General features: G+C 38.7%; 2 protein-coding genes across 11 annotated transcripts; one reads left to right on the top strand and one right to left on the bottom strand.

Annotated features, from left to right (window-relative positions):
• Nucleotides 1-5929: 5929 nt before the first annotated feature.
• nr2f2 (nuclear receptor subfamily 2, group F, member 2) lies at nt 5930-20411 on the bottom strand. 3 transcript variants are annotated; one of them, XM_082538450.1, is made up of 3 exons: nt 15841-20411; nt 10783-11310; nt 5930-8628 (listed from the first exon to the last, which is right to left on the bottom strand). In XM_082538450.1, the coding sequence occupies exons 1-3, from the start codon at nt 15878-15880 to the stop codon at nt 8354-8356; spliced, it is 843 nt and encodes a 280-aa protein (XP_082394576.1). In that variant the 5' UTR covers nt 15881-20411; the 3' UTR covers nt 5930-8353. The 3 variants fall into 3 exon arrangements, with proteins under 3 accessions (XP_082394576.1, XP_082394574.1, XP_082394575.1); XM_082538448.1 differs by lacking the exon at nt 15841-20411 and adding an exon at nt 12351-13633 and having other exon boundaries at nt 10783-11328; XM_082538449.1 differs by lacking the exon at nt 15841-20411 and adding an exon at nt 12351-13631.
• On the top strand, nt 15136-214666 carry lysmd4 (LysM, putative peptidoglycan-binding, domain containing 4). 8 transcript variants are annotated; one of them, XM_082538453.1, is made up of 7 exons: nt 92100-92301; nt 94054-94119; nt 102374-102460; nt 126879-126933; nt 143264-143392; nt 212218-212492; nt 212583-214666. In XM_082538453.1, exons 2-7 carry the CDS (start codon nt 94075-94077, stop codon nt 213063-213065), a joined length of 1074 nt encoding a protein of 357 aa, XP_082394579.1. In that variant the 5' UTR covers nt 92100-92301; nt 94054-94074; the 3' UTR covers nt 213066-214666. The 8 variants fall into 8 exon arrangements, with proteins under 8 accessions (XP_082394585.1, XP_082394579.1, XP_082394582.1 ...); XM_082538452.1 differs by lacking the exon at nt 92100-92301 and adding an exon at nt 92590-92711; XM_082538459.1 differs by lacking the exons at nt 92100-92301; nt 94054-94119; nt 102374-102460 and adding exons at nt 15136-15338; nt 15426-15505.
• The last annotated feature ends 29127 nt before the right edge of the window (nt 214667-243793 follow it).

Here is a 243793-nt window from a genome sequence, read left to right as displayed (position 1 = left end):
TCTAATTCAACAAAAAATGATCACAGTCCGACATATACACTGGTTCCCAAACTGGGGTCCCGTGAGCTATACTGGTTCGCCGAGGGAGATAAAATGGGGTCCTCGGAAATCAGAGAAATAATTTAATTCCTCTCGTGATTCACGTTCAGCTTCTAGTTGCACATTTACAGGATGTATGTATACATCCTGCGTGGATGTTGATCCTGGATTTCAGCTTCCCTGCTGCTATCTGCTAGTCTGCAGCACATGGAGACTGTGTTAAAAAAAAAAAAAAATCCTATCAAGCCTCAGAAAATGTCAGACGTGGGTCCCCGTGACAACATCTTATCAAGCGGGGATCCGGGGGCTGTAAGTCGTAACTGCGTCTGGTGTTCGTGACACGAAAAGGTGTGGGAGCCCATGAATTGGTAGCGAAAGAGCCCGAAGAGAAGACTTGTTCACACACGCGCAGTGTTTATGTCGCAATATTGTTTGGGTGAGCTGAGAATAAAGAGAATGCTACTTTAAAAAGTTAAGGTAAAAAGAGGCGACTTTAAATTTAAGCGCAACAACTTTGAAAATATAGGATGATTTAAAAAAAAAAAAAAAGGGAATAGGAAGGAGTCACAAATCCTTAAGGATTTCTTGAGGATCTGAGAAACCATCAGTACGTGGACGTAAACATAACATCGTTTATTTGTTTGTTTATTTATTTAACCATTCACTTTAATTTTATTTTGTTTCTATATTCATGTTTTTTAAGAAACACTTGAATAAGAAAGAATCCGATATCTGCCGCTATTATGGCCTACAGGTCAAATAAATGCCGCGGGAGACTCAGTCTAATATACGAGTAGATGTTTGGCCGTTTAGAGCTTGGTGTTTAATTTTATTATTTTTTATTTGTATTTTTTTTATGTTTTTTTTTTTAAACACGAGTTGAAATACGCAAAGTCCGTCCTACAGAAACACTTTAAACGCTTTCCCGTGGCTGTTTACAGAGAGGGACAGAGCAACATATAGCCTGGACGATGAAAGAAATGTCATAAAGTAAAATAAAAGAATAATAGTAACAATAAAGAAAATGTTAGCAGTCCCTGTTTTAGGTTAAATGGGTACAAAAAAGTAGAATTCACGTTCTTGAAGCTGAAGTTCTCGAGGATTTCCACAGCAGAGGTGAGTCTACAAATTTACATTTTTGGAGGATTTTTGTTTGGCTTATTTTTTTCACCTGTGGAATTTGTGAACGTGTAGGCTGCTGATCACTGTGTTGGTGGTGGAAATGGTGATGATAATAACAGTGATAATGATGACGATGATGAAGATGAAGGCTGGACAAGAGATAACGCCCAGGGTGTGAGATTTATTGTTAAAGCACCTTCAGTCTACCACCAGCATCGACCAGAATTACGCCAAATTAATTTCACAGTTTGAGAGAGCTTTGCCAAGTGCGCGTTTGAAGTTTCGGCAAACACACGCATCCACACACAGAGGGATAGACGCTCACTCATAGACGCTCACTCTCTCTCTCTCTCACACACACACACACACACACACACACACACACACACACACACACACACACACACACACACACACACAGTTCCGTGGTGAGGGAGGTTTACAGGGAGGAAAACAGAAAACATCCCCATAACCGACGGGTAAGACAGGCAGAGCTGCGTGTGGAGTGACACGAGCGAGGCATGGCAGGCCTGTCCGTCAAATTAATGCAGAATTGATTAAACATTTAGCTTCTATCTGAGCAATTTATGCAAAATTTTACGTCCAGCGTCTTCCATACACGCTAATCACTGCGGCAGGTATCGCCATCCTCCTCCTCATCATCGTCTTTTGGCTTAAGTCGGACACCACTGTTTGCGCAATAGTGCGATTTAAGTCAACAAACCTGGTTAACTGACATCGCCAATTACGCAGGCCTAATCAGCCACTTTGTAGTTACACGCACAAGCACGCGCACCTCCAAGGACCTCCAAAACGCACGCACGGGAACCCCCAGGTTAACGTGTGGGCTGTAGGCACATTCAGGGTCCCGCGCCAAACGATTTCAGAGTGAAGAGTGTGTAACATTAATACTGCGACCCCTGGAAGACTGACAACCGCTGCGGTGCACCTAATGGGAATCTTAATAAAGTATCTATGTACCCCGAGTAACAAATCAATGCAAGATGTAGGCCTATATCGATCAATACCTATGAAGTACTCATGATGAAGTAATGCGTTAGGGTTTGGGGAGGCTGAGGGGGGCTGTCTAATATCCAGCAGAGTGTTTGCGGTCTCTTCAAATCATCCCTCTGGCTCACCGCTCTTCTAAGTCCTCCCCTCTGTGTGTGATCGTCTATATTAAGACAAATTACAACGTGCGCTTTAAAAAGGTGCCGGTCTCCCCGCTTTGTAGTTTCGGGCGCACAGTAGTGTGACAGAAACCCAGCAGCATGCTCCTCTTAAAAAAGAACGAAAAGGTTTGTTCTCTCTCGGCCGTAAATACATTTTAATATTGTAAACGGTCTTCATGCTAAACTCGGTGGCCAAATATCAGTTTGCATTCTGATCCATTTGGCACGTAAATATTCAAACTACCGCAGGGAATGTTTCGCTGGCACCGAGATGGACTAGCTGTGAGCGTGTTTGGGCTAAAAGAAAACTCAAATAGCCTTCTCGAAACGGGCATAAATTCAGCACGGGGTATATTCATACTCCTGGACTACATCAGCTGCAATTGTCTTTACCTCCCCTATTTAACGGCCACAAAGCGCTGCACCCCTTTTGAAAGTCTAGCAGTGTTTTCTCCCCCCCTTCCCTTTTTCCCCCCCTTTCTTTTTTTTCAAGTGAACTTTGTCTTGGTAGTGTTGCCTGGCCCTTCTTTCTGCACGTCCCCTTCTCTCTCTCCTTTCGGTCCGAACACTTATGAAAACTTCATGAAAGGAACCGCTCTGTTTAAGTTAAGCGGAACAAAACTCAGTACTATCGATTAATATCGGCGTAAATATAAAAACGGCGTGCTGCAAACAACTCTTCATAAAAGTAAATAAACCCAGGAGGTCTACAGTTGTGCGGGAAATATGTTCTACATGTTCTATAACATGTTCTATAGATGCTAAATAACCAGGAACAAAATTCGCTGATGTAGTCAACAGCAGAACGCGGTTCTTTATAGGCGTAAATTACAGTCGTGGGTCTCACGAATTTCCAAAAAGAAAAAAAAAGGCTTATCCCCCAACTATGACATTTTACCTTCGACCCCCCCCCCCCCCCCCCCAAATAGTTTGTGTGTGTGCCTGCTCCTGCGCTCAGGATCATGTGAATTTGGACTCTCCGGCAAAGAGATGCCCAGTGGCCGTATACTATCTGCTCCATTCACACAGACTGACGCAGTGGGATACAGAGTGGATGACAGGTGCTTAAAACACACATTACTTGTAAAGTTACAGCCTAATAGCAGCCGGCAGCTGCTGTCATGGACGCGCGAGGAGGCGCCTGCATGTGCAGCGCCGACCGCCTTTCCGTTTGTGTTAAAGTGAGCCGAGGTCTCCGAGGTCTTGGGAAGCTACAGTTCCAGGGACAGCGGGTAGATGGCACAATTTTCTTACATTTATGGACAGAGTGCAGGGAAGGCGTTTGCTTTAAGGAGAAGTGAAAGGCAATTTATTTTAATGGCGAAAGACAAAGTGGAGAAATGATCGCAAAATAAAACATTTAAAATAAAGAAAACTGCTACAGAATGGGAAAAAACAGTCTTGCATCTGCTGATTGAGCTTTCATCACCACTTTATAGTCAATGTGTAATATTAATAATAACATTAATAATATTAATAGTAATAATAATATTAATTATTTTTTCCTCTGTCTTCAAAGCCCGTGCGTTAACATATGAGGCAGGTGCCCCAAGCTGCTAAGCCTTTGACTTGTAGGCTACATTGTAAATGAGCTGCGGTGCCTGAAACTATATGGAATAAAGCGCATGCAGTATGGGATAATTTGTCATAGTGATAGTGCCAAGGTACAAATAATGTGCATATGTGCATTTGTGGCTTAACTGCGCAGACATGTACTTGTGTGCTTTCGTGTGAAGTAGACAGCGGAAGAGCAAGGGAATGCAAACCATATCCTTATCTTATTAAACAAATAGCGCCACTAATAGCCCGTGAGCCCTAAATAAGTTCTAAGCTTCTGTGTGTAAAACCCCAACAAACTAACCGAGCATTAAAGACTCTATATACATGCCACAGCCTCGTAGCATCGTCAGCAGGCTGCAGGATTTTTCTTTAAACTTTTGCTTATAGGCAAAACCAGCTCGCGTGTCAAACAGTTGGCACGTCACGCAGACGTAAATAAAAGTGACGTCGCAGCAAGTTACACCTTGTTGGTTTTTTTCCCCCTGCATAATGCTAATAAATGGACAGAAGTAGAAATTATGGAGTCCAATAGATCCAATATGTCATGAAAAAAAAATTCTGTCACCTCAAATCAATCCGGTCAGTGTCGAAATCCAACCGGTCAAGACCCACTCGAAAGCTTTACTTTGACATACGTGGGTGAATTCTGCATCCCTCAAAGTGTTCACCCCCTGCTAACACTGTGAATGGTAAAAGTTTTTTTTCTTTTTTTTTGAGTGGCCGGGGTTGCTCTACTTTAGACACTCTGTCCAATTAACTGATGATCGCGTGTAGCGAGATGTCCACCTTTAATTATCAATATGGGCTTAGTTTGGCCCCAGTGTAGGCTATACCTCAGGGACAGCTTGGTTGGACAAACAGGGGAAGCACCACTGTATGGATAAATAGCGCTTTCAGCAAGAAGCCAGTGATAAAAGACCATCAGCGCCACATTATAATCATCATTTTCTTCATTATCAACAGCAACACAACCACACAGGCGCACTCACAGATACACACCAGCAGCAGCGGCAGGGAAAAAAATGCGGTGAAGTTGGCTTTCATACCGATCCTGATAAAGCTTCTGCACAACAAGGCTAATTCTACTTCAGATTTAACTTCCAACTAAGCCAATACTAATAATAATTATAGGGCAAACAGTTTTAGCGTCAGAGTAGAGTGCGTGTAAATAGCTGGCACTGTAAACCTTTACATCCACTTCTCGAGTTTCTCACACACATAACAGCAACGATAACGATGATGTGCATTATGCCGCCTATAGTTCAGGAAGTTCTGGTAGTGTTGATGAAGCCCGGTGAATCGGTTGGAAGTAAAAATAAAAAGCAGAGCATAACAACCTAAACCACTGCCAGCGATAGAGAGCAATTCTATATTCATGAAATCATTCAAAGCGGTTTCCCTTTCAATACGATTTATCTTATTTTGATACTATGCATAATGTACAGGCTCCTATATAAATTCCGCCCATTAATATTTATGCGAGCGTACAAAGGTGAAACTTTATTCCGCAGATAAAGCGGTGGGAAGGCAGGGTTTGGTATTTCCTGCACTATGGTCGCAGTCCCGTGTGAGGGCGGGCTACTGTTATGAAATGTTATTATCTGTTGAGGCACTGCGCCTTATTACAAGTGGTATTCCATTTCTGGGCTTTAACAGACAGCAACCTTGAATCCATCATTTCCCAAACAGTTTGGTAATTTAGAGATCAGGATTTAGGAAGTATAACCTTATAGGGAAATTAAAAAAAAAAAAAAGGGGGGGGGGGGGGGGGGGTTAAGGTACTGAGCGGGCCTGTTGCCGGATTGATTAATTATTTTGTAATTCATTAATCACTTTCAAAGGGCAAAAGGGCAACATCCTGCTACAGCAAATTGACTCCAGTCACCCCCCCCTCCCTTCCCCGTCCACCACCACCAGCACCACCTTCAACCGACCACACACACCCCCCGCGCACGCGCGCGCGCACGCACACCCATACAAGGACAAGTTCACACATAAAGTTTGGGAAGTTAAAAAAAGAAACCATGAAAAACTGGTGTTTTCAAATTCATAAATTATAATTTAATACCAAGAACAAATTTACAGCAGAATGCTTGTTTACAATAAGCTAACACAAACAAACAAGAATTGTGTTCAACTATAAACTTTCACACACACTCACATATATCACTTGCAATTAATAATAATAATAATAATAATGATAAAAAAAGTATCTATACGTTATCAATACCCTGCAGTCATATATTTTTATATATTTATATAAAAACGTGGGTCAGTTTAAACTGTTCATAATTACAATCATGTATCATTCTCTGGTCCATATGTGGCTCCGAACAGCCAAAGATCAGTGTTCAATCAGTGATCCCTTTTAATTCAACCACAACATGGTGTTTTTTTTGTGTTTTTTTTGTATGTGTGTGTTGAAGAAAAGCCTCAAAACAAGGACAAAATTGCTAGCTTCCAAACGCACACACACGCGCACGCACGCACACACACGTTCTCGCACACGCGCATGCACACCACGGCACCTGTCAGAGACCAAAAGGAGCCATAACACTAAAGTTAAAATATCAGCTCCTTTTTTTTTTTTTTTTTTTTTTTAGGTTTTTTCTAAATTTTTTTGTCCCCAAACCTGCTCACCCTGTTTAAGTCTGTAGCCTAATAATGAACGTCGTTTCTTTTCTTTTTCTTTTTCTGTTGCTTTAAATACAAGGGCTAGTGTACTGAATGCACAGATTATATCTATACAGTCCAAAAAAAGAGTGAAAGAAAGAGAGAAAAAACATTTACATTTATATATCAAAGGTAAAATAGGTTAGCGACCTGTGGCCATGCATTCACAGTCTAAATATACATGAAAAAGAAAACATTTGTAGTAATATGTATATACATTAAAAACATAACCTTCAGTGCTACTAGCTAAGTCTGCCACTCAATTTTGAAGACGTTGTATTACCGAGAAGGAAAAAAAAATGGCAACCACAGATTTTTCTTAATCACATATACTTTGTATGAAGGAAAAAACTTGTTGAAATGAATTGACCTATATTTACAAGAATACTGCCTCTAATCAGTTTTTTCAAGTGAAATACATGACTGGAGTTTCATATCTAATTGTGTCGTCCCCCCCCCAAAAAAAAAAAATGTTGTAGGCCTACTTTAACATCGTTTTGATAAGAAATCACACCATGCTTGTCAGGCACTTAATGCTTGAAGTGAATAAAGGGTGACATTTCAGGGACGCTGTAATAATACTGCTATTAAACACTACTCTGGCTAGGTTTCAAACTTTTATGACCCTTGATCTCTCCAACTTTTTTTTTCTTCAAGCAAGCCAACTATGCTTTCAGTACAGTTTTCAGCTTCTGCAAAAGCTCTTAAATGCGCATGTACTGCATTTAGAGCAACCTATTTTACATACCTTAACAGCAGGTCTAGGCAACTTCTAAAAATTTCCTTTTTAAGAAAAAATATTATTATTATTGTATCCAATTGGGGAACTGAAGCCAAATATTCAGAGCTGGATGAAACTGGGAAGATTATTCGCCAAATAATTAAAATCGTGTAAAGCCCTCATGTCTGTCAGCGTCAAACTAATTAATTTAAAAATTTAAGAGAGCTTATGCAGCTTTAGTTAAAAGCAGGAGTGGAAAACAAAAGTGGATCCTGTAACTTCATAGTAATAAAGAGCGAAGTGTTTCCGCTGGGTCATAAAGTTTAACATGAACTCCAAAAAAGAAAAAGAAGAAGAAAAAAAACTCCCTTTTGTCCAGATTGGTCATCCTAACAACATAAGTGCGTTTGCAGCATTAAGCCTAGATCATAAGCCTATTTTCCTATTGCTGTGGTTTTAATTCTTTTTAGAACTTTTTTTTTCTTTTTTTTTCATTATTTCACCTTTTTCAAAATAAACCATTGTCTTAGAAAATAACACCACCTGTACTACAGAAATCACATAGGCCGGTTTGGAACCAGAAAGGAGGAACAAAGAAAGTACAAAACACAGCTATACATGGACACAGGACAAGTCATCTGAGAAAAGAAAATTCACGTTTCGTATTTTCCCTTTCTCCAGTTTCTCTTTTAACCCAAATTTTCATTTTTAAATGCACTTAATACTTCAAATTTCCTCACACGGATCAACAGAATCCCCTTTCCCTTTTTTTCCCTCATTTTCTTCTTTCATTAAAAAAAAAGGATCGAAGCAGGTTGTTCTGCATGAACACTGGGAGCATGTATCTGCCATTTTGAAAGTTCAATGGATGTCTCAATTTTTTTTTTTTTTTTTTTTTTGAGTAGGGGGGGAATTCACAGTCATTTACGTCAATGTCTTTCTTCATGAAAGCCAGCCCCGTGTAACAGCCGGGTTTTTTTTTTATTCCTTCCACAAAAGCAGCTATAATCATTGTAGTCTCGCAGCCCCCCAACCCTACCTTTTGTTTGTTCGTCGCCTTCTTGGTTTACTGAATTGGCATGTAAGGCCAGTTAAAACTGCTCCCCGAAAGCAACATATCCCTGATGAGAGTTTCAATGGGGGTTTTACCTACCAATCGGACGAAAAATAATTGTTCTATGACCGAGGAAGAGACTGTGCGGAGGGAAGGCAAGCGGAGTAACAACTTCCCAAACCGTGTTGGCTGGTTGGGATACTGGCTCCGGACATATTCCTCCAGGGCGCACTGGGACTTCTCCTGCAAACTTTCCACATGGGCCACATCTGAGAGGCCACAAGCATCTGAGAGGGGGAAAAACAAATAAACATTAATAAAGTGTAACCTAAAGTGTTTCTCTCACTAGGAGCTTTTTCCCACTGTGGTGATACACTACAGCGAAAATTGATAGCCTGTCACATAAAAAATAAAAATAAAAAATCAATTATTTGCAGAATTAAAATCTCAACATTACATGTAAAAGTGTAGCTGAATGGTCTCAAGGCTTGATTTAATAAATATCGATTTAAAAAAAATAATAACAAATTATTATATGACAATAATACAATAACCATAGCATTACGCTAAACAAATAATGTAAGGCACCATTAACCAAAATACGCTTCCACATGCATGCCAGTTTATTTTGTTTAAACTATTTACTTTGATTTTTATTTTCTTATCTGCGTGTGTGTTTAATTTATGAAAAAGGGGATGGGGGGGGGGGGGGGGGGGGGACTTGCCATCTTACAGGGGCAGATAAAAATGAGAGCCTTGCTTCCCTCGTCATATTAATTCTGTGTTTCTCCTTTCGTCGCTATTATTATCTATATTTTCCCCGATAAAGCCATTTAAAAGTGAACTAAATAATTAAGCATATTCATAGTTAAAGACTGTGTTTCAGATGGGCCTGTGTCTTTCACAGTCAGAGGCAGTGCGAGGTAGAGAGGGGTGGGGGTGAGGGAGGAGAGAGGGAAAGACAGGGAGACCTACTGACCTTTAGTGAGCAGAGATTTAGCTCGAGAGAAAAAAAAAGGGCCCATAGCCTACGGAGCTGCCGTCATACTATACCATCGGAGACGCAGAATCACTATCTATGCTGCTGCATGTGGGCGGCAGCTGATGATGTGCCAAAAACGCTTGTACGCACATTGGGTAAGTTTGTAAAGTTGATGCATGACAACAACCAAACCGCCAAAGTAGCAAAGGCGTGTCACTCAGGCTACAACACACAGCTCACGTTCAAGCCTCCGGGACTCAGGTATGGAGGAGACAAATTAAGCCATCGTGGATGTATAAAGCCTTGACAGTAAAATTCAATGACATGAACTATGATTTTATTTCAGAAAGGGCTAACTAACCAGCCACCATGAGCTCACTTGAAGATTGCCACAGCTAAATGAAATAAAAAGACTGATGGCTTGCAGGTATGGTATCATTTCAAAGACATGCATTCAGTCGTCGGTGAAACCTTGTAAATCTCTTCCCTTCGTGTTTTTTTTTTTTTTAATTTTTTCTTCTTCTCCTTTAACGGTGTAGCTAATGTAACAAAATAGCCGGGAAGTTTGGGTTATGTTTAGGTCATGACCCAGTTCTCGAGCGAGTCCAGAGACGCCCTGAATCTTAGGCGGAGAGAATATTTCTGCAAATAAAAATTAAAGCCGCCCCTCTTGTCACTGCGCAATATCACACAATGCTGTTAGACTCTCTCATTTTTGCAAATATAGGGGTGTCCGTGTTTTTTATGTATTTATTTATTTATTTATGTATTTTTTTATGGTAGCACATGTATGCCACCTAAATGACAAGGAAGCGTTGAAACCTGGGCAGTGCTTTTACTGTGTGCAAATGGGACATTAGGCTTGTCTTTCTTTTTCTATTCCCATCCCCCTCGTAGCCTGACATCATTTATATCTGTCATTTCCTACAAACAAGACGTGGGGTATACACACAATGATAAATGGCCGAAAAGCCCAAGTGTAGAAATTCATCTGCAGGCTATTTGAGTCTCCAAAAGAGTTCTAATATCTCGATTTTATGATGCCTGAAGCAATTATTGCGGAGTTATCAGTTTTATTTAACTCGAGCTTAATTTGCGGTGGGTTTTGTGTGTGTGTATGTGTGTGTCTGGGCATACTTTGCTCTGCTTTGTTGTTCATTTAAACCAAGATAGATCTGGTGTGGTCATTCCACCATTTTCATTTTATCCTTGCGCATGTGACTGATAAATCAGTTGATTAATCGAGTGATTTTATAATTGAGTAGCCTAGGGTCTGTCTGAAAGCCCTTGGCCATGAAGGCAGCATAGGTGAACGTTTAAGTACAGCGTTCATCTAATACAAGCAACAGCCTCTGGCCAGTGCTGATATATTTAGGTCAGCGTTGATTTAGCTGATGTCAGTGTGCAGGTTAGTGACATTCACACACACTGAACTTGAGTGAGCAGTCTATTGTCTTACCTGTGGTGAAGAGCACAATTGCCTTTAAGCAGCTATATTCAGCAGAGTCAACGTGCAAAGCTTTGAGCTTTTCCACTTGTTCTTGGAAGATCCTAATGTGGTCCATAAAGGCCACCACTCTGTCCGCAGACATGGGGGAGGCGTGAAGGCCAGCCGCCGCTAGGAGAGGAGCCACATGCAGGGGCATGGAGCACTGCGCGGCGTTGAGCACAAATAACTCACTCCACGTCAACCTCAGCAGAGCCACCTGGTCTGTGATCTGAAGGTCTGGAAAGAAGGGAATATTCCTGGCCCACTCCACGGCACTGAAGAGCATCCTGGCTGCTAGTTCACAAATGTTCTCGATACCCATTATGTTGTTGGGTTGCATGCACTGACTGCCATACCGGGACGTCGGGTAGGGCTCCGCTCTCAACAGAAGAGAGATATATCCGGATAAGTAGGAATGGCAGTGGAGTGGGTCTCCATTTGTCAAGGCGAACTGACCGTGGTGTGGCTGTGTGGGTGGCACCCGTCCCCTTTGCACGGCTGCAGTAAAAAGAGAAACTACAGATATTGAAGCCTGAATTCTACAAATGATCACAGACATTCTGAGCATTAAGGGTGGCTGTTAAACAGTACAGTATTTTAAAGTGCAGAAAACTGAAATCTGAACGCCAAGCTGTAAATGTTTACTAGCCTGTGCAGTATCAAAACACACACGCGCGCGCGCGCACACACACACACGCACACACACATATTATTACCCGAGTTTAAAAAGAGATAAGACACAGTGCCTTGATAATAAAGAGGCTGTAGTGTGAGAAACCGTACACTGAATATACATATATATATATAAATTTAAAAAACAAACAAACGGGGATGCGCTTTAAACACAATTAAGACAAGCCTCGCACATGTCTAGCTTTAAATTGTTGTTATTCAGCAACAGCAACATGAGCTGGCTGTGAAGGAACACAAAGAGGGCAAGGGAGACCTTGCATGTTTAACCCTTAACCTACTTAGCAATTCATCTCGTTTTACCCCATACACGAAGGCCTATTTTAGACTAAAATTCAGATAATTTCTCCGGGTTAGACGGAGCACGATCGTTCTTTTTTTAAACGCACAGTGTCACGCTAATGTCCAGCTTAAGACACAGAGAACAAGGCAAGCGGCAAGATGTGGAGATGTAGCCAGAACACGCTATCTCTTAATTCGCCACTCGCCATAATAGCGCAGAGGGCTATTGTATCATAAATTCAACACAGATGTATCTCTACGGCAGTCACGGTATCACATTATATTCGGCAGCTTCAGTTTGGCCACGGGTGGGCTCGTATTTGTCAAATGCAGAGCTATAACGCACTGGCGCTAGACACTGTAATGCATGGCTAAAAGGAACATCCGGAGAGCCCCGTCTCGACCACAGGCAGAGAGCGGCTCCATTGCGTGCTCCAGCCGCACAGCCTTGGAGGGAATAGTCGGGAAAGGAAACATGCTGTGGGAGCGACATGATATGGTTCGATGTCTAAAACCTACAAACGCACAAACACACACATGGATAAGAGAACAAAAAATCCCAATACCTTCCCGTCTCATGCCGACTTTAAGGCATTTTTTGAGGCGGCAGTACTGACACTGATTGCGGTGGTGTTGGTCGATTGGACAATTCCTGTTGGCACGGCATGTGTAAGTGAGGTTCCGTCGTACGCTCCGTTTGAAGAAGCTCTTGCACCCCTCGCAAGTAAACTGGCCATAGTGTTTGCCACTAGATTTATCCCCACAGACCACGCATTCAATGTGCTGTGGCTGTTTCTCCGACTGCTGCGACGTCTGGTTCGTCGGCGTGGACTGTGTGTTGTTCGGGGGTCCTTGGACCGGAGTCTGAGGGGTCGGAGGGGCGACCTGAGAGGCTGTCAAATTCAACTGGCCTGCTTGAGGTGTGGGAAGAGATAGTCCTCCTTGGGTTTGCGAGGAAAGGGTGCCTTGGGTGTCAGCCACATCGTCCTGGGAGCCTCTCCACACTACCATTGCCATATCTATCAGTCAACGTAAAGAAACTTTTTGTCTGCCGTTTTGGTGTCGCGGTGAATAATGTCTCAAGGAAACGCGGTAAACTGTGATTAACAGTCGGACACACAAAATGCCAGATCTAGCCTACGCTGAATCCAGTCTGAATCTCCCGAAAACTGTCGATTTATTGCTGTTGGAGACGTTGCCGAAGCACGTTTTCAAAACTGATGCGATGGCGAGCTGAGTCGCTGCCTTGCGCTTAAAGGCCAAGTCCAGGGGCGCTTACAGTCAGCCATCCAGTACACCCATCAATGGGAAAAGGTGGGTTAAATATTCAAAAATAACCAACCGAGGTAGCATGGGCTAGTCAGTGGATGATGGAGCAGGTTGATAAGACCGTGCTCGCAGCAGCATAAAACAATTAGTGAGCACACTGTAGCAGCTACTATCAAGTTCCAGCACAAGTCTCGGAGAAAATCACCAACTGGGTAAAAAAACAGAAAAGAAAAAAACTGCGTCTTCTTCCTTTTCTCCTTGTGAGGTAGCGCCAGCAAGCGCGCAGCTGAAGCCAATGTTTTGAGAGCTTGGAATATGAAGACAACTCTTCCCCAAAAAAGCGAAAGCACTAAAACAAAAAACATAAAAAAACAAGGATCACAACCTACAAACCTCCTCCGTGCACTGAAAAATAATAGGAAAAAGGAGAAGAGAATCAAAGTGATCAAATATGTTAAAAAGGCGGAGGTTAGGAAGTGATTTGCGATTGGTAGGAGCCGGGCTGGCAGAATGCTTTCTCTCTGATCAGCTCACTGAGCTCTCTATATAGTGAACTTTGACACGACTGCTGCAACTTAGCACACGTTACCATGGAGATCTGCTGCCATATAAGGAAGGAGAGTGTGTTTGACTGGTCAGAGCTCAGGGACCTCCCCCTGAACCCCATTGGCTAGTCGGCACTTGTGCTACTTGGTACCTTGCCAGAGCCAGCATGGAGGTCGAGAGGGCCGCTTGGTCCTAAAAAGAGACGCTTTTCGGAGAGAGTATTCACTGATAGTCACTCAAATCACCCAGACTATAAGGTATACTCACATGCAGCCTGGTAAAGCTTTAGCAATTTCAAGTGGGGAAAAAAGGAAAATATCAATAATTCAATGCAGTGCATCATGTCGCGCTACAGTATATCCGGTAACCCTATAACAAGCTGAAATATAAAAGAAGATAGGATTTTTTTCTCTTTTCTTTTTTTTCTTATCCCTGAGACACAGATGCACCTTCTTGGCATGACCTGTGTTCATTACAGTCTTGATCCTTTAGGTATGTGGATATAAAGACAGACTCCACTGCTGAATGAATGAAAAAACAACACACAAAAGAAACAAAAAAAGGCTGTGTGATGGGCTACGTTAATTTAAGACTGGTGATGCTGTTACCTAGACCAAATAACATGTTTATTATTATTGATAATAAATGCATATAAAAAAATCAAAACAAGTGTAGGCTTCGATTTGTCTTTCCATGCACACTGTAAAACCAGACACTGAATAAGGTCGCTCCCCATTTAAAGAAGAAGAGAAGAAAACGCCACCTGGATTTCTTTATTTCTCATTTTAAACAAACCTCTATATTTCTACGAGGCTAATAGTACATATTAGTGCTTTCCAATCGTACCAGGTGCTACACATCACAATCCACATGTCTCGTGAAATTGTCGCTATCGCCTGGTGAAATCATCCCACAGCTCGCCGTTGCCTAACAAAAAAATCCCGCAAGCCACAAATATTAATCATCTGCATGGTCAGGAGGTCCAAAAGCATGATTTCTCCAAAGACAGTTTTGTCTGTATATGTGGTCAGAGCTTGAGACGACTACAGCTTTAAATGCGGAGCACAATTAAAATGTCACTCGAGGTCAAAGGCCATGCCCTTCACTTTAAGGCTAGGGTGAAAGCAGAGTCCCCTTATTGACACACCACACAAAAACGATACCTTAATACTTGTCGGATTTTTGCTCACTAAAATAAATAAAATAAAAACATCTTATTTTAATGACGATAAGAAACAAAGTAAACGATGCTGTGTTTGTAACAAGGGGGAGAATGGCTGTGCCCACATGGTTAATAATAATAATAATAATAATAATATATTATATTGATATTTGTGTGTATTTGAACGGGGCTGATTTACTTTCACCGTGGCCTGAGGCTATCAAACTTGAACTGCAGGTAAAACTTTACAGAGCCCTCCAGATGAACCTACAGCCCGGTCACTGTGTTAGCCTGTAGAGAGAGCAGCAGCATGCATGCATTGTCCCAGGATCTATTACAGTATATGGGTGCCCCCTAGCGTATGAATTCTTTTTGCTTCAAATAAGATTCAATTTAGAGGAGCCGTCGGACACGGAAACCGATTCAGTCTGCTCTCTCGCATCGACCAAACTAACGAGCACCATTTTAAACTGATGACTGTTTGTTTAAATTCTGTTTTACATGACTTGGACGGCAAACCTTTGAGAGTTGCCAAAGTTGGATTTACTTTTTGCCACTTCAGGCAGTCCCAGCGGTGGTATATAGACCAATTGTGTCTTTATTCTAGAACAAATTAGCCGATTATATTTTGTCTGCATTACTATTTTGTCGGTTTTGTTTACAGATCCCGTGAACATGGAAAGTCTGTAAATAAAATACCCCGCAAGGTACTGGCTTATCGAGGACCCAGTTTTGCTTCAAATGGTAAGTATGCGATTTGTATGCTTTATTATGATAAATCAGCAATGTTGCAATGCTTTATCCTTCTGCTCACAATTAAATCTCATATTAAATAGGCTCATCTCTTCAAATAAAAGACGTGTGCTGCAGACGGAGCATAACGTAGACTACATATATACGATGCTTCTACAATGCGCACTGACTACGGACGACTCCGTCAGTCATCTCTGCCTATTATCGCAGCGTTAATTTATATGACGAATCGCATCAAGCCCAACTAGTTTGCAAACACCCATTCATAAAGTTACCCGATAGTGATAGTGAGGCAGGAGGCTGTATTCTTATAGTAACAAACCTACCAAATGCATATGTTGCTGATTCGTCCGTAGCGGGATGCATCTTCTCTCTTATTCAGAATATATTTAGTCTTCTCTTTTTCGACACAGTGCTCAGACTGAAGCTGGCAAAGCTTCCTCTCCAACAGACGGGATCAGACACAAAAAGCACGCTGTTTATTGGAAAATTGCAATGTCTGATCATGCAAAAACTTTGGAGAGCCAAAACAAACAACTGATTCACGTCATGTGTTGTTAGGCGAGAGACTGGAAATATAAGTTGACGTGTCGTCCGAGCAGAATATCATTTGATTGCCTCTGGAAATGATAAGTAAGCTTTACAGCAGGCAGAGAGAGAGAGAGAGAGAGAGAGATCCTGTGCGCCTTTTTCTCTCCTACAGTAATATGGCCAAAACGCGCTCGTACGCGGCTGCTTTGTGTGGGCTATTGAGGCGAGAGGGAGGGGGTGAAGTCAGAACAGACACCTGTCTTTAAGTATGGCGAGCAATCTTTATGAGATTTTGCATATTAGGAAATATATGGAGAAAGCAAGCCAAGACGCAATATCAGCCAAGCTATTATTAAACACGTAAAAATTAATTTAGCATAAATAATTTAATAAATGCTCTAACTTTATCCTACAAAATGCTAATACATGAGTTATTATTATTATTATTATTATTATTATTATTATTATTATTATTAAGAAATATCAGTAATGACATAAGAGGGTAATTAACCTTTTAGCAGATACTCCTTTAGCATGTATGCATCAGGCAGATAGTAGGAAAGCCTATATATAAATTATGACTGCCCAATGAACCACGCGTAAATATGCACAGAAATTTGCGCACTATTTTCTTAACGCATAAACGTTCCCACAGCAGCACAACTGCTTAACTATTAGACCCCCCACTTCAAAACTCTTGTCCTGCAGTTTTTCTTAATTCGCGGATTTAAAAGTTTCCTGTGTGATTTGTACTGGTTCTCCTTTTCAAGCAGAGGATAAAAGCAGTGTATGCTCAGCAAGCCTGCATGCACATAACAATTGCGCTGCCCAACGGGATCAGTATCGATTAAGAGGAGACAGAGGATGTCGCCTGCACTAAATATTTACTGATCACAGACAAATAGCTAGATCTTTAACGATTTCCCATGCTCTGACAGGGAGAAAGGACTAAATCACTTTATTATTGTTAGTAAAACAAAGCACAGTCTCTGGAACACGGGACTGGAGATGTGCTGATTGGAATGATTGCAGTTAAATTAATCGATAGCGAGATAGACAATTCTTGAGATTTACGGGCGTGCGAAGGAAAAGCTTTCCCTCCAATATCAGGTTAAACTGGGAAGTGCGCTCCGACGTGATTATATTCTGCAAAACGTTATAGACATATACTAAAAACCGAATGTAGTTAAAAAAAATTTTTTAAATTCCTACAAATATGCTTTTAAAACGCACCAAGATCTAAAAAAAAGAAAATTGAACTGCTGACGGCCAAAGAGCTCTCTCACACTTGTGCTAAATGTCAAAAATGAAAAAAAAAAAAAAAGAAGAAGTTGACTTTAATCTTCCTCCACCAAGTCCTTCATGCAGATAGAGGGATACTGACCCGGAGGTCTCCAAGTTCCCGGCCTGATTAACCCTTCCAGACCCAAGCAGGAGCAAAGGTTAACCAGGCTAATCAACTTCAAGAGTCTGATTGAATTAGATGACAGTGTGGAATCAAGACAGAAACTAAACTGTGCCACTTAAAAAACACCCCGAAGAGAGATATTGGTCATATTTTTGCCCACTGACGCAATCTAAATCAAAATATCGTAAATGAAGAAAGAATTTCAGATAACTTATAAGCTGATTATTTTCTAGTTAAAAAGGCAGCACGTCAAAAAAAAGATTACAAGCATAACACACACATTAGTATAAAAACAAAACAAAGAGCCAAAAAAACTTAACACCTCCAAATTGTTTCTCCTTCATTTGATTATGGTGGATGTGTCCCATATTTCATGGGACTTTCATCTGTTGCACTGAATATCAATCAGTACCTTTTACCTCCGGTAAAGGTTGACTCTTTGGAATGGTAGGTCTTTGTGATATTATGGGTAGGGGAAAAAGAAACAAACCAAATATTCAAATTTTTTATTTTTTTTTACCAACATTATTACAGGACCAAAGAACAAAAAGGCAGCATAAGAAAAGTAGCATGATGTAGGGATATTTTAAAGTTTACATTTTTATGATAAATAAACAAACTTAACTTAATTATATCATTAATATAGAATTTGTTTTATTTTATTTTATTTTTTGGCTTTTATCCTGACCAGACGTACACTGTAGTTTATTTTGATATGAATATTTTAATGGTTATATTGCTCTAAACAGGGATTTTGTAAGGTTTAAAGACTACTGTGCTTGTTTTTCTGATGTAAATGTAATTTTAATTTAGTCACAAAAAACAGCATTCCACTACCTCCAGTAACAGCGCTTTATTATAAATGTGGTATGTGTGCAAGCAAGTTGACGGCATAAGCGTGCAGGCAGTATAAAAGCATTTAGCTATGTGGAGTGTGAGGAAAAAAGGTGTGTTTTAAAGTGTGTTCATATAAGCAGCCATGCATGTTTCAATTGAAAACCTTACATAGAGTTCATTCAGCGGCGTGGATCATTTTCTCTCTGTCTGCTTGCCCCAAGGGCCACTATCTAAAAAGGCAATAGATCCCAGATAGCTCACTGTGTTCAATTTGCCAATGACAGATTATAGTGCCAGTTTAAACAGATAGGGATCAATTTGTCTCAATGAATTCTTTAGGCTGACTGCCAGCATGCTCTTAATGTATTTGTAAATGCTTTTGGTTTGAATCATTGCTGTTAGGTTTAAAGTGATCAAAACTGTAGAGAGTGAAAGATGAGTGTTGTAAGCGATGTGTTGTTTTGGCTGCTAAAGACTGCATAGATGGAGCATGCATGATGATTACTTCAGGCAGCAGCATTGTAGCAGCAATGACCAGAGGGTCAATGGTTTAACTCCAAGGACTCGCTGGGAAAGTCTGGGTAGGGGAATTGTGTGATAAGTGCTCTCTAACCCCCAGAAACTGCTGCTGAAGTGCCCATCGGCCAAGCAGATTAAATCCCATCTGTCCCAGTGGAGCTGTACGGTGACCATCAGTACAACAGTGCAGTTGTACCAGGCACTTGTGATATGTGTCTCTTTGAGCCCCTCACTTTTCCTTTTGAAAGAGAAGAGTGGGCAGTCCGCTTGCTTCACACTTTTTTTTTCATGCACTCAGAGAGAAAAAGTTTGGGAGAAGAAAGAAGAGAGAAAGTCGTAGCAGCATTCAGTCTCGAGCCAGACGTGGCTCACATGTGGCCCCAAAGGCAGCAGACAGTGTATTGAATTACTGTAACTCAAGGTGTAATGTGGTAGCAGTGGGGGATATGTAAAAACTACACAAACGGATGTAGTGGAGGCTTACTTCAGCTTCAGCTTACCGTTACAGCTATTCAGTGTTAAAGTGTGTTGTTTCTGTTCTTGAAGGTCATTTACAGTCATTTATAGCTATAACAGCAGCTTACGTTCTCAAGTGATAATCAGCCAGTATTTGATTAACCAATTATTTCAAACTGCTTCTGTTTTAAAAGCCTTGTATCTCCAGTTTAGTGATTTTCGTATATGTTCCTTCCTTCCTGAATAACTTTACTGTTTGTAGCATGAGGTCTCGCATTTGTGAGATCTCGGAAATACACAGTTTTTATGTGATGGTCTACCACGTAAAGTTATGAGATAACCAGTTAAGCATTAATGTTTTATATGTTAGTCAAGAAGTTAATTAAATAGTATTGTGTATAATATCAATTTGCAACATTTACCACTAATAAAGTTTTAAGATATGAGCTGTGTTTTGACTGCTTTTCTCTTTATAGCACCTACTGTATCATACATGTTAAGAATGAGGTTTTCCAGTTTTACTGTGATTGTTTGCCTTAAATGTATAAGCTATCAGTGTCTTGCTCTAGTAATTTGGCAGGATGCTTGGTTTTTTGGTGCTTTTAAGGTGCTAACGATGCTCACTGAAATTAAGATAATAAAGTCCTATTCATTTTATATTTGAATGATATTCCTGTGGCATTAATGTAAAAAACAATTACAATATCCTATACGCATCTCTGGTAATTTAATGATTAGGAGTAAGGTACAAATTAAGGAACGTTTTGATTATCCAACTACAGCTTCTGCAGTTTTACCCTAAGTTTCAAAACTGAGAAGCATTTGTCAGTTTTGAGATTTATGTGACTTACAGGGTTTCAACACAGTCGCACATAAGCTGTAGCTGTGCAATATAACTTGGACCACTTTTGAACACAAGAAATGCAGACTGAGAAATCAATCCAGAGTAAATGTTCTGTCATCAAAATGCACGTCATTGTAAAAGCACTGCAGTCACTGATACTGTAACTATGACCAAAACCAGCAGTCCATGAATATCGACAATTTTAACCACATCTCCACAGACACATATTCAGCATTTGTTACCAAAACATGTTCTATAATAGCAAATATTGCAATGCAATTTTTTTAAAGTCACATTTAATCCACATTTGTTCAGTGGTCTATAAGGGAGGGAATAAACGCAAGATGGAACGTGAGTGGGATCTGGAAAGACCTCCACATCCGTAATGACTCGACATAAGAAGAAGAAAATTTCATGACTTTGAGAGTGAAAGCCATTTGAAACCAAAAATCACGCATTGTTTGTCTCAGTTACTTTATCTTCACACGAGGACATACAGGAGTTACTTTTAGCTTTATTTTAGAACGTGAGCCGCAACACTTACTGAGTTGAATATTAGAGTTGTTTTTCTCACAATAAATTGAGAGGGGAGTTGTAAAAATGTTGTGATAATGTGCAGAGGTTGAAAAAAATAATGTCTTATTGTGATCTGAAATATATGTTGAACAGTGTGTATTTGATATACAAAGTTTTTAGATCAGTGTGTAGCAACTATATTTCGCCACTTCTTATTCGCTAATGTATGAAGGTTAGGATTAGCATTTTGTTATTAATGCAAACTCTTGAACATACTACTAGAAGTCACAAAACACTAAATGAATTCAGTATGTAGTACTTCAAGCTGTGCAGTAGCGGGATGATTGCCCAAAGGTAAAAGTGCATCTTCTAAATGTGAACTGTGAAAATAAACGAGCAAACAACTGTAATGTTAAACAAACTGACTGAAAATAACTATAGAAATAAAAACTCTAAATGCCTGAAGATATCACAAATTCTATTCATGTGTTTTTGTTTTGTTTGTAATTGTCATGAGTAATCTGTCCTTTTGTATGTAAAAGTATAAGAACACGGACAGGAGGTGTAACTATTGTTGCTTTCTGGCATGTTTTAGTGTGACAAAATTAAACACCTGATGCTGACAGCATTGTCTTTGACATCCCTCAGTTATATATTTTTTAAACAAGTAAGATAATTTAATTCATTGTATTTTTTTTAATACCAAGATGGCTTTTGGTTATATCATGGTAACTAGGCTACCCTAATTATCAGACCCTCAAATTAAGCGGCACCACAGACAATGGCGTTGCTTCAGCAACATCCCCCCTAAATTATAATGATTTATGAGAGAATCATTTAGATAACTGCCACTGTGAAACCTTGATTATTTTGTATCCTTAGGCTAAGACAGTCCTGTGTTTCATTATTTTGATTGTATTCAAACAGCATAAGTGCATTTTTATACTTTATATATCCACAGATAGCTTATTTAACAATTTTACATTTTGTAATTTGACAAATTATAATCCCGAAAAACAACAACTAACCACTACAGATTCATAGTATTAAGACTTTGGTGCATTTTACAGTCTGAAATGTGACTTGTGTTTAATTCAGCAATATTCAACAGGTACAGGAAATAATTATAGAAATAAAACACAGCTCTGAAACCAAGATGCTGGTGAACCAACACAAAACACTTGTGACTTAATCAGCTTTGGTGAATCACAGTCAGAGATGCATCTGTTTGCGGATCAATCGACAGGCGTAACAGAGCTGTAAACAACAATGGTGGCTGCAGAGCGAGTCTGTGCAGCCATAACGTCTGGCACACAGGAACTGGAAAGCAAGAAAGCAAACAGAGAACAAAAATGAACTTATTAGCTAAGTGTAAATACCAAAAAGACGAGAGCTATTGCGTGATCACCACTGTCTTTATACCAAAAACAAATGTTATAAACTGGTGTAATTTCCATGACAACAGCTGGCACAGGAGTGTGTGTCCTCAGGCAAAACAGTAGAAAAAAAAAACGAAAAGCGGTGGCCACACACGTCTTGTTGTGTATGTGTGGGGAAGCCTCATCTGGCTTGCAAAGGAGAAGTATCAGCAGGAAAAAAACAACAACACAAATATGTCTTGAAGCCAACAACAAAAACCTTCAGCTGGTGCCCATTAAATTACTAATTGAGTGAAGAAAGGCTCAGGGCAGTCCTGTACTGGTACTGAGGTGGTAACTTAAGTTCATAGTTAGCAGTAGGAAATCATCACAATATTGAGTCGAACCCTTCTTTCTTTTGAATTTACAATTCTGTCATCTCACAGCTTTAAAAATTCATCTCTGAATCCTACGCATTTCTCATGTCACTACAATATTCCAGCTTCTGTGATTTCAAGAGGAATTTCCAAATTTTACTTGGCTTTACCTCATTAGTAAAGCAGATGAAAAGGCCAGGCAACCAAATATAGTTTACCCATATTGTGTAGTTAATGGCAGTCAGCTTGGTACTGTACAGAGGTGCTTTAGCACTGTGCCTAGCAGCAACAATCCTCCTGGCTGTTTGGCCTTGGATAATATAACAACTTACTTTTGAAATAGATTCTTCAATTGAACAAGCTTTTAGTAGCTTTCAATTAACACAATAACTTCTATTCATTTACTTTTTTTGAACAGGTGTGCACTATGAACTATGCTTTTGTATGCTTTTTTTTTTAATTCACTGTTTAAAAGATAAAGCCCTAACAAACAGCGGTACATCTCATAGCTACGTGCTCTTTGGCACACACCGCCTCACATATTTACTTGTTTAGTCTCTACAATACAATCAGGTATATTCTGATGCTTCAGTAATTTCCCGTCTCCCATTCACTCTTTTTTTAGCCATAGTGCCATTAACTATAATGGTGTTGGTAATAATCTTTTACACAGAGGATTTTTAGCTTCTCAGACAGACTGCTCTACAGTGTTAACTAATACTAACTCTTGGCTCCGTTTTTGATCCAGATTTCCCCGCATGAATGAAACAGTAGTAAAGCTTAGCTTGTTAAAAAGAGTGTGACTGATCTCTTCCAGGAAACATACAGTAGGGGGACAAATCTGTACAGTCAGGTTGAATAACTGGCATGGCAATGAGCCCACAATGCAAGGATTAGATCCTTTAAAACGAAAACTCTGAAGCAAAATGACATCATCGTGTATATTGGCTGGAATTCGTTTCTCGTATGAGAGAAAGCTACTTTTGGGGGGTTTGAATAGAAACAACTATAGGCAATTTACACATCAATAAATTTTGCTTTTCTATTTAAAAAAAACTATTTGGGGAAAAATGAATATGCATTTTCACTGTACATACTGTAAGTCTTTTTCTATATATCCCTCATATGTTATTTACACTCTCTGTGCAGATTCTCAGCCAGGATTAAAACTATGGTGTGATATTTGTCACCTTTATCACATGATACACACAATATAAACACCTCGCCTTACTTCTGAACTTGCTCTGCCCGTATTAAACTGCAGTGATAAAACAGTGGTCTACAAGAAAAATGCCAGTTTATTTAAATACCATATTGTTTGCAGCGCAAGGTGAAAATAATACCATAAACTATAAGGCTGCCCATAATAATATGGGTTCACACAGCCAGGCTGCGAGGGGGGGAAAAAAAGAGAAAAAAAAAGTAAGGCTTGTTTCATCAAGCTAATTGCCTGTTTGTGAGCAAGAGCAAACTTTTCTACCACCACTCTATTATGGAAGCTCTTTCTTAATCATAAATAGAGCCCTTGTATCCCAGAGGGACTTGCTATTCTAATTTACAATTGAACTAAAGACCAAAGCTATCAATCTTTCACAGACACTTTATTTCTGCCCCCCTTTCTCTCTTGTAATTGTGGTGACATAACCATAAACAACAGAGAAAATGCTGCTGTGACTGATCTGTGGAAACGACAGCATTAACACACGAGTTGCACATAAGCACAGCCACTCACCACATGCATGGTTTTGAGCGCACACACCAAGGTGCAGTCAGCAGTTAGTGCATGCAGTGGATAGCGACGCACACTTTCAGAACCTCCCACTGGCTCGTGGAGATCAAACTGGCCTGGATGGGGAAATTTGGATATGTTAAACAAAGTCTTGATACCACTTTATAACAAGGAAATCTTGATACATTTTTTATTGTAATTAAAGAAATTATTTAATTTGCAACTGCTTATAAAGTTATATTATTGGTAATTTATCATTGCGAGGCTGTGAAAAATCATGCTTTCCAGTATTTACACAATTTATAAAACAATACTATTATTGGTGAGGTCCCTGAGAAGCTATAAAAGTCTAAAGATGCTAATTATACTATATCATTATAGCCACATTCTTACATTTCTTACAACCCCAAACTGTTAAAGCTGTTTATAAACTCACTGTGTCCAGCAAACATTCTTTTCCCCAGCCTGACAACCCAAACACTGCTCTCATTGTCTTACAGCAGACATTATTAAATGAATTATTAAACAACATTGAGAAAACAATTAGCCACAATTTCTAAACACGTTATATAAGGTTCCTTATCAGAAAGGGACGCCGAGGTGTAACATATCATGTTAAATACATGATTTAAATGTAGTGTGGGCAAGTGTGGGCTGTGGTGAAGGCAACAAAGGAAACTCGATATTATAGCTTTACATCTACAACAAAAGCACAAGAAGTTCTCATGCTGTCATCGTGCTAGTGTAGCGTCTCGGACACATTCCTGCTGACAGTGGCAATGCAGTGTCACCACCGCCGCACCGTGTCCCGTGATGCCTTTAATGATGAGTCTTTTCATTAATGAGTTAATACAAAAACTCTCAATGTCATCAGTAAAGATAAGAGGGAAGAAAGCGCTGCATTGTACACATAATGACAGGCTCCCTGCCTGCCCCTGAGATGTCACGGGTCAGCCATGTTAAGAATGTGTGTGCCCAATCATCCACTGATCTTTATCTGGTGGGCCTGCAGCTAACCATGACATGGGCCCAATCAGGGGTGCTGATGAATGGACAAAGAGACCCTTGAATTGTTGAAGCTGCCACATGACTGCTTCTCTACTAAATCACGATGACATTAGCAATCAATATAGCAATTACTGAACAAGATATTAAACATGTTCTTTAAAGCAATGATCTATACAAACTATACTGTACACTTTAAGAAGTTTTAAAGTTTTGTGTAAATTACAACATTTTTGGCATATGCTTTGGTAATCTGCAAGTTCATATACTGGCACCCGGGTTCAAAATGACAGATTTAAAGGCAGAAAAAAAGCAAAACACCACAAATAACTGATCCAACTTTGGGATTACACCGTTCCTCTTAACACAGTTCTCGGCTAACGACATACAAATTGACAAATTAGTACCTTAGATGGCTTTGGATGTCATAATGAGGTGGAATATAAAAGGCTGAAGAGATAAATTCCAGACATCACTGACATCATAAAACCTGACAAATTGTAATAACAGACTGTGTAATCCACACCACTGCCATTCTCATCTCTTCAAGCTTTCCCTGACACCGTCATAGTCTCAGATTCAAGTCTGCAGCCAGGTTTAGACAAAAAACCTATCCGGTCCAGTGACATTTGTCTCGTACTACATTATCTGAAATCAAACGCTCTATTCCACTCCCACCGTTCCATATAGAACAATCAGTCCGGCCCTAATGTGGGAATGTCTGTAATCCTCACAAAAGGACGCTGACATTTATACCCAGCAGAAATGAATTAGACAGGGCCTGGATTCCTCCAGTGGCTTTGTGCATGCTACACTAGACTGGGTGGATAGATAATGACACTTTATTACAGGGTCATTATGGCAGGTAGCTCTCATTGATGAAAAGGCAGATCTAGTCAACACAGGCAGCTGTGAGACAGGTGACCCGGCATGTTAACAAATATGGCAAATGGGCATTATAGGAATAATGAATTCAAAAGAAGCTCTGGGGACAGATAAACATAATAGCAGGAGTCATCTAAGGATTGCCAGGAAAGATACACATCTTATGACTGGTTTAAAGAAGTATTCTTAACTATTATGGCCTTGCTTTCCCACAGGTTTGGAAGGTGAGAAGGGGATCAACGAACCTTCATAACTCAAGTTTAGGGAAATTATTTACATATATGCTCTGTTTACTACTAGTAATTTTTATCTTATTGTATATTTTTATTCTATTTTATTCTACTGTATATAGTATATTATTTTATTCTATTCTGTACAGCTGTGTACTGTATTTATTCTTATTGTATTCTAATTTTTGCGTCATAACTTTTGCACTGTCCACTTCCTGCTGTGACAAAACAAATTTCCCACGTGTGGGACTAATAAAGGTTATCTTATCTTATCTTATCTTATCTTATCTTAAATCCAATACTCTGAGTTCTGAGGAAATCTGTCAAATTCACTGCAAGTCCATTAGATTTTTGCAATTTATTAAAACAGTAAAGTGAAGCAGACAAATTACTATTTTAGACCCCTTATAATTGTCAGCAGAAAAAAAGTAACTCAACTTCAGTTCAGTGTCAGTGCACCTATTTCACTCAAGGATGTGTGATAAGAAAATCACTGATCGCAGTGCAGTCACAACCATCACTCCAGCCCTTGTTGAGTAATTGTCAAAAAATCATTAAAGGTTGTTACTTCACAGAAAGTTATTGTTACAGTTACTGTCATTAGAGATAGTGTAAGAAATAAAATAATAAAAATGCATATTTCCTTATTTTATTGGAAGAAAGACTGGCTGCTCTGCCCCATTTCCAGTCGTTTAACAAAACGAGACTCATTACTTTCTAGTTTTAGATCCATAATTATTGCATAGACATGAGCGTGATGTTAATCTCCTTGTTTAACTTGCAGAAATGGATGTAAGAAGTGTTTTCTTGATCTATTAAATGTCTTGTTAAAAAATAATAAAGTGCTAGATTTGACTTTGGTTCTAGATACTTAATGCTATTTAGATACACTCCATTAAGAGCTCTGTTTTTATTAAGCGAGAATAGGGTGTTATTGCTTTCTTTTTGCTTTTTTGTTTGGTTTGGTTTTAGTTAATACCAATACTGAATATTTTCCTCTTCAACTGCTTTTCCTGAGTTTTCTCCTGTTTTTCTTCTTCATCTGAATCAAGGGTTTTAGGGCAGAGGGTGTCTTAGCTAACTTGAAAGCACTTTTTTTCACTACATAAACAGAACTGACTTGATTGAACTTGATTTTAGTGCACATATTAATCCTGTGCACTAAATCAACAAAACCCCATAGCAGCCTTTAAACCGAATTTATTGATCATGGTCACTGCTGAAAATGACATCAGGCCAAGAAAGAAGTCATCAATATGAACTCGAGTAATGATAACACCATGCCAAACTCGAGTCTAGTGCTGCTCTCAAGGGTTTGGGATCACTTCATCTTTCAGTCTGTACAATCCATCTAACTCCTGATAATTTATGAGGCGGGTGTCTGGACCAAATTGGCAGTTATACTCCGATAAGACTGTTTCCCACTGCAAATAGTTGGCTTTTGAAATTTATGTTTAACCACTGGATAACAGTGGAGGAGGTTTTCACATTTTTATCAAAAATATGAAATTGGTCACAACAGGCATGCTGCAAAGCTTAAGAAAACAAACAAACCAATAAAAAAACTTGTGTCAAAGTAGTTTTTTCACAGTTCAAACTCCAGCCTGAAGTGAAAAGTAAAGCTGGCCACATCTGCATTGGCTCTACTCTTGCCAGTCACGGGGTCGGGTTGCTGCTGGTTTATGGATTCTGCTTACTGAACTTGGATGTTCATCCTGTTCTTTTGTCACTGTGCCAAACGTTTACCCAATGAGATCAGTCTAGGTGGCTGCAAATCCTATAACATGAGATTAGCTCTTTTGACTCCACAGACAAGATAATGGCATTAGCTAATGTATGAACAATAGAATACCACTGTGTGCATTCTGGTATCTCCCAGAGACACACACAAGCACTTTTGTTCTGGATTCAACCATTTGCTTTGAAATCTTTGTCCCCACCTGATCAAGTAAAAGCACTCACGAGCTTTCCATCGACACAACCTTTTTTTTTTCAACAAAATAAATAAACAAATAATCTCCGACTGATCGTCTTCTGCACCGTGTCTATGGCTGAGGAACCTACGCTCTAGTGTGAATCTCTTAAAAGTGCTCATCATCACATCAAGTGATTCTCATCACGTACAGCATGTGCTATTACTAAGTCATAGTTGATGCGCAAGTGTTTTAGCACTGTAACCTGTAACTAAAGGTCAACCTGACAATGGCAAGCCTATTCAAATGCTGGAAGCTCTTTCACCAAGTAAAACTCAATGTTTTCTCTCATAAGCCTAAATAACTTCAAGATGTTGCTCTCATGTGACATGCTGAACACTTTGAAAGAAGTTAGTGGCAAGTGGTCAAACGCAAGATTTGACGTGACAGCTTCCCACCATGGACAGACTATATGAGCCAGTGGTGGCATATATTATACCGCGTGCACCTCTTACATGGTAAAAAGTGTCAACAGAAATAGGCATGTAAACAGACTTTATTGTTCATTTCAGCCACATTTCTCAAGGGGCTGCACTTGAAGTCAAAATGCATTTGATTCAGAATGACATCTTTTGGGCTTATGGCTACAAAGAGCTCAAGAAGCAACTAATTATTTTTCTCCCCGTGAAAACAAACAAAAATGAAAGCCGTTACACATTATAACCCTACTGATATGAGACAGACTACTGCTTTAACACAATATTATTAAACAGAAATGAGGAAAAACAGACAAGGGGAAGAGCTCAAAGCACAACCACGAGTGAAAGTCCCTCAGCCAGTGAACTTTGTGACCTGTGAGCTTTCCATGTGACCCCCACCAACAAGAAATGCCTTAGGTAATTCAGATCAAGTTAAGGTGTGTCACTTTCAAACAGACTCTGTTGAACTGGCCTGCTGGAGAAGTGCACTGCTCCCCCTGGCCAGATGGCTTTTTTTCTCTCCTTTTTTTCTTTTTTTAAATTTATATATTAAAGAAGGAGAAGCTGATAGTTGCAGGTGCAAGGCTGACACAAGGGCCAGCTTTGGAGGCCTTCATAAAGGGGATATCCATTGCCTGTGTTTAATCAGAGCCAGTGGGACGGGATGGGATTCATTGCTCTCTGATGGAGAGCACTGTTATGAAGATGGACAGTCACTTTGCTCTCTAAGTGAAACCATCGTTTAGCCTCAATTCCCAGAGAAAAGGGCCATTTGTTATCCACAGGGGAGTGCAGCAGGGGTGGTTATGCTAGGTGGAGGCTGCATGCATTTTCCACACAATTACCGTGCATAGCCATACATTTATGGTCAGAGAAAACTGACTCTGCTAAAGCCAAACTGATGTACAATATAGAGTTTGAATATCCTTCACTCTATTGCCAACAGAGGAGGAGTAAAACTGGTGCACGCACACACAGACAAAAACAGACACACCTGGTAGGATCTATAAGCATGCCTGCGCATATGCGCTCCCTGAAAAGCAGGGAGCATGTTACTGTAATTTTACATCAAGTTATCCTGCACAATGTCGAGAACAACATCTCTGCAAAACTTCAGAATAAGAATACGTTTTGTTTTTGTATTTTTAGTCCAGAGTCTTTTAAATCTGTTGCTTTTGACAACAGGTTTAAGGAACAGTTATGCTTATGACATTTAAATAATTATTATGGTGTGATTAAATTTGGGGAATTACAATTTTTGTTTAGGATTAGGGAATAATGCAGTGAATAATGGGGTAAAAAGGTGAACATTATCTGCAGGTGTTTGAGTTCATGTCTCATACTCAAAGTTTTCATCACCTGCATGAAAGCCAGACATGGTATACGCACAAGTACCCCACAAAAACAAGCACTGATTCTATCTCGTCGGGTGTGAAATCATCCGGTACAATAGATAGATAGATGTAGAGTTAATTTCAGACCATTTTCTAAACCCAAAAAGCAGGTTTGATGGCTTCAAACAGTTGGCTCTGTTTACTCGTTGCCCAGTGTTTTACTGCTGACCTCTGTAGGTCTGTTAAGATTCATTTCAGGACAGGTTTGTCAAATGACTTCTTCAGCAACAGAAGAAGAATGAGACTTGTCAAAAGGATTGGCATGATGAAAGAGACAAGTCTATGTTTTCCAGTCCAAGAAGATGACTGTTGCGTCATGTATCATTCGAAGACAGAAGCTCCGCTCACCTTGTTCATGCATTTGGACTCTGATGTTTAATATGCTAAGTGGGCGAGTGTCTGAAAGGTTAATATATAGGAATAAAGGCCTTTGATGAGTTATTGCTAATGATAATGGCTAATCAAATTAATGAGAATTAATTTGCTAAATTAAATATTGTGTCGCCGGCTCGCACGCCGTACACACATACTAAACACACAAGCACTGTCAAAATGTCCTCTTGTCTGACATGTTCCTAATTTTCTAAGTCTGGCACCATGCCACAGTATCCTTTCCTTAGCTGTTAGTGATTTTAAATCTCTCTGCTGTATCCACTTTCAGGAATTTTCCAGATCCATTGTTTTGTTTCTAAATAACCAGAGTTGACAGGCTCGCCTTAGACCAGTGCTTTATAGTATCAGTGTATCTGTGCCTTTTCAGCCACATGTTGTATTTCACACTTGCATTGCCCTGTCTCAGCTATCATGCCTTTGTTGTGTTTAATAGTATCTCCAGCCTTGGACCACATATACCAGCCAAGCGGTCAGAGTGTTAGCACTCCTCAATATCTATTACAATTAGTTTTTGATTAAGGAACCCTGTGCGGCTGTTTGAAGCCTTTAATGTTGTGTCAACTGGATGATGATGGAGAGAGCAGTATGGACGCCTCCCAGTAACAAAGCGGCCAGTAAAAGGCTCAGAGTGAACCATTTTATCTTCTTAATGGAAACCAGATGACCTTTCTTTTTTTCCCCCTCCCTTTTTAGTGTTGAAGTTTTTCTTGAGGTGATATTGACTCAGAGTATTCTTTCACTTATGTAATGTATGCCAGGGGTTTTGGCAGCTTCATTTCATCTTACCTATTTTGGCTTTTGCCACTGATTTTGACACTGTGTAAACCTTGAAACAAAGCACACGTATCAGCTCCGATCTACAACAAATCACATACCGTAAGGATTGTGTGCTAATCAAAATAATGTTTTAGCTTATTTGAGAACTTGAGAAAAGTCCCAGCTCCATATCATCTGAATATTATGAGATATGAATTGCTGAAGAGGCACTTTTCAGTGGTTTTAATATAGCCATTAAAAGGATTTGAAAAACTCCAAAAAGTCACCGGCCTTCACAACTTAAGCATCTTTTGAAAAGACTGTGTGGTTTAAGAACACTTGATTACAACTTTCTTACTCATTTAAACAAGTTCCCAACTCCCATTTTTATACATAACTTCCAATGTGTTCCTTTTGTTACCACTGAGGGCTATGTTAAAGTAAAGAGCAGGTTCCTGTTCACAGCATTTAAGTTTGGATGAGCTATTTTTGAAGTTGAGAACTAAAGAAATGCATCGATGACAGGTACTTACATCCGACAGTTTCACCTACTATTTCATAAGGAGACACAAAGTATACCGGTAGTCAAAAGTTACTGTATTTAAATGTATGCATCATTTCTGCATTTTCCATAGTTGTCAAAGTTACATTTTCAAAGTGATTCAAAGACTACATAAAATGATAATCCCAGGGCAAACATATAAAAACAAACCACAGATTTTTGTAGCTACGTTCCATCGGTTATTCAGTAGTATATTATCTTTAAAAATGCCACATAATTTATTTATTATGGATAATTTGACCACTCTTCGAAACATTTTATTCAGCAACCGCCATTATTAAGTTCGAAAAGTTGTTCTCTACACAGTGTCTACTGAGAGATTTCAAAGGAGTCAAAAGATTTCATAAATAAACATGTCAAGAAGAAGTCTAAAGGTCAAACAACCACTGACTTTCTGTATTTTAAAAAGCTGCAAAATATTCAGGATACATGTTTCATGTGCCCTGGTGGATTTGAGTGACCACACGATGAAGTGATTCACGGGAAAATAAGTTCTCCAAAAGTACTGTGGTACTCTTGGTTAGCAGAGGAATGTGAGAAAGCAATAAAAATAGTTTCTGCATTTCATCAAAATAAACAAAATAATCCTCATGAAAGCTTCAGTGAAGTTCTGTTGAGACAGAGCATTAAAGAGCTATTTCCTGCATGACCAAAGCTGTTCACTGTACTGATTCTAACACAGACTAAGTGGATGTCAACATTATCTCTTTTAGTAAAAAGGAAAAAAAAAAAGATAAATCAAGTAGGTAATCAATCACTGATTAAGTTAGAAAAAATCTTGCCACTGCTCTAACTGATGCAGTTTTCCCCACGATCTATTTATTCCAGTTATCTTTTTTTAAATTATCATTATTGGGAAAGAATAGAAATCTTCGCATACTGAAGGTCTTTCTAATGTTTGACGCTGCCGAGGACTGTGAGCCCTCTCTGTCGCACTCGCAAACATGAGGGGGAGATAAAATAAAGTCCTGGCATGCAAGCAGTCTGATAAGTTGCAGCTTGTGTAGTTTTGTTTAGTTTACTTAATCCTTGAGCTGGAAATGACCCTGTGAACTTAAGTTGGGCTGAATGTTTTTTTTCTGCTTTTTCTCCTTTTCTCTTTTCATTTCCCTCAGTCAGCACCTAACGCTCTGTACAATACCTGCATAACAATTTGGACAGTTTTCAACTATGTAGATCTCTGGGGTGTAGTGTACCTGTCATTAGAAAACTGTGTGCTTCTGTTATTTGACAAAAGCTATTCAGAGGTTTATGAAGTGCATTTGCACATAACAGGTCAAAGATCGCTGTCCTGGAACAATTACATTTAGTCCTTAGCACCTGTTTGAACCTGCTTTCGTCCATCATGCGTTTGTGTACACATGGCCTATAACCTTGCCAACCTTGGCTTAATCATTACCATGACCTGTTTATCAGATTGTCATGGAGGTAACCATTAATAAGTATTTACTTAACGATGACCTCAGAAATGTGCCTGCTCCCTTTGGCCTACAAGTGTTAGCCCTATCAGAGAAGTTGCCCTGTATCGTGTCTGTACTTATAGCACCTGATAATTTGAGAAGTGTGTGAAGAAAGGAGAAAAGAAAGAAATGAATCTGGCTGAGAATTATATTGGCTTTGTGAAATCCTGCCATTTTCCTGTAACCAGCCGCGTTGTCCATCTTGTGTTTAGCTGATGCAGAATGATAACTCACCAGTTGTCTTCCTCAGTGAGATGAGTAATATATAGCTGAGAGGTGTACTGACATAGTTATATCTGTTGGTGTCCTCGAGAAGACAAGGAGAGTCAATTACAATGGCAGAGCAGAACGCCTGTGCGAATGTCAACTCCCTGCACAGACGGCTGTGATAAATAACACCTGACCTCACACCAGGCGGTGGTTTCTCTGCAGGGCTCGAGACAGACCTGCACGAGGAAATGTGAAATCAAGGCAGAATGTGGGGCACTTTTGGAGAAGGGTGTAGGGCATAGCACAAGAGGACAGGGGACGTCTGAATGAGCAGCAAGACATGTCAAGAAACATAGTGCAATTGCACTACTGGTGTTTATTTTACGGCAATGCTGAGAAGATATGAAACACTCGGGGGTGTTGTGGCAGGCCCTGCTGTTATTCATACCTGTTTCTGACAAGAAAAACAAAGCTCCGACTCGTCCTGCACATACTCTATTTGTCCGCATGAGACATAAAGCAGCAGGTTGGTCTGCCCGGGACTCCCATTGCGCTCGTCTGAGTGTAATCTTTGTTGACAGAAAGCAAGTGTGGGTATCAGGTCACTTTCTATGGCTTCCAGTAATGCACCACCACAGTGTTCTGAATCCAACAGAGACAGCGTGCAGATTGTTGATGCTCTAAGTGCAGAGACCTCTATGCTTGGTCGTGAACAGACTGGATTATTGGAGGTCCAGTAAAGATGACAGCGGCAAGGTGAGGGTAGCATCATACAACGCAACAGTGAGTGCAGAATATTGTTATCCAAGGTCTGCATATACATATATCTATATATATAGATATATGTATATATCTATATATATATATCTGTATATATCTATATATATCTATATATATCTATATATATCTATATATATATCTATATATATATATATATATATATATATATATATATATATATATATATATATATAGATATATATATGAGTGTGTGCGTGTGTGTGTGTGTGTGTGTGTGTGTGTGCACAAGCATGTGAGGGGCAGAGCAGGGCAAGTGGGGGAGTCCCAGGTCCCACGGGAGACACACTGGCTGAAAGAAAGGAGGAATGAGCAACAGGCAGACACAAGGGCACAGGCAGATGTGTGGAAAGATAAATGAGGAGATAAATCACAGAGTGTCTGGGCCCAAGGCATTTGCATTCCTGAAATGAAACTCCAAGGAGAAACACTGCTGCGTACTGAGCTTCAGTGACTTTAAATAAAATGTGTACAGTGCATGTACATGTGATGTGTGTTCGCGTGTTTGGGGAAAGGGAGAGAGAGAGTGGATATTTTTCTTCCTAGCAGCTATACAGTAGTCTGTATCATATTACTTCATCAAACAGCATTCAGAGAGGACTACATTTCCTTTGTGGAGCTCTAATGAAGTCAGACAACTGTTACCAAGTGGCAACAGCTACTGGTGGGTTTTAGAGTTTAGCACAGTGTATTTAAATAAAACTATCAGCTGAAGAAATTGGAAGTAATCTTGATAATAGCAACTTCTAAGCTTTGGATGCTAAAATAAAGGTTGGACAGGGTCACCTACACATGGCTTATTTTACGCAGGCCATGTTTGATCTATGGAGTCCTGGGTTGTCTCAATGCCGCAATGAAGGACACTCCCCTTCTGGGATCACAACACTTTACATCTGATTTTCATGTCCATAGAACAGACAGTAAAACAAGAGTGCGGTTGACAGGGGGAGGGGTTGAGCAATTTATTATATTTCCAAATCCTGATCAGAATTTTCCTGCCTTAAGCAACACTTTGGAAAAACAGTGGATGAAAACTGCAATGAAACTGGAATGTTTTTACAGAAAGAATTTTGTAATATTATCGGAAAATTAAAATGTGTATTTATAATTGCATTTTCAGCAGCAGAAGAATGACGGCCGATTCACTGATTTCAGTTCGGAAACTCCATCTGAGTTATGTGAATATAAAACACAGAAACAAAATTTTTCTGTTCCTGCATAATCATTCACCCTGGTCATAACACTACCAGCGCTGGGACTTTCCCATGAACAGAGGAGACAGAGGACTGAGAAAACTCATGGTGGGAGGCTCTGGCAGTGTGGGAGGGAGCATGAAGGAGAGACTGTCATCACTAATTCCTTGCCAGGCAGCCCAAGAAGTGTTGACTAACTAATGACCGTGTTTAACAAGTGAAGTGTATCATGCTTGAGGAAACACAGCTGGATATGGGTCCTGTGCATTGAGTGACTCTGGGAAAACAATTCATTGTCTTAAATACTATCCACCCACAAACAGTTTTCTCAAACTGAGGAGAATACCGGCTCATGAATGAAGGAGAGGGAGTTAAAGTGGCAGAGGGGAAACAGCTGGATTTTTAGAGGAGTGCGGTTGGCGGTTGGGTCACAAAGGCATATCTCAGTGGTACTGTGGTGGGAGTGGAGGATGAAACGGTAGTCTAGGGGTGGCAAATGAAGGATAGAAGGATTAGGAGTGCAAAGAAAAGGAATGCGACTTATCTTAAAGATGCTGGTAGAAAAAGAATTAGAGAAATGTTTTACTGCGTAAACTGTGATCTCTCAGCTTGTGAAACAGTCAACAACAGCTCATTTAGAAGAAATATGTCATCTTTGACAGCCTAAGTTCAAAAGTATTATGTGGTAAGGATATGAGCCACATAAATTAGAGTAGGGAAAATTAAATCACCTTTCTCTAACAGCATATACCTTAAAATTACATGGGATTTAAGCATATGTTATCAACTTGTCTGACAATTATTTCGACTGAAATTTGGCATTTGGCAGCCCCGCTAACATGTGCTGGGATGATGCAGTGTAGCCAAGTAAATGTTTTATATTATAACTACAGCACTCCTGGCCAGACTAAGGCACATGCTGTTTTGTATTCCTCTCAAGAGTGTGTTCATAACTCATTTCACATGCCAAGATTTTGTTTGCCTATAATGAGGCAGAAAAAAGGAATTCCATTTTACAGCAGTGCTTTAGCTGAACGGTGAACTAGTGTTTCACTAAAATTTCCCTCTAATGAGCATTTTTGCTCACTATCATTTATGACCAGGCTGTAGTAGTTGCCTTTTGACCACGCAATCTGAAAAAATCATTCCTGTTTATGGTGTCTCCATTACCTGATTACCTACTCTATACAGTATATGCTAAGTCAGCAGATTGTACTGATTTTATTTGTAAGAATATACACTTCTAACTCAGCTCTGTCACCTGCATATTATGTATCATGATATGTATATAGGATATCTGATGGATTCTACTGCCCTAAAAAATAAATTATTAGAACTTTAATGAGCCAGTTATTCAACGTTTTCATTGCAAAATCAAAAATGTTAACACGCTAAAACAAGGATGGCGAAGATAATAAATGTTATCCCTGCTAAACGTCTGCATTGTTAGCATCATGTTGTGAGCATTAAGCGAGAAGCGCAGTGCTAAATGAAAAAAAGGCATGGCATGTGCATGCAAGCTAAGAGTACCTTTAGTGTCTCCAAAGACAGCAGCCTAGACTGTACAGAAGTTTCAGTTTCACCTTGGTTACATCTGATGAACATTCCGTGTTTATGTCCATGCAAAACGGAGTTGAATATTCTGACATTATCTTACTGTTGGCCTGCTGGGAGTTCTTGATGATTTAGGTAACACACAATTTAGCAATAGCAATGGCGTCATCGCAATATTTCAACAGTCTATCTACTGGAAGAAGTTTCCTCTGTTTAATGTAGCAAAACATGACAAACCCACAATCTATGAACATCAGGTGCTCCTCTTTATAGCGAGGAAGACGGAGGAGAAGGTGGTAAACTGACCACAATCTCTCCTCAGGGATTTGAGGCACCTGGTTAACAATATTTCCATCATCAATAGCCTACAGAGTTTTGGTCAGAGAGCAGAGGACTCTACTTCACTTAGACACCTGCCACAGTTAGCACTGCAGAAATACTTGTGCACTGATGAAGGTAAAGGGCAAGCTTGCTTCACCAAGACCGCAGATCAAGAGTTGCAACCAATAAGCAACTTTGGGTCCCCTGGTGGGAACTGTGCAAAACTCGGAAGGGAACACAATTGCTTTTGAACCTGGCAGTGTAAAGGACAGACCATAGCTGGCTTCTGTCCCTGATTTCAGAGAGGGGGGCAGAGTTCCAGAGACAGAAAAACTATCTGACCCTGAACCCTGGCACTATATTGACTCCACAACCAATCCCACAGATGAGATCACAAGAGGGAAGAAAGTGTCTCAGCTTGCTGCAAAGCTTTGCTGGAATCAACAGCCAATATTGGTGCCTTTTGGCCAAACCACCGGCCTTATTTTTTGTTAAATAGGAATTTGATCGGGAACTTTTACTGTGACACCCATTCATATGTTGCACATCTGATATGCTTATTTTGTACTTATGCAAACATTTCTAGCCCATAGCTCCCCATGCTAGCTGCCTCTCTGCCGTCTATTCTGCATTACTAATCATTCTGTACTGCTGAATGTGGTTGCTCTTACAGAACCACACAACCATTGAACTTGGGCATTTTTATAAAAATCACATAATGCATTACTTAGATGATTTTCATGTCCATAATTTAAAGTATGGACAACTTAAATTTGAGTTCTGAACTCTGCGTCACCTTTTTTTTTTTTTTTTAAATTCCCAGTAGAACACCCAAATATTTTTCTGAACTCAAACTCTGGAGAGATTGCTGCCTATATATTCACTCACATTCTCTCACACAGCAATAATATTTAACCAAGATATCAACAAAAGTGTTTTCTATTGCCAGAACCTCGTGAAAGCAGTGGAACTCCCGAACTCACTCACTCACAAATAGTGAAATTTAACTGCAATTTCTGCAAATACAGATTTGTATTTGCAAACCGTATGTTAAAGTGTTACAGAATATAAAATATTGTTAAAACAACAGAGCATTTACACATTTTCTGTAAGTTGGGGTTATATAGTATATATCAACAAACCAATGAGTAAAAAGTACACTAATAAATTTCAGTTTCACAAGAGTTTAGTCAAACCCCCACATGCCAACTTCAGCTAGCCACACACACACACACACACACACACACACACACACACACACACACACACACACACACACACACACCCAACAACATTCTGCGAATGAAGAAGCTGTCCTAAGCCACATAAATCTGTGCTATTTGATAGTGTTTGTGAAACGTTTACTTGTGACCTGCACTTTCAAACCCTTTAAGCCAACCACATGACTGAGGGAAGTGAAGGGCCTTTTAAGGCCCTAAGTATTGCCAGAGTCCTCCTTATATTACTGATGATATCTGTCCTGAGGAGTTTGCTGACAAGAGCCCAGGGATCAGAAATAGCCATAAAGCAGATGGGAAATTACATCTTATCCAACACATACTGAAATGGCCTGTCTGTTGATAGAAAAGGCTCACTACGGAGTCTTTAAGCAGGGATTTAGCCTTTGACCCATCCTCCTCAAGCACATGGACACTACTACACCATGACTCAGTTGCCACAGATAGCTTTACACAGTAGTTCAACAAATGCTGTAATATACTGGTACGTCTGAGTGCTAAACAGGAGTCAGGGAAATCCTTAAGCAAGCCATCTGGCAGAAATATGTATTATGTGCTTGTACAGAGTTCAGCAAATAGATGTGTATTGTTAAACTACAGTGATATGACATGTTTGTACAGAGTGTGCTGCATGAGTTCACCCAGCACACAATTTGATTGAATATTAGAGAGAATGAGTGAGAGCGTGAAGCAACATTAATCCGTTAAGCCCTTCAATGATGGCCTCTGACCGGGCCATATGAGATCCACTACCCTCTACTAATCTGCTCCAAACAATGATGAACCCAGGAAATGGCTCTTGCGTTGTACAAACTGTTGACAGCTGGATTATCCAGTTTGTGGCAATGCCAGAAAATGTCAGAAACCCCAGAAAAGTGCATATATTAATGTATTTTAAATTGTTTGTATTGAAAAATTGTAAAAAAAAAAAAAATCAATAAAAATCTCTCTCTCTCTCTCTCACTCTCTCTATTTATATATATATATATATAGTGCTTACAACAGCAGTCTAAAGCTCCTTTGAGTGTGCAAAAGTTGACTTAAACTAATGCTAAATTTGATTTATAGCAAAAATGAGTATCAGCCTTCATAACTGCATGCCTATTGTTTATAAGAACATGTAACAACACTCACCTATTTTAAGTCTTTTTTTCTGGTATTACTGCTTAGCAAACTGCTGATTGAAGGGGCGGCACACAAAGGTAAGTATGATTTCTTTCTAGATGCTTTCTCAGGTGCAAACATTTTAAGTCTGCATCATTGCAAGCATGTTGAGACTTTTCATTAATCTTTTTCCACCATTATCATCGAAGCGTTTTACATCTCAGCAAAAAGAAAATAGCACATCGCCCAACTCCAAATGCCATCTCGCTTTCATTAATACTAAAAAAAAAGCAGACTGGAAATATTTTGTTCATACTGCAGACAAAGTAAGTGGGAGTTCTACTGCTTGCACACTACAACAGAATTAAATATAGTTTATTTAAGCGATCCAGGTGGAAAGGTGGTGCAGTGGTTAGCACTGTTGCCACACAGCAAGATGTTCTTGGCTTTAATCCAGTCATGGAATTTGTATGTTCTCCTGTATCTGCGTGGGTACTCCAGTTTCCTCCCACAGTCCAGGGTTAGGTTAACTGGTGATTCTAAATTGACTGTAGGTGTAAATGTGAAAGTGAATGGCTATCTCTCTCTCTGTATTATCCCCGTGACAGACTGGCAAACTGTTGGTGGTGTACCCTGCTTCTCATCCTATTAAACTAGACTCCAGCAACCCTGAATTGGATAAGTGGAAGAAAATGTATAGATGGCTATTCAAGGGCTCTTTAAATTTATATCACATTTGCTGACATTGCAATTTTGTAGATAGATTTAAGATCATCATCCCCAAACTGATCTTCAAATGCACACATAAAAATAGAGAAAGAAAAAAAAATCAATTTTTTGCAGGACAGAAATGTCCTTTTGTTTTCAAGACACAGCCACAATTTATAAATCAGGGAGACCAGGAAGATTAAATATAGAGAGAATAAAAAAATTGGTGACACAGTGGTTTATCTGCAATTTTTTCTTGAAATCTGTTAATATGAATAAAGACACAACTTGATCATCCGATTTATTATTTTAGAAAACTATTCATCTGATTAAAACCTTTAAGATTTGATTGACATACCCACATTCATCGTCTGTTGATTAAGATACGTAAATCACACAAAGTCATCTCGTAGAGGTTAAAGTAGGTTCTTGTTTTTGAAAAGAGACAAAGTGCTCCTGCAAGGTAAAAATTGAACAAAAGAACTTACCTCACAGCATTTGCTGGTCGGCTTCTGACCTTGAACCCACAGCCAGAAACAGTACAAAACAGATTCAAGTGTTACACTTACACAGTAATTAGTTGGGTTATATGTGACAAGTTTGGAGACCCATCGTCCCAATAAAACAAACAAACAAACAAAAAACAATTTTAGTTAATACCACCGATAATCCTCTGGACCTACTTAGCCAAAAGCATAAGTATCTTTGATAAAAAAAAATATATATATTAATAACAAAAAAATATTAAAAGCACTGGAAAATTAATTATGTCCCTCCACCCAACCATCTGCTTTACTTCACACAGACCTCGTCTTGTGAACTCTGTTCTACTTTTTTTTTTAAATTAAAAAATCTATCCACACACTTATGTTTAATGATTATAGACATAACATGACACTGGTGTGCACAGGAGCTGGTACGCATGTCAGAGATGCAGCTTATGATTGAGGATCTTCCAGAAAAAGGAACGTAGGTGTTGTTTTTGATACACAGGAAATCGGCCCCAGCACCTCAACAGTAGTTTTACGCAAGCTTAGTGGAAACACTGACTGATTCACACATGGGCTAACTTTAAGATAGCAAAACAAAAAGTAGGAAGATTCAAGTTAAAATGCTGAAGGACTGCATTGTGTTAATGCAACTTTTTTAACCAAAATCACTACGTAATCTTTAAAAAAAAAAAAAAACATTGTTTATTTCTAAAAAAAAGGGGCCCGGAGAAGGAGAGTTCATGACGTGTGGAGAGCAGCAGCAGAAGGAATTATCAGTCGTGGCTGTCAGACAAGTGCTAGTATGAATGTAGCAAATAATGGCTCAGTGTGAGGGGTGCTCAAAACTCTGCTGTTCCTACCCCAGCTTGTTGAGACAGTTGATTCTCTATGGCAGTGCCTCAGTGTTGAGTATGATGCTGTCCATGGAGCTTTACTGTAATGAAAACATGGCCAAGCGTGGTTCTAACTGTCCCAGACTACTCCCATCATAGTACTGCACTCTGTATCAGATTTGAAGCTGCAATCCCGCCCCCCGTGGCTCTAGCACCCAGAGTAGGTGCAGTGACTAAGCTGACTCTGGGATATCCCTTTGCGTAATGAGGTGGGATAAAACTTGTGGTTAAAGGCCCCATTCCCAATTTTGAGTTTGGAGCATATAGTTGCTGATGACAGTGGCCTGTCACAAAATTGTTTGGCAGCCATCAGAGACCAAATCTAGGCCCAGGCAGTGAGCAGGAGGCATAATCCTGTTTTTACCCATGCTGGCAGCTTAAAGGAAAGTGGGGTCCACCATTTGGATTCGCAGATGATGGAGCTGTCTTCCCAGCTGGCCTCTAATCTAGCATTGCAACGTAGCTATGCTGTTACTCTCTATAATATGCAGTCATCCCGACATGCAGTAAGTGGATGAGCTGATAAATGTAATGTTACCAGAGATATTCCCACCCACTGCCATAAGGCAGGCTCTTTAGCAGCATGCAGACATGTTAATGGACAGTTTAACAGAAGCAGAGGCACATACTGACTGTGTACACTATCTGCTGGTTGTGGGTAGCCATTTTTGACACTATATGTCTCGGACTGATGAGCCACAGTGCTATAAGAAAGTGTTGTGCCTTCTGACCCAGACCCACCCTGGTAAAAACTTTTACACGTTTTTCAAGGTGCCCACAAAGTAAGGCGACTCCTGTTGGAGACAGCAACCCATTTAGCAGACACATCTGTTTGTTTATGGCATTTTAACCATTTCCTTTAGCTTTTGTAGGTCTTCTTCTCCGCTATTTGGAGTATCTTTGGTCTTGGTAGATACGTTTGTCTAAGCTGACTTTGTTGAAGAACAAAATTTACTTTGTCTTTGAAAGAAATCCATTGTGTCACTTTCACTGAAATTCCCTTATTTGTTTAAGTTTTTTTGTGCCATAAATGCCACTTCTTCTCAGCTTTTTCAGTTTATGTAACACAGACAACACAATGTATGGGTGTATGTAGTCCAAAGACAATAAGCCTAGTATAATACATCATGTGGTTCTGACAAACAAAACAACAAACAGAAACATTTCTCGCAAGAAGGAAAACAGTGAAACGATAATTTACTCACTTTCACAAAAGAAAAATGTAAAGCAAAAAAACCAAAGTGAATTATTAGACTGTATTGCAAGAACTTAAATATTATCTTTATTATACTATACTGCAAAGGCAGGGAGATTTATACACACACACACACACACATTCCCCAGTGTTCTCCGGTTGGCTAGGAATCAGACTTTGCTGAAAGAAAAATCCCTCCTACTCCCATCTTGATAGAGTCCATTGAAACGAAGACCCCACACCAAGACTAATAGCAATGGGAATCAGCTGAAAATATGTGACATAATCACATTAGTGTCTTAAAGAACACAAAGCACATAGTCAACTTCCCTTGATCAAGGCGCATCTGGAGGAGCAGGGGACTTGAAACACAGTCCTGCCTTTCCCCTACCGAAATGAAAACAAGCTGTTTCACTATGCTTCCAGGCCAAAGAAGAACAAGAACTTTGACACAGTAATGGATTGCTCCAGCAACCACACAGCTTAAAGCAGAGATGCCAGAAAAAAGGGAAAAGGGAAGATCTTGAAAGATTTCAGAATAACGCCCACTGCTTTCCCAGTGCATTTGAACTCTGACCCGAAAGACTGAACACACAAAGCTACAATTTTTGCTTGATCTCCTTTGAAAGCCACTGTACAGCGATGTGTTGTTGTCCCATCTGCGTTAACAGTGCTCTTCGATTGTTCTGCTGCTGATATCTTTCATCCGTTTGATATTTACATTTTTAAAAAACTGTACAGTGGTAACAGATTCCAAGTAAAGGAAAACGGCGTTAACCCCCCATAACAATTGTAAAACAATACTCTGCGAACTCTTGGAAAATATTTCAAAGGAAGAATAATGAGTGCCGAAATTGTTAGTTGCCAAAGAGTTTCCAGCTGAGCACATATAGAGAAGTGACAGTCATTATAAGGGCCTTGTGCTTTGGTCCAAGTGTTCTTTTAAAATATGAATGCCAGTTAATATTTTCCAGAGGTCCTTCAACACACGTTTAATGCTCACGTTTTGTCTTCTCCCTATCCAAGGAACAAAGACTGTTTTCTGTTTCTGCTCTCAGCCTGCTGTGCGAGTAAGGGCCTGGCCAGCCCATTAACACCCACCTCAACATGTTCCATTCCAGCATTGGGAGCTAATTACAAACACTGGCTAGGCTTAAAAACCTCTTATAGACAGCAAAGAAAGAAAGAAAGGCAAAGAGTGAGGCGTTTGAGGGCGTTGGAGAGAGAGAGAGAGAAAGAAAGCAAGAAATAGAGAGAGAGCTGGTGGGGACCAAAGAGGGGGGCAAAGAGGATAATGAATCCATAGGCAACGCCTCTGCTACAGCGTAAATAGTTGTTCACTGCTTTTGTCGCTCATCAAATTCCTCAAGAGCACAGGCGCTGAAAGGTGTGGCTGTGTTTTATTCTCCTTGTGCCTAACTCTTTCTTTTCACCCTTTCAGCATCTATTCCTGTGCAGTGTGAAGTGGGGGCGGGTGGGTGGCGGTGCAGCAATGGCCATGACCCCAAAATGAAGCCGTTTGAATCTGTACGTGTGTATTTGTGTGCATGTGTGGCACAGAGAGTAAATGTTAATGAAAAAAAATTGTTGTAATCACCGAGGAATGCTGATTTGATGTGAAGAATTATTAATTAGAAAAAAAAAAACTTTTCTAAAGGTGTTTCCAAGAAGCCGCATTCAGGAAAAATAGAAGAAAGAAAAAAGAAAAGAAAATTCTTGTGTTCACAGCTACAACGTACCACTAGATTTTAAAATGTTATTTTTTAAAGTTTTAGACAACTTCTGAACGTATAATGGGAAAATGAACAATTTATTTCACCTTGTGCTACATACATTTCAAATTAGAAAAAAAGATACTTTTGTGCTCCTTTTATATCTATATCTTACTCTATATATCATGTGAAAATGATGTCAACTTTACTGAATGTATTGGTGAAAAACTTGATGGATTGCAGAAATGGATGAAAAGGATTTGAATCTTTAAATCTCAAATCCAAGATCCTAAAAAGCAGAGACAAGACAAAGCTAAAATAAGACAATCTTACCTTTGTAGCTGTAACTACAAAGATACTGCTTTTTTTTAATATATATATATATACACTGCAAATCTCACCTCAATATATCTTCGCGAAAGACATGTGACATGCATGTGGCTGACTATCGCTCCGAGTTGTGGTTAGCGCAGTAGTTCCCACATGTAACTGTCTCTAATCAAGTCCTGTGCCTCGAAGCCCGAGGCACAAAGATCAGACAGATCTCAAAGTGTGCCATCAACCACAAATTACAGCCCTTGATTTGAGGTTAACTGAGAGCCACTCCTCCAAGAATAACAGAGACAGCTGTAATACCTAGATTGGCAGGAACCTGTGATAGAGCTTAGAAGTAACACTTGGTATCAAATTTGGCATGAAATCAGGTATTGTTACAAAAAAGCAGGGGTAGGGATCAGGAGTGTTCATTCCCCTTGGATACTGAGTAGATTATTCTTTGGTGGGTTTCACAGAGAAAAGAAAAAACTATGGTAAACTATCGGTGTATTAAGATCCAGTTGAACAGTGAACTCTCTTTTTTAATAATTTCTTTTATTATCTTTTATATTCTTTTATTTATTTATTTCTTTTTATTTATTTTGGTTACAAAAGGAACTGTTCTGGATGCCAGGCCCAACACCTCTTCTTGATAGTCTGTTTCTTTTCCACATACAATTAAAATTCTGTGTTTTCTTTTTTTTTGGAAAACTAAAGCCCTCCTGCCAAATGCCTTTTAAGAGAACTTGTAAAAATTAAGAGTCAAGACTGCTCAACTTCACGTCGAAAGGAGGCTTTTATCATGTGTACTTTCTGGCACGTAAGTAAACAGAGCGGGGCTGAGTGGTAGCCTCATAAGGAGCAGCACAGTGACATTTTGGGTGCCAGAGTTTCACTTTTTTTTATGTCTAGGCTTAGTTTGCAGTCACCTTATGGAGTGCCTTTAGTTACCACATCATAAAGCTGAGGCAGACATTTTCCCCTGCTTCTGTCACCTCTTGCTCCTAAATCTGCTTTTCAAGAATGCTTGAACTCATTTGTTAAGATGCGAGCCAAAGTAAAGCAAAAACATTTGTCATTAGTTGGCCGTGGACGAGGGGTGCCCCAGATGTAGTCCTTGTGCTGGCTTAAAAATGCAGTGTGTGCATGCGTATGTGTGTATGTGAGTGTGTGTGTGCTAACCAGCCCAGCTCATGTGGCTCGTCGGCAAGCAGCCAAGAGAAAACGGCCTCCTACTGTTTAATGACAATAAATTTACTGCCCCACTCTGCATTGCTCTTGTATTTTGTAAACAAGGATAATGCTCTTTTTAATTGAGCACCTGGTGACAGAATATGACCTTGCCCACGGTGACTCTTACCTAAACGACACCACTCGGCCACAGGTTAACAGAAAAATCATAATGCATAAGAATCTACTGCTTCATCGTTTACATTGTCTTTGGTGAATTGTGTTTGCCGGGCAGCAATAATAATCTTTAAAGCCCGTATTTCTAGGCACGCTGCTATCATAACAATGTTAAGCAAAAAATCAATTCGGCTAAAAAGCAAACCAAAAAATAACTTTCTTTAAAAGATAGGAATTATGTATTTCATACTTCATCTCACTAAATGTGGCTCATTTTCTATAAGTAAAAACTTAAACCCCTTTATTATCACCTCAAAAGAGGGATTATGGCTAATTGAGCATTGTAGCCAGATAATTGGGCCCGAGGACCTATCCACATGGAGAGAATAACCCTCCTAGTCTGATTCTGAAAAAGAGACAAAGCCAGGGGGAGGAGTAATGTGAGTTGAGGGATTCTCACCAGCTCTTGTGAGAGCTTGTTTCACATACACAGCTCAAAGTGGAGCTAATAACTTAACGCTAGTGTGTTTTCACTCTTGAGGGGTCTTTCTCCTTGGAACTTAGAACATTCTCCCAGATCCTTTGGTAAGGACTCTTGAGGGATTTTATTGAGCTTGCCAAATTCTTTACAAAGACTTTCCCTCTCTTTATCTGCCTCTGTGTCTCGCTCTCTCACAGACACACATTAACGCTCTCGGTGTGTGCCACAGAAAACAACTCATAATTATAAAGGATTAAACAGCATAAAGCTTAAGTGAGCTAGATAGACACTAAATATCTGATCCTGTTCCTGCACTCTGCATTTCAAAATGGAGGCAGAAACAGGGAAAATAACACTCTTAAACTTTTATATATATATATATCTATATATATATAGATATATATATGCATGTCAGTCTTGTGATATTGCTATGTTTTTTGTTCAGTACGTAGAATAATAAGTGTAGCTTTCCTAATTGAGAAAATACTGAATAACTGATACTTTGCTAATGACACGAAGCACCTTTTTCTTTTTCTGAACAAAGGATCACATTATAAGAGTTGTCTAAAAATGTCTGGGAAGTAATGATTTTAATTTCACCATATGAATAAAAACAAACTAGTAACCTGGTACCATTCAATTGAATAAGCTCTGCACTCCAGACTGGAACATATTTTAGCAAGTTAAATATTTACTTACCTGGATTTAATAATAGTGAAGTCTGTTAAAATGTGAAGTGTGAGTTAACACATTGTACAAGCTAAATAAAATTGACATTGCTGTACAGCATGCATTCTTCCTCACATGCCTGAGTCTTTCTCTACAAAAAAAACATTTTTTATGATGTCAGAAATCTATATTTCGTCACCTGGAATTTGGAAAACCTATACAGTAAGCACATAAATAGACATTAATCAGGTTTTACCATGCTTAAAAGCCAAAAGTCAATAAGAAAATTGCTCTTTAAGCTAGAAGCACAGTTAGTGGAAGTATGTTAAACACTGCCAATGGGGTCTGAATCCTCTTGCAGTGACCCTTATCCTTTCACATCCTCTTTAAGACAAACAGTTATAGACTCTTCTCAGCTTCTCCTCTAGTGCTACATCTCAGTGACTCTGGTTTTTCTTAGGGTGACTCATTGTAAACAGTTGTTCATCAAGCCACAGGTTTAGAGTTTCTCTTGATTAGTATGAAGAAAGAAAGCTCAACACCTCCAATAGGAGGTTGATCCATCCATCCATCCATCCATCCACTTAACTGCTTATACAGCTGGGATGTGGTTAACCTGGAGCCTTTCACAGCTGACACTGAGCGGAGGTGGGGTTGAAAAAGTGCACATTAGCGTATTAGTTTTGTATAATCACCCGCCTTCCCAAGTAGCAAGTAGCACCTTCTAGACAGAAATTAAATGCTTGATCATTCCAAATTTAAAAAGAACAGTATTTCACAGAATTTTCTTTGTAGTTACCCTTAACCTTACGTTTTAATCAAGTAAAGAAAGGCTACTTATGAGTCAGGATTTCAATCACATTTTGCTGCCTGTATAACCTACTGAAAGTATTGAAAGAGTGGATTAGGCACAAAATCAAAGGTTTTTAAGAGAAATACTCAAAAACTCAAAAAACTCTCAGAAAGACTCTTGCTATGACAGAAGAAAAAAGTAGAAAATGTGAATTACAGTATTGCTTTTTTTATAGTAGCAGATGTACAGTTGTAGTCACAATCATTGCCAGGTTTCAGATTAAATCATGGGTAAGGATATGATAGTAAAAGGTCACAGGGAAACGTATGGGGAATAATCGCTAAAGGAGCATCACAACACGGTATGTTGCCTTCTGTTAATATCATATAGCATTCTACTGATGATGAACTGTGTGGCAACCCCTGGGACCAAACCCAAATAATTCTAAAAAGGTCAAAGATTTACTTTGTCTAAAATTTTCTCTAAATGTGACTCATAAACAAACAGTTTACAGCTGCTTTGTGCCAGTGCTTGAGGGAATGAAACATGAATCATTGCGTGCCGTCAGTGGCAGTGACCCTGGGGAATGATACAGTATTCGATTCATGGAATAAGCCTAGAAGAGATACTTACACTAATTTTTCGCCAGAATTTAAAAAAAAAAAAACCTACACGCTTGTGCTGATATTGCATTAGCGTTGCATCATTTTGACAAACTGGATTTGAGTGATTGGTTACACTGGAAAGCACTTTTGCGCATGAGAATGTTTTATGGAAAATCTCAAATTCCCTTCCCACTGACCTTTCCACTGAACACAAATGCTTGAGATCTTTGCTACTACATATCCTGCACCAGCTGACTGTGAGTCAAGAATCAACCAAAAAGTTGTTTCCGTATATAAAAGTTCAGACAAATGAAAGAAAAACCCATTTGTTGTGCGTTACTAAGGTGTTGAGCCACCAACACTTTCCACAGCATAACCGAGCCATTTGATCCCTTGGCTGTAGGGATTAAGGGTTCGGGTTTTTACTTTCAAACCATCTGTAGATAAAGCGTTCAAATTTATTTCCTATTACCCCAAACACGAGCGCTCAGTTTGTAAGAAATAGCTCAAGCTAATTTGATTAGATAACAGCAGCATTTCTTATGCTGTGGTTAAAGGCTTCAGCACTGTAGGGCCAGTGGAAGCAGTAAGCAGTTAAACCACAGTAGCAGAAAGGTTAATACACTCAGCACATGTTGCCTCTTACAACAGGTGGTGCAGCACCATCGGCGGCTCCCAGCATTCCAGCTTTTCCATGCTGGTGGCCCCTGGTATTCTGGGATTTACGCGGCCTCCCCTCCTTTCAACCACAGAGGCCTGACTGACAAGCTAATCGTTGGGCTGGGATCCCCTCAGCTATTGATTCCACTGCAACACAACACCTCCCAGTCAATGAAACTGCAATATAATGCTTGAGCTGCAAAGAAAAGGGGAGTATTAGCGTGTTGAGCAACTGGAAGAAATTTGCTGCTGCTGCCTCCACTGCTTGCTACTCGCTGCAGCTGCTGGTAGGTAGAAACAGAGCGGCACAAATAAAGTAGGGAAAAATGTGTCTCAGGGGGTAGAAGCTTGAAGGGGTAGGTTATTAAAAGCCACAAAGTGGAGCCCATGCTGGGCATAGAGAAATAGCCACAGCATGGTAGAGGCACAATAGAAAAGAAGGGGGTCTGCTTTCTAAATTGTTCTAATCCTTTGAGTGTTTTATTTCATTTGGTTTTGTAGTTTAAAAACACTGCTTTGGACTGTGCACATGCTTTTGGCTTGACTACAAGACATCTAAAACGCCAGCGTTTGTTAAACTATCCATATGTATTTGTAAGACAACAAGGCATTTTTATTATGTTTTTAAGGTGTACGATGTATAAAATAAAAATAAAAAGCTATGTTTACCAAAGTAAAAAAATGTATTAAAAATTCTCACAAGCCTCTTCAATGTTACTGTGGAAACCAATAGGCACTAATTTTCACCACGTTATTTGATCACTCCTTTTACTTTTAAGAATTCAATACCAAGCTACTCTAAATATTGATCTGTGAGGCACAATGGCTCCAACAGTAACCACAATTAGTCGTATTACTGTTGGTTCCAGTCATTTAGTCAAGTATCCAATTTCCATGCTGTGTGAACACTTAATTAAAACAAATGTGTTACAAATATATATTGGGGATCAGCAGCCTTCAAAAAGTCTCTTGTGGCTCGGCAAGTCAATGCAACAAGGAGGATAGCAAATCAATGACACTGGTCAGTTATGCCACAGGGATTTAATCAAACGTGAATACTGACAATAACACCCAGAGAGGACAGTAAAATTATGGCTAATAGCCTCTCTGGGAAAAACACCAAACATGCTGTTAGTATCCAGTAAGAATCAAAAAAACAACTGTCAACCATTCTTCATTGCAGACTAAATTAAAAACGTTGAAGGGCTTTTCAAAAGCATACAGCACTCAAACATTAAAGAGCGTTGGCATGGGCGTTCATATCAGCGTTTGATGGGTGGTCATGCTTTCCAGTGATTTCATGAGTGTCCTTTTGAATTTCCATTTGAGTAAGAATGTACTTACTGTACTGTCAGCGTGACCTCTTCTGATATTTGTGGCCTGTTTATATTTGGTCTTAAACATGTCAAGATAATGGAGCGGATCATATTTGGACACAGTCAGAGGCCTGTGTTATTTGTCTCCCAGTATGACATGCAAATGAGTTATTGGTCAAAGCAGTGACTGCTGTATAGCATATAAGCAAAGGTCAGGAAGGTTCTTCCACATATACAAGGACAAACAAGCAAACATCTAGAATCAATAAACATGGAAGAGGCAACAGGAACAGGAAGTAGCAAACTACAGCTTAAAGGGTCAAACTTATGCACTTTTTATTTGCAATAATCAACTCCGACCTGCAAAAAGGTGCAAAGCAAATAATGCTTTTGTTGCTGTCTTCTGCAAATACTATTCAAAAGTGCTTAATAAAACTAAGTGAGCAAGACATATAATAATGTCAAACCAAAATGTGATTGTGATTTTTGGGAGATTTTTGCATTGTGCTTGTTGTCTCTGATTAGAATAAGGGATAATGGCAATTCTAAAAACCTTTACATTTAAAAGATGTAAACACATATGATGTGTTGCCCCCTGTGCCTGTTGAGGGTTCCTCTCAACTGGCATCCAGCGTGTCAGTTATGTTTAAACATAACTTCTGCAAGTGAACCCTTGTATGTACGTATGGCACTCAGTTAGATACACTGTTTTTAATGTACAGCAACAGGGAATGTATATTTAGCCCATCCCTAACCAGTCATGTAACCAGTCAATCAATGAAAATTGATTCATTTTAACACCATGTTCAAGGTTGCTAAGCAAAGTAAGCTATGCCTAGCTCTTAAAATCCTACAGGGATCTAAGAGAGCCTCATTTAGGAACCCATCTTAAAGCATCTGGGTCTCTCAGTAAAGGGTAGAAGTGAAATGCTCAAATGGAGCATCTCTCTAACTAAAATGTGATTTAAATCCAACTTACTAGTGCTTGCTGACTTTAAATAAATAATTTCTGATGGTATGTGCTCAGCCTCAGCAAAGGTATGGCTCTCTCCAACAAGGCCCCGATCATTTTTATTGTCTTCAAGATAATGAAGGAATCAGTAGCAGATAGTTCCTGCGCCATAAATAGCATGGATAATTAGATAACCTGTCAAAATAGAAATCTGCTGTTTGTTCAGGTATAGGGTACTAAAATAACCAATCCTATATGCGATGGCCCTAGTTTTCTCAGGGGTGCTACATGGAATTCCTCAAAGAGCCGAACAGGTGATTAGACCGTCTTTATAAGTCTAATTACTGGTTACTTGCTGTTTAAGAATGTTTCCCAATGCCAGATGTGTTAGTCGACTCTGTGCCAGATGTGCGAGTGTTATCGTGCATCAGTAAATGAAACACACATGTAAATATCAAATGCCTGTGCTATATACAACACAGAGCTTCTCTTCTGATTACCTTTACCGTGTATCGAAAACTTTTTGCCTTTATACTTTGCAGGACAATTCTGAAATAACATTTCAAGATTATGGAAACAACATGATAATAACCTGTTGAAAAAGAGGAAGTCGGCCTTATTTTTATATGTGAGTCTCCATGGACCACTTTCTCTGTGAACCTGAACAGGCAGTGATGGGCTGAAAGTTCCTCTAAGATGTATTCCTTACGTTGTGTTACAGCTAATGATCTTATAACTCAAGTTTATGGACATTTTATAATGGAGCAGTCTGTGATTTATCACAGTGTAATGCACTTTTAACGAAAAAGAAAAGCACTAATAGAACAAAAGTACTTGAACGTACTCTGTGCATGTTTGAGTTTAATCCAAATTTTAACAAGTAAATAAACATGTATGTAGTGCCGCATGATTCATAGTTTAAATATGACGGCAGCTATCATTACTCTTGGGTTTGTTTTCTCAAATTGTTTTAATTGGATATGAGAATCTAGGTTACTGTTTTTCAGGTCATTCTCAGGGAAACATGAGCCAAAATATCTTGAAGTAAAAGAGGGCCAAACGGTTTTCCGAACATTCCCTCTCCCCTAAAAATGAGCTTGTGCTCTGCATAAACAGTGTTGCTCCGACCACATTTTTCAGTCCTCAGCCATTTCTAGGGCAAGTCTGGACCCCTGGGAGTCTACAGAAATATCCACAATATCAGAGTGGCTGACTTTTTCCGAGGATCACCTTTGTTGTTTCCAAAGGCCTCAAAAGTATACTGGAGCTGCTTGACATGTGACAACAAATGGTATTAAATCCCTCAAAGTCACAGGATTGTGGAATTGCCAGCACTTTGCAATTTCTTCTAAAAAAAAAAAAAATACACAATATGTTGTACTTATTTCAAGGCAAAATCATGACCTGCTTTCAAACTACACTGTAATGCACCACGAGTACACACATGCAAAAGCAGATGTCAGATGTCACAGAATTAGGAGCATTTACTTAAAGTTTTAAATCTTCCTCACAGTCACAATAAAGCTGTCTCTCACACAATTTTTCACATGAAAGACATAAAGGTTTGAGTATAAAGATCTGGTTGTGATCGATGAAATGCCTTGCTAAAATTGTAGATTGCAACTTTCAGAAAGTGATGAACAAGCGTACGATGTATTTTCCCTGGGTTTCATTTAAGGGTCCATAAAAACTAAATTAGATTTGCCTGTGTATTCTTAATTTATTTACAGAAGTCATCTGAACAATTTACAGCATAACTTACAATAGGTTTCATTGGTTTTAAATATTTCATGCCAAATTAAGTTTTCTGGTCAGTTTGCTAAGTCAAAGGGGAAAAAGAAAATTCCTAAGTACCCTTGGTCATTGTTACATGTTCTAGTGTTTTTACAGCAATGCTTTTTGGAGATTTATAGCATGCTTACTTTACAGGACCGCACTCTAACTTTCTTTTTCTCTCAACTTTTGTCCAGTTATCCCCTTTTCACTATAGTTTCCTCCTGTTGTGAACTAGGAAGAACAGCTGGTCATGTTACATTAAAAAGTAAAATTCCCAGGACCTATGTTAACTGGTATATTGTAATTTTTTATAGACTTGCAATCCTATTGTCTTCAAGTAATAATTTTTAGACCAATATACATAAAAAAAACAAGCTAACTAATCTCTGCTGATAATCTAACCAGCTAATGCTCCTAATGAGACAGAAATCTATGAGTTTAGATTTGTAGGAACAGAGTGTTATCTACTGCGTACAAACCCTTCGACAGGTTGATTAGTAGAGCATCAATACTTCACATGCATCTGCAATATCAATTTTTGTAGGTTTAGTTGTACCACACCATACTATCACAAAGATTATTTTAAATGTCTCATTGGTCTTTAAGGATCAGCAGTGCCAGATATTTAACTAAAACAGTTCTCCTTTGATTTTCTCATGAATATTTATGCTTTTGGAAATAAAGACAAAAAGACCAAAAAAATATTGATTGTCTGTGCAGACAATCAGCAGTAATTCTGAGAAACGCTTACACCCCTGCAGCATGTAACTCCGAACACCCGAAATGTCAGGCATAGCACAGCAAATTACTAATTTCCTGTCTGTGTGTATGGCAGCAGGAAGTTAGGGATACATCCTCCCCTCTGGCCGAAGGGAAGGAAACAGTGTGAATGGACAGGAGATGTCACTGACCTCTCTGAAGCGAGTCAAGGCTTGACCTTGAAGTCTAGCTGACTAAACAGAGGACTTAAATTACTCAGGCTGAACAGAGATATCACCACTAAAGTTCTCTCTTGACTTGTTTTTGTTATTGTAAAAATTATTTTTTATAAAAGCTGAAAGAAAAACTACATACAGACTGCTGACATGAGCACTGTAATATCTCCTTAAACTGTACATTACTTTACATTTTCTCAGATAAAGTACGTCAGTCGGTATGCTCTGTTTACAAGCCCTCCTTTAACTGTAATGCACTGCATGCTGATACAGATGAAACAGTGATTATTATCTGAATCTACATTAGCTTAATACTTTCAAGTGATCCCACTGCCCATCCCACAAAAAACTAACATGCTACATGTGTTAGATCATAAAGGTAAGAGGCAACTTCCTGGATTTATGAGCCTACAACACGGGATGAAACCATTTGGTTTTTATTATTCCATTTACTCTTAGCTGGACCACAAAGTGGTTCTGAGAGCTGTTTTATGTATTCAGCTGCCTTCCCCTCAACAAGCATGTGGAGCCGCTTAAATAAACCATCAACCAGAGCACAGCTGCAACAACAACCGATCGATCGGAGGCAGGTTACCGTCTGAACATTGCGCCGCCAGCACGCTGGCTTCAGCAGGTGGGGTGGGAGTTGTAATTTGCTGCTGAAGGGCTTTTGTGCCTGCCTGACTCCAGAAAAACTGTAACTTGTGCCTCCCTTGATAGATAGCCATGAAGGCTGATAGAATGTGTGTGTTTGGAAGAGATTCGCCGCTGTATAAACAATCGACTCCCCACCTTCCACAACATCTGGGAACTCTCAAGTATTGAGGCAGAAACAAATAACCAGGGACTTGTTAGTTTTTGATTAGATTTTAAACAACTCATCATGGCTCATAGAGTTCCCCTCACTGCGCCGCAAGGGCAGTCACACAGAAATACACAAGAAAAAAGCCCAAAAAAGCACATAATGGCAAGACTAAAAACAAATAAACATAAAGCGCTCATCATCATTCAGACATGTTGTTTTTTTAAGAAATGTAAACAACATTTTTTATTTAAATAAGCCAGCAACAGATTTTTTAACCAGTGCTAAGTAAAGCCTTTTTATAGTTACAATATGGGAAACAGTGCAACTAGTTCTGAAGACAGTGGCCTCACGGGGCTCGACAAACATGTCTCAGTGGTATTTATCTCACTGAATTCTGTGTTCTCACTTTCCTTAATCTCATCCTTCAAACAAACAAGCAGCATCGGATTCTTCTCCCTATCAGTCAGCTCAGTCATGTTTGCCAGTTCTTCTTGAATGAAAGCTGTCCACATTATCAGTAATCCTCTTGTCTCGTTTAGTTCAAAGTCTAAATGAGTACTCTGAGTAAAGTCTGGACCTTTCTTTGGCATAGAAAAACAAGGGAATTCTTTTTTTCTGCAAGGTGGAAAGCAGTGCTGCATAAAAGTTTATTGGTTTGCAGGGGAAAAAACAAAAGCATGCATCTGTGGCCATAATAACTGACTCATAAGAAATCACTTACGATGCTTCACTGGATTAAACATTATTCCACTACATTTATAGAATTGCATAGTTGTAGCCTTTAAAAATTACTCTTGTTTTCACTGTTTTTATTGCCATTTCTGCAGCATTCTGCAGTGTAGCGCCCAGTGTCAAACAAACTAAATCACTCTCACATGTTTTCATGTGTTACTACATATCTGCTGTCTGTCCATGTGTTTGACTTATGTTTACACATTGTCTGTCTCTCTCTCTCTCTCTCTCTCTCTCTCTTTCTCTCTCTCTCTCTCTCTCTCTCTCTCTCTCTCTCTCTCACTCACACACACACACACACACACACACACACACACACACACACACATATAAGATCACACAATCCTACCGACTGCAGCTGAACTTTTGCACTGCAGAATGGTGCAGGTTCTGCCCTTGCAAATCCGGTTGCTAGACAATCTAAGCCAATTACAGTATGAGGGCAAATGGTTAACCTCCATAATATACATTTCCCAGCCTCCTTCTCTGAGCTTTGCTTGTCATCCCAGGAGCAGAGTTATGCACCAGGCCCATGTGTCCCAAGCGACCCAGTTTGAATTGGCTCAATTCATTAAGCCAGGACCCGTGCACAAGCTTGAGTTCACACGGCGAAGACACTTGCAACAAACAGCTGCTGCACATTCCTGATGGGAGGGCCAGGCAGATGTCCAAGGAAAATCAAAGGGAGAGACAGGGGAAAGTTTACGAGCCAGCGTTTGCCAACCTCAATGAGAAGCTCTTCATCCCCTCCTCAAAGACAGGGTGCAGCTGGCGGAACTCGCCGCCCTGTCCTGTTTGGGGCTCCCCTGGTTCTCCCTCTCCCACTCAAAACACTGCAAGGACTCAACATGCTGACAATATCAGTTGTCTCCTCTGTCCTCTCTTTTTGAACAACAACAACTTTGGCCTTTAGCAGAGGTGGTCTGGGGTTCATTACATTTTATTCCCTTGACATTGTTAAAGTGAACTAATTCAGATTTTTTTTTTTTTTAAAGGAGAGTTGCAAATGCATGACTATAAAAGACAAAAAAATAAGTGTGTGTACAGTTAATGGCATAAATTTAATAAAGTTAAGTCAAGCAGGGGATGGTTCTGGTTTTTAAAGGCACTCTCTTTAATTTGTAAAAATACATTTTGATAGGTTATTGAATGTTTTTGAAATTTCTTTTTGTTTTTGTCAGATTGTTTTAAGTGGAAAGATTTCTACATTTTATCAAAGTGCTCACAAAAATGTTAACAACTGCTCATGTTGGTTTTTTGCACGTGATCTTTCTATGATTTTCTTTATAAGTAACGCTAAGTGAGGATGTGTAGCTCATTATATTTCAGGTCCTTGAAATAGAGGCATTGGTATATAATAAATAACAGTACAAGAGTTTGTGTCATTTATTATGTGTGCTCAGCGTACTGTGATTGGAAACATGCCTGTTACACAGCTGCATTTACAAAAAGCACTAACAAATGGTTACGGAAAGAACCTGAAAGCAACATTGTTGTGGATTTTGGTGGTGGGACTATTGTTGTTCTACATATTTCTTTTACATCAGCTATCAAATACCACCTCCACCACGGCACCGTCCTCTCATCCATCACTTCACAAACCAGGACAGGAGCATGGTCATGCTTATACGTCTCTCTCTGTGATGCTTTTCCTTTGTCCTGAATGCCACCTCGTGACCCACTACTGTCACAGCTCTATCCCCCTCCGTCACCCCCACTCATCTCCACCCCTGCTTCACTGCACACAGACACAGCGTGATGCCAGCTGTAATCACTGTTGGACACAATTTCAGGGACAATTTGAAGACTATTTATTATCCTCGGGCAATAAAAAAACAGAGGGCAAGCATTTTCTGGATGTTCATTTGAGGCCTATTGGCAGGCTTATAGATGGATCACTGAGACAGCAATTACTGAACATGTACAGTCTTTGTGTGTGTTTACATTCTAATTAATTTAATTCTTTCTGGATGATGACATTTACAATTCTTCACACTGTGTTGACTCAAATGCAACGCTAATTTTTCATGTCAGCGAAATATGTGCTCGTAACAACACCAAGCATTAGAGAATATTACCTCAAACAAATAATAAAAGTAAAACTAGTGTGCAGTCTGCAATGGTGAGTAAGCTCCTGTCTGGTTACTAAATTGAATATGATGCCCGAGAGAGCTCCCCTGAGGAAAAGAGTGATAAAACTCCCGGTAAATGGTGCTATATTCATTCGTGGCCTCTTCGGATTAGGTGGATGGGACAAACTTCCCTCCAGGGAAAAGTTCCTCAGCAGGGCTGCAGGTAACACAAACCTCTTAATCACACATGACCTGCCAGCTAAGAGAGAGTTAAGCAGCAGCATGGGGCCTCCCATAGTGTTCCCTCCCTTCCTACAACATCATTAGCGCAAGCACATAGTCTGTCTGCATCCATCCCGGTGTTTACAAACACCATAATTGCAGGAAAAATGGTGGTTTACTTTAGAAAGTTCCTTAGGATGAATTTGAAATTTATATCATTTGTTTTTGTGCAAGATCACATTGCAAAGATCTCTCCCGCACCGCAGTGTCAGTGGGGCACAAGTCTCGGGTTCATTTATCAAAGTGAACTTTTAAGGGGAAAAACATCCTGAACTGCAGCTGAAGGCTTATATGTCATCAGCTATTAGAGCGACCCAGGGTGATGTTCAAGTTGGAGGAATAGTGTGTGTGCCCTTGGAAAAAGCTGACAGTGGGTGCACATATTTCAGTCTATAAATAAATAGAACATATGTAGTGTACATTGGTGGCAGGCGTGGGCTCTGCATTGCACTCTGGGGCTAACATAAAAGTTTTATCAGTCGTGATTCACACCCTGTATTTTTTAATCAGAAGTATTTGGACGAAATTAAAGAAACAAAGATGCTTTGTGCCACTTTTACGTAAAAACAAGAAAAACAGGAGGCCACAAGGGTGAAGGTTTTAACTTTTTAAGGGTGACCTCTGCAGTAAAGTCCAGCAGCAGAGGTTTAATGGCTAGGCAGTATATAGTTTATAATGGTCACATACATAGTTGCCTGATGAGGATGTCTTTACCAGCTAATGATATTTATCGTGCATATCACAGCTACATGGAGATAATACTAAATTGCAGATTCTTTTAAAACTTGAAGTTTAACTTGGCTGTGATGCAATTTGTAAATTTCAGAGTCCATTGCTCTGGCAACAAGTTTTGCAAGGGCCAAAGGCTACAGGAGGTCTTTAAGACCTGGGGCAGTTGATCCATGTGCTGGAATGCAGAGGGAGGCTTGTAAATTAGAGACCTAATGAAAACTCTCTGGTGTCCAACTGAAGCAATCATCTGGTTAGAATCAACCAGTTATTCCACTAATTTCCCTACCACTCTCCCAAAGCCCTTCAGTGCCTAATTTAGAAGAAAAGTGCATGTTCCATTTTACACACCTGCAGTTTGAACTCAGGACTGTGATACTTTCTGCAAACTTTTACCACCACTTATTGTGAAAAAGTGGGTAATAACAGTAAACTAATTTGACGTAGGCCCATATATGTGTAGTCATCCATATCCCATAAAAACATCTAATTGCAACTGAGCAAACATTTTGCAAGTAACCATTTTAAATAACTTTGAATATAAAGGTTACAACACCTTAAATTCAGATTTTTAATAATTAAGCAGCTGTGGTACTTGCCCACAGCAAGGTCTAAAACATCTCCCATGAGGCTTGGTCACTACCTTCCTTGGAGTTATTCAACCTTTCACCTACTGCCCCCCCTCAAATCTGACCTTTAACCAAATGCCATTTGCTTAAAATCTTGCTGCCAGTTTCAACCTCTGGAATCTGCAACACATTATAAGAGGAGAATGGAACAAAGCAGGAGCTTTGAAACCAGCCTGGTTATTAGTTTGCTGATTCGGTTTACAGGGGCCAAAAGCAAACATAGGATAAACAAGTTGATAAAGGAAAGGTGTTGAAGAAGCTAAAAGAGACGTATGACATGTGGCACCATAAGGAAATGTTTCTTTCCAAAAGGGGAAAACGGCCCATCTTTTATTTAGTTGGAACGATACGTTAGTGCACCAAAGGTGGTTATGGAAATGATAAAGTGTACCTCAACATCTGCAAGTTTGAAGTTTTATATGTTCAGAGCAATTTCTGTTTCGTGCCTGCATTTTATCTTTTTACCGTTTCAATGCCAAATGTGGACTGAATATCAAATGATTCATTTTCTCCGGTCTTCACTTCTCGTCTTTGCTCGCTTTCAATGTCTCTGTGGATTTTGCTCCTCCTCAATCTCATATTATCTCAGTTACAAAGTGTGTTTTTACCAGGGAGGCAGCAGTGAGTGGAGGTGCTGATGTATTGAGCGAAGTTGCTTGTCTTTGCTGAAAGCTTTTGTTTCCTGGGGCTCTCTATTCATCACAAAGCCTTTGGTGGGAAGAGACATAAAGACAGGCTCTGACCCTGGTGTGAGCCCTCTGACCTCTGTGAACCCAAGGGGACAGATTTTCAGCAACTGTGCAATCACTATTAGTTGACCGCAGGGTCTGTAGTAGAAAATGACTGGAGCCAGACAAAATGAATGGAGGGACTTGGTGGGAAAATCTGGTAATTTATAGAAGTTGAGAGTCTATTTCAAAAGAAGTGATGGTAGATCAGCTGACATGTGGGGTCAAAGGTGATGTTTAGGCATGATTTCCTGCCTGTGTTACTGTAACATCTGTGTGTTAAGAGACGCCTGGGACTAAAGTATTTTGACCCCTAGGGGCATAATCTGGAAGGAAAAAGCAAAAGAAAGTTATTACTGCTGATGTCAGTGATTATGTTTGGAATAAAGCCTTTTGCAAAATGCATTTTACCTTGAATTATTACAGTGCGTTTAAACATTAAATTGCTTAATGATCATTAAATGAGAGCAAACAATTGCGAAATAGCTTGCCAAGCGAACTTTAAATAGACCACTTCATTAAATTTACTTTTAAAGACAAAAGAGTCCCCACTAAAATGGCTCCGGTCATGCTTCTCCTAAGAGACCAGCTGTGATCAAATGGATCATTTTGGCTCTTGCACTGTCATCTACAAGTGTCCAAGTGAAAGAAATACTGGGTGTCCCCAGCCCCAAGGCTAGCCATTAAGTAAATTGGCCTCTCTAGACCTATAGCTGTGTCACTGTCCGTGATGAGCTGCCACCTACTTGACCCAAGGACAGGAGTCCAGTGCTGACCAGCAGCTGTTCTGAGGGCTTGTCTTTCCAAGCCTGGGAAGTGGTTCCTAATTAGCCTCCCACACCCATAAACGTGTCCAGTAGGTCAGTCACTCAACACTCATTGATCGCACTGATGTGTTCCATGCTGAGGTTTAACTTAAGCTCTGTCATCAAAAAGAATGAGCGGGTGACACAGGCAGCCTGCATGTGTCAGTAAGACCCACAGAGGTAAACTTATTACTGGGGTAAAAAAAAAGAAAGAAAGACAGAAAGCAATAAAAAAGTTGTGATGTTGTGCAAAAATAGATATGACAATAATTTTAAACATATATTAAATTTATAATTTTATATTTATTACATTCAAAATAGAACAGATATTTTTTTGCAATATTTTTTTTTACTGAAATTGCTTTTGAATGCAATAACTTCCACTGTGTTGAATTTAATGAGGGTGGGAACAAGGCACATTTTCATTTGTGTTGCGTCACTGTAATCAGTTATTAATTAAAGAGATTAATTGCTGTAGGTTTTTTCTTGATAAATGATTTCAGCTGTGCAACAGCTGCAACACACCTTTGTTGTGCTTTCTGTTTCATAATGCACCTAACTGACTGTTTTACTTCATAACCAAGAGACTGGAATGTGTACAGTATCTGTATTGGGCACTAACTTGCTGAAATAAGCAAAGCATCTTCTTAAAAGAGTGCAGCCAGTGCTCATTAGGTGGGAGCAGGCTGTCTATTAATCAGAAAGTCAGTGGTTCAATCCCCTGCTTGTCCTTGGATAAGATGCTGAACCTCCCAGGTGCATCCACTGGTGTGTGAGTATGTGATAACAGACAAAAGTACTATAAGCGTATAAAGTGCTATATGAATACACAAAAAAGAGTGCTTTGAGTGCTAAGAAAGACCAGTCCAATAAGACTTTGGCTGGATGCATATGTCATTCAGCATCTTTAGTCCCTTCACAAAGTGTGTGGTTTGTGTGTGCTGATAACTGGTTGGATGGTCCCGCTCATCTTTAACCTCAAGGAAGGCAGGTTTATGATTTCCAGGAAGATTATGAAATTTTCATTCATCCAACCACAGAGCAATATTTCTTTGCATCATTAGGCTTTAAACTTGTATTTGTGAATGCAATGATAAACACTGTTCACAGAGAATGACTTTTCGAGGTCCCATGCAATAATTTCCACTACCTGAGGGTTTTTGTGTTTTGCATACAAAGATTTCTACCCATCAATAAGTGGTGAACCACTACTTCACTTCTGAAAGACAAAGCCTATTTTGATACTGAGTCATACTATGAAAATAAGCTAATTTGATAATAGTTTTCAAATCTTTTACAGATGCTTTATGATTACACAAATGTTCCAGACTCCCCAATCGCAAAATGTGTGTTCTATAGTCTCAGTCATCACTGGTGTTCTCTTCAGATTTATCTCTAATGACCTATTACACACATTGGGCCCAGGTCAATACTTCAGCAGTAACAACCACTGGTTATGACGGTAATGATAAATGGATGGAGCTATACTCGGCCCGAGCTCAATATCATCTCTGGCATGTCAGACACAAGGTTCTCTTTTATCGAAGTTGCAGGAAACAAGTCTTGAGGCTCTGCCCTCTACAATGATTCCTCCAGATATTTTTCTCGTCCTTCTCTACCCTCCATGAGTTGTTTTTCTTTCATTTAGCTGGACTCCACCAATAAAAATGCAAGCCAATTTTCCAGCGCATTAACCCAAGAGATCTTTAATACACAAGAGTTTTGGTGCAAAGGGGACGGGAAGGCCTCATGGAAAGATGGATGGGCCTGCCGACTAAGAGTGGGCAGTTTTCCCACTGCCCTGGTCTCAGCCTAGGACAAAGGCCTCATTGAGTGTGATGCTTGACATCAGCATCATAAACTAGTCATTGCTACAAAGACTCTGACACTTTAAAGTACCAGCTACTGCCGCTTTCTTTTCACTTCTTGTTACAGCATTGCTTAGGCTAATCACGTCACTTGCAGTTGTTCCTTCTTACTCAAGATGGAAAGGGTTCAAAAGTAGCATAATGCAAAGAGGAATCAGGAGAGTTTTGAGTTTTAAATGTCCCGTGTTTGCAATTATACGTTAAAGAGATGGCTAAATAGAAAAGGTCAAGTTTCTTTTAGACTTTTTGGTGATTAGAAGTCATCATCACCATTATCATTAGACAACACAAGATATTTTTGAGAAAGTTAAGAGTATCACTCACCTTAAATAACAGAGAATAATCTTTTTCTGAGGTGAGTACAAGGTCAGTATGTATAATATGCCCTAGCTATATGAAAAGCATTCTGTCATTATTATTATTAGTGTGATCATCCTCAGTTGCATGAACCCATGTGAGAACTACGTGTTAGGGAATTAAGTTTTATCTCCTTCTCGTAATTTACATTATTGTATCTATGTATTTACAATCATGAGCTTGATTGCAGTGGAGCGCATGTAATTTTCTGACTGCATTTAGCTCCAAACCTTTTTAACAACATCACTGATAAAACACAATAGATAATTGCCTTGGCAAACATTTGCAGAATATTACCTCTACTTTTACTACTGTATGCAATAAATACAAGCTCGTGTTCTGGTGTTGGGCAGCGGCGTCTCACTGTTACCACTCAACTGTTAACAGTGCCAGTGTTATTTTAACAGAGAGAGATTAAAAACCCCCCCCAGCAAACAGCAACAACAGTTCAATAACTGTAAAGTCATGCCATTAATAAGACAGGATGATATGAATATGCCTATGTCAATGGAAGTCTGATGCTCAAACATGATGTCCGCTCAAAGCCAGTTTTCAGATTCTCAATGTCAGGGAAAAAAAAGGCAAGGGTGCACTTTAATAGATTAAACATCGAGAGCCAGACAACCACGCTGCCAGGGAGGTGCTGATGGATGCAGTCGCATTTAATATGAATTCATGCTGGATTGCAACAGAAAATAAAAACCACACAGTGTGAAACACAATGTAGCAAAACATGGTAAACGTATTTAGCACAAAGAACAACTATAAGAGGTGTTATTATGGTTATTGTTACATCCATATAGGTATGTTATATATGGTTACCATATAGGTAACCATATATAACTATATGGATGTAAACTGATATAATAAATGGATAGATAAGCCATAAATATCTTCTAAGATATGGGTTTCATCCTAACATTTCAGTTCCCTTCACTCTTTTACATTTATAAACACGCTTCAATGACTGGGCCACAATTACATCTGACTGAAGCAATTTTTCTCTAGTGGCCATACGTCAGCAAACAACGCATTCTGATTGAAAGGAGGACGTAAGCATGGGTTTCTATCTGTGTGAGTAAGAAGTAGAGGGAGAAAGGAAAAAGGGGAGTGGGGCATTGTTGTAGGGAGAAGCTCAGACTGAATACATATACAGGGAAACAGCTGCTTCACATTGCTAACCCCTGGAACAATGTGAAGATAGTATGTTTAGACAGGTTTGGGCAAGAATAGAGGTCACCAAATCTTTAGGGGAGATGTCAGTCCTAGCTGTCAGCCACTGGAAACACGGTGAAAAAATATTAGTCCTCGCTGCCATCTACTGCAGTTTTACTCTGCTCTAATCCTGCAGGTTAATATAAGAAAGATCTGGAGAAATGACAATTTCCTCCCTGTGACTGCTGTTAATTTCCTCAGTGAGTTTGTTACAGAGATCCAATTCACTCCGGAGGAGGCAGGAAACCTGACAGTGATGTTACTTGCAGGGAAATGCAGAAATAAAGGTCTGATCACAGGTCTTAAATATCCTCCTGAGACCTGAGAGCTTGTTTGGGATGCATTTTTAATTTCTTCTAGCTATTTGGGATGAACTATGAGTCATTACTTTGTTATGTACGTTTTGTTTGCTTGTTTTACAAAATTCATTTCCTCATTTTGGTTCAGTGGGTGTATAAAAGCATACTTTAAGGCCTTAAGATCACCATGCTATACATCACATGTGTTTAATATCTATATCTATAGACATTAAAGAACATGTATACATAGGTAGCAGAAGCCTAAGCATACTGCACAAACTGTGTGTGCTCCCACTCTCAAATTGTACGTGTGTTTCTGTTTCTCATTATCTGACATATTAAATGACTTTTTGCCAAAGTTTCACTTTTCAATTCGTTGCTCGGCTTAACAAAGTCTGCTTGGACCCCAGCATCCAGGCAGCCTTTTGAATGACGGTGGCATTACGCTGTTAATAGTTATCTGTCCTCAAGTCCTTGACCTCCTTGAAATGTAAACAGGTTTTTTACACCACTCTCAGCACTCTTTGACCATGGCAGTTTTGTCGACAGTGGGGCCCGGAGATAAGAGAGCAAGGGCTGAACCTGTTCCGGCCTGCACTGCCCTCTGCAGCACCTCTGCTCCAAACTCAAGTCAGATTTCTCCTAGCACTGCCAGATCACATGGGTTAATCTCTCCTGACCCCGACTCCTCAAAAGCACAAGCCTGGCTCTTTTGGATTCAGTCCCGGTGCGAGTGCAACACAGTGCCACGGAAGCAGACCCCACACACATCCCCCATGTTAACTGGCACCAGTTTGCAGACTTCAGAATAGTGAAGATAAGGTACAAGAATGTCAGGAAGTCCGACACCAATGAGTGGTATGGTAAACAAACAGTTGCAGACGTCTGCCCACATCCCCTGCCTCTTAACGACCTTCAATTCCACCCTTTTAAATGTCAAGCTCTGAAATATGGTGATTTGGTAGAACTATTTGTGGGAAAAATAAATAAATAATGCTGCATTAACAGACAAAATTATTTGTGAATTATGCTTTCAAGCAAACATGGATTAATATTAGTGAGGTAAGTGTTTCTACAGGCTACTGTAATTTTGAAAACAAAACATAAAAACCATTTAATCATATGGGAGACTGAAATAATATCAAAGATATAATAACTGCACAGCAATATAAGAGAGTTATTTCAACTCTAGCTTAGCTGCTATGAAAAGTTATTGCAGCATTTGTCATTAAAAAGGGCAAGTATTGATTATATCTTGCAAAGCTATAGTAGGTCTACACCTAGAACTCATTTATATACGTGCTGCATGCTTAGTCAAACAGTCCCACTGCAGAGCCCTGCCAAGCTAGCTAAGTACATATCACACAATATTGTGTGTGACATGTCCACAGAGGTTGTAGGCAGTGCTGAGGTGGAACACTGACAATTATATATGCATGGAAGGTAAAAGGAACAGAGCTGGATTTCTACTGGGAGACTAACGCTCTGATATCCTTCCAGGGTACTTTGATCCCTGTGGTGTAGTGAAGCAAAAAGCCAATCATTCTTAACCACATAAAAGTTAACAGAGCATGGCCTGGTATTTAGCTTTATGTTTATCTGTGTTATTAATGTGGGCAAGAGGAGCGTGGCCTGTCACTGCAGGTCAGACTGGCAGGTGCTGAGCTCTTCAGATGCTGTGATTTCACAGCCTCTTTGCTCTCTGCTTCAGGTGAGTGAAATGATGCTTGCTTTAATAGGGGACTTGAGACTGGCATGTGTAGGAGTAGCATATGCCTCCACGACAACAATTGCCACGTCGAAATCGGTGCTTTATACTTCCTGCATTTCCCCCCACAGAGAATAAGGCTTTGATAAATTGTAATTAGTGTGCTGAGGTTTGAAATAAAAAAAAAGAGAAGAAAATAATTTGTTGATGTGCTAAATAATAGACAGTGCTTTGAGAAGAGATAGCATCTGGGGGACAAGTGAGTGGCAGCGGCAGAGTGGCAGATGAAGAAATGTGAGCACATTTTTACACATTGTCCGAAACCACAGGCAATCCTGATGAAGATGATAGAGGGAGTCTCTGATTAACCATCCGGTAAGCAGGATGTATGTCCCTGCCAAGGCAGACAAATGGAACTATTGTAATGCTATGACAGTCTTTGATCATTTCTGTGTTCAGGGAGATATCTTCATCAGAAGTGCTCCTTGTTAAAGCTGTCACACACTAACAGGCCTAAATATTTGCGCTGTATTAGATTCCATGTGCTATCAATATAGAATAATTGCACTGAACATGTGAGTATCCTCAGGCAATGATTGGCATTAAAGCGCATGATTTGTCTTTCTATTTGATTAGATTTAATTTTATTAAGCTTTTTAAGATCCAGTGAGCGGCGTTTAAATATAATTTGAATGTAAATGGCACATTAGGAGAATCATTTGCTATATCACTCAAAGTAACATTATTTTACATGTGTGTTAATCTAACTTATCTGCAGTATGTATATCACTGCAATGTTGAAGTATAGACTGTTTGACCCTATAGCAGAGATCAGAAAACTTTTCACAGCCAGAAGCCCATCTGTATGGTTCCACTGAATATGCATGGGGCTAAATATGGTGTAGCCTGAGCCATTAATAATCTTGTCATCATAGTTCTCCAGTACATTCAGTTATTGTCTAACTTACTTCCCTCCGAATTCTGCCAACTTCCCATTGCTACAAATGTCAGAGTCTAAGTTAAGAAAAAAACGGAAACCTGCTGAAAGGAAAGCAGTGGTTTACTTTTCTTTTGCGGGATTAAACATTTAGAGACTTGGCAAGAGACGTACCCACATACATACAAAGCAACCTGGCTGTGCACAGAGAAGACACTTTTGGTATGTGAATGTGCGTGCATGTGGGAGCCGGCCTGGCCCTGTAGCAAGCAACTATTAGGAGTGAGAAAAAAAAAAAAGGGGGGGGGGGTAAGAAGACTGACGCAAGGTAGCATTTGCAATTGGGAGGTTTTGGTTTCAGACTCTCTAGTCATCAATCATCCCAGGCCTATTCTGTTCTTTGACAGCTCACTACAAGGCTTGACATTTAACACTCACGACCCTGGACAAGGCTTTGCTCGAGACCAGAGACTTCAGAAACACAAAAATTGAATAGAATGACACTTTTCCCCTCTTCAGTAAGTGGTAAAAGTGAAGCAAAGCAGATACAAATTAATAATTCCCATCTGCATTACACTTCAGGCTGGTGAAATTACTGCTTAAGGCCCCATGTTACCCTTTTGCCCCTTACTTTGGCATACACAGAACAGCTAAATGAGAAAGCCAAGAGGTCTCTAGGCCTATTAGACTAAATGCTAGTATGTTTTGTTTTTTTTTAAAAACATGTGGATGGACTCTATGAACTTTATCCAAGGCAAACTTGAAACTACAACACATGAAATCATTAGCAATCTTTAGGAAATGGTAAAGCACATATATTTTCATAGCTTAATGTTTCAGTTAGCAATGCAGTCTGATGGAATTCGGATTAATTGTACACTTTCAAATTACGAGGGAACGTTTCTCTGTCCTTAAGCTTCCTCTGATATTACACTCATTCAAATTTCCGAAGGGAAATGAGCTTATGCTTTGTGACCACATTTGGTTTTCTGCCTTTTTGGGTCAGTAGGTCGCTATAAACAGTAATAATAATGACAAAACACCGCCCAGATAATAACCGACATGACCTGACATCAACTGGATAACACAGCACCATGGCCTATAAAATACCAGATTTACTGAATTTGAACAGGTTTTTTTTTTCTAATGTGCACATCTGTCAGTCTAGGGATGTCACTATGTGACCTTCCCAAAACTAGACACATTATATAACAAACACCTCTCGCTTTTCAGACACATACACACATCTCTGACACACGATAACTTGACGACAATCACGATTTTCATTTACACAGTTTTCTCTAAGGCTAGATGAGCAGAAACCTCACCGTCTTGCTTCCTTCGTGGATTTAGTATGTGTGCGTCGATAGCATCGCCTGAACACCAGCGATATCCATTCACTCTTATGTCAGGGAATTGATAGCTTGTTTCGGATTGTGTGAACCACAGAAAATCTCTTCCATCTTTGTGTGTGATACGCTCTGCTTGCTGCATACTAAACATGTTGCCAGACAACTGGTCATGTCTTAACTGTGAAACTGGCAACTATTGTTCGCGCTGCTATTGAACATGCCTCTAACGACTCCAAGGGCAACCTTTCATCTTGCACAAGGTACCAGGACTTTAAAAATATTTAGTATATTTTAAAGTTTTTAAAGTTACAACAAATATAAATGTATAAATATGTGGTCACATGAAAAATTATTGAAAATATATATTTATATTTTAAAGCAAATAGCGTAAATAAATGTATTGCAACTTATTCATAGTAAGTACTTAGTAAGTATGCAGTAATAAACATGTTTCTTAAGGTTTTCTGTCACTCATCTTAATTTGTCACTTTCACTGTGTGATAAGAGTGCAGAACAAACAAAGTATGCAAGTTGCACACATGTGCATACACATGTCAACACACACACACACTGAGATAATATACACACACAAACACACCAGGGCAGATAGCCATCCAGGCGATTGGTTGTGATGTCATCATAGAAAACCTCTTTTCTGTGAAAGATTCATCAGATTATGACCAAAGCCGAGCCTTTCTTGCAACACTCCACTAGCTGCACCATATGGTGGGTCCTAAAGCCACGGGTGGAGGGTTTAATGACAGAGCGGATGTGCAGTGCACATGCCGAGGGATGTTGGGGGATGGGCTAAAAAAAACACTCATCAAGTCTTTGGCCTGGAAAGGCTGCACAAGGTCAGCTGTGCAGCAGGGGCAGGTTGAGGGAACCAGACACATGTCTACAACAAAAGGCAGGTGACCAGAGTGCAACTTTGTCATGGAAAACACAAGAGTGAACAATAAAATATTTTATCAGCAAGTTTCCCTTACTTACTATGTCAGCTCTAAAAATCGCAGTGCTGACCCGTTTAGCGATTAATAATAACATCTTTTCTCAAATACACAAGGTCGATAGTAAAGGCATATCTCCAAAATAGTGACATGGAGATCCAATCCTCTTGGCAAATATGCACAGCTGCCAGAGAGGGGTGTGGGGATGAGTAAACAAAGATGGACTCATAATTAATGTTTACTAAGGCTGATGCAACTGCATGACATTTCTACTGCTGCACGCCTTGTCCACTGACCACAAATGATCTCTATAAACACTTTCTTAGTCTGACATCTCTCCTTTAGAGCTGAAAGCATGTTTAAACATAGATTCTTAATTCTCTCACCAACTCTGGGTGCCTAATTCTTCAACAGCCAGTTTGACATTATGAAGGGAAAAGGATGTAATGCAATACTAAATTCAATTTGATTGCCTCTGATTCTTTTCCTTTTGAACATTTGTATATTTTAAACCCCAAATTTTTGGAAGGATTTATTTATTTATTTTATTTTTTGGGTGCATACCACCACAGCCACAGCTTTAGATAATATTAGCCCAGCAGTGGTGAGGTGGGACATGGGTCAGGCTGAAGAGTAAGACAGCAGGGCAAATGATTGATGGAGTTGTGGTTGGTCTATAAAGGTCTGGAAAGAGTGCTTGGAGATAATCAGAGAGAAGGTGTCTGCGGGCCTCATAACCCCAACGCACACAAACATGCACACACCCACATACGCTGACTCAAGAGAGAGATGAGACAGGAGCTTCCGAATTATTAAGCAGACAGAGGCACTGATGATGAAATTCTGAAGGTCGGGCGTAACAAGAGGCACCTTACAAGGGTCACAACCTCTTCCTTGCTGGGTGTTTTGTTCTTTGTGCCCCCCTCACAACATCACCTTCCCACCTTCATGTTCACTGGGGGGCAGGTGAGTGGGGGAGTTGTGTTACATCCCTGTTTATCTGTTCATGACCTCTAGCCGGCAATTCTGCACTTGATAAGAGGAGGGCTCGCCTCATAATGTGCGCGGCAGCTGATATCAGCCCTGTATCCTTGTGAAATTGATTACCAAGGCCCAGGGAGCGTGCAGAATATAATAAATAGAGATGACACATAAGGCACACATGGACTTGTAGGCTGATGGGTAACACCGCCTCAGCAATTACCTGCTACCCACTTAAAACAGGGGTCATGCAGGGCAGGTTGGCAGTGGAAGGAGTTATGGTTATTTCTTATTTTCTCTGCAGGGTGAGACACTCGGTGAAACATTTCTCTCCCTCTCCCTCTGTGTATAGGTGTGTGTGTGTGTGTGTGTGTGTGTGTGTGTGTGTGCAACCAGGTGTGTGTATGTCATGCAGGGCACAGAGGTTCAGTTGTGTGAGGTTTGGGTGTAAAGGCTTTGGCTGGGATTTTTACTCCCTTGCGGGTGTATACACAGATAGCTGCAGACAAGTGCGGACACTACAGACATGTAGTTATCTTATTGCTTTCTAGATGACCTGGAGGGTACATTCAGATCATAAACGGCACGTTAGTGACTACAAAAACATGAATTCTCCTTAGTCCAAAGTCTGTCTATTTTCTCTTCCCCAATTATTGTACAGATGATTGTTAATTGATCTGATCTTAACAGATGTGGGTAGCAGCCTCGCTTTAACATCCCTGACCATCTTGGTCGTTTAGCGCATGCGCAGGTTGTGCATTTGTAGCGTAGTGGGCTACACACAAGTCCACAGGGTCAAAACAAATTAGAGGGTACAAGGACATCAGAACAGAGCCCCATGTATACCCTCTGGTGAGGAAATTCAAGTCACTTGGACCCTAGTGGACCATTGCATACAAATGGAGAAAGTATAACCCTAGCCTCAGAAAGGTTAAGTCCAAACACATTCTTTCATTAATAATGAATGTCCAAACTATGACTGTCATGTTATAGTTTCATCACTATAATGCTAAAGGTAAAACATAGCTGACAATTTAAATTTTCATGCAGATATTTTTAAATGATATTTTTTTTTTGGATTTTAATTATATATTTTTTGTAATAAAACTGGTACAGTATAATGTGGTATTTTCTCTCCTGTCTATAAAAAGAGCGATAACATTTTAAAACCAGGAACCAGGAAGACATCCTTGTGTGACTGAACAGGTGCTATCGAGAAGTTATAAACAAGCTTTCGACAAAAGCTTAAGCCCTTTTCTTTCACATCATCTCGTCACCCAGCTTATAGCAATTAAATATCTGCTATTTTGCATCTTTTATACCATACACTTGATGTGCTTATGTAGGAGCTGTATATCACAACACTGTGGAAAACCTAGCGTTCTCCACATATACTGTATTTTCCTGTAGCCTCAATTAAGATAATTATAGAGAGGAAAACCATCATTATGTAACCAGACATCATAGTTATAATCATCACTGTAAAAATATAACAACCCTTAATATCTCAGAATCATCTCATAACATTTACAGATGACACATTTTCTTAATCATCTTTAATCTGCATGCCCTTTATTGTCCCACCAACCATCTTTCCCCAGCCGCTCCGAGATCATCATCACTCATCAGTCTCGGGAGCTGTTTTTCTTGGTGTTCAAGGTTCTTTATTTGTCACATGCATAGTTATACAAGTCAAGGGTTGGTGTCAAGGGTTGCTAATAATGTAGTTGTGTTCCACTTGCATCACAACTTGGAAACAAAAAGAATTGCACAGCATTAACATTTTTGCATCATATGATGTTGAATTAGGCCACACGATATATGTGTCATAATAATACTTTTGCAGATACTTTCAAAAGTGTTAATATAACAAGTTAGATTGGAGCTTAAAACCAAAATGGGCCTGAATCTGAATGTAGTTTTCAAAAATTATAAGAAAACAATGTTTATTGTCTTTCATCGATTCTTCAAATGTAACACCAGATGTTCCTTCAGATAACAAACAAAAAAAATAAGCACAGAAAAACAGGCAAATATGTAACATTAAGAAATTTTATGATAATTTGAAGCAAGAAGTATATTTTTGCATTAATATTTTTTTTTAATTGATTGCTAAAGCAAATTAAGATTTGGTCCTAGTTAAACCAAACCAAGATTCTAAAAGAAAAGCCTGACTGGCTAATGTCGCAATAGCACATGGTGCTTTCAGCCTGTTGTTTCTTCTAAAAGAGAAATCATCAGCATTATACTTGATTGTGCACTGCACTTTTAATTGGCCCAAAAGTAAATGTGTCTGTTCATGTTCTTAAAGTTTCCACCTGAGACGTCTTAGTGAGTGCAGTCCGTAATGTAGGGTTCATTTTAAAAACAAGCTCTCCAGTTCCTTAATGTTGGCATAAAGCAGGCCATGTAGATGTGGTGCTTGCCATTTCAATGAAGAAATCTGAATGGCTGTAAGCTGCCAGGCAAACCTTTATATCTATTTGTTCCACTTGTCTGGCTCTCAATGAGTTTAATCAGCTGAGAAGAAGCCGCGAGGGGGGTGTTGCCTTACCCGCCCATACATTAGAGAGCCCCCCTTGCACCACACACTCACACTCAAATACACACAACCCCACAGCCCCATTCTGTGTGCATCGATGTGAGAGTTGAGGGTCTCCCTCTCCCCTGTTGCCTTACGGATTATCAAGTACACTTCAATTACTGCCGATCGATACACTTCTGGCTGCAAAAGGGAGTGTGAGGGAAATTAGACAGACTTTGGGTATGGCTGTGACTACAAAGCAATGGATTAACACTGATATGCATCTCTTCATTTACATCAGGAATGGGCCCATTCCCCATCAGCATACTGCACTCTCCTCTGAACGGACGCACATTCACATAGGCTTTAAGGGGGACTTTTTGAAAGATTGCTTCTTTAAGTGCTGGGCAAGGTGAGGGCAAGCCTGTCATATACTGTAGGAGGATTAAAACATACTGTAGTCACAACGGGGAAAGGGCCGCTGTAACCGGGCTTTCAAACTAAATACAAGAAAAGAAGTCTTGTATGGAACCATTAATGTCATCGTGATAATACGGTGTCTTTGTAGAGGTGTCTTGTCTGTGGATGTATACGTGTGTGTTGTGCTCCAAATTGGCCAACCCTCAATAAATGATTAAAGACATGCTAATCCCGGAGCACTTCACAGCTACATTTACAATCAAGCCAGGTTCAAATATTTGCTGTAGAAGAGAAGAAAGGAGCATTTCCACTCTTAGAAAATGCTTGTCAGCAGATAATACAATGGCTGGCGTTGGTAGGAAATAATGCCGGCGTAGCCGTCCTCCTAAACTGAGAGGAAAGGGAAATGAAAGCAGTACTGTGGAAGAGGATAAAAAAGAAGTAAAAGTGTAGGAAGAGATAAGCAGTGGCTGTATCCCCCTGAGGCAGGCTGTGAAGGTCTCCTAAGCACAGCCCCTGCCTCTGAACCCCCTCCAGGTCATCTGCCCTTGCTCTCCCACCCTTCCTCTCTACAGAGGCAGTAAAAACACTCCAACACCTGGGTTCCCCCTGTGCTCTGTGCAAGCTACAGTACAACACACCTCGGACTTCATTTTTTCCGCAGACAACACACAAAGCAAGGGGGCTTAATGATTAGGTCTTGACATAAAAACAAAACCGCGTTTCTGATAGGTTATTGTGAAGGCCACCCTTGTCCTATAATGACTCCCATTACAACATCTGTAAAGAGATTATTATTGACTGACCTTCAAACATTCCAGAAATATGATGTAATTCATGGCTTTAATTTGAAGACCACAAGGCTACGGGGCTTTAATCCAAACTTTTAGAAATGATTTACATCCTTCTATCCATCTCCAATTAGTTAGGGTTGCAAATATTGCCACGTTCATGCCATTGTGAATCAAACAGTTTGTTTTGGTCACTATAACTTAGACGTGTCTGTCACCGAGGCTTGCGTTTACAAGACCCGCTGAAACACATCCACTTCTCTCAGCTCGGGGTGAGCATCACATTACACATTACTGCCCATAGTGGGAGTTCAGTTTTGTGTCTAAAATGCCTCCCTCTCCAAATAAAGATGCCTCTCCATTGAAAGCTCCTCACTCTACCATGAATTTTGGTCCCCCCCCCACCTCCCTCCGTCCCTCTATCCCTCCTTCCCTCCCACTGCAATCTGTCCTGCCAGCTCCCACGGTTTGTCTTTGGAAGTGATCCGTCCCTGAGCGTTGAGCAGAGCCACTTCATGTTCACATCGGCCCCAGAGGCATTCCTTCCTGCCCACTACTCTTGCTTTCTTTTGTCAGCCAAATGGATACCAATTAAATCAACTGTTCTCCAATTAGAATTTGGAAGAATCCATCTTGTTCAGTGTTCTAAATCCCACTGCTTGACTTCTTTCTCTCATGTAGCTCCTTTCCTGGAATCAGTTACAGAGAAAATGAGACTAGTTATTTCCTGCAATAGGATACTCCTGGGTTTCTTTGTCTTTTTTCTGTTTGTTCAATATGTTAATAGAGTATTTAGTCAAATGTTTATAGGACTGCACACGAGGGACGTTATTATGGTGCAAGTTAGGCTGAGGGCAATGGTCGCTTGTGCAAAAATGAATCGGGACTTTTATGGAAAAAACAACAACAACAAAAAACCCTCCTAAACCGAGGTAATCATTAGCCGCAACAATTTACGGTTAATGTCTTTCAGTTGCACAATTTTAAATGAGTATTTTCTGTTTTTCTCTCTGGTTAAAATCAAGAAAAATTTCTTCAGAAACATGTACTCACACACTGCCCTCACACAGAGGCCACTATTTGATTAATACATGGAGGGGCATATCTTAATCTGCAGACATGGACAGCAAATGGCTTGGACTTGAGCCACGTCATTATTGCCTAATGGTCGTGTTCAGAAAGTATGCCCCATTGTGTTTCATATGATCAGGCAACACCCCCTCCTGCCACTCGAAATCACATCCAGCTAAACAAACCAGCCAGCCTGCTTCCTGTGGAGCAGCAATTCATATCCCAGACACTAGTTTAGACGTCTGCACCCTGCAGCCTGCCACCATCCACATGTGGACTCCCCACCCCCACCCCCACCGCCAACCCACCCCCACTCCTCCTCCACGTACAATTGAAAATACTGTAAGAATATCTAGTTGTGCGGTTTACATCACTTACTTTGTTTTACATTAGCCACTTGTTAGCTTTGGAGCACTGCTGGCAATCAGCCCCCTGTAGCGTTTCAGTAATAGAAATACCAATCCAGCCAATTGCAACTCCTCATGCAATGTAAAGACAATAAAGTGAGTAACTTAATGAGGCAAATGTGTGCACCCTGATTTGCTTGTGATTTATTGAAACCTAAATAGTCCTGATGGAAACGTAGAGCTCTACCAACAAGGAGCTAATCCTGACATGGTCATTTAATACTTTCATAACAAAATGAGGAGATGAACACTTCAGTCCAAACATTGAATCCTTGCTTTCATTGCTAAGCAGTTCCATTACTATTATTATTCTTTAAATTATTTTAATTTGCAATAATACAGCATCACAAAAGGGTAAATCCAAGTAACTGTCAGAAGACCACTTTAATCAATACAACTTATTCAGCTGTTCTCTGTATGAGAATGGCTAATATGCAAATAGTGTCACTTGGACACTTCTGGTATTGGACGTTTGACGGCCCCCTACTTTTACTTTGTTATGCTTATCTGCTTTAAGAAAGGCGGCTTATTGTGCTTGAACAATGGAAGCCTTCTTATGTCCATCAGTGAGGAAAGATGGTAACTGACATTGTGCAACAGCTCAGCAAACAAACTATTTTCCAAAGTCTTTGCAGGTTTGATATCATCTTCAACATTTGTGATTTCTTCACAAACAAGCCCAATTTTTAAACTTAAAATCTTCTTATTAGTATTATAAACAATATTTTGTATTTATGTGTAACAAAAGGCTTAAAACCACATTTTATTGTCAGTCTACAAAGAAATGGCCCTGAGCTGTTTTCGCCATGTGATGCCAGTTTTCCCCCGGTTTTTGTAACAGTCAATTGTGTCAATATTGCACTGCCTTTTCTTTGCAGATACGCATCAGTTCTTCACCCCTACACGCTATAAGAGGTAACATTTAACTGAACTGAACCAAAACCAACCCGCAGTACAGTAGACAAGAGCAGATTAAAATTAAATTCACTTACTCGCAATTTATTATGAATGCCACTAATACCATATTGTTTACTAACACAGATCTGAATGCAGTGTTGACAATAATTAATAATATTTTAGCCTTTCTCTGGATAAAAATTGCATCCAGGTTTCTAGATGTATGTGTTCCTTTTTTAGTACTCTCCCGCCCTCAACCCCAGAGCTGAACTTCCAAATGCCTCCAGTCAGGAAATCATCTGAGTGAGCTCTTAATGAACACCAAAATACAGCACTTGTTATTCCAGCTGTTGATACAGAGAGGTTACTGAGTGCATAAACAAAGGCAGTACATAATTTTCACTCTTCAAAGTAGCTTGATTTATATCATACAAAACAGAATTAATATGCATAATTTGTATCACATGCAGAAAATTTCCAAACATTAGTGCTAGAGTTACCTTGGAGTATTATTTTATTGAGTTTCCCATTTAAGCAGTTGCTGCCACCCACAGTTTAAATCCTTACTCACTGTAAAGTAAATAAAGGAACAATCACAGATTTTTTTCCCAGTGACTAATTCCAGAAGAAGAAGAAGAAGACGAAAAAAAGAAAAAAGAAAAACAATTAAAAGTCCCTTCCCCTTCCCATCCCGGCTATTCCCACGCATTTTTTTGGCAGAGCTCTGCTGATGATCTCCAGAGGCTTTGCTTCTCGAGGAACTTGTCAGGAAAAGATCTACATTTCCCAGGGATGAGTGTGGGTGAAAGTGAGAAGGAAACTGAAAGACAGAGCAGAAGTTTGAGTACAAGCCAGAAAGCGCGAGTTAAAAGTGAAAAGAAGAGTCCGTGTATTGACAGGGGGAAGACATGAGGTTAAGAATTTGAAGACCGGGCTCAGGGTTGCAGGGGATTTGGGATATTCACAGAAAAGGGAAAGAAAAGGCTAAACTGAATAGAAAAATGGCACCTATCTGTCAGGGGTGCCGAGCAGACTTTTGTATGATAAGAGAAGTGATGGCATTAGGGAACCAAGAGAGAAATATAGATCCTTTAATGTCACTTTTGTTCTTCAAACTGTGACCCACTGAACACAAGTGCATTGCTAATCAGTTTAACCCTGTTATACTGGTTCAGCTTTGCAGTTTCACATGATGTGTGCTTGACAGCAGTGCCAGGCCCACTCTGGAGTCAGTGTGGCCTGGAGCCCAGGCCGGGGCAAAAGCCCCGACCTCAGAAGCATACTGACCTGGTAGGGGCACACCTCTCATGGCATTTTGACATCAGGTTCAGCTACAATAGAAATCTCTCCAACAGAATCTTATAGACTACTCAGCCTTCCACTATTATGATATTATCCTTATTCAAATGAGGGTTCATTTCTTTTGTTTTTTTATTTGTCTTTGGTGACATTTTGTTGATGGACTGGGTCAGTCTGATGAGTAGTGGGTCACAAGCTGACAAAAAAGTCAAAACTGGTTTTCTTGGCTGTTCAGAGATAAACACACAGCATGCCTGTTTGCTTAATCTAAGAGACAGATAAGTGACCGAAATGCTCAAATTTGATATGGCTTTATATCTAGGTTAGATTTCCTAGGCATAACACTAATATACAAACTTGCTGATGTCTCATAGATGACATGCTTAGTGCAAACATTACTTAGTGTTATAAAAGCTGTGGCTGAATAAAAAGAAAATACATCAGAAATATTAATTTCAGCACAGAATTAAACACAGTTTTAGTCCTTCCCTTTGTTTAATAGTCTAAGCCAAGGATTACTATCTTGTTTTCTTTCAGTCAGTCTTGTACAAATTCATCTCGGGGGATCTGGAAACCTCATAAGCTCAACAGGAAGTCACTACCGTCACACCCGTTAGGTCAATAAGCATTCATACATCACGGGAGGTCCCACCGTTAGCTGCGGATACATTTACTGTATAAAATGCTGACACAGTTCTTCTCTCAGCTTCTCATGTTCCTTATCTTATTTAGTGCTTTGAAACAACAGCAGTTTTAAAGTTTCATGCACTAATGTCTGTCTTCAGTAGAGCTTTGCAGGGATAAGGATTTGTTTTTCTTAGTTTTTCAGCTTGTTGTGCTTGAGAATACAACGAAGCGTTTAGCATCCCATCACCAAGCAAGAAGAATGTCACAATGGTAAAGCCTATCTCTGCTAGCAAAACCCATCACCATCTATCTTCTTAGGCTGGATTTAGGTATGTAGACCTCATGCTCTTGTCAGCATCTTACCACTGGATCTTGAGATTGTTTTATCACAGACGTCTTCACATTAGAGACAGATGAAGCTTTACTCTTTCATTCTGTTCTTATAAAGCCTCATGTCATCATGCAAGGGAATGAAAGAGGGATTTCTGAATGTTATATCATTTAAAAATAAAAAACACTGTTCAGTCAAAACAAAATAAGAATTTTAGAATAACTGTGATTTCAGATCATTTATATGGGCAGGAAAATTGACTGAGTTACAATGAAATTAAATGAAAACGATTTAAAAGCATTGATTACCTTCAAATGAGGAACATGGTCTGCCTATAGACAAATAAGTTATGACCTACTAAATAAAGTGAAAGACTGGCATTTGCCTAACTAATGTTTATATGGCATTGAGGATATGCGTGTATTTTTTTTGAACTGAGATTTGTGACCATTTGTTTATAACTCTGTTACAGTCCCACCATAGCAATGCTGCTGTGCTTGGGATCACTGTTCTGTTGCATGACCCAGTTTTGGAGAGATGGCTTTACTTGACTCTCGAATACCTTAGTATACAGAGGAGTTCATGGTCAAGTAAATGATTGCAAGGTGCCGCAAAGTCCTGCAAGGCAAATCCAAATCTTCACACTGCCACCACTGTGCTTGACGGTGGTGGCGCTTGTTGTAGGGTGCGTTTGGTTTTCGCCAGTTGTGGCACAGTGACTTCTAACCAGACATCTCCAGTTGTTTCATGACTCTTGTGGTTTTTTCAGATGCAATATTGCAACATTTAACATCCTAAGTGACCAGTAACATCTGAGATAGCGCTCAGGTGTTTTTTGTGTGTGATTTCTCAGAACTAAGGAAGACTTTTGAGTGCTCTTTCTCACTGACAGACTTCATTCTGTTTGGAAATGGTCATAGAATCCTTCCAAGAGAGATGTACAACAACAATTGCTTCTCTCTCTCTCTCTCTCTTTTTTTTTTTTAAGAAATCCCTCAGTTAGAACATACATACAAAGATAAAACATCTTAAAATGGAAACTAGCAAACAAACTTCCCGTTTGCTTCTAACACTGTTAATGGTGTTTGTTTGTCACTCACAACTTTGGTTAGTAAGTTACATCCATAAACTGTACTGCAGCAACTCAAAAACATACATATCTATTAAATAAGAGTTCTAGACTAGAATCTCACTTTTTATAATCTAGGACCAGTGTCACACACAAATTACTAGGGGTGCAACGATACTCGTATCGATATTGAACCGTTCGATACAGTGCTTTCGGTTCGGTACACAGCAAATTCAAAAGTGTTAAATGTTTTGGTGTTAAGAGTCTTCTTGCAAAAGTAGAGTTAATTTTACTCTAAGTAGAGTCACATTCTTTTAATGTAACTCTGAGGTGTAAAATAATAGTAGTTAAAATCGAGTGTTAAAAATGAGTGTTTCTATGTCAAATCTGGAGGTGTTACAATGGAAACATTAACTCTTGACCTCTTAACTCTGAACTCCTACAGGGGCTATGACACCAATAGAGTAAATTCACAGACTCCGCCCCCAGCACCATAGGCTCCAATCGAAGCTGAAGTGAAGCCGTTTCAGAACATTTTGCTCTACATATTTGAGTTGTTTGCCATGCTTGGTAAGTCGTTTTTTCAAAGATTGTTTCAATTATTGTTATTAGCTTTTACTTCTGTGGCTCTTTGGAGTTGAGACAAAGCTGTGTGAAAGGCATTAGCCATGTTGCTCGGTGATAGCATAATATTCTGTTTTAGCTAGCTGAAAGGTATTGTTTGCGGGCAAATACCACAGCCTTGAAAAAAAGCTTGCATGTGAATTTTCAGTCAAACTTTTGGTCAAATACACCTAAAACAATGTCTAGAATGTGAAATATTGGTATAATGGTGCTACTTGAAGCCTGAAAATGATCTCCCATAAAAAAATTAAAAAAAACCGAGCAAACAGCAGTAGCAGGCGTCCTGAATGGATTCTACGTTAGCATAGATCCCTCCAGAGTTTTGTGCACACGGTTTAGGTAAAAATTAAAAAGGTTGAGGTTTTACATTTAGTTCAGTATTACCTGTTGCCTGTGTCCTTGTCTTTTGGGAAAATACTTTACACAAGTAATGGCTCAAAAAGGATTCCTTTTTTTATTTTACTGAGCTGCAATTGTTTACTGGATTATTTGTGCCATTAATTAGTGTCAACTAATTTTTTATTCAATCTCCACACAGGATATGCTTGTGAAGATGGAATATGGGGGAGAGCAGAAGTGCGTTGAAGTTCCACAAAGGGATGAATGAAGGACATGCATATTGTATTGAAGAAATAAGTGTTGAGAATGCTGTTATTTGCATTTACCATGTCAGACCTTTTGATAAACAAAATTCTAATGAAAGTGAGAACATGTACACTGTTACATCTTTCAGAAAATGTTTTGAAATTGTGGTGCACAGTTCAGAATAAATGTTTTTCAAAAACCATTGCGTCTTTTTAGTAAATGTTTATTCCCAAAAGAAATTTCTAGAAGTTCAGAACAGTAAAATTCCCGCTTTTTAGAATGAATTAGAAGATCACTCTTACGTAGTTAAACTAAAATACTCTTTGAGAGTTTATATATTAACTCTTAACACCAAGTGTTAAATTATCAACTCCAGACAGATTTGGTGTTTAACACTAAATCAGAGTTAACGTACCAACTCTCCAAAAAGAGTTAAATTAACACTCTCTGGTGTGGACCCATATAGACACTTTAATAGTGTTGAAATCAAATCCGACAGTGTTGATTTGGACATGCTGGATTTGCTGTGTACGCATATGTATCGAACAATACAAACTTTTTTATTTATTTGATCAACTTTTCTTCTGACGATGCTGTCTGTGTTGAGTGCTCAGTGGATCTGCGTTCGACTACTTCTCCTAGGCTGCACTGCACATGGACGAAAGTAAAACAGTATGTCGGATGTGGCACGCAATGCTCAATTGGTGGGAACTAGTGCGTTAGCGCAGTTAGCTTGTTAACGTGTTGACACCGTCCAGCCCCAAGCACGGGGCGATCCGTGGCAACTTGTTAACGGAGATTTGCCGTGTTATGGCGTTAATGTCATTTTAACGAGATTAACGCTGACAACGCTAGTGGGAACACAACGAATATGACAGCACATTTACACCGACATCATCCTAGTGCAAAGTGGAAGTAGACAAAAACAACAAGCACACATGCTACAAACTTTACCCGAGTCATTTAGACAGCCGTTAGCACATGAGTCTCCTTATGGGGACCTGATATGTTTAATATGCTGCTGAGAATATACCCCAGAAGAAACGTATAGTATAGCTTTTATTTTGGAAAGAGTCATTTCTCTGTAATAAACTCTCTTTTCCAAAGATGAGTGATTTCTCGATCAGATATTTTCTTTTTATTATTTTGTTGTTTCAGCAACATTAAATTTAAAAACTGTACTTCTGAGTTAAAATATATATTTATAATTTTAATAAATGACAAATTATAAAGGCATGAACATTTTTTTGTATTGAAAAAATATCGAACCGTGACACCAAAGTATCGAACCGAACCGTGAATTTTGTGTATCGTTGCACCCCTACAAATTACCCACAAGGCCATGTTCCTTAAATGCAAAGTCCCACCTGGAATCACTGCCCTCAATCTCCTATTTCTTTCATCAGTTAACAGTAAGCACAGCGCTTGTTGTCAAATGGATAAACAAATGCTCAACTTGAGGCATCTGAGTAGAATCAGGGATCTTCGACTGATACTTCGACTTTCGGGGGGCAGCCCATGTGTTATCCCATTGCTGTACATGATATGGGTCTTATGTCTCAACTTGGTCACAGGCTACCCAAGTGTCAGTTTGTCTTTATTAAGCAACAAGCAAGTTTAATCAATGCTCGGGAAACTATATGCTTTCTTCTCTCTAATGTGCCATTAAGAGCCATTCAGAGTGACTGAACAGTTGTCACAGAAAGTGGAGAAACACTGAGTAATCAATGATAGTTAAGAACTGTAATTTATCACCTTGCCACCACTGAGGGTTTGCGAAATGAGCCCTCCTGCTTGTAGGAGAGAATATGCTAGGGGAAGCTTGGGTGATACGGTGGCCGAGGCACACAAGGGTCAGGGCCCAATTACTCTTCATCTACTACTCCTCATCACCACTGGCAGAGGCACAGTTCAATTGCTGCATTATCTAAGCATATCAATAGTGCAGAATTAAAAGTCATTGATTTTTTGCAAGTTTGGGGGTTTTTTTTGCCTCTGGTGAATAGAAGGTAGCAGGAGCTGCAGTACTGAACTGATGTCTTTAAATGAGTAAACGCAAGGTGAGATTGAAAAATTGAGAATTCTGTTTTAAAATATACTAAAATAAATGCAATGTAAGCTTTATCAGTAGTATAATACATAATATTAGAAAAAAAAAGAAGTGTCATCATTACATTTATGCCAATACTTTAACATAGAAATTGAATTTCAAAAAGACCACCCTGTTAGAGCCTCATACATCTGGCCATTAAGAGTTCACAGAAAGCTAGAGTCTTTATCATGGCCAGACTTTCCTGTGAAAATGACCTAATAAACATAAATAAAGACACTAGCGACCACACATCAGTCACTCTTCTGAACAGTCAGAATGACCATAGCAGGAAAGAGTTGAAAAGGCCAAAAAAGAGAGAGAGAAAATTTTCAATTTCAAGAGCATTATTATTTTCATTAATCATAGCCCTGCCATCAACCTATCCTTATGCCTTAGTGAGAGATCTATTATACGCTCCATTTAGCCTCAGCCATATTACCTCATATGTTTTCCTGGCTGACCAAATAAGACTTAAGAGATAAAACAATTTACTGTTCATTATGATCCATGTCACTGGAATCAATCTATTAACCTGTGTTAACTGGGATGGCTGGCGAGATCCCATGGACTTTATTGAAGTAAAGAAAATGGATATTTATGTTTTGTATGTCTACCATCATAAAATGACCAGGCATTTAATTTGCCCCCTCCAACTCAGTGGATGGCTTTATTTTTCCGGTGGCCAAGGCGCCCTCCTCGCCTTTAAGCAGCCTCTGACCTGTGAAAGATTCTAACAAATTAGCTTCTATTGTGAAGCCAAAGGTGCCATCAATGAAGAGACGCTCCACTGCGCCTAAAGTATGATGGCAGAGGCAAGCAACAGAGCAGAGAACCTTGACATGATTGAATTAACCCTTTGTAGGAAATGTGCTGATAAGGATGGTGGTGGAAGGTGGGGTAAAGGGCTGTATTGCCTCGTATTTACCTCGTCTGACGAGAATCAGATGCTCAACCTGAATGCCGCTTCCTAAATACAGTGATTTGGGGCAGATATTGTAATTATCTGTGTGATATTTAAGTATGCCATTCACTGTTCAGCTTCAGATACTTCCATTATGCACAAAACTTTGGCAAAGTGGCTAAATTGTCTACATGTTAACATTTAGAACTGGCAAAAAATTGTGTAGAATGTAGAAAAATGAAATTGCAATACGGCACCACATGAACCATGCAGGTTCATGCCTTAATTAATGGCCATCGACCTAATGGCGAGGAAAGGAGGAGGACCTGGAAGTTAGTGTTTGTTTTTCCTAAAAACTACATTTTGGGAACAATTTTAATTATCTAAAAGTTGAGACATTAAGTTGCACTTAAGCCCAGATATTATTCGCATTTTAATAGTTTTCCCTTGCTGTCAGTGAGCCACAGGCTGATTGACAGCAGTGGAGCTGCTTCAGTCCAGCACTAAGCAGCTCCAATTTACAAATATGGAGTAATTGTTGTTCATGTAGACAGCTCCAACAATTACAATTTAAACAGACCTACTCTCTCAAGTATCCCCAAGACAGTCAAAAACACATCTTTTATAGATCTTCTATCAGAGTAGAAAGACCTATAGTCTGTTGCATCTTCTAACCTACCTTAAAAGAGATATTTAGTCAGTGAAAACAATGACTAATCCCCCTTTTATAAACAGAAATCTAAAAGAAAAAAACATGCTTTAAACTTACAAAAAGGGTAACAAATTGCTCCCAGGTAGCAACTTATTAATTAACCAACTGAACTACTATATTCGTAATATGTAATTTTGGCATTAATAAAACTTATGGTCAAGATGATCGATGAGATACTTAAAGCAAGCTTTAAGCCACTGCAATATTTTACTTATAGTACAGAAATCAATGGGGAAAAATGAGTCTATATGTTGGGAAAGAAAACGATATACTGCTACATTTAAAAAATAAAAATGAGTGCAAAGCTGTGATAAAGAGGTCAAGCAGTCCAGCAGGGCACAGACATCGTGGCATAAAAACATGGCTTTTATTGCCCAACAAGGATTTGAAGAGAAACTCTGGATGCAGATTTAAGAGGAGGGAACAGGTGTCACTCATTCTGGTTCCATATGAATCCCTTATTCAAAGTCCGGCCCGCAGACCTTCATTAAGATCAATATCCCAGCAAAACTAAGGTATCAGTATGAGAGGACACACTGAGGGAATACAGCTGGTGGAAATTAGACAGTAATGTTCAGTTCAGTTCATTTTTATTTCAAACATTTCAAACATGTGCCTTCACAATCATTACAAAATATCATTCCATTATTTGTTTGAAAAGGAGTAGGCTGAAGTATTTACTTATTTGTCCCTACCCCCTCAAGTTTTACCTCTCATTCATTTAATTTTTTTTTTTGTCTCAAATTAAACAAACAACATATGAAACATATAAACATATGAAGTAAAACAAAACATAACATACATAAATCAAATGTTCCATCCACTGGGCTGACAAACAAACACAGTGGCAATATACATTGGCTACTTTGTTAGGTACACCTGTTCAACGGCTTGTTAATGTAATTATATCATCAGACAATCACATGGCACTAACTAACTGCAATTCAGGATGTAGACGTCTACAAGACAACATGCTGTAGCTCAAAATGAGTATCAGAATATGGAAGAAAGGTGATTTAGGGCTAGTTTGAATTTAAATAAACTACTGATATACTGAGATTTCCCCACACAAAGATCGTTTACAGAGAATAACCTGAAATAAAAAAATATATAATATAATATAGTGAGTGGCAGTCACTGCATTTTCACTGGCTGAAAATGTCAGATGTCAGAGAAGAATAGGCAGACTGCTCTGCCCATTACAACCAAACTGTGCAGAAGAGCATCTTAGAATGCAAAACATGTTGAACCTTGAAGCAGACTGACTACAGCAGCAGAAGACCACACCAGATTAAAGTCAGTTTAGAATAGTAAACACTGAGGCTACAATTTACACGGACTCACTAAATTGGACAATAGAAGAGTGGAAAAATGTTGCCTGGTCTGATGCATCTCGATTTGTGATATTCAGATGGTAGGATCAGAAGTTGGTGGAAACAATGTGAAAGTACGAATCCATTTTGCCTTGTATCAACATTTACAAGCTGGTGCTAGTGGTGTAACCGTGTTCGGATATAAAAAACAATTCCCCACGGTGTGTGGTTGTTATGCTTAAAGCTCAGGTCCCTATCAGAGGCCTGGGAGATTGAGGGTTCGGCACAGTTTTGTTGCTGCTCCAAGGACTCCGCTCTTCTGCACAGAGATCGTGGATGTTGTTCCTGGGATTTGCTGGAGAAAGTCACCAAGCTTTGGGGTCACTGCCCCAAGAGCTCTCTCTCTCTCTCTGTATATCTATCTATAAACACACACACACGCACATTTTTTTACAAAAATATATTCTAAAAATCTTTACAAATTCTTCAATATTTATTACATTTCATACAGTTATATCATTAAGCTCTTAATGAATATCATAAAAAGACTTCATACATTCTAAAACATATAATATATCTGACATATGCAGTGTTTATAGTGAGAAGATAATTGCATTTGACTGAAACAGGTTCATAAAATTGCTCATAAAGATTTTTGATTCTGTTAGGATTCTATTTTTTCATTTCATTGCATTGTAAAAAGACTGAACAAGGATACTGACATTATCATATTTTTAATCAGACCCCAACACCTGTGACACTTTCCATCAAGAAAAGACAGGGTGCCACCTATGAATATATGTTTGGATAGAAAATTAAGGTCACAGGTTACCGGCATGATCTGCTGTCAAACACAGACTGAAAATGTGCTTATTTGTTTTCTAAGTCAAGACTGATTTCATTAAGACGGAGAAAGGCCAGTGTGACATCAAAGAGAAATTCAGCTTATGTGGTGAGATTAAGCCAAACATAAGTGTGAGGAAGCCACTTGTCTGCCTCAGACGGCAGATTGCAGAGGAATTTGGGTATACTTTTTTACACCTATGTATAAGTCACTTACCTTAAACTGCAAGGTAGGAACAGTTTCTTTAGGTGATGGTTCAAAAGAAAAATATTTCTGTTTATATATCAAAAAATGTGTTCATTAATATGGAGATTCAAACCAAGAACGTGTCCATCTGATTATTAAGCTATCAGGATAGGTAAACACCTTTTAAAATCAAAATGTTGGCTGACACTAGACCCAAATGTCGAGTGGTTTACCCAAGGAAATGTATGCACCTTATGCCTTTAGCAGAAGCCACACAAAGGGAAAAAAATAAATAAAGGGAATGAAGGATCCCATGCCACTGTATTGCCTTTAGGGGACTAGGAGTGTGGAGAGGACAATGGGGTCAGAGCAACTTGATTTGTATCTTATGTCCTTTGGGACAAGAGAATACACCAGTCAAATCCAAGTTACCTGGCCTTTGGCTACCCTGTGGCTCCTAAACAATAAGGTAGGATACTCCTAGATGTCTAGGTGAAGAGTAGAATGGAAACTGCGAGTAAGAGACACAAGGGGAGAGCAGTGGGTGGGGCACTGAAAAAGTCTTTCAGAGGTATGACTGCTAAATGTTATGAAGCTACCATGGAATGGGACCATTTAAGTTTTTACACCAAAAATGATTTCAACCACTGGAAAAAAAAATGTAACCAACATGTCAATTATGTGAGAACAAAAGAAACATATTATCCATATGGCGCATATGATTATTCTTCTTCTTAGTATTTCTTAAATGTCCATACATGAGTTTCAGTGACAAGCACATAGAAACATACTTTGTGCCATGCTGTTGTGCTCTGTGAAGAGGCTCAGTATAACTGTGAGGTAGTCATCAACATGAGCACTTCTCATTAGTATTATACATACTGAAGTGTTTTTGCAATCCGAACATTTCACTTGTCCACAAAACGTGCATTTCGCAGTATTCAGAATAACAATATGCTGCCATTGTACAGATAATTGTAGATCTAATTAACTGAATGAGCGGAGAATCAGAGGAACAGAGAAACTGTTCAAGGGTAAACGGCGTACATCCCAGTGTTTATCATGCATTTCAAGCATACATAACAGAATGAAAACACATTTTCCCATATAATCCAGGCTCAACAGCCAAATAAAAAATAAATATATAAACCAATGAGGTAAAAATTTGTTCTAAAACACAGAGCAAATCTAGGCCAGGCTTGGTGAATGGTGATTTGACATATAAGCTCCTTGTAAGACATACTCTCCAATATGCAACCAAATATTTCATTGCTTATGCTTCTTAATCATTATCAGGTACAGAAATCTGGCCCTAGATTATAATGATTCAGCTGCACTGCCACTCTTAAACCAGCACCATAGATCTGCAAGAATGTGATTTTTGGATAAATCAGTCATTTACATACATCAATAATTAATATGTCCAGAAATCATTAGACTAATCCCATATGGAAAAGATATATATAAATCTTATAAAGTTTGTATCTGTCTTGTGTGAAACTTGTATGAAAAGCATACAAGGGTGAAAACAGATATAAGATCCCTTGAAAAATTATATAATGAAACTTGTATGTTTTGGATACTTACTAAAACAACATATGAAAGTAATGAGAACGTGGCCACTTTCATGAGTAAATCATATAGGTTTTTACTATTTCTTTTCCATATGGGATGTAACTGCAGCAATAACAAAAATCAAGTTTGGACAACCGTAAAAGTTACATTAGAACAAGATTGCAATCTCGGCTGCATCTTGGTAGGCACCGCTTAATAAATAGAAACTTAATGACTTTTGAAGAATGTAGGTCTGAAGCAACGATTTGTGGTATTATGAACAATTCAATAATATTAATGATCTCTACTCACAGACAGCTGGAGAGCTCCCAGTACTGCTTGACTGCATTCACAAATGGCCATGGAGTACTTAAAACTTTGTTTCCCACTATTTTGGGCTGTTTTTTGTTTTATCTATAATGTGCTTACATCCCTTATTAGCATTGAACTATTTGATGATAGTCATTAATACCAAAGTCTTTTTTTCCCTTGATTTTTTATTTATTTTTTTTGTTACATAACACTGACATTCCAAGAAAGAGCCAAGCGATAATGATTAGGTCTTAATGACACAAGGCCTCTCCAGGGCTGTTTATGGCTTCTCTCAGATTTAGTTGGTTTTAGTGCTGAACAACAGAGTACATGTTGAGTTTAATGGAATAGCAGAAGCTTATGTTACAGTCAAACTAGGAGAAAACAGTGGTTGGAGACCACAGCATGATCAAAGTTATTGCAATGGTGTACAATAAACTTGCAAACCTGTTGAAATGTTTGCTTCAATGACAGGAAGAAGGTCTGCAGCCACTTACACTGTTGAATATATAGTTAGCATCCATTAGCTACTTAGAAATGCTAAATTTCAATGTGAATGCAGCTGAAAACTGACATAAAGAGAAAATAACGTGACTTACTAGAAACTGAATAAGTTAGCTCTGTGCCTGCTGGATATGTCAGCAACTTAATATACTGTAGTAAAAAAACAACAAAAATAGTGATTTAATTCAAGATTGCTTAAACCATGAATATTGTACTCCAGTATGTTATGTTGTGTTTTAAATAAAATTTCAAAGAATTTACACGCAGCAGTGATTTTGTTATGCTGCTCATCAGCTGAACCCCATAGGCAATCAAGTCAGCTTGAACTGAGGTTGTCTTCACACTACACTAACCCATACAGATGAAATGGCTCTGGTACCCTATTATCAAGCTATGATATGACATGTCTCACATAAATAACATCCACAACTTATCCTTTCTTTGCCTTCCTCTGTGATATGAGTTTGTCAGGTGTGTATTGACACGTTTTGGCTTCCAATGAAAGCATCACTACAAGAAAGGTGGAAAATCAATACAAAAAATATTACCTAGTTTAGATGAGGTTGTAAGGTTACTCTAGTATGAACACATAAGCAACACACCTCAGCTTATATCACCTATAGGTTGTAGGATAGAAACAGAAAGGGAAACGCACACAATGCACACCTGATCATGTATATTGAATGCTAATGAGATGAATGCAATATAAATTCAAATAACACACTAATGTGTTTATAAATTAACAAGTTATTCAGAGTTGGATCATTATATTACAGTGAAACACCACATCATCTCACTTGTAATCTTATTTTTCACTGTTTCCAAACCAGTTCCACTTGAATGGGGGTTTATTTACTCATGCCAAATTGAATTAAAGATATCTTACTTCTTATTCAAACCTGCTCCTTTCTATTCCTGCGATGTTTATTTGTACAATTCAATTTTTTCCCCTAGCATACTGTATCTATTAAATTTTAGGTACTGTACATTATCTTACATTTCACCCTCCAAATTGCATGCTATTCCTTCCACTTTAACTGGTCATTCGGTGACTGACTTTCTATTTTTGCTTGGGTTTATTCAAAAGTAAATTAGTAGGCCAGTAACCAGCGCTGGACTCACCTATTTGTGTGTTTAATTGGCCATGTTGTCGCTGGAGTTAATTGGTTCTCTGAGTCCAGGTAGTTACTAAATGTTTGGCAGCATTAGAACCTCAGCACTTTTCCATTAATGGTGCGTGAAATGAAATGTTTGATACTGCAAATAAAATCAGTGATATTCAAGGATGTTATGGTTGGTAATGTGTTGAAACTGCCATTTAATGGGTCCTGGAAGATTGGGGTAGTGTCAGCCGGAACCGCCTGGGCCCTCTCCTGACATTGCTAGTTGCCTCTCCATTCCCTTAACGACTGTCTACACTGATTACACAGACCCCCCAAAAGCTTAAAGCTGGGGAAACAGTCTCTATTAGTAGTCCAATTAGAGTCATTAGCATATTCTACTTCATTTTGATGCAATGATTATGCTCCACAAAATATAAACCTTATATGGAGGAAAATTACAGTCAACGAGAGCGTCTGAGGAGGAAAAAAAAAAATCTGGTCTGTTGAGAAAATGGTGAACAATTCTGCAGAAATAAAAAACAAATAAACTGTTTTGTTTTTATTAAATGATGACAGGTGTAAATGGTGTATTAAATTATGTTTCCAAGGGACAAGTGCTGTCTTGTAAATTTTCTGAAAGTAGTTGCTATTAAGTGCAATATCTCTTATTAGACCAACTGTAGAAAGAATAAGAAAACACCATTAAGTACTTTGATCAAAATGACAATCATGAACGTATTATCAGTATACACTTAAAAGAACATAACCCATAAAAAAGGATTTGTAGAATAGTGGAAGCCAATGTTGGCTATGATCATTTGGATAAACTTGCCCTTTAAAGATCCCAGTGCGAGTGACACCCTCCCTTATGTCCCACAACACAAAAGTAACAGCATTAATTAATTAATAATTTGCCTGTTGCTAGGTTTTAATGTTTAGAGAGGTTAGCCTTTATGATAAACAGGGGTTGAAGTGGAATGAACAATCCAGATCAGTGTTCCAACATCTTCATTTAATGAGCAATTAAATATGATGGGCAGGTTAATTAATCTTTCTGTCAAATGAGTTAACTTTTCACGTGCTGAGGCCTGGAATTCCCTTCGGTGATGGCATGAAGTACTTGCTCAGTCACTCTCCGGCCTTCAAGGTGCAGACTGACATAAAGTTACAGTCACGAGACTTTAGCATCTAGCTAAGTTAGCAGAAGACGAAAAAGCAGGAAGAGATTAAGTTTGTTTTGCTTTTTTGAAGTGGTAGGTAATTTCAAATGCACCTTTTTAATAGACCAAACAAATATCACCAACTGTTTCTGTGCAGCTTATCAGAAAATGTGTTCCCTAGCTAAACAGTAGGGGTGCAACGATATTCGTATCGATATTGAACCGTTGATACAGTGCTTTCGGTTCGGTACGCATATGTATCGAACAATACAACATTTGTAATTTATTTTATCAACTTTCCTTCTGACGATGCTGTCTGTGTTGAGCGCTCAGTGAATCTGTGTTCGACTACTCCGCCTAGGCTGCACTGTCGAGCGCAGATCCACTGAGCGCTCAACACAGACAGCATAGTCAGAAGGAAGAGCGCAGGGCACCTCCCGCACCCTCATTCAGTTCTGGCGTTTGGAATTATTTTGGTTTTCATGTGACGTATGACCCTGAAGGTAAGCGAGTCATGGACTAAAGTAAAACAGTATGTTGGATGTGCCATGCAATGCTCAATTACATTGGTGTGAACTAGTGTGCTAGCGCAGTTAGCTCGTTAAGGTGTTGGCCGTCTAGCCCCATGCACGGGGCGATCGGCGGTAGCTCGTTAACGGAGATTTGCCGTGTTGTGGCGTTAAGGTCATTTCAACGAGATTAACCTGAAAGCACTAGTGGGAACACGACGAATATGACTGCACATTTACGCCGACATCATCCTAGTGCAAAGACAAGTGGAAGCAGACAAAAAAAAGCAAGCATGCTACTAACTTTAGCCGAGCCATTTAGACAGCTGTTAGCACATGATTCTCCTTATGCTGCTGAGAATATAGCCCAGAAGAAGCGGATAGTATAGCTTTTATTTTGGAAAGAGCCATTTCTCTGTAATAAACTCTCTTTTCCAAAGATGAGTGATTCCTCAATCAGATACAGGGCTCACAATATCGCTAGCCCGATGTCCTGGAGCTAGCGATTTTTTCAGTTGGGCTACCAAAATCTATCTCTTCCCTGCCCATCGGGCTATTGTAGGAAAAATATATGTCAATGCTTTTGCATTCTTTCAGAAATGTAGCTGGGTAATTATGTCATTGGCATCGGTGAGCCACTGTCAATATGTGACATATTGAAGTCGCGTTTGAATTTGCGCTTGTTTTTTTGCTTTCACTTTGCAATCGTGCGAACTGTGTATAGAGAGCAACAGCACTGATCTGTGAGTGATGATAATTTGTGCACCAATTCCTCTGACATCGTCTTATTAATCGTTAGCTTACTATGCAAACATGACAAGTGAAATCTCCGCAGCTTAAACATGTGAGAGGTTGATCGCGCAGAGAATCGCTGAGCTTATGTGAGTGAGTGTGTAAAAGCATTTCAGTTCTGCTGAGCCAAATAAGACAGGTCAGGGTGAAGAAGTGACAGCCAAAGAAAAGCTTACCACAAAACGGAGAAGTTATGACAAATCAGACTATAAGGCAAAAAGAAAGTGCAGCTTTATGGTTTCATGGACAAAAGAATTTCTGTGGCTGCAATATGACGAGCTAAATAACCAGGGGTGCACATAAGTGGTCCGCAGGTGCGCATTCGCTGTCAAAATAAAAAACACGCACAAGGGTTAGGGTTAAATTTAAAAACTGTACTTTTGAGTTAAAATATATATTTATAATTTTAATAAATGACAAATTAAAAATGCATGAACATTTTTTTGTATCGAAAAAATATCGAACCGTGACACCAAAGTATCGAACCGAACCGAACCGTGTATCGTTGCACCCCTACTAAACAGGTAGCTGCTCTGTTTCACAGGGAGATAAAACAATATCACAGATGAAGAAAGAGGTCCAAGACAGGAGAAGATACTATTTTTTAAAGGTAAGGATTGCTGAATGACTTAAATTTTATTTTTACATATAATGTCCGAATTTTTTCTGCAACCCCAGTTTAAATGTTGCATTGGCTAAAATACTGGAAACATAATCACCCAGGATTTATTTTAGGTTATGCTGAAAACAACTTTTAGTGATGTGTTTGAAAGTACTTTGCACATATTAATAGGCTACTACTTTGCCACAATACTGTGGAACAGAAATTAAGAGCCGTTGGACCAAATCAATACAATTACTGTATTGTGTTTGTTGAGTGATTACTTTGGAGCACCTTCACTTTACTTGTCTTGGCCAGCAACAGATTAGAGTTAAAAAAAAAAGTGCATCAGAATAAAATAAGTACCCTTAAGCAGGTTCTGGCTGCCCTGCTTCCCACATTAACCCAGGCTGCCCTATCCCCTCCTGCCTTCAGATATGGCTATTGAGGCATTTAAATTTACATTGTAAGCAATGGAGTCTTTCCAAAAATAATGCTGTAACCTGGTAATAATTTAATTTCATCGTTTTGTTATATGTGTCTATTTTGACCTCCCTCTTCTCTCTCAAAAATAGAGGAGCAGCAGCCTCCTTTGCCTCTGATAGTTTTGTACTATGCATGTAGATTACCTTCTATGTGGGCAACATTAGCACTTTAATGTCTTGAGCCTCAATAGAAGGAGAAATTGCTCTGTAAACCCAGATGTGTATTTTTTTGTGTTAAACGTTTGTGCTTTCATTACTTTGTAAATTTATCAATAAGCAGAGAAACCGCAAACTATAGCATATGGAACCCATTGCACATAAACAATGCAGCAGCTCAGTATTTTCACTTAAATGTCTTTTTTTTCAAATAGTGATGGATCACAATTGAAATAACAGGGCATACTGTTTTTAATTCTTGCAAATCACAAACAATTATAATGATTAAATAAATTATTAATTGCAGTGCCAGTCATTTAGAGATGTTCTTATTCTAATGACAATGCTAGTAATGAGAAATTATGAACAAAATACACAGCTGTTTGTTTGTTAGAAAGCAAGTTGACAGATGAGTTTTAATGAGCGCAGCAGTGCAACAGTATCAGGTAATAAAGGAAATTAAAAGTTTGTATCTCTGATTCATAAGAACAAACAACCAGACAGTATTTTGAAATGTAAGTGATTTCCTCCTTTTCTGCACTAAATGTTGAGTGGCAAGTTACCATCTTCAGCTCTGTTTTAGCTTCATCTGAAAGTCTTTTCCGATTATTTAGATCTTTAATCTCTAACTGAATACTAAAAAAGTGTTTTAAAAGATCTGACCGAATTGCGAATAATTAGAGGTAAACATTCACCGTTTCCCAGAAACTATTTCACAGTTATATAGACTCTTATGGAGAACTGGATACTTCAATCTGTAGTTGAAGGTGTGGTATGAGTTGTAACAAAAGTAAGAAAGGGTCGCCGTCAGTGCAGAATACATTTGGCTCGTAAACTGAATATCTTTCTTGCTTATAGGATCTTTGCTATACAAACAGGGTCCAAATAACAGCTGATATTTGTTGAGAAAAAGACCTCTAACTTGTGTATAAACTGGTAAACATGCAGGTGGGAACACAAGTCTGTTCTTTGTGATAAATATTCAGTTGCTGATGACTGAACAAGATAACCAGCGTGTCTTCAGAGGTTATCGGGGAGGCTGCCACATTTGGATATATTTTATCAGTTTATCTGTTATCTTTTTGGCTAGTGGCTAGCACAGAAATAAAAACAGGGGAGATTTTGAATCAAAATGAGATTGTACTTAGTGAAATCAATATATTTCTCTACATAACCTTTTGTGTAATGCATGGACAAAGATGCTACATTTTCATTTGCTTTTAAATGTTAATAGAGCATTTTGTAAATGGCTTAAAAGTAGTAATCAGTGTTCATCTCACTAAAATGTCTGGCTTATTTGTATTAAGGAAATGTCAGTTATCCCATACAAAACAGTGTCATCAACGTCAATGTAATGTATTATATATCAATCAAATACATACTTAAGATCCAAAAGGTTGACCACAGGAGAATGAGATTACCAACATTATATTTAATAAAAGCCATCGGTAAAGCCCTGCTGATTTGGCTGATGAAAAACACAATTGATCTGTTTCTTTTTGTAAATTAGAGGCTGAAGTAGATACAAATTTTATTTCCTATCACCTACATTTGGTGAGAGAATAAAATTGTAATTAATAAAACACCTAAGAGCCAACATCTGAGAATTATTCTATACCTCTTTGCCAATTAGGCCTTTGAAGGTGGGACCTCTTTTGAAAGAGGCTTTTAGATTAATCATATTATCTGCAGGTTCTGAAACAAGAATGGTTCTTGACCTCGTCTTCCATAAGAATCCATTATCTTAAACTATCACAGTAATCCTGGCTTTGGGTGGGGAGAGAAGGAAGCAAGAATCAAGCCTAATAGATAGCAAATAAGATTAATCTATGATCTAAGTGCCGATTACACTTGGACCTGCCCTTGAACACTCAGGTGTAACCTTGAGATCTGCATCCACTCTTAGCCAGCAATTGGATTGAAAGTCCCTTAAGGGCTTCAGGTGGTGGAGGGGCACTTTGCCAAGACCTTACCCCTGAGAGATCAAAGGCCAAGCAGTTTAACCCTTACAAAACCGAAGGTGTTAAATATAAGGTCTATAATAGGTGATGGATGTATGCGCCTCGATATTATATAGTACCACATGAAGCAGATTTTGAATTAAGAGGTATATGCTAAATAAACAGTTAAACATGAAAATAAATAAATACATATAACAATAGGCTCATTTTGCTAATTGTATACAGTTGATATTTAAATAAGAATTCAAACACATTAAATTTATATTAACACCATTAATTATATTTTGATCAATCTCAAACATGCAGCTTGTATGTAGTCTATTATTTGCAGAAAGAGCCATTTGCCTCTGCTCTGAATAATGGCTTTGTGATAGACTGTACATGTTTAACATATGGAGATCAATATGCAAGGCTTTCACTCAAGGTTCAGATCAGCAACACGAATGAGCCGTAGACAAACACAGACTTGTGGATCGATGCTCCCCTCGGTTTGACTCTGAAGCTGACTATTTGATTAATCTGGTGGGGCAGCCAGGGAAGAGAGACCAGGCATACAACAGCTGATAGTTTCATGCCATTAGGATGGCTAGAGTAATGAAATTTCATTTAATTTGTCAGGAAGAGAGTGCTAATGTTAAAAAGCTTTTGGGTAATAAAAAAAAGTCTTGAGAGATGTGAAGGAAAGCCTTAAGTAATTACTCTGTGTATCTTGGGTCCTCAAGATGGAATATTTACATTACTGTCATGGAGGTCCTAAGAGTAATTAAATTAGTGAGGTGGATACGCTCTTTATTCCCACATTTTTCTGGCCTTTTGTGAAAGAAAAGACTAATATGTGGACAAAGCCACTTTTCCTCATGATGGAATTGCTTTGCAGTTCAACCACAGCATGGAGGCTTAGTGAATGACTGTTATTTTATAGCATATTAAGCATATGCCACCTTTACTCTTTTGAACTTGAATGTGTATAGTAGCTGAAACCTTTGCCAGTGCGAAATATTCTTCAGTAAACCTATTAAGGCATTCCTCAAGATATGAGACAGCAAGGTGCTTGTGTATGCATGATTTCTTTTATGCCATTTTGATGTTGTCAAAGAATTCAAACATACCAGCAGAGGCTCATTTGTTAAACCTCGTAATTGAATGGCGTATGGCAAAAGCGCTGCTGTCGCCGTAGGTAGCACCTTTTTGCAAGGTGCAACAGACAACTGCAGAAGTTAAGAAAATGAATTGCAAGATAATATAATGAAAGATATGTATTGGAGTGGGAACAAGGTTAAGCGTAATGCTATTCCAGTTTACATTCCAAGGGTACAGGCCCTATGATGGTGTTAAAAAAGGTCTTCACAAGAAAATAACCATAAATCCAGCAAGCTGTGTGTTGCATCTGACATCTCTATCCGGGTATATCAGCATCCTTTCTCACTCTATACGACTCTTACCAAGACAGATGTGTGAAAGGGCCTGGAAATGTATCTGACCGCTGGCTTACTATAATGAATAACTTCCACTTTAGGTCTTGCAATGTAAGCAGAAAATCCACCTTGCAGACGCTGGAGCTCCGTCATGAATCTAACCCGACAGCCGACATAATATAAAGGCGACAACACTTGTATGACTTCCATTTTCTTTGCTTTCTATTGATTTTCAGTTAATAACGGAGGGAAATACTAAACGTCCATGCTGAGTACCTAATAAATCCTGTCTGAGCTTTTTTATTGAGGCGAATTTAATAAAAGCACTGGGCTAGGTATGGGGATTTGTCTCAGTGAGAGCAGACAAAAAATAGAGATGAGTGGGGAAGGGTAAATCCAGATGCTAAACACTCATTCAAGTCTCATAACAACTGAAATTTATCTTAACTCCAAACTCTTTAGTTATGAAAAAAATATGTTTTTTAACATCTCGATTAGGGATTCTTATAGTAATTTGACAAAGGTAGTTCAGATTAACTTCAGACTCTATGGCCTGAGTGGTAAAAATGTATTCTAACATGTTAATGTCTCCTTAAAGTCCCGGAGACGTTAGCAATAAATGATATGTTGTTCACAATAAGTAACTAATGGCATTGCTGTAAATAGTATCTAAATGGTAAAAAACATCTTCCCTAAGGGTAAAATTCATCAACCAAAGCATAATTTGTTGCTCACAAACATCAAAAAGATTTCATAAAATTAGATATGTGTGTTTAAAATGAAAAAAAGAGAAAAGAGATAATGTCTGTTTGATTTATATCAAGGTAAGAAGACTACACCGCTACTCCTGATTCGCCCTCAAGTCAAAAGAAATAGACAGCCCAGATATATTAAATGAAGGTAAAAGATCAGCTATGTGATCATGATGTCAATCGGTTAAGGCAGGGAGCTCACTGAGTCAAAAGTCTCCATGAGAGCTAATTATGTGCCTTTGAGGAATAATTTAGAGTACAGAACATCAGTCCTTCCACAGAACAAAAATAACATGTTAAATTAGCGTTGATAACATTTTGCAGTTTCACATTCAGGTTAATTACTACTGCTTATGTCAATGTCAATGACTTTTTGACCATGTCATGTATTCCTTTTATATTTTTAAGTGTAGCAACCACCCCTGTCTCATTATCTCATCTGAGACAGGGAGTTTTGAAAGTATTTGAATTTATGAATCTAGCCTTTATTGCTTCATTATTCTATGACTAAAGTGGGCTTTTTTTCCATCACATTCGAGGCTAAGAAACACAAAACAATATTACTTTGTGCACCGTTGAATCTGACAAGCACAGCAATTAAAGAAAACTAAACCTTTATCTCTGTGGCAGTTCCCCATTAGGCCAGCTTCAACATGTATTTTGCATTGTGAACAGTGCCATCGCCAATTCACCTAAGAAAAGTATTTAGCTTCACCTAAACTATTGGTTTAATGTTATAGGAGAAAATAAGCAGCATTTTAAGATGTGTTTTACACATCAGCTACAACCAGCTAATTAGCTAATGTCTCTAGCCTATTTTCCTATTATCTTTTTCTACACACATAAAAGACATCTAGATTTTTTTAAGTTAAAAGGAACCAAGCTTATTATGACTTAATACCATTTTAGCAGTTCAGCTTAGCTGTGTCTTTATGCTAATTGATGCTCAAGGGTAGGCTAAATTATTTATAATTGTATGTGAATGAGGCTCATGCTGGTACAATCTATGCGACACCAAGACAACAGGATAATTGAAATAGAGATGAGACTGTCAATCCCAAGTGCACAAACGAACCCAAACTTTATCTATGGCATCGTGACATCACATACCACAGTGTTTAATCACTGTTGATTTAATGTTAGAGAACACAGACCAATTCTGAGGAAAATGGTTATGTACAGGTGATGTAGAGCCGTTCAAGTCTTGACAGGTAACGCCAACAGTATTGTCTGTAAATGTTTGCTTACATTTTCAACTTTGACGCTAGAGGTCTGATACTGAGTGGAGTGTTCCTTTTAACTAGCTACTCAGTAATTTTGCGCCACAATAAATCAGTTAGCCCAGGTCAGTGTCATTGTGTCGATGTGCAATTTGCAACCATTGTTTGGTTGTCTACAGTAAATGTTGTCCGTAAAATCAACCAGCAGCCAACATGTCCAAAAGGAGCTTTCTGCAAATGATAGATTACCACTAGTGGCTTTTACTGCATCTAGTCCTGAAATCCCTGATGTAGCAGACTGGAACAATAATAGTCTCTCTTTTTTCACTTGTTATCCCTCTGTGTAAATAAATCAAGGGAGATAGCAGATATAGTACAGTACAAAAGTCTTAAGTTACCGCTGATTTCTTTATGTTTTGTTTCTTGTAATTTTTAAAGTGACCTTGAACAATAATTCTCCAGACTTTCTGGAGGTTTTTCATCATTTTTGTTTTGACTTTTTTTCTTTTCTCTTTTTTTTGTTAAGCCACCTAAATTGACCTAAGAGTCATTAAAACAAAGTCTAACTCAATGATGACCTTAGCAGAACCAATTTTAAATGGTATATTTATGTCATGCGGCGGCTGTGTGAAGGCAAGAGAGGACCCAAATGCACGGCTCTAGACACACGGGGATGAACTCAAAGGCCGGTCTTTATTAACAGGAACATAAGAAGTCATATAAAACTATACTGGGAGCAACTAAAAGCTGAGGCGCTGGGAAGACACAGAAAATGCACACAACCTAGAGGGACGACGCAACACAGAACAAAGGGACACTCTGACATAAATACACAGAAGGTAACGAGGGGAGTGGGAACACACGGGGAACACAGCTGAAGACAATTACTCATGGCCAAGCAGGGAGGACACGAAACTGACGATACTGACACCAAGATGTGGACCTTAAACACAACACAGTACACAGAGATGAGCACGGAGAGAGAGAGGCAGAGAAGAAGGATGAATACGAGGGGATGAGGAGAACACAGAACACATAGGGTGGGAACACTGTACCAGAGCAAACACCACAATAAAAACATGGACACAGAGGGAATCCAAATACCAAACCAAACAATCCAATGGACATAAGAAACAAAATACAAAACTACAGAAAAACTAAGAACACTGGGTCAAAATGACCCAGGACCATGACAATTTAGGCACTTTGCTGCTAGATGGCAGTTGCAAAAACACATCATTTGTTCCAATTTTTTAAACGAATCTGTGAAAAATTTGGGAATCACCTTTTTCGTATATCTCGGCATGATGTGCACTCTGTCCTTAAACAAATTGAGGAAACTGGACAAGTGATGCACAAAAGAAGAAGTGGTGGGCCTAAGAAACTACAGATGAAAAACAGTATCCAAACAAAGACCTAAAACAGATACATCTGGCCCCTCAACACACAGCAGAATCCCCTCCCAATCATGGATTGGTCTCTCCAAAGCCCAGACCCAGATCATTTGACAGAGAACAGAATAAAAGGCAGCCAACATCCAAAGAATAGCCTTATATACTGTTTTTCCACGTTCCAATAAACTGCTGCTCCAATAAATCAGACTTTTGCACATACCATATATATATATATATATATATATATATATATATATATATATATATATATGTAGGATGGAGTAGGATGGAGTAGGATAATGACTTGGGATGTACTTAACTGATCCTATAAGATGTGCATGACTATAAAGATGCATCACTTACAGTTTACTGTTTATTGGTATTAATGCTGCATTATTAAATTGCTGTAGAAAAACAAACATAACAAACACACAATTTGATAGCTTTCCAGACATTATTCTATAAATCCCACAAATGAAAAACAGTGGAAGTGTTGCTTTTTACAAGGCACTGTACCAGAGAGTTCTCAGCATGCACTCCTCTTCGATTTCCTTACCACCCTTTTGTCTGCATGAGAAAAAGCCACTCAAGGTCAAGCCATTAAAGGACTACCTCTGCTGTAGCTAAATTTTCTCACAATTGTAACCTACAGCAAGAGATTAAAAGACAATTGATTCAGGGGAAGAGGGAAACCAGGTATACAGACATGATAACCTGTACAGGTCAAGTATCCACATCAGTGGCGATTATCATTATCTGCTATGCCAAGTGAAAAAGTAGTGTTTATACATAACTTTACTATAGTTTAGACTAAAATAAAAAGAAAGAAATACACTGTTGAATACACTTTGACGTTTTTTTCTAAATAAATTTCTTTCAGCATGATGAATTTGTCCCTTATCAGCCGTTCTCACCCTCCTGGGTGCATACTCAGCATACTCAGAAAACTTTTGGAGAAGAAAAAAAGGTACGCTAACTTTTTGATGGGATGACCTTAAGGCACGCAAGCATGCTCGAGAAACTTATGGAAAAAAACATCTAAGGCACACCAACGTTTAGACTCTGATGAAGGCCACAAGCTGAAACACATTGGTTTAACAATAAACTTGTTCTCTATACTTCAAGTGTTGCTGCAGCTTTGACCTCTTCTTGCTTTTTCCTCTGCCTGATACACACTGGAAGTATGCAAAGTTGTGCCATATGCTTGTACTTTGCTTTTACACCCACTTTTTTTTCTAGGAATTACTGTAACACTGTTATTAACGACGCCAACAAACACAAATCAGCCAATAAATGTAAATTAGCTGGGCCTTCTGGCTATTCACAATTGATAGAGGAAACCAGGGACAACCCCAAGTTTTCTTTTCAGCCCTGTAACCAAGGTGACAAAGAGTCAGATTACAATGTGATCTGTAGTAGTGACTGCATGAATTTCTTTACTAATAAATTGTTCACAGCCTTTCTGGAAATGTATCAAGTACAGATTTTTTAATAACTGCTGATATTTCTTTAGACTCTTTATCTCCAATTCTTATTTCAAAACTAGATTCAACAATTCCTTCCTATAAATATTTCTTCATCAGCATGCTAGTTAGACCCCTTTCCTACAAGACTATTAGAAGTCTAACCACTAATTAATACTACAATTTTAAACACAATCAGTTTATCACTATTAGCAGGATAAGTACCACAGGCTTTCAAGGTGGGTGTAATTGAACCAATGCTTAAAAAAAATGTCTTAGCTAATAATAGACCAATTGTGAGCCATTCTCAAATTTTTTTTAAAGGAGTTGACAAACTGCTGGGTTGTCGTTTGGAAGTGGTCTATCTAAAGAATTTCAATCAGGTTTCCAGAATTTATGATAGCATTGAAACAGTCTATGAATTACCTTCTTATGGCCTCTGACAGTGGACTCATCTCTGTGCCTGTGCTGTTAGTACTCAGTGTAACATTCAACACTGTTTATTAGGGGTGCAACGATATTCGTATCGATATTGAACCGTTCGATACAGTGCTTTCGGTTCGGTACGCATATGTATCGAACAATACAACATTTGTAATTTATTTTATCAACTTTCCTTCTGACGATGCTGTCTGTGTGGAGCGCTCAGTGAATCTGCGTTCGACTACTCCGCCTAGGCTGCACTGTCGAGCGCAGATCCACTGAGCGCTCCACACAGACAGCATAGTCAGAAGGAAGAGCGCAGGGCACCTCCCCCACCCTCATTCAGATCTGGCGTTTGGAATTATTTTGGTTTTCATGTGACGTATGACCCTGAAGGTAAGCGAGTCATGGACTAAAGTAAAACAGTATGTTGGATGTGCCATGCAATGCTCAATTACATGGGTGGGAACTAGTGTGTTAGCGCAGTTAGCTCGTTAACGTGTTGGCCATCTAGCCCCATGCACGGGGCGATCGGCGGTAGCTCGTTAACGGAGATTTGCCGTGTTGTGGCGTTAAGGTCATTTCAACGAGATTAACCTGAAAGCACTAGTGGGAACACAACGAATATGACTGCACATTTACGCCGACATCATCCTAGTGCAAAGACAAAAACAACAAGCATGCTACTAACTTTAGCCGAGTCATTTAGACAGCTGTTAGCACATGATTCTCCTTATGCTGCTGAGAATATAGCCCAGAAGAAGCGGATAGTATAGCTTTTATTTTGGAAAGAGAAATTTCTCTGTAATAAACTCTCTTTTCCAAAGATGCATGATTCCTCAATCAGATACAGGGCTTGCAATATCGCTAGCCCGACGTCCCGGAGCTAGCGATTTTTTCAGTCGGGCTACCAAAATCTATCTCTTCCCTGCCCGTTGGGCTATTGTAGGAAGGAAAAATATATGTCAATGCTTTTGCATTCTTTCAGAAATGTAGCTGGGTAATTATGTCATTGGCATCGGTGAGCCACTGTCAATATGTGACATATTGAAATCGCGTTTGAATTTGCGCTTGTTTTTTTGCTTTCACTTTGCAATCGTGCGAACTGTGTATAGAGAGCGACAGCACTGATCTGTGAGTGATGATAATTTGTGCACCAATTCCTCTGACATCGTCTTATTAATCGTTAGCTTATATGCAAACATGACAAGTGAAATCTCCCGCAGCAAGCTTAAACATGTGAGAGGTTGATCGCGCAGAGAATCGCTGAGCTTATGTGAGTGCACGTGTAAAAGCAGCAGTATATATATTTTAGTTCTGCTGAGCCAAATAAGACAGGTCAGGGTGAAGAAGTGACAGCCAAAGAAAAGCTTACCACAAAACGGAGAAGTTATGACAAATCAGACTATAAGGCAAAAAGAAAGTGCAGCTTTATGGTTTCATGGACAAAATAATTTCTGTGGCTGCAATATGACGAGCTAAATAACCAGGGGTGCACATAAGTGGTCTGCAGGTGCGCATTCGCTGTCAAAATAAAAAACACGCACAAGGGTTAGGGTTAAATTTAAAAACTGTACTTTTGAGTTAAAATATATATTTATAATTTTAATAAATGACAAATTAAAAAGGCATGAACATTTTTTTTGTATCGAAAAAATATCGAACCGTGACACCAAAGGATCGAACCGAACCGAACCGTGAATTTTGTGTATCGTTGCACCCCTACTGTTTATCACCATACATTACTACAAAGATTATAACACACTGTTGGTATTAAAGGAGCTGTGCTTTAGTGGTTTGAGTTGTATCTAACTGATATATTCCAATTAGTTCATGTAAATGCAGACTGTTCTTCACACACACACGACCGTTTCACAGGTTCTGCAGTAGGACCAATACTTTTTGCATTACACATGCTTCTCTTAGCCAATGATATTAGAAAACACATATCTATGAAGTTAAACTACAGGCATATCATGAAAACAAAGGCCTGGATGTCTCATAATTCTTTCCTCTTAATTCAGTCAAAAGTGGGGTTATTATATTTGGCCCCCATTGTTTTCAGTTCCTTTCACTTTCAACCTAATTATTCTCATTGCCTTTCTTTGTCCTTCAGTAACACTGTGAACAATCTGAGTCGTTTTGATATATCCTTCAATGTGTATTGAGCAAACATGTAAGACTGCTTTTTTTGTTTATGTGCACAATATCTCTAAAATTTGAAATATTCAGTGTCAGGGTAATGCTAAAAACTAGCCCACTAATTTATTATTATCTAATAAAACTTATTGTTAAGGCTACACCAGGAGACAATCAACCACAGCTTCATTCTGCTACTATATGCTCAGACTGCTCTGAGTACTCGCACGTCGTTTATAGATTGCTGCAGCATTTATTAAATAAGTCTGTGTTTCTCCCAATGCTGTTTTCTCTTCTTTTCCTTCTTTTCTCTTTCCTCTCAACCCCCAACCAGTCATGGCACATGGCTCTGCCTCCTGGAGCCTGGTTCTGCCGGAGGTTTCTTCCTTTGAAAAGAGAGTTTTTCCTACTGTTACTAAGTGCTTGCTCGTAGTGGGTTGTTTGATTGTTGGGGTTTTCTATATCACTACTATAAAGACTTCACCTTACAGTCCGAAGTACCTCAACGCTACTGAATTGAATTAAACTGTTGCATATAGCCAAATCTGGCAATGGTTTGAAATCAGTTAGTTTCCTAAGTAAAGGAAACTAATTCAAGGAACCACAATCAAAAGCAGAGAACATGCAAACTCCTTATTAAAAAGTAAGGAAATACTTCTTGCTGTTATGCAATGAGGACATTTCCTTACACTAATTACATGTACCATAAAATATAAAACAAACCCTTAAATGCCACATGTAAGATTCAGTGAATATTTATCCAAAGTCTTAGTTTTGTTTAAAAGTTATGCATTCTTTACACCTTAAAGAGATACTAGTGGCATATTTTTTCAGATAGAAAGCAGGTTAGCAGGCCAAGTGTTTATCTGCTAAGAGAGCAGAGTCTCAAGTAATTGAGTGGAGACATTTTATTAATCCAAGTTATAAACATCAAGTACATCAGCTTATGGGACTCCCAAACATATGGTAATTAGCTTTTACTACACTAATATAATATATTAACACCCCAGTCCCTCCCGAAGACATGCATGTTAAAACACACACACAAACACACATGCACCCTCTCATTACCATATTGCACGAGAGGAATCATTTGCTTGATTGGACATAGCTTTTAAATAGTCAAGAGGTCCAGCAACCCAGAATGGGGTCTTAAATTTTCATCATGAATGACCTACAAACTACTGTCTATGAAAGAGTCATAAGATGCTTCCTACTCAAGCAACAGAAGTGTCAACTTGAAATATTAAAAATCAGTAGTCACTGGTGTGTAGATGTAGATTTAAAGAGAATAGTCCAATTTTTCTAGGACATTTTAACAAATGAATTAATAATTAAATAAGCCTAATCAAATATTTGCAGTAACCCTGTTTATTCCAGGTTTATTTATTTACTCTTCCCAAATTGATCATCTGTCCACCAGATTGTATTCATGTTGTTAGCTTAAAAACAATAATTCATTTCAATTAAATCAGCTGTAGTTGTTTTTGAGCTATCACATATATTAGTATCAGCAAAAGTGAGGTATAGTACTGTGTAAGTCAAGTGTCAAGCCTCCTTCTTTATACTTTTAAAGTGCTCCTGGTTAATCATTATCCAGACATATCTGGATAGAAAAATATACAGTAAAACATTATCAGTGATGGATTGGTCTTCCTAAAACCCAGACCTCAACATTATTGATGCAGTGTGGCATCATCTTGAGAGGGAATAAAATAAAAGGCAGCCAACATCCAAAGAAGAGCTTTGAATGTATTTCGAGAAGCCTGGAAAGCTATTTCTAGGCCCTGTTGAAACTAAGCTTACCTAAAAGTTCACACTCTGCTGAAGAATAAGCTAGTCATACCAAACATTGACTTTCAAGCTCATTAGAATAGTGCAAACTCTATTTTTTCACCTTATAAAGTCCCTATCAAAGGTTTAAGACCACTTTAAAAATGGCAAAAAAAATCATATTTTGCATGGTTGGATCTTAACAAGGTTCCAAGTAGAGCTTCAACCTGCAACAAGAAGAAATGGGAGTGAGACAAAACATTTATTGAAAACAAGGCTTAAACTAAAACAGGCTGTTTTACAGCTGATCAAACATTTAAGACGACATGCCTTTAAAAGGTCAAATCTGTGCAAAAATGTGGATTCATTGTCATTTCCTGTCAGGTAGTCATATTGTCATGACATTCTGATGGAAAAGGCAAATAAAACTTTCTGTTTTTGAACGTGGTCGCATTGTTGAACTGCATAAGCAGGGTTTCTCGCAGGGTGCTAATGCTGCTGAGGTGGGACGCACTATCACAGTCATTTGGAATTTCTTAAATGATCCTGAGGGTTATGGAACAAAATAGTCAAGTGGAAGGACCCAAAAAAATGTCACCAGCACTGAGCCGGAGGATCCAATTGGCTGTCCGTCAAGACACTGGATGATCCTCGACCCCAATTAGGGATGTTACTGGTGCCGACTGCAGCCCCATAACCATCGTACAGCATCAGAGACTGAAGGCTGAAGACTGAAGCTTCAAAAAGAAAAAACGTCTTCAAAGGCTACGTCTCCTTGAACTCCACAGAACTGACCATTTGGACTCTTCAAGAGAGCACCAAAAATGGGACATTGAATGGTGGAAGAAAGTTTTATTCTCTGATGAGAAAAATTTTAACTTTGATGGTCCTGATGGTTTCCAACATTAGTGGCATGACAAGCAGATCCCACCTAAGATGTTTTCTACGTGGTACAGTGGAGGGGGTGCCATAACGGTCTGGGGTGCTTTTTCCTTCAGTGGAACAATGGAGCTTCAGGAGGTGCAGGGGCATCAAATAGCTGCTGGCTATGTCCAGATGTTTCAGAGAGAATCCCTCATAACTGAGGGCCCTCGTCTGTGTGGTAATGACTGGGTTTTTCAACAGGACAACGCTACAATACACAATGCTTGCAGGCCAAGGGACTTAATCCAGGACAATAACATCACTCTGCTGGACCATCCTGCATGTTCCCTGTGAACCTTTGGGGATGGATTTACAAAAATGGACAACAGTTACAAACAGTAGATGCCCTTCCTGCTGCTGTCTTCATCACTTGGAGTAATGTTCCTACTCACCTCATGGAAACGCTTGCATCAAGCATGCCGCAACAAATTTTTGAAGTGATCAGCAATAACGGTAGAGCTACTCATTACTGAGATCATGTTTGGAACTTTGATTTCTCTTTTTGGGGGGTTGGAGGTGCGGTTCTAAACTTTTGATCAGCTGTAAAAGAGCTTGATTCAGTTTAAGAGTTGTTTTCAATAAATTGCATGCTCAAACAATGTTTTGTCTCACTCCCATTTCTTTTTTTTGCATGTTGAAGCTCTACTTAGAACCTTCTTAAGATCCAAACATGAAAGACATGATTTTTTTTGCCATTTTTCAAGTCGTCTTAAACTTTTGTTCAGGACTGTATATTGTATTTCCATTCATGTTTACATGTTTCAGTAAATCATTGCAACCATTTCTCATTTTTAGGACAATTTAAACACATGAGAGATGGCTCTAAACTTTTGAACAGCAGTGCATCGTAGTCAATGGAGCTTCATTTATACACTAGCAGAATCACCAATCAAGCATGAGTTTCCAGTAATATGATAACAATATCACTTGTAGATTTACAAATTATTCACACAAAAAAGAATCTAAAATCAGTTGACAGCTCACTTAAATAGAAGATATTTCAGATAAATGAGAGATTACTGTAAACTTTGAATCATGTACATTTGCTATAGTTAGGTCAAAGAATCAAAATATGTACCTAATAATGAGCCTGATAGGCCCTCTTTAAGCCCCCAACCATATATATAGTGTAAGGTGAATCTGTTAAATAGCTATCGGAAAAGTAAAGAACGCACGTTATTTATTATTGAGCTGAGTTTACTCAAGTCACTCAATAGCTAAGGAATGTGGAATTCTTTGCTTTTGCATGTCATACAGATCTTTGAGAAAAAAATGTACCAGATTTACCAAATAAAAGCCATTACCAAAAGATCTTTGTATTTATCTCTAATTTGAAAATATGAATTGTTAAACTTTGAGACTCCAAACTGAAAGACTTTCTGCTCTTGACTTTCACATTTTAGAAAAACAGAAAAAGCTTTCATTCAATTCATTTATTGATTCACTTTGAAATTGTTTGGAGAAGTAAATATGTCATATGTCATGATCAGCAGAATACTTAGCAGCAAATGTGAGATTGTAAGATGTCATTAGTGATTAGAACTGCTTGCAAAAACTGTGATTTTGTTTTAAGGAGTGTGTCTGTTCACTTTTAATAAGCAGGCAGGCTGCACAACAGTTTCCTGTGTTTTAAAGCTTATAGTACCAGACCTTCTCCATCTACTCAGCTGCTATTATTCTGTCAAGAGCTGCTGTGTTTTTGTCAAGAAAGGAAGTTATTTCATTTCCACCTTTTGTCTGTATCTGAATGCGAGCGACGCTCTTTCAGCAATATTCACTCCCCTCTCCATCCTAACAAAAATATACAACCTTTCTTTGGCCCGCAACGCTTGTTGGTTGCAGAAAAATAGGAATTTCCTCGATTGGTGTAAATCCCCACACCAGACTTCAGCTGTTGTTTTTTCCCCCTTTCCCCCCTGCTTCAGTGGATTACAGTGTTTCCATCAACCAAACAGACAGCCCCTAGAGTGCGAGATGATATCATCAACAATGTTGAGTAAATACTCATAAAACCTTGTTTCTTCCATTATGATCAGCAGCATTAAGAAATAATAAAATAAAATTATGAGAATGCAGGTTGACAAACACACCCATTCAGAAATATAACTAAGCCTATACTGTTGCAGTCGCTGTCCTTAACATTGAAACCATTGGTCTGATAGCTACAAGCGTCCAGCACTGTTGGTTTCAACGTCCTCTGTTTAAAAAAAAAAGTGTTCGTCAGCTGACCTGGAAAACCAAAGTTTTGAGTATAATCACAACTTTTCCGTTTTGGTAGTTGCATGTCCCAATGCAACCTGGGGCAACAGTTAGAAAGGCTGCTTTTAGCAGAAAGAATTCAATGACCATATTAGGCATTGTTTAGAACCTCTACATATTAGCTTTCACACACTCTGAGCTATAAAAGAAAAAAATGACTAATGACTTTCAAATAACTAATTTTAAATGACTGAGGCTAATACAGGCCAGATGATATGAATGTGCCATCCAGCAGCAGAGACACATGTTCTGTGGAAACAGGATTTGGATTAAAAATTAGCGATGTGGCCTTTTAAGTAGTAAGATTAATAAAAGAGAGATAAAAAGAGGCAGTCAGGTAGATAGAACCCATTCTTAGACTTGGCTTGATAAGGGAGTGGGAGGTCTCTTGCAGGCAACATCTGCTGTCATTAACAATATCAAATTTAATAACTGTCAACAAACTGCAAGGGAAATTCCCAGTTCTACATATTTCCTCACAGCATATTTAGCGTATTTTCACTCTTGCATAGCTGTATGTTGCAGTATGTGCTGTATAGAACAACTTGTCCATGCTCCAAAGACTCATAATCTAGAAGTCAGGGGTGTCCTTCACGTCCCACCACTCCTGTTATTGTTGCTTCCTGACCTCAGTGGCCTCTGCAAAAAAGACACTTTGCTTTAGCAGGACTGTTGTTAATCCTTTCAGGCAGCTATGAGCTTACCCCTCTGCTACTGCATAGCCTACAATAAAAGTGTATTACTTTGTATCTCCAATACAATTGAATGATATATATATATATATATATATATATATATATATATAATATATATGTGTGTGTGTGTGTGTGTGTGTGTGTGTGTGCTAATAATTTTATCATCTAAAATGATGGATAACCAGGTAAACTGGCAACAAAAAGGTTTTGCGTTCATATTATGTCTCCCTCTGATCAGGCTGATTTTACCCAGTAAGAATGCATTCATTCAGCAATCTTGCTATCTTGCTTTTGGCTTTTGGCCACAATATATGACCTGTCCTCCTGCTGAGGGGTTCGGACACATTAGGAGCAATGAAGCTAATGATATCAGAGCACTCTATAGAGCACATCAGTGCACAGGGATGACAAACCTGTCAGAAGACATAATCTAAGAGGAGGTCATAACATCTTCAGAAAACCGTAGCGATTTGCACTTCTTTCTCTGCCATCCCGTAATAATGGAGCGCCAATAAATTCCTTACCTGCCATGAGCCAGTGAGTTCACATGTAATAGCCAATGACATTAAAGGATGAAAAAAATAAAAACGGTGGTGTTGCTAGACGTCTAAGACCTTGTTAGACACTTAATTATCAAAGATGCCAGGAAACCTTTTATGAATAGCTTATTTTGAGGTGATTTCTCTATTTTAGTATCTTTAGCAATACAGGACTACTTTTCACTAGATACTGAGAAGTGAAACAGCAAAATATTCCTCAAAAAGTCTCACTTTTAGTGTTGTAAAGCGGCAGTAAAGTTAATGTTTTTACCCAGTGTAAATAAAGGCTACTGTATTGGCTCACTAAGGAAACTAAACTAATCTTAGGCCTGTTCAATTATCCATTGATCACCCAGCTATTTTTTTTAACTCATAATGTACTTTAATTGTTGGATTTTAAACTGAAAACTGGTGCAAGGGAAGAAGTATATGAAGTCATCTGATGAGAGCTGTATTAGACATAAAGCTACATTAGCTAATGTGGTGGTAAAAGTGATCAGATCTTTTTTGAAATTATTTTTATTATAAATGTCTGTTTCTCTACTTCTATTTAATTAAATACATTATAAAGTACTATTATTCTGTGTTATTAATTCGTAACATAAACCATTACAACACTCGTGTTTCTTAACAAAATTAATACAAATTCGTTGCATCTTTCAACTTGTTTTTTTTAACAATTTTGCTATGCCATTGTGTATTCTATTGGATCAGGAGAAGAAAAATGGCTGTTTTGTTCTTTCAACCAATGTTGGATAGCAGAGACAGCAGAAAAGATTGGTGAGTAGGTCTGCGTTTTGAAGCATACCTGTGTTAATCCTGCTCTAGATTGCTGTGCTGAGACTGCTTGTATTTACATATGCAGAGGATCCCGCTGTTTTGAGCACACCATTGACAAGACAGAGCAATTAATCATCCCCAAATACTCCCGCCGTGCAACAGACGACCCTTGCAGAACATGCTGCCACGGAGGGTGTGCAGGTGTGAATCAAGCTGCAAGAAAAAAAAAACTTCAGAGCCAGTCTCTTCCTCAATCTTTTTTGTTTGTCATCTCTGGACAGAACAGAACTCATATCTAATGCTTTCTTCTGCCCTGTTTTTTGAATGAGAGATATTCGTTTGGTGCCAGATCATCTCATATAGAGCTGCAAGGAGGGATGAGGTGGACAACGGTTCAGCAGGGCTGTCGCCATGGCAACTTGATTTGATGATCTTAAAAGGGTGGCTATAAGCAATACTAGGAGAAATGTGCTTTTTGCTTATGGGCTTGTCTCCCATTGATCAAAGAACGTTTTCTTGTAGGGAAAACTTCAGAAAGGGGTACAAAGTCTGGTGTCTGGCCAAGTTTGGTGTCTGCTGAAAACATATGATCTCACTTGTATCCCCACGCTGAATATTCGGTGTTTCCTTAAAATAGAATCCCGAGTAGGACCACCAACTTTTGAGAGATCAAAGAATTAATGAGACATGATGTGACTTCCTGCTGGATGGCCTCACTACTTACAGTTTTGCTTAAGTATTATAATGAGCAAATGCTTTAAAAGTAAAAAATCCTCATAATGTTTATAAGATTTGGTCTGAAGATCTTTTATGCCAATTTTTGTAAAGATTAGAAAAACTAAAATTGAAGAAAAATTGAAGAAAAAAACAACCCTGACACAATTCTGCCACAGACTGCATTACCCTTGTTTCCCCATCAGCCTGGTGGTGGGCCCATTTTACAAACCCTATTTAAATGATCACAACTCAGTTATTGCTTGGGTTTCTTAAAGATGGGAAGATGGGTTTTATCATTATATTTGGCGTATCATGGTAGATCAAAGCATTTATAAGGTACTGCTGTCTGAATGCCGACATAAAAATTAGAACATAAAACATAAAAGTTCTGCCTAGATTTTAACATGTGTTCTTTACATTACTACAACTCCTCAGTTCCTCAAGTCCTTAAAGATGAAAATTAATTTCTACTTTTACAGCTAAAATTACAAAATAAAGGTTTAAGAATTGGACATTGCTTCACAGTCTGAAAAGTTAGCAAACACGGAATAGCCTTAATAGCCTTAATACTAGATAGGGAGCACTCCACTGATGACAAAACACAAGTAAGACTGCACAGAAGAAATAATATCACTATTACTGCTAAAACCAACTAGTTAACAAAATTTTCCATTGGATTTATTATCTGCTTAGCTTAGTGCCGCCTTACAAATCTGCGAACAGGGCAGATAATTATCTCCAACGACTTCAGTCATTCACGATGACCGACGTCGGCCAAGTGATGTAGTCAACATTTAGATCTTCAGTGTATAAAAAATTTATTTCATGGACGAAAGGGTAATGTCAGGATGGCAACATCCATGTTTTCTCAACTATACCTTTGTATTGTTCATTAATAGTATAATGCAGCAGCATTATTATTTTTATTGCTCTTTTATTTACAACCAGTTCTAAGTTATCTTTCTGTTGCTTGATTTTTAACATGTAGCACAAAGTGGGTTTACCTGATTGTGGTCTGCTTACTGCTTGTGTACTTGATTGGGGGCTGGGAGACATTATATCTGAGGTGGCAATATAGAACAGTAATGAGCTTAAAAGCTAATAAGCTACACAAAGCTCTCTCTCTCTCTCTCTGAGCACCACACTTCAGCTCAATATTTAATGCTGAAATGAGTAGATGACAAACAATATGAAACCCTAATATATGTTTTGTTAAACAAATACCTCCTCAGTAATTATTGCATAGAACATCACCAATATAGCGAATTCAGAAAAAGTTAAAATGCTAAACTTAAATTGGTCTGCAGCCTTCAAAATGTCAGCATAGCATATAGTAAATTTGTCTTATTTCTTATCAGGAGAAACTCACTCCCAATTGTCTTCATACCCCTGGAGCAAGAGAAGACTGTTGAATTTCACTGAAGACCATCTGCTTGTTCTGAACAACTGGGGAAAAGAACATGCTGAGGTGTACGCTCTCCAGATAGCTTCCCTTGGCTTCTGATTCTTTTGCCTTTAACGTTCCTTCTGGCATCCTGTCTTTGGAGATGCTGCATCCGCAGGCCTCTGGGAGGTCTGACTTGTTGATGTGATGATATATCAGCTGTCCAAACATAGTGTCTTTAAATGCATTTTCTACACAAAAGTTCCTAAATGATTAACTTTTATACATACAGTCTTTTTTTTCTTTCTTTCTTTCTGTTTTTCTTTAAACTGCGGGAATGTCCAGGGTAGTTTTTGGGCCAAGTTAGGCAAGTGACACACCTTTATTTAAGCACTGCCCCTACAGCCAAGGGCAATTGAAAGCACAGAAAATAACACCATTGGTTGTACGAACATCTGCTCCCTGGATATTTGATTTCCCAGGCAGATGTTAGACCCCAGCTGCTATCACAAGATAATTTGTATGTTTGTGGAGAGAGCTCCCATTTGGCTCAGTTGATGGTTATGTCTTCTTTTTCTGAATCAGCCAGCCACATTGTTAAGCATATTTTACAGCCTCACCCAACCTAATGCCCCTGTGTACATATACTGTCCAAGTAAAATGTGTGTGTTTGTTTGTTTTTTGTGCACTTAAGACATATATTGCATTGTGTAGAGATAGGCCAAAATCTCACCTGAGTCAAAGAAGTCATTTAAAAAAAAGCTGACAGTTGCCTAATACAGATATTTCACAGTTCTGCAGGTTTGAGGTAAAATTGTAGTAGAGTTACCATCACATAATTAATCTGGGTTTTTTCCTATTCTCAAAAATTCAAACATACCGTATTTCTATTTTGTATCTAGCTGTTTATATTTGACGAGCAACTATATCTCATGCAAGAACTAAAAGTAAAGACAAAGAAATAAACAAGAAAAGGAAGAAAAGGCCTTACTTTTCGTGCCTTCTTGATTTTTCAGTGACCTCGTCCTATCTGTGTCAACACTAGAGTCAAACTGATAACCCCTCAGGCATCAAAAGCCATAGCATTTTATTGATCTTGTCATGTTTAGAAGCTCATAAAGGTTGTAACATCCTCCTTAAAGCTGCAATAACTGTAACATTATCTGCAAACACTGTTTATGTGCATATTGGAAAGCAGAAGAGTGACAGCAGATACAGTGCGCTTGGTTTTCAATAGTTATTTAACCAGGAAATGAAACTCTTGAGATTGAGATTTTCATTTGCTGTAGTGTCCCCAGATGACGTAGCCAGCATTAACCTAGTACACAGGGGAATTTGGAGCTCTCACAAAACATCTGCACAGATACAGGGAGAACACGCAAACTACACGTAGATGCATCCCACATTGATCCTTTCACTGTGAGTCAACAGCACTAACCACTGATGCACTGTGCTGTTTTCTGAAGTAAAGGTAACGAGTTGAATACACCACACTGTCATCATAACCATCTGTAAGGTCATAAGGTCTGGGTCTCTAGGCTTTTACTTTGAAAAGACTATATGGAAATGTGCGAAGTTAAGGCCCACCCTTCGGTGCCTCTGATTGGGTTATTTTTAGAGGATTAGGTCGACACATGACTTATGAGGAATGACAATTGGTCAGTTTAGGCACAAGGAGTGAATCAGAGGCATAGTATGTCCAGAGCCATCGAGTAAGTGACTTTTTCTCTCGTGCTATTTTAATTTCAAGTGAATATATTGTGTTCAGATCCAAATCTGCAGCTATCATCATCGTGCACTCCTCACATCCTTTGTACAGTAGCTGTTCCTTAGACTCATGCTGCGGCCACGTCAGACGCAGGTACTGGCATCATCTGTGACATGTCAAAGAGTACAGTGTACAAAAGGATAACTCAAGGAAGATTAGTCCCACACCTGACCCAGGGGGAAAACTGTAGCATTATCTGCTTGAAGAGACTCATGTCAGAGCCTCACAGGTCTTGACTGACCCCACCACTCCCCACTTTTGTCGAAGGCTTTAAATTCTCCCCTCCCAAGTTCAGAGTCGATTTGTTATCAAATCAACCGTCGAGTGTCTGATTCATTGCTATTCAGTACTCCGGCTGATTTATATGCAGAATGTAAAACAGATGCCTTATGCGATACATATTTATGGTGAGCCCTGCTCTCACAAGATTTATTATAGGTTCTTTCATCGGGGTGCGCATGAGCTGTGCTATGATGACTTGTATTTCCTCTCAGCTGCCAATGCCAAACTCATTAAAAAGAGGTGTGACTATTAATATACATTGTAATACTGACAGCTCCTAATTTATAACCCAAGTATATGTTTGGGATTTCTTCTTTCTTTTCCTCCCATTGTTGGGGTGGGGGTAGTGATCTTTTTGTATCTTCATATATATGTACATCCTCATGTGAACAGACGTGCACACGCTCGTATTGCTCCTGTGCATGTCTATGCAGTCCATGTATCATGTAAATACAGACACCATTTTTCATTTTTTTCCGCTTATTATATCTCATATTGATTTATTGGGTGTAGTCCCTTGACCCTTAGATACTTGGCTCTGGGCAATATGAGGTCCAATACGTGAAAAAATACAGCTTACTTTGAGTTACTCCAAACTGATATTATATATAAGAAAACACATCTATTTAGAAACTTCAGAAATCATACAAGCCATACTGTGCGCTCATATTTAGCTCCATTACTATTGAACAATGTAGCATAATCCTTGGAAAGTTCAAAATAAGATGAGATAATATATATGTTATTTTTCATTATTAATTAGATTATTATTAATATGTCATTAACCAGTGTAATGTATTATGGTTATGTAATGTATTATTGTATAATGTCCTATCATATGCCACGCTCATGTCATGTGTCAACTTCTCAGCCATAGTAATTTTTCCCAAGGTTACGGTATATCAAACTTCGTTTGACTTAGCAGAGAATATTCTCATGTCAGTCAGTATCCTTTTGTCACTTGTATTAAATACTAATACATACCTTTATATTTAGTACACATCGCACTCAGAAATCATCTGAGCCATGCAGTGATAGCAGTAAAAATGGGAATAACTCTCACCTGTACTCTGCATATATGAAATATGTTATAGTCTTCTATCCTGAAGTTAATGTGTTTCGACATCAGTGATCAGCACAGTGGAGAAGCCAAAGCAGTAGGGCTCCAGCAGCATGCTGTGCTGACCAATCAAAGGCATTAATCATGTGTGTTTATGGTAAGGTTCTGTAAAATCCTGAGAACATAATCAGAAAGCTCATAAGTCAGTAAAAATGTCTAATTTCTACATTTAGAAATCATACACAGTGATTTGAGGAATTTGTACTGAATGCTTTAAGCTAAATTTAGGAAATTAACACTAAGAGCTGATCGACCCTATTTCTAGGTATGGCCGTAGTTTGCATATAATAGATGGCTGCTTTGATGTCATCTACTACAGCGGCCCCCAACCCCCGGGCCAGGGACCGTGAGTCGTTTGGTACCGGGCTGGGAGAGTTGAGGCTCGGGTGTGAAATTTATGGTTTTCAGGGTTTTTATTGGTTTTTAGCATTATTTTTTTTAATCATTTTTATCGTTAACTCAGTTAACTCTGTTATGAATAATTCTTCTTTTTTTGGTACCGGTACTGGTTTTATTTTTTTGTATTTACCTGCGACACCTTAAAGGTCGCTCCGTGAAAATATTGTAGGATATAAACCGGTCCGTGGCGCAAAAAAGGTTGGGGACCGCTGATCTATTGGATGTCCCAGTGTGAAGTTAAGTCCCAATGAAAATCTAAACCTCTTTTTCTATTAACACTTTGATGTACAAGAGGTCGATTTGACTGAAGAAATTATTCTCCCCACTTGAAATCTTTCCTGTGTTATACTCCTTTTTAATTGTAACTGAGACCATTTTACAACATATTTTACAACATGAACTCTGAGTGACAACGAGCATAGAGTGGATACCAAAATTGATAGCCTTAATCTTATTATAGTGTCATTATGAACTAATTTAATAGCGTCTGTCTCTGCTAAATAAAATGTGAGCACTGATTATGTTGGATCCTGTGATGTCTTCATACATTGGGCTTGCTCAGGTGCATTCTACCAATCAGATTGAAATCTGGTGTTTTTGCAGGCTGGGTCCTAAACAGTTTTTGCAGTTTGGCAGGGGACAGTGTTCTGCTAGTGGAGGTCACCATTGTTAGGGAGGGCTGTTGCAACATTGTTTAGGTGGCTACTACATTAAAAAGTAACATTTACACCAAGGCCAAGACCCAAGGTTTCTCAGCAGAACACTAATTGCAGTGAGCTTATCACCGCTATTCACTTCAACTATCACTGCCACTTATCAACATTTTAAACAGCTGTTTAAACACATGATTGTTTGTAATCATTCTGAAAATGCAAAGATGTGCAGACACAAGTAATCACTGCTGCAGTTTTGCCTTTTTCAGATGACCAAAAATCATATGTTGGGATGACTATACACTGTCAGTCATCCCACCAGTGTCACTGTTGCATGGGTTAGTAATTAGTTCATAGTTTACCTTTAAAACAACTCATCCTGTCAGCCTGAGAAGATTCTCCTATATGCCAAGTTCTGAAGAAAATCATCAGTACTAAAATATTCAAATTTTTTTCTCTAATATGTTATGATGGCTTCAGGCAACTAAAAAAAATCTGGCTTTATCGGAACGTCAAAGATGTAGAGACAAATCCCTAAAAAAGCGTTATTAGGAACAATACTTTTTTTTTTTTTACTTTAGAAACTATATTCTTCTGTTTGCAAGTTTATCAGTGAATTCGTGTTTCACAATAATTCACTTTAAAAGAAACACCATATGGAAAAAAAACAAAGCTGTAATGCAAATGCAATTATCAAAACTTACAATGTGGAGTAAAAAATATACATACATAATTTAAGTAATGTGATTTATTTAGTAATAATGCTTGCAGGGGACTATGCATTGGTTATTCTATATATACATTTGGCTGTGGCACAGAATCTGGTTAGCATTATTTGGCTATTATTACACTAATGAGTAATAATTTTTGATTTAACATAGGACATAGGATGCTTTTGTCCCGACTTTTGAAATCCATGCTAAAGTTTAAATTTAGAACACTACATCTTCAAAATACAGAAAGAAATGTCTGTAAATGGTCAGTTGCTTTTTCAAACAGCCACATGAAATATCTCACCTGGTACTCTAAGACAACAACAAACCAAAGAGGAGGAGAGTAAAACCATTTTCTACTCTTATCCCTTGACGTTCAGCATGCATCCCTGCCATCTATCCCCATTTCTGGCTCTCTGTGTTTCTCCCTCAGCCCACACTTGAGATGCTTTTATGTTACACGACCACTCGAATTTGAGCCCAGGGGGACACTATGGGTCCCTGAGCGAGAAAGCCCCCAAAAATCTATAGACCAGATGTATGATGTTATATGGTCAAACTGGCAAACACAAAAGGTCTAAAAACAAAAGCCATGAATTAACCGAGAGGCTTTCAACAGTGTGTTTTCAAAACAGCCCAGCTGAGAGCTCAGATGCCTCTCCTCCTTCTCAGTCACTCCCTCGCTCCAGCCTCGCTCTCAGCATTTCTCCATCTCTCTTTTCTCCCGCACTCCCTATCTCCCCCCTTTCTCCGTCTCCTCCTCTCTGTCTTATTCTCTCTCTACCACCCCCCGAGACTAAATGCTTAAAAAGAAAAGAAAGGACACCATTTTTGCTAATTAGTTGAGGACTTAACAGGCGCAGGATATGCTGCCTTAGTTTTTCATCTGCTGTCCACGGGCTGTCGACTGTCCTGTGAAGTTGAGCCTGTGTGGCTAAAAGTAGAAGAAAGGAGCAGGGTAGACACACACAAATGCCTCAGTGGAGATCCTGAACAGGCCTCCAGTGGGGGTTGAGCTCAAAATGGGGGCTAATCATTAGTATTTAACATTTGGGAATAAAGAACCCTTAAATTAGAAGTGTAAATGGCTCTGCGCCCCACCTCCATCCTTAGAAATGTTCACAGGCATTTTTAAATCAGAGGGGGTTTTTTTTCCGGCATGTGTGGACCTGCATGTGCAGCAACAATACATATAAAAGGGAAAAAAAAGAAACAAGCACATTAGCACATCCACAAAAATTATGGTTCATACTCCTCTTTTTCACATAATCACTATAATTTTCTTCTTTTGGTACTAAACAGAAGCATTAATTGAATATCCTAATTTATGTTTGCTTTTTCATTTATTTTTTTAAATATATTTGCAGTCATTAATGTGAAAAATCTAATTCTATTCACATTAAAAAATATATATTATCCTTTGAACATGGCAATTTAAATTTACCTTAAAGTTAAAAGGAGTTAGTGTGTCAAACTGTATAACTAGACTTTAATTGATAGGTGATACTTGCATACAGTAGGAACACTAACACTCTGCAGACACAAAATGGTCAGCTGGAGTAAGTTGTAAGTTGCTCATTTTAAAATATTATATGCCATATCATTTAGTTGATGTTCATATAAATGACACTGATTAGACTGATCTCTGTCTGTCTGTAAAACTGGTCTCATGGCCATGTCTATATTTAATATATATATATATATATATATATATATATATATATATATAATTTTTTTTTTTTTTTTTTTTTTTTTTCCATAAAATACTTTGCATACAAATAGGGAAAACTGCCTGCTATTTCTATCGTACTAATAAGGTAAGCAAACCTTAAGTATAAGGAAACTGTTTTTTGTGTAATCAAAAGCAGGTCCAGCAGGTGAAACAGCAAAAAATATACACAGACAACGAAAGCTGAAACTCAAGCCATAAACTTAATTTGCACTTCAGAAACCAGCAGGTCAGGTACAAGGCTCTTCTAAAACTGTGAATTCATAATCACATTAACATATGCAGCACTACAGCAAACAACTTTCAACTGTAAAAACCTCTTAATACCCATAACGTATTTCATGTCGCCGAGTCTGGGGAGGAAACTGACATGGCTCGCCTGAGTGTCTGAGGTTTAGAGAAGCACAACAAAGTGGAAAATTAACAGAGTGGAAACTTAATAAACAGTTGCTTCGCTGCAACACAACTCGGGGTAATTCCCGCAGGAAGAGAAAGGCCAAGAGCAGAGGAATGGCAATGAGACTTTCAGCGGCGTCCTCCGCTGTGTTAAGACAGGAAGTCAGGGGTGAGGAGAAGGAATCTGAAAGTCAGAGTTCAGCAATCGCTTTTGAAAAAGTTCAGCGTGTCTCTGCCTTGTTACGGCCTCTCAGCATTTCTGCCTCACAAGTTAAAATGCTATCTTCTCCCTGATAACCGAGTCAGATAAAGCATCTGCCAGAGGTACAAATGGTAGTTCTGTTGTCATGTCCTAAAACACTTGTACAGAGATCTCTGTGTAGTTGTTATATTGCACGTTAAAAGGACCAGGATAAAATGGTATAGGCTGCTAACGTTCCCGGCTACTTTCCACAAATGGGTGTATTTATCAGAGATGTAAGACACACATCCTATTAAACCAAGGGCACCAGAGAAATTCCTCACATGATCACCACAGACCCATAACTGTCTGGGACAAAAATGGAGGCAGTGCCGTATGTCAGTTATATGGAGCAATAACCAACTTAAAGAAGTGTGGTAATAGAGCCATTTACCTGATCCTGAAAAAAGAAGAGAGAGGACTTGGCCCCCAAAAGCCACACATGCACTCGCATAAACACACACACACACACACAGTGACACAAACAGTGGGGGTTTGAACAAATAGGTCTTTCTTTCTTTTTTAAAAAGTGTAAATAGAGTAAAAATATGGCTACAATTCTATGTGAAGAGTTGTAGAATACAATATAAGAATGTTGTAATGCAAAACAAACAATGTTGTCTGCATTATTGGTGAAATTGTCCGAACTGTTATTTGACTTTGGATGTTATATTTTGTGGCTTCACCATAAACACGCTGCTCCATGCAGTGTGCATAGGTGCTTGAAGGTGTTCATGCTGACCATGTTCTGCAACTCAGACTTACACAACTTACCGAGTGCCTAACAAGTGGAATTTGTATTTTTGGCAGCAAAATGACACAACGAGCTGTGTAGTGTGTCACAGTAAATATAGAGGAAACTGAAAGTGCTTGTGGGTACTTTTTTAAAAATTTGACCAGAGGTGAAATTGCTGTACTAATAACAAACTAGTAGAAAAAAAGGAAATTATATCGTATTGGTAACGCAAATGTCATAAAAATTAATATATAGTAAATTACTGCATGTGTAAGAACATATAGTGAGATTTTGTATATTTAACCACTGACATGACTGCCTGTCACGACATATTACCAGTGTGTGAAATGTTTTGTTGTGCTTTGTCTTGTTATTGCTGTTGTCATTGAGGTGGTTGTTCTTGTCACACACACATCAACCATACACACCGACTTGTGTTACTGAAACCGTTAAAGACTGCTGATGCGGGGAGGTGAACACACAGTTGCTTAACTCATTATGCTTCTTTCTTTTTCTGACAGGCAGCTTAGAAGTGCTGAGTAATCTGACTGCAATAAACAGCACAGGGACGTACAGCCGCTAGCAACGACCGCTAAAAAGTGGAATGGAAATACTTACAAGCAGTCAACAATGAATTATAATAATAGAATAGAAAGAGGGTGTTATGTGTGGCAGCTTACTAATTATTTTATACCTAGAAAGCAGAATGAACCCACATAAAGAAGAGGCGAGTGAACTTCTTTGTGTTGTGTACATCCCACGAGTATATTGCCATCATTTTTGATTGCAGTCATAAATACGGAGCACCGTTTCAAAACAGTGCAAGCTGGGAGAGTGTATGAACGAGCATGTTGTTCAGGAGTCAGGCAGGATTATGCTCTGAAATCCTTTGAACCAGGAGCAGCGGGGGCCACTTGAGGCAGGGCAATTGGGCAGACTGTGAAACAGGTCTCCAGTAGAAATGTGCTTATTTATGTAATCATGCAAGAAATATCTATTCTGTTGCTTGTGAAAGGATCTAAGATGGGAACTCCAAGCGTCTCTTTTCTTGGATTCTGGTTCAAAATAACAGTATAACTGCTCCCCCTGGTGTGCTTATCACTGCACTGCCTGAGAGAATAATCTGTGGTGTAATTAGTATGCACCCTCGGGTCAAAATACAAACTTTGTAGGAGTGCATTTTCACATAATGCGCCAGCTCTGTAGCCTTTCTTTCACCTCTTCCTGGCAGCCAGAAAATATTGCAGTGCATTCAACGACTTCACTGAATACAAAAGCAAAAAAAAAGGAATTGTTCAAGTAAGACAACATAACCTGCTCAATTAAAATATTTGCTATCACAGTCAAAGTTTCACTATATTGTCCCGTAAGCTTCTTTCTAATCCTTGAGTGTTGAACCTTGAATTAAAATTTATCTCTCTGTCAGAACTTCAGAAAGTGGGGAAAAAAAGCAACACGGATAAACTTGCTCTCCTCTCTCTCCCTCTGCTTCCCACACAACTACACACACATATACTGTACATCCCACACATACACAAACTCATGTAAAGACAAAAAGTACTTTTCATAATTCAGTAAGCTCATAAATCACAGCAGGTTGAGGCTCCACAAAACCTCTTTAACATCCTTTAAGTGTTAAATCATCACTTTGTAGGAAGAGCGAAGGAAAAGACAGGAAAAGGGGCAAAAGAGCAAACTAGAGAGAGCTGTACTTTTTCAAGAATTAAGTCTGGGAGTATGCAGTTCTAGCCTTTCAGTCAAATATGTTGCCATGCAAGGGATTAGAGGTCTGTGACGCACTAGGTCTTGACCTGTGAGCCTTGGAGCCTGGCTGTAACTTGACCCAATACCAGGTGTATGCCTGTGGGTCAAAGGGTTGGGAAAGCATGCAACAAAAGACAGCTCCTCAATAAAACCCTCACTGCTCCAATTAACCATTTTAAACCTTGTTTTCAAGCCCTCAAATAGCTCCTGCAAGCATGGGTTGCAATGTGTGGTGCAAAGCCTCATATTACCTTAATTGTAGAAGCCTACACAAATGTCAGCTAAATGAAATGTGTGGTGTGTATATCCTAATAGAGAGAATGTTAATGGCATGCTTACTCCCTGCACCCGCCCGGCTTTGCTTTTACTTTCAAAATAATTTACTGCGCCTTTAAAGCACCCCGTCATCTGCAGCCAGAGACCCATAACTGTCATGTGAGTCGATCATTTACTGGGCGATCTCCTAAGTGTTACGTGTTAATGGGTAGAAGCTGTAGAAAACATAGGGAAATAACTAACACCTACAGAACCAACAGATCAACTCTGTAGAAAGGGAAACTATATCATTTCATAACACATTCAGGACTGCAGCAGTTAATCAAGCTACCTGCCAACAGAACTGCCGTTTCTCATGAACGTGTCAGAGGAGATGTCTTTAAGTATGCTCATATGGGACTGAATAACTGAGTGGGATTCTTTCAGTTGCATTAGTTGTTGACACTGGGGAGTTTGGAACATTATATTTTCTGGTGACAAGGTTAATGTAACATAATATAAGCCTCTAATACTCTGCTTATTTCTGGCTATGAAGCATAGCTGATTTCGTATGTATTTACGTCTAATTTTTGAAATGAGACGCGTATGATTGCACAAACGATTTCATATTTGACTGTTTCCAGACATGAGTGTGATTGATTTAACTTTCTTTTGAGAGGTAAAATAACAAAAATATGTTTGTAATTACATTCCACATTAATCAAAAAATGTATTAGGCGTTTCAGGCTGGAGTGACCTCCTGGCTCAAACTGACTACACTTGGAGTCCACGACTAGCTGGCCTCAGAGAGTTATTAATTGCTCCAGCATGCCCTTGCACAATGTGTTTGGATAGGTGTTTCTAACAAAAAATCCTTTGTGTTGCTTCACTTTACTCTGTGACTCAATTAGGGAAGGAAATGAGAGTAAATACAAAAAGCTATTGTCTGTCTCCAAGTTCCAGCACGAGCTGAGGATCTTACATAACGTTATTGTATCTTGTCTACAATAAGTTTTATACATTTTAGCTGAATTGATGGAGATGTTACGGGATCAGAGAGTAAGATTGCTATTACAGGCTGATCTTAGTTACTCCTGCTCTCTTTTCTATTTCGTAGATTGCATAAAGTGTATGTGAACATCAGAATAAGCAAGACTATAATACAGTAAAGAGCTGTAACTGATAATACTTAGTGAGGTAGTACAAAAAATGCAAATTAAGATTTATAACCCAAAGCTACCATGCACATCTTCATACTACTTGTTTTTGTCTTACCAAAAAAAAGATCAGTTTATCATCACATAAGTCAAATAATGAATAGAAATCCTCGTATTTGACATTTGTTGCTTGAACGGTGCATCATTGATCAGTTATGGTTTCAGCTTCATATTTTAGGTGGTTTTTGATTTATTTTCTAGGCACAAGCCAACAGTGTCAGTATAGATGTCATAACTGGTGAAGCTCTGCCAGCATGGGGATATACCATCAAAAACATACAAACCCTTCAGACAGTTTCCTTTGTTTTGACAGTATGCTTTGTCTCTCTGTTTCACCTCTGTGTCTCTCCCTGCCCAGCTCCTCTCATTCACTCTACTAGCCTTGGAAAGGGGTTTCCTACTGAGGCAAATTCCAACGTGCACTTGCCAAATGACCCATGACTATGGGCGGACAAGGTTACCAGTACTGACTTTTACAACCATTTCTGCCTCCATGCTAGTCTCTGTGTCTCCCCGGCTGAAATAGTAAGCCAGATACCGTTGTAATGAAAAGCTCGAGGCTCAGGACAAACCTGCTGCTCTGATGCCCTCCAGGCTCAAGCTGACAAAAACATCAAGACAATGACAGCAAAGTATGAAAGGTGAACAAAACCCCAAAGGATATTAGAGAGATGGATGAGCAAAAGGTGACAGACCACTAGAATCTGTTCGCTAAATAAAAGTGCAATTTAGGATCTTTATGGGTTCCTTGTGTTGTACACGGCACCTGTGGTGTAGACTAATAGGTGCTGTGTGTTTTGTTTTGTTTTTTCATTTCTTCTGATGAGACTCTCCCTACATGGGCGAGCTTTAGAAACACTTCACACAGTACTTGACCTACAGTGAGTCCATTGTCATGTTAGGTGACACACTGAGGAGATGCTCTCTTATTTATTTATTTCATTTTAATGATGAAAATCACACAAATCACATGATCACACAGAAACAAAAATATGTCTTCTTTTGTTTTCTTTCAGAAAAAGAATCCAGCACTCTCTCTTCTTGGCACGTGCAGTGGAGTAAAATCTTTTTGTGAGTAACACAATGTGACACCACGGTCAGTAAAGACTGATGTGAACTTCAGTCATGCAGAGCATTAGTGCTGCAGACTGTGCTAGAGACATAGTGTATTGGAATAATCCCATCTATAATGCAATAAACTGCAGTTTAAAAAATTATGGGTAATAAGAGTACATTCTGAAATTCTGAACATGGGAGACGTAACAATTTTATGGCATAAGTATTAAAGTCTTATGTCAGCGGTATTAGTAGATGGTTGCCGAGATCAGCCACCCTGAATCCTGATCTGGCAGGTTTTCTTTTTATTCAGGCTATCTAACATTTGACCATTGCAAAGTTCTACAAGTAATGATGCCTCCTATATTGTTTTTGTGCTAACGTAAAAAACTATGAGATATATTGACATGAAAAGGAAAACAAAAAAGGAAGAAAAAAAGAAACTGGAATCGTCTCAACCTGAAAAATGTGCTGGGCAAAGATATTGGACTTACCTTGTAGTCATCTTCAAAATGGCAAGTATTTGGGCACCTTTTAAATCTAATGGCTTACTAAGTAGTGAGGTGTACTATTTTGTGAATACTTTGTACCCCATTGCTGACATATTAACCACAGTGAGCTGACCAGAGCATCGAATTAAAAGCCAAGAACTCACGGCCATGTCTAACTGGCAAACACGTTTTTAGACAAAAACAACAAACACAATGACGACTGCCAGTGTTGTGGTGAATTCACCAAAAAGGTGTAAGGTCACTACCTTAGAAGTTGTTGTTTTTTTCCCCCAATCTTGAGAGCCAGACGATATATTTAGTGTTCAACAATTATAATAGCTACAGAATGATTTTACTTAAGCCTCAAGCAGACGTACTGTTTTTTTTGTTTGTTTTGTTTTAACTTTTACTTCTGGAGATTTCCCAAATTTATAAGCTCATTATCACATAGTTGGATTGGTATGTCATAGCTGTGACCTTTGGAGACGTCAATAAAGAACAGCAAAAATAAACCACTTACTAAATAAAAGGACTGTTACATTTACAAACCAACTATCATTTAGATCGACCAAAATAAGCTACCATCAACAATTTTTCATTTAAAAATATTGTAACTAGAATGTTTGACAGGATACCTTCTTTCAGCTGGTTTCTTATTCTTAAGGTGTCGCCACAGAGGGTGGCTCCCCATGTTTGATTTGACTTATTTTACTCTGAATGCCCTTCCTGATGCAATCATCAAGGGATCTGTGTCTCCACTCTGTCTTGAACCAAGGGCTTCATATGTTAGGCAATTGGGTAAACCCCTACACCAGATAACAGACAATCTAAAACAAATGTTAAAATCTAGATATACAGTGCTTAACCAATTTTCTAAACCAACCAACTGCATTTTTTTTATAGTGCCAAATCCCAACAACATTTGTATCAAGATGCTTTGTATTTTAAAGTAAAGACCATGCAATAAGACAGAGAAAACAGAGAAAACCCCAACAATTATATGACCACCTATGAACAAGTGTTTTGGCGACAGTGGGAAGGAAAAACTCCCTTTTAACAGGAAGAAACCTCTGGCAGAACCAGGCTCGGGGAGGGGTAGCCATCTATCATTACCAGTTGGAGTGAGGGGGAAACTCAAACAACACTAATGTTTTAGAAACTGTAAAAAACTTAAAAATGGCTGTTTTCACTGAACTGAATTCACATTGTTAGACCCTATTTCAAGTATAATGACTAAAATGTGCTTGACCATCGTTTTCGGTTTTTTTGTAAAACAGTAATTTTGAAAATTCACGCATAACAAAAATGTTAGCATTAAAAATATTTTTGCAGTTAAAGAACTTGCACATACTTGTGGATAAACTATTAGAGAAACATAAAAAATGATTTTCGTAGCTACCAATACTGTTAATTTAGGGCAACTGTTGCATAAACCTTACAATAGGTGCTAAGCACTGTATGTCCATCAGTGACATTTTGAATTGTTAGTTGGTTTTTCACTGTACAAAAGTGAACTGACTGTTTTAGAAAACCATCAAACCAAACTGCACTCATGCTCATTCATGCCCCTTATCTGTTACTCGAAAAGGGTTGTAAAAGTTAATGGTGCTGGGATTAAATAAATGTATTCCTCCTGTAGTATTAGCTCTATTTTCATGTCCCAGTGAATCGAATGGCCTATTGGACTGGAGTGCTTCTTTTTGCTTCTGTAGTTAAAGGTGTGTATCTTACATTGTTTCAAATTAGGAAAGATTTGAACCGCAGTAGGATCATGGTGGTTTCAAAGGTCTGTTATTGTAAAAAAAAAAAAAAAAAAAAAGAAGAAGAAGAAGAAGAAGAAAAGAAAAGAAAAGACAGACAAAGGCAGTGGACAATCTACATAATTACAGGGCAATAATATTCTGCTGACCCTACAACACCATGACCTCTCTAGGTTAAGTCAATGTGTTAACTGATGATCTACAAACACTCTGGAATTCTTCAGTTGATTTTGAACAGCTGTGCAGAGGGCACTGACCAAACACACAGAGGAATATGTGTTAATGAACAAACAAAAATTATTTTTCAACAAAAAAATGGCAGAAAAGCTTAATAAGCTTTAGTGTGTCTTACTTTTTTTTTTTTTTTTTTTATCTTTGACACATTACTTTGCTAAATAAACAGTACTGACTAAGCAAGACCCCACAAGCTCTAAGAAACATTATACACCATTTACTTTATCTGTAAAAGTATTTCTTTTTTCTTTTTCTTTTTTTGGACTAAAAAGATTGCATCAAGGGGGAGACAGAGGACCAAATGGGAACAGTATCTCTTTTCTTTGAGAATTACATGAAGAGTGAGCTAAATATGAGGGAGGAAAGCATGCATGAGTGGTAGGCAGTGCCGGAGTGTGGTTGTTCATGAGGGTATGAGCTCCTAGCCCCCAAGGGTGCAAACCCTGTCAGAGAGATCATAATAAACTGTCATCTGTACCGCCAGGGGCTAAAGTTCTATGCTGGTGCTGAGACCACAGGAAGACTGAAATGCTAAGTGATGCCACACTTTAGAGGGCTTCTGTACTGTGAACACACGAGCCTGAAGATAAGAGTGAATTTATTTCCAAAAAATATCAGCGCCCAGAGATCAGATACTAGAAAGCTGTACACAGAGATCAGTATACTGAATAGCAAATCCGTTCCTATTATTTTGGCTCTCCTATTTATACAGTTAGGCCCATAATTTGTTGTAGTTTCTGTAGTTTTGCCTGTGTACACCACCACAGTCAACTTTGCATCAAACAATCAATATGTGGACGAACAGCAGACTTTCAGCCTTCATTCAGTGGGTTTTACCAACAAAAAAACAACTGCTTATGAATTACAGTGGTATAGATAGTCCCCCATTTTCAGAGGCTTAAAATTAATTGGACAATTAGCTGGCAACCAATTTCATGACCACGTAAGGCTTCTTCTGTTGTGATTTCATAATACATGGACATAAAATCTGAAGTTCATTTCAAAGTTTTCCATTTATATTTAACAGCTTATCATTGTCATTTTAAACATGGCGACCAAAGAGGTGTAGATACAACTGAGGAATGTCATGATTAGACTGAAAAACCAAAATACAACTAGATAGCAAAAGCTTTATGAATATCAGCAGTCAGGCACATGTTTGGAAAGAATGAATCCATTGGCCAGCTCAGCAAAGTTAAAAGACCACAGGAAACAACTAAAGTGCATGATGACAGAATTCTTTCCATGGTTTAGAAAAACAACTTTGCAGCATCTAACCACGTCAACAAAACTCTCAAGGAGATGGGCACATCATTGCCAAAGTCTACACTCAAGTGTTTACAAGAAGACCCAAAACACTGGTTACATTCAAGAACAGGAAGCCCAAATTAGACTTTGCCAGAAACTTTGCCAAAAATATCCAAAAGAGCCAGCACAACTCTGTTAAAAAAAATCTTCGGACAGAAGAAATCAAGATTCACTTGTACCAGAATGATAGGAGGAGGAATGTATATGGAAAAGGAGAGAAACAGGTCATGATCATGAACACTGGAGGTAATGTTATGGCATGGGCCTCTATGGCTCCCAGTGGAACCAGGTCACTAGTGTTTATTGATGATGTGACTGCTGATTGAAGCATCAGAATGAATTCTGAAATGTGCAGGGCCTGCTCTCTGCTCAGATGTAGTTTATTATACACAATGTATTATGTATGAACGTTAATGTATCCAGGCAGTGACAACACAACCTTGTATTGAACAAAATGCATATTTATAGGATTAATCTATTACTAAATACATTTTAGGGGAACTGAAATTGCTGTCTGGGATATCTTGCGACGATTGGAATGATTTTTTGTATTGCTTGTTATATTGTTATAGCATACTTAAGTTTTTGTGGCAGAACCAAGAGGTTGGTGGAGTTATCCTGCACAACAGGAGAGTGTGTGGGTAGGTTTAGGCAAGAAAAGCACTTTCATTTCTTGTGCTTGAAGGCATCTTTGAGTGTCTAAGCAAAACAAACCCCTTTTTCTAACCTTATAAGAATGATGTGAGGGCTTTGAAACAATAACAAACCTTAATTAATGTTTGAGTTGCCAGCACACTTTCACTCAATAACAAAAAGTACAAATGTCACTTGCTGGCCTGGGGAGGGGTGGTGGGGGTGGTGGTGGTCAAGTATACATGCTCATAGCCATGTGAGGAATTCTTCACATCCGCCTCTCAATTTCATGGCAAATTTCCTCCAGGACTACATATGTTTGGGGAATGTAAAGTAAAGCAGCAGGGGGCAGTTCTCCTGGATTAAGTCAGCTCATCAGTTTATCATTCATCAGACAGCAGGAGTTTGAGTACAGAAAAAAAAAGCAGGAGGAAAAATCCCTAATTTTCTACAGCCATACCTTCCTTTGTACTTCAGGATTAACGACAGGGCTGAGAGAACCTGATGAGTTTAAAGCTTCAGAGGAGAGCAGGGTGAAAGAAAGCCAGATCAGAACAGAGATACCATTAGAGAATCTCATAAATCAAGAGTGCTTATGGCGGGGGAATACGCTCTTAAAGACCATCTGGACTTTCCAACCCTAACATTTATTTTGAGCTTCCTCCACTGAGAATATGCTTTTAAGGACAGAATTTTCTTCGGTATTACTGCACTACAAGTGGCTCACTTTCTGTTGTCTCTGCTTTGTCCATTTTATGTCTGTGATTAATAAAAGAGGGTCATGCTTTAGAATAAAAAAAAATGTAAAAAGAAGCAAAGGCCAAGACACCGACCGGCACTGGACCACCACCCCCACATCCACACCCTTCCACTCAAAATTGCACCATTAAAAACAATGTGTCACCCGTTTTCCATGATCATCATGTTCGAGTCAAGCTGACACCCAGGCATCTCAGAAAGATAACCATAATTCTCTCTAAGGCCTTCACAGGCCTCCCAACTTCCTGCAGACACCTCTTCCTTTCTGCGCTTCCTGGTGTTATCATAATCCAGGACCCAGAGTGGACCTTTGTGGCTCATGGCCACGTCTTCCGCTAGCACACGTGTGCGTCACATTATCTGTTGAGAGGCCAGACTCCGCTTCCTGTCAGGTTGTGGAAGGGTTGTGCAGTAATGTCGGGAACAGGAAAAGGAAGTGGACATGACTGGTATAAGATGAGAGAATGGAAGGAACAGAATAGCTTACAATATCTATCCCCGCCTGCTTTCGTAATTTATAAACAACTGTCATATTTAAGTATGAAAGAAAAACCTTTTTGGCAGTATCACAATTTTAAAAACAGAACATCAAGCTAGAAACTAACCGACTTGGTGTAAACAGTTCGAGCATAAAAAAATATAACAGAAAGGACAAACAAAAAAAAGTCAAAAAAGTACGTTGCTGAAGCACCTTAGCTCTATTTCTTTATTTCTCTTTTTTATTTTAAATTTATTGCAGAACATCATTCTTCCAAAAGATGGTGCGTCATTTCATGCTATGTTAGTGGTAGAGAGTGCTGTAGGAAAACTATGGCGCAAAATCCACCATAGGTTTTAAATTAGGTTGAGATCTGGTAATTGTGACCACCATAGCGGAATGTCATCATCACATCATTTAATGGTCCCCACGCAGCATGGATGTGAATATTTTCAACCTCACGTAAACTTTATAAGCCGATCCTTGATTTCATTCTCTTTAAGCAGAATTTGTAGGCCGTGGGCCAGATTTTAGGTGCTGGAAGCGTTCTAGTTGTTGTTTGTAGTCGCTTTGCTTCAAGGGCTTTTGATCAGTTGTGTTTGTCTGTCTCTCTAGAAATCAAAAGGGGAATGGGAATGTCATGTATCTGTAATAACAGGATTTTTGCTTTTAAATGTATCTGCATTTGTAAACAATGACTGGCGACAGCTGCAAAATCTTGGGCCAGATACCTCCTGGCCGCAGAAAAGTCAGCAGGCTCGCTGATGGGTTCAAAGACCACTTGCATCAGGACATAAATGTTTTGTCACAGGATAAAGGTGATCACTCAAAGTAATTTCAAATTGATTTACAGTGACCCTTCCCTCTAAAGAAACAATTGGAGCCAAACAATAAGTGAAAATGCACCCAACAGTGAACCAGAACCACCAGACCTCTCACAGTGGGGTCATGGGTTCAGGTTTTTTCTTTAATTTTCCACCAATCTGTAGCCAGTGCAAAAAAACTGAGAGGTTAAAAAAATGGCAGGAAAAAAAATACAGTGTATGTGCTTGCACATCTACATATTATTGCCCCCCACTTGGCTGTAGCGTGAGTGAAAGTCAAGCCATGAGCTTGGTCTGGCTTTGCACACTTAACTGGGCTTGGAGCTCTTATTTCAATGGATGCCTAAGTAGAGTTTGACTTTGAAGGCTTTGATCCGGAGGCAATGCTATGGCATTTGACTCCTAGCTAAAAAAAAAAGCAATGTGTCAGACCTCTGGGGTCACTGGGATCACTTATCGCAGCTGAAAATAACCAGTGGCAAGCCACGATTTGGGGAATCTAAAAGAGGGCTGACATTAGCAGGTGCCCTGAGGTGGAATAGAGACAGCTACAGAGCAGGTCACTGACCTTGGACCACAGAGAACTTCTTTTTCTTTTTCAATCTTTTTTTTTTTAAAACCCGAGGGCCTGGTTTCACTTAGCAGAAAGCTTCTTCAGCTGAAACTGGTGAACAACAAATACTTCGCCAAGTATATAAAATGCTGCAAAGTGAGTATCAATAAATGGAGTTCTACAATGAGGTCAGATTTTCTAAAACCATTGTTGTTGTGTTGAAGTATTCTTATGAATGCCATCATCTGAGGTGCGTTTTTGAAACTTGTATAGGAAAATGAAACCAACATAACATATTCTTGTATGATGTTAAACAGCATCAATTATTAAGTGAGTTGCTATATTAAAGATGTAAACATCTATGATGTACCAATCATCACAATATGCAAATATTGGAATTCCTCACAGTGATCTTTGCTAATAAGAAGAATACAGTTTGTTTAAATTAAACACTTTCCAACCTTTGTTTCAGAAGTGTTTTCTGACCTTTGTACAGGAGACTAACATTTCTGTGAAACAACAGGATGGAGATTACCTACTAAAAACGGCTTATTTAGTTTTTGTTTGTTAACAGTTTGAGAATAGTTTAAAAAGCACACATAAAGGTGATTTTCCTATTCAAGAAACTTTTAGGAAGCATTCAAAAAGTTCCTGCCTAGACACTTTTAAACACTGGAGTCACTGATATGTTTTGAACATTGCAGAATAACAGAGGCAGCTTGTGTTTCACTGTACAGAATGGCAACACTGGTGGTCTTTGTGATATATTATGTCACGAGGATCATATAGCATCACTAAAGTCATTTTAAACAACTCAACACCAGTAATGTGCTGTTCCTTGTGTGACACTAGCAGGTGCTCTTTATTTTTGGTCCTTTGTGCTTAGTCTTCTGAGTAACTACGTAAGCTTTTTTTGTCATGTATCATAGCTGACAAATATTTAGTTACTGGATATTTAAAAACTGAATCCATATTATAAGCTTATTCCTAAGAGATATGATGGACAATGGAATTGTCTACACAGCTTTACTGGAGTGAGTGATCAGAACACCAAAATCACCCACTGAGTTTGAGTTCTCAAATCGCTACGAGAGTTCTTGTAGCACAATGCATTAACCTATAGTGCCTATGTTCAGAGATACAGTTTAGGGTGTATTGATAAAGAAAAAAGGCCGTCTCCAAAACAATCCAGTCATGAGCAAGTTCTCTCCTCTTTAGGCCTATAGCTTTACCAAATTTTACCAATACAAGGTAAAAATATGTAATTAATTTTTTTTGAAAAGATAATTTGGTAACTTCATCTTTAAAGCTATATCATTTTAAAGGTTTATGTTTGTCCAATCACATTTTTACATGACAACTGTCACATTGCAACTTTTTTTTTTCACTGTAAATATTGGAAACATTGACGTTCTTTGTGATATACTGCAAATACAGTGAAAAGCCATTGAATTGGACAATTGTTTAACTACATAATTATTTAATTGCCAGTGGCTGCTGAAACACATGTCAACATGTCGTTAGAATATCTCAGTCTAATGAATACTACATAAAAATTCTTTACCAGCATCAAAAATTAAAGGTAAAATCTCACAGAAATGTCCTTTATGTTCGTGGTTTCAAGAGGATTATTGTAACACAGATTTTTGGTGCGCTGTAAAAACATGAAAATGGTTGGAGGAAGACCTTTCGAAGCTAATATATGCTCCCACGAGGACTAACCCATTTCACTTTAATGACCCGATGACCTTTTCTCTTTAACCAAGCTTAGTGCTAAGAACAGCAAAATTGTCAGTACGCTGTTCAGTCGCACACTTGTGTTTTGCAAGGTGTAATGAACACTGCAGGCTCCTAGAGCGGTTTTAGACTCATCATCATCTTGCTAATCCTTAAACCACACACTACTCCTCAGTCAGCTGCTGTTTGCCCAAAAAACAATGGATCCCAATAATGGCACTGGTTCAATAATATTCGATTAAAAAAAATCCAAAAGTTGATCATTTACTGTCAAAGCAACAAATCTTTACATTTGAAAAGCTGCAATCACCAATGTCTTCTTTATTTTTTTTTAACTATTCCTTGATAGTAGCTTTTTGTCAGTTTGAAAAGCATCTACTGACAAGCTTTATGGCACTATCACTTTGATGAAATAAAATATGCCTTATAACCAAATTACAACTATGTGGCTATTTTTATGGTTATAAAGGCCCCAGTCAAAAATCACATGTCAAAACATGTATATGTTGACACACTGTGTATAAAAATATCAATTTGCATAAATTATGCAGGTTTTTATTTATTTAAAATTTTACAAACTATTCTACTATAAAATAATTAAATAAATAGAAAATAATTTCATTAATTAGGGAGGCTACTCTTTTAAAACACTGCCTACCAAGACGTTAAAACAATTCCACAGAACAAAAGCTGTCTAAATCTTCTTTGTGTCTTCCATGAACACAAAGGCATATTTGGAAGAAGACAAAGCTGATGACAAAGCTTTTCAGTGTAAAAACATATTAAAGTCTTAAAATATGAAAGGGTGTAAAAGACATGAAGGCGAGTCTGAGGTGGCATGTGAAGGAACAGAGTGCAGAAAAGAGACGGGGAAAGGAGAGACAGATCAATACGAGTCAGGAAATAAGGTAGAAAAGGTTATTTACTTGACATTGATCGGTTGTAGCAGCAGCGGAGCTTGGCCTGTTTCTCTTTTGTTAACCTTTAAGCCCGAGTATACTCACAAATGACGGGGGAGTTAACTAACAGGTGTAATTTATGGATCGAAGGAGGTCACAGTACCTCTGTCACTGACTGGTGATTATATTTTTGCAGCGATGAAGAAATAAGTAAGATCAACAAGCGTGATGAGGATGAGTCCACTCTGAAGACCGATTTTTAGAAAAGGCATTGATTGATTGATTGAATCTTTATTTTGAACATGTTGAAAAAGTATAAAAAAAAAAATAGAATTAAAAGAGACAAATGAACAAAGCAAACAAAAGGAAAACGAGCAACCACAACTCCAAATAACGTCCATGTTCAAAAAGGAGCAGGAAGAAGCATAAGCTTATTTAATCCCACCCCTTTTCCACTATCTAGTATCAATAGACTACAGAAATACCTCCTTGTACCTCCATGGTGAGATATGAACTATTTAGGTCTGAATATGAAATAGACAGAAGTCCCTATTTAAATAGAAGCTGAATTTACTGCACAGTGTGGTATTAGCGTAGTCTACAACAGCAGTTGCCAATCGAATGTACAGTAATAAAAATGTTTAAAGGTTTACCATGAAAAAAAGCAGTTCTTGTATATAATCCTAGTTCTTCTAAGGTAGTCCAGCATCGACACTGAGTTCACGACTGAAACTGTTTCTGATTGTATCGTATTGCTTTTACACAGTAGTATTAAGGCTTGATAGCACGAGTTATTGAATTTTTTTTTAAGTAATCAGTTTTGTAAAATAGTAACTGACCCCGAGTAATTTTTCTGTAGATCCACAGAGAAGTATGGATAGTGAAAAAAAGCATCGTCATTCTTAATGGCATTAGGTCTCAAGATTATCTGTGTTTTATCTTTCTGTATACTAAACAGGATATTTTGAGATTGCAATAATAGCATACTATAAAATAAGTTTGAAATATTATTTTTCTGAAACAGATGCAACGAGTCATGATTTGATATTACATATAGACTTTGACTGTATCAACAAAAGGAACAAGAAGCTTCAATAGTGATATGTGCAAATGATTACCGTAGGCTGCTTTTAGAAGCTGATCTATGCGTGGCACTTCTAAAGTAGGGGAGACCGGGGATAGTTGTAACGTGGGTCAGTTGTAACACTTCCAATTTCTCCAATCAGGGCTAAGTTTCAAATGATGTGACTCATCCTGTGCATGCCCAACTCAGTTCTGCTATCACATGTGAAAAATCAGCACATTTTGTCAAACACAGACAATTTAACACGAAAAAAAGTAATTTGTGTGCCAAAAAGTAAGTTTTTCTACTTTATTTCAATTTCTAATAGCATTATTTGCTTTGCAGTTAAACTCATCAAACTTAAATTGTGTTATTTGTATGTCTATGGGGATATATTCTGTGTAGGTCTTTAGTGCTAATGTTTTAGGCGTTGGCTGTAATGTTAGCTAGTTCATGGCTATAGGAGTCTGGGTCAGTTGTAACAATAATGCAGATGTTACAACTTACCACACTATTACTTTAACTTATATTAAACAAGTTGGGGCAACGACATCAGCAGAGAGAGGTTCACTGGTCGCATTTGTATATGCGGTTAATGCCATTGGCAACACAATTCCTCCACTGTTTGTGTTCCCACACATACATTATGCAGACCACTGTGTCAGAGATGGACCAGTAGGAAGTACTGGTAGTGGAAATAAATCAGGATGGGTGCAAGAAACAGATTTCCTCATCTTTCTGAAGCACTTTGCAAACCACACCAAGGTAAGCCATGATAAAAAGTAATGGAATTGCGATGCTGGTGAACAACTACATTTTTTCAGCTTCATTGTTATGTTCAAAATTGGTGCAAGAGTTGTAGGTTATAATGCCCACTGAGCCAATGGGACCAAACTCAAGGAAGACCAACCAAAATTAATGAAATATTCAGTTGCAGAAAATTCCATAATTTGTCTTTTTTGGGGGGTTGGTATATGTTCAAAAGTTAGATTTCTGCATTCTGTCACACACACACACAGCTACATAAATGGATGTAAGTGCATTCATGTGTTGAATAAACAAAGATTACATGTTAATGTTTTGTTAGTACCCTTATTTCATTGTGTTACATTTCACCCCAGGATATGTTACAACTAACCCAGACTATGGGGTTAATTGTAACATTTCACTCTTTGTGTTTGAGGCCATACCATGCAATGGGTAATTGTGCTGCAGAGAAAATAGCTGCACTATTTAATAGCAGAGACATGTAAATACTTTGCATTACATTTTGAATCCACTACCTTAAAAGAGCTCCAATTTACAGACAGAAATGTCAAAAATGTTACAACTATCCCCGGTCTCCCCTACACTGTTCGATTTAGTCATTAAAAAAAAAAATTATATTTATATAAGCCTGAATTAAGACATTTGCTTATCTATTAATATTTGCGGAAACCGTACGTAGGCAGTAAGCAGGTTTTGTTAGCTTTTACTACAGAGAAGGGTCATATTGTACTCTTGCCGCACATCAACATTACCTGGCCTCAGCCCAATGTGCACTGCTAGACATCCATCATGTCTCTTTTTTAGTCCATGAAGATGGCACAGACCTGATGCACTGAATGAGGAACTATTTGTTCTTCCATATGCCAGTACTTGTAATCGTTTTCTCGGGATCCTGCCAAATTTTGCCCTTTGCCAACAAGGGCCACATGTTTCCACAAAGGAAAGTCTGGCAAGTGGCAAAGATGATTTTGTAATTTGGCTTCAGTAGAAAAAAATCATAATACCACCCATGTTAGTGCAAGCATATCATTGTCCGACTTTTTCTTCTTTTTACCATTCAGTACATAAAGTTACATATTCCTATACCATTACAACACCATATACCACATTTACAATAAAAAGCATTGTTCCTGATTTCAGAGATGTTTTACTTTCTCTCTGTAAGTTGGCGTGTATTAGATGCCCATCCACCTTAAGGCATTTGTTTGAACAACCTCACTCATCCTTCTGTTTAGCCTCTTTAAGGCTCTGTAACTTAAAGAAGTGGGATTTTTGTCATTGGCCACATTAACTTACTGAAACTTAGCCAGCCCCACTGAGTTGGCAGGGCTGCTAAATAAACATGGATTGGTTGCTCAGGTTCACAACCTCTTCACGAGGCACAACCGTGTGCTCTAATGGAAACATTCAATGCCGTGCCAAACGCTGTCTTTTTTTCCCTCTTTGTTACACTCCTGAATTGCATTTAGTGAGACAAAAATGGCTGCATACACAAAACACATGGAGGGAAACACTTATGCTAAACAATGAATGCTTGAGTAAATGCCTGCCCGGACTTGTCACAAGGGTTATGAAACACTATCAGAAAGTAAAGTGTAACAAAAAATACATACATACATATTTTTATGTCTTTACACAGGTGTATGGGCGTAAGCACTTCTCAGAAATCAGTCCATTGTGTATTCCGGTGACTCATTTTTAGAGAGGAAGTAGACCCATGGGGTGAGCTGACCCTAAAAGAGCTGGGAAATTTGTTTTTTCGCTCCTGAACTTGGCTATATCTCACTTTCCAGAGGTGCCTGTCCCACTCACTCACTCTCAAGGACCAAGCCAATCTCCCTTTGTAAATAGAACTATGTTTTATAATTCCACCTCTCTCTCAGATGACCATATCAATAATGCAGAGGAACCACATCTGTCCAGAACCATGAGATTATTTCTCTGATTTGGGCTGACAGTTATGGTAATAGTTTGGCAAACAATCTACTCCAGCAACAATGACCACAGATTACAGCTGTTTTCAGATCAAAGAGACTGCAGAGCGGCCCATGATTGATTGCTCACCAAGAGACAGAGTCAGGCAGTTCAGCCCCCCACATCTCACTTTAGCCTCTCTAGTCTGATAATGGAAACATTCCTTTATTTTTAATCTTCCTGGATTCTGTTATAATTTGGATACCAGAGGGTCCACTTAATACTTTGCTTTCTAGGCTTAGCTGCATTTCTTTCAAATAAACAGTTTGTTTATGAGTAATTTAATTGTATTGGAAAGAAGTGCTATGTAAGAGACACAAGATATAATACTTTGACAACAAACTGAGACACAATGTGAGCGCCTTACTCCCACCAGGGGCATCAACACTATGCATTCGCTGCACAGTATACATAAGATCAGCTGTACTGTCTGGATTTATTTTTATTTGTGGGGTGTAGAAAATGTATATTATGCACCAAAAGTTACGTAATGGTTACTTTTGACTAAATGTTAAATACAGTATAAATGCTTTTGATTATGCTGTGTCAATGAACAAGGTTAAGCTTAGTGCTTAGCCTTCATAAAACTTAAAACGTCCTCACACATGCACAGCATAAACCTTTAATGTAAAACTGACACAGTCGCTTGGCGCTCGTCACTGTAAAGAATTTGTGTATAAACACCTTAGCTATTCAACAAAGCAGCTCATTATTTATTAATGACACAAAAGCTGTAACACCATTTGACTAATATGAATTTGCATATTTATTAAAACAGGAGACATTTGTGATTAATGGGATCCAGCCATGTCACATGTGGATTGGGGGAAAAAAAATTGTACCTCTTGTATCGCTACCCAAACTACCAAGACTAGTGTGAATTACTGCTTAAGCTGTGTTATACACTCTTGGGACCCCTTGTGAAGCTTTACACAAAACAGATAAATAATATATTGTTTAATGACAACAGGATCAACTTTAATAACGTGCACAAGTTGTAGGTTGAGGAACACACTTTACAATACAACATACAACATTACCTGAGATTACGTTAATTACAACTTGGTTGACTTATTGAACTGTAAAATCTTGGGGGGGGGGGGGGTGCTGGCTTGTCTCGGCCTGATTCAAATGTAACCTATAAAAAATGGGGAAAAATAAAAAAGAGAATAAAAAATTGTCTTGACGACAAGGACATTGTCAGATAAGTGGAGAAGGGCAGCCAGAGAGCTATTTAGAGTGACGGTAAATGGCCTTTTTACCATTCCAGCTACCCCTGCACCCCCTTCCCCCGTTTAGGGATGGCATTAGAGACTGCAGACTGACATACATTTTTTATAGCTTCATAAAGTCGTCCAATGACCAGGTCACCCTTCTCATAACTAGGGAGCAGAACGCTTGAAAAAAGCCATTCATCACCATGAAAGGGCCTGCTTGTCCAAGCGCCTTCAAACATGCACACAGTCTGGCAAGAGACGCTCAGCACAAATGCTAACGTACTTCTGCCACTAATGCCAGATGACCTTCTCACATCTATTAGCGAGCTGGCTGACACAGAGGGTAGAGACGAGCCCTTCTTGTCTCCTGCAAAGATTTCAATGACAAGGAACAGAAAATATCATGCATGATAATGGCCGTTGCCTCCAACAAAGCAATCTTTCCCATTTTTTTAAACAATACAAGGTGATGTCAGGTGAATATGAAATAATCCATGATTAATTATACACACAAGAAATCTTTGTCTCCAAGTTTATTGCCCTGTAAATTAGTCGTTATTGTAGAGGTGCAGTTAGAGGTAATATAACAGAATAACATGACATGCTTTTTTAGATGTCCCCTTTGATTTGGCAAGTCACAAGGACCTCCGGTGTCGAACTGGAACGCCCCTCACAGACAAACCATCAGACCACCAAACCCCATTAGTGTGCAATTAGTGACAGCTGGTGGGTTGTCAGCTTGGTAATGGCCTCAAAAGGAGTACCCATGGAATACAAAAACCACCAGTGATGCAATGGATTAAACCTTGGCAATAACAGTCAAAACAGAGAGCTAGTTATACAGAGACTCATGGCCATAGATCTCCAATTCCAAAAGTATAACATGCACAACACAATGTTGTCTAATACCACCAATCTGTATTATTGCTGTTTTTTAATGCATGACATTAGAGCAACAATGACTGAATGCCGGGCCCTGTGAAAATGTAAATATATTCAGCTAATCTCATTTTAACCAAAGGTGTTCTATTTTGGTACTCTAACAGTTCCTCCTCTTGCTGGCCTTTCAATTCAAAAGCAAGGGCTAAGCTATGAGGCACAAGAGGTGGATGGCCTGAGAGGGAGAGGGAGGCAGGGAGAGGGGGGGTGAAGTAGTTTAATAATTTATTTAAGAGGGAAAGAAAGCAGCCAAGGGGAACAAATAGTGTTTCTCCCAGAACCAAGCCCCTCTGACCCCAGCCCTGCGTACCTGAAGCCCAAGCCCCATCGCATTAGTGAAATTCTTATTTGATGGCATTTTAATATTCTGCCTTGATGACTTTTTAGCAACATTTACTTTCGGAGGTCTTGAGTGCTTCCCCCAGAGGAAATGAAACATGTCAAAACCCATTACGAAAAAATCAAAATTTAAATACTTCAGCCGTGTTAGCGGTAATACACACAATCCCCACCGCTCAGAGGCAAGGCTCACAAACACTCATCTGCTTGCCGGCTCGTAATGAGTCTGTTTGATGGGTAAGCGATTTGTGGGTCACCGAGCATACGTTACAGATCCAATTTAACCCTTGATTGCTTGTACTCTGGAGGACCTGGGAAAACGTGTTATTGAAATTTAATACCAGATCATTTCTTCTTCCTCCCATGCAGGGACAAAGGTATGCTTACATGACTCCTTCGATGGCCCGCGCAGATGTGGGAGGCGGTGGGAAAAGCAGCCAAGGAGGGAAGGGAGAGACAAGACAACAGAGAAAAACAAAGACAGTTTTATGCATGAAGGTAATCCTTGCTTCATCTGCAGGTCTTGCTAAACACCAATCCAATTAGCCCCTGAGGGCGCTACACTAAGCACTACCATGGTTGAATATGTGCTTTCTATTGTGTGATACATCAATTTTACAATAACAGTTAGAGCAGTTTGCCATTGGTTGTTAATGTTGACACAGAAAAAAGATGATTTATAGTAATTGTGCCAAAACAAGAGAAAAAAACACTGGTATGTTTTGGGGCAGAATTAAAATGATGAAAATAGTCACTATGGAGTTTCTCATGAAAGAAAATAGCTAGCTCCCCCCCCCCCCCCCCCCCCCCCCACCAACATCACCCAAAAAACATGCATTATGGGAAACTTCTATTCAGCCCACGTGCTTGTGTGTGCACATGAGCATTATTTTACTAAGCTAAATGTTTGTATTTTTTTTTTTTAACATTTTCTATGCTTGGTATGCATCACTCAGTGAAATGAGCGCCATCCATTACAAAAGCTAGTTTTTTGCCAAGCAACATCATTTAGTTTGGTGATAAAGACAATTACAATTTTGCCACTTTGTAATTTGAGAGAAATACGGTGCATCCTTGAACAAGACGCTGACATGTACCATGATGACTTATTAGTCATTGAATAACAGTGTCCAACAACACTTTAAAATATAAATGAAAGGTTTTAAACTGAAACCAAAATATTTTGGTTATAGGGGGAAATTGGGAAACTATTTTTAACAGGAGTACTTGAGATTATTTAAAGTAGTATTAAAAAGTTATTTGTTATCAGTGTTGTTTAAATAAGAGTTACCATCATTTAAAAAAACTCTGATTACTGCTGTAACTCCGAATAGACTGGTATATAAGACTGGGGAGCTAATTGAGAGCTCAAGTGAGCAGTCAGCTGGCTGGCATGGCTCATTCACAGTATTTGTCATTAGACCCGACTGCAGGGAGAATAGAGTGCACAGCACCATTCGTGTGTAACCAAGATTTATGCTAATGTCTCCCTACATATGCTTATTCTACATATCTATATTAAACTTAATAGACTGTTACATTGCTTCTTAACCTCAGCTTCCATACATGATTACCTTTTCTGATTTCTTTGCAAAATGGCATATAAACACGGGGCAAGGATTTTATCAGCGTGTCAGTGAGTTTGTTTCCAGTGGCAGCCCATGGCTCTCATAATCGTTTTGATACTTCAGGGACTCTATCAGAAATGCCTGCCTAAGAGGCAACAGTTAACATGTCACTCTGTAATTTCCCAGAAAGCTTAGTGTATGCCGGCATTTTCACTCACAGTAGTTGCGGTGAAGGATCAGAGATTCTATAAATTTACACAACTACATTTCTTTTACAAATAAGAAAAAATATTACTAAAGTCTATACTCCATGCAGCACATCTTACAATAGATTCAGGAGAACCATGTGTAACAGAAATATAATTATTTTCATTTATTTCTGTTCACACTATATACGTAATATATACATGTACACGATCAATCAAACGTTTAGGGTGACCAGGGCTTTTGATAAGAAGTGGTGTACATCAAATGCATTGCAGTGAATGTAGTCATGACACTATGAAGGTTAGAAATAATGATTTTTCACATGAAACAGGAATGCAATGGTAGCAGCCACGGTTGCCATCATTGACATTACATACGTTAATTATATATGTTAGTTTCATCCCGTGCTTTCTGAATAGGGTTTCTCTTGGGGGTGACTATGCATTGGATGACCAGATGTCAACAAACTAACTGTGGGACAAAGAGTATGTTTGTGTGGGACAACATGGGACATGATGCTAATGCCAAGAGGGGTTTAGCATTTGAACGATCAGTGTATTTCTATTTGAATGTGACATTCCCAACGTCCTGGCTACAAACTAATATTATCACTGATCAGTGGTCAGGAAGTGGCAGTGGTAAACAAAAGCATTTAACAATAAAAAATAACAAAAAAAAGCATGATGAAGGTGCATGGTGCATGGGAAGGAAACAGCCATACATTAAACATCCCAACTAAATAAAACACTTCACATACCTCCACATATTGTTCTGCTACCTATGGGGAGATGCCAAAGGGTGTGGAGTCTAATGCAGCTAAATAGCCCAAAGAGCTGGAAAGCCTGAGTCTGGACAGTAAAATTGAGATTAAATCCGGTCCAGTTACAGCCTTACTCTGAAGGGTAATTCTAAGATCCCATTAGAGCTTGCCTCACCATAGAGCACTCCGACCCAGTCAAAACAATGCAGTTTCTTCAGCACTAGTCTCATGTAAAATAGCTAATAGCTAATGCTAATATTTCATATTAGTTTATACAGAGAACACCATATATTTTATTTTCATGGTTTCATGTATGCATTTATTTTTAAAGTTGAATTAAAAAGGAAATAGTGCGAGCTCAATTTGAATGAAGTACAGGAATGGTACCTGGCTCATAAACTTACATCCACTGAAAGCAGATCTTCTTGCACAGACTTCAACACACTTTGCTGCCATGTTTCTATAATAACCCACAAAGCACAAATCAAACACTGGCTAAGCATTTTGTGATAACCAGTATTGTTTTTGTTTTTTGTTTGTTTGTTCCACAGCCATTGTTGGGTTTCTTGGTAAGGGAGATTGGGGTTTGGGGTATTCTAATACCTCAGTGTTAGCAGAGGTGGCTTTAGGCTCTTTAGATGGTGAAGTGTCAGATTTAAGGGGTAAATTTTCAGGAGGGTGTGCGGCAGAACTAATGTGCTGGTGAGCTAACTTTCCAGAAAATGCAAAGAGGAGGATTTATCACATGCCCATTTGTCATTTTAGTGATTTGCTCAAAGCTAAGAAGAGCCACAATTTGGGTCTGCCATTGACAATACAAAACTATTAATATTTAGCATTGTTTAAATCGTCAAATTAGACAAGCAAAGCAGAATTTTTAACAAAATGTAGAGTTTAGAAAAAGGGCTATAGTTTGCAAGGCAGACCATTGCCATTTAAAACTTACACGGAGTGATTTGCTTAGAGGTCTGTTTTCATAAAAGCATAAGTTACTGTTTTCTCAGCTTTGAAATTTTTAAACTTCGACCAAATCAGAACAAATCTTTCATTTACATACTTTTACCACTTAGTCTTTTTTTGGAACATGCATTCACACACTTCCAAGTTTTGTGGACTTAATAAACATTTTTAAAGCAACAGATTTTCAAATTAAATAAAAAAAATTCACTTGCCTTTCATTTGAAAACTTGCAAAATTTTATATTTTACCAGTGTATTAATTGTTATATCACAATAAGTGATATCTTTACTTAAAGCTACAAAAAGAGCTTCAACACAGTATTGATGCTTTGTACAACAACAAGCCATGCAATGCAGGCCAGAGATCCACTTGCCCTGAACAGACTCCAGGCTCTCACTTTACACTCCATGCACTTTCGACTCCCTTTTTCTCCCAGACTACCCACTTTGCCAGGCTCTTGACTTACAAATTGCTGCTTTAGACTTGGTTTCATTGTAATGGCTTTCTAAAAGAAACATCTGAAAAAAGCTCACTCGGGCGCTTATGCCCCCCATGCAATACAGCAAAGCTGGTCTTTGGCTAACAGTCAACACACTGTTTCCGCTTGTCCCTCAAAGTAATAACCTCAGCACTGTCAATAACCTCTCTATCCATTCTTTAACCTTCCCATCTTTTCAATCTACTTGGACGACTTCCAAGAACCACGAAAAAAGTTAAAATGCCCTGGACATAAGCCCTCAATGGCTCAGCGTAATTCCCTCTTTAAATGTAAGACAAAAATATCAGGGCTCTTTAGCATGCCAATGAGACTGCACATAGAGAAGTGTTCCCAGTGGACGGGTGACAGGAAGAAGGGCAAGTCCCTTCTTTGCAAAAGGAGTCTCTGTGTGAAGAAGATTATTGAAAAAAGGAACCATTTGAGGTGACACACATGCACACAATTACCTACATATTAGGCCAATATGCATATATTGACACTTTAAAGACACACTTTTATTTGATACCTAATTTTAGAGTTAATTCTGCTATAAAATGTCCAGAATATGATAATATGCTTTATCATATAATATATCTCAGCAACAAGAGTCAAGGTCTCCTCTTGTAAGTGTTTTAATCGGCAGCAGAACATTTACCCTTTGGACCATAATAACACCAAGCTTTCAAAAGTGCAATCTGATTGAAAGCCGTGCAAACCCCTTTTTAGGCTAACTAAAGCCTAAAATACCACTCCACTCAATAGCCTTGTACATTCCATCACACTCACCAGGGCTAAGAATTAAAAGAGTAATCCAATGAAATATTAATTAATTCATTGTGGCATTTTCACTTAAGTGCACCATTTTCATAATTGTTCCATAAATTATATTTTCCACTACATTTGCCTTGGATGGATAATTAATTTCTGGCTTTACCCTTTTCAGTTTGATTATGTTTATGGAAACTGCAGAATGAAAATGTTTGTGTGTCTTTTTACACACAAATTTAGCAGAGCTTTTATGCGTGCCAAAATGTGATACTTATTTGCTCAACTGTGTGTATGACAATTTCACACCTAAGTTACAGAGTCATGAGGGTCACAGCCAAACACAGTCTTACTGTACAGTCCCTGAGAGCTGAAGCTACATGATTCAAGATGAACTATAAAACTAAACAAAATGTTACAGGGCTTCCATGAAAAGATCAAAAACACCATGTGATTTAAATCTCACCAGTCTCCCCTTCAAGGTCATCTTCTGCTGCTATTTTTAGATTGACCTTAATGACCACTCGCACTCTTATCATGCCCTTAGTTTTGTGCCTTGAAAATTAATTGCTGATGGGAATCCTTTGACACTGTAACAATAAAGCATCACATCAAGAAATCCCAACATCTTCAACATTAGAAAGAAATCTGTATAAATATATAAGAATAAATTTGTATATACCATATTTTCCGCACTATAGGGCGCCCTTAAAATCTTTTAATTTTCTCAAATGACAGTGCGCCTTATAATCCGGTGGGCCTTATGTATGAATTCTGGTTGTGCTTACTGACCTCGAACCAATTTTATGTGGTACACGGCTCTCAGAAATCTGTCAAAAATGTTTTAGTACGACTTTGGTAAGCTATGAAGCTGCACCGCATTACGGCTATGAGTCAGGAGCCTCGCAGAGTGGTCTGGGTCCAAAACTCTGTCCGCTTCAGGTCCCAAAGTCAAACGAACACTGTGGCATCACAGAGAGTTAAAAACTGTCTAAATTCTTTCATGTTTCATAAAATGATGAGTGTTGCTGCTTTACCAGGTGTAACAATTAAGTTTAACATCCAGGCATCCATGAAAACTGAATTTATTACATTTAACAGAGTTAGAAGTTAGCAGGAAGTTAGCTCGCTAATTTCCACCTAAACATGATATACCATTTTCTGAATGAGCAATTTCTGAAAAAATTAAAACGTACAGCTCTGCTATTACTTTGAACACAAATGAAGACAGAAAACTAAACAGCAGTGACGTTTGTAGGGTTACTGAAGTTTGGCTTGCTGGTATATAATGATGTGCTACGTGATCGTAGCGACACATCTATGTTAGCATAACATAAACAGTGAAGCTGGAGGAAAAATGCTAATGCTTGTTTCGCTTAATGCGCCTTATGTATGAAAACAGACCCGTTCATCGACAGTGCGCCTTATAATTAGGTACGCCTTATGGTCTGAAAAATATGGTAAAGGCTTTGCTGATGTCAGAAGTCAGAGGAAAATTAACAGACTGCTTCAATTCGATAGAAAGACAAAAGGAAATCAAATAACCACTCGTTATAACCAAGATATGCAAAAGAGCATCTCTGAATGAACCTTGAGTCAGATGGACTACAGCAGCAGAAGTCCACACCGGATGCTGCTCCTGACATCTAGGAACAGGAATCTTCAATGTGGGTACAATGTGTAAAAGAAAATTTATGCAAATGTTGCTTGGTCTGATGATACTTGATTCCTGATATGATAGTCGGATATGACAATTGATGCAAACAAGATAAAAGCTCATGATGGGGTAATGGCGGAGATATTTGGCAGGGTCTTTATTATCAGATGAACATTCATGTCAATATGGAACGAAATCTCTCAGGATTGTTTCCAGCACCTTATTAAACACACACATACTTTAGTGTTTTGGTGTCGCTATCACTGCACTCTTGAGCGTTGTTTCCAGCTGAAATAGGCAATTGTTTTCAGCAACACAGTTGCGATACAACCTATTAAATTCCACGTGACTACCAACAAGAAGAAACATCAGAAACAAAGTAGCCTTGAACATTTATGTTAATGGTCTAATGAAATGTTAATTGCACTAGATTAATCCAAAAGAACTCTCAAGAAACAAGTGTTTGCTTGGTAACATAAGGTGTTTCCACACATGTGCTAAAGCTGTGATTTTTCTTTATAACTGTTTCCATTCTTAGTATTTAAGAATAGAAATATCCTTATCAGTCTGAATCAGACATTACACCTTCTTTAACCTGCCAGCTCTCTCCAATCGAGCCTATGTGACGTCCACTTGCGCTTGCGTGAGAATAGAGAGGACATTATTGAGCAAGTGGGTGTCCCCATTTCCTGCTCTCTGCATGCTCTAGACACAGCCCTTTATCTAAAACATAAAGTAGTGAGAAGAGAAAATGTGTCTGATGCATTTCAGTTTGCAAGCTGCATCCACAGACTTTAATAAGGCAAGATCCACACAAACATAACTGTGTGTTGGCACATCTGTTAGTCAAAGCAGCCGTAACTTTAAATCTCGGCAAAACTGAACTAGTGTGCTTAAAAATAAGAGTCGGTTGTTCAGTTACAGTTTTTTTCCTCACCATACAGTAAGCCTACTATCATACTTATTAATGCTGTTTAGCTGGGCATTTTAACATGGAAGTCTATGATGACTGACTTGCCTTTGGATTCAATCTCAAGTGGCCACTCAAGAAACCAGTAAAACAACACACATCTAACACAAGGATACAAATATACTATATATAGACTACCACTTACACACATGTACAATAATCACATCCTCTATTTTTTCCATGTATATCTTCCTGAAAACTCATCGGCTTCAGAATCTTTTTGAGGCCACATTATCATTTCACAAGGCAAGACAGAAGGCAACACATGCCCAGAATTGTCCTTTGGTCGTTCCGACTCAGAGTACGCATCAAAAAGCTGTGCTCTCCCATGAGCTTACTGCCATATGCCACTGGAAAATGTCACCAGTGAAAGTCATTATTATTCACCGGTATCAGAAGTGCATTGTTTAGAAATACAGGGAACCAGATTTTATACTTTAGAGTTATGTGTTAAATACTAAAGCCATAAAAACCTGAACAAAACTTGAGAATAATATCATTTGGCTTTTGATTAAAAGGAAAACAAAGTTAGCATCAAGGAATTATATTTGCTACTTAATAATTAATGAGTAATTATAAAAAAGGCATATTGTGTGCATACGAATGTAGAATTCCTTAAGTAAAGATAGTTTGTTATATAATATGAGGGTTATATTTATATATGTTATATATGGTTTTAATGGGATTAACATGGTTTCTTGTTGTTGTTGTTGTAAATAAATTATTCCATCCATCCATTAAAAGTTGATAATTGTTACATACAGGATTTGGTAACACCTATTTTCTCTTTACTAGAATTAGGGAGTTGACTAAAAATGCTTGGCTAATTGAGTTTAAGATTCAAATGCTTCACATTGTTATTAGGGGCTTGCTTAGCAGAGAGATAAAACAAAACAGGATGTCATCTCTCTGCATGTTTGTTTATATTCACAGAAATACAGTATCACTTGTATCAATCCTCTGAGCTAACTTATATTGGGGAATATAAAAAAGACTGCTGATAACAAATTAAAATCAGAATTTCATGGTGTCCCTCTGAAGGTATTTGCTATGTTCTAAAGTGTCCTTGAAACCTCCTACGTAAATGCTTGACTAACACAAAAATTTAAACAAAAGTGACTTCCACAGTCAATTATTTTATAGCTGATTGTGAATACCAGAACATGGGTGCTTTGTGGCCAGTCTTCTCAGATAGCACTGGAATGCTTTTACGTTTGATAAGAGGGCTAGTTTCCACAATGGCCCACTGTGGAGCAAGATTCAGGTGGGTGAGGGATAATAGTCTATTTTAATTACAAACTCAGCAAACCAGACACATGGGGAAAGCAGTGTAGCATAAATGTTTAAGAGAGCTTTGTAACACAACATGTTACACTGCTAACTTATATCAGACATGATATTTAAGACACGTTACCTTTGATGTCGTTTTTTATTTAATCCCCAATTTGGAAAGTACTGTTATTATACATTGCTCTATAAAAGGCTTAAAAGGGAATTGTGGGGTTTCCAGAGAAGACTGCCAGCTAGCAGCTAGGAATAATGGATATTTTTAATGGTTAAAATTGGTGTTGTCCTTATTCATGCAAGGACAGAGAGACAGACAGAGAGGTAACACTGTTCTGCGTGTTAGATGAGGGAGCTGTGCTGTTATCTGCTGATCCCAGAACTTCCCTTGGAGCACCGGAGTGGGTCTGTATCACGTAGTGCACCCTGCACTGGGACTCTGCTGCCTGCTGACAGGAAAGCTCGATTAGTGAGCCACAAAGAGGCCAATATAGAGGAGCACTTCCTCAGCCAAAGGGGGTTTGTCCGGAGAACACGCTCCAACCTTCTTTCCTGACAGGGGACAGTGACAAACACATACACAGACACACACTTTCTGGCCCACCTTGGGGGAATACATGAATGATTGGGATTTGGGTTTTCCGACACACGTGCATGCATGAATCCAGACACACACCGCGACACATTTATAAAAAGCCTCGCAAAAAGAATAGACGGAGCCTTACTGACAGGCAAAGTGACTGTAATCTTTGTTCCAGTATTAAAACACAACTACTAAATTGATTTGGAAAGAAACAACGTTTATGTTTTTAAAGATTGCTGGCAGTCATCCAGAGAGAGAGATGCGTATGTTTGGACTGGCCAAAGCCCTGCGCGTGCTGCCTTCACTCGGACAATGGGATGTAGATGTGGAAGTGGGCCCGGGCCAGATGAGGAAAACGAGATAGCAAGGGTGGGATGAGGGGTGGAGGTGAGCTGAGCATAGACTGGTGGCCTGTTATGGGACCCTGTGGCGGAAGGGCATTGTTCAGCAGAGGAAAAACACAACAACAATAAAAAACAACTCTTCCTGAATCTTTTTATATGATTATGTAGAGAACAATTGAGTGGGTGGGATCCGCTACTTTGAGGATATTGAAAGAAGTCTCTCCTTTGAGACTTGAAATGATCCTTTCACACCTTACCCTGGAACACAAGCAGGAAAATAAAACAATGTGAGCTGCTGAGCAAGAAGCCTATTGATCAAGAACAGTGTCTCCATTGAGAGAGATTACAATGGCCTTTGACCTATGACACATTAAGCAATGAACCAAAGGTTAATGAGGGGAAAACTGAATAATGATCAATCTATATTTTTTCAAAGTTACAGCACAATATGAATTATGCTTAGCATAATGCAAAGTCAATGAGCATTGAATCAAATTCAATTTAAACTCGTGAAGGAGTATTAGAAGGTAAAGCATAGGAAAAAAAGAAAAACTTCAAATATGTCAAGCTTACATAACACACAGAAAGGCGTAGATCTATACCTCTACCAGATAAAGGCAAACCTTGAGTTGATGAGATTGTACTGTAGGGCAGCGGTCCCCAACCTTTTTTGCGCCACGGACCGGTTTATGCCCGACAATATTTTCACGGACCGGCCTTTAATGTGTCGCGGATAAATACAACAAAATAAAACTAGTACCGGTACCGAAAAAAAGAAGATTTATTCATAACACACGTGATAAGACCCAGGAAAACCGAGTTAACGATAAAAACGATAACAAAATAACGCTGAAAACCGATAAAAACCCTGAAAACCATACATTTCACACCTGAGCCTCAACTCTTGCGGCCCGGTACCAAACGACTCACGGACCGGTACCGGTCCGAGGCCCGGGGGTTGGGAACCGCTGCTGTAGGTTACTGTATGAGTGAAAATAAGATGGAAAGCCTAGTAAGCTGAGTGTGGTGCATGTGCACACGTGTGGTAGGGATGCACCGGTTTACCTATCAGCTAATAAGATGACATTCACCAGCGGCAGTGGCCAGTGTTTGTCTGTTGTGTAACATTAATTTTGTAATCCTCATGTGGCCCATTTTTATATATTTTTATGATTGAGTTTGTGCTTATTCAGTGATAGTGTGATGAATGGCTAAAAGACTAAAACAGTTTCCTTGGTACCCCTGAATAAATAACAATACCCCCACTGCCCATCACACACACAGAAAATAAATCAATATCTAAATCAACTGTCAGCCAAACCTTAATTATTACTGGTATCAGCCATGATTTCACAATAGGTATATTCCTAATGTGTATACGAAGATGTTATGAGGCCACGTGATGTGTAGTTCAGTGTTTGCCTTTTTAAGCTGCTTCTGCTTGGTTGTAGATTTCACTAACCCTAAGGTCATGCACCTGATATACCTTTGAATCCTGCTGGTTGCTGGAGTGTAGAATCCTCTTAGGGAAAAGATGTGTCCAGAGATAAGAGTCTGGTGTGATGTTACGCATCATGGCCCTCAAGGCCTAGACATCGCTTTTCTCTTCATCTGGTTTTCACATTTTTGCTGCTTGCCATCGATTCAGTACTAGCTCAATTCATCTGTAGTTCAAGCATGTATTGCATATTGTCTGCTGTTCAGTTAAGGATACAAATATTTATAAAGTACATTTCTTGTCAGCATAGGTCAAACTAAGCATACTCAACGTGTTTGTTACACATTCCTGATTTCTAAGGGCTTCCATAAGAATGGTTTCAAAGTGCAAAGTCAGGTGTGATCACAAGAGTGATCACAAGAGTGATAACACTAATAAACATGGTGAGATGGTAAAAGTTGGATCTGTGTGATTTCACTGGGATGTGGTTGTTTCGTAAATTAACCTCTGAGCTGAGCCACATATGCCTCAACATAGTCATGCATTATTTTTACGTATTATTGGTTACTGAGGATCTGCAGTTATTACAGTATTATATGGAGTACATATATGTACCATACATTGCAACATTACATTTGCGGAGTTGGATATTAAGCAAATAGAAGGTCACTAGAAGGTATATTATAGGATATTTTTTAAAACCATAATCAAACTTTATTGCTTTTCCACAATATGTACAACAGTAATAGAATGTAATACGGTCACTGACTAACTGTTCAATAATCAGTGCACATCATGCTAAGAAGACAACGACGGATTTAGTCATCTTAAGGCTAACGCTCAGCATTAGTTAAACCAAATGAACAGATTTTTAAATCCACATAAAAAACAACCATTTCAGTTCTGTGTAAACAACAGTGAAGTTTTAAATGAGATGGAAAGTGAAAAAATAGGACCCAAGTGTGCCAAAAATCCTTAAAACATCTAACAAAAAGAATCCTGAACCTCCTTCCGAAAGGTAAACATTTATTACTTCAGGGGTGCCTGATGGGCAGGGAGGCAGTCACTTCACCAGGCTGTAAATGTCATCTTCTCTTTGACACATTAGAGGCAAATGTGTCAAGGCTCCAGTGGCAATAGAGCTTTGACCTTCTTTTTCCTGGTCCAGAAATCTAGCTGGCCAAAAGCACAAGTAGAGCTTTCAAAGAGTACTAATAGAAGTAAGTCGTCATTGGGGAAATGGCCAAACTAGTTATGTAAATATAAATGGAGGAAAGAACACAGCCACAGACTATATAAATATAGACACTGGAAACACAGATTTTACATTTTAAGGTCATGAATAAAAACAGCAATAAAAACAACATAAAGTGAATTTTAACCAAAAAACAATGCAAAATAAAAATTTGTATAAACTACTAGGTTTATTTTTCTTTAAAGGTTTTATGTCCTTATTCTGCTACATCAGTTGCCATTAAGCACAAGTATTGAAACTAACTTAAGCAGCTCCAACTCTAAAAAAAAAAAAAGAGTACAATAATCTCTGAGGTGGTTTTTTTTCTTTCTTTCTTTTTTTTCTGGTCTAACATTAGGCTGCCTTCTGGAAGTTCTGACCCGGGCCAGACACCAAGGCTTCAAAATTGGCAACTGTCTCTCCACACCATTAATCAGGCACAAGGGCTGTCTCCCATCCAGATGGGGAGCCTCTCTACAACCAGAGAAAAATAAGCAGGCTAATTAATTCTTATTGTTATAGACGGAGGGAGATTAGATGGAGAGAAATTGAGACGGGGACAAGACGTGAGAGTGGTGAATAAGTCACCTTTAACAAAGGCCTGGACTCACAATATATTCTTCCTACGTGGTCACTGTTGTTTCAGCAAAATATATGTATGATTTGAAAATGCTGTGTGACTGAAAGGGGAAGACAGAGAGACATCATAGCTAGAGGTTAATGAATGATAACGAGCTTGGAGCACTGTGGGACGCAGTGTGGCAGTGATTAGACAGGCCCAGTAGGGCACAATCAAACTTTGAGTTCACTTTACAAGCCTGAATAAGATAACACAGAATAATTTCCACAGGCTGTTTTAAAATATAACTAGACTGAGCACCTAGCTACACACTAACACCTAAAGATAAATGTGGCAGACACCTTGAGTTCATATTTGTATTTCTCTTCCTTCTCCTAGATTTGTTGACGTGATCACTGAGTAAACATCTCTAAATATCAACACATGCAACATTCCAACAAGACATTTTATGAAATAAGTCAGGAAATTTAACTGTAGCTTTAAGGAAAGTAGTGCTTACGAAGAAAACACTCCGATCTAATCTAGAACATTTAAAATGAACTCAGCATACATTTACCACCTACATTTTGTGACTATGCTCCACCCTTGCTCAGTATAATGTTGGCTTCATGTACCTTGTGGTACTGACGCGCTTCTTTGTGAAGAAAACGTCCAAAAATAGAAGTTGATTTGAGTAAAGTGAACTTTCAACTTTGCAGCGTGGAAACAGTTCAGCAGTTTAAACTGAAGCATGCTGGACACCTCATTCATTATTGAAAACTGCATTTAGAAAGCCATATTTGGAATCTGCAGTGCTTGGGCAAAACTCAGTGCAGGCTGATGCTAGCATCAGCTAATGTGAACTAATGTTAGTGAAGCTACCCATAGCAAACTAAACGCCTGTGCTCATTCTAATTCATGTAAGACTGTACACCTATTGTGTGAGCTCTACACACATACTGTAGATACACAGGCCACTGAACGTTGCTTCATGCTACCTACATTTACTTATTTATTTAGTTCATTTGAATAGGGACAATATGTATGAACCATTTCCACATACCCAAGCATTTATAGCCAAAAGCTTTTTTGCAGATCGGAGAAGGGCCTTTAAAATACATCAAACTAAACAAAAGAGACACAAGAAGCAGTAGAAAAGACAACAAAAACGCAAGTGACTTGTAGCTTTCATGATGCCTGCTGTGTGGATCTCAGCCTTGAGATTCTGGAAGTAAATCCCATTCATTCTCTATAGATTTAGTAATTATCAGTCGTAATGTTGTAACCAATCAAAGCAGACTTACTACAACCTACGATACTGTAAAATTATGATATGGACTCATGTAGAAGCAACAAGTCTGTTTGATAATTACCTTCCCAAAATCTCAGAAAATAACTATTCTTCCTTCAGTCCTGCGCTGAAATATTAAAGCCTCTGATTGGTGGAGGTTGCTTAAACAAAATCTACAACATAATATACAAAAAAAACGTTAATAAATATACAAAAACGTATACAAAATATACAAAAAGTATAGAAAACTATTAATACATAACATTATTATTAATTACATAAACACTATAATAGGTTAAAGGATTAAATTCAAGAAGGTGGGAATTCATTCACTATTGACTCTAAGATTTGCAATTTGTTATGGGCTTCACTTTTCTTTCTTTTCTTTTGTCTTTTTGATCCCGATCAAATCATTTCATGGTCATGATTCACATCATGGCAGCTTGGCTTGGTTCAAAACTTGAAACAGAATAATAAAACCCTAAACAGTCTCAAGATCAAAACATTGCAGTGACTTGTCAGTACCTTGATAATGTTTTGAAGGGTCATGTTTTACAGCAGAGAAATGATTTTTGAACACAGTAAAAAAGGGGCTGTTTAGCGAATCAATATACAGGCTTCAGGTCATGTGACACAAGACAGCAACGGCTGTGCTTGGAGATGTGTTTTCTATGAGCAAGTTTCAGTGAATTTTTTTTCTCAGAGTCATGTTTGAAAATGTTGCGCATTTAGTACTTTAATCTTAAAGTACTAAACTGGTCAAAATGTTTTTGTAAGTAATGAATATGGTTTAATGGCAAGTTTTTCTAAAGGGTGAGTTAATCCTCTGTGCAACAGCTGCTTTTAATGTGTGAAGTAAACACACAGCAATGCCATAAAACTGCTCCATAAACATGGAGTAAAGCAAACTGTCCACAGCTTTTATGAGAATTCACTAGTAATGAGCAATATCACCATGCTGGTTTGCAGGATAGAAGGAGCGACACCCTGATTATGATAAACTGTGCTAAAAATATTTTTATTAGTTAGTTAGCTCACTTCTAATGAATCTCAGATAACACTAACATTGAAAAACTGAATTGCTTAAAAGTCCATGCGTTGCAGAACAAAAACCACCTGTAGGACATGTTTTTTTTTCTACTATTACTAACAATATTATATACAAGATCACTCTCAGGAGTGTTATAATCACTATACCAAAAAAAATAATCTGCAATTTCTGAAGATGTTAACATCAGTAATATTATTAGCACTAAAATAATCATCATTGCAATAATAATTAAAAAAAACTCACAACAACATATAGTTATACAACATATAACTCTATGATCACAAATTCATTTAAAAATTCTAGTGACAAATTAATGTATAATATGCTGTAACTTACGAGCCAACTGGTTGGTTAATTTGCTCTGACCAAATCGTGACACACTCCAAGTTGTCAAGTTGTCTGGTTGACTACAGCCCTACACCAAGCCCAGTCCAGATGTTTCCAGAAAATATCTCAAGTAAATTAAATGTTCAACCCTGACTAACAGAGTTAAAATTCTTCACAAGCACTTCCGGCCAAACTTGAGTACTGAAACACATCGATATTGCAATTTCTGAGTGTTGAACGATCCTGTCATATTTCAGCATTATTTAGTGAAAATGTTGTGAATTATCTTTACTTTCATGACTATCCTGTCTGAGAATGTTCATTACAATAGCATTAAGCTGCCTAAGAGCTATTTTACACATGCATTATGGAGTCTGGGCCACAGACACTTGCACTCTTTCTTGTGCAGACATTGTCCCTCGTGAACCTGTGAACATGCTCCACAACCTCATGTGAGGCTGTGAAGGAATCTATTATTTTTTTCAATCCTGAGGGAAGGAGAAAGGTCTCTGGCATCATTATTTTTCTTCAAAATGTAACTGACTTTACTGCACACCCTAATTTGCTTGCCGTAATTATGGGTCATGATCCCCTTTTGTAATTTATAAAACCTTTTGTTCTTATCAATAATGAATGGGCTTTAGCAAATCATGGTGCTATAATATTTTGATATTATGAAAATGCTAATGCGTCAGGGACCTTAAGCCTTATCGGCCAGGTCCGATGCTCTATTAAACAGCCGGCAGAAGAAGTTGGACGCAAATTGCTTATGTTAATGCCCCAGTTGTACCCAGACAGCATGAGGAGTCTGCAATTAATTTCATCCAGGCGGTGGATGGACAGGCAAATTTATTTCCCTTCCGCAGGATGGTGGCTCCCCCTCCTTTTTCGCAGGTCTTCATGCATAGAATTGGAAAGGTTGTGAGAACAAGAGATAGAGGGTAAAGGGAAAGTGAGAGGGGAGCAGTAACTTAGGAGCAATCTGTGACCTAATTGAACAGCAGCAAAAAGGGAGGGCAGTAACAGGGAGACAAGAGGCGAAATCTTCATTCATTCCACTGACAAGTGTTTTCACAACTTAAACCTGTTTTATTAATTGTGTTTGACATTTCCCTAATTACTTTCATTTACATCACATCAGCTCCTAGCACATTATTAAACTGCATATCAATTCAGCGCCATATTGGAGAACAGAGTGAGGTGTGGATAGTGACTATGTTATAAGCCCTTATTTTATTACAAATAGTCTGGTGCAATAACATCAAACACAACTGCAGTTTACCTTGCAGCACTGGGATATCTGGTCTGTAAATGTAAATAAAGTTTAAGCATGTTGGACACTTGAGTAGATCTCAAGTGTGTGTATATATATCTATATATATCTATACATCTATATATATGTATATAGATATAGATATCTATCTATTAGGGGTGTAACAATACTTGTATTGATATTGAACCGTTCGATACAGTACTTTCGATTCGGTACGCATATGTATCGAACAATACAAATTTTTTTATTTATTTTATCAACTTTTCTTCTGACGATGCTGTCTGTGTTGAGCGCTCAGTGAATCTGCATTCGACTACTCCGCCTAGGCTGCACTGTTGAGTGCAGATCCACTGAGTGCAGCGCAAGCTAGCAAGACAGAAGCTAAGCTCGTTGTAACATGGCAACTGCCTCAACGCTACCCGAAATTGAACCTCCCCCACCCTCATTCAGATCTGGCCTTTGGAATCTACCTTGGTTTTCATGTGAAGCATGACCCTGATGGTAAGCGCGTCACGGACAAAAGTAAGACAGTATGTAGGATGTGACCTCAATGCTCAATTGGTGGGAACTAGTGCGTTAGCGCAGTTAGCTTGTTAACGTGTTGACGCCGTCCAGCCCCACGCACAGGGCAGAGATTTGCCGCGTTATGGCGTTAATGTCATTTTAACGGGATTAACGCTGACAGCACTAGTGGGAACACAACGAATATGACAACACATTTACGCTGACATCATCCTAGTGCAAAGACAAGTAGGAGCAGACAAAAACAACAAGCACGCATGCTGCAAACTTTACCTGAGTCATTTAGACAGCAGTTACCACATGATTCTCCTTATGGGGACCTGATATGTTTAATATGCTGCTGAGAATATACCCCAGAAGAAGCGTATAGTATAGCTTTTATTTTGGAAAGAGCCATTTCTCTGTAATAAACTCTCTTTTCCAAAGATGAGTGATTTCTCGATCAGATAGATTGATCTTTTTAAATTATTTTGTTGTTTCAGCAACATTAAATTTAAAACTGTACTTTTGAGTTAAAATATATATTTATAATTTTAATAAATGACAAATTAAAAAGGCATGAACATTCGAAAAAATATCGAACCAAACCGTGAATTTTGTGTATTGTTGTACCCCTTCTATCTATCTATCTATCTATCTATCTATCTATCTATCTATCTATATATATATATATATATATATATATATATATATATATATATATATATATATATATATAGAGAGAGAGAGAGAGAGAGAGAGAGAGAGAGAGAGAGATAGATATATATTTATGCACGTGTCCTGGGCATTTCTATGATTTAAACAGTCAGCTTTCATGTCTTCTTCAGCACACAGACTATAAAAAAACACTTGATTAATTGACGCCATAGTTTCTAGTTGCATGGACCTACCTTCAAAATACCGTAGCATGACAAAACCACACATAGTGCATGTTATTTTTATCCTTCTTTGAGATTCGTAAAAGATATCTTCTCAGAGGAATATGCAGAAGCAGAGAACCAAGGCATTGTAACTCTGGCCTCACTGTTCATCTTGTTAGAAACCCTCATTGGGGCCCTCACAGTCAACTGGAAACCCCACACCTTCCCCTTCACTGTCCTTTCATTTGTAATCGCACACTCCCTGGACAATTCCCACAGCTGTGATGAGAGCATTTTTAAAAGAGAGCCTTTCACAACAGACAGATCGGAAGGACAGGACATCGGCATGAATCCAAACAAAAGGCAAAAAAAATAGAAAAAAAATTGCTGTGGCGTGTGGACAAATATAGTGTGGCAAGAGAAAGAAATGTGGGGTTAAATTAACTAATGCCAGTTATTCAGTTATTTCTTCAATTACTTGTTCAATCTATACAATCTAAAAAATGAAAATAAGCATCCATCATAACTTCCATGTAGAATGTGAGTTGTTTTCTTCAACCAGAGTTCAAACCACAAATATTCCAGTTACAAAAATAATCAAAAATATAAAAAGCCAAATTAGCAGAGAAAAAATTCTCCAATTGAATGACATTTTACGTTTAATTCGATGCATTCTCTGAAACATCGTCTTAAATAAACTAAGGATTCCTGAATGCACCTCTAACCTCCAATCTGTCTGGAGTGTAGGCTTGTCAGCTAAATCCAAATAACAGTGATTCTTTCATTTTTAAATACATAATGGAAATAGATGAGGATGACTCATAAAAATTTATACCTCAATTCTGTGTTTTAATTTATAGCCCACCCTCCAGGCACATATTATTCAAACATTAATATAAAAAAGAACTGTACATCAAAAAGTGTCAGCTTTCACTTTTACCTCCATTCACAGTCATGCATATTATATGTAGACTAGGCTTGACTGTTGCCCATCTTATAACAATTATACACTGAGTAACTAGCAGATTGATGGATTGATAATGTCCATATCCTACATTCAATATACTAAATTTTTAATGACCATTTCAACACCCTTACCTTTCACTTATATGTTTAGATAATACACTTTATGCAAATTGTAGAATTCTATAAATTTTAGATTTGTCTCTATTCATCTTTCTCTGTGTCTGTGAGAGATGCTCATTGTGAAATGTGATTAAAATCTTGTTCAAACCATTCATTTTCTTGGTGTGTATGGTCTTTGCCCTATCCACACATATACAAAACAAAGCTTATGTAGAAGAGAAAATAAATGTTTAGCTAGCCATCCATCCATCCAAATAAGTTATGTCAGGTTCAGCATAATACTTCCTTAGCTCTGTAATCAGTATCAATACTATTGGGATTGACCTCTGCTCAGGGATTAATTAGAAAATACATGCAGGCTAATCATCCTGTATAATGTATTGATGTGTATCTTGTTTCATTAACAATCATCAACAATCCGTTCATGTGATGTGATTCTAACAAACTGTTTGCCTTAGCTACAGGGGCTAGGTAAACACAGGCAATTCTTTTTTTTCCTTTCCCTTTTTTTCCTCACCAGATTCAGTCCCTTATGTTTGGTAATCGGCATTGCTAAGTCAGAAGACATCAGCTTGACTCTATAAATTACCACCTGATCCTTTCTTCCTGGATAATTAGGTACCCATTAGTTCTAATCAAGTAGTTACTTAATTATTGCAGTAATTAGTCTAATGGTCTAGCAAATTGAAGCTTTATCACTTTCAGATACTTAATGTTCTTGGCAGAGTACATCACAAGTGTCAAGGCATGGGCTTTAGCAATCAAGCATTAGAAAACAAAGTTTACACCATGTCATAAATAATATTACTCCGTTCGTGTTTTGGTGCATTTTTCCAAATTCCTTTGTCTACAATTCTAAATTCTGGTACTAACATGTTGTGGAGAAATCTGAAACGTCAACCAAAACATCACCAATGGTCCGGAGAAACAGCTCTGCATTGTGTTGTGTCAGGTTATGGTAGTACACTTGCACTTACATGCTTAAACCTGCAAATGCTCCTGAAAAAAAGTTAATTTTTTTCACAGTTGTTTTCTTTCTGTATTCGTTCAATTTGTCTGGTTTGTTTCAACATTCTGCTACAGATGTCAAATGCATAGGGGGTGAGTGAAGGCATTGCCACAACACTAGAACTTCACAACCACAGACGAGAAGCGAATAGGTTGTCTTCAAACCGCAATAAATTGCGGCTGGTTTGTCTGTCATCACCTTCAAATTAGCTGCAGTTTATTGAGTCTGCCGGAGATGCAGGACGTTGGCGGGCAAAGAGCGTTGCCTGAAAGATGCCTCGGTCCGTCTAGCACAATTAGACGGAGCTCACTTTTGACCCAAACATCCTCAATCACCTTGACCAACAGACCTCAAATGCAAAACAAACTATTTACATGTACAAAAAAACTAATGACTGTATTTAAGAAAAGAAAGGTCTACATAATATTTGAATAGAGAAATGTGGATCATTCCATAATATGGACCAAATATTAGAGCCAAACCAAAATGGGCTCACAGCTAGCTTGTGGTGTAGGCAGTATATTTTACTTTTGTTTGTTTTCTTGTTTTTTGACCATGAAAGTTTTACTGATCACTGATATGCTGAAGTTTTGAACACAAGGCTCTTTCAATATTTTATTTAAATATTCAGAGACAATGCGGAGTAGTGGATGATAACCATATATCGAAATATGTATATATGTACTGAAATTATATACTTAAAATATCATAAGCATGATAAAATACTAACCATTTTTATCTGACTAGAAGGGCCCTACTTCACATTGCGGTTTAATGAGCAGATGTATAATCAAATATAAGCTGAAAGGATTCCCTCTTTCACCTTCAAATTAAGACTGCGTACTTGCAAACAATGCAGTCTTCTTTATGTGACCTATTTGTTGGAAAAAGCAAAATGCCCAACGAGATGCCTTCATAGAAAAAAAAGTTAAAGGCAAAACTCTGCAGTGCTTCTTGCCATATGACAGGAGTGTGTGAAAACTGACACACAAGAGTTTTCAAATTGGGGCCCGGGGAGCCGAAGCATAAAATAACTTCAATCTCAGCAGCTCTCCAAGGAACAGAGCAGAAGTGTGACCAACAACAACACAACAACAGTGAGGCAGGAAGGGGTGAAGGTAGGAGTTATTAGAGGATAAAACATGCCTCTCCATCTCACTCCCTCTCTCTTAGGAACCCCAAGGATGATCAATGGATTTAGTCAGAGGGATATTCAAGCAGAAAATTGCTGCCTTTTTGCTTTTCTTTGAAGTATTTCCAGAATACATACCGAACCCCCTGTCCACCAAGGTTGAAAATAACAGCACAAGTGCAGAGTCTACCAGTAATCCTGGAAAAGGGAGAAAAAGGTGGGGGAGGGTGCTAGTGCGGGCACCAAATGTTAAAGGACGCAGGGAGGGCCTAGATTGAAACTTTGCAGGTATAAAATTGAAAGCACCCAGCTGAATAGACATAGTCAAACTATGGCTATTTTTCAAAATGGAACCTCAGTGACCAACATAGAAATAAATAAATAAAAAATTGTTAAAAAAAAAAAGGAAGACGATGAAGAATAGAAACAGTGCAAGTGCTGAGACCATGCAGATATGGTTGCGTGACTTATTACATATAGTTCAAACCTATTTACTTTAAAGATGCAGTTAACTGAACTGTAAAAACATTTGCTAAACTAAATCTTATCTTTGAAGAAGAAACTGTTAAGAGCCAAGCTGTAATTCTCCATTTTGTAAAGATTATTGATTTTTCAAATAATATAAAACAGATTTTTAGGGTTAATGGTGAAGCTTGACAGGCTTAACCCAAGTGGTGGATAGTGAGGTCCTTCCCAGCCCTCGGGGGCCCCAGTGGCACTGTGCAGATGACAGCAGAGGCATGTGGCACACTCGTGGCATTATGAATAGGACACAGCGATGGGGGACCAGATTCCTCAGCTCCCTGCTGTGTGGTGTGATGGCCTCATCTGTTTTCCCATCGCTACTCTAATACATCTGCAGCATATTCCCTCCTAATTAAGATTCCACAGTTCTATTTGTCATAGGATGGAAAGGATATCACATAGGGTAGTTTAGCCATAGTTTTGGATTAATCGCTGGGCAATTCACCACACGCAAGAATGCTTAGCGAGACTGAGGAAGGACTAAGTCTGCTTTTTTCCTTCATCTGTTACGTTTATAGATAAGCCTCCATGGGAATTGGATCTGGGAACTATCTGTCACAGCCTATTCTCCTTGTACATTAATAGTAAGTAATGCTTAATAGTGTGTAGCCATTATAGTCATTGCTTAAAGGAAAGGTTCTTCAAATTGAGCTCTAATTTGTTGTCCACACAGAGATGTGTAATTTTGTTATACCAGAGATCACTTTCTGTATTTCAGTAACCTTGCTAATGTACTTTATGTTGTGTATGAGTCTTCCAAAAATGACTGAATTGTTCAAGTGAAATATACCACAACAGTGTGGTCTGTTTGATCATTCTGATGGTGTCAAAAACACAGTGAAAAGCATAAATAAAGACAATTACTTCACTGTCAGTAGAATATTATATCAGCTTATCTCATAAACTTACACAGGAATATACATATGATGCAATGCCTTTGATGTCACCGTATTATTGCCTCATTTAAGTAAACAAACTGTCTCACAAAACTCTCAGAATGTAAGAATAAGACTTTCAGCATAAAGATACGGCACCTATTACAACAACAACATATTCAGGTAGGTCACCATAATATGATGCGTTTTAGGATAGTTTATAAATGATCAGCTTCATGTAAGATGTAAGAGACACATCATTTAATGGCAGTTCTGAGGTTTAGCAATGGCACGCCAGAGTGTCCGATCTTCACAGCTACAGAGATTCAATTAAGGTGATTTTCTGTGCCCGTACTGCTCAAAGCTAAGGCACATCTCTTCCTGTTATGTCAAATTCAACCTTGTGAAGCTTGACATAATGCATGTGACTTACACTTGAAAAAGATGCAACTTAGCTGGCAGAACAAGTGATTTGATTTTTGAAAATTATTCATTAAATTACCGTTTCTTTGGTGATCTTTAGATCTTTATTGAATACTTTAATGAGAACTTTTTACAGTTCTGTGATTTTCTGTGCTATGAAATCATTTCAAAAAGTATTTATTTTTCTCAACAGCAAAAGTCTAAATGAGTTTCATGAATAAAAATATATTGCAATAGTTTAATAGTTTCTTGCACTCTGTGTTATTTATTTTTTCTCTTTCAGGCACTATGATGTACATAGGCCAAAATACTACAGGTAAATCCCGAAGAGTAAAAGAAAATATCCCTCATTTTCAACATGGTTCCTATCATGTCAACAGGGAGGGATTTCTTTTTATGGTTTAATTCAACAATAGCATTTGCGATTGGGGTTTTGGGCATCTCAAGGGCATTCCTGGTGAAATTACTGAGACTCTGCACCATTTATCACAGCCTGACATGTGTCATGTTCCAGATTCTGGTGCAGAGAGGTTACAGCTGAAGACAGCTCTCTCTTTGTTGAGCAGCCATCAAAGACAACATCTCGTATTTATTAAAAAAAAGAAGAAGTAGAAGAAGGAAAGCCTGCAAAAGCATAGAAACAACAAAACGTGTTGTCATACATTCTTCTCTATTTATCTGGACTTCTCATAATGTATCCAAGCTTAACCCCAGAGAAACATGAGTTCATTGACATGTTGTGCTTTTAGATCAAATACATGAGAACATGTTTTTGCATTGCATTGTTTAGATGTTTTAAACACAATATAAACTAAAGGCAGTGTGAATTGCCCATTCTGGTTTGGATGTCTTTTATAAAGCAGCTAAAGCGTTACAACAAAACACACTGTCAAAAGTCACATATACTGTATATTTTTTAGTCTGCTTTTTTTAAATGAATATAGCTTTAGACAAATCCCTGTGACTTCCAAGCCAAGGTCTTTCATTTTATTTATTTTGTTTACTTTTTTGGAGTGCAAAAACATCTAAATAGGACCAAAAGAATGAAAAATGTTTTTCAGCTTGCTAGCAGTAACTGAATGCATATAATAAACTGTAAGTTCTTTCAGTTGTAGCCTAAATTGAAGATCGCTTTAAAAAAATGGAAAACATGTCAGTGTTTACACAATGCTCACAACAGAACGGTGGAGTCACCATGGTAATGTAAGGTGTTACCGTTTCCTTGGAGTATCTCATATCGGTGAGCTTCACAAGTCATACACACTTGAATACTGACAATCACGACAATAAATACAAACAGAGGAAAGATGATTCATTAATGGTGAAATTGTTTTCAAAGTCAAGCGAATTTATACGTGATGGGAGCGCTTAACTTTACAATTAAACTACATGATATTAAGGAGAAAGACAGAGAACATTTTCTGACATCATAAATTCAAAGACAGTTGAAGCATTTTTTTCCATGCAAGTGATTTGCAACTGTGTTTAAAAATTTTTTTGACTGGTCTTGGACATGTTAGCTACTTGTTAGGCAGTTACCCTATAGCAGAAGAGGAAAAATATGAAAGTTGGCTGGTTTGCTAATATTAAACAGAGGTACAATCTAATGTACTTTGATCTGGACAGCCTGCCTTTCTGATGGAGCTCAGAGACAAAAGCAAAGTCATGAAAAATGTAACATTTACTGATGAGCAGTTAGTAGACTGAGTAATGTGTAATGAGGAACAGATTACACTTCTCAAGTAGCTCTCTCAGCTGTTCGTAGCATATCTAGTGCCTGGCAACATTTGTTGGAAGAAATGCTTTGAGAAATATGGACAATTTAAAACTAGCGTCTCATCTTTCTTTAAGAAAATCTTTAGCGACGCCATCAGCGCCTCGCAAAATAGCTCTCTTTAAAAGCTATGTAAAATGTCATTGTTTAAAGAGTGCGTCAATAAATGCTGACATTGTTAAATGTAAAGTACCACACAAGGGGGAGGGGTGCTTTATAAAATTAATTAATTCTACTGCCATTATTTATGACTTAATATGATATACTGGTGTGCTTTATAATAACACTGAATGTGCATATTTCTGGTGGTGACAGTGGAGTAATTATGTAGAATGCCTTTTACCATGAATGTACAATATTAATTACAGGCACGGTTGTTTATCAATTGTGAAACACTGTTTAAAAGCTGTTTGGAAGATTGCCATGATGACCCAGGCTTGTCTCCTATCTTTTACTCGCAGCTGCTTATAATGTGACACACTACATCCTTTTTCAGACCACTGATATCCAGGTTAAGAGAGAGGGGAGGGATAAAAGGAGATTCCTCTGTGGTTTAAAAAAATGTCAAAAGAAATCAATCAAAGATTCAAAAGCATGATAAAGCTAGCAAAGACACAAGAGTAAAATATATTATACGACAAATGAAGGGCATGTGATCTAAACATTGCCTTGAAATACTGAAACGCTGTTTTCGTCAGTGTGTTTTTACTTTATCTCTTTGCCTCGCTTACCTCTTAAAACACACACAAACACACAGCCAGGTCAGGAACCAATTTGGACCATGTGCCGCTAATGTGCCATCACAGGCATGACTCGCCTAATCCTCTACATTATGTTGGATGAGAATCTGCACTCTGGTAGTCTAAAACACCAAAGGAGGATTTCATCCCAGGGCATTCTGTCTCAGAGTGCAATGTTATAATCATCTGACAAAACTGACCGCGCACTGTGCACGGAAACGAAGACTGGTAGAATTGTTTGTCTTTATATGTGCAGATGGTGTGAGTTTGAATTATGTGCATTATGGTTTGAAAGCAGCTTTGAAAATACAGATGGCAAATTATTTTTCTTTTATGATTTATACTGACGTTAAACAAAGATATTGTTTATTGTGTATTCTGCTTAGATGACCGGAATGATTGACATTGTCCAAAATGCATATGTGGGGAATAAATAAAATAATCAGAACACAGAGACCACATACAGTACTAACGACAGCTGAGACTTCTTCCTAAAATAGCTTTGCCTTTCAGAAAAACAGAAAAAGAATGAAAATTAAACCGACTCACCCCAAATGCTTGTGCGACATACAGCAACACAAGTGTTTTGAGGCCAAACAATAGGAATCCAAAAGCTCAGTCCTTAGCCAATTATGTCCCTTTGCAAAAACTTTGAAAAGCCCAAGGTTTCAGCATAGCAACTGGGGTACAATGGGAAACACTCATAAATGCTATAAATTAACATAATAGTTGCACTACCGTAACAATACAAAAACAGAACAGCCCCAACTCTGATATTAGAAATGATGTTAAAGGGAAAGAGAAAGTTAGCTTTCTCTTACACAAAGACCGCTTAACACGTTTCACTTCAACAAATGCGTCTTTCAATGCCTGAAATATTTTAGCAAAGACGTAACCAGCAACTGTCCAAGCAGTCTCTAACTGAATGATATAAATTAAAGCCTGTCTAAGAACAGACACCATTGATTACGTTTTTAGAAACCAGTAGACTGAAACACATGGAGAGCTTTGGCTTTTTTTTCTTTTCTTTTCTTTTCTTTTTTTACCAGGAAGAGATGGTTTAATGCAAGACTAACCAAACATACAGGGCCAAGTATCACAGAAGATTTGTTGTTTAGATTTGACAATACTGTTTAAAATGTTTAAATCCCCTTTAAAGGCTGGATTACAACTTTGTTTCAAGTGACCACTGAGAAGTACGTCTGCTTCATATGAAAGGTAAATACAGCATAAAAATTGTTTTTTACACTTTAACTAAATTGAAAAGCTGTTTTTTTACTTCACTGCTACTAATACAAAGTTACCACTTTTACCTGGTGTAGAGATTTTTTCCAGCCACATAGCAGGATCTCACTGTCAGCTTTACGCTGCAGATCAGTGCTTCTATAAAGTTTTCATTTATTACATGTCAGTACCGTATATATGTGTTGTGTTTCTGTGACAGATGCCATGCTTGCAGAACATTACACGTGCAGCTTTGAGAGGACAGGACAGACAACAGATTTCCACCATGCCATGTGTCTTCACTGCCCTCTACAGGATGAACCTAGTGATGTATGATGTGTCCTTGTGTGCTCTCTTCACCTTTTGTAGAACTCGCAAGTCTTTCCTCTAGTTCATACACAGAGGTTCTGGTACACAGTATAGATGTAATATGATTTTACAAAGCGGTTTAAAACGACACCTGTAGGGCGCAACTGCACAAATATCTAATTATTTACGTCCTCTTGCGACATCATGCGTAGATTTAAATGTGATTATTTTTATCCTGTCTTAGCGAGCAGGTCAGCTTGGGGTTAGGTACTGCACTCACCTGCTGAACTTCTCAAAGAGGACAGAGTAAGATTATCTGCTGCTAAGGTCACTGACCTAGCCCAGAGCTTAAACAGCAGAGCAATTAACTCACGCGCAAATCCCAAATCAGCACAAACCTGCTTAACCTAAAGACTGGATCTGTCTGTGCATTTGTCAGAATCTATTCCTAAATTTGCAAACAAGGAGATTATTTGAACTCTTGTTGTTGGTTCAATAAAGGCTGAATGCCAAAAAAGAGAAAATCACTGCTGGCCCTTCAGGTCCAGCTTCCTCTAATATTTAAACCACACCAGCATATTTAAAGGGACGTTAAAGGCAGAAAAAAAAGCTACTTACATATAAAAACATTACACCTAGAAGTTGTCATCAACACTATTCTAACTTTTATTAATGTGTTATCCAGAATCAAGACATAACTACCTATTGTGGAAGCAATGTTTCAGACATTTGCCCATTTTTACTTTTACTCCTATTTGTTTTTGGCACATTGTCTTTTGAGGCTAAGAGCATTTAAGTTTGAAGACACTGATTATTCCAGCTGACTAGCATACAAGTACAGATATGTGTAAAAAATATCCACGCTTCTGTTTGCTCTATCATATCACATAGTCTCACGATTCTCACAAGATACAAGTGTGCCTCTTTGAAGAAAACAGTTCTTAAAGTTACACGTTTGATTGTGAATGACCCGGTTTGGGGAGCGTGAAGAGGTGACTATGTGAAAATCACAGAAGTAAACAGTTATTAAAAGCATTTTGAGTTTTGACGCAGAGCCACAAAGCAGTCACTGATGTCGTGTTTGCGGTGAATTTTTTAAAGCCATACTGTCTCACGTGTCCTCGAATAACCTCCCCACAGCAATTTCCTGACTGTATGCATGTGCATGCTCTCACACTCTGTTGAGTCCACTATCCCTCTCTCACGTGTTCTCTTCCTCCTGTCTCCATCTCCTCTGCACTCTCTCCCACTTCTCTTTGTCTCCAGTCTTGGTGTAGGGCAACTGAGGTAAATGTGCCAAACTGCCCTATTTAGGTCACACTAACAGCTCAGCACGGTTCACTTGGGATTCAACTCAGCTAACTTTGAGTGCATTCACGGCAGTGGGACACTTCAGGTCATGGCATTATCTGTGTGAATTCGTCAACAGATATAATGGGCCAGAACCTACTGTATTTACTATGCTGCCAAGCGCTTCATCATAATGATTCTGAGAAACGCTCACAAAATCAGGCGATCACGTTGCCGCTAAAAGCCATTACCGGGGTGCACTGTAAGGGCAAGGGGGTCAAAAGAGGTAAAAGTGATCTGGCTCTTTAAGAAGTGGCAGAGGGAATTACTGACATCGTACACAAGGACAGACAGAGCAGCTGCTGTCACTTTCAATGGCGTCATAGATTGCTTCAGAAGCACCATCACTGGACAGAGTAGCCCAAACAGCCTTATTGCCCCCACTCCCCCCCAAAAAAGGGGTGCCATCCATTGTCAGGGTTAGGCCGTTGTTTTATAAATCTTTGAAAACTGACCCACAGTGAGGCATATTTTTATGTGGTGACATCAACTCTGCTGTATAATGTAAAAGATGCTTTTTTTAAAAAGATTTTTTTAAGTAATATTTGCAATGAATATCTTGACATTCACTGTATTTGGGGAATTATTTAAAATAAGTCACATCATATATATATATATATATATATAAAATGTATATAACTGGAGTGTGGGTGAGCATGGTGGCAACTGAGCTGTAGCACATCAGCCACAAATGTGATACCCCACTCTTTCAATATGGTATTTTCAATTTTTATTTTTTTTCCTTCCCGGAAAGCTTCTTAAAAATATTTCTTTCCGTGGTCTGACTGTCATATCTAACATTCATCACGAGAGTACATGATGGGAATTGTACTGTGTTCTCCTGCCACTCATTTGTTATCTGTCAAAATATACTTGCTTTCACATTAAGAGGGCAGCAGTGACAAGCTGGTAGAGTCTGTGTACGTGTGTGTGTGTGTGTGTGTGTGTGTGTGTGTGTGTGTGTGTGTGTGTGTGTGTGTGTGTGTGTGTTTGCGCATGTGAGGCATGGGGGCTTCAACCGCCAAAGCAAAACAAGCTGCACTAATCTGACGTGATCTGTGACCTCCCCTCATCATCTCATTGGGTGTGAGGTCTTGGGTGTGGTTATTAAGGACACTGATCTTAAAAGGGCCTTCTGCTTGCTCACTGATTATTATTCGCTGGGCAGCTGTGGCTGAGTAGTTAGCTTTGTCAAAGGTAGTTTGGAGCTTAGCATAATGCAGTAGGAAAGAAAGGGTCAGCAGGAATGAAAGGTACAGATGTAAGTTGCTTAGTGGATGCTGGGGGGCGCAAACACTGCTCAAACCCTGAGAATAAGCAGGAGCACAGTGTCAAGACCTGTTAGAGGTTTAAAAGTGCTATCCACAGTTTACATCCATGTCCAGAGGTATGTACCCTTCCAGCAACCTCTGCCCTATCCACTTTAGCTGTCTCTGGTGTTAATTCCATGTCCTGGAGCTGAAACAACAGGATCACAGCCACCACACTAATACTCAATAGACATTGACCTACTTTGTGGGATTATACGGGTAAAAAAACTGATCCACTGCCCTAATGCCAGCAATGAAAATGATCTAATGGTCCTAACTGCTCTGTTTAATCTGAAGCATGCTCATGTTATTAATTTCTCATTATGGGAATGCAGTTCTCCTGATGGGATTAAATGCCCCGCTCTGGCTCTCTTTCATTCGTTGACCTCCCCGCAAAAACACAAAGGCTAAAAACCATCTGGTTGAACACTCACTGATGTCCCTTGTTTATTTGTTTATGTCTTTCATGTTGTTTGTTTGTGCATGTGGTGGTTTGTGGGGTGAGTTACTCATCCGGTTAAGACTTCCCAACAATTTGGAGGCACGAGAGCGGAAAGGCTAAATTGTGCTGAGAAGGAAAATAAAACTAAAAAGCTGAATACCCATGCTTTGTGCCTCACTAAATTCTTGTGTTTTTCCATATTAATATATATATATATATATATATATATATATATATATATATATATATATATCTGTCGCCCCTCCACCTGGCAGCAACATAAAGAAATGAGTATAAAACGTTGTCTGAAGGTTGTATAAATGACCTACAAGTTGTTTCTTCCTGCACAAATTAATGCTCAAACGCAGAGTGCCCTTGGCTGCTTGTACATCCAATTTGAACAACCAAGATCTGTTTTTTTGGTCCATTACATCACCACCAGGGGGCACTTGATTCATCAAGCATGCAGTGCAGTGTTTGACAAATTGCCGTAGAGGTAACACGTGTATTCAGCAAGGGAATTAGGGAATAGGACTGGGTTTACAACCAGCCTCCCACCCTGACTTTTTCCTTTGTGTTTAATCTGCTATATCATGACAGCCGGCAGCTACACTGGAAGACTCACTTTAATGGTCCATGAGTTTGTGGTCAGGGTGGTAGAAGAAAGTAAGGTCATCTATACACAACACTGCACTGTAATTTACTTTGGAAGGGATTAGTGCACATTAGCAACAGATGAGCAATATGTACTGAATGCCTTTGTATGTATTTGTCCATATTTATCTGTAATCTTTATCAAAAAGGGGGAGAAATCTTTGATCAGCATTCACAGACAAGCTTGCAGTCTTTGCATATTCTCCAATCTATCACAGCAAATTTGGATATGAAAGGCAACAATTCAAATGGCTGAATAAGCATAAAATATGTCTAAACCCGAGTCTTTCGGTGTATCTAATAACACCAACATGACATGTCATACATCATATCACCCATTACCAGTTAGCCATATAAAAACAAGATGAAAACATGCAGGCTGTTGACAGATCAGAAGAGGTATTTGCATTGCCCTGTGGTATTTACTCTTCATTGACACAACCTGTAGTTGTAACAGTGTGTGCAGAATGTTTCAGGGGAAATCTGTCGCTTTTAAAAATTGTTTAATCACCCGGATGAATATCCGTTTAAATTCAGCCATAAAAAGCATTGCTTTAAATTAAAATTTAAGAATACGATTTGTCACTTTGTTGTAAGAGACTCCAAATGTGACAAAAAAGCACAGCTGTAACAGCTATATTTTAAGCATGTACCTTTAAGTTCAAAGAGTAAAACCCTGGGGGAGGTGGATGCTATAAATTATTTGCAAGGGAAAAGGCATGATGCATCTTTTAACATGTGCAGTCATTTCAGAGTGCAAAACCTACAAATGTCACGTCCTCTTAGTTCAAAAGTAATTGGTCAGGCTGCAACAACAAGGCACAAGGGGTAACGAAGCAGTTTGCCACTGTAACGGACTCAAATGACATACTGTGAAACATGTCGGTGAGCTAATAGACCCCATCGCACGAGGAGGGACCACAGTTTCATTCTGTCCTTTCAAATTAAGCTAAAGAGGTGCAACAGTTCTTTACAGTTCCATAAGCAACATTACTCCTCGGTAGCACCTCATTTTTAAGAGTTACCATGGCATGACATCTATTAGTAGGCACATTTACACTATAACTAAACTCTAATTCTATCACTAAGAGCTAAAAGTATAAGCCAAAAAATACTTGGATAATTTACAGTATAGTATTATTAAATAATACTAGAATATTATTGCATTATGCTAAAAAAAAAAAAAGAGACAAAAAAGGATCTAAGGAGACAAGTTCTTGCATTTGAGCGCTATAGGTGAGCAAAAGAGTGGCTCAGAAGTGCACAGGCTATTAAGAGGGCAAACAGGGGGATGGTGTGCATTAGGGTTGGCTCACAGAGCAGTGACCAGCCCCCATGGTGCCTCACAGCTGCATGGAAGATGGTGACAGCAAGGGAAGCAGGTGATGTGCTCCAAGTGGCTCTCAACCACTTTGCAGCTTGCTGTGTGCTTCTCTATACCCAAGAGATATCAGATGTCAGACCCGATAAATATGGCTCAGATCACAATTCCAGTATAAAATTAGGTCCATATCAAATCCAGTAGTGGCTTTTCAGGCATAAGTACAAAATAGAAATCCAAATACAGAGAGTATTGTGACAACATTTTATAAGTGCTTGTTCTACGAGTGAATAATCCATGCTATTATAATCTGCTCATTAATGTTTTATGTGTTCACAAAGCTAAACTGAACATATTAGTAAGGATGTGTTTAATGAGGACAGAGAGCTTAAAATAATGAAGAAGAAGTCAGTAATGGTTTATTGTACTTATTAAAGTGGACGACTTTTTCATATTTCAGAAAAACAAAAACATGCCCTTACATTTCAGTTCTTACTGAAAGAAAACTGAAGTCCTGAAAGTGTCGTCTTAGTTTCAGGAGAAGACACACTGACAGCAAAGACTAGATATTTTTTGGTGAATGTGAGGACAGGATCACATGTGCACCACGTAGGGAAAACTGAACACAAACTGGATTTTCACTGGAGGTAAAAGACGTTTTTAATACAATCATAACTTCCCTCAGAATGAGAATTCATTTGGGATCCATCCACAGCACACAAGAAAATATGTGGACAACTTATAAAACAACTCTGATCTGATGGGACTACAAGTTAAAAAACAACAACAACAACAGATCTATTATGTGAATGTAAAGTTGACACTGCTTCATAGGAAAATAACTGTCACGCTCCCATCACTTGGTAAGTGGGTCACAGGACTGTACATGACCCAGACATGGGTCCCGGCCCTCGGGGTCATGGGCCAGTCAGGCATGAGGTGCCAACTGAGCGCTTCTGATTTGACTCCAAGTTAGGTGGCCTTAGCTGAGCCCCTGAGTTGAGCCCCTGGCTCATTCTACTGACACAAGGCACAGTCTGTAAGGAACCGCAGGGCTCACACAGTCACAGTCACGTCTTCATCAGGACATTGCTATAGTATGCTTGGACTGACACCACCAACCCTCTGTTTCCTCCCCTGCATCCTTCCATACAAGGAAAAGCTGCTAGAAAAAAATCTTCTGTATTGAGTACTTTTATTTTGCCCCTAAAACATCCTTTGAGACAAGAAAAGTCAAAATAGGAATTCAATTTTAACTGCCCAGACCTCGCTGATTGAATCCACGGGCAAACATCAGTCTATTGCTGAGATCCCCTGCAGTGACAGGAAAGCTTTTGTTTTCCAGGAATGCTTGGTGGACAGATTATAAAGCTGTAACAAGGGAGAAGAAACTGATCCAAAATAAATTCCTGAATAAGGTCAAATGAAAAAAAGAAGAAGAAAGGCTTACAAATAAAACAAGACAAAGAATAAGCAGCCAAGAGTAGTTTTCTAAAGACATACATACAAAAACAGCAACAACTGCAGGTTAATGAAGCTCAGAAACACAGAGGCTGGACACGTCCCTCAACCAAGCTGCTTGCTCAGAAAGTTTGAGATATTAAACTACAGTACTAATTAATTCAACTGGCCTATGTAACCCTAAGACAATTCATACTCCAGACTGTAACATCTTTATTGATCTCGGGAATGCTTCAGTGGGTTCCCTGCGCTTATCTCACCATTAAAAGCATCTCTAGTGAGGAACCACAATTTAATTAGATGACAATCACTTATAACAATGCACAGCTAACAGCACAAAATTTGCACATTATTGCTGGCAGTGATAAATTTCAGTATCCCAGCAGGCACAACTCATATCCTACATTTAACCCCTTATTTACAAGCTGCTCCTGTTTTGCAACGTCAAAATAAAGGGATGGCACATGGAAACTTTGATAATAGCAACAATACTTTCTCTGTTTTTTGGGATATACATATTCATTTTTTTAGGTGCTATAAATAAAAACTTAATGACTTACTAGAAAAACTATTTTGGAAAGCTGAACTAAATCGACGCGCACACAACCAGGTTGTCTTTGTGAGCTTTGTGTCCCTTTGCAAAAGGGTCAAACAGTAGCAATGGCTGCAAATGGAAATTTCTCATTCAGTTACACAAACTGTGAAGTTCCTAACGATACCGAAGATTATCTGAAGCTGCAGTATGAGCAATGCATTAAAATGCCCACTGGAGGGCAGTATACAATTTAAGCACCATGAACATAAGATTATATAAGGAGGCAAATAAGGGGAAAAAAGACATTATAAGAGATTTTGCAAGACTGTGTAATCAGGCAAGTCACACTGGCTTTGTAAGAAATTACAGTTATTAGCCCCTTCATCAGATATCAACCCTCGCTGTGCTGAACTTTAAGAAAAGAACAAGAGGCACAGTTAAACTTAGAGAGAACATTGTTATTTCCAAGCTACTATTAACAATATTTACTGAATGTTTTTGGCAGAAAACAAACAGGAATGAGGATTAATTGACCTGCAAAGTGAAGACTTCATTCAAAAGGTCATCAAGACAACAATAAGATAACACTGTATTTTTGCCAAGGGGCACATATAGAGGCCAGGGGCTAATGGCAATGAAGCATTTGTCAGTCATCCCTGTATTTAATAATCCCTAGCTCTCCATTTTCTGCTGTTTGTTTATATTAACCTCTGGTTGAACCCTCTTTAGTGGCAGCCTCCTTTGCCAGAAAGTTCAGTGAACATTCAGCATGGAAGCGGAGAGCATGTCATCTCGAATCTATTAGCCCACAGGGGAGATTGCAGCATCCAACAGTATCTCTCTCTCTCTCTCTCTCTCTCTCTCTCTCTCTCTCTCCCTCCTTCTCTCCCTCATTCTCTCGTTTTCTCTCCCACTCTCCTTCTCTCACTCTTTCTCTCTCAAACAGACAAGTGCACACACACAGAGAGAGACTGGCAAACACACACAGTAGGTGAGCTTCTAACCCACACATTTTCCATGCTGATGGTGCATGTAACTGAGATTATTAAAGTGTCCTGGTTCTGACCTCACCTTTTCACTCATGCCTAATAATCTCATCATACTATGCACTACATCACTCTAATACAGAGCTCGGCAGAGCAAACAAAGTCAAGTTTGGGGAAAAATAGAAAAAAGAAACTAATTTGAAATGATTTTGTTTATATTTCTTCTGTTAAAAATTATCTACATATAATGGTGGAAAGACAAGAAATGCCAGGTCACATCTATAAGGAAAATATAGTATAGACTGCACATGTCACCTGTAAAGGAATTGCTTGTGTTTTAGGTTGCTAGTCAATTAAATACGATCTTATATAAGACAGGCTAGGCTATATATGTAAATCATATTGCTTGCAAATCATTTAGAGAGTATATTCTGTTTAGCTGTGATGCCTGTGTTTGCACTTAGCCCTGTGTAACTACTCATAAAGTGATGCCTAAAATAAAAATATTCATCTCTGGGATTTAAGTGGGAGTTTTTCAGTTGCAACAAACATGATTCTAAGCCTCCATCAACTTTTACAAGTTATGCCATTTCTTTGATTTTCTTGCACCTGAAGATCTTGCCTGTAAAACTAACTGTGCATTTAAAGGAGCAGGGTTGAGGTAGTTGATTCCGATTCACTATTTACTTGGCAAGATAACTGGATGCACCATGGCCATTGGGGCTTTTAGAATAAATATAATTTAACAGCATTTAATATGTTTATGGCTGATGCCGGAGTATAAATATCACAATAAATATTTTAAAAAAGAGAGAAGTCTGTCACTGTAGCACAACTTAGTAGCTACATGTACACAACCATGGTAAAATCCAGTGTATGAAGTTTTAAATGTGTTTAATGTTCCAGAATTATATGATAGAGACTCCTCCAGTTTTCACTGTTTGCCTGGCCTGTGTGTTTTCAACGGAGATAAAGACAGGAACTTCAATAACGGTCATCCCCCTGTTCATGACGAACACTAGAGGTAAAAATAAAACACAGTATGCTCAAGACAAGTGTGCCAAATGTCCTCCAGGTGAGAACTGAAGGCAAGGCAATTTAGCTTCCATGTACTCAACAGCTTTATGTGCACGCGTTAATGCCTCAGCTGCAAAACCCGTTCGATGTTAAGGTCTAACTGTGCATTAGCGCGGCAGTTATGAGGCCATTTCCAGAACACAGTGATTTTAGCTATGTTATCTTTTATTATACTGGCAATGTGAAGGACTATGTTATTTTTGGAATATAGCTCAGGCTGCATAAATCTGAGCTGGCAGCATTCCACACTGATATACATTACATGAACATTGTTCCTATAATGCCATCATTTTCTTTTTATTATTATTATTTCTGCATTGGAGACATTGTATTAAAAGCCTGGCACTACTAGCACGGTTTAGTCACATGGAGACTGTCAGAGTGTGACAGTCTTGCTTCTGGGCCAGTGCACATCTGATTTAGTCACCTCTTAGTTACCTCTGGAAATAATCTCTTATCCTCTGTCACTTTGGAGATAACAAGAAGTGCTGTAAAACACAGGGTACAGTGTAGTCTTACTCAAAACACAGTCAATTCACCTTAAAGAACACCTCTGTAGTTATAGCAATGCAATCTTTCTCCATCATTTACAGGAAACTTTAACAACACAGTGCCACAGCAAAGACTAGTACTCTGCATATATTTAGGCAGATTATGTGTTTATATTCTTATTCATCATAGAGTACCATCAGGAATTAATTTAGTCTGGCATAAATCTTCTCCACATTCACTGTCTGGGATTACACGAAGCAAAAGATAGGCAGGCAGGAGGGATCCTACATGTAGAGAACCTGGTAGTTTCTCCAAGATCTTTAGAAATGATAGTGATGTGAAAATATTACCTGATATCTAACATGTACGATACCTAAAACCCTGTATGAAGTAATAGGAAACATTTACCACAATAACAGCACACATCATGTATGTAGTAGTATATAAAAACATACAAATAACGCAACAATTAAGCCTTCTTTGGAATGCCTGGTGTTGCCAGTGGTCCGAGCCTCCATTGGGTTTGAGTATGTGGCCTGTTGAGGATTACAGGTGGATGATTAGTGAGATATGATGAATCTTAGGGCCAATCAGGGGTCAAACAGGTATGAATAATTAGTACCAAAACATGTTAAGAACTTCTACCATAGACTTTTAATGCACAGCTATTGTGTTTCGAACATTCATACCAGAATTTCCTGCATTCTTAAATTCCTTCTCATATGCTCGAATCTTAAATCTACCAGAAACATCTCACATGCCGGTTCTTACTTGGCCAGATCATTTCTGTAAATCTACACTTAGGGTTGGAGGTAAAACTCATTAAGCATGGGCTCATCCTTATGGGAGAAGTCGGTTTCTTCCTCATTAAATACATTTCAGTGGCCCATTTATCTCGCTGGCCCATTTTCTTCAAAAACACGCTGCTTAACCTGGAAACAGGAGATAACCTCCAGCAAATACCCTCAGCATCTCTGTGTTTGATCATATTTAAACAGCCAATTCTCACTCTTAACTTCCAGAGGCGTGTTCAGATTAGTATCCCAGCAACTGCTTACAGAGTCACACTCTGGGACACTGGAGATTTAATACAGTACCTTGCACAAGAATAGCATTAGGATTAATAATGGTGGAGGAGGCTACAGATATTTAGCATAAAATTAGGTCACATACACCCTCCCAGGCTAACAAAATAATTAGAAGTTCCTGTGTGTTTTCAGGTTAAATAAAAAATATTAAAATAATAATAATAATGATATAGAGAGAGGCATGAAAAAGCCTTCATAGGTTGGTTAAATGTCCCACTTTAACATTTCCTTGTAGTACAGTTGTGGAGGAGATGTTTCTTAAAAGCTGGTATTTTAAAATACTTTGAAATAAACAGAAAGTCATGGATTGGGACAAAAAGTAAAACAGTTCAATTTTGTCAAAATATGCCATTCTAAGTATTAAGTTGAGTGTCTTTAAATGTGACTTTTTAGTGCCACACTCACTGGTTCAAACCTTGTTAAGCATTTGTACAAAACTATGGGATTGTTCACGTCTGTTGTTACACCAGGAAATTAAGAATTCTCACTAACAGCTTTAGCTGTTGTTATAAGCAAGTTTAAGCAGGTCCTGTGTTATAAGCAGAGGTAGCAAAAGTACAGACATGCTTTACTTAAGTAGATGTACAGATATTTGTGCTATCAAATACTGCACTAAAAGCTGAAGTACTAATTTAACTTCTTTATCAAAGTAAAAGTAATAAAGTACAGGCTCTAAAATGCACTCAAAGAAAGTAAAACATAGCTTTTGTAAAACTCTGTTCAAACCTGTTCTAGTTAAAACACTCTAAAATATCTATAAATTCTCTTTTGCCTCTTTCATCCCTTTGTATGTGATACACCCTGTTCATATATACCACATCTTTGTTTTAGCAGAGTTTTACAAATGTCCTTTCTCACACAATCCTAGAGGTTAGGCAAATGTGTTAACCACAACACAATGGAACCACTACTAATACGAATAAGCTTAACATGTATTTTTGCAGCATGTTTGGTATGAATTTGTTGGAACAAGTAGAAATGGTGCACTGTTAGCATAGTTTTGGGTGTGTTTGTGTTCATCTAATGAGTGTAAGTTCAGAAGCTCCTTTTCTTTTAGCTCTGATTTCGGTCTCTACCAAATCCTGAGACAATTAAATAACACTTTTATAGCTTATTCAGTGAACCTGTGGGAGAGAAAATCAAATATAGAAAGACAAAGAAAAACCACATTGTGATACATTCTTAATGAAGATGTTCTAACATAATGAGGCACTTAAAGAATCCTGAATCTGTGGGAGTATTCCACTAAAAATGTTTCACACCACACCATCACAACACCCCACCCAACCCCCACCCACCACCCCTCCCCCCACCTTTATAAATATCATTTGGGGGCATAAAATGACCAAACCTTTTGAACATTGTCATGTAAATAAAACATTACAGATGATTTTACATGTTGAATAATAAGATATAATTATAGCTCCTTCCCCATCCATTTAGGAACCTGGTTTTGTTAGCCAAAGATAGCTGCCCAATGACAACTTTGCTATGAGCACCTTAATGACAGCATGAAAGCCCTCTGTATTCAGATCTATTCAGTCAGGGAAAAGAGTGACTAACAGGCTGCACTGTTTTTACTACATGCGTCACTTCACCCCGAAGCATATTTTTACACTCCATGTCAGTTTTCTTCCAGCTAACAACCCTTTTTCTGGCCCACTATGCTGATTTTATACTGGGCAGTCAGCCCAAAGAACTGCAGGACTGAAGCTGCTCTGTTGACATACCACTTACACCATGTGGCTGGTCATATTGATTTTGAAGCATTTGTACAACGAGCATGTCCAGACCAATTCAAAAGACTTATGATCTTTATACTGATTAAAAAGTTTATGCTTTTTATCATCAAGTAACAACAACAGTTTAATACAAAGACATACACAGACAGTGATCAAGGTTGACTATGGTAGTTAGGCTTTTAAAGAAATCACAGACGTGGTCAGCTCTCATTCGTGCGCAGATTTAATCATAAATCTTTCAGATGAGCTTTCTGTGTAACACGAGCAGATCATGTTACATGTTTTGATGCCAGTATTTCCCCTGTTCTTGTGTGAGGGGTTAAGAGAATGTAGTAAAGGTTTGTTTGCTTCCATATTTCTCCCTGTCGTCACCAATAAGTAGCTACAATGTGTCTTGAAAGTCAACTTATAAAAGTTTCATGGAACTCAGAGAGCTTAAGTGATCTTCTCCAGCTCTGCAGTAGCCTGCAGCGTGCAGGATGTCTGCTTATATTAATTTCATGGAGTTTAAGAGGTCACCAAACTCATTTGGAGATTCTTACTCATTTATGAACTCTGCAACCCTTCTGTTCTGCAGTGCTTTAAGCTACTGGTGTAGCGATGCTTAAAAATTATATGGAACGTTATATGGCAAGGTGGCAAAGAGGATAGCACATTTGGAGTTTCAAATACATAGAACATGGCTGAATGAAAATGCACTTTGTAATGACATTTACCTGTGTTTTAATGAAAGGTATGCGTGCAAGCTGGTGTTTTATCTGCCTTGTGCGTTGGGAATTGGCCAGCTGGGGGGGGGATAAGGGCCTTGAGAAAATTGGTTTATCCAATATTCAGAAGATTTCCAATAAGACAATGAGCTACCCAGAAAGCAGCTTAGCTACAGAACAGTATAACTCGCAGTGAAACTGAGTAAAGGAGCTCACTCGATGGTCTTAACTCGCAGAGAAGGGATGCTGACAACAAAAGGGGGAAAAAATCGAGCATTCCTTTCAATTAAAAATAGAGTTAAGATACTAAAGAAGGACTATAAAAAGGAAGTAGTTAAGGCTTAGTTCAGAGGTTAATCTGATAGTACTCACTCACACTGACCTCAGAGCAGCCTGACTCTCAGAGTGGGGACAGCTTCACTGTCCACAGAAGCCCTTTGACAAAGCCAGTTTGTGGCAGTCTTTCGTCTGCAGGAGATCTCCCAGTGAGAGTGTTTAAAGCCAATGAGGCCTCACATCTGTGCAGGGACTGAGCTTGGTCAGGGGGATAGTGGGTGATTAATTGATGGTCACATCTCACTGACTGCTGCCCACACTGCTTTGATGAAGAGGGATTAGGTTGTGCACCATAGGCTTTGCTGATAATAGGAGAACGAAGAGGAAATGCTCATGTCACGCTCCATGGCAAGGATTTCAATCAAAGGACCACATCATTCACAGCACCAAGACTTTCTGAAACAAGAAAAACCCTCAGCTTCCTGTAGTCTTTTTTTTTAACAATCATGACTAATAATTGGCTGCATGATTTGGAGAGGGAAAGAAACCCCTCCACATTCGGTATGTACTATAGTTTTTGAAATATCTATAAAAAACTACACACCAAGCAGATCTTTCTACCCTGTGCAGGTTAACGAGCCCCAAATAAGCACAGTATATCCTTTTTTCATATTAAAATCAACAGTAAAACAGAATAATGCCACCAATGCTTCCTACACGGAAGCATGCTTGCTCATACAAAAGGATTATTTTCTACCAACAATCCTGAGCATGATATGATGAACATGGACATGATAGAAGGTGGGTGAAACTGATTGCCTTGAGGTTGTAAGGTTTAGGTACAGTTTCATCTATCTGAGCCTTTATTTAGCCCCCTATCCTGTCTCAGTACTCGCTGAACTGAGATCAGTCTGCAATTTTCCCTGGAGACAACACTAATGTCACATACCTACTTGGCACACCAATATTTCACATCCAAACCAAACCTATTAAGGATGACTACTTACCATAGACAAGATATGTCCTTCACAGCTGCAACCTTCACATTCAGTGTATTTTCAATCTTCGCACATGTACATGAACACAAGCACACCATGTGTTCACATACTAGTGCTGTGCATACATTTTATTTTCTTCTTTTTTAACATTTCGCATGCATTGTCCTCCCTGCAAACTCCATTATCATAACCTTGAAATGACCAGAGCAGAATGCTATGATAAAAAAGAAAACACAAATAACTTTTTTTGGCATTTCAGTATACAGATTTGATTAAAATTTAAAAAAAAAAAACGTTATTCTTACTAAACAGCTGTCTTTATTGAAATAAGAAAATAAAACTGTAATGTATCACAACAAGGATAATCCTAAAGTATAAATAACAGTGTATGTTGTTTTTTACAAATTAATTACTATGTCATGTTCTTGCACTTCTTAGTTGTTGCTCCCTTCTCTGTGATGTCCAAAAATTGTTGACCATACAGTTAACTTCATTCATTTTTCTGTCATCCTATGTACCACCCTAACTAGCATTAGCCAAAACAATAGTGAGATAAACACAAGACTGTATTGTTATGTTAAACGGTTTTTGTACTGTATGTTGTATAACTAAGATTGGCATACTGAGTATCAGCACTAATGAGCAAAAGGAAGCACATGGGCTACACAAGTTACAGCTAGCTGCTTTCCCCAATGCTGCAAGAGAAAAAAAGAGAGGTAAGGTAGAGTTAAGTCTTAAGCTGAATACATGCTTGAGTATTTTAGCTTAACTCCAACTTAACTTCTTGAGCTTGGCCTATCTGCCATAACCACAGTCTTTCTCTAACCTTTCACTGGTAGTGTCCCGACCGAAGTATGTTTATTGATTTCAGTGCTCATGTTTTCTCTCTGAGCTTCTCTATCACCCGACTGGCCGAGACTGCCTGCCGCCCACCATAAGTCTGGTTATATCCAACATTTCTTTATGTTAACAGGAAGTTTTGTTTTCCTTTTGTCTACAGTTTCTCACTGTAATGAACCATATGAAGTCTTTTGCCATGACTTGACATGATGTTTAAAAACAGTCGTTTAGAAAAATCTACAATAATTAACAGTTTGTGAAGGAGCAGTTGTAAAACTCTGAATCTATTTGATTTTTAACTTGCACTTCAATTATTGTGTTAATGTGTCTACACATATAGCAGACACGATGCAACACTGTTATTTACTTTGCGTCATGTTTCTGTCCGTTTTTTGCAAAAAGGTTTAATATTTATTCTTTTAGCTTCTGATTTTAATGATTATATAACTATAAATAAATATAAACAAATACTACGTCGTTTAGCTGTTAAATGCAACACCAGCTTGCAAGCTTGTTACTAACTTTTTCTGCCTGTAACTTGGTGTTGGGAAGTTGTGGACAGTATTGTGATTCTTTTCAGAACTAAAACACTGTTAATAGGATAAGCAAACACTGAACTGAAACACTGCAATAAAGCTCAGTTGAATTGGCTCATTAACAGTTTGTTTTTTTTAATGTAACGTGAGAAACAGTTGTTTCAGGCATTGTCCAAAAAAACTGGTTTATCGCAGAATTTTTGATGATTAGTTTTATCTCTACTGATGAGAAAAACTACTGAGGATTCTTTTGTATTATTTAGGATATTAGAGACTGTGGTACATCTGTTTCCTGTGGCAAAGGATAGTGCAGTTTGATTTATGCTCTCCCCGATTCTATTGAACTACACAAAGGAACGCTCCACCTTGACCGCTCTATTAAAGCAAGAAGCCAAAGTTATCAATCGAGGTGCTGAAAGGAAGGAACTCTTCCCAACAAGCCACATGCTTTCTCCGCCTAATGGATCACACAACGCTGCAGAGAGCAAAAGAGAGAGTGAGTGAGTGAGACAGAGAGAGCAAGATGTGGCTTCTACAGTATGTTTTTGACTGATTATGCATTTTTTTCATAACCTATTCATAGAAGATAGATTCATCATTCCAATTTGTCAAACTAGCAAAGATTTCAATTAATTATGTGCAGCGAAGGACTGGGTGTATTAGGCCTCTCTGTCAGCGCAAGTCTGAGTCCCCATTTACCGGACTCAAAATAAAGAGGTATCAGAGAGGTGCTTGGATCCACCAGTAATTAATTTGATGAATGCCTTAGCGGTACAAACAGTGGCAGCCGTGCATCTTTTCATCAGACACTAGCAGCAGTCTCTGCTCGGTGCTAATTTGCAGGGGGCAGCTCATCTGTATAGTGGATGTGCTTGTGGCTGGGTCTATTCTTCAACCCATGTGCTCACGGACTCCTGCTGTCCAGACAGTGTGTGGGGGCCTTATGTTTTCTGTCAACTTTGTCCTTGTGCCAAGCAACTTGCTCCACTTAATGCCCAGTTTTTTGACTCTGTGGCCTGAACCTGATAATGGGAGTCCTACTGGATTAATGGAAGGCGCAGTGCTGTTTTGCTGCCGATGCTCTTGTAGTTTTTCAGGCATAGCGCTCCAGCGATGACAACCATATACTGTGTGCGTGCCAGATATGAAATTGATAAGCACCGTGGCAAAAACTCCAATATGATCAACTACCAATAATCCATTATAGCACAATGCCTTATTACAATCTTTAGGGACATGGGTGCATCTACACAATGATAGATAAAGGATGGAACATGGTGGGAGGCCAATCTAAAATGATGGATCATATTATTGTTATTAGGTGAAAGCTTCAATGGTGGCTATTTGTGATGCATGCTGTCAATGTCGACGGGAACCTGAGCCAAACAAAGAAATAATTGGACCGGTGCCACATAATTCAAGTTCATATTTTCACAAGTGGGGGAACCTCATTATAAATCAGGTCACCCAATGATACAAGACCATAAATCAAAAAAAGACATAGCTCAAACAATTAGATAATTACTAGACCACCGTGTCACTGTTGCTAAGATGTTTTGCCACGGAGAGAGAGTGTCAGGAGTAATGAAGAGTACAGAGAACCTGCAATCACAAAATATAACCAGTAACCAAGAAGAAATATACTAAGCTGATAAGCTTTATTGGTTGCATAACAACTGACAACTGCAGGAAAAGTTTTGCAGTAAAAAAAAAAGTATTTAGGATCACAATTAAAATGCTAACTGTCATCTAACTGTTTTAACAGCCACTTTTTGTCAGAAACTACTTAATCTATCTTGTGAAGACACCTGTGAGTTGTATTGGGAAGGGTCTTTAAGTCTTTACTACAGTTTTGCATGGACTGTCAGTGACCCCTAGTGTTACTCAAATTTCCAGTTACACTGCTTGAACGGCAGTTACTCTAATTATATCTATGGCTTTTGATTGCCCCTAGGCAGGGAAGTTGCATGAAATCCAGAGGCAGGGGTCCAATTGACCCCAATTGAAAGTGTCATTTCACAGGACTGCCAAGCTGGAGATGCTTGTGCAGCCCAGGATGTGGGGATATTATTTCAACGTTCTTCGCTCAGCTGCATTGTTTGATATTTCAACAGCTCTTCCACTATGTCCCCCTCTGCTTGGATGGGCGGGTGTAGAGCTGCCTGTGCAGTTGTTGTGTCAAACCAGAGTGCAAGGAAGCTCCAACAGCAGTCAAAAATTGAGGTCATAGCACAAGAGTGAACCAACTGGAACAGATTGTTGTGGAACCTCCAGGCTTTTGCAGACACGTGTTGAACCCAGCACAGCATGTCCTCGCTTTTACCTTACTATCCTTCTTCACAACTCCCCTGACAGCAGCTTATGGGCAGGGAGAATATATCCCAGCTTTTTGCTTTACTGCTGCTTTCGTTCATCACATGAGTAAATGATATGATGGACAGACGAGCATCTTAATAATATTTTTTACTATAGTCTAAGATATAGAAAAAGATAAAAAGATGTAGCACAGAACATCTTAACTATTACTACCAGCATTTATGTTAAAAGCTTGAACATTGGAATTCTTTATTAAATAATGATATGAAGATATCAGCAGTAAACTTAAAGGTGTTTGATGCTAGCGCTATAAGATGACGGCTTATTCAGTGTCAGCTTTCTAAACCCAGCACAACAAAATGTTAATGTCTCATTAGATTATTGTCTCTGACACACTTTAAATAGATGTTAAAGCCACTCTGCATAAGGCTCATCTGTTCTACTACAAATCCTATGGAGAAGAGGCAGCGTTTCAAGGCACAATTGATCCTTTAATAATGTCATGGCTGCTGTATGACCCTTGGCAGGAGGTATATTTGTTCTTGGAGGGCGTAGTAGAGAAGTGAAGAGCGTGTTAGTGTGAATGAGAGAGAGAAGCAGGTACAATATCTGTGTTTAAGAACAGTGAGCTCCAAAGTGTCATCTTGTGTTAACAGAGTGCAATTGGTAACTTTTCTGACATTCTGTCATTATTGTCACTTTACATGAAAGCTGGGACTGCAAAGAGGGAGCACTGACAGCAGATTGACCCCAGATGCTGTTCATTTGATTGATATCTCTACAGACAATGATCTTTTTCTGCACTGCAGTGGTGGTTACATAGGGAGGCGTTGGGAGGGGGCAAATACAGGAGAAATGTCACACTAGGGAAGTCAGTGAGGCGTAAAGCCCTGCCTGACGAGTGCAGGGTCAGTGGCTCCTCTCTGCCCCCTTTGTGCCCCGGGTAAAATGATCTAAGTGATTCTGGACCTCTGCCACCGATCCGCTGGAGTGCAGGAGTCAACCGCGTAGGCATGGCAGAGTGAAGACTAGCTGCGGATTTGCTGGTAAAACTGCATGTAGCGTGCTAACGCCTAGGGGACAAACTCATTCCATGTGGTGGTTTCATCATTATATATTTTTTCCCTAACTAAGACATATTATAATAAGACATATAAACCACTTGCATGCTTGTATCCATAAGTAAGAGCCAAAACATGCACATTAAGCACTTGCTAAATGCTACATTTGTTATAACAACTTGTGATGCAAAGGTTTTAATGAAGCTGTTCAACTTTGTACCATATACGGGAATCTTTCTCGTGCTCATAGTGTTTCTTTATTTATATCATGAGTTGAGCCTCCCAGATGATGAATAAAGGGGAGAGGTTAAGATTACATTGTTCTGGTAAATTAGTTGAGAGAATGGCTGCAAGGCAGGAGCCATATCAGTGGCTTAATCCTTAAAGACTGCTGCAGAGTACATACAATATGTCTGGCTAGCTCTCCTTGTAAGCTGTCTGTGTTTGATGATTGCAATCAACATTAATTAAATGTGCCAACATTGGCTTCACATTAACTAACTTGGGGAAGAGTTCACACTCAAATTCCAAAGGTATAATAACACACACATATTCTAGGGCTGTATCCATATGTGCTAAATATATAAAATTAAAACCAGTGAATTGCAGTTTGGTTGCAATTCCCATGATTATACATTTTTCATAGTTTATTGTATAATTATAGAAAATTATAGAAAATCAAAAATGTTTAGGGATATTAGCAGTAAGCAGTCAACGTGTCTGCATGCAGATTAGTGTGTTAAAGAGTCAGATGGAGCAAGTTATGTGGCAAGCTCGTCACTGTGCAGGGTAATAAGGTCAATGCAAAAAATAACCCTGGGCCACATTTCCAAGCAAATGTGTAGAAACACACATGCACGCAAGTAAACACACAGACACACCACTCCAGTATCCCGGCCTTATGCTGCAGAATCCAAACCAATCGAGTCAATTGCCAGAAAACATGACATGACCTTTCAGATTCACTGAGCATCAACCATGAGTGGGACTGGCGTGCTTTCCGTTTCAGCGCACCCTCTGCCCCTCCCGCCCACACGATCACCCCCAGGGCCCTAAACCCTCCACAAATAATTACTCTCGGTGGAGTCTGTACTGCTCAAGACACAGCCAAAAAAACTTGACTCTGATCTTGACCCATACCTAGGGTACTCTCACTATTAAATCATCCCTCACAGGGGTTTTATTATTTGAACAATTCAGTCACCATAAATTGAATATGAGTAAGGTCAAGCTTATGTTTAGACATATTTGTTTAGTGATAAATGTCAGAGGCTACACACCATTCACAGAAAAAATATGTGCAGGATTCCCATTAAATGTCATATTTAAATTATACATAATCACGAGTTATAGAAACACGCAGCAAACACACACAGTACCAGTAGTACTACATGGTAGTGTAAAGTACCAAATAGTGCTAATAAGCAGGATCGGGATGTTACTTTCACCAACTGTATATGGAGCTGCTGACATCAACAACAGAGGCAATAAGCAATAGTATTAAGCACTGATTCCCTCCTAAATGCATATTTAAAGACTTTAAATGATTATGCATCACTGATGTAATATGACTACCACCTACTGGTTAAGAAACAGACTCTGCCAACCATCAGTGCTCTTAAACAAAACTTTGTATGTCACGATGTTACAACTGGACCTTGTGTGGATGTCTTTTTTCTATAACTATGTTATAAGAATACAAACTCTTCGTTGTCTGGTGGGCAAACATCGTAAAGCAGTCAGTGCTTCTTGAGTATCTCACATTTGTCTTGGCATTTATGCACATGCATTTTATGTTATTATACAGGATGCATCAAAAAGAATCATCTGATTTCAAAAAGCTTTATTTTTTAAAGTAGGACCTTATAGTAAATTTTAAAATACATGGCTGAATATAAACTTTGACATTCAAAACTTACAACATTCAAACTTCCAGTGTTGACAAGTGCTCAATGTGTCCCCTTCTGGATGCACAGGATATGTCCATACGATAGACAAAGTTGTCCTTTTGCTAGCATGTCAGGAGTCACTGCAGCCACTGTAATTGTTTTGCTACCTGCTGGCAACCATGTGAACCTCGCCAATCCCCTTTTTGAACATTTTTTATTGGAATTAAAGCACTTTGACATTAGATGTTTTTTTTCAATGCACCTTGTTATTACATGGATTCATGCTGATTTAGCTACAATGAAATAATATTGACTGACATATCTGATCAATTTAATGGTCTATCTATCCATAGTTTTCAGTCACATGACCCAATCGCTGCCCTGGCGTGCAAAACAGTGCTCCAAAATGAACGCAAACAGTGGAGAGTCATTAGTTCTGCAGGACAAAAGTGTTGTTGTTTTTTAACTTGTCTCAATCCAAGGCTACTTGGATCACCTGTCCATGCAGGAAAAACAAAGATATGGAGAGAAATCATAAATTTGGGGGACTTGTGATCCATATTCTGCCCCGGCAGCATCGATCATGGTGGAGAAGCAGGGATGGGTGTGATTTGGCCTCTAAGCCAGGGTTTGAAGAGGAGTGTTGACATATTGGTGCCATACCCTATGCTCTTCTGGCAGCTGTAAATAAACGCTGATTGGTGCATCTGATATCACAGCAGCTATCTGGCATTTTGGCTAAGTTATACTCGAAGATGTTCAAAGGGTGGCTGCAGGACAAAGGTCGACAGTACAGTTTTTGCCTTCCAGGTGGGCATGTCTGTAGCTCTGACGTTACATGAAAACTATGGAAAGACCCAATCAAAGCACTAAACATCCAGCTGAAGTTTCCAGATCACAAACAGTTGATTTTCTTGAGTTCAACATTGTTTCTAGTTTCAAACTGGTTTCATAAGACCAGTAATATGTCCTGCTATTAATGGATCAATGTTCCTAAAGAGACACTTATGGTGAGACTTGGTAAGTTTTAAAAGAAAAGGTAGGTTTAGGTAAATATTAATGTTTCACACTGACTGCTCAAAATGAGTGTTACACTCCTAATACTGGAGAACCACTACACAGGGTGGGCCATTTATATGGATACACCGTAATAACATGGGAATGGTTGGTGATATTAAAGTCCTGTTTGTAGCACATTAGTATATGTGAGGGGGCAAACTCCTCAAGATGGGTGGTGACCATGGTGGCCATTTAGAAGTCGGCCATCTTGGATACAACTTTTGTTTTTTCAATAGGAAGAGGGCCATGTGCAGTGTTGGGGAGTAACGGAATACATGTACCACCGTTACGTATTTAAAATACAAAATATGAGTAACTGTATTCCGTTACAGGTACCGTTTAAAAAGGTGGTATTTAGAATACAGTTACTTTGTTGAAATAAATGGATTACACGGCGGTACTTTCCTGTTTCGTATTGTGGCGGGTCAGGACTGTTTCGGTTTTGTTTGACAGCTACGTTCTGTAGTTCCAGGCAGCAGCGTTGCGGTTGCCATGGTTACAGGGTGACGCTCTGGCTCTGCGTGTTTCCTGGGTGAGAGAGCACCTTTTTGTTGTTGTTGTTGTGCTAAGCTAATTGACTATGTGCACGTTAGCATATGCTACTTCCGGTGCGGAAACTCCTGTGGGGAGCTTTGTTTCCGGCGTCCTATTTGCGCCCTGTTTACAGTCCAAAACAAGTTAAGCAAATGAATGAATCAAGCGGCGATTTACATTTCTATAGATGTTTTGGGCATTTACCCAATATATCTGTAAATGATGTTCATTGACTTGTCGATATTTTTTCCCTGCACCTCAGAGCAAAAGAGAAAAGGGATTCAAATGTTATATTTCTCAGCTGTCCCTCTTTTATCGCGGGTGTTATGTTCTAAAAATAACCAGCGATAGGTGAAATCAAGTAGCCAATTTTATTTTTTGACGGTGCAAAATGTTTCGTGGACATCGTGGACATACTTCAGAGTCACACTGCTAGCGATCGATGCAGCGATTCTGTACTGTACAGAATGCTTCCAGCTTATATTTACAAGCTGGAAGCATGTAAATATAATCATAACCACTGCAGCCAAGAAGAGTGCCTGACAAGCCCAGTTGTAAGTAAGCTATTAAAACTCGACTGTACACTGTGTTCGTGTTTTCCTCCGAAACAAAAATTTCCGTTGGAGCAGCCTTTCAACGCCTCGCTCTGTCTCTCGCAAGCAGAGTTGACCCACACAACAAAGTAAAACTATTTTTTGGCTACGAGCCCGACATGGAACCCGTATTAGTCAGAGGTCCCTTTACTACGGTTCGGAGCCGCGGACCTTCAGTAACAGTAATAAATCACACAGCAATAGTACATTCAGATAGTTGTAAAATGCATGATAATATGTTAAGTAATCCAAAGTATTCAGAATACATTACTCTCATTGAGTAATGTAACGGAATACGTTACAGAATACATTTTAGGGCATGTATTCTGTATTCTGTAATGGAATACATTTTAAAAGTAACCTTCCCAACACTGGCCATGTGACACATCAAACTTATTGGTAATGTCACAAGAAAAACAATGGTGTGCTTGGTTTCAATGTAACTTTATTCTTTCATGAGTTATTTACAAGTTTCTCTTTGTTCACAGCCATTTACATGTCAAAGAGGTTAACACGTGAGGAGCGGATCAAAATTGTGTTGATATCTGGTGAACGCAGTAACTGGGTCATTGCAGCAGATTTCAATGCAAGAGACCCTACGAGACCACCCATCTCCCATGCTACAGTTAGCAAACTGCTTGCTAAGTTTCGTGAAACTGGTTCGTGTTGGATTTGCCAAAATGTGGATGCAAGAAAACTGTCACTAATGAAGAAATATCACTGGCTGTCCTAGCTTCATTCAGCAAGAGCGCACAGCGTAGCACTCGCCGCATGTCACTGGCCAAATGACCATTTGTCATTTTTTATTCATTTAAACTTAAGCTACAAAAGCCTGTCACTTGCCACAGTCTTTAGCAGGTTTAGTTTACTAATTCACTCTGATTTTATTATGTTCCAGTTTACATTTATGAGCTTAAAAGTCAAGCAAGCCTGTAAACTCAAAGTTAGTTTTACCTTGTGTTTATGGACTGAGACGTCTAAGCAGGTCATACTGTCAAATTGTGCAGTGTCCAAAGTCTAGAAGACAAAGTCAAAATGTCAGGGGTCAAACCACCAGGCTGAATCACTGAGTGGACTAATTCCTGGTGTGTACACCATTCTGCATGGCAGAACCTGGTAAAGTCATGGATCACTGAGGATTGTAGCAAATGACAGTCAACAGTGAACTTACAACAGTGAAGATTACAAAGTAATCAGCAACCTCAATGTTTAGCCACTGAGCTGTAACCAAGCGATTGTTGCTCACTAAAGTGTGAAACGTTTCTCTTCACAGCTTAACAAAGCAAAACTGACTGCCTGCACAGTATTGAAAATAAAGGCATTCTTTTTTGCTGATCAAAAAACTTATTATACCTTTCTTAATAAAAATCTAGCAACTTTGCAAATTCAGAAAAATGAAGACTGTAAATGGTAAAGTGTGCATACTACTAATATGGGAGGGTGTGTTGGAAATCAACAAATAAATGCTTTTTTATATCAAATTGTGCCTCAGCTCCACTTCATGTTTTCATTCTTGCTGCATATTTTTCCTTCCCAGCTTATTTATGGGAAAAGGTGCACATCTGTGACTTTCTGTGCATACCTATTGTTCAGACATCTTCCTAAAGGACTACCATTGAAAAGCATGGATTCCTCTCGCAGCTGCAGTGTGTCAGAAGAACTCTTTGTGTTAGATTGTGTATGTCAAGAAAGTTTTATAAATGAGTGAGAGTTCATTTACAAGTTGATTTACGGCATGTTTTTATGAACATCCATTCAAGGACACTCTGACAGAATTCAAGTTGCAGAACTGTAAAAAGGTTGATGTGACAATTCATTAACTAAAGATGGAGACATATCAAAACCTTGTTGATATGTACCTTGATAAATAAGTGAAATGAGTGCTGTTTCTCTTTCAGCATAGATAAAATACATAACGAGAGCACAGATAGCAACTATGTGAAAGTCAAATGTCTAATTTTTTTAGCCTTTGTCTTTTACTGTTCTATTATCCTCTTTCTAACTTACCTGTCATGGTCCTCGTGTCTCTACCATTCTTCTATCTCCACTTTGTTCTCTTCCTCTCTCTCTGTTTTTGTTCTTACTGCTCTGTGTGTGGGTGTGTTTATCTACCTTACAAGGGTGGGATCCTCCTAGGATCTCCGCCCTCTCTTGGGCGCATCTGCATCAATCAAGCACCAGTGAATCATTTGGCAATCAGCTGTTTCCGACTTAAGCTGGGACCTGACCTTTAGTCATTGCCTGAGTGTTGTCTAACCACAGATGGCCCAGCAGCGTGCCAAGTGAGTCTTTGTTAGGAGATTGTGTTTTGGGGACCATCCTTCCATTAGATTTTGATAGACTGGTCTTTTGAACTCAGCGCTTCAAAAAGCCTTGGTATATAGCACTATCTGCACCAACATTGTAAACATACTCACTGAACTCTCATTCCTGAGTCCTTTGTTTGAGTCCTGTGTTTGAGTCCAGCCAGACAAACCATGACATAAATAGATTTAAAGACTGATACAATTCAAGGTCGAGAACATTTAACCCTTAGCATTCAGCTTATTCCACTGTCACATCTGCATCATCAAATTAATGTCAAACTACAACATATTTTTGCCTCTGAGAGGGTAAACCTTTGTGAAGCACACCAGGGAGGATCCAACAAGTCTCTTTTCATTTACCTCAAAATGGGGAAGGCAGAATGATACGGGGCCATAAGCCTTAATACAACAATCTTATTTCATGGAGGATACTGCCCTCTTGCCCCTTTTGTGCCTCTGAAGTTGATTTGAAGTCATGGTTTGTCCTTTTGATATGATGTTGGGTCAGACCAATTTGCCACCTGGTGGGGTAGGGGAAGAAGGGAGGTACATTTTTTAATTGTCAGGTCACTTGGTGCAGGGACAGAAGATCCTTTGGGCACATTGTCTGTCTTTGTGTGAAGGACCAGCCATCTGAAATCCCCCACCTCATTATGAGAGAGGGGAAAGATTAATTGACCAGTTCACTGACTGGCAGCCTCAAGACAAGATCAACTTAGCAAGGGAACTCAGCAATTAACATTGGACTACAGCACCTTTTCTTATACCAAGAGTAATCCTTTTATCATTAGTCTTTATAGTTCTATGAGGAAGATCAAGGCTAAGTTGCCCTTTGTCAAAGGTACAAAAAAAGCTCTAGACTTTGACAGCATCACTTAATTTTAGTGATAGCACGGATACCTCGGCTGCTAAAAAGACTTTAAGTGAGGTTGCAATAAACATGCTTTTTTAGTTGATAAATTAACAAAATATTAACAAAAATAAATGATATTTATAAAATATTACATCATGATATGCCAATCCCATTACTAATATATTAACTGCATGTAACAACTTTATGGGACAATTCTCTTCAGGTTAACTTCTCCTGTTGAGCGTTGTGGCATTCTGACATAGATTAAGCTTAAAATATTTTTATATATTATTATAAATTAATATATCCAAATATTAAATGAATCGTTCCCTAACAAAAAGCTTTCCAAGAAGATCTTCAATTAAGTTAATTTGATTTTCACAAATATATTTTATATACTAGCAAACCCAAAAGGAGACAATGACTATCCATCAGTTTTGAGGATGAATAGGTCCAGACAACAGAGGTGTCAGTGATGTGTTGCCAACACCTGCTGGTTCCCATGACGTTTGCATCACTAATAACAATACTGATTTTGACAGAAAACATAAAATGCATACCTGTATACATGCAATCTCTAACACACAAACACACTCTCTCTCTCTCTCTCTTTGCTTTTCGTGTGAACGCGAATGCTTCAGGGGGGAACAGAGTGCTGAAAAGATGTCATCATCACTCTCTTCAGGAGGCCATTATAGAAAGGAAGCTAATATACTGTGCAGATATTCCGGCATCTTTTTTACCAAGGGCTGCATATCCCTTGTGGGTGATCGGTAACATTGGTTGACATTTCCCTGGCTCCAATTAACCTTCAATTTGACTCTCAGTTTTGCCTGTCCTCTTTTATTGTCTTCTTGAAAAAGTGGAAAAGGGATGGCAGGGTTGGAAACAAAAATACCTTTTCCTGATGTTGACCATTTCCTTTTTTGCTCTAATTGTTTTCTTTCCCCGTGGATGCCCACAAAAAATAGAACAAGGATGTGTTTCATCAGTAGGTCATGGCATTATCCACAAAAGGTTAATACAGTGCTGCTCTGTATTGTATTGTATAAAATACCTTCAAATGGAAGACAAGTGAAAGTATGTTTTGTTTGTAATACAGGCAGATACTTAAAACACTGTGTAGTAATATTATATTCATTGTGATTTTCTTTCCCTGAAAATCAATTTGTGTTTATTTTTAGTCAGGTATTGTTTTAATATATCAGTAAGAATTTGTCTTTATCTTAAGCTATATTAGTTGTGGTACTGCAGTCAGTGATTGTTTGGCTTGCAGAGATTACAAAAATGCAATTTGTACTACAGCATCCCTCCAACATGTTGCTTCTTTTGCTTTTTACCGTGGTTCATCTAGCGGTCACTGACTGCCAGCGTTGCACATGTAAAAACAATCTGACAATTTACAAGTCACTTCATCTTCTACATTTGTTCTCAGTGCATGGAATTCCAGAGCATCCCCTCTTGTACTATAACAAACAAAACATAACTGTGAATCAAACCAATTTTTCTGACAACTGCTCATTAGCTAACTTGGCATTTGGTTCATTAGGTTAATATAAGACAGAAGTCACTACATTTGGAAAAATGCACTCACTGAACAAATTGTATACACCTTGCTAGTACTGTGCTGGATCTTCTTTTGCTTTCAGAACTGCCTTAATTCTTTATAGCATAGATTCAATAAGGTATGTTTAAGTTTGAGGTGATTTGACCTTTTTGCATTATGCAGCTAGAAGAAAGCCATCTGAAGATGGGTACACCGGGGTCATAAAGGATGGACATGGTCAGCAAAAATACCAGGCTGTGGCATTTAAACAATGCTCAACTGATACCAGAGTTAGCAAAAGTACAGACATTCTGTACTTAAGTAGAAATACAAATACTACTATTAAAAAATACTTTATTAAAAGTTGAAGTACTGATTCAACTTCTTTTCTCAATAAAAAGTAAAAAAGTACAGGCTCTGAAATGTACTCAAGTAAAAAGTAGCTCTTTGGAGGATACTTCTATTTTTTTGCAATGCTAACTGAACCATGTACTTTATTAACATAATGATAAAATAATATTAGTATAGGTGACTTTGCCTTTAAACAGGAAAATGAGTACAGTCGGGGCTTAAAGTGGACTCAGCAGGTGGGGGAACCCTAAAATTAGTTGTAATGGCTCAGTGTGGCAAAAAGAATCATAACAATACAATAGGGCGACCGTGGCTCAAGGGGTTGGGAAGCGCATCTGTAACCGGAAGGTCACCGGTTCGATCCCCGGGCTCTCTGTCCTGGTCGTTGTGTCCCTGGGCAAGACACTTTACCCTACGTGCCTACTGGTGTTGGCCAGAGGAGCCAATGGCGTGATATGGCAGCCTCGCTTCTGTCAGTCTGCCCCAGGGCAGCTGTGGCTACAACTGTAGCTTGCCTCCAGTAGTGTGTGAGAGTGAATAAATAGTGGTATTGTAAAGCGCTTTGGGTGCCTTGAAAAGCGCTATATAAATCCAATCCATTATTATTAATAATATTTACTGAGAGCTGTAGTAGATTTTCTTAGTGTACAGGGTGTGATCAGCTGACCTGCTGCTCTTTGTGGATGTAGACAACTGAATTCAACCAGATGTCAGCAGATGTTTCATGAGTTGTACTGCCTGATTTCCATCCTCTACACTGACAGTACACTGTTTGTGCTGTCTTTTTTCTAGATGGTATAAAGTTGATATAAGGGTGGAATTCAGTGAATTAATCTAAGCATCATCAGCCAAAATTCATATGAATCTGTGTTGCACTTGATGTAACCTTACTCTGACCATGAAACCATAGCCACCGCCCACCAGTCACACACTGTTCAGTACTTTAAATCCATCACAATAGAGCAAACTAACCTGTTTATCCTGCACTAACCTGCAGAGGATGTTCATGCATTTCATGCAGGATTTTCATTACTACCTCAGTTTGATTTGTAGCATGTTTCACAATATGAAAAAACATAATGTCACATGTACAGACCCAATATCTAACTTAAAAACATGAGGACTTGATCTAAGCTTTAACTAAACAGTCTTTACCTTTAAATCTAACCTCTCTTCTTGCTCTCCTGTCCTGTCCTGGCTTTCTTATCTTTCTCCATCTCTGAGTGAAGTTAGCTCTTTCTTTTCTCTCCTTTTGAAATACAGCAGCTGGACCTTTGGCTAGCAACACAGTGCAAGAAACTGAACACAAACAGCTTGTGTGTTTGCTGATGTTTGTTTGGGGTTTTTTTGTTTGTTTTTTTCGCCTGTCCCGTTTGGTCCTTTTGCCATCAGAATTATTGTCTGAAGACCAAGAAAGATGCTGATGTTTGTTAAGCTAATAGAAACGCTGCATTTGAAATGACCTGACACTTAAAAAAAAAAAGTCACTCCCTTTATGCTCCCCACTCCGCTTTTGTAGCACTAGCTAGGTGCTGAAGTACCCGCAACTTACGGACACCCGCAGTGGTTCCAGTGTTCTAGCAAAAACAACCCTTTTAACCCCTGACTTTGGCACGCATCATCTCTTTATAAGCGACATCTTCTGGTGATCAATACACGAACAGGACTGCCATTCACGCGTTTCTGTTTAAGCTCAAATCGGCTTGGTGTTTGAAGGCTGGCGGTGACGAAATAATAACTCCACCCAAATGCGTTAGGGCAAAAGTAACAAGCCTGTTTTGAAAATGTGAGGAGTAGAAAGTACAGATGCTTGTTTTAAAAAAGAAGGGAGTAAAAGTAAAAAGCAGTCAGAAAAATAACTACTCACATAAAGTACAGATACCTGAAAATTCTACTTAAGTACAGAAACAACTGATTTTAAGGAGCTCAAAGTGTGTGGAGAAAATATTCCCCACACCATCAGCAGACTGAACCGTTGGCACCAGTCAGGATGCATTCATGTTTGCACCAAATTCTGTACCATTCAAATGCTGTAACAGAAATCAAGACTCATCAGACCAGGAAATCTTTTTCCAATCTTCTATTGCCTGATTTTAGTGAGCCTGTGTGAATTGTAGCCTCAGTTTTTTTTGTTCTTAGCTGACATGAGTGGCATCTGGTGTTGTCTGCTGCTGCTGTAGCCCATCTGCCAGTGACTTTTTGAGTTCTCATGCCTTCCTATCAGCTTAAAGCTGATATAAACCCTAGAGATGGCTGTGCAAGAAAATCCCAGTAGATCATCAGTTTCTGAAATACTTCGACCAGTTGGTATGCCACCGAGAACCATGTCACATTCAAAGTCCCTTAAATCACCTTTCTACTTTCAGATGCTTGGCTTCAGTAAGTCATCTTGACTGTGTCTACATACCTTCACTTTACCCTCTCTGGTAAATCAAGTTATTTTGCATATTTGTTTACAACAGTTGCATGTTTCAGTAGAAAACTTATATTTGCACCAGAATGCTAATAATCGCATTGCAGGAGGAAGCCATAACTTAAAATGCAATGTTAATATCTTGTCCCGCACCTTTTAATGAATTGCACACTTGTCCATTCCCATTTAAAGCATTTAATTACACTGTGTGTCATTTATAGTTTGCTGTCACTAGTGATCTATAGATTACAGTAAAGACTATGCATACACATTCATTCAAGTTATAGTGTTAATGTGATACTGGTGTATAACACCAGCTGTTCACTATTCTTTAGAAATCTACTACTTTCCAAAAACATTTTGGCTGAAAAGACCGCGCATTAACACAAGGTTACCAAAGCTTGTGACCTTGTTAAACTGAAGTACAAGCTAGAAACACAGATGGCATCATGATCCAGTACAATGCCCCAAATGTCCTAGCCCTGGTACGCAACTAGGGCGAGGTTATACAGAGCCTCAAATCTCATAGGACTGGAGTGTTAGCTCAACGTCAATCACAGTAATGATATCTGACACAGTGGTGAGGGTGGTGACAGGGCAAGGTTATGTGTCACTGTACGCTCATGGCCTGCATGAAGACCAGGACTGCCAGAGCTATGTCTCATGTGAGGGGTCACCCTTAGGGTCCAGAATCCAAATTAATATACCCCACACACAGTTCCACTGCACCTCTGAGCAAACCGCTCCCCAGTCCCCTGGATGAAGGCCTTTGTTGACTTGAATAGTACCCAGAGAGCACATCAGCACTGACATTATATTATAATATGCAAGGATGCTTGTTCTGTCTTTCTCATTATGCAGATGGTATTAATATTTATTTACTTATTATGAATGACCCCCATCCTGGTTTTTAGAGAATAATCAAATGTATATACACACAGTACTACCAAAATCACTTTTTAAGTTAATTCACCAGTATTCACAATCTCTTTAATTCAAATTCAAATTTTAATGCTAAAATATAATTATTTCTGTTATCTATGTGAATGATTTTGTTCTTCTTAAATTGAACACATACCAAATGCCCCAACTCTGGTACACTGTGGGTTATACAAACATTTAATCAGTTACTGGTAAATAACGGGTTAATTTAACAATAAATTGCAAAGCTGATTAGTGAATATTAAGAGTTTAATAGTAATATTAAACATATTCAGATTAAAAATATATTAAAATGCAGAAAATACATCAAAGCTTCCATGTAAGAACCTTAAAAAAGGTAATTTTCACTTGATAGTTGAGTTACATACTCCAAAGATAATTGCAAAGGCTTTAACAACAGCACCCAAGGACTGTGCAAAAACTTTGATGTGGTGCCGTAGGGCGCTACATTGGAAAATAAAAAGCTCTGTAAAGCTCTTTCCATGCCTTCAATATGATACATTATACTCGATATGGTTTTATGAAAAAAGAAATTCAAGGTCATTGTTTACTTTGGGTTCTAACAGTCAATGTCAAATGCTTAGCCAACCTAGGTATTTATGTCTACCAAGACCTAGTATATTCTTGTAAAGTTTGAAGAAATTTTAAAGTTTTAAATGATTTCCACATTTGGTGTGACCTTGACCTGATTTTCATCAAAATTAAATCAGCTCGAGCTGTTATTGGTATCGACCATCAGGCAAAAATTTTAAATTATATCTTAAAAACTGTAGACACTAGACCCAATAACAAACAGACAGATAAAACCTGATTATATACTCCCTCTCTCCGGTTGAAGAATAATTACTAAATACTACTAAGCTGAATCAAAAAATTATTTGAACCCATCATGAAATAAACCTTACTCAGTCCACAGTCTTAGTAGTCCCCATATACAAATAACCCAGCATTATTGTGTTCTCTCAAAGCATAGATAACATCAATTTTCATAACAGCTGTACCTCCCTTGACAACTCAACATTTAGTCGTTCCAGGACTCTGAGAACTTATGTGCAGCCTCTCCTAACTATTACAGCACACCACCACTCTTGCAGTAGCATGAGATCTAAGCACGCAGCGATGATGTTTTGGTTTGAATGTTCCTCTACTGGTGATGGATTGTTGAATTACGCCCCTCAGTGTTGTGAATCACGTTCACCTGGGCAGCTGACGTTTAATCAATAAACATCTGAACTGCTGCCATGACCCCGAGTCATAACGATTCAGTTTGGTTTCCCCACGCCGACTACTGCAGAACCCCCACGGATTCCTAAGACAAAGCTGCAGTTACCTGTGGTTCATCTCAACATCCATCCAGCAGATGAAGCCAAAACTCTCACGCTCTATTTTTTGCAAGACAAATAATCAAGTGTCTTTCACAGTATACAGCAATCAGGTATAATCGGGCCTGTGTCAACACTTCAATAAAAATGAACAGAACTACTGTTGCCCTTGTTGATTGCAAACTAAATGTGCGCATACACTGAACTAGTTTTATTTTACCCGAACAACTTTCTGATCGTTTCTATAAAGATAATTTGGGTGTAAGTGAACAAAAGTTTAGGAACAATGTTACCAAAAAAAGAAAAGAAAGAAAAAGTTGGCAGATGTGGGTCAAAGAAAAGTGAATGAAACCAGTGTTGGGCATATAAATACTGCAACATCATATGTGATCATATCTTTGTTTTTGTGTGGTTTTGTGAGTAAAGGTTCAAACCTTTGGCTTTAGAAGTATATGTGAAGGTATCACAAATTAATCACACAATAAAAATTGAAACTTTGAACACAGGATAGTGAAACATACAGATGTGGCGTACATGAATCTTTCACCTCAATGAATATTTAATCCTCATTCTGAATCATTTAAGGCAAACCCCTTCTGGTATTCTGTGGGCAACGTGGTTTTATCTCTGTCCCTCTCCCACCTCTCTTTCACTTGTTTTGCGTTTCTTCTCTCTATCTCTATCTCTCCCTATCTCTCTGTCATCTGGACAAGCTGTTCAGTGGCCCTGAAATACTGCAAATCATGCCGCTCTGTTGATCACCATTCAGTGTTACACCTTGAGTCTGAATGCAATGTAAATGATATGATGATTCCCTCTAAGGCAACGTTAACTTTACTTTCTTTCAGCTTCTTTAAGTGAAAGGTGACTTTATGAGACAATGACGTCAACAGTAAGCTTCACTTCAATAATGCAGAGGTTGTGCTGGCTGAACATACAACAAAAACAAGTTAATCAGAGAACATGATATCAATTACTGCAGAATGATTTTCTTTAATTAAGAGACAGGTTTATATTGTCACTACAAAATCAGACTGGCATTTGAGGTTACTTTGGTGTCTTGTTAAAGGAGTCAGCTGGAGGTCATTTGTGGTTTCGGGCTGAATGAGTATGCACAAGTGGAAAGCAACACTACAATAGCAATAGCAGGTCTGCTATTGTGATATGGCAGAACATGGGTCATGTCTTCATCTGTAAGAAGTATTTAAAACTGATAATTCACCCGTGTGGCTTGGGAAGAATTAAGAGTTTGGACAGCCACCCAATAGCCATAGTTACCGGTAAGCTATATACAGTAGTTAGTTAGCGACGCAGTGCTACTTTACTCACTTAACTGTGCACTCTGTAGCACTTGTCAAATATCAAATGCTTCTTTAATGTCAATGAACAACTTGCAGTGTAACTTAAAATTGATTACTGTAGTTTGATTTCCAATGTGAAGGACACACGTTATGGCAGATATGCCTGACACGTTCCAGTGACCTGAAAGTACCACTGCACTGAAAATTGTTTATCTAAATGTACCGTATTTTTTGGATTATAAGGAGCACTGTCGATTTTAAGTGCACCTTATAGTGCAGAAAATATGGTAAAGCAAGTGGGAAGTTTGTTAAAAATTACTTCAAAAGTCACAATTTTGTTACTAGATGTCTGGGAAAGGAGCTGACACTGACACATCTCTGTGCAATAGACACACCCAATTGACTGAACAGATGTGTTACTGAATGCTACTCTGAAGGGATTCATATGAAAGCATACAATAAAAACAAAGTAGAGACTAGCTATTCCAAATAAGCACTACACTTTGCTGCAGAGGTCAGTTTAGAAATTACAGATTGCTTCTATTCGCGGACAATCAATCACAGTTAAGTGTGCTTATTTTCTCAGATATGTGACTCTTAGTCACATATCCGATCATTTTTTGCTACCTGAATTCAACTTCCTGTCCAAGTTAATGCATGCATTTTAAACACAGTCTGTTGCTGGGTCAACTGTAAAATGTGTCAGTGGATGAGTAGTTAAAGATTTCTTTGTTTTACTACAGCACCAAATCTTTGTCATATACACTTAGGTCCACTAATATTTGGACATAGAGAGCTTTTTTCTAACTTTGATTCTGTAAATCACCACAATTAATTTTAAATGAAAAGCCTCAGATGCCATTGAAGTGCAGACTTTCAGCTTTAATTCAGTGGACTGAACAAAAAGATTGGATAAAAATTGGGTAATCTTGAACTCATGGACATCACCAGATGCTGGGTTTCCTCCTTTTTAATGCTCTGCCAGGCCTTTACTGCAGCGGCTTTTAGTTGCTGTTTGTTTGTGAGCCTTTCTGTCTTAAGTTTAGTCTTCAAAAAGTGAAATGCATGCTCAGTTGGGTTAAGATCAGGTGACTGACCATTCAAGAATATTGCACTTCTTTCTTTCTTTAAGAAACAACTGGGTTACTTTGACAGTATGTTTGGGTCATTGTCCATCTGTATTATGAACCATTATGAAACAATGTAATTAACTCTAAACACCTCAGAATTAATTCAGCTGCTTCTGTCCTGTATCACATCATCAATAAACACTTGTGTCTCAGTGCCACTGGCAGCTATGCACACCCAAGCCATCACATGATGTAGGAGGCTTTGGATCATGTACTGTTTCACATCTTCTCCATACTTTTTTCTTGTGATCATTCTGGTAGAGGTTGGTTGTGGTTTAATCTGTCCAAAGAATGTTTTTCCAGAACTGATTTTTTTAGATGTTATTCTTTAGAAAACTCTAATCAAACCCTTCTATTTCTAAGGCTTATAAGTAGCTTGCACCTTGCAGTGAACCCTCGTATCTACTTCCATGCAGTTGTCTCTTTATGGTAGACTTGGATATCGATATGCCTTCCTGCTGGAGAGTGTTGTTAACTTGGTTGGCTGTTGTGAAGGGGTTTCACTTCACCATGGAAATGATTCTGGGATCATCCACCATTGTTGTCTTTTGGGACGTCCGGGTCTTTTTTTGTGTTGGTGAGTTCACCAGTGCTTTCTTTCTTTCTCAGGATGTACAAAACTGTATATTTTGCCACTAATGTAGCAATTTCTCAGATGTTTTTTTTTCTGATTTCGCAACTTAAAGACGGTTTCTTTCACTTGCAAGTGAAAGCTTACTGTGATCAAGTGAGAGCTCCTTTGATCACATGTTATAGGCTATATATATGTTATAGGTTATACGTGCACCTGTTTAACTGTTCATTAGTGCAAAATCTAATCAGACAATCACATGAAGGGTTGATTGAAGTGACATTGAATGTGAAATGGTTGTTTGTACCAGGGAGGCTGAAAACATGAACGCATGGATCCATCCACCATTGCATGAATGATTCAGGTTGCTGGTTGTAGTGTAATGTTGTGGGGGATATTCTCTTGGCACAATTTGGGACCTTCATTAGTATCATTTGAATTTCATTTAAATGCTACAGCCTACTTGAGTATTGTTGCTTACCATGTTCATCCCTCTATGACCACAGTGTACCCATCTTCTGATGGCTGCTTCCAGTAGGATAATACACGGTGTCACAAAGTTCAAATCTTCTCAAACTGATTTCTTGAACATAAGAATGACTTCATTGTTCTCAAATGACCTCCACAGTCACCAGATCTCAATCCTGCAAAGCACCTTTGGGATGTGGTGGAATGGGAGAAATGAGAGATTCACATCATGGGTGTGTGGCAAATCTGCAACAACTCTACAATGTAACAGAGTCAACAAAAATCTAGCGAAAATAAAAATATCACAAATAATATCAGCTGACTCCATATGGACCTAAAATGGCAAATAAAAGACAGGGATAATAAATGCAAATCTATTTGTCTGGGAAATCTTCAAATGGTAAATGGCCTGTATTTATATAGCGCTTTACTAGTCCCTAAGGACCCCAAAGCGCTTTACATATCCAGTCATCCACCCATTCACGCACACATTCACACACTGGTGATGGCAAGCTACATTGTAGCCACAGCCACCCTGGGGCGCACTGACAGAGGCGAGGCTGCCGGACACTGGCGCCACCGGGCCCTCTGACCACCACCAGTAGGCAATGGGTGAAGTGTCTTGCCCAAGGACACAACGACAGAGACTGTCCAAGCCGGGGCTCAAACCGGCAACCTTCCGATTACAAGGCGAACTCCCAACTCTTGAGCCACGATCGCCCCTCTTCAAGTAGTGCATGTTTTTAATGTGTTGTTTTTATATTGCTTAAGCTAACTCTTTTTGGTTAAAGTCCCCCGTGTGTTAAATTAATACCTTTTAAGTTATGTTTCAGTCTTTCAACATGGAGAATGAGTTTGATCATCATTCAAGTTTGCTACTTAAGTGACATTATAGGGCTTTGGACAAGAACTGTGAAAACTGGTGCCAATGGTCAGTTAATAGTTAGCTTAGCATGTATCTTCTATGTACCAGCAGCTCTTGAGCTGACCCATGCCAATGTGCTGTAACCTACAAAGTGTTTGTCTGATTCACAAGACTAATGAGAGTAAACCAGATAATGGCATTTCAGGTCTCAAATATATTTCATACAAACAGTACAGTTTTGGACTTATGCTTAGTGCCGTTTCGTTTCACTATCTTTGTGTTAGCATGCTGATTGTAGCGGGCTGTTTCTGTCCTGGATGTAGTTTTCACTTCAATCACACTCTTGTCCTTTTGTGCAATAAACATAAAAGTAATTTCCTGATTTCCACTCCTTAAAGACAATTTCACCATTTTTCTCCTCCTGCGCACAAACTGAAATCAGTTGATTGTAAAACAAGTGTGCAGAAAGAAAAAAGCATGTTTGGGGTTGTTGTTAATAACACATTACATTACTGCACTACTGAAAAATGTAATGTGATTACAGTAAGATGCTGGGTTTTTGTTTGTTTGTTTGTTTGTTTGTTTGTTTGTTTTGTTTTGTTTTTTACCAAATAGTGATTAAAGCATATTGTGTGACAAAAGCAGGCTTCCATAATAATGTTAATTATTATTTTCTATGTCTGACAAATAGTTATATTAACCACAGATGCACCAGAATGAGCTGTATTATTTTGAAATTGATTTCAGCTGGATATAGCTAGATTAAATACATTTTTAAAGACATTTTATTAATCAGTTATTTCCATGTTTTTACTCAGTCTATGTCTTTGAGAAGACGGGAGGAGCTTCTCAGCTATGAGAAGTTGAGACATCAGAAGACATCAGTGACTAACTAATAACAGGAAAGGATTCAAATAATGCCAGAAAACACTTGGTATCGCCTAACAGACGAACTTAAATGGCAAGTTCTGAAAGACCAATAGCCCCATCTAGTGGTAAAATGAGATACCACCACTACGGTGAGTGTTTTGTTTTTTTTTATAAACTCCGGTCCTTTGCCTTAGGACAGAGGGACTAATATTAAGGTTATGACAGACTCTCAGCTCAAGACTGTGTGCTGCTTGATACTGTGCTCACCATCCCATTTTTTTCACCAGCAAAATTACAGCAGGCAAATGACTTGAGTCTCAGCGACTTGGATGAGCTGTAATGATTATTTTCCACCAACAGATGTCAGAATCATAGAAAATGATCATTTTAACCCTAGAACACTATCACTGGGTGATTTACACCCGAGAAAATAGATTTACATGATTTCTCTCTCCTGCAGCTGTTTGCGTGTCGAGGAGCCTGTGCCTTCACCAGGGAAGTCTCAAATGTCCCAGGAATGGGTGGACCAAAGACCAGCTTTCCAGAGTCATTATTTTGTTTTAGGAGTTTTATTTTTCATTTTGTTAGACATGGCACAGTTGAAAGTAAAAGAAGACCACTCTAATTTGTCATGTGTTGTCATATTTTCATATATTTGATTACTTTTCATTGGTTATATTATATCGGGTAAAAATCACCCGGCATTAGTGATCGTGTTACTATTTATAGCGATAGTGTTCTAGGGTTAAGCAGAAAATACTAAAGGGCTGTCTTTTTTTATATACATTATACCTCATTTTATGTTTATGAACAGTTTCTTGTCTTGCATCTTGCTTTCTTGCATTTTGTAATTAATACTTTTGGTCATTAATTCTGCTATCTTAATATTCAGCAGCAGTCCCCTAACTGTAAAACAGATTCTTCAGCTTTTAAGTTCATGTTGATTTTGTTTACACCCCAAAATAGGTATAGAAACACAACAAATACAATATTTGTGAGTTGTTTTATGGACTGAAGCAACATTATAAGTAAAAACACTTCACAGCATGTCTCTTTACTAATGAATCCACCTTGACATTTGCCATTTGTACTAGTTTGCATTCACTCCGATGTTATTGTTGCACAGGTACAGATTTAGGACCAAAAATAGTACAGCAATTGGAATCAGAATTTATACAGTGCAGTGAAAAAATATTTAATCCCCTTCCTGATTTTTTAAATTACTTTGCATATTTGTCATACTTAAATATTACATATCATCAAACAAATTCAAAGCCATTTCTAAGGCATTGTGACTCTAGTGTACGATTATTCACAAATGGAGACTTGCCACTCCTGGGAAGGAGTGGCCAGCATACCAAAATTACTCAAAGAACACATCAATGACTCATCCAGGAGGTCACAAAAGAACCCGGAAACCAAACCAAAAAGAATGCAGAGCTTCATGTTACATTTGCCAAACAACATCTTCATGATCCCCAAGACGCTTGTGAAAATATTCTCCAGACTGATGAGAAAAAAGTGAAACTTTTTGGAAGTTTGAGTGCTGTTATATCTCGAATAAAACTAAGACAGTGTTTCATTAAGGAACATCATACAGTCAAACATGGTGGTGGTAGTGTGATGGTCTGGGGCTGCTCTGCTGCTTTGGGACCTTGACAACTTGTGTAATTGATGAACTATGAATTCTGCTTTATGCCAAAAAGTCTTGGAGAAAGACCAACCATCACTTTGTGTTCTGAATCTCAAATTCAGGTTATGCAGCAGGACAACACCTCAGCAAGTTCACATCTGAATGGCTCAAAAAAAGACAAAATGAAGGTTTTGGGGTGATCTGCCCAGACTTAAATCTGATTGAGATGCTCTGGTTTATGCTAGAAAACCCTCCAGTGTGGTTGAATTAAAATAATTCTACAAAGAAGAGTGGGGCAAAAGTGATGTGAAAAACATGTTAATGTTTATCACAAACATTTGATTGTACTTGTTGCTGCTAAGGGTGGCACAACTGGTTATTGGGTTTCATAACACTCATGATACACTCATGAAAATAGTATCTCTATAATCTCATTCCTGTATATCACTCTAATCTGCTGCATATCCTCCTCACCACTCGTCATACTCTGAGATCCTCCTCCTCTGTTTGCGTGACCACTACGAACTTTAGAGTAACAAGCAAAAAGACTGAAAATTAAATAAAATTTAATTGAACTGACAACAAATTTTAAAACCCAATTAAAAAAAACTTTAATAACTCTTTATAAAACTTTGGTCTATCATCTTTAACCGATTGTAACCGATGTGTTTAGCCTGAAACATCGCGGGTGGCGCTATTGCATGCTCGTATAATACCAACACGTTTTAGAGTGCAACGAAGAAGAAAAGCCAACCAGACTGGTCTGGGAATTAGTGACCCATGCATTTTGGATAAGGTAATTGGAAAGAAACAAGGTACTCTGGGCGTTTGAAGTCAGTAAAAGTGTTTTCCTTTGGTCTTTATTCTCCAACGAATGACCCTGTTGTACTTATAATAGAAGTAAACCGAGTCGCTTGCTTGGTTTTTGTCGCGATGACGATAGTTTGTGAACCGAAGTCGAACTCCTTAAGCTAACCTGCTAGCATTAGCTCCTTTTAGCTCAAGTTACTGCTGCATTCAAGTGCGCACAGTAAGCTCCGTTCTTAGGAAACATGTTCTGTTAGTACTGTATATGGTAAGAGTTTTTGCCCTGGTGGGGGTTACAATTTCCATCACAAAGTGTATTTAAATTGCCCAAGTTATGATGTCGAAAAGTTGGTAAATTAAATAAATGTTGCGTTTAATGTAATAGAATTTCTCCTAATCTAAAATAAAGACACTGAAAAGGAAAACAAACTTAACATTTTCAGCTTGTAAATGAAAACAAAAGAGCATGCCATAGTTTTAGTGTTTCTCGGGAACTGGATCATCAAGCATCTACCCAGTGATAATTCTATCTTTTTATAAGCTTTTTGGTGCAGCACTCCACAGTCTCAGTTTCTCATATGACCCACTGGGAAGATTGCCCACCTCTCTTATGCCATAATAACTAGAGCCTGGTGGATGGGTTTTGCTTGTTAAGTAATGAGGTATCATTTATGCTTCAGGTTCAGGAGTATACTGTATTTATTGAGGCTGCTGTCTTTTTAAGAACAGGCAGGCTGCAGTGCTTTGTGTCTTGTTTTATTTAGTAGAAACAAGCCCCCACTTACCCCAAATAACCAGTGGTGATTGTCAGCCACTCTGCCTTTTTATTAGCACTATTCACATTCAGTACGTCTGTTAATTTTTAAAACCTCATGATGCAACTGTAGCCCATGGACTTGCTAAGTCACTCTCGGCTGGCTTAAGATTTCAATGTGGAGATTAAGCTCAGCATCAGTACATATTCACACACAACTGAATACTGTAGACTAACCTTGTGTTGTGGGTGGATCATCTCAGATACTGTCTTGGCTGAAGCTTGGTTCAATTTCGTTGACTTCTTCCTGCTGTATGATTGCCTTGTAGATAGCAAAACTGTATATATATTTTTTTTTGTTTGTTCATTTTTTAGAACACCTCCAGTCAGAACATGGTTAATCATCTTTAAATAGAAACTAGCCAACCTTGTTAATTCTCTTTTGATTACCATCCAATGTTATTGTAAAACATGGTAGAAAAGCACATTGATCATTTTAGTGGAGTGAAGATTTTGGGCCGTTTATAACACTAACATAACCCAACTGTGTCTACATTGCACCTTTAATTATGAATGACAAAACATAAATTTGTACAGAACTTACTTAAACATAGAACATATGTTCCATGTAACTTTATCTACTGTGCAAGTATGACTGTGCATGTGTAAATATTTGCTATGTGCTTACATTTACAGGTTGGTGTTTAATTATGTGGCGGGGGGAGAATGGTCCGCGGGCTTTCCAGGCCCCGGTGGATGTTCACGCCAGTGCAGATGGCCAGGTCTATATGTTCAGGAGGAAAACAAATGAATGTGCTGCATCTTCAGACGATGAGGAACTCGGTGTCATGGAGTTGAGACCACGGGATTTCCAGGACCAGGAGGACAGACTGAAAAATGTCCCGCTGCTGGTGCGGGAAGTGTTAGCCGATGATAATCTCAGCAAGCTTGCACTGCAATATGGCTGCAAGGTAAAAGCTTTTTCATAGCTGCAGACATTTTTGTTAAATTATTTTTCTTCATGTGCTTATATTGATGTACGTTTGTCACTTTTTCAACAGGTAGCCGATATAAAACGGGTGAACAACCTAATGCAGGAACAAGATCTATTTGCACTGAAATTCATCAAAATACCAGTTCAGCAACACAGCTTCTTAACTGAAACTTTCTCAAATCCGAGTGATCCTCAAGAAGAAATGCCCAATGCTTCTCAAACACCAGTGGAGCCTCAGAACAAAGCCAGAGCCCAGCCTCATATACAAGAGGCCACAGATTTTCTCATGGAGGTGGATAATGATATAAACAAACTAATTCAAACCACAACTGATCGAGATGAGGAATTTCTGGATAACTCGCAAAAACAACAGCATTTTGGGTTGAAAGGACAGCGTCGGACCAGTTATGGTGCTGACTGGGGAATCAACTGGTGGAACGCTGTAGTTGCCATGCTCCTGATAGGCATCGTCCTTCCATTATTTTACATAATTTATAAAACAAAAGGTGCTCTACAGCCAAAAAACACATCAGTTATGCCTCAAGGATAAGCCTCAGTACAGTAAGGCATAAGGATCTTCACGAATCAGGATCGGAAGGCTTTGATCTTTGGAAAACCTGAAACGTAATTAATACTATTCTCTTCTTGGGCTTGGTAGTAGCCCACGATCACAATGATGCAAAATCTTTCAAGATTTTAACTCAGTGGAGCCTCTACCTTCAAGTGAAATATCTGAATACTGTTCTAATTATTGTCACATTTTAGGACACCAACAATTTGTAAATTTTTTGTAAAATACACTTTCATGGAAAATCACTTTTACTGAAAAACAGTCAGCTGATGTCCCAGATCCTCAGGTGCTTCACTTAATTTGGAGCATTATTGCATGTGCATTGTGAAAATAATCACTCTACAGCCTGAACATCAATAGCAACCACACAGAGTATTTCTCTGGGAGAAAAATGTTTATCACAGTCTGCCTTTACACCACTGTATGAATGGATGAATGGTTTCAGCTCTGACATGTGAAATTAATGCTCAAGTGCCTTGAACTTGTATTTTTTTCCTAATGTCCTGCTATGGGGCGACTTCTCTAGTCATGAAAGAAAATCATAATGGTAAAAAGATTATGAGAAAATTACTGCTCACATGATTTATTACCTCAGCGTATGGACACTTTTCCCAAGAGTTTATGGTCTATCACTAATTGCAAGTGTAAAACAATAATGAAAAAAGTATGATTTAGTTAACAGGTAGTGTCCTTGTTTAGTTTTTTTGAGAGAGACATTCTTGTGGCGTTCCATATGTGAGCTGCCAACATTGAACGTGACTCTGCAACAACACTCAACATGGTCGAAGAGATTTTCTCTCGTCTCTTACTTTTACTTTACACCTCTTCTTTACTTTTGTAAGTGATCTGCTGAGCCTGAGCTCAGCATTATCTGAGTAGCTTCATCCAAATATGCTTTGGATTATCAGTTTGGCCATTCTCATATTGGTGTTCTAATGTGCCAAATCGGTGTTTTGGATAGTAGCCTGCAAACCAACGGATGACGACATGGTAATAATGTAGAGTCCAAGACTGTCAGCGTCAAGATTTTATCATATTAGTATCATATCAGAGTATAACATTTATTTTAAACAAGGGTAAGCTATGTTATTACACATTGGGTTTAGCATCATGTGTGTTTGTTCTCGTCTAACTTTGTATCTGTGAATGTACCTCATGACTTTTTAGTACACAGTGCCAAATATGTGAATTTGTTTACAGTAATAATGGAGTGCAATATAGCTTATGTTGGTACTTCTTGTGAACTCTTGTGAACTTTAAAGATAATTAATTTTTAAACGTTCATTATTTTTAAAGAGTGCCTGAGTTCTCTGCCTGATTAAGTGCCTTAATGTCAAGTTTTTATTGTCTTTGCAGACGTCCACCAGGGAAGGCTGATGAATTTGCATGGCTTATGCACATTTTAGTGGCTGGATATTTTAATTTAATGAACTCAACAAACATGTTGAATATATTTGTTGGTGCATTTTTTTTTAATTCAATGGAAAACTGACAGTGGTGCAAGACTCTGTATTTTGCATGTTCCAGTGTTTGAATACAAAGTTTTAAGTGTGATTGTCTATAAAGTATGCTCTTATGTGGTGGTGGTTTTTAATTCTTTTAATGCACTTGTCTTTGTATAATAAGATATACACACACACACACAGCTGTACATAGAGACAGAAAACAAAATGATAACAGACCTTTCCCATAAAAATGTGTTTTGATGTATTTAAATTAAAAATGTATTTTTTTTTTTTTTTTTTTGCAGTACCACTGCATATCAAAAGATGGCAGCATTGGCAAGAATCAGAATACTTGATTAATCCCAGAGGATATTATGTGATCACAGCCAGTGACTGTACAGTCATTGGTCACAGCTGGTCTAAGTTTAAAAAAATATAACAAAATATCTCTAATATAAATTTAAGGTGCTGCTCTTATCACCTCAAGGATCTATGAAAGATCGGTCAGCTGTTTGGTATGTTTTTAAATTTTGAAATTGTGTATATAATGGATTTTCAGCTTTTGGCAAATGTCTTTATCACAAACCAGGTTGGCAGGATAAATACCTCACATTGGCTACATACAGTACATTATAGTGAAGCTGAGCCTGCTAAGAGTTTGTTCAGTGTGGACTCGGTTACTCTTTGTATCCACTAGAAATGTGACACTTTTGGTCTGTGAACAACTGCTGCTGTGTGACTTTAATGGGCATCAAAGTCAAAGCGATTTATTTATAAATCAACAAAGATTGCAAAAATAGATCAAACTGGCAAGCAGAAATTAAATTTAACTGAGCTCTATAACACAGCCAGCTGAATTTCAAAGCTCCAGAGTGTTATGTTTTCTCACTGCATACAGAAATAACAGCATGCAGTTAGATCAGCATAGCTAAAATATATGAGAAATGTGATGCTTGCCCCATGGATGCTCATTGGAGCTGGGAGAATTTGCATCCAAGTGCTGTAGCAATTTAAAAGCTTAATAATCTACAGGGTTTTGTTTAAATGTAAGATTATATCTGTTAAAGTAACTGGATACGCATGTTTAAATACTCTACTGTTAATGGTAACCCTGAAGCCTACATGCGATGGGAAGAATCGTCGTGATTTCCAAAGCTCAATAACAGAAGTTGGGGTTGAGCTGTGTTGCTGCTGAGGCTGCCTTTTATTATTCCCTGACCTGAGACCCCCCCACCCCCATCTCATAACGACAGCTCATGAACCCTGCTCTGATCTAGCTCCAGGCCACAGAGCTCTGGCATCCTGCCACCTCCAGGCTCAGTCTTATCCTACTGCTGATACATCTTTTTGATATCACTAGTTTATTAAGTAGTTTTTTGTTGTTTTTTGCTTGGATATTTAAGGGGAAAAAAATAGAAAAACATACCAGGAGAAAACGTTAAAGCGAGTGGACTTCAGGTTTGTGAAGACCTTCTACCGTCCTCACAAACCTAAAGTCTAGTTGCCTTCTTTTTTTCAAGCACTTAAGTTTACCATAACCTGGATTATTGAGAACCTACACAGACATACCAGGAGTAAAGCAAAGACTTTGTGCATGGGTGTGCTGTGGAGGTGGTGTCCCAGAAAAGCTGGTTTGGAATCAAGCAGCAGGGCTTTCTTAGAGGTGGGGGTTGAAATGGAGGGTTCCCCCCCCCCTCCTGAACAAAGCACAATCATCCAAACATTCAGAGAGGAGGGTAAATAGAGTGAGAAGATTCATGGCCAACCCGAAGCTCTGCAGCTTTAAGAAGTTTGCACACTTGAGCAGCTGGCAGCGGGCCACTTGGCCAACATAAACAGTCCTAATCCTTTTTCCAAGGAGCTTTCAGCACTCATCTCTCTGGCACATCGGGCACGGACTCACTCTCTCTCCGACATTCCTGTCTGTTTGGAGTTATGCGGAGACGTCACCAGGAGGCACTGTGGCACTAACAGTACATACTGTTGGGTTTATGCTGTTGATCATTATTCACTGCTAAGGTATGTGCCTTCCTTTGATTTTCCCATGAAGCGAAGCAGGTCTCAGTTTTCACTCTTTCTTAGCAGTAACGGAGGCCTGGTTTCAAAATGTAATGTGACTTGAAATGCAACAGAAGTAGGGGGCATGTTCACAGCATTGGCGTTGTCAGAAGTTAAATTGGTGACTTTTACATGGTCACCTTTTCTTTTAACGCCAAACTTTTTTTTAAAAAATGAGTTTCAGCTTTATTTGTGAGACTACATGTTTCTTGCCGTGATTTCTAGGATCATCTTACGAAATACTCAAAGGTAGAAACTGAAAACCTGAAATCCACAGCGCAAATGTAAGAATAGTAGAGTAAATGAATATCTTTAAAAAGCACACACGCACATAGTGATTCTTATTTTAAACAAAATTCAGTCGAGATATTTTGTGCGCCCGTGTGGGGCTACAGTCTGTTTCTACAGGGCAGGGAGATCCCGGGTTTTGATTTCCTACGCTCCCAGGGGGATTTGGCAGACACAGGGTAATTTGTAGTGAAATTTCCAGCGCAGTTTGTTTTGCAGGTGGCTGAGAATGAAGGCAGGGCGTGGTGGGGAATGAGAGAAGCAATTTGCTGTCTGTGGCATGTGAATGTGTGTTTTGTTACACAGCAGTAGCCTAGGTTTTAGTTGTAGCCGGTATGTGCTATGGTTAGGCCTGGATTGATGGAAGGGAGGCAGTACTCACAAGTCACAGAGAAACCATGAAAAGTGAGTAAACACTGTACACGAAGTAGATTATTGCATATGCATATATTTAACACTTTATTTGACATCTTTTTAAATTAATCAAGACATCTTTTGACAAGACAATCCATTCAACTGAAAGAGATTACTTTTCACCCCTTTGTGTACCCACATGAAAAGGCACTATCAGTTTGACACAGGAGTCAAAAAGCACTGCGAAAGAGGTCACATGACAAAGCAACATGAGTATGGATTTGAAAGGTCCTGCCAGAAGACGTTTCAGCCTCGCAGACTTTGGAGTGGATTCAATAAAAAAGTCGCCACTTTGAATCTCTAGCCAGAATTTCAGAGTTTAAATCTGCTCCAGATGTTCTAGCGCCACTTGAAGAACACACAAGGTGTCAGAGAATAAGCTCAGAATGAAATGTGTTTTAACTCGCATATCTTTTGTCTTACATCAAGACTATCATAACTAATTCACCAAGAAAAAAAAAGAGAGACAAAATGTGCTTTTCCAAGAATACAGCTTTTTTTAAAAAAGAATGGAAATGCATAGTATATTTCGTGCATGCTGTATGTTATCCCTGGACTGACAACACAGCTGGATGGAGAATGTGATGTTCTGTCAGTTATGTTCTTGCAGGCGTGGCTGTTTTTCTTTCTCTGTTGCAGTGGAGGAACCAATTGTGCAGCACCTGTTTTAAATTCCACCCAGTGCTTGAAAGGTCTTCGCTTGACAGATTGTTGTAGTCAGACTACACAGATGGATTATATGAAGAGGGCAAAGTTACATAGTCTTTCATTAAAGTTGTCTGTTGAGTCTTTGTGACACCTAGAATAGTCTCGAAGCTCCAGTGCTGTATCTGGTGTCCGCACTTTGATTGTTCACACTAGTGAGCTTTCCCTACTCCACTTTTCACATGTTGTCAGCGCCTGAGGTATACATACTGCACAATACCATAGCAGTATCAATATACTGTACTACTGTTTACTATTGCTTAAAGCAATTCTTTGTTTGCATGTCATATAATGCACCTCAGTGTTTACAGGGGGCTCCACCTCGCATTCTTTATGTTTAAAAATCTTGAATTCAACAACACACTTGTTATATTATTTTTAGAAATGCTGTTACCTAATTTGGAATGCCCATACAGATCTATTGGGATTCAATGCAACAGCAAAAAACATGGCTTTAATGTTAAAGAAAAACACAGTATCAAGTAAGCCAATATCAAAAGAAAAGAAAAATATAGTGTGTACCTGTGGTTAGCATGCAATGCAAAAAATTAACAAGATATTGAAATCCAAAATGCTCCCAGCGCATTAATGGGTGTGTGAGGCTTTCCACTAACATATGTGTGCTGTTCTGTTACCATTGGGTTCAGAACTAAAGTGCTGTATCTACACGATTCTTTAAGTTTTAAAAAGCAACCAGTGATACACAAAATTTAAATTAATTTAACTTCAATTAAAGTAAGTAAGTAAAAAATAAAGAAATAAATAAAATCTGGTAACATATTAGCTTCTGCTAGTTTCTGGATATTGTGAAAAAGAACTGATTTCTTAGTAAATTCTTAGTAATTGTATTTTGCTTCACAGGTACACTAAGTCCTTGGGCAGGTTGGTAATATTTATAGATTCCATATACCTCTATGTACAAAGGCCTGTCATAAAGACAGCTTTAAATGTCCTGGTTTTTGCCTTTTTCTAAATTGCACATTCTGCTTGTTTCCGCTCGTCCTTTGTATTTTGTTTTGGGTTTTTTTTTTGCTATATATTATCTATTGTTGCAATGCTCAAAATAGAACTACACTAACCTATATAAAATAGCATGAACACATAATAGGAATTAGAAACTTACAAAAAACATACATTCTCTCAATTTTTTTTTTATTGTCTAAATAAATGTATTGAGTAACGCGTCCCAGGAAGCATCATACCACCTGTAGTAGTGAGATGATACAAATACCTCAAACAGTATTTTTAGACATCCTCCTGAGAATCCTGTGCTCTAAGGAGTTTTCTCCCTTGTTGAGCTGTGGGGGAGCTGCAGAGCCATGACGACTCGACCTCTAAATTATTTTTCATCCACTTCCTCATCATCGCACTCTTTTGCTACTCTTGTGGTAAGTTATTAATTTACCTGTGGAGCTTATTTTTCACATTTAATCCATTTTATCATTCAATTGGTAAAAATTTAATGTTTCTTGTTATGGAAAGATGTTTTGTTTTACTGATGATCATTATATTTCATGGTCATTGCGGTTTGAGAATTTGATTTTTACAGACCAACAGATGTTTTTGCAAATATCTTTGAACTATTTTTTAAAATCCTTTTTTATTTGGTGTCACTGGGGTCATCTACATCATCAGATCAAATGTTCACTTCTTTGTGTCCTTGTTATCTGCAAAGGACAAAGGAACATGCTGGCAGGTAGAAAGAATCCACTGAGACAGGCATGGATGAAGGGAGGATAATTGGTTGGGCACGCTGTTCTAAATCACTGTATCCAAGTCAAGCGAACACCTGCTAGGCCTAAAGAAGCACAACAAGGCAATAAACAGGAGGTTCAAAATGAGCTCTGATAGCACATTACACCTGATAAAATTTAACTCTTATCTGCAACCCCCCTCTGAACCCATGTCCTCTAATTACAGCCTCAGCTCCAGAAGCTTTTAGTAAATACAGGGGAAACAGAGTTTGGTAGAAGCTGTGAAACCAGAAATTAGGTGGGCGCCTTCATACACACCTTCAGTGACACTAGTAAACAATGCGCAGAGATATCCACTTTTTTCTTACAGCTTTATTTTAAACCATCTTTGAAACTCTGTTCTAAAAAGGTTTTGCAAACACACACAAAAAAATAATAATTTGAATAAAGACACAAAGCACAACACGCACTGACAGCAAAAATAAAAACACTGCAGGGCAAAGCAGGTTGGAATGACATGTGAAGCAAACACAAGGACACACAGGTTTGGAACATTTTGGGTTCTGCTCCTCAGACACTATATCACTGCATCCATACAATTAGAGTTTTCCTTTTCTTCAAAATAGTCTACTGTGGCAAAATCGATGCATTTGAGGCAAAAGCAAACAGAAGGAATGAGGTTAGATCTTCATTCTTTGTGGGTCAGGCCTTAAAACACATCTCATGTGATGTTGTCTTTAACAACACAGTGTGCTAAGGATTCCCTGGAGTGCATTTAGTTTGGCACGTTTGGTAAATGCATTGTGTTGATGGGGAACTACAACAGGGAAAGTCTGTATTTTGAATGAAGATATGGAAAGATTTTCATTTTATGTGGATGGAGAATATATTTCCATCTTTTATTCCATTCTGCCTTCTGCATACCAAATGAAACACCTAAGACTCACTGGCTTTCAATCTACTGACTAAAGAGACAATTACACTGTTCTTTTTTTTATGCCTTTAAGACATTTTCAAGGCCTTAATGCAAAATCCAGCCTCTTGATCTTAGCTGCAGAGATGTGTGTAAAACAGCTGTGTCAGACCAGGTGCAGTTAGTTCATTTTTCCAGTCACAATTTGTGCACAATTTATACCACAATTCCTGGCGGATAATTCGCAGCTCCTCTCTGCCAGATGAATACTGTTAAAAGTGCATGGTTTTTAAACTGGAACAGGAATGCCCCCGCACACTGGTAGGGGATTCCTGTTGTTAGTAGTCTTTGTGGTTTTATTCCATTCAAGGACTTTGGGGATTTTTGTGAAATAAAAGGGAGGATAATGCAAGTATGTAGACTGTAGTGAGTGTTAATGATATGAAAATCCTCCTCTGTCCTTCTCATTCAAGTCACATCACACCAAGTGTATTGTTAACAACAACTGGAACAATCTCGTGGACATATTGTGAAAACACACAATAACAATAATTATGCCAGGAGACAAAAAGCACCCCAGCTGTGAGCCCAATACAGCAATTTATGTGGAAGATGACATGGGTAATGAAAACCACTTGCTTCTGGACTCCATAAATTCTCTCAGGACTCGGAGATTCCAGGGCTCAAAAGTCTGCTCATCCCTCTGAAGTGCTTGAAAAACACATTGCACGTCACGCTGACAGATGCCGAATTTCCTGCCTTTCACATGTGTTCCCATGCAGATGTTCCTGGAGGTGTCTTTCAAAGGAAAAGTTATTTGCTTGCGAAAACCGTGCTCACATGTGCTGTTTCTCACATGTCCACGCAAAGGTTGGTGTTTGCAAGTCATTTCTATCATTTCCTCATAGAATAACACCCAAGATAAGTGCTAACAAATGTACCTATTTAATATAAATATTGATAACAGTTATGTGCTAATTATTCTATTATTTGTTACAACAGCGTTTGACATTACACTTCTAGGCTACATCTTATCCTTGACTGTCAAGCAGAGCATTTCTGAATGTTAAGGTCAAACGAAGCTAAAGAAAGGAAGACAGTGCAATTGAACAACAGTGAGGATGGGCACAGGGAACAAGCATCTATCTTTCATCACAGAACTCACAAAGCTGCCATACAAGCGGGAATACTTGTCAGACCTTTCCCTTTGGCAGGCAGTCCCCGATCCAAGGCCAGATAGAGACGGAGATGGACCCTTTACAACTCGAGACTGAATTGTAACCTTGAATATAATTTGCCATTGGGGAGACAGACAAAAGCTGGCTGTGGAAGGACCTTTTCAGTTCAAAACAAGGCTGATGACTGCAAGCAACCTTGATCGGCTATTTATATTTTGACGTTTTATAGATACAAATATGCAGGCTTGGAAAATTAAAACTGATCCATGTGTTTGTGTGCACAGTCAGCTTGATTACTCATTAGTTCTCCAGACACAAGCAGATCTTTCAACAGATTACAGGCGGCGCATAAATTCAGGGTTATGGCTGCAATTTTTTTATGTTCTACTGCATGAGAGATGGAAAATTAAGACTTGTGTAATAACAGGAAAAAACTCCAGCAAGGGATGTGCAGTCCAATTGCTAATCTAATTATAGCTGATCACATCTAAACAAAGACTTTCTTGTAGGCAGATCTCCTTCAAGTAAAGTGCTATCAATAGAAACGTACTTACCTGCACTGATCAAGGTATTAGCTGCTCTCATACTTGAAATGGAGAAAAATGCAGCAGGATTGTTCATTGTGCTTTAGCTAACAGCTCAGTTAGAAATAGACATGAACACAGTAGTATGCTGGCAGTGTAAGTAAAAGTAAGTTCAACGTACAAAGAAGATTATTAATTTTTTAATGTACTTTTTAAGCCATAAGGTGGTAAAATCCTGCACCAGACACTACAACCCACCAAAAGGAAACGGAGAGTACTTTGCCAACAACAAAGGCAATATGTTTCGTAAACTGTTTACTTGGGGTACTATAATGTTGAGTCAGAGGCTGTTTGATGTCAGGATTTATCCTTTGAGGACCACAAACATTTCACTGACAACCATTCAATTTTTTTTTATTTAATTTTGGATTTTTTTTCTTTTCTTTTTTTTTTGCTGACCAGCTGGTTGCAATTACCCTGGGGATAAGCCGACAGCATTGCTAAAAATACGTCCCATCCCCTTTAAAGAAAAATCTTTAGGCCAAATAATTGCCAGTCTCAAAGCTGGAAACTCTAATCAGTGAGCCAGGAGAATTGGAATGAATTATCTGACTAAGCTACAAAAATATTCATAAGAAGGTCACTTGTGTTCAGCTTGTGAAAGGTTTCTGGATCAAGTTGTTGTAGGATTTTAAAGTCCTTTTTTTAGTAATCAATGCTGCAAAAGCACCATATCTCAGAAAGCACTTTCCTCAATTTTCCTCAGTCCCAATGAAGCCTATCACAGAGATACTTGTGCATCAGCAAATGCCCTTGAAGCAGAGCTAATCAGCTCTTTTCAACTGTAGGCATAGATGCTCTTGCTTTAGTAGTATGAAGATAGCAATCAGGATTAGTGGAATATGCCCCTTGAGAAATGTAAGCACTCTCTTCTGCCTGCATCTCTCAGCTCTGTGATAAATCCCAGGCCTGCACTTGTGTACAGAAAAAGATCACAGAGCTGCAGCGAGCCTCAGACTTGCTGTGGTCTGTCTTAATACTGGAGATGCTGCTAAATATTCAAGTAGATTCAAGCATGCACACACTTTTGGGGGCAAATTAAAGTTAATAAAAAGCAGATGCACAAAGTTGCAAAAACATTTTACATATTTCTTTACACTTTCCACATGATTTTAGAGTTCTGGAAAATCAAAAAAGCCAATAATGAACAGAAATAGCCTTTGTTTGGGGAGCAAAACTTATACTGCGCTCATAAATAGGATATGATTGCTCGAAAGAAACATTGCTGCTGAGTTTTTCATTTATTAACTTTAACATGCTGCCACATTGAGTGTCACAAGGGGAGTGCACTTTATATATGCCATCCTTCCATCCACTTATTCGATTCAGGGCCACAGGGGGATGGAGCCCATCAGCTGTCATAGAGCAAGAGGCGGGATACACCCAGGACAGGTCTTCAATCTATCACAGGGCCAACACAGAGCAGCAGACAGCCAATCACGGTCACATTCACACCTGTGGGTGATTTTGAAACACCAATTAACCTCACTTCATGCGTTTCTATGGACTGTGGGAGGAAGCTTGAGTAACTGAAGAAAACTCACACAAGCAACATACAAACTCCAGACTCCCAGCTGGCCAGTAGATTTGAACCCACCATTGCTAGGTGCAAACCACTGTGCTTTTCCTGTAGATGTATATATATATATAGTTAGTTAGTTATATATGTTATATGACAGTGAAGTGAAGGCAGATTTCTCTACATCTAACCCCAAGACACTAACCCCATGTTTGCCTACTGGTGGTGGTCAGAGGGCCCGGTGGCGCCAGTGTCCGGCAGCCTCGCATCTGTCAGTTCGCCCCAGGGCAGCTGTGGCTACAGTGTAGCTTGCCATCGCCAATGTGTGAATGTGTGTGTGAATGGGTGAATGACTGAATGTAGTGTAAAGCGCTTTGGGGTCCTTAGGGACTAGAAAAGCGCTATACAAATGCAGGCCATTTACATCTGATATCTCTAAAGCCTCACAACTTACATGACAGCAGTCTGGATGTTTTAATCAATACTGCTCAGAGGAAAAGCTGATATACATACAAACATGCATATGAATCCATCAATATAGGAGTCAAGATTTTATTTTATTTAGGGCTAACAGATGGGGAAAACTGACTCTTTAATATGAAACTGATCAGCTATGAACTGAGGAAGTTATTCGACACACTCTATAGTCGTCGCTCTGATGCTTTAGACCAGGGGTGGGAAATTCCAGGCCTCGAGGGCCGGTGTCCTGCAGGTTTTAAATCTCACCTTGGGTCAACACACCTGAATCAAATGATTCGTTCGTTACCAGGCCTCTGGAGAACTCCAGGACATGTTGAGGAGCTAATTTAGCCATTTAAATCAGCTGTGTTGGATCAAGGACACATCTAAAACCTGCAGGGACACCGGCCCTCGAGGCCTGGAGTTGCCCACCCCTGCTTTAGACACACACACACACACACACACTCTGGACTTGATATGATTTTCCCTGAGCTGATATGTTTTCCTGACCTGATTTGTGCTCCCATGGATACAGCTGCAGAAGGAAGAGTGGGGGAATGGAAAACATGATTCCTTTCTATGCCTGCATGTACGCTGTACACAGGCTGTTTGTGTGTCAGAGCGTTCACACTGAAGCCTCCCAGCACACTGTAACCTCATGTAAAGTTCAGGCTTTTGGTCCAAGCTTGAAAAATAAAGTCAGATCAGTGATGAGGTGTGCTTCCAACTTTAAGCTTCATGTAGTGTGACAATCACTGTGTAAATCATGTATATGTGTGCTGTTCTGTCACTCAGTTAGTCAGACTAGTAAACTCTAAGTGCTGTAATAGCAGACCATGTGTCAGTTCCAGTAATCAGCTGAGAGTGTTTCACTGGACATTTTTTTTGTGGAGTGGGGATAATGTTGTGGTGAACCATGGCTTAACTTCTGTTTCATTTTAGTTCTATTGAGCTGCTGTTTGCTTTCTGTGGTCAATTTGTGGAAACAAAGTGGATGCTTTGTGTTGTTTGTTTGTTTGTATGTCTTCATTATTATTCTTATTATTTAAATGCGCGGGCTGCTTTGCTCTAAAGACAGCAACATTGTTCCCTGAACCACTGGATGCACGCACAAATACTCGTGGCGGCAGACGCACAAAGACCAACTGCTTACTTTCTTTGTTGACACGCTTTTGAACATGTTTGAGTGTGTTCACATTAAGGTCATTTTTTCTTTTAAGTGGGTGGCAAAGTCAGTGAGTTTTAACTGATTTAACTGTTGACAGACCTGCTCTGCTCGTAGACATGCAATGGCATTCCCCTTTAGCCATTTCCCTGGTTCACAGTTCGAGCATGGCTGCATGAAGTGCACTCAGTAGTTGGCATTTTGGCGAAGTGTACGGGGAGGGACTACCAAAACATTTTCAACCAGTAGATCAAAGGATGTGTCATTTTAACAAGCTTTTTGGCTATTGACATTTATAAGAGTTTATGCATGTAAAATTTTTTATTCACTTTGAAAACATTTTGCATATGAGATTAGACGAGTAGCCCCGGCTTTTGTAACAACAGTAGTAAAATGTTGCCATCATCATTTCCAGTAAGAAACTGGTCTTCCGTTATCAATACCCCTGTTAAAACACATAGTTTGATGCATGTAACTGTACAAATAAAAATACCAATTAAGACACAAAATAATTTAGAAGATCAGTTATTTAGTTATTTCGTCATTTATGTATCTCTCCTGTCACAACCACAAAAAGAGATTTCTGTCTCCAGCTGGAATCGAACTTTTCAGCTTTTCTATACCATCGTAATTCAGTGTGCTCATCAAATCTGAAAGACTGACACAGAAACCTGCCAAACTGTCATCAGTCAGACTCTTTGTGTCTGCATACGCACAGATAACAAATAAAGTACAAAAGCAAAAATGATCTCAGCGATGCGGATGGGTCGTTTCAGGAGCTCCAAGCATTTCAAGGCGAATTTGTCTTCAATTTTCAGAATCAAAATAAATCCCTACCTTTATCCAGGCTTGGAGAATAAACACACCTTTCTGTTCACAACTTATTTGAGCAGTGGACAGAGGAGGTGCTGAGCTGCCAAAATGCTCCCGGGCTCTCTTCATTGTCACCATCTGGTTCTGCTTGACACCTGAGAGGTTTTCCAAGGTGTTCTCTAAGCCTCATCAGGTGCAATCATTGAAGCTCCTCTCAGCACGGCAATGAGTGAGTGACAACAGCTTCCCAGAGATAAGAGCAGAGTGAGAGAAAGAACTCCGGATAGCAGTGATCCCTCACTGTGTGTGTGTGTGTGTGTGTGTGTGTGTGTGTGTGTGTGTGTGTGTGTGTGTGTGTGTGTGTGTGTGTGTGTGTGTGTGTGTGTGTGTGGGTCGGTGTGCCCTGTATCTGTCTGTGCAGGTGATGAGTGAGAATCAAGCCCAAGGGGGATCACGTCACCGTAGAGATAGCCACCATTGCCTAGCAACCTCAGCCTTCAGGCCGACTGGAGGAAGTGCAAAGAGAAAGCTGATCCAATATGCTCCTTTTCAAGCAGACAAATGCCTAAATTTGAAGGGAAAAACACATTCTGTCTTTGTTTTGTCTTTGAAGGACAAAGCTGTGAAAATCCTATATTTTTGCTAGTGTCAACAAAGTCCCATTGAGAGACCAGAAGAAGCAACATTGTCTGTGGAAAACAGGCATGAGTGAGCAATACAACCAGACCGATAAGTTCTTTCATTGTGTAGAAATGCGTTTCTATTGTATAGACAAAAATAAAAATAAAAACAATTAGGAGACTAATTCATTGTTGCTTTTTTTTAAAAAAGCAGGAATTATCACAATAGTTTTATCATTGCTGTGATTTACAGTCTAACATGCAATCCATTTAAAAATGTAGAATCTCTGTAAAACCTTCAATAAAAAAGTCATTACTGAGCTGTTCCCAAAGCTGTACATTGTGAGCGTATAAATGTGTATCCAAAGGCCTCTGCCTAATGTGAGATGTCCTCTATAAATCCATTCTATTACGAGGTGTCACTTCATCTCCCCCCGGCCTACAGCGTCCAGAGTCTGAGCTCATTTCTGTCGTGTTAGTAGACAAATTATTGTCTTCCTGCTAGACACCTCCCTGACAAGGCGCGTCAATACTGCAGGTGCAGTTGTGCCTGAAATTGCTTTGTTTAAACTTGTCAAGTTGGAATGGAGATTTTCAAAAAGGATTTGTCCCAATTTGCACGGCTAAAGCTCGCTGCAAACCTACAGAGGGTTAAACTCCACACTGCTGTTGTTTTTTAAAGAGAGACCATTTTTAGAATTTGAATTTTGATGCTTGCTTTTTAAAAAGGGGGCTGCCAGTACCGAAGACTTTGTTCCCTCTCATTATAATACGTTTTTGGTTTTCTAAATATTGATGTGTACTTCTTTTCCCCTCTCCCCCTTGTGTTACACTTATTAAACAGAGAAGCTCAGACATGGAATGTCAAAATATGTAAAAAATAATAAATCATATTAAAGTTTGAGGAGATTCAGAAGGTTTTTTTCATGTAAAATGGACAGTTTCCTCCATAACTGGGTGCATTCGCATAGTATCTCTGCTCTGTAGTTTTTATTCCTTCTTCTTTTTCTTCTTTTTCTTCAGTAATGTCATTGTAACACACTGAAAAAACTGACATTTCTATTTAGCTAATTGCATGGCAGCAACTTATTGCATTTAGGCATATGTTCATGGTCAAAGCGACCTTCTGAACTGCACATTGAGCATCAGAATAGGAAACAAAGGTGATTTAAGTGACTTTGAATGCGGCATGATTGTTGGTGCTAGATGAACTGCTGATCTAGAGAGAGTTTTCTGCCCGACCAGTGTCTAGGTTGTTTTCAAGGGATGGTCCATAAAGGATAAAATGTCCAGTGACGGGTATTTCTCTTGGCAACAACGCCTTGTTGATGCCAGAAATCAGAGGAGAATGCCGAGACTGCTCAGAAACTCAAATGATTGCTCATTAAAACGAAGGTGCGCAACATCCACATCTAACCTTACAGTATGTGGGCTATGGCAGCAGAAGACCACACTGGGTGGCTCTCCTGTCAGCTGAGAACAGGAAATTGATACTACAATTAGAACAGACAATGGATTCAGCAACATTCAGATGGTAGGGTCAGAATTTTGCATAAACAACATGAAAGCATGGATCCATCCTGCCTTGGATCAACAGATCAGGCTGCTGGTGGGGAAATGATGTGGGGAATATTTTATTGGAACACTTTGGGCTCCTTAGTACCAACTGAACATTGTTTAAACACTACAACCTAGCTGATGGTAGGGTTCATTGCACTCCACAGTCACTAGATCTGAATCCAATAGAGCACCTCTGAGATGCTGTCAAACAGGAAATTCTCATTATGGATGTTCAACTGTGTGACGCTGTGATGTCAACATGGACCAGAATCTCTGAGGAATGTTTTCAGCACCTTCTTGAAGGCAAATCTTCCAACCTGGCACTAGCAAAGTGTAACTAAGAAAGTGTATAATGAGCATATAGCACGCATCTATTGTTGTACCTTTTCTGTCGTGACACTTTGATTTTCCTTCAATAAAAGACACGCTGACATCTCACCGAAAACACCGCCGAGGCTTCTGTTAAGCTAAAGGTTCCTTTACCATTCACACATCAACGGACATTTCATCTGCATTCATCCATTTCTTTCTTTTCACTTGACGTTCCAGCAGCTTTCAGCTGCTTACTCTGACTGACACTTCAAGACCTTTTCTCACGTCTCAGGTATTCTCCTATGAGCAACAAGGAAAATGTCTAAGTCACACAACTTCCAGCCTCGCTCCAGCGCTTCCGGTTCAGTCGACACTTTAACTAACAATCACCTCTTATTTTATGTACTCAAACCGCCTCAGTCTCTTCAACATGTCTGACATCTGAGCTGCTTTGAGTGCCTCAACTTCAGCTGAATTTTCAGCACTTTTAATTTGATTGATACTTCAGCTGCACTCAGACATTATACTTAAACTGACAGTTTAACTTAAGTCACTGCGTTCACCCGCTCCACATCCATGCATTTTAGCGAAATGTGACTTTATGTTGCATGTAGTACACACTGTGTACATTCTCTAAGAAAAAGCTCTAAAATCTTAGCTTATGCCTTTTGATATGAAGATGCCTCAAACTTTAGTAAGAGTAATACATTTTACTTGCAGTCAAATCTAAATTGTGCATACTGGAAAAATGCAACGTGACACTGTCATTTTCACAGGTGTCAGGATCAGTTTAAGTTCAAATAATGTAAACTGTGAGCGCTTTAGAACCCCAATGCATAGATTATACTGGCTTGAACTGTCTGTTCCCCCAATTTGTTCACAGGACAAAGGGCCGTGATGCACATTCCTGAGAGCAGCAGTGGAGAAACATTCCATCCACTGTTTGTAATTGTTCACAGCTGTATGGAGAGCCTGCTTCCTATTTGTCACATTCACGGGTCAACCGTTACCATATTTTTCATAATCACTTGCAAAATAGAAGTAAAGCTCTAAAGGAAGAAAGTGTTTGTGTACACTTACTTCAGTAGGTGAAGTGGTGCAGCTGTAAGCCTTCCTAGCCCTCTGCTACTTGGTCACTGTATGTGCCGTGCTATTGTGAAGACGTGCCCACCATTTATCTATTGAAGCGGACGAGTGTAAATAATGCCCTGTCAAGTGTTTCTGTAGGATTTTGACATTAGAATGAGGTTGTTGTTGTAATGAAGGCGTCTCTTCTTGTTGGGTTTGAAGCATCAGAGCCTGGGATACAGTTTTTGATGATCCAGTTTCTTTATCATTGTCTCTTATTTTAAATCGAGAAGTAATTTAGATTTGCAGGATTTAGAAGTGTACCAGTGTTTATATTTGTAAAGACCAGAGAAAAGTTAGAGAATTTTTTTCCCCAGTCATAGCATTCTCTCGTTTTGAGCCACTCTAGAGGCACAATATTTAAAAAAAAAAAAAAAAAAAAGTGTTATGATTATGTGTGCATGCTCATGTGCGGCTTTGTGTACATGGCTGTCTGTTTGTGCAGGTGGCACAAGAATGCAGCGGTGTGCACAATATGTGCTTGAGCTGAGAGTGAATGGAGTGGCTCGGCACTTGAAAACAGCTCTGCATAACAGTCAGCGTTATTGTTTATAATCGCACTCTGTAACAAAGTGTGGATCATGTAGATCGCAGGGAGACAGCTTACATCTCATGCTGCAGTAGTTCTTTGCAGATCATTTGAAACCAGCCTCATGAAAAAAAAAATAAAGGATAAAGGGCAAAGCAAACACTTTCTGTTTTTGTTTAACACACGGATTACCAAATGATATTTTTAATGCCCATTGTTTCAAAAAACCAACAACAAACACGACATATTCATGCTAAGGAACTGACATCAGCCAGAGCACAAAACCTCAGTCATCTTCTCCGACTAAATCACTTTGCCCAAGCCACGAAATTATAGCTTCTAAGCTTGTGGGCAAGAGAATGTGACTGAAGGTTTTTCTTGTGGACCGGGGTTATGTTTTCAGGAACCACAGACCTAAAAAGACCAGGACCTGGTGCCAGTAGAGGGCGTTGTAGCTCCTACTGTAAGGCCACTAGAAACAAAATCTAGGTCCTGGTGCATGCAAATGCTGTTTGCTGTGACCAGCTTAAATATTAGAAACTAGTCATGTCTCATCTACGGGCACTGTGGCATTGCATTTGGATTTAATATTTGCTGTAATACCTCATCTGTCATGCGTTTTCATTATCAGCGATGAGTGAGACAGTGGTTCCAACAGGCAAGAACCCAAAAGCCAAACAATGTGATGGTCTTGTTGCAAAACTCGATGGTGTTTTCTTGTTTTGACTATGTATTAAACATGTGCGTCTGTCCTTGTATTGAAGCCCATCTCCTCCGTATGGGGCCAGAGGATCAAACAGTTTGACATTCTTGACTGCCTCTTTGTTTTTTTGTGGGTTTTTTTATCTTCAAAAGTGTATTTATGCTACTTTAATGACATGTGGTGCATTAATGTGTGTCCGTGTGCATGCGTATGCATGTGTTTGCTCGTGCAGAGCTGTATGGTAATGTGGTTTTTTGGGTTGCAATGCGCGCCCCCCTCCTCTCTGCTGCTCTGAAACAAAACAGCTGCCTAGGCTGCTTCGCCTCCAGCTGCTTCCAAATTGTCCTGCCATTAAGCTATTATATGTTTACAACCACAGCACTGAGTAGGCCCGCTAGGTGCTAGAAGTCCCGATGATCTTCCTCTGTTGTAATGGATCATTATCCTGGTTCCTTTTTTACACAGCTTTCACCATGCTGCAATTAGCTGTTACACAATTAGGCACACCACCTTAACTGTGCTGTAAAGGTGTCAGGCAAGGCTCTGTACTGTACTGATGGCCCGAATATGTCACTTTGGCACAGATGCACAAGAAACCAGAATAATCCATTATATATGTAAGAGTTTTATAGTTGACGCCGTGCTAAATTTTCAACTTGTGCCAACATGCAAAGGAGTTATGCACCAGTCCATCTGAATTATTTCCCCTGATACTGTGGATCTATTATTTGATGCAAACAAGATTCTTGCTCTCTAGCATAAGGTTGAACTCTCATTTATTCTTCATGTCAGGCTTCTAGAGTTGTGGGAGAGTGCCTATTCAGAGGCGAGAAGCATGAACACATTGATCTTATTTGGACAGGCTTTTGTCTGGGACATATCCAAACCCAAACAGCCAGAGGAAGGACCACAACAGGGTGTAAGTAATTCTCTTGCAATCCAGATGCACTCTGCATAGGTTACACACAGAGTGAAGCCACTTGTATCACTCAGTGTTTTTGCTTTATCTAGCATGTAATGACTTATTAAACTGATGCACTGTCCCGTCGCTTTCTGTCCTGTTTTGTGCCGTTTTAAAGAGTAGTTATTATTACTCTTATTTGAACTCACTCGGCTTCAAACTGAGCTGTACGTTGTGTGCCAAAGAGGTGTTTCTTTGTCAAGACATGCAGCCCACAGTACATCTGGTTTATGTTATGACAACACTGCTTTAAGAAGCTGCTTGTATACAACTGTTTCTCATTACAAAATGATTCTGTATGGTCCACATATTTAAGACATATCTATAAAACAAAAACTCGAGTCTCTTTACTGAACTGACTTTATCAAAAATAATAAATAAATAACACAGGCAGAGGGCTGCATCTCTTTTCTATATTTCAGTTTGTCGTGATTTTCTTGCACCTATTAGGATCCATTACCTGTTATGTCTATCACATGTGCTTTTTTTTATCCTGGCTTTACATGTATTAATGCAGACAGTGTTTTGATAAGAGAAGATATCTTAAAATGGCAAAAATAGTTCATACATATTCATTTTAATTCTAAATAGGCGTCACTATCCCAGGTGTCAAAGGGTGACAGGCAGGACCCTGGACAGGTCACCAGCCTGTCGCAGCAACAATAGCTCAGTTGAAACCTGTGAATTTTCTATTAGCTAGGTTGGAAGATATTTTCATTTTGATTTAAACATCAGCTAAAAAATATACACATAGCAGAAGAACAAAAAGAAAGAAAAACTTATCGCAGAAAGGATCTGTTCCACTTGAAACCCAGTCCTCTGTGATTTCAGTATTTATGTTCACTGCCACTTTTTAATGGTATCAGGGGATCTGCTCCTACCATATTTAATTATCAGCAAGTGTTAATTGACAGATAAACTGCTTCATTGGACACTAAAAGCAGGAGAAAGGTTGGTATTTCGTTGCATAGCCTTAAAAAACAAGTGCATATTTAATTTGGGGAATTTCCCTGATTCCTGTGGTAAAATATTCTAAAATTAATAAGAATTCAGAAATAAATGACATAAACATGGATAGTTTAAAATGTAAAAACAGGAAATTGTCCTACATGCGTTTGTATACTTCTGGGGATTTTACAGCCACATGCTCCTGCCTTTATCTTCCATCTGTTTAGCTTAAGCATGGAGAAAATACCAATTTGAATCACAAAGCCAAGTTCATGCTCAACTGGTTGCACAGGGATAACATCAGATTTGCAGCGTTTCAGCTTTATGGTTTATTGGCTGATTTAGTTTTGACTGGGCTCCTATCTCTGCCTGCATCAAATAAGCTCTTGCCTGGATTAAAGAGAGTCTGTTCTACCTCAAGAAAGTCAAGTAATGCTTTGAAAATTATTCAAAGTTAAAATAATGAGCACATTTATTTTATATGCTATTTGTTTTTAGAGCATCAGAGATGCTATAGCCATTCATGTGCTGTTTCATTCAAAAGGCATTTAAAATTTGGCTTGCAAAGACAGAAACTGCAGTTTTCACAACTTATATCTGCAGTCAGACTGGACAGTTTCTTGAGGGAGTTTTTGATACTACCACTCCTTCATATGTTTTCTAATCGGGTTAGGTCTGCTGGGAATATCACTTCATGACTAACACCAAACTATCTGGTTCCATGTATGTGCAGGTGGACAACAGTGTAAAGAAAACAAGTTATTCACTGGATTTAGACACTGGAATAAACAGAGGGTTTCAGCTCATATATAGCAGGAAATCACTTGACAGTGCAGATCTCCGGGATGGAAGAGGCTCTTAATGCATGAATCTGGTAATAGAGCATGCTCGCCGAATATATCCATATTCATCACACATAATGAATGCAAGGTTTAGTAGGACATTTTTATTCATTAACATGTACTCAGCTAACAGTGATGAAGTGCTGCAACAATAATAAGCACGTATTCATTCAGTGTCTTTGAGACGTCTTGTTTCTTACTGAGTTGAAATCTTGTTTTTTGGGGGGGGGTTTTATTATATTGTATAGTTATGATATTTTATATAGACACTGTTTTTTAAGGAATTCAGGTATCTAAAATTATATCAGACCTTACGTTGTTAAGGGTTTTTTTGTTTTGTTTTTTAAAACATTCCTGGTGGTAAGTGTAATAAAGGTTAGCTCGTCAGTACTGGATCAGGCACGGTTTTAAAAATCCCTTATTTTTGTTATTATTTATTCATGTTTTCCCAAGTGTCTTACCAGAAGAGGATCAACATGCTCAGGGCAAATCGCATTTAGTACTCAGCAGCGGATTTCAGTTGGTTATTGACAAGACTCGATCGCAACAAATGACATGATTCATGACTGTCAAATCAATAACACTCTATCTCCCTCTCACTCGCTGTATTTTTCATTCTTCATATGCATCTGACTACATTCAACATGCATCTGGTACAAGATCTCAGTTGTAGACTTCAATCACGATTTATTAATTTATTTATTTGGTACCTTGGATCAAGGATATTCTAGCCCATAAGATCAGTTTGGGAATGCTGAAAAAAAGTTTGATTTCAAACAATTGTTCCTATTTCCAAGATACATTCAGCTTTATACTGGTTATAATAAAAACTGGCATCATACACAGTTTAAACTTTTTTCTTTTAAATACTATATTTGTTTGAGATGGTTGACTTGGGAAGCGATTACACAAGCGATGGCAAGCTAGTTTGGTTAGCAAGATGAATCGGTAATTCAATTAAATTTTATTTATGTAGCGCCAAATCACAACAGCAGCCGCCTCAAGGTGCTTTATATTTGTACAGTAGATACAGAGAAAAACCCAACAATCATATGACCCCCTATGAGCAAGCACTTTGGTGACAGGGGGAAGGAAAAACTCCCTTTTAACAGGAAGAAACATCCGGCAGAACCAGGCTCAGGAAGGGGCGGGGCCATCTGCAGCCACCAGTTGGGGTGAGAGAACGAAGACAGGATAAAGACATGCTGTGGAAGAGAGACAGAGATTAATAACAGATATGATTCAATGCAGAGAGGTCTATTAATACATAGTGAGTGAGAAAGGTGACTGGAAAGGAAAAACTCAATGCATCATGGGAATCCCCAGCAGCCTATGTCTATTGCAGCATAACTAAGGGAGGATTCAGGGTCACCTGGTCCAGTCCTATCTATATGCTTTAGCAAAAAGAAAAGTTTTAAGCCTAATCTTAAAAGTAGAGATAGTGTCTGTCCATCCAGGTCTTTATGTCTTTAAGACGTTCCTGCAGTTTAATTAATTGGTGTGTGTTATCTGGCTTCATGGACAGAGCTGGGTGTCATCAGCATAGCAGTGAAAATGAATTAATTCAATGTGATATTAAACAGGGTGTTAATTTACTTGCAAAACATAAACTTAAAACAGTGTACATGCTGAAGAAAATGAACAGGCAGTTCTATTTTCTATTTTAAACAGCTGAATACTGAAAAAACACCACTGGGTTTTAGAACTGAACAAGCATTTTGGATGAGAGGTGAAATGTATTCACAAACCTAAAGAAACCCAGTTGCCTGGGTAACATAAAACATGGATGTAGTCTTCAGGCCACCAGATAGCGATAGCTGTAGTTTTAAAGAGTCTTCCAATAGCAGCCTGTAATCACTAATGTCGCAGTAGCTATGTCCATCCTTTATACAATGGTGTTGACTCTTTTCTTTGAGCCAGCCTCAAGTGGCCACTTGTGGAACTGAAGTTTCCAGTTCATTTAGTACTAGTTTCAACTTGGTTGAAAACATTACTTTAATTCGATGGTTCCACTGGTGGATGGTTAATGTTAGATTTTCTGTTTATTTAATTTTGCCTCTGTGACTGAAAATGAAAACTACATCAAAGTAGCTCTCAGAATGGAGACTACTATTTTTCACTTTGTCGAGGAATTTGTGCAATCACATGCTATCTTTTATAGTCCAGTACATGTCTCTTAATCTTCCCCCATGTATCTGTTTGTGTTTGTTGATAATGGGTCTCTAATGATGTGTGTGTGTTTCTGTGAGCCTGGCTGTCACTGTGTGTATGATTATGCTTGTTTGTAAATTATATGCACTCCTGAGGTCAGGATAGATTCAGCCTGCTTATTTCTGTCAGCCGACGGTTAGTTTGGGGACGACATTAATCTGGAGCTGTCAGAGCTTTTCTGTTGAGCTTAAAATGTATGTAACCTTCTTACCAAGGAGACTTTGCTCTTTTTGATATGATGGTTCACTCAGTTTATTTGAGAAAAAAAACACGAGTCTGCACAGATTATATATTTCTAGGAAAATTATGTATTTTGCTCGTGTGCTTAATAAAATGAATGTCCTGACAAATATTGCTGAAGGACAATCAGGAAACATGAAGCTCCAATTCAGTCAGCCATTTCCAACAATCTCACCCACACCCCATCTGAATGCTCACTTGAGGTTTGATATAAAAGTGAGTCCATGCCCGTGGTTTCCCGTGTTGAAAGATGCAACTGTTGCAAAAATAAATAAATTTACAGCCTGGTGCCTTTCGTTGTCATTTGGTTGAACTCAAAGGTGCTCTTAGGGCTCAGCTGCTTGACTTCTAAGTTTAGTTTTCCCATTTTTTAGCATTTAATGTCATACTGAATTACTGATCCACCTCGGGTCATTCAGTATGACTGTGGGCCTTCAGCTCGACCACCTCTGATTTTCCTGAAAACTTTCTAGTCCAAAGTTTGCTGTGAAATTTTAGCTTCATATATCAAATACTCTTCTAGATACAGTTCTTTGAAAAATGTTCCATCGACCCACTTCCAGCAAGTTTTATTAAACTTTGAAATCTGAGGCAATGTTCAAACATGAATATCTCAAAAAGCATTAAAGATAAAAGCCTGAAATATTTTACTGGCCTTTCTTAAAATAAAAGGACCTGGAGTTTGGGAAAGATACACCAAAAAAGTTCTGGCTAGCTTTAGTTGAACCACTATACTAAACAAAAATACTAGTAGATATTAGTCTAATCCAAATGCAATAAAATATAGATGGCACTATGATCCTAATCTGTGCTTGCCTGTGGCACTCATGTGGCTAACCCACCCTAACACAAGGGTTAGGGTGGGTTAGCCTGCCAGCATGAGCATTGAATAAAAATATCATTTTCTTCATGTATGTGATTGAGCATTCTGCATGTTTTGTTTTGCAGTGTTGTGAAATACAGAAGCTATCACAAGCCGTGCTAGTGTGTGCTCAAGAAAGAGACTTCACAGGACTTTTTCAATTTATTCATTTACGTTAATTTTATTTTAACTTTTTCCATTCTAACAAGCCCACACAGAGAAATTGTTTCGGGGTATATTTGCACCAAACTGACCCGGATTCAATTTTATGGTGAAAAAGATCAGTGAAAATTTCAGGCTTTAATATTTAGTTATTCATACTCACGTTCAAACAAGTGTACAGAAAAAACAAGCTGGAGGTGGGTGGACGGGCAATTTTTTTTTTTTTTAAAGAAAAGTGTCTTTAAAAGTATTTCATATATGAAACTAAAATTTACAGCAATCATTGTGTGTATCAAAATTTGAAACCATAACATTTTCAAGAATATCACAGGTGGCCAAGCAGAAACATTTCATGATTTGAGATGGAACGACTACCTTAAAAACCAAGCTCACACACTTACCTAGTGTGTGAGCCTTAGCTCTTGTCTGTATATGTCAAACTTCGAGGTTGTGGCAAGGACTACTATGTCAGAAATGGTACTTTCCAAATAAATTTTTTAAGTCATGGTGGATGTATCCATTTTTCATAAAAAGTCAGATGTATTCATTACAACCAGAGCTAATAGTAAAGTGTCAAAGCCAGAGAGTTTATCCAACATGATGCAGCTGTTAGGCTGTTAGTTTGTGTGGAAGATACCAACTTGTCTGCATACATTTACAGTTTTTTTTTAATTGGTTTGGTACTATTTTCATAACTAACCCCCCTCACCAAAATTCATCCTCAGTCCCGTCTGCCACAACCTCAGTTTGAGATGCATGCAGCTCCCACGGGGGCTGAAAGATGCATCTGCAGAACAATATTTGTGTTTATGGCAGCAGCAGCAGAGGAGATTTTGTTGATCAAACTGTTTTATGAACTGAGATCTCAAGGGGAAAAAAGACAGAGAGAAGAGGAGGAGGAGTTGTGCGGATACAGGTCTGCGATGCTCTAAATGTTTCCTTTTAAAACTACACTGCTAATGATAAAATATTCTTTTCGTACTGTAATAATGTTTTCAACTGTCTCATCATAAAAGGCTTAAACAGTCCTTTCCGCTCTCCTTGGAGGTCACGAATATATTTTATTCATTCCTGTGTGACAAACCCTTCACCCACGGATCACAGCTAATAGTCGAGGAGAGTATTAAGTCGTTAGAGCCGTCAAAGGGCATGGGGATATATTCCATTTTTGCAAAACCCAGTGAATCAAGATAAGTAAAAAGGAAGACATCGCCCAAAAACAGAGTAGACTATTGTGTGTTGCAGCATCAGCAGCATCTCACAGGACTTGAAGAGATTAGAACAGAGGCCAGGAGACTGACAGAGAGAGCAGGGCACGTTTCCAAGGAAACAGGCTATACTAAGGAGAGGGACTTTCTGATGGTGGCAATGTCAATATTCAGACGACTTTGTTCCAGCAGATGTCCACCTGATTATTCAGTGCAGTGCAAAATCGTACAGCTCTTCACAGATTGGGGGGGGGGGGATTGTTGAAAGAAAATTAAAATGGAAAAGTGTTAAATAGCTGTTTTTTTCTGTTCTCTTATTCACAAGGAAGTCACCACATTTTAAATGAGTTTATTTGTGAAGCTAAGATTGAAAAGAGACCTTGTAAGGAAGAAATATGACACTCTTAAAATCCAGGAGAGAAATGTATTTGAGAATTCTGGTGTCCAGCCCTCTCCTCAAACAGCCAATCACCTTGTTTATAATAGCCAACTTGGATAAAACTATTAGCTAATAGTGCTGGCCAGTGGTAACAAATATGGCTGTTACTGTAGTAGAAATGTTCAGAAGTGTACCTACAGTATAGATTATCTTGCTTCTCTGTAACATGAATTAGCATGGTATTCATACAGTGCTGATTGTGTTGGCTCTCTGAAGCTGAAATTTTGTGAAATAGTTTATACACAGCACAGTCGAGCTTAGTGACAGTGGGTCTTGCTGCTTTTTTATCCACATGTGACTCTCCAGAAGGGGCAGAAGGGCAAGGAGGGCCATGGATGAAGTCCTATCACCATATATAAATATAAATGACTTCTGATGAACATAAAAGTCTTCTTCAGCTCAAGGTGGTCTTGAATAACTCATATGTGTACATTAAATTTGGGGGCAATTCTGCCAACTCTTTTTTTATTCTTTAATTAGACTGGACCGGTGATTTGATAGCTGTAATTTTTATCTCCTTATCAGTGTTGGGGTATCAAAAAAAGCAATGCATCACTTACAAATAAAAAAAAAAAAAAACTGACAGCAATGATTACTTAATTAATCCCCAGAAAAAGAAATTTGTACCACATTTGCACTGGTGCACTGACATGTAATTAGGCTTCGTGTGGCTTGCCCTTTACCATCGTGCTCTTGCCCTTTTGTGCAATAAAAATGAAAGTAATGACCATATCTCACTCCTAAAAATCTGTAGATTATTTCCTCCTCCCTGCACACAAACTGCAATCGGCAGATTGCAGCACAGATGTGCAGGGAAAAAGAGACACATTTGATGCGTTTGTTTGTCTTTCTATCCATCCCTTGTGCAGATCACTGAAAAGGTGTTTATAACGCAACTAGCAACATAAATTTAGCTGTAATGTAACGTTTGCGTTGTAATACATCACACCAAACGCTGCTCTCTATCATTGTTCACCTTACAGTTAGAGCTCTCTCGTTGGATTACCTGCCTAGAAGTGTTGGCCAAGTACTTTCTTCTAGAAAGTATTATAATTATACCCTCACATCTTAAATATTAAATATGAAGTGGCAGATCAGTGATAGTGATCAGCTATAACTGATATGATTTGCATAAAAGGCCCAGTCAAAGCTACGAATTCACAGTTTTATGCTTGTGTATTTGTATGGAATAAACAAAAAACATGTTAAATAATGTGCTGCTTGGTGGATTTTGTTAGGCTATGACCCAGATTAGCATGACCCAGTTGGTTTACCAGCTATGCTAGTCCAACTGCTGCCTGTATCTTTATGCTGTTCAAATATAGAAGAGGGCTCAATCCAGACTTTTGGAAAGAAAATAAGTAATATCCATTCCTCAAAAGCTTTCGTTATATTGAGACAGCTGTGTGTAAATTCATTTAACCAATAAAGATAGATAATTATTTACAAGAAGTAACATGATGGCTTGAAACTGCAAAAGTTGCGCGTTATGTGTGGGTTGTAACGCTGTCAGCAGACCAAGTACTGCTGTCTGCAGCTCAGATGTGGCAGACAGTGAAGGTTTGACATCTGTGTGGTATTTATGACTCCTTTCAGACTAGACTGTCTACGCTGACTCGCACTGTGCATTATTTAAAACTCTGACAGAGGCTGTTTTCAAGTTTGTCCAATTTTTTTTCTCTTTCTTTTTTTTCCCCCCCACTCTAACTTTCCCACTTGGGTTCAGCTGGGTGCCAAAATGCGGCTGTGTGCTGGAATATGTACGTATGTTTGGGAAAGCAAAGGGGCTCTCTGTGTGTGGCAGAGGCCTTGGATTGCAATGTGAATTAATGGCTCACTGGAGTGTGGTTGACGCCCTTTAGTATCACCCACAAACTACAGCACAGCTCTAGATGGGATCCCGCGTTGCAATAGATCACCCACCAAGCTGTGCAGAGATGGCAGAAGCACTTATCACCTCCACCCTGCCTTTGGACTGTCTAATGCAATCTTCTCCCCGAGAGTGCTTAAGTTACTACTTATAAGTGCTTGATTGGACTGAAAATGATCATATATCTCACAGTTAACCCGAACTGAAAATGAAAAAGACCAAAAAAAGTACCAGACACTTATCATGACTGTGCCTCTTTTTGCACAAAAAATATTCTGGGAACTTGCTATCTTTCTTTGTCACAGGCTGTACTTCACTTGCCTTTTCTTCCACAGAAAAAATCATGTCTTTTATGTGAAGCCTGTCATTGTACCAGGGGAATGAAGACAGGCAATAAAATGCTCTTTCTTTCTCTTTCCCTCCCTTTCTGCAATGCGTAATGTGTGTGTGTTTTAACCGAACGCCCCCTTTGCCTCCTGCGTGTGATTAATATTTTCTATTGCTCTCAGGCTTGCAGCGAGATTACATCCACACTTTGCCTTAAGCACAAATGTGGTTTTCCATTGTGAAGTTGGTCAAGTAGCACGTCTCATCTCTTAAAGCAGCGTGCGTTGCTGCTTGTATCCCCGAGTAGCAAGTGAGAAATCAATCATGTTTTCATTACTGTAATTCCAGGTTTAGTCCACTTAAGAAACTGCAATTGGCAGTGAAACTGACTATGCTTAGGTATTGATTTTCTGCTTTGTATTGTTGGCTGTGGTATTTTCAAACCTGCTGACTCCAAATCAATGTTTTCTGTGCTTCCATAGCAGTGTAGGCAGAGGCTTGCCCAAATGCTATGACCATCCAACTACTTTAACTGGTTTCAGGCAGAAATAGCTCAGCTTTACTTATATTTAACCTGTTAAAATTCTCATACCAGTGTATTTAAAGCAATCTGCACAACATAACAAAACAAATTGTTCAGTACTGCACTGACAACATGACTGTGTATATTTTAGTTATGCAGTACATGTCTTTCTGCATAACACATTCACAAAACTTGGGAAACACATTTTTTGAACAAGTCAAATGTAAATTTACTGACTTTGGCATTCAACACATTTCAGGCTCTTCGTCTTAATTTCGCAGTAACATTGTGATTCAGCTTTAAGCCAAAGGTTCACTTAAATATAAAACTTGTGCTATGAATAAAAGCAGCCAAAGAAAGAGTCAACACAGGCTGGTAGAGTCTTCTTGCTAATCTACTTTATGCATTTGTCACAGGAGGTCCCTTCTAAACAGAATGCAGTGTTTGTAACATTTTCCGTAACCTGATTAAAACATGCTAGTTGTGAGATTTGATACACTTGTTTCGTTACTCTCCTCCACACTGTCCTTATCTTCTGTGTAGGTTGGACCCAGGAAGTGCCAAATGAGACCATCAAGCATCTGTTTAAGTTAATTTAACAAACTGACTATATAGACAGAAGTTGCCATTGCTGTTGAGAGTCACATGGAGATAAAAAGGGCACAATGGCTGCCAGAGGCCCCACTAAATTGGGGTGTGGCCCATTGTGGAACTGTTTACTCATTTGTTAGATTTAGGCCTCAGTCACACAGGACAGTCCCCTGGCAACCTCCTGTTGTTAGGGGAAAAATGTGTATTCCTGAGGTGAAATCACTCGGAAAGTAGATGCTGCACCTAAAGGCTTATGGTTATGGTCACAAGGAGATTACTGCGGTTGTAGTTTGTATGGAAGATACCAACTTGTCTGCATACATTTAAAGTTTTTTTTTTAATTGGTTTGGTACTATTTTCATAACTAAAGTGTGCATTTTCAAATCTCTCAGTACAAAACTCACATTTGATCACATTTGTAACACCACTAGTCATTCTTTCAAATCTGATGTCATGATTTCATTGTATTTGTACATATTTTCATTCCACTTAATCATTGTTGCAGAGCAGAACACATGATCATTGGGATATATTTTGAGAACATTTGCTTTAATCACCCAAACAAAACAGTAAGAGCTTTTTTCCCAACTTAGTACTTTTACCAATCATTTCATTCAGGAGCAAATAATACAAGGTAAGCGTTTCAAATTGTCCTTGGTGATGAATGAGTGTAACTGACCTGTGAAACTTTACACAGCAAATATTACACTTATGTTCAGACATAAAAAAATTACACACAAACTTCATTAGAGATGATGGTGCGTTGTCTTCTGCCTACATTTCTCTGAAGACCACCTCTCTGTCGAGGAGCACCACCACCTCTTCGATGAAGGTTTCCTCTCCCTACGAGTCTATCCTGCTCCATATTTGAACAGTGCAAAGTCTCAAACACAGTTCTACTTATATGTTAACTAATTGTGATCATCAGGGGGAAACAATTAGCAATTAGTATTTCTAGATTGAAAGTTCTTGCAGCAATGTGTAACTTACAAATGACCAGACAACAATCAGTCAAGTTGAAAATCCAAGGACATAATGAATGATTCATTGATTAAACATTAAGATCAGTTGAATTAAATGATAAAATAATGTATTAAACTGAATAATAAGAGATGCAAATCAAAAATTTTATAGAGATAACATTATGAAAGGCAGTAACTGTGAACGAAACATTTATTTAGATGAAACACTTATTTTGTGTAGTGAAAAGGATATTTTGTCATTATGTGTATTGTACTAACACAATTGGAAATATGCTGAAATGTTTGAAAAAGGTGCACTTTTGATGATCTGTTGTGATATAAGTACTAAGAGTTTTGAAAATGTACCAATTGCTTGTGAAAACTGCGCCAAACCAATAAAAAAAAAACTGTAGTCTCTCAGCTGTAAGGCAAGGCAAGGCAAGGCAAGGCAAGTTTATTTGTATAGCACAATTC

Source organism: Aulonocara stuartgranti (assembly GCF_965226115.1).
Source record: "Aulonocara stuartgranti genome assembly, chromosome: 7".
NCBI classification, from domain to species: domain Eukaryota; kingdom Metazoa; phylum Chordata; class Actinopteri; order Cichliformes; family Cichlidae; genus Aulonocara; species Aulonocara stuartgranti.
Note: the sequence above shows the minus strand (reverse complement) of the source record. Positions and strands in the feature narration are given on the sequence as shown.

Coding starts and splice junctions, on each gene's coding strand:
- nr2f2 (XM_082538448.1), bottom strand. CDS start 12,801: ATGGCAATGGTAGTGTGGAGAGGCTCCCAGGACGATGTGGCTGACACC. Junction 11,329..12,350: donor AGTCGGCATGAGACGGGAAG/GTATTGGGATTT, acceptor CAATATCTGTAG/TTTCTCTTTTTACTGCAGCC. Junction 8,629..10,782: donor AATTGTGCTCTTCACCACAG/GTAAGACAATAG, acceptor TCCCCCTCTCAG/ATGCTTGTGGCCTCTCAGAT.
- lysmd4 (XM_082538452.1), top strand. Junction 94,120..102,373: donor GAAGATACTATTTTTTAAAG/GTAAGGATTGCT, acceptor AATTTCTTTCAG/CATGATGAATTTGTCCCTTA. Junction 102,461..126,878: donor CTTTTGGAGAAGAAAAAAAG/GTACGCTAACTT, acceptor GTTTTCTTTCAG/AAAAAGAATCCAGCACTCTC.